Source organism: Balaenoptera borealis, assembly GCF_965194805.1.
Source record: "Balaenoptera borealis genome assembly, chromosome: 10".
NCBI lineage: Eukaryota > Metazoa > Chordata > Mammalia > Artiodactyla > Balaenopteridae > Balaenoptera > Balaenoptera borealis.
The window spans coordinates 83,105,819-83,309,305 of record NC_138874.1 but is presented as its reverse complement, the minus strand read 5'-3'; the positions used below and the strand labels follow the sequence as shown (position 1 = coordinate 83,309,305).

At 39.9% G+C, this 203,487-nt stretch overlaps 1 protein-coding gene and 1 pseudogene across 4 annotated transcripts; one reads left to right on the top strand and one right to left on the bottom strand.

The window, feature by feature from the left end:
• Positions 1–67,766: 67,766 nt before the first annotated feature.
• PCGF5 (polycomb group ring finger 5) lies at positions 67,767–183,572 on the bottom strand. Of its 3 annotated transcripts, none has more exons than XM_082339641.1 (10): positions 183,432–183,572; positions 129,948–130,242; positions 112,705–112,801; positions 106,801–106,856; positions 106,628–106,684; positions 104,010–104,158; positions 89,517–89,615; positions 86,768–86,857; positions 79,761–79,820; positions 67,767–73,549 (listed from the first exon to the last, which is right to left on the bottom strand). In XM_082339641.1, exons 2-10 carry the CDS (start codon positions 130,057–130,059, stop codon positions 73,502–73,504), a joined length of 768 nt encoding a protein of 255 aa, XP_082195767.1. In that variant the 5' UTR covers positions 130,060–130,242; positions 183,432–183,572; the 3' UTR covers positions 67,767–73,501. The 3 variants fall into 3 exon arrangements, with proteins under 3 accessions (XP_082195767.1, XP_082195766.1, XP_082195768.1); XM_082339640.1 differs by having other exon boundaries at positions 106,628–106,687; positions 183,432–183,571; XM_082339642.1 differs by lacking the exon at positions 79,761–79,820 and having other exon boundaries at positions 106,628–106,687.
• On the top strand, positions 183,018–194,703 carry LOC309604662 (ADP-ribose pyrophosphatase, mitochondrial pseudogene; annotated as a pseudogene). The gene is made up of 2 exons (XR_014249619.1): positions 183,018–183,265; positions 189,819–194,703. The product of XR_014249619.1 is annotated as an ADP-ribose pyrophosphatase, mitochondrial pseudogene (transcript).
• Positions 194,704–203,487: the final 8,784 nt, after the last annotated feature.

The following is a 203,487-nucleotide window of genomic DNA, read 5'->3' as shown; positions in this document are numbered from 1 at the left end:
CATTAGCCAGACTTATCAAGAAAAAAAGAGAGAAGACTCAAATCAATAGAATTAGAAATGAAAAACGAGAAGCAACAACTGACACTGCAGAAATACAAAGGATCATGAGAGAATACTACAAGCAACTATATGCCAATAAAATGGACAACCTGGAAGAAATGGACAAATTCTTAGAAATGCACAACCTTCCAAAACTGAACCAGGAAGAAATAGAAAATATAAACAGACCAGTCACAAGCACTGAAATTGAAACTGTGATTAAAAATTTTCCAACAAACAAAAGCCTAGGACCCCATGGCTTCACAGGCGAATTCTATCAAACATTTAGACAAGAGCTAACACCTATCCTTCTCAAACTCTTCCAAAATATAACAGAGGGAGGAACACTCCCCAACTCATTCTACGAGGCCACCATCACTCTGATAGCAAAACCAGACAAAGATGTCACAAAGACATAAAACTACAGGCCAATATCACTGATGAACATAGATGCAAAAATCCGCAACAAAATACTAGCAAACAGAAGCCAACAGCACATTAAAAGTATCATACACTATGATCAAGTGGGGTTTATCCCAGGAATGCAAGGATTCTTCAATATACGCAAATTGATCAACGTGATACACCATATTAACAAATTGAAGGAGAAAAACCATATGATCATCTCAATAGATGCAGAGAAAGCTTTCGACAAAATTCAACACCTATTTATGATAAAAACCCTCTGGAAAGTAGGCATAGAGGGAACCTACCTCAACATAATAAAGGCCATATATGACAAACCCACAGCCAACATCATCCTCAGTGGTGAAAAACTGAAACCATTTCCACTAAGATCAGGAACAAGACAAGGTTGCCCACTCTTACCACTATTATTCAACATAGTTTTGGAAGTTTTAGCCACAGCACACAGAGGAGAAAAAGAAATAAAAGGAATCCAAATTGGAAAAGAAGTAAAGCTGTCAGTGTTTGCAGATGACATGATACTATACATAGAGAATCCTAAAGATGCTACCAGAAAACTACTAGAGCTAATCAATGAATTTAGTAAAGTAGCAGGATACAAAATTAATGCAGAGAAATGTCTTGTATTCCTATACACTAATGATGAAAAATCTGAAAGAGGAATTAAGGAAACACTCCCTTTTACCACTGCAACAAAAAGAATAAAATATCTAGGAGTAAACCTACCTAAGGAGACAAAAGACCTGTATGCAGAAAATTATAAGACACTGATGAAAGAAATTAAAGAAGATACAAATAGATGGAGAGATATACCATGTTCTTGGATTGGAAGAATCAACATTGCGAAAATGACTATACTACCCAAAGCAATCTACAAATTCAATGCATTCCCTATCAAACTACCACTGGCAATTTTCACAGAACTAGAAAAGAAAATTTCACAATTTGTATGGAAACACAAAAGACCCCGAATAGCCAAAGCAATCTTGAGACAGAAAAACGGAGGTGGAGGAATCAGGTTCCCAAACTTCAGACTATACTACAAAGCTACAGTAATCAAGACAGTTTGGTACTGGCACAAAAACAGAAATATAGATCAATGGAACAGGACAGAAAGCCCAGAGATAAACCCACGCACATATGGTCACCTTATCTTTGATAAAGGAGGCTATCATATACAACGGAGAAAAGACAGCCTCTTCAATAAGTGGTGCTGGGTAAACTGGACAGCTACATGTAAAAGGATGAAATTAGAACACTCCTTAACACCATACACAAAAATAAACTCAAAAGGGATTAAAGACCTAAATGTAAGGCCAGACACTATCAAACTCTTAGAGGAAAACATAGGCAGAACACACTATGACATAAATCACAGCAAGATCCTTTTTGACCCACCTCCTAGAGAAATGGATATAAAAACAAAAATAAACAAATGGGACCTAATGAAACTTAAAAGCTTTTACACAGCAAAGGAAACCATAAACAAGATGAAAAGACAACCCTCAGAATGGGGAAAATATTTGGAAATGAAGCAACTGACAAAGGATTAATCTCCAAAATATACAAGCAACTCATGCAGCTCAACATCAAAAAAAAACAACCAGCCCAATCCAAAAATGGGCAGAAGACCTAAATAGACATTTCTCCAAAGAAGATATACAGATTGCCAACAAACACATGAAAGAATGCTCAACATCATTAATCATGAGAGAAATGCAAATAAAAACTACAGTGAGATATCATCTCACACCAGTCAGAATGGCCATCATCAAAAAATCTACGAACAATAAATGCTGGAGAGGCTGTGGAGAAAAGGGAACTCTCTTGCACTGCTGGTGGGAATGTAAATTGATACAGCCACTATGGAGAACAGTATGGAGGTTCCTTAAAAAACTAAAAATAGAACTACCCTACGACCTAGCAATCCCACTACTGGGCATATACCCTGAGAAAATCATAATTCCAAAAGAGTCATGTACCACAGTGTTCATTGCAGCTCTATTTACAATAGCCAGGACATGGAAGCAACCTAAGTGTCCATCGACAGATGAACAGATAAAGATGTGGCACATATATACAATGGAATATTACTCAGCCATAAAAAGGAATGAAACTGAGTTATTTGTAGTGAGGTGAATGGACCTAGAGACTGTCATACAGAGTGAAGGAAATCAGAAATAGAAAAACAAATACCGTATGCTAACACATATATGTGGAATCTTAAAAAAAAAAAAGAGAGAAAAAAAAATGGTCATGCAAAACCTAGGGGCAAGACGGGAATAAAGATGCAGACCTACTAGAGAATGGACTTGAGGATAGGCGGAGGGGGAAGGGTAAGCTGGGACAAAGTAAGAGAGTGGCATGGACATATATACACTACCAAATGTAAAATAGATAGCTAGTGGGAAGCAGCCGCATAGCACAGGGAGATCAGCCCAGTGCTTTGTGACCATCTAGAGGGGTGGGATAGGGAGGGTGGGAGGGAGGGAGATGCAAGAGGGAAGAGATATGGGGACATATGTATATGTATAACTGAATCACTTTGTTATAAAGCAGAAATTAACATACCATTGTAAAGTAATTATACTCCAATAAAGATGTTTTAAAAAATTCCTTTTTTTTAAAAGTAAAATTCTTATATATGAAGTGGTATAATATAATTTGAAGTTAGACTTAACAAGTTAAATAGTATACTACAAACCCTAAAGTAACCACTAAAAATATGACAAAGAGTTATAGATAATAAGCCAAGAAAACAGTTCTCAAATACTCAACTAATCCAAAAGGAAGACAGGAGAAAAGGAAAAAGGTACAAAAAACACGTAGGATAAATAGAAAACAGAAAATAAGATGGTAGATTTATACCCATCCATATCAATAATAACATTAAATGTAAATGGTCTTAATTAAAAGGCAGAGATTATCAGATTGCGTAAAAAAGCAAGACCAACTATATGTTGCCTACAAGAAACCCGCTTTAAATATAAACACCTGAATAAATTAAACATAAAACGATTTTTAAAAAATACACAGTGCTAACATTAATCAAAAGTAAGCTGGAATGGTTATTCTTATATCAGACAGAGCAGAGTTTTAGAGCAAAAAATATTACCATGGAAAAGGAGAGTCATTTCATAATGATAGAGGGTCACATTATCAAGAGTACATAACCCTAAATGTTTATGAACCTGGTAAGAGAGCTTCAAAATTCATGAAGCAAAAATTAATAGGTTCTAGCCAGTATAGCAAGGTAATAAGAGTAAATGAAAGGCATCCAGATTGGAAAGGAAGAAATAAAACTTTCTTCACTGAGGACATTATCGCCTCTGTTATCCAATGGCCCATACGAAAATGCTACTAGAATTAATGAGTTCCACAAGATCAAAGTACAAAAATCAATTGTGTTTCTATACAATAACATCAAGCAATTGGAAATTGAAATGAAAAAACAATTCCATTTACAGTAGCATCCAAATATAAAAATGTCTGACAAAAGATGCGCAAAACCTATACAATAAAAACCACAAAAAAATCTTGAGAGAAATTAAAGAAGATCTAAATAAATTCAGAAAAACACCATGTTCATGGGTTAGAAGCCTCAATATTAATAAGATTTCAATTCTCCTCAAATCAATCCATAGTTTCAATGTAATTGAAATAAAAATATCAGCAGTTTTTTTGGGGGTACAAATTGACAAGCTTCTGATGGATGGGGGCCTGCCTATGGATGGTGAGAGAGTGAGAAGGGATGACAAGAGAGCATGAGAAAACATTTGGAGGTGAGAGAGTGGCATTGACATATATGCTCTACCAAATGTAAAGTAGATAGTGGGAAGCAGCCACATAGCACAGGAGATCAGCTCCATGCTTTGTGACCACCTAGAGGGGTGGGATAGGGAGGGTGGGAGGGAAATGCAAGAGGGAGGGGATATGGGGATATATGTATACATACAGCTGATTCACTTTGTTATACAACAGAAACTAACACACCATTGTAAAACAATTATACTCCAATAAAGATGTTAAAAAAAAAATTTGGAGGGTGATGGATATATTTGTTATCTTGATAGTGTGATGATTTCACAGCATACATGTTTAAAAATCTATCAAATTGTACATTTTAAATGTGTAATTTGTCATATGTCAATTACACCTCAATAAATCTGTTAAAAATGTCATAATTTTTGGAGAAATACTAGACCTATATAAGTATCACAGGAGAGTCATTGGAATACATTCTTTTTATTGAAGAATTTAATTATTTGTTTATTTATTTATTTAATTGGTAAGCCCTCATTTACAGGATTCAATTTAGCCTGCAGTAATTTTTATTTTATTTTTAATTTTTAAAATTTAAAAAAATTTTTATTGGAGTATAGTTGATTTACAATGTTGTGTTTCTGCTGTACAGCGAAGTGAATCAGTATTCTGCCATTCTGCCTTTCCCAGTTATATAAGGTCATTAAATTTTCCTTTTTGCTAAAGATAGTTTAAATTTTGTTTCTGTCCCTTGCATGTGAAAGAATCTGGATATAAAGGATGAAAAGTACCTTTGCAAGAGTGTAAAAAGGGCACATATAATTTGAAATGGTATCTTTAATGTGTGTATTTTTTTTTGAAGGTAAGGATTTTTTTATTGTGGTAAGATATACATAACATAAAATTTACCATTTTAACCATTTTTAAGTGGACGGTCAGTAGCATTAAGTATACATTCACCACATTATTGTCTAACCACCCCCATCATCCATCTCCAGGATTCTTTTCATCTTGGAAAACTGAAATGCTGTACATATTAAGCAATAACTACCCCCCTTCCTTCCCCCCCAGCCCCTGGTAACCGCAATTCTCCTTTCTGTCTGTATGAATTTGCCTCTTCTAAGATCCTCATGTAAATGGAATCATAACAATATTTGTCCTTTCGTGTCTGGCTTATTTCACTTAGCATAATGTCTTCAAGGTTTATTCATGTTGTAGCATGATCAGAACTTCATTCCTTTTTAAGATATACTACCATGCCATTGCACATATATACCACATTTTTTTATCCATTCATCTGTCAATGGACATTTTTGGCTATTGTGAATAATGGTGCTATGAACGTGGGTGTACAAATATCTGAGTGCCTGTTTTCAGTTCTTTTGGGTGTATACCTAGATGGAATTGCTGGATCATATGGTTAATACTATATTACTATATTTAATTTTTTTAGGAACTGCCATACTGTTTTCCACAAGAGAGACACCATTTTGCATTCCTACCAGCAAAGCACAAGGCTTCCAATTTCTTTTTTTTTTCCACACACACACACACTGTATTTTATTTTTACAAGAGATAAATAAACTGACACCAAGCATTGTAAATGGATGATCACAACAAAAGCAACAATGATTGCAATTACCAAACACGAAACACACTCATACTATGTCATAATATTGACATTCAGTCCAGTAATCCTCCACTGTAACAGCTCCTTTACTTTGCAGTGAAAATTGATTTGTATATTTTTTGCCTCTGAGTCCTTGTGGGATTTTTTTTTTATTATTCAAACAGAAAGTCACAAAAATTATAATCATCCTCATCAGTTCACTCACTCCCATGTAATTAATTTTTTTCATCTTGATCATTGTTAGCACTTTTATGAATTCATCAGTTTTCCATTAGAGTTCTGAAAATGCTTATTCATTCAGTTCAGCAGTATAGTCGGTTACCAGAAACCTGTACTTGTCAGAGTCTTTTCCATGAATTCCTTGAAGATGAAACCCTTTTATACGAACATTTTTGCAAAAGCATCAGAGTACACCCAGAACTGTCTGTAAATGATAAAAGACTTAAAAATGACCACGGTTAAAGATTTGATGAAAGTTCATAATAATGCAATTGACAAGGAAATTTAGTTATTTCTGAGATATACATTTTAAAGTAATAACAAGAATCATGACTTATAACATTATACTAGACCATATAAGATTTTTAGAAATTTCATGTAATGTCTGAAACTTTTATATTAACATATTTCCATACGAAAAACTCAAAGAAAGTTTAGTATTAGTTGTTTTTGTTTGTTTGTTTGTTTTGTACTGCAGGTTCTTATTAGTCATCAATTTTATACACATCAGTGTATATATGTCAATCCCAATCGCCCAATTCAGCACACCACCGTCCCCACCCCACCACAGTTTTCCCCCTTTGGTGTCCATACGTTTGTTCTCTACATCTGTGTCTCAACTTCTGTCCTGCAAACTGGTTCATCTGTACCATTTTTCTAGGTTCCACATACAGCATTAATATATGATATTTGTTGTTCTCTTTCTGACTTACTTCACTCTGTATGACAGTCTCTAGATCTATCCACGTCTCAACAAATGACTCAGTTTCATTCCTTTTTATGGCTGAGTAATATACCATTGTATATATATATGCCACAACTTCTTTATCCACTCGTCTATCAATGGGCATTTAGGTTGCTTCCATGACCTGGCTATTGTAAATAGTGCTGCAATGAACATTCGGGTGCATGTGTCTTTTTGAATTACGGTTTTCTCTGGGTATATGCCCAGTAGTGGGATTGCTAGGTCGTATGGTAATTCTATTTTTAGTTTTTTAAGGAACCTCCATACTGTTCTCCATAGTGGCTGTATCAATTTACATTCCCACCAGCAGTGCAAGAGGTTTCCCTTTTCTCCACACCCTCTCCAGCATTTGTTGTTTGTAGATTTTCTGATGATGCCCATTCTAACTGGTGTGAGGTGATACCTCATTGTAGTTTTGATTTGCATTTCTCTAATAATTAGTGATGTTGAGCAGCTTTTCATGTGCTTCTTGGCCATCTGTATGACTTCTTTGGAGAAATGTCTATTTAGGTCTTCTGCTCGTTTTTGGATTGGGTTGTTTTTTTAATATTGAGCTGCATGAGCTGTTTATATATTTTGGAGATTAAACCTTTGTCCGTTGATTCGTTTGCAAATATTTTCTCCCATTCTGAGGGTTGTCTTTTCATCTTGTTTATGGTTTCCTTTGCTGTGCAAAAGCTTTGAAGTTTCATTAGGTCCCATTTGTTTATTTTTCTTTTTATTTCCATTACTCTAAGAGGTGGATCAAAAAAGATCTTGCTGTGATTTATGCCAAAGAGTGTTCTTCCTATGTTTTTCTCCAAGAGTTTTATAGTGTCTGGTCTTACATTTAAGTCTCTAATACATTTTGAGTTTATTTTTGTGTATGGTGTTAGGGAGTGTTCTAATTTCATTCTTTTACGTGTAGCTGTCCAGTATTTCCAGCACCATTTATTGAAGAGACTGTCTTTTCTCTATTGTATATCCTTGCCTCCTTTGCTATAGATTAGTTGACCATAGGTGCATGGGTTTATCTCTGGGCTTTCTATCTTCTTCCGTTGATCTATGTTTCTGTTTTTGTGCCATACCATATTGTCTTGATTACTGTAGCTTTGTAATATACTCTGAAGTCAGGGAGTCTGTTTCCTCCAGCTCCATTTTCTTCCCTCAAGACTGCTTTGGCTATTTGGGGTCTTTTGTGTCTCCATACAGATTTTAAGGTGATTTGTTCTAGTTCCATAAAATAATGCCATTGGTAATTTGATGGGGATTGCATTGAATCTGTAGATTGCTTTGGGTAGTATAGTCATTTTCACAATATTGATTCTTCCAATCCAAGAACATGGTATATCTCTCCATCTGTTGGTATTATCTTTAATTTCTTTCATCAGTGTCTTATAGTGTTCTGCATACAGGTCTTTTGTGCTCCCTAGGTAAGTTTATTCCTAGGTATTTTATTCTTTCTGTTGCAATGGTAAATGGGAGTGTTTCCTTCATGTCTCTTTCAGATTTTTCATCATTAGTGTATAGGAATGCAAAAGATTTCTGTGCATTAACTTTGTATCCTGCAACTTTACCAAATTCATTGATTAGCTCTAGTAGTTTTCTGGTGGCATTTTTAGTATTCTCTGTGTATAGTATCATGTCATCTGCAAACAGTGACAGTGTTACTTCTTCTTTTCCAAATTGTATTCCTTTTATTTCTTTTTCTTCCCTGATTGCCATGGCTAGGACTTGCAAAACTATGTTGAATAATAGTGGTGAGAGTGGACATCCTTGTCACATTCCTGATCTTAGAGGAAATTCTTTCAGTTTTTCACCATTGAGAATGATGTTTGCTGTGGGTTTGTCGTATATGGCCTTTTTATGTTGAGGTAGGTCCCCTCTATGCCCACTTTCTGGAGAGTTTTTATCATAAATGGGTGTTGAATTTTGTCAAAAGCTTTTTCTGCATCTATTGAGATGATGATATGGTCTTTCTTCTTCAGTTTGTTAATATGGTGTATCACATTGATTAATTTGTGTATATTGAAGAATCCTTGCATCCCTGGGATAAATCCCACTTGATCATGGTGTATGATCCTTTTCATGTGTTGTTGGATTCTGTTTGCTAGGATTTTGTTGAGGATTTTTGCATCTATAATAGTCAGTGATATTGGTCTATAATTTTTTTTTGTAGTATCTTTGTCTGGTTTTGGTATCAGGGTGATGGTGGCCTCACAGAATGAGTTTGGGAGCATTCCTTCCTCTGCAATTTTTTGGAAGAATTTGAGAAGGATGGGTGTTATCTCTTCTCTAAATGTTTGATAGAATTCACCTGTGAAGCCATCTGGTCCTGGACTTTTGTTTGTTGGAAGATTTTTAATCACAGTTTCAATTTCATTACTTGTGATTGGTCTATTCATATTTTCTGTTTCTTTCTGGTTCAGTCTTGGAAGGTTGTACCTTTCTAAGAATTTGTCCATTTTATTGGCATAAGGTTGCCATTGTATTGGTATAGGGTTGCTTGTAGTAGTCTCTTAGGATGCTTTGTATTTCTGTGGTGTCTGTTGTAACTTCTCCTTTTTCATTTCTGATTTTATTGATTTGAGTCCTCTCCCTCTTTTTCTTGATAAGTCAGGCTAATGGTTTATCAATATTGTTTATCTTTTCAAAGAACCAGCTTTTAGTTTTATTGATCTTTGCTATTGTTTTCTTTGTTTCTATTTCATTTATTTCTGCTCTGATCTTTATGATTTCTTTCCTTTTGCTAACTTTGGGTTTTGTTTGTTCTTCTTTCTCTAGTTCATTTAGGTGTAAGGTTAGATTGTTTACTTGAGATTCTTCCTGTTTCTTGAGGTAGGCTTGTATAGCTATAAACTCCCCTTTTAGAACTGCTTTTGCTGCATCCCATAGGTTGTGGATAATTGTGTTTTCTTTTTTCTTTTTTTTTTTTTAAATGGGCAAAGTACTTTATTTTATTTTACTCTTTTGGCTGCATTGGGTCTTCGTTGCTGCGCGCGGGCTTTGTCTAGTTGAGGCGAGCGGGGGCTACTTTTTGTTGCAGTGCGCGGGCTTCTCATTGCAGTGGCTTCTCTTGTTGCGGAGCAAGGGCTCTAAGTACGCAGACTTCAGTAATTGTGGCATGTGGGCTCAATAGTTGTGGCTCGTGGGCTCTAGAGCGCAGGCTCAGTAGTTGTGGCACACGGGCTTAGTTGCTCCGCGGCATGTGGGATCTTCCCGGACCAGGGCTCGAACCCATGTCTCCTGAATTGGCAGGCGGATTCTTAACCACTGCGCCACCAGGGAAACCCAATAATTGTGTTTTCATTGTCATTTGTCTCTAAGTATTTTTTGATTTCCTCTTTGATTTCTTCAGTGATCTCTTGGTTATTTAGTAACGTATTATTTAGCCTCCGTATGTTTGGTTTTTTTACGTTTTTTCCCCTATAATTCATTTCTAATCTCATAGCGTTGTTGTCAGAAAATATGCTTGATATGATTTCAATTTTCTTAAATTTACTGAGGCTTGATTTGTGACCCAAGATGTGATCTATCCTGGAGAATGTTCCGTGCCCACTTGAGAAGAAAGTGTAATGTGCTGGTTTTGGATGGAATGTCCTATAAATATCAATTAAATCTATCTGGTCTATTGTGTCATTTAAAGCTTCTGTTTCCTTATTTATTTTCATTTTGGATGATCTATCCATTGGTGAAAGTGGGGTGTTAAAGTTCCCCACTATTATTGTGTTACTGTCGATTTCCTCTTTCAGAGCTGTTAGCAGTTGCCTTATGTATTGAGGTGCTCCTATGTTGGGTGCATATATATTTATAATTGTTATATCTTCTTCTTGGATTGATCCCTTGATCATTATGTAGTGTCCTTCCTTGTCTCTTGTAACATTCTTTATTTTAAAGTCTATTTTTTCTGATATGAGTATAGCTACTCCAGCTTTCTTTTGATTTCCATTTGCATGGAATATCTTCTTCCATCCCCTCACTTTCAGTCTGTATGTGTCTCTAGGTCTAACGTGGGTCTCTTGTGGACAGCATATAGATGCGTCTTGTTTTTGTATCCATTCAGCATGCCTGTGTCTTTTGGTTGGAGCAGTTAATCCATTCACGTTTAAGGTAATTATCGATATGTATGTTCCTATGACCATTTTCTTAATTGTTTTGGGTTTGTTTTTGTAGATCATTTTCTTCTCTTGTGTTTCCCAGTTAGAGAAGTTCCTTTAGCATTTGTTGTAGAGCTGGTTTGGTGGTGCTGAATTCTCTTAGCTTTTGCTTGTCTGTAAAGCTTTTGATTTCTCCATCGAATCTGAATGAGATCCTTGCCAGGTAGAGTAATCTTGGTTGTAGGTTCTTCCCTTTCATCACTTTAAGTATATCATGCCACTCCCTTCTGGCTTGTAGAGTTTCTGCTGAGAAATCAGCTTTTAACCTTATGGGAGTTCCCTTGTATGTTATTAGTCATTTTTCCCTTGCTGCTTTCAGTAATTTTTCTTTGTCTTTAATTTTTGCCAGTTTGATTACTATGTGTCTCAGCGTTCTTCTCCTTGGGTTTATCCTGTATGGGACTCACTGCACTTCCTGGACTTGGGTGGCTATTTCCTTTCCCATGTTAAGGAAGTTTTCAACTGTAATCTCTCAAATATTTTCTCGAGTCCTTTCTTTCTCTCTTCTCCTTCTGGGACCCCTGTAATGCGAATGTTGTTGTGTTTAATGTTATCCCAGATGTCTCTTAGGCTGTCTTCATTTCTTTTCATTCTTCTTTTTTTCAGTCTGTTCCACAGCTGTGAATTCCACAATTCTGTCTTCCGGGTCACTTATCCGTTTTTCTGCCTCAGTTATATTCCTTCTAGTGTAGTTTTCATTTCTGTTATTTTATTGTTCATCTTTGTTTGTTTGTTCTTTAATTCTTCTAGGTCTTTGTTAAACATTTCTTGCATCTTCTCGATCTTTGCCTCCATTCTTTTCCCGAGGTCCTGGATCATCTTCACTATCATTTTTCTGAATTCTTTCTCTGGGAGGTTGCCTATCTCCACTTCATTTAGTTGTTTTTCTGGGATTTTATCTTGTTCCTTCATCTGGTACATAGCCCTCTGCCTTTTCACCTTGTCTATCTTTCTGTGAATGTGGTTTTTGTTCCACAGGCTGCAGGATTGTAGTTTTCTTGCTTCTGCTGTCTGCCCTCTGGTAGATGAGGCTATCTAAGTGGCTTGATAGGAGGGACTGGTGGTGGGTAGAGCTGACTGTTGCTCTGGTGGGCAGAGCTCAGTAAAACTTTAATCCACTTGACTGTTGATGTGTGGTGCTGGGTTCCCTCCCTGTTGGTTGTTTTGCCTGAGGCAACCCAACACTGGAGCCTACCTGGCCTCTTTGGTGGGGCTAATGACAGACTCTGGGAGGGCTCACGCCAAGGAACACTTCCAGAACTTCTGCTGCCAGTGTTCTTGTCCCCACGGTGAGCCACAGCCCCCCCACCCCGCCTCTGCAGGAGACCCTCCAACACTAGCAGGTAGGTCTCAGTCTCCCCTGGGGTCACTCACTGCTCCTTCCCCTGGGTCCTGATGCACACACTAGTTTGTGTGTGCCCTCCAAGGGTGGAGTCTCTCTTTCCCCCAGTCCTGTCAAAGTCCTGCGATCAATTCCCACTAGGCTTCAGAGTCTGATTCTCTAGGAAATCCTCCTCCCGTTGCTGGACCCCCAGGTTGTGAAGCCTGACGTGGGGCTCAGAACCTTCACCACTCCAGTGGGTGGACTTCTGTGGTATAAGTGTTCTCTTATGAGTCTGTGAGTCACCCACCCACCAGTTATGGGATTTGATTTTACTGTGATTGCACCCCTCCTACCATCTCATTGTGGCTTCTCCTTTGTCTTTGGATGTGGGGTGTCTTTTTTGGTGAGTTCCAGTGTCTTCCTGTCGATGATTGTCCAGCAGCTAGTTGTGATTCTGGTGTTCTCACAAGAGGGAGTGAGAGCACATCCTTCTACTCCGCCATCTTGGTTTCTCCTCTATGTATGTGCTTTTAAAAATATAATACAAAACACAGAAAGTAGAGCTTAAAAAATCTTGGCTAGTGGGGATACACATATTAGAGAGTGAGATGGTAATGAAACACTTATTTTTATGGTTTATATTGATATGCCAAATACTTTTCAAACATTTTATCTCAGTCCTCAAAATCACACTTCAAGGAAGGTAATAGTAGTTGGTTAGGATCTTGAGAGGATCAAATAGCACCCCTCTTCTTCACCTAAGTTCTAAATAACCTGAGAAATAAGACAAAAAAGAAGATAGAGGCAAATATCACTTTTCTTACTAAAAACAACTAAGTCAGATGATTTAGATTAGCGGAAAACCCATGTGCTTCCTTCACTGAACCCATCTAGTCACTTGAATGGTGGACTGAAACAGACCTCTCAACATGTGAGCTGTCCAAGGAAGGCTTACAACACAGAAGAGGAGTTCACTCCCAAGAAGGAAAATGGAGAACCTGTGCCAAACACTCAATTTATCCTTACCAAATTTACTCATCAGTAAGTCACTTTATCTCCCTTGAGATGGAGTGATTAAAGGGGTGCAGAAAGGGCACAAACACCTCCCTATTTGATTCCCTCCAACTAGAAAGGAAACTTCAAGAGTGGGGAAGTGTTTCCCAAACATAGTTCAATCTCACAGATGAGGAAAATGAGGCTCAAAAATTGTTGAATAATTTGGCCAAGATCACACATTTAGTAAGTGGCAGAACCAGGAATCAAGGTCCAGTTAGCCACCAAGTCCATCTCTTTCCATTACACCCTGCCTCTGTTGCACTTTAAAACGTTTGTGTGCAACTCCACTACTAGGAATTTAACAATATACCCCCAAAGGTGCACAAAGTTACATCTAGAAGGATACTTGCTACAGCATATTTTTAGTGGAAAAAATTAAAAGCAGCCCAAATGTTCTTCAATAAGGAAGTCATTAAATACACTGTGGCACATCCACAGAGTAGAATGATTTGCAGCAATTTTTTAGAAACAAGGATGATTATCTTTGTATTAAAAGGGAAAAATCTATGACATATTGAAAGTAAAAAAGCATGTAACAGAACAGCATGTGTAGCGTGTTCCTTTATGGATAAATTTTAAAAGTGTGTATTTACATATACATAGAACATTTCTATAGAAATATCAAAGAAATATAATAACAGTTAACACTAGGTGGTGGAAGAAGATGTGGCCAGGATGCATTGACTTCCCACTTTAAACACTTCAAGTTTTTTTTTTCTTTTTTAAAAAAATTTTTATTGGAGTATAGTTGATATACAATGTTGTGTTGGTTTCTGCTGTACAGCAAAGTGAATCAGTCACACAACAATACATATATCCATTCTTTTTTAGATTCCTTTCCCATATAGGTCATTATAGAGTATTGAGTAGAGTTCCATGTGCTATACAGTAGGTCCTTATTAGTTATCTATTTTATATATAGTAGTGTGTATATGTCAATCCCAATCTCCGAATTTCTCTTCCCCTCTTCTTTCCCCCCCTCCAGTAACCATAATTTTTTTTCTATACCTGTGACTCTATTTCTGTTTTGTAAATAAGTTCATTTGTACCTGTTTTTGGATTCCACATATAAGCAATATCATATATTTATCTTTGTCTGACTTACTTCACTTAGTATGATAATCTCTAGGTCCATCCATGTTGCTGCAAATGGCATTATTTATTTCGTTTTTATGGCTGAGTAATATTCCATTGTATATATTACCACATCTTCTTTATTGATTCCTCTGTCGATGGACATTTAAGCTGGTTCCATGTCTTGGCTGTTGTAAAGAGTGCTGCAATGAACATTGGGGTGCATGTTTCCTTTCAGATTATGGTTTTCTCCAGATATATGCCCAGGAGTGGGATTGCTGGATCATATGGTAGCTCTATTTTTAATTTTTTAAGGAACCTCCATACTGTTCTCCATGGTGGTTGTACCAATTTACATTCCCACCAACAGTGTAGGAGGGTTCCCTTTTCTCCACACCCTCTCCAGCATTTATTGTTTGTAGACTTTTTGATGATGGCCATTCTGACTGGTGTGAGGTGATACCTCATTGTAGTTTTGACTTGCATTTCTCTGATAATTAGTGATGTTGAGCATCTTTTCATGTGCTTTTTGGCCATCTGTATTTCTTCTTTAGAGAAATGCCTATTTAGATCTTCTGCCCATTTTTTGATTGGGTCGTTTGGTTTTTTTGACATAGAGCTGCATGAGCTGTTTGTAGTCTTTTTTCTTTTTTTTTTTTTTGAGATATCTTTCACATACCATAAAAATCATGCATTTACAGTATATAATTTAATCGGTTTTTGTATATTCACAGGGTTGTAAAACGATTACCACTTATTTAATGTTAATTCCAGAATATTTTCATCATCCTAAAAAGAAACCTTATACTCATTAGCACTCACTTCCCATTCTCTCATATGCCCAGTCTTGGCAACCGCTGATCCACTTTTTGTCTCTAGGGATTTTTGTATTCTAGACATTTTATATAAATGGAAGTATATAATATGTGACCTTTTGTGCCTGGCTTCTTTCACTTAGTATAATGTTTTCAAGCTTCTTTCTTGTTGTAGCATTATCAGTATTTCATTCCTCTTTATAGCTGAATAATATCTCATTGTATGTGTATATACCACATTACATTTATGCATTCATCAGTAGATGGGTGTTTGGGTTGTCTCCATTCTTTTTCTATTATAAATAATACTGCAATTATGTACAATAATTTGTTATTGTACAAATTTTTGTGTGGACATATGTTTTCGGTTCTTTTAGGTATGTATCTAGAAATGGAATTGCTAGGTCATACGATAACCCCATGTTGAACTTTTTGAGGAACTGCCAAACTATTTTCCAAAGCAGCTTTACCATTTTATACTCTCACTCATTTTTAAAGGATTTTTTTGTTGGGTATAGAATTCTTGGTTGACAGGTTTTTTTTCAGCACTCTGAAAATGTCGTGTCACTGCCTTCTGACTTCCATGATTTCTGATGAGAAATCAGCTATTAATCTTATCAAGGATCCCTTATATGTGTTGAGTCACTTCCCTCTTGTTGTTTTCAAGATTCTCTTTGTTTCTGTCTTTCAACAGTTTATGATGTGCTTAGGGATAGATCTCTTTGAGTTTATCCCACTTATAGTTTTTTTTTAGCTTCTTGGATATATAGATTAACATTTTTCACTGAATTTAGGAAGTTTGGGCCATTTTTCTTTCAAATGTTCTTTTTGCCCCTTTCTGTTTCTCCTCTCCTTCTGGACTTTCATTATACATATGTTGTTATGCTTGCTGATGTCACACAGGTCTCTGAGGCTCTGGGGTTTTGTTTTTTTGTTTTTTATTCTTTTCTTTCTGTTCCTCATATTGGATCATCCCAACAGTCCTATTTTTGAGTTCACTAATTCTTTTTTCTGACAGCTCAAAGCTGTTTTTCATTTCAGTTACTTTACTTTTCAACACCAGAATATCTATGTTTCTTCTTAATAATCTCAGTATCTTTATTGATATTCTCTAGCTTTATTGATATTTAGTGAGATATTCTTCTCCTCATGCTTTAGTTCTTTAAACATAATTTCCTTTAAGTTTTTGAACATATTTTTAAAAGCTGATTTTAATTTTTGTCTACTGGTTCCCACATTTGGCCTGTTTAGCAGTTTACATTGAGTGTTTTTTCCCCTGTGTATGGACCAAATTTTCTTATTTCTTTGCATATCTGGTGATTTTTCTGTCTAAATTTGGACATTTTGTATAATGGGGCAACACTTGAAATCATATTTCCATCTTCCCCAGGGTTTGTTGTTGTGGCTGTTTGTTGTTGTTTTTGTTTGTTTGCTTAGTAACTTTCCTAAACTAATTCTGTAGAGTCTGTATTCTTTGTCAACTTTAGCCAAGGGAGTTTGGCATTAGTTAGCTAATGATTAAACAGAAATTTCCTTAAATGGCTGGAACTAAGAAGTCTCCTAGCTCTTGCCAGTGAGGTCTGTATGTATATTTAAGAACACTTTTAATGCTCAAGCAGGAAGTTTACAACTCTGCCTTAGTCTTCACTTTCTGCTTATTCAGAGCCTCAAGATCAGCTAGTGGTGAGAACTTAAGATGGAGCCTTCTCAGGTCTTTCCCAGGCATGTACACAGCCCTGGCATGTGTGCAACTTTACATATGTGCATGGCTTTCTTGATCCTAAAGAATGTGCTGAAGCTTTTCAAGGCGCCCTATGGACATATCATTCCCCACCTTTTCCTCTTAATTTTTTTGATCAGCTTTTTGTTAGCCCCAACTGCAATTACTGTCTCAGGCAACTGTGATGGTTAAACAATTATGACTGATTGTTTTCAACAAATACTCCTGGGAAAGAGGCTGTTTGAAATGAAAGGTCTGAGTCATGTCAAATAAAGACAAGCCTTGCAATTTGGCATTTCTAAAGAACTTCCACAAAGGTCAAATAATGACAGTTCTCTAAGAAAGCTGTTTTGGGGGGAGCTCCAAGCCCATTCTGTCCCTCCAGGAGTTGCCAGCATGCTGTTTTTCACTCTGCTCAGGGGACTCTTTCTCTTTAAGACTTCAGTGGAGCTTGGTAGAGGAAGATGGAAATAGGACAAATTAAAACACCACAAATCTTACTGTTCTTACTGAGATTCAGCCATTTATCTTGAATGAACACTCCTTATATTGTTGCCAGTCCTTGGCTAATTTCCAGAGTTTTGAAAATGTTTATTTTGACCACTTTTGCCAATGTTTTTGTTGCTTTTATAGAGGAGCAAATTTTGGAGGTTCTTCCCTACTGTTCCTACTGATGTTGCCCTCTGTAGTATCTAAATTAAAAAAAAATCCATAAGCATGTATAAATTTTAAAATAAAGACAGTACATGAAGTAAAGTGAATAAAAATATAAAATAAATGTTGGCCAAGTTCTAGAATCTTATAAACACTGTTTCTCTTCCTATGTAACTGGGGGTAGGGAGAAAATTCTAATCTCTGGAAAGGCAGCTGTACATCTTTGTGTCCCAAACCCAGGGTTTCCAAGTGAAATACAGGATGCCCAGTTACAACTGAATTTCTGATAAAAGTAATAATATTTTAGTAAAGTATGTCTCAAATATTGAATGTGTTGTAATTATTATAAACTTTTATTGCTTATTTACCTGTAATTCAAATATAACTGAATTCTGGGGGGTTGTTTCTGTTTTTATTTTTGCTTTGCTAAATCTTGCAAACCTACCCAACAAACAATACAAGTTCTGGGACTGCAAGAAACAAGAAAGTCTTCCCAACTGATATTGTGGGCCTCTAGGAAGGTTCTCAGAGCATGTCGCAGTTATTAGCTGAAGCCGTGGTGGAGGTAAAAGAGACACTGATTGCAAATTGGCCTGAGGGCAGGTGAATTTACAACTGTGGGGGAAGGGGAGGAAAAATGTGAGCCAGAGAGAGAGAAAATTATCTGGGAAATTTCATTTCTATTTTAAAATTTTCTGTCCTACTCAACTATTTTACAAGTATGTATTCCTTTGAAAAAAATTTTAAATTAAAAAAATTAAAGTTTGTATTAAAGTATAACATATGTAGAAAAGTGCACAAATCATAAGTATACAGCTCAATAAATTCTCACAAAAGAATTTTTGAGTTTATGTGAATTGAAACTATGTTAATGTTTTAACCACATTCAAGATGGAGCATCTAGACTTTGAAAGCCTTTTTTTCCCCCTCCCAGCTTTCCCAGAATCCTTACTTCCTCTTAGAGACCTAGTTGCCTTCCCAGTCCCCAGGATTTTGCTCATCTAAACCACTGAAGTAATTTTTTTGGGCCATTTTATATCAATTGTCAAATGCTGGTTTGAATCATGATCTATCTTGACATGGATCTGCCCTGTCTCCTCAATTTTACTGCAGGCTCCTTATTGTAGGAACCATTTGTGTTCCTCTTTACACCCCACGTCCTAGCATTGTGCTCCATAGTTCAATGAGTTTTAAAGGATAATGGTAATGACTGGCATTGATGGATAATATATAGAATTAGCTCCTTAGGTAGCCCTTGGATTGTCCAAGTTTGATTCTAGTTGAGTCGAGCGGAGAGACTTTTTCCTTAGATTCTTTTAGCCCTAGAATTGTTTTCTATTCTAATGGGACATGAGGCAGAGCCATGGGTTTGAGCTGCCCATATAAAACTTCCTGCATTGTTTCCAATGCCAATCTCCCATATTCCCCCAACCTCACATGGGAAAATTATTTCTTTTCTTTTTTTTTTTTTTTTCACACACACACACACACACACACACACACACTGTATTTTATTTTTACAAGAGATAAATACCCTGACACCAAGCATTGTAAATGGATGACCACAACAAAAGCAACAATGATTGCAATTACCAAACATGAAACACACTCATACTATGTCATAATATTGACATTCAGTCCAGTAATCCTCCACTGTAACAGCTCCTTTACTTTGCAGTGATAATTGATTTGTATATTTTTTGCCTCTGAGTCCTTGTGGGATTTTTCTTTTATTCAAACAGAAAGTCACAAAAATTATAATCATCCTCATCAGTTCACTCAGTCCCATGTAATTCATTTTTTTTTCATCTTGATCTTTTGTTAGCACTTTTATGGATTCATCAGTTTTCCATTAGAGTTCTGAAAATGCTTATTTATTCAGTTCAGCAGTATAGTCAGTTACCAGAAACCTGTACTTGTCAGTCTTTTCCATGAATTTCTTGAAGATGAAACCCTTTTATAGGAACATATTTGCAAAAGCATCAGAGTACACCCAGAACTGTCTGTAAATGACAAAAGACTTAAAAATGACCACAGTTAAAGATTTGATGAAAGTTCATAATAATGCAGTTGACAAGAAAATTAGTTATTTCTGAGATATACATTTTAAAGTAATAACTAGGATTATGACTTATAACATTATACCAGAACATAGAAGATTTTTAGAAATTTCATGTAATGTCTGAAACATTTATATTAACATATTTCCGTACAAATAACCCAATGAAAGTTTAGTATTAGTTGTTTTGTTTGTTTGTTTTTTTATACTGCAGGTTCTTATTAGTCATCAATTTTATACACATCAGTGTATACATGTCAATCCCAATCGCTCAATTCAGCACACGACCATCCCCATCCCACAACAGTTTTCCCCCCTTGGTGTCCATATATCTGTTCTCTACATCTGTGTTTCAACTTCTGCCCTGCAAACCGGCTCATCTGTACCATTTTTCTAGGTTCCACACACATGCGTTAATATACGATATTTGTTTTTCTCTTTCTGACTTACTTCACTCTGTATGACAGTCTCTAGATCCATCCATGTCTCAACAAATGACTCAATTTCGTTCCTTTTTATGGCTGAGTAATATTCCATTGTATATATGTACCATATCTTCTTTATCCATTCGTCTGTTGATGGGCATTTAGGTTGCTTCCATGACCTGGCTATTGTAAATAGTGCTGCAATGAACATTCGGGTGCATGTGTCTTTTTGAATTACGGTTTTCTCTGGGTATATGCCCAGTAGTGGGATTGCTGGGTCATATGGTAATTCTATTTTTAGTTTTTTAAGGAACCTCCATATTGTTCTCCATAGTGGCTGTATCAATTTACATTCCCACCAACAGTGCAAGAGGGTTCTCTTTTCTCCACACCCTCTCCAGCATTTGTTGTTTGTAGATTTTCTGATGATGCCCATTCTAACTGGTGTGAGGTGATACCTCACTATAGTTTTGATTTGCATTTCTCTAATAATTAGTAATGTTGAGCAGCTTTTCATGTGCTTCGTGGCCGTCTGTATGTCTTCTTGGAGAAATGTCTATTTAGATCTTCTGCCCATTTTTGGATTGGGGTGTTTGTTTCTTTAATATTGAGCTGAATGAGCTGTTTATATATTTTGGAGATTAATCCTTTGTCCGTTGATTCGTTTGCAAATATTTTCTCCCATTCTGAGGGTTGTCTTTTCATCTTGTTTATGGTTTCCTTTGCTGTGCAAAAGCTTTGAAGTTTCATTAGGTCCCATTTGTTTATTTTTCTTTTTATTTCCACTACTCTAGGAGGTGGATCAAAAAAGATCTTGCTGTGATTTATGCCAAAGAGTGTTCTTCCTATGTTTTCCTCTAAGAGTTTTATAGTGTCCGGTCTTACATTTAGGTCTCTAATCCATTTTGAGTTTATTTTTGTGTATGGTGTTAGGGAGTATTCTAATTTCATTCTTTTACATGTAGCTGTCCAGTTTTCCCAGCACCACTTATTGAAGAGACTGTCTTTTCTCCGTTGTACATCTTTGCCTCCTTTGTCATATATTAGTTGACCATAGGTGCGTGGGTTTATCTCTGGGCTTTCTATCTTGTTCCACTGATCTATATTTCTGTTTTTGTGCCAGTACCATATTGCCTTGATTACTGTAACTTTGTAGTATAGTCTGAAGTCAGGGAGTCTCTTTCCTCCACCTCCGTTTTTTTCCCTCAAGACTGCTTTGGCTATTCGGGGTCTTTTGTGTCTCCATACAAATTTTAAGATGATTTGTTCTAGCTCCGTAAAAAATGCCATTGGTAATTTGATAGGGATTGCATTGAATCTGTAGATTGCTTTGGGTAGTATAGTCATTTTCACAATGTTGATTCTTCCAATCCAAGAACATGGTATATCTCTCCATCTGTTCGTATCATCTTTAATTTCTTTCATCAGTGTCTTATAGTTTTCTGTATACAGGTCTTTTGTCTCCCTAGGTAGGTTTATTCCTAGGTGTTTTATTCTTTTTGTTGCAATAGTAAATGGGAGTGTTTCCATAATTTCTCTTTCAGATTTTTCATCATTAGTGTATAGGAATACAAGAGATTTCTATGCATTAACTTTGTATCCTGCAACTTTACCATATTCATTAATTATCTCTAGCAGTTTTCTGGTGGCAGTTTTAGGATTCTCTATGTATAGTATCATGTCATCTGCAAACAGTGACAGTTTTACTTCTTCTTTTCCAATTTGTTTTCCTTTTATTTCTTTTTCTTCTCTGATTGTCATGGCTAGGACTTCCAAAACTATGTTGAATAATAGTGGTGAGAGTGGACGTCCTTGTCTCATTCCTGATCTTAGAGGAAATGCTTTCAGTTTTTCACCATTGAGAATGGTGCTTCTGTGGAGAGTTTTTATCATAAGAGGGGGTTGAATTTTGTTGAAAGTCTTTTCTGCATCTATTGAGATGATCATATGGTTTTTCTTCTTCAATTTGTTAATATGGTGTATCACGTTGTTTGATTTGTGTATATTGAAGAATCCTTGCATCCCTGAGACAAATCCCACTTGATCGTGGTGTATGATCCTTTTAATGTGTTGTTGGATTCTGTTTGCTAGTATTTTGTTGAGGATTTTTGCATCTATATTCATCAGTGATATTGGTCTGTAATTTTCTTTTTTTGTAGTGTCTTTGTCTGGTTTTGGTATCAGGGTGATGGTGGCCTCATAGAATGAGTTTGGGAGCGTTCCTTCCTCTGCAATTTTTTGGAAGAGTTTGAGAAGGATGGGTGTTATCTCTTCTCTAAATGTTTGATAGAATTCACCTGTGAAGCCATCTGGTCCTGGACTTTTGTTTGTTGGAAGATTTTTAATCACAGTTTCAATTTCATTGCTTGTGATTGGTCTGTTCATATTTTCTGTTTCTTCCTGGTTCAGTCTTGGAAGGTTATACCTTTCTAAGAATTTGTCCATTTCTTCCAGGTTGTCCATTTTATTGGCATAAAGTTGCTTGTAGTAGCCTCTTAGGATGCTTTGTATTTCTGTGGTGTCTTTTGTAACCTCTCCTTTTTCATTTCTGATTTTATTGATTTGAGTCCTCTCCCTCTTTTTCTTGATGAGTCTGGCTAATGGCTTATCCATTTTGTTTATCTTCTCAAAGAACCAGCTTTTAATTTTATTGATCTTTGCTATTGTTTTCTTTGTTTCTATTTCATTTATTTCTGCTCTGATCTTTATGATTTCTTTCCTTCTGCTAACTTTGGGTTTTGTTTGTTCTTCTTTCTCTAGTTTCTTTAGGTGTAAGGTTAGATTGTTTACTTGAGATTTTTCTTGTTTCTTTAGGTAGGCTTGTATAGCTATAAACTTCCCTCTTAGAACTGCTTTCACTGCATCCCATAGGTTTTGGGTCGTCGTGTTTTCATTGTCATTTGTCTCTAGGTATTTTTTGATTTCCTCTTTGATTTCTTCAGTGATCTCTTGGTTATTTAGTAACGTATTGTTTAGCCTCCATGTGTTTGTGTTCTTTACGTTTTTTCCCCTGTAATTCATTTCTAATCTCATATCGTTGTGGTCAGAAAAGATGCTTGATATGATTTCAATTTTCTTAAATTTACTGAGGCTTGATTTGTGACCCAAGATGTGATCTATCCTGGAGAATATTCCGTGCGCACTTGAGAAAAACGTGTAATCTGCTGTTTTTGGATGGAATGTCCTATAAATATCAATTAAATCTATCTGGTCTATTGTGTCATTTAAAGCTTCTGTTTCCTTATTTATTTTCATTTTGGATGATCTGTCCATTGGTGTAAGTGAGGTGTTAAAGTCCCCCACTATTATTGTGTTACTGTCAATTTCCTCTTTTACAGCTGTTAGCAGTTGCCTTATGTATTGAGGTGCTCCTATGTTGGGTGCATATATATTTATAATTGTTATATCTTCTTCTTGGATTGATCCCTTGATCATTATGTAGTGTCCTTCCTTGTCTCTTGTAACATTCTTTATTTTAAAGTCTATTTTTTCTGATATGAGTATAGCTACTCCAGCTTTCTTTTGATTTCCATTTGCATGGAATATCTTTTTCCATCCCCTCACTTTCAGTCTGTATGTGTCCCTAGGTCTAAAGTGGGTCTCTTGTGGACAGCATATAGATGCGTCTTGTTTTTGTATCCATTCAGCATGCCTGTGTCTTTTGTTTGGAGCATTTAATCCATTCACGTTTAAGGTAATTATCGATATGTATGTTCCTATGACCATTTTCTTAATTGTTTTGGGTTTGTTTTTGTAGGTCCTTTTCTTCTCTTGTGTTTCCCACTTAGAGAAGTTCCTTTAGCATTTGTTGTAGAGCTGGTTTGGTGGTGCTGAATTCTCTAAGCTTTTGCTTGTCTGTAAAACTTTTGATTTCTCCATCAAATCTAAAGGAGATCCTTGCCGGGTAGAGTAATCTTGGTTGTAAGTTCTTCCCTTTCATCACTTTAAGTATATCATGCCACTCCCTTCTGGCTTGTAGAGTTTCTGCTGAGAAATCAGCTTTTAACCTTATGGGAGTTCCCTTGTATGTTATTTGTCATTTTTCCCTTGCTGCTTTTAGTAATTTTTCTTTGTCTTTAATTTTTGCCACTTTGATTACTATGTGTCTTGGCGTGTTTCTCCTTGGGTTTATCCTTTATGGGACTCTCTGCGCTTCCTGGACTTGGGTGGCTATTTCCTTTCCCATGTTAGGGAAGTTTTCGACTATAATCTCTTCAAATATTTTCTCTGGTCCTTTCTCTCTCTCTTCTCCTTCTGGGACCCCTATAATGAGAACGTTGTTGCATTTAATGTTGTCCCAGAGGTCTCTTAGGCTGTCTTCATTTCTTTTCATTCTTTTTTCTTTATTCTGTTCTGCAGCAGTGAATTCCACCATTCTGTCTTCCAGGTCACTTATCCGTTCTTCTGCCTCTGTTATTCTGCTATTGATTCCTTCTAGTGTAGTTTTCATTTCAGGTATTGTATTGGTTATCTCTGTTTGTTTGTTCTTTAATTCTTCTAGGTCTTTGTTAATCATTTCTTGCATCTTCTCAATCTTTGCCTCCATTCTTATTCTGAAGTCCTGGATCATCTTCACTATCATTATTCTGAATTCTTTTTCTGGAAGGTTGCCTATCTCCACTTCATTTAGTTGTTTTTCTGGGGTTTTTTCTTGTTCCTTCATCTGGTATATAGCCCTCTGCCTTTTCATCTTGTCTATCTTTCTGTAAATGTGGTTTTTTTTCCACAGGCTGCAGGATTGTAGTTTTTCTTGCTTCTGCTGTCTGCCGTCTTGTGGTTGAGGCTATCTAAGAGGCTTGATGGGAGGCTCTGGTGGTGGGTAGAGCTGACTGTTGCTGTGGTGGTCAGAGCTCCGTAAAACTTTAATCCACTTTACTGTTGATGGGTGGTGCTGGGTTCCCTCCCTGTTGGTTGTTTTGCCTGAGGCAACCCATCACTGGAGCCTACCTGGGCTCTTTGGTGGGGCTAATGACAGACTCTGGGTGGACTCACACCAAGGAGTACTTCCCAGAACCTCCGCTGCCAGTGTCCTTGTCCCCACGGTGAAACAGAGCCAGCCCCTGCCTCTGCAGGAGAGCTTCCAACACTAGCAGGTAGGTCTGGTTCAGTCTCCCCTGGGGTCACTGCTCTTTTCCCCGGGTCCTGATGCGCACACTATTCCATGTGCGCCCTCCAAGAGTGGGGTCTCTGTTTCCCCCAGTCCTGTCAAACTCCTGCAATCAATTCCCACTAGGCTTCAAAATCTGATTCTCTATGAATTTCTCCTCCCACTGCCAGACCCCCAGGTTGGGAAGCCTGACGTGGGGCTCAGAACCTTCACTCCAGTGGGTGGACTTCTGTGGTATAAGTGTTCGCCAGTCTGTGAGTCACCCACCCAGCAGTTATGGGATTTGATTTTACTCTGATTGCGCCCCTCCTACCATCTCCCTGTGGCTTCTCTTCTGTCCTTGGACGTGGGGTATCCTCCTTGGTGAAGTCCAGTGTCTTCCTGTCGATGATTGTCCAGCAGCCAATTGTGATTCTGGTGTTCTTGCAAGACGGAGTGAGAGCACGTCCTTCTACTCCGCCATCTTGGTTAATCCCCCGTAACTGCTCTGGGCAAATTATTTCTGATGAAATAATAGGCAATTTCAAAACACTTGGGGCTTATTTAGAAAGTCTTAAATCCAGAGAACCAAAAACTGTCAACCAGTTGAACCCTTGGATAATGATGGTTAGAAATCTTGTTGTTTGATTTTCAAAAATGTATTGTTGCCTTTAAGACTTAACCAGAAAATCAATACAATGCAATTTGAAATGATTCCAGTAGACTTTCTCACCACAGCATCCCAGTTCCTTTGGAAGATAAACAGCCCTAAGAAAAATGCATTAAGAAATTTGTCTTGAATTTTTCAAGAGGATTCTTCCATTCTGTTTTCATACAAATTCACCCAAATTTTTATTCTATTCTTTTATTCTCAGGTCCTACATTCACACTGGTATAAAGACTATCAGGAATTGAGTTATCTCCACACTCCTCAGTTATTTTGGATTTTTAATTGAGACCAGGGCTTTACTCTAATTCTGATTATATAAAATATCTTCCCAGCATAGAGTTGGGAAGAAGCTCAGGGATGGGCCATTTTCAGCACAGCAATGCAGAGACTGTTTGTTGTTGTTCGTAATCCATTATGTGATTCCTGGACAGGAGCAATTCTCTTTCACAGAGCTCCTTGCCAGGACATAACTCTCTAATCATGTTTATTTTATAAATCTAGGAGACCTTTACTTCTAGTAATAAGAAAGAACATTTTCCATAGAGTTCTACTGTTGGTTAAATCCCTCAACTCCAGTTTAAACCAAATGGGGTTTCTATAGAAAAACTGACAGAAGTTATATTTGTTTGAATCTTTTCAAGAGCAAAAATTCTTTCTACATATTCTCAAAACCTCAGGAGTCAGGCTGCTTGGATCGAAGTACATCTCTGAAACTTACCAGCTCTATATCCTTTTGGTGAGCTACTTAATTTCTTTTGTTTCCTCCTCTATAAAAAGAGGATTATAATAGAACCAACTTCATAGAGGTGTGATGAGGATCAAAGGAAATAATGAAAGTACAGTACTTAGCACACTGCATGGCACTTAACTCAGTAAAAGCTCAACAAATGGAAGCTGTTGCTTTCACTGTGTTTGGCTTCTTGTTCAAATCCATAGAGTTTTTAAAAGTTCAGAGAAATTCCACAGTTACAGAGAACTGTCCTCAAATCTTTTAAACCTCTGCCCTTAGAAATACTCATATTTCTGTTAAGGCCTTACTGTTTCACCAAATAATTTGCAGTTGTTTCTTCTCACTGGTATCCCACAAATCAGACCATCCCCTTCTCCATTTCTTACAACCAAATATGGCTAAATCCCTCCAACAGAAAGCTGGAAAGAGGGGGTAAAAGAGAATGATACCAAAATAAACAACATTTGTCCCCTTTCCAAATATTTCTGGCAACTCAAGACTAGTGTTAATACCAGTTGAACTGAGTATATTCAGAGAGATATGGGGAAATACTTATTTTCACAATGAGTTGAAATTTTCATCTCAGTAGGATATATACACAATAAACACTATGACATTAGGGTGAGCTCTTGGTACTCTCCCAAGATTAGCCTTCATGTTAAAAGAGGCTGAGAAGTTATTGTAAAAGCCTTTTTATCTACATCGATTCCAGGCAAGATACTACCTGGGGAGGATAGAAATACTCTGAGTCAGGGAGCAGAGAGCAACTCTTTGTATGACCACAGAAGTTAAATGCACCAACTGATATTGCTAACAATAACTAATAAGCATTCATGGAAAATTATCCCAAACAAATACGTGACAGGGCTTATGTTATATGGCCCAGCAGGCATGTGAAGTCTGTCAAGTCCTAGGGCAATCATCTCAGATGAAGAAACCAACGGTAAACTGCAGCTCTTCTATAGTCATGTTTCTCCAGCAATGAGCAGTATTGTCCATTTTGATTATAATGGGATTAATCCACGCTTCATTTCATTAAAAAAAAAACCCTGCTAGTCAAGGGATGGCCAAGATTAAATCTGGTAAATTTTCTCTTTGGATATTTTCCAATGGATACTTTGCTCTTCACTTGCTATCATACAAAATTTTGAGAATTCAATGGATTTGTTGGCTGTGACCTATGGAAACTTTGGGATTTATTGTTAGAAGCCAAATCAAAATATACCATAAATGCTATCCACAAGTGTGCAGTGAACAACATGTACAACTGTACCTGATGGCCCTGGATGATTTATCTATTAGTGAGTTTGAGAGAACTGAGCATGTGTAACACAGCCCCTTCCTCCTACTTACGTATTTCGGATCTGCCTTTCTGCAGAGAAATCCTTTATGTTATAAATTATACAAGAGAGCCTTTCATCTCCTGGAGGCCTGCAGACTTTTAGCTCTACCTGTGATAGAGTGGGTAAGTTTAATTCTGGGATACAGTACTAGAAAGTCTTCTGTAGCCACAGAGCTGAACCTCATTCTCCAAACAGCTTACTCCTTTTGGCCTCTATCTATCTTGAGTCTTTTTCTCAATTGATTCTGAACTTAGGCAGAGAGAAAGAGAGTACTATTTACTGACCCTGTAAAGCTCCAACCTTCATATTTATTGAGCAACTACGATATGCCAGGTTCTCTGATCACATCATCTTATTCGATTCTCTGTATGCCAGCGAGTTTTGCATTGTTATCCCCATTTTACAGAAAATTGAGGTCAGAGACATTTAGTGAGTGCCAGTAAGGGGCAACAAAGCTGGAATTTAAGCCCATAGGCTTCTGATTCTGAAGCTCATTCCCTTTCTTTCTACTCTGCGGTGGTTTCCAAACAATTTTTAGGGGCAGGGCTTTTTTTTTTTTTTTTTCCTTTCTAAAAATGAAATGTTTCAAGCCAAATATATGAAACAGAGAAAAGATGAGACATTCTGGTTGTCACGTGTGTGGGGTCTCAGGGCTCCATTCACCTCATTCCCCCACCCTCCATTCTCTGTGGTAACCTCTAGGGGTGTCCAGTGTGAGTTTTCAGAGCACAGTCTGCAAGCCATGGCCTCTCTGGATTGCTCAGAGATCTTTGTGACAAGGTTGCTCAAGCCAGGGTGCTGCCAGGAAGTGTGTTATCATCCTCAGTTGTCAGTCCCAGGAACAGACACCGGGAGCTGCCCCCGAGCAGGAGTCATTCCGGAGAACCAAATCCCTGCCCCATGTGCTCTTTGCCTTGGGCTGCTCTGGTCCTGGCCTTCCAGGCTGGGAGACAGATCTGTGATGACAGTTTAGCTCTGTTTGAACTGCCCCTCAGGCCAGGCTGGGCCAGTCCTTCCCAAACACAGGGAGTGCTGAAGGTTTGAACAGAAAACGGCAGAAAAGGAAGGGCACAGCCTCAGGAAACCTCCTCCTCAGCAGCACATGGATGGGGCACGTTTCTGATGGGAAGGGGAACAAAGCAAGGAAAAACAAATGGCTACACGGGCACTTCTTTCCTTTTGTGCAACTGAAAGGTCTAATTTACGAATCCTGCAAACCCTACTGACTAGAGAAAATTTGGCCATATGGAAAAGTTTCCTACTGTTGCCTTGGCTGGAGAGAATGTACGTTTGGACTAATTGTCAGAGCTTAGTCATGGAGATGGTGAACGGGGTGAAGTCAGCATTGTGGCCCTACATGGGGGCAGAGCTGGCTTCAATCACAAGATTTTCTGTGAATGTTTTTTCCCTTCTTTTCCTTTTAGAGGAGAATAATTTCTGAGCCTTTCGAGTAACCAAAGTCTTTGTTCAGTAACTAAGAAACATCACTTTCTAGAAGCCTCTAATCATTATCTTTATGACTCTCACTTTAGATAGATTTTGCATTTCTTATCTTAGTTAAGCAGAGACTGCTTCCATTCCACAAGTCGTTTGTGATTTTTTATTTACATTTTGATGGATTCTACATGCGTAAGCTCTGGATGTTTGTATTTATGCACTGAGACACTCACTGATAAATGATGCACTTGTGTGTCCTTGTATACGTCTTGGTCTGAAAATTGGCAGAGGGCTCAACTGCCCCCTTCAGGAACATGGGAGAAAAATTCAAGGATTTTTCTATAGTATTAATCCCCAGAGGCAATTGATCTAGTTGTTATTAATGTATAATAAATTTGCCCCCAAATTTAGCAGTTTAAAATAGCCATTTAATTTTGCTCATGAGTTTGTGAGTCATTTAGAAACAGTTCAGTGATCCTCACCGAGGTCTCTCGTGTGCTTGCTGTCAGAGGTCCCCTGGGGCTGAAGTTGTCCAAAGTTCAACTGGGCTGGGTGTCCGGGGCGACTCACACACATGGCTGGCAGCGGATGCTGGCTGTTGACTGGAACCTTGGTGGGGATTGACCAGAAGCCTCTTTGTGGCTTCTCCAGCATAGTGGTCCCAGGTAGTCAGACTTCTTACATGGAGGCAGGGACAGGCTTCCCCAGAGCGAGCCTCCTAAGAGAACCAGGTGGAAGCAGCATGGCTTTTTCTGACTTAGCCTCTGAAGTTATGCCACGTCACTTCCACTGCATTCTGTTGGTTACAACTGAGACACTAAGATAGACCCAGGTTTGAGGGGGAAGGGACGTAGACCCCATGTCTTAATGAGAAGAGTGCCAAGGAATTTTCATTTGCTGTACACATTCTCCAGACTAACAGAGCCCAAGGAGAATTAGACTACTGCCCCCCTTCACTGATCTTCCAGATAATTAAGTACTGAATTTTCTCTTTTCCTTTCTCTGTCTTGTGCTAAGGAAAGACATTTTATCCAGTTTTCCTTTTTTACCTTTAAATTCTCAGTTCACAGAGAAGAAAAAAAAAATCTCTGCTGTTTATTCATTTATTCTTTCATGTGATAAATATTTCTTATGTGCTTGGTACTATGCTGGAAGCTAGGACTGCAGAGGGGTGCCCCGCCCTCAAGGAACTTACGACGTGGCAAAGCGAAAAAGAGATTTTTAGTGATTCTGCAGCCACGTGTATGCAACTTGCAATAATAACGACTATACCAGTGGTAAGAACAGTGTTATGGGGATTGGAAGGCAGCAGTTATCTCTTAGACTGGAGGAAGAGGGAAGGAGAGGCAGAGTTTAAAAAGCCCCATTGGGGCCAATCATTACCACAGTTTCAGGGCTAGACCATACAGGCACCTGGCTCAGAATCAGGTATTTGGGGTGGAGGAAGAAAAATGTAGATAGAGATTTATTCTGGAATTTTAAACTTTCCACCCTCTGTCTGGAGCTCCATCTGAGAGGGAGTAGATATTGAGAGACACTATTTGACAAGAGAAGTAAGACTCAAAGTCTAATGAAACTACAAACGATTTCAAATGTACAAAAATCTGGCTCCTCCATGTCTGCTTCCACTCTGCTTTGTTAGTAAACTGAAAACAGCTCAATGTGACCAGTGAAATGTTCAGTCAATACTGTCCAAGCTACTGAGTGAGCATGTCTCCTTTCATTCATTCATTTACGCCATGTTTATTGAGCACCTACCATGTGCCAGAAACATGTTAACCACAGGGATGAACTGGTGAACACAATACTCCATATCAACCTTGTTTTTGGAACCGTGGTTCTGTTTTGATCAAATGTGCTGAATTTGTGTCAAGGGAGTTGATTAACATTCAACTCAAAACCAAATAGGAGTATTTACTTCTAGAAGTGAATTCGATTTGGTTTAAATAACATCAAAACATGTCACACCCAGACATGGTGAGAATTTGATCACCAGAACCACATGGTGAGTCCTGAGATGCTGGTGTTAATGCTGGAACCACCAAGGCTTCCCAGTCCCATGGGATTCGGTGTGAATTGCCTGTTTGTGCAGCAGTTTGTCAGGTTAGAATGTTGGCTTTGAATAAGAGTGCAAAGACCGGAGGACTCAATGGTGCACCAGCACTAATCTTTCTCCCAGGCGTCATGGAGGAAACTCAGCTGGCATTAGTGGAACACTGATGAAGACAAGATCCTTCTTAAAACAAAAGTTAACTGGGACTGTCCATGATGGATAGAACTTCATGTCATGTTCTCTAAATGTGAAAAATTTCAGTGAACAAAGAAATTCTCAGTGTTAACCTCCCCTTTGTTCTGATCAGAATAACGATTCCCTCTTCCTTTTGTAAGCAGTGTATCTTAATGTATTTTCAGATGTATATTTTACATTGTTTGCTACAATGGTTTCCAAAATGTGTATTCAAATCCTTCTTCAAAGATGTGTTTACCTGTAAGCAGAAAAGCCTCCCTTTGCTCTAGATGCTAAAACAATCTTTGGAAAAGTGGAGTCGGTAGGGAAAACCGGAGTTTATTCACATATAAAGAGAAAATATAAAACTGATGTATTAAGAACTAGATGTGGGACTTCCCTTGTGGTGCAGTGGTTAAGAATCCTCCTGCCAATACAGGGGACACAGGTTTGAGCCCTGGTCCAGGAAAATCCCACATGCCGCGGAGCAACTAAGCCTGTGAGCCACAACTACTGAGCCCTTGTGCCACAACTACTGAAGCCCGTGAGCCCTAGTGCCCGTGCTCCTCAACAAGAGAAGCCACCGCAATGAGAAGCCCATGCACTGCAATGAAGAGTAGCCCCCGCTCGCCGCAACTAGAGAAAGCCTGTGCACAGCAATGAAGACCCAACACAGCCAAAATAAATTAAAAAAAAAAAAAATGAGGTGTGGTAGTTCCTGTCTTCTGCTGGTGGTCAACTCCTTCATTTCTTCCTATATGCAGCTCTTCTGTGTTTTGTAATGGCAAAAACCATATTTCAAAATTTGAGTCTGCAGGCTTCAGTCAAATTGTCACCTGTTGGACCTCAGGTCCCTGACCATGTGCCTGCAGAGACTATAAAATTATTGATCCTGGTAGGAAAATTATAGGAAAAATGGTAGGAAAATTGGGGATATTGGCACATGCTGGTTATTTCTTATAGCCTTCCAGGAGGGGATCGTCTGAGGGGCAAGTTTGGATGAGAAGTGGCATACCTGAATGCGGAAAGGGGAGAAAGTAGAGTTTTGCTAATACAGACTCTTTCTGCCTCTAACCTGCAATCTAAGTTGACTTAAAGTCCCATCATTTGGAGATTTTCAAGGTCAGAGATTCTAATTTTGTTCAAAATCCACCCCCCCCCCCAAGAAAAAGGTAAAGAAGGAAGAAATTTAGCAGGAGCTAAGACTGATAGGGTTGGGATAAAAGCAAATCTGATTCCCCACACTTCCCCTTAATATCTCTCTTCAAATGTTCTCTACAAGCCAAGAGGCACAGTCTAGCTTAGATGCTCTTGGGAAGGCTGGGATTCCAGGTGGCACCCATCCCTTCCTCTGCTCGGCTCCCCGTTTCACCATGTGGTTGTGTATCAAGTGCCTCAAGATGAAGGTCATTAAACTTTGGGCTGGAGGGTGGGCAGAGCACAGAGAAGCCTGATGGAGAGACAGAGACTATGGGACTCAAAGACCTCATTCAGACAAGATTCTTGGCCATTATCGTTACCTGGAATTGACAGAAGTGAATTCCTAACTTGACTCATGAAAGTCTAGAACCTTCAAGCCCTAAGGTGGTCCTGTGGCTATCGAATTTATACCTGCAAGAAGTAAGCTGCTAAACCTGCAGCCTCCAGGAGGGCGTCTTCTTCAGTGCTCACCTCAGAGGTGACCATGGGGCCCAGGAGGCAAGGGAGGTCCTCCAGGAGAGCAAACCCAGGGACGGCTAGATTGGCTGGGTCATGGGAATGGTACTTGCAATTCCTGTCCTACAGGAAATAATATGAACTATGGATCAGTGATGAGAGTCACTTTTATGAATGGGAGTTTTATTGGATTTATCTTCTTCTTGACGAGACTTTAGGTTATTTTCACTCATGGAGGGACTATGTGTATTTCATGGAGGTACGAGCATGTTTTGAGCAAGAGGTGGAACACAGGGTGTGCATGGATGTGGGAAAGCCACAGAGGTGGCTGTGGAAGACGACAGTTACGCAGCTGTGAGCCCAATGATCCTTCTCCTTCTCTTCCTTGCCAGCAGAACCATTGTTTTGTTTGAAGGTGACTCAGGCAAGGGGCTTCTATCCCTAATGTTAGGGATAAACGCTGTTGTTATGTGTTAAGTATGGTAATCCCATTCCTTCCACTGTTAGTTGGCTTTACCAATGGGTCTGAATTTAATTCTGGCTGATGAGGAGTGGTGGGGTTCTGCAGAAGGGAAAGAAATTGAGAGACAGAGTGTGCACAAGAGAGCTTCTTTTGCAGCTGGAAGCTGTTATTTCTTGATTTGACTCCTGGAATGACTTCCGTCTCCTTGGATGTATGGGGTACCCTCCTGTGGACAGTCTGATACAGAAAGAACCTAGGTCCTTGTTGGTGTCATTGAACCAATTCAACAGAGCTCTCGTGATGGAAAATAAGAAATTCTTCTTATTTCTTAAACCAGTTGAACTGGAGTTTGTAATGATCTGTATTCTAATTCCCATGGAGCATAAAGAAGGAAACCTACAGGTGTTGATGGAAATTATATTCAGAATCTGTATCTCAGGGCTGGTGAGGAAGGTCTGACAGAAGAGCCCTGAGGATAAATTACTGTTAGCTTGCTTGGTAAAAATTAGAAGAATGGTGTTGTCTTCCAGAAGTTATGATACAAATTGCAATAAAATGTTATCTGTCTTTTGAGTCATTGAATGCTATTTGCTGAAATAAACAATATATGGTCGGATTAGGTTTTTGGAAGGGTCACTTTTGAGGAGAGTTGTGCCATGTTTTTCTTTTTTTTTTATGGTATATATTTATTTTAACATCTTTATTGACATATAATTGTTTACAATGGTGTGTTAGTTTCTGCTGTATAACAAAGTGAATCAGCTATACATGTACATATATCCCCATATCTCCTCCGTCTTGCGTCTCCCTCCCACCCTCCCTCCCTCCCTATCCCACCCCTCTAGGTGGACACAAAGCACTGAGCTGATGTGCTATGTGCCTGCTTCCCACTAGCTATCCATTTTACATTTGATAGTGTATATATGTCCATGCCACTCTCTCACTTTGTCCCAGCTTACCCTTCCCCCTTCCCGTGTCCTCAAGTCCATTCTCTATGTCTGCATCTTTATTCTTGTCCTGCCCCTGGGTTCTTCAGAACCTCCCCCCCCCTTTTTTTTTTTAAGATTCCGTATATATATATATGTTACCATACGGCATTTGTTTTTCTCTTTCTGACTTACTTCACTCTGTATGACAGTGTCTGGGTCCATCCACCTCACTACAAATAACTCAATTTCATTTCTTTTTATGGCTGAGTAATATTCCATTGTATATATGTGTCACATCTTCTTTATCCATTCATGTTGATGGACACTTAGGTTGCTTCCATGTCCTGGCTATTGTAAATAGAGCTGCAATGAACATTGTGGTATTTGACTCTTTTTGAATTATGGTTTTCTCAGGGTATATGCCCAGTAGTGGGATTGCTGGGTCGTAGGGTAGTTCTATTTTTAGTTTTTTAAGGAACCTCCATACTGTTCTCCATAGTGGCTGTATCAATTTACACTCCCACCAACAGTGCAAGAGGGTCCCCTTTTCTCCATACTCTCTCCAGTATTTATTGTTTGTAGATTTTTTGATGATGGCCATTCAGACCAGTGTGAGGTGATACCTCATTGTAGTTTTGATTTGCATTTCTCTAATGATTAGTGATGTTGAGCATCCTTTCATGTGTTTGTTGGCAATCTGTATATCTTCTTTGGAGAAATGTCTATTTTGGTCTTCTGCCCATTTTTGGATTGGGTTGTTTGTTTTTTTGATATTGAGCTGCATGAGCTGCTTGTATATTTTGGAGATTAATCCTTTGTCAGTTGCTTCATTTGCAAATATTTTCTCCCATTCTGAGGGTTCTCTTTTTATCTTGTTTATGGTTTCCTTTGCTGTGCAAAAGCTTTCAAGTTTCATTAGGTCCCATTTGTTTATTTTTGTTTTTATTTCCATTTCTCTAGGAGCTGGGTCAAAAAGGATCTTGCTGTGATTTATGTCATAGAATGTTCTGTCTGTTTTCCTCTAAGAGTTTGATAGTGTCTGGCCTTACATTTAGGTTTTTAATCCCTTTTGAGTTTATTTTTGTGTATGGTGTTAGGGAGTGTTCTAATTTCATTCTTTTACATGTAGCTGTCCAGTTTTCCCAGCACCACTTATTCAACAGGCTGTCTTTTCTCCATTGTATATTCTTGCCTCCTTTATGAAAGATAGGGTGACCATATGTGTGTAGGTTTATCTCTGGGCTTTCTATCCTGTTCCATTGATCTATATTTCTGTTTTTGTGCCAGTACCATACTGTCTTGATTACTGTAGCTTTGCAGTATAGTCTGAAGTCCGGGAGCCTGATTCCTCCACCTCCATTTTTCTTTCTCAAGATTGCTTTGGCTATTCAGGGTCTTTTGTGTTTACATACAAATTGTGAAATTTTTTATTCTAGTTCTGTGAAAATGCCATTGGTAGTTTGATAGGGATTGCATTGAATCTGTAGATTGCTTTGGGTAGTATAGTCATTTTCACAATGTTGATTCTTCCAATCCAAGAACATGGTATATCTCTCCATCTGTTTGTATCATCTTTAATTTCTTTCATCAGTGTCTTATAGTTTTCTGCATACAGATCTTTTGTGTCCTTAGGTAGGTTATTCCTAGGTATTTTATTATATTTTTTGTTGCCATGGTAAATGGGAGTGTTTCCTTAATTTCTCTTTCAGATTTTTCATCATTAGTGTATAGGAATGCAAGAGATTTCTGTGCACTAATTTTGTATCCTGCAACTTTACCAAATTCATTGATTAGCTCTAGTAGTTTTCTGGCAGAATCTTTAGGATTCTCTATGTATAGTATCATGTCATCTGCAAGCAGTGATAGTTTTACTTCTTCTTTCCAATTTGGATTCCTTTTATTTCTTTTTCTTCTCAGATTGCTGTGGCTAGAACTTCCAAAACTATGTTGAATAATAGTGGTGAGAATGGGCAATCTTGTTTTGTTCCTGATCTTAGTGGAAATGGTTTCACTTTTTCACCATTAAGAACGATGTTGGCTGTGGGTTTGTCATATATGGCCTTTAGTATGTTGAGGTAAGTTCCCTCTATGCCTATTTTCTGGAGGGTTTTTATCATAAAGGGGTGTTAAGTTTTGTAGAAAGCTTTTTCTGCATTTATTGAGATGACCATATGGGTTTTGTCCTTCAGTTTGTTAATATGGTTTATCACATTGATTGATTTGTGTGTATTGAAGAATCCTTGCATTCCTGGGATAAACCCCGCTTGATCATGGTATATGATCCTTTTAATGTGCTGTTGGATTCTGTTTGCTAGTATTTTGTTGAGGATTTTTGCATCTATGTTCATCAGTGATATTGGCCTGTAGTTTTCTTTTTTTGTGACATCTTTGTCTGGTTTTGCTATCAGAGTGATGGTGGCCTCGTAGAAGGAGTTGGGGAGTGTTCCTCCCTCTACTATATTTTGGAAGAGGTTGAGAAGGATAGGTGTAAGCTCTTCTCTAAATGTTTGATAGAATTCGCCTGTGAAGCCATCTGGTCCTGGGCTTTTGTTTGTTGGAAGATTTTAAATCACAGTTTCAATTTCAGTGCTTGTGACTGGTCTGTTTCTATTTTCTCTTTCTTCCTGGTTCAGTCTCGGAAGGTTGTGCATTTCTAAGAATTTGTCCATTTCTTCCAGGTTGTCCATTTTATTAGCATATAGTTGCTTGTAGTAATCTCTCATGATCCTTTGTATTTCTGCAGTGTCAGTTGTTACTTCTCCTTTTTCATTTCTAATTCTATTGATTTGAGTCTTCTCCCTTTTTTTCTTGATGAGTCTGGCTAATGGTTTATCAATTTTATTTATCTTCTCAAAGAACCAGCTTTTAGTTTTATTGATATTTGCTATCATTTCCTTCATTTCTTTTTCATTTATTTCTGATCTGACCTTTATGATTTCTTTCCATCTGCTAACTTTGTGGTTTTTTTGGTTCTTCTTTCTCTAATTGCTTTAGGTGTAAGGTTAGGTTGTTTATTTGAGATGTTTCTTGTTTCTTGAGGTAGGATTGTATTGCTATATACTTCTCTCTTAGAACTGCTTTTGCTGCATCCCTCAGGTAGTGTTTTCATTGTCATTTGTTTCTAGGTATTTTTTGATTTCCTCTTTGACTTCTTCAGTGATCTCTTGGTTATTTAGTAGTGTATTGTTTAGCCTCCATGTGTTTGTATTTTTTTACAGTTTTTTTTTCCTGTAATTGATATTTAGTCTCATAGTATTGTGGTTGGAAAAGATACTTGATACGATTTCAATTTTCTTAAATTTACCAAGGCTTGATTTGTGACCCAAGATATGATCTATCCTGGAGAATGTTCCATGAGCACTTGAGAGGAAAGTGTATTCTGTTGCTTTTGGATGGAATGTCCTATAAACATCAGTTAAGTCCATCTTGTTTAATGTATCATTTAAAGCTTTTGTTTCCTTATTTATTTTCATTTTGGATGATCTGTCCATTGGTGACAGTGGGGTGTTAAAGTTCCCCACTATTATTGTGTTACTGTCGATTTCCCCTTTCATGGTTGTTAGCATTTGCCTTATGTATTGAGGTGCTCCTGTGTTGGGTGCATAAATATTTACAATTGTTATATCTTCTTCTTGGATTTGTCCCTTGATCATTTTGTAGTGTCCTTCTTTGTCTTTTGTCATAGTCTTCATTTTAAAGTCTATTTTGTCTGATATGAGAATTGCTACTCCAGCTTTCTTTTGATTTCCATTTGCATGGAATATCTTTTTCCATCCGCTCACTTTCAGTCTGTATGTGCCCTAGGTCTGAAGTAGGTCTCTTGTATATAGCATATATACACTTTTGAGTCATTGAATGCTATTTGCTGAAATAAACAATGTATGGTCTGATTAGGTTGTTGGAAGGGTAACTTTTGAGGAGAGCTATGCCATGCTTTTCTTTCAAAAGTCCTGTCCTGAACAAGGATAGGAGGCAGGTCATTTGTTGTTTTTCTTCCTTCATAAGAAGGAAGCAGCCTGTGTGTCCTCGCTTGAGCTGAAGTGTATAATAATCTTAGTGAAACTTCCAACATCAGAAGAGCAATTTCTCTCTTCTGCAAACTTCCAGGCAGCTTGCCTAAATTAGGTCTTTTGCCATCAGTATCAGTAGATCGTCAGGAGAACAAACAGCTACTTCTGTTAGGTCCTCAGTACTGAGTTCCAGCCTTACTTTACTTTAGTAAAAATAAGATTTAAAATACAAAGCTGGGATACTCCTCAGCAATGAGAACAAACTGCAACCACACGCAGTAATGTGGACGCTTCTCACAAGTGAGAAAAAAAGCCAGACACAAAAGAGAATGTGCTGTATGATTCCTTCAAGCACAAAACCAAGCAAAACTAATCTCTGATGTCAGACATCATGAGAGTGGCTGCCCTCAGGTGGGGCAATATGCCCCTGGCAGGGAGTGCCTGAATTGGCCCCTGGGCTGTGGGAAATGTTCTCATTCTTTTTTTTTTTTTTTTTTAACTTTTGGGTTTATTTATTTATTTATTTATGGCTGTGTTGGGTCTCCGTTTCTGTGCGAGGGCTTTCTCTAGTTGCGGCGAGTGGGGGCCACTCTTCATCGCGGTGCGCGGGCCTCTCATTATCGCGGCCTCTCTTGTTGCAGAGCACAGGCTCCAGACGCACAGGCTCAGTAATTGTGGCTCACGGGCCCAGCTGCTCCGCGGCATGTGGGATCTTCCCAGACCAAGGCTCGAACCCATGTCCCCTGCATTGGCAGGCAGATTCTCAACCACTGTGCCACCAGGGAAGCCCCCCCTTTTTTTTTTTTTAATTGAAGTATAGTTGATTTACAGTGTTTCGTTAATTTCTGCTATACAATGAAGTGACTCAATTAGACACATGTATTCTATTTCAGTCTTTTCCATTATGTTTTATCACAGGATACTGAAGGAAATGCTCTCATTCTTGATCTGGGTGTTGGTTACACCAGTGTATGTATTTTCTGAAAAATCATGATGTATCAGTGTTTGGATTTGTGTGTGTGTGTGTGTTATAATTCAACACAAGTTTTCTTAAAGAAATTACAAAACTGACCCTTATAGGGGATATCTACTGAAATTCACACGTTTAAGAAAGACATGAGGCAGCAGAGAATGAGAAGTTAGAACAATTGCTTCATTTCTCTTGTGTAATCACCTGAAAGCTCTTCATATACCTGTTCTGGTCAGGGCTGTGGTTACAAGTGACAGACCATAATTCCAAATAGCTTCATCTCAAAGGGGAATGAGTTGAGTAACAAAATCAAGGGGACTGTTTTTTAAAGACCAAGACTGGGAAAGAGCAGGGAGGCAGATGCGTCTCAGGAATAACTAAAGCCAGGGTCTCAAAGAGCGTGAGGATCCTCTCCCTCTCCTCTGCTGCTCTGTGTGTTGTCAGCTATCTTCTCTTTCCTTACAGACTGGATCACTCTACACGGCCAGAAACATGCTCGAACTTGTGCTGTGCACGTTCCAGCTTTAGTCACCAGAGGGAGACTCTCAGTGTGAAATTTAAAAAATCCCAAGCAAAGAAGTCCATAAGCCCACCTTGGGAAAAACTAACTGTGGCTGGGCTGGTGGGTCGTGTGAAAAAACAAACATATATGTATATATCCGCTCCCCTGAGAAACATGGGTGGGATCGGTGGCAGTTTCTAGAAAAACAAGTATAGTAAGCGTTGGGCAGACAATCCTATAAATCTTCACTACAACCACTAGTCTATTGTTTTCATAGTAAAATGGAATTTCTATAAAGAAAAACTAAGAATATAGAATTAGTTATTAAATATTCAAATAGCATTGTATGTTCGCAAATATTTTCCATTGTTTTCAGCAACTTTGTTGGGGAGGCTAGCACAGCCTGGACGTGGCTGTGATTTTCTTGTTGGCGTTTCTGCCAGAGGGTCCCTTATTCTTCAGGATTCCTAAGCATTAGAGCCTCTCCTATGTGTCAAAAGTGGAGGCAGAGCGGGCATGATGCACGATCCCTACACACCATGAAGAATGGCTGCAAACAAGGCCCTGGGAAATCATTCAGCCAGCGTTTCTGAAGTGTCCTCTGTGCAGGTGGTGAAGGTATGAATATTCAGAACCTAGATTCTTCCTCTGGTTTCCTCTTAACTAGAAGCTGTTTGAAATCTGCCGTCATCGCAACCTATTTACACAAACCTTAACATTTAAGAACAGTTTCTTTTCTCAGAATTAGCTAGGGAATGTTTCCAAAAATCTCTAGTACACCCTTTCCATGTTAAAAATAGCACATGCAGGTATGTGATTATAAAGATTGGGGTCAGACAAATGTGGCTTTAAGTCCTGGCTCCCCACTTGCTGTGTCACTAGCAATGTATTCACTCTTGCTAAACCTGTTTCCTCGTGTTCAAAATGGGAATAATACTAGAACCTACACCATAAGTTGTTTTGAGGATTACGTGTGAGGATCAAGGAAGGTTGTTAAGAGGATTTACACATAGACTCCCTGCACTTGGCCAGGCCCATAGAAAGTGCTCAATCAATGTTAGCTATCATGTGATCTTAGTGTCGCTCTAACTCTATGTCTCTCTGAAGGCCCTAGTATCCTGCATCTTGTTTGTGTATGTGCCGTGCTTATTAGATCACACGCTCCTTAGGGCAGGGCTGAGACCTGCCTATCTTTCTAATGCCCTCAGCAGTAGCCTGATGCCTCAGTAAATGTTTGTGCAATAAATGTTTGCTGAATTGAATGTGTGTGTGTGTGAGACATTTAGTGGTCTTTGGTTCATTGGTTCACTCAAGAACCCAGCAGCTCTGCAGAAGGACTTGGCAGGCAAATGAGGTCAGAGTCACCAGAGCTGCTCCACCTCAGGCCACACAGGCATCTGCACCTTGGAAGACAGGAACCTGGCACTTTCTTTTCACAGGCTTACCTGGTTGATGGAGGTAATGGTGGAAGTGGGACTTGAGGTGTGGCAATCAAGAGCACTGGGCCAGTAAAGCAATTACACTCCAATAAAGATGTTAAAAAAAAAAAAAAAAAAAGCACTGGGTCTCATTAAAGATCTTGAGCCTTGGGTGTGCATTAGAATCCCCTAGAGGGTTTGGTAAAACACTCCTGGGCCCCACCTCAGTAGGTCTGGGGTGGGCCTGAGAATGTGCATTTCTAACAAGTTTCCAGGTGATTCTGATGTTGCTGGCCCGGGACCACACTTTGAGAACCACAGGGCTATGAAAGCCGTGCTTCTCAAGCCTGGTTCACATTAGAGTACCCTTGGAAGCCCCAGCAGAGGCGAATACATCAGAATCTCTGGGCCGTGTGTCCCAGGCTGTATTTCAGCCCTCTGGATGATTCCAGTACACATCCAGAGTTCAGAACCACTGTGTTACATTAACCAAGGCAAATGAAAAACGTGAGGGGTAGAGATTAGGGGCTTGGAGAGAGACTTAGACCTATGGCGTATAAACCAAAATTTCTATATGTCAACGAGCCAGTCGTGATCAGTACTGACTGCCCAATAGCAAAAGAAGCCCCCATAGCTCTATGGGGGCTCAGGTGTTGAAAGCCAGGAAATTGGTCTATTAAGCAGCATGTGCTGGGCCCATACAGCTGTGGAGGGAGTTACCGGTGAAGATGCTTGAGCGTAATTTGGGAGCTCCTATGTCGGCTGCAGTTACCACTGAGTGTCAGTGGAGACAGAGCTCTGGCCAGGCCCAGTGCACTCCTTCCAGACTCTGCTAAAGCAGGGGCAGCTCGAGCACAGAGACGTGAAGTATTGGCCTGATGTCCCGTGAAACCCCCTACACAAGCCTGGTTTTCTAGACGCTGTCTGAAAATGTAGCAATTCTGTTGCTTGGTAAGTTTTTCTCCCCCCCTTTTCTGTTGAGAAGTTTCCAAATATACTTTTTTGACGAAAATTTCTCTCTCATTAATTCATAATAGCCTGCATTTAGGGAGCACTTACATTTGTCAAGGTACTTTTCATGCATTAATTAACCTTCTAAAAGCCTGTGAACTAAGTACTCTTATTATTCCGGTTTTATAGGAAATAAAAGCACCAAGTGGTTAAGTCACGTGCCCAAGATCACCTACTTAGCAAGTAGCAAAACCAAGATTCAAATGCAGGTTCTGGCTCCAGAGGCTTTTAGCATTCCAGCAGTGCTCACAGTGGTGTGGCCTGGGGACCTCTGAGGTCTTAGAGACCCCTACAGGGGGTCTATGAAATCGAAACTATTTCATAATAAGACTAAGATGTTATTACATTTCACTCTCATTCTCACAGAGGAATTTTCTGGAGAATATATGATGGGTGATGAGATCATCACTCTGTACGGGTACTTGTGTATCCTTGTGTTTTAAATTTTTCTCCATGTAAATTTCTAATATGATAAATATTGGTAGATATAACCCACATAAACAAAAGCTCCTTGGAGTTCTCAATACTTTTAAGAGTTGCAGTGGGGTCCTAAGGGCAAGTAGTTTGAGAACTGGTACTACCTCTGTGGTGAATGATATTGAACTCATGATGTGCCAACCTGGAAGGGCTTTGGGTACCACACAGCCCAGCTCAGTCACTTTCCAGATGAGGAGACCGAAGTCCAGGTTTCATGTGGCTTGCCAAGAGGTCACACAAGAGGCGACACCAGAACTAGCACTGCACCAGCTTCTATACTTTTTGATTCTGTTAAAAGAGAAACTGAGGCATATTAAAAATTAAGAGTGTATTTGAGCAAACATCAGTTCGAATCAGGCAGCATCCAATCTAGCAGATACAAAGGAGCTCCAAGGAGCTGGAAAAAAAAATGAAAGAATTTTATAGGCAGAAGGGAGCAGGACCAAGGAAATTATAGTAGGCAAAAAAGCAGGTTGGTATCACAAGGTTACTTTCTTTTGGTGGGGGGGGTGCAGGGGTCTATCAGACTACCTAACTAGTGCTGATCTGGTGAGTCCTGTTTGACTGGTTTAAGGTTCCATTTCTGGGAGAGCCAAAACTATAAGTTAAGTCTCAGTTTGATGATGTGGGGCTTAGCATGACTCCATTTGGGGGCCTGTGGTCTTGTTTTGAACAATTCCCACCGATGGGCTTGACACAAGGAGACTATGGCAATCCTTTCTCACAGGTGTTCCCAGATTCCCAGAGGATGCTGGGCGCCCTGCTTCTGCTTTCTGTGGCACATTCTCGCGTTGAAGCTGACCCCCTGGTGGTTTTGGAATCTCGCCCTAATGTTCACTGTGCTCACACAAAGCTCTCCTTCAAAGCGACCGTTTTTTTTTCTCAGAACATTTCAAATGGAATAAATATACAGCAATCAGCATGGAGTGGCAATCAGCAATCAGCTCCCTATTCATTCCAGCCGGTGACCCAGAGGTGCCTGGTGACATGTGAAAGCAGCCGGGAGACAGGGACACCAAGTGGGAGGCCTGGCCTCATCATTACCTGCCATAAACAGCCTGTCAGAGTTCTTTCTTTTGAGGGTACAGATCCCTGAGAGATTGCTGGGATGAGGTTTCTCATTCTTTCCAAAGTAAAGGAGGCTGGCAAAGTTAAAGCAGGAAGGAGAGAGCCTCAGTCTTAGGAGATGGAGGTGCTTATCTCAGCTGGGGTTAATGAGAAGGATTTTCGAGCCCTCTTCTGAGTTGTAAAACCTCATTCTTGCAGGCCCCACCACTAAAGGTGGCGGGTTGCATCCTCTTGTCTTCACTCTCAATATCTGCCTACTTCCTCCTGACTTGCCCCCCACAAAGGCAACAGAACTATTGCAGGCTGATGGCACCCCCTGAAGGCCAGTGTGGGCAACTGTGGTCTTGACCACCATCTTCAGGGACTAGTGCCCAGGTCAGATCCCTTGCCTGGTCTGTCTCTTCCTGAGTATAACACACACACACACACACACACACACACACACACACACACACACACACACACACACACACACACACACACACACACACACACACACACACACACACACACACACACACACACACACACACACACACACACTTTCATATATGGATGCACATCAATAACAAAGTACCCAGAGGCATGCATACCCCTTCTTAATCCCTTGAATCATCTCAACTTTTAACCGGTTATCTCAGGGGAAAATACAATTCCATTTCCCTCTATTCATTCCATTTGTATTGCCCAAATTTAACTCTAATCACATCTGACAAGACTCACAGTGGTGTTAGTGAAATTACTAAGGGAAAGAAATGCCACTGACGTTGAAGTAAAACTGAGTGCAGACATGCAGGGCCTGGTCTGGGTGCCTGAATAACCATCTCAGTACATAGGACTGAGGGATTTCCTTGGCCATGGGACTTGAAGGGCTAGAATTGAGACAGTATGGGGAAAATCAGGACAATTGATCACTGTACTCCCAGCACCTGGGGGTGGCCCAGGGCTGTTGCTCTCCTGGGGGCTTTCTCTTCCATGCAATCAGGAGGATTGCAAGAGCTCTGAGAGGAGAGAAAAGAGAAAATAAGCAGCTCTTACAAGTTACTGGCATGTGGGGGACACTCATGGTCTCGCAGACATTTAAGAAGGTGTGTACAGTGTACTGAGTTAGATTTCATGCTGGCCTAGCACTGGTTCCACTTTTCACTCGTAGTAAAATTCCTTAAATAACAACAATCCAGAATTTTTGCCAAAGAAACATTAATTTTCATTTATGTACGTTTTCTGTGATTTTTTATTAATCAAAACAGCTTATGCATCTCATAAAAGCTAAAAAGTAATGAAAAGTAATGGCTACCTTTTTTATAAAAAATGATATAATTGACGTAGAATATGATAATAGTTTCAGGTGCACAACATAATGACTGCATATCTATATATATTGTGAAATGATCACTACAATAAATCTGATTAACACCCATCACCACACATAGTTACAAATTTTTTTCTTGTGTTGAGAACTTTTAAGATCTACTTGCTTAGCAATTTTCAAATATACAATACAGTATTATTTACAATAGTCACCATGCTGAACATTACCTCCCCAGGAGTTTTAAATTTTATAACTGGAAGTTTGTACATTTCGACCACCTTCACACACTTTGCCCGTCCCCAACTCCCCACGTCTGGCAGCCACCAATCTCTTCTCTGTATCTATGAGTTCCAGGTTTTATTGGTTTTGTTTGTTTCTATGGTTTCCACATATAAGTGAGATCATATGGTATTTGTCTTTCTCTGTCTGGCATATTTCACTAGCATAATGTCCTCAAGGTCAGTACATGCTGTTGCAAATAGCAAGCTTTCCTTCTTTTTATGGATGAATAATATTTCATTGTGTGTATATACCATATTTTCTTCTTTTAATTGAAGTATAATTAATTTTTAATATTATATTCAGGGGTACAATGTAGTGATTCAATATTTTATAGATTATACATCATTTAAAGTTATTATAAAATAATGGCTATATTTCCCTCTGCTGTACAATGTATCCTTATTGCTTATTTATTTTATACATAGTAGTTTGTGTCTCTTAATCCCACACACCTATCGTCCCATTCCCTTTTCCCTCTCCCCACTGGTAACCACTAGTTTGTTCTCTTTATCTGAGTCTGTTTCTGTTTTTTTATATATATTTGTTTGTTTTATTTTTTAGATTCCACATACAACTGATAACAGAGTATTTGTCTTTCTCTGTCTGACTTACTTCACTAGCATAATATCCTCTAGGTCTTTCCACATTGTTGCAAATGGCAGAATTTCATTCTTTTTATGGCTAATATTCATTGTATATATACACCACATCTTCTTTGTCCATTCATCTGTTGATGGGTACTTAGGTTGCTTCCATATCTTGGCTATTGTAAATAATGTTGCTGTGAACATTGGAGTGCATGTATCTTTTTGAATTAGTGTCTTCATTTTCTTCAGATGTATACCCAGCAGTGAAATTGCTGGCTCATAGGCTAGTTCAATTTTTAGTTTTTTGAGGAACCTCCATACTGTTTTTCATAGCAGTTGCACTAATTTACAATCCCTCCAATGGTGTACTAGGGACCCTTTTTTTCCACTTGCTCACCAACATTTGATATTTACTGATCTTTTGATGATAGCCATTTGACAGGTGGGAAGTGATATCTCATTGTGGTTTTGATTTGCGTTTCTCTGACCAGCAATGTTGAGAATATTTCATGTGCCTATGGTCCATCTGTATATCTTCTTTGGAAAAATGTCTATTCAGGTCTTCTGCCCATTTTTTTAAATTGGGTTGTTTGTTTTTTGATGTTGAGTTGTACAAACTGTTAACATATTTTGGTTATTAATCCCTTATGTGTCATATCATTTGCAAATATTTTCACCCATTCAGCATGTTGTCTTTTCATTTTCCTTATGGTTTCCTTTCCTGTGCAAAAGCTTTTAAGGTTAATAGGTCCCATTTGTTTATTTTTGCTTTTACTTTTTTTGCCTTAGGAAATAGGTCCAAAAAAAATGTTGCTACGCATATATATGGAATCTTAAAAAAAAAAAAAAAAGGTTCTGATGAACCTAGGGATAGGAGAGGAATAAAGACACAGACATAGAGAATGGATTTGAGGACACGGGGAGGGGGAAAGGTAAGCTGGGATGAAGTGAGAGAATAGCATAGACATATATACACTACCAAATGTAAAACAGATAGCTAGTGAGAAGCAGCTGCATCACATGGGGAGATCAGCTCGGTGCTTTGTGACCACCTAGAGGGGTAGGTTAGGGAGGGTGGGAGGGAGGCTCAAGAGGGAGGGGATATGGGGATATATGTATACATATAGCTGATTCACTTTGTTATACAGCAGACACTAACAGCATTGTAAAACAATCATACTCCAATAAAGATGTAAAAAAAAATGTTGCTACGATTTATGTCAGAGTTTTCTGCCTATATTCTCTTCTTCAAGTTTTATGGTTTCAGTTCTCACATTACATCTTTAATCTATTTTGAGTTTACTTTTGTATACGGTGTGAGGAAATGTTCTAATCTCATTATTTTACATGTAGCTGTCCAGTTTTTCCATCATCACTTACTGAAGAGACTGACTTTTCTGCATTGTGCATTCTTGCCTCCTTTGTTGCAGATTAATTAACCATAAATGTGTGGGTTTATTTTGGGGCTGTCTATTCTGTTCCATTGATCTATGTGTCTGTTTTTTGTGTCAGTACCATGCTCTTTCCATTACTGTAGCTTTGTAGTACAGTCTGAAGTGAGGGAGGGTGATACTTCCAGCTTTGTTCTTTGTGCTCAAGATTGCTTTGGCAATTCTAGGTCTTTTGTGATTCTATATAAATTTTAGGATTATTTGTTCTAGTTCTGTGAAAAAATGTCTGGGGTATTTTTTTTTTTTTTTTGGAATCAACCCATTTGTTTATTTTTGTTTTTATTCCATTACTCTAGGAGGTGGATTGAAAAAGATCTTGCTGTGATTTATGTCAAATAGTGTTCTTCCTATGTTTTCCTCTGAGTTTTATAGTGTCTGGTCTTACATTTAGGTCTCTAATCCATTTTGAGTTTATTTTTGTGTATGGTGTTAGGGAGTGTTCTAATTTCTTTCTTTTACATGTAGCTGTCCAGTGTTCTCAGCACCACTTATTGAAGAGACTGTCTTTTCTCCATTGGATATCCTTGCCTCCTTTGTCATAGGTTCGTTGACCATAGGTGCATGGGTGTATCTCTGGGCTTTCTATCTTGTTCCATTGATCTATGTTTCCATTTTTGTGACAGTACCATATTGTCTTGATTACAGTAGCTTTGTAGTATAGTCTGAAGTCAGGGAGTCTGATTCCTCCAGCTCCGCTTTTTCCCTCAAGACTGCTTTGGCTATTCGGGGGTCTTTGTGTCTCCATACAAATTTTAAGATTTTCTGTTTTAGTTCTGTAAAAAATGCCATAGGTAATTTGATAGGGATTGCATTGAATCTGTAGATTGCTTTGGGTAGTATAGTCATTTTCACAATATTGATTCTTCCAATCCAAGAACATGGTATATCTCTCCATCTGTTTGTGTCACCTTTGATTTCTTTCATCGGTGTCTTATAGTTTCCTGAGTACAGGTCTTTTACCTCCTTAGGTTCATTTCTAGATATTTTATTCTTTTTGTTGCAATGGTGAATGGGATTGTTTCCTTAATTTCTCTTTCTGATCTTTCATTGTTAGTGTATAGGAATGCAAGAGATTTCTGTGCATTAATTTTGTATCCTGGAACTTTACAAAATTCATTGATTAGTTCTAGTAATTTTCTGGTGGCATCTTTAGGATTCTCTATGTATAGCATCATGTCATCTGCAGACAGTGACCGTTTTACTTCTTCTTTTCCAATTTATATTCCTTTTATTTCTTTTCCTTCTCTGATTGTCGTGGCTAGGACTTCCAAAACTATGTTGAATAATAGTGGTGAGAGTGGACCTCCTTGTCTTGTTCCTGATCTCAGAGGAAATGTTTTCAGTTTTTCACCATTGAGAATGATGTTTGCTGTGGGTTTGTTGTACATGGCCTTTATTATGTTGAGGTAGGTTCCCTCTATGCTCACTTTCTGGAGAGTTTTTATCATAAATGGGTGTTGAATTTTGTCAAAAGCTTTCTCTGCATCTATTGAGATGATCATATGGTTTTTATTCTTCAGTTTGTTAATATGGTGTATCACATTGATTGATTTGCATATATTGAAGAATCCTTGCATCCCTGGGATAAATCCCACTTGATCATGGTGTATGATCCTTTTAATGCATTGTTGGATTCTGTTTGCTAGTATTTTGTTGAGGATTTTTGCGTCTGTATTCATCAGTGATATTGGTCTGTAATTTTCTTTTTTTGTAGTATCTTTGTCTGGTTTTGGTATCAGGGTGATGGTGGCCTCATAGAATAAGTTTGGGAGTGTTCCGTCCTCCACAATTTTTTGGAAGAGTTTGAGAAGGATGGATGTTAGCTCTTCTCTAAATGTTTAATAGAATTCACCTGTGAAGCTATCTGGTCCTGGACTTTTTTTGTTGGAAGATTTTTAAACACAGTTTCAATTTCATTACTTGTGATTGGTCTGTTCATATTTTCTATTTCTTCCTGGTTCAGTCTTGGAAGGTTATACCTTTCTAAGAATTTGTCCATTTCTTCCAGGTTGTCCATTTTTTTGGCATAAAGTTGCTTGTAGTAGTCTCGTAGGATGCTTTGTATTTCTGTGGTGTCTTTTGTAACTTCTCCTTTTTCATTTCTAGTTTTATTCATTTGAGTTCTCTCCCTCTTTTTCTTGATGAGTCTGGCTAATGGTTTATCAATTTTGTTTATCTTCTCAAAGAACCAGCTTTTAGTTTTATTGATCTTTACTATTGTTTTCTTTGTTTCTATTTCATTTATTTCTGCTCTGATCTTTATGATTTGTTTCCTTCTGCTACCTTTGGGTTTTGTTCTTCTTCTCTAATTCCTTTAGGTGTAAGGTTAGATTGTTTACTTGAGATGTTTCTTGTGGTAGGTTTGTATAGCTATAAACTTCCCTCTTAGAACTGCTTTTGCTGCATCCAATAGGTTTTGGATCATCGTGTTTTCATTGTCATTTGTCTCTAGGTATTTTTTGATTTCCTCTTTGATTTCTTCAGTGATCTCTTGGTTATTTAGTAACGTATTGTTTAGCCTCCATGTATTTGTGTTTTTTATGTTTTTTTCCCTGTAATTCATTTCTAACCTCATAGTGTTGTGGTCAGAAAAGATGCTTGATACGATTTCAATTTTCTTAAATTTACTGAGGCTTGATTTTTGACCCAAGATGTGATTTATCCTGGAGAATGTTCTGTGCGCACTTGAGAAGAAAGTGTAACCTGCTGTTTTTGGATGGAATGTCCTATAAATATCAAATCTATCTGGTCTATTGTGTCATTTAAAGCTTCTGTTTCCTTATTTATTTTCACTTTGGATGATCTGTCCATTGGTGTAAGTGAGGTGTTAAAGTCCCCCACTATTATTGTGTTACTGTCAATTTCCTCTTTTATAGCTGTTAGCAGTTGCCTTATGTATTGAGGTGCTCCTATGTTGGGTGCATATATGTTTATAATTGTTATATCTTCTTGGATTGATCCCTTGATCATTATGTAGTGTCCTTCCTTGTCTCTTGTAACATTCTTTATTTTAAAGTGTATTTTATCTGATATGAGTATAGCTACTCCAGCTTTCTTTTGATTTCCATTTGCATAGAATATCTTTTTCCATCCCCTCACTTTCAGTCTGCATGTGTCCCTAGGTCTGAAGTGGGTATCTTGTAGACAGCATATATATGGGTCTTGTTTTTGTATCCATTCAGCAAGCCTGTGTCTTTTGGTTGGAGCATTTAATCCACTCACGATTAAGGTAATTATCGATATGTATATTCTGTGACCATTTTCTTAATTGTTTTGGGTTTGTTTTTGTAGGTCCTTCTTTTGTGTTTCCCACTTATAGAAGTTCCTTTAGCATTTGTTGTAGAGCTGGTTTGGTGGTGCTGAATTCTCTTAGCTTATGCTTGTCTGTAAAGCTTTTGATTTCTCCATCGAATCTGAATGAGATCCTTGCCAGGTAGAGTAATCTTGGTTGTAGGTTCTTCCCTTTCATCACTTTAAGTATATCATGCCACTCCCTTCTGGCTTGTAGAGTTTCTGCTGAGAAGTCACCTGTTAACCTTATGGGAGTTCCCTTGTACGTTATTTGTCATTTTTCCCTTGCTGCTTTCTGTAATTTTTCTTTGCGTTTAATTTTTGCCAGTTTGCTTACTATGTGTCTCAGCATGTTTCTCCTTGGCTTTATCCTGTTTGGGACTCTCTGAGCTTCCTGGACTTGGGTGGCTATGGCTATTTCCTTTCCCATGTTAGGGAAGTTTTCGACTATAATGTCTTCAAATATTTTCTTGGGCCTTTTCTCTCTCTCTTCTCCTTCTGGGACCCGTGTAATGTGAATGTTGTTGTGTTTATGTTGTCCCAGAGGTCTCTTAGGCTATCTTCATTTCTTTTCATTCTTTTTTCTTTATTCTATTCTGCAGCAGTGAATTCCATCACTCTGTCTTCCAGGTCACTTATCCATTCTTCTACCTCAGTTATTCTGCTATTGATTCCTTCTAGTGTAGTTTTCATTTCAGTTATTGTACTGTTCATCTCTGTTTGTTTGTTCTTTAATTCTTCTAGGTCTTTATTAAACATTTCTTGCATCTTCTCGATCTTTGCCTCCATTCTTTTTCCGAGGTCCTAGATAATCTTCACTATCATTATTCTGAATTCTTTTTCTGGAAGGTTGCCTATCTCCACTTCATTTAGTTGTTTATCCTGGGTTTTATCTTGTTCCTTCATCTGGTACATAGCCCTCTGCCTTTTCATCTTGTCTATCTTTCTGTGAATGTGGTTTTTGTTCCACAGGCTGCAGGATTGTAGTTCTTCTTGCTTCTGCTGTCTGCCCTCTGGTGAATAAGGCTATTTTTATAGGGATTGCATTAAATACGTAGATTGCTTTGGGCACTGTGGACATTTTAACAATAGTGATTCTTCCAATCCAAGAACATAGAATATCTTCCCATTTCTCTGTATCACTTTCAAATTCCTTCATCAGTGTTTTATAGATTTCAGAGGATAGGTCTTTCACCTCCTGTTTAAGTTTATTCCTAGGTATTTTATTCTTTTTGATGTGATTGTAAATGGGATTGTTTCCTTAATTTCTCTCTCTGATAGTTCATTGTTAGTGTATAGAAAAGCAACAGATTTCTGTATATTAATCTTGTATCCTGCAAATTTACTGAATTCATTTATTCTAACACTTTTTTTGGTGGGGACTTTAGGATTTTCTACATATAGTATCATGTCATTTGCAGATAGTGAGTTTTACTTCTTCCCCTCCAATTTGGATGCCTTTTATTTCTTTTCTGATGGCTTGTGGCTAGGACTTCCAATACTATTTTAAAAAGAAGTGGCAAGAGTGGGCATCCCTGTCTTGTTCCTTATCTTAGAGGAAAAGCTTTCAGCTTTTCACTTTTGACTATGATGTTAGCTGTGGGTTTGTCATAAATATCTTTTGTTATGTTGAGATATGTTCCCTCTATACCCACTTTGATGAGGGTTTTTATCATGAATGAATGTTGAGTTTTGCCAAATGCTTTTTCTGCATCTATTGAGATGATGGTGTAATTTTTATCCTTCCTCTTGTTAATGTGGTGTATCACATTGATTTGCAAAAATTGAACCATCCTTGCATCCCTGGAATAAATCCCACTTGATCATAGTGTATGATCCTTTTTATATATTATTGATTTGCTTTGCTATTACTTTGTTAAGAATTTTTGCATCTATATTCATCAGAGATATTGGCCTATTTTCTTTTTTTGTACTGTCTTAGTCTGGTTTTTGTATCAGAGTTATGGTGGCCTTGTAGAATGAATTTGGGAGTGTTCCAACCCCTTCAATTTTTTGGAATAGTTTGAGAAGGATAGGAATTAGCTTTTCTTTATATGTTTTGTAGAATTACTCTGTGAAGCTGTCTGGTCTTGGACTTGAGTTTGCTGGAACTTTTTTTAAATTACAAATTCAATTTCACTACTAATGCTCAGTCTTTTCAGATTGTCTGTTCCTGATTCAGTTTTGGAAGGTTGTATTCTTCTGAGTCATGTGGTAGCTCTATTTTTAATTTTCTGAGGAACCTCCATATTGTTTTCGATAGTGGCTACACCTATTTGCATTCCCACCAACGGTTTACATGGGTCCCCTTTTTTTCACTTCCTAGCCAACACTTGTTATTTCTTGTCTTTCTGAGAATAGCCATTCTGATAGGTGTGAGGTTGATATCTCATTGTGGTTTTGATTTGCATTTCCCTGATGATCAGTGATGTTGAGCACATTTTCATGTACCTGTTTGCCATCTGTATGTCTTCTTTGGAAAACAGCTATTCAGACCCTCTACCTTTTTATATGGATTATTATTATTACTATTTTTTTTTTTTTTGCTTTTGAATTGTAAGAGTTCTTTGTATATTTTGGATATTAACCCCTTATCAGGTATTGATTTGCAAGTGTTTTCTCCCATTTGGTAGGCTGCCTTTTCATTTTATTGATGGTTTCCTTTGCTGTGCAGAAACTTTTTAGTTTGCTGTAGTCCCACTTGTTTATTTTTCCTTTTGTTGCCTTTGTTCTTGATGTCAAATCCAAACAATCATCACCAAGACTGATGTCAAATTGCTTACTGCCTGTGTTCTCTTCTAGGAGTTTTATGGTTTCAGGTCTTACATTCAAGTCTTTTATCCATTTCAAGAGTTCCATCCATTTTGAGCTGATTTTTGTGTATGATGTAAGATAGTGGTCCACTTTCATCATTTTTCATGTGGCTGTCTAATTTTCTCACCACCATTTATTGAAGAGATTGTCCTTTCCCCATCCCTGGCTTATAATTGTGTATTCTTGAATACACAATCCACATTGTTTGTTCATTTTATATTCTCTGTCGTAAGTTAATTGACACATAAATGTGGGTTTATTTCTGGGCTTTCTATTCTGTTTCATTGATCTATGAATCTGTTTTGATTACTGTATCTTTGTAATATAGTTTGAAATCAGAAAGTGTTATGCCTCCAACTTTGTTCTTCTTTCTCAAGATTGTTTTGACTATTTGAGATCTTTTGTCATTCCATGCAAATTTTAGGATTGTTTGTTCTATTTCTATAAAAAATGTCATTGGAATTTTGATAAGAATTGCACTGAGTCTGTAGATTTGGTTAATGACTACCTTTTACTGAGCACTTTTATGTACTCCTCTGAGCAACACTGTCTTTTCATTATACCCAACTGATTAAAAAAAAAGAAAGAGAAAAGGAAAGTGAGCCTTAGAGAGACAGATAAGTTGCCCAAATGGCAACTGGCAGAGAAAGATTAGTACCCAGGTCTCTGTGACCACAAAGCCTGTGCTCTTAACCACAAATATTGGGTTTGTTTTGCATATGATCTCTTACCTTATCAAAACATATTGCTTAAAATTTTATAAGCATCTCCCCCCATTTCCATTTCAATAATATTTTCACAGTCTACAGTTCCTCCCCCTCCAGTTTCTTTCCTGTGACTTCAAATTTTGTTCTCTGATAAAGTTCAAATGTTCCCTGTAAATTTCCCAGTCTGCCAGCAGAGATCAGATGTGATCTGCCATCATACCTTGAGCTGATTTTTATCGAGGACCACTGGAGAGAAGCCACAAGTGCTGGCTGACCCTCATGGGGAGAGAAATGATTTCCTGAGAAAGATTCCAAGGGACCTATGGGACAATGTTAGCTACAGCACTTGGAGAAAACTATAGATTGTTTCCTTTCTGAATTCACTTTTTATCCCTTTATGTTTATGTATTTCCTGATCCTTGAAATAAATTCAAACAACATAGAACAGAATGAAGCTAAAAGTGAAAATTTCTCTCTTGCTTCCTCCTCACTTCAAACCACATGCCTTATTTTATTATTCTGTAAATATTCCCCTTAAAATAAAATTTAATCACATCCCTCTGTATTCAATACTTCTAAGATGTATTTTTTTATATATTTTATTTTATTTATTTATTTTTGGCTGTGTTGGGTCTTCATTGTTGCGGGCAGGCTTTCTCTAGTTGCGGCAAGTGGGGGCTACTCTTCGTTGCAGTGTGTGGGCTTCTCATTGCGGTGGCTTCTCTTGTTGCAGAGCATGGGCTCTAGGTGCGCGGGCTTCAGTAGTTGTGGCGTGCAGGCTCAGTAGCTGTGGTTTGCGGGCTCTAGAGCGCAGGCTCAGTAGTTGTGGTGCATGGGCTTAGTTGCTCCGCGGCATGTGGGATCTTCCCGGACCAGGGCTCGAACCTGTGTCCTCTGCACTGACAGGTGGATTCTTAACCACTGTGCCACCAGGGAAGTACCCTAAGTTGTATTCTTGCAAACTTATTTTTTAAAGAATATTTAACTTTTGCCCACACTGGATGTGATCGCATTAAGCTGCTGTCACAGGGAAAGACACTGGAAAGACAGTAGATTTCTCTTTTATGAATAAAGATCCCAGGTATAAAATAATCAGATACTGAGCTGGAAGTTCTTTAGGCTGTTAGCATTTTATTTCTATTGGCTTCTAGCAGTTAACAAATTACATTTCCCCCCACCTCTCAATAGGGATCAAGTGTGTCTGCATTCTTTCATTAAGAATTCATTGAGTATCTTTCTGGTTGGCAATGGCCAGACTATGCACTGACCTCTCCAATAGCTTGTTGATGTAGGAAGGAAAAAACCAAAACCACAGAAGTTATAGATTATATAACTGTGACGTGCAAGAAGTGAGGATTCCCAAACCCAGAACCATTAAGTTTAGGTGATATGGACAAACATACTCCCTCCTTCCCTTCCCCCGTTGCCCAAAGGTGGAATCCCCTAAGTTTTGGGATTCTTTGGCTTTGGCTTGACCAACTTCCCTCTCTGCACTGTGGCTTCTCAACTTTAGGAGCACTGCAATGAAGAAAAGGAGAGACAGCCCATGTGTCCTTGAGATCATGTATCTCCTTTGCACTGCTATGTGTTCTGCAGTAAAGCAGAAGGGAAGCTAAAAAGAAACAGTACCACAAAATACAGCTCAGTACGTATTTTTGCAGATCTTTTCCTAGGCTATAATCTATTATACTTTTGTGGTTTTGTTCAGTTCTTCTAACCTGCTTAAACTATTTGGTGGTTAAACAGTCGTGACCTTTCCCTTACTGAACATGTGATGTGACAGCACATTCTTCCTTGTTTGTTATTCATTGTGTTCTTCTTTAGCTCCTGTTTTTTGAATGGATGAACTTTATTTCATTTTCAAAGTTTCTCTTAAAACCACCAGTTCTTTGTCATTTGAAGCTTTATCACTTGAGAACATTGAACCTGCCAGGCTTTTCTACACTCATTAGTGGAGGACCTTGTGGGTTTTCAACTCATTTGCTGTGGGAATCAATGATGTGGATAAGAGGCCAACCTTGATTCAGGGCCTATGATGTGGATACAGAAAATTTCAGATTCCTCAGCACCCAACCAATTTCCCAGATAAGGACACACAGCAGGAGGGGATGTGGAAGACATCGTTTGTTAATTTTGTTAAAATGGCATTTTCTTTTAAAAATAGATCCATCATGGGAATTCCCTGGCGGTCCAGTGGTTAGGACTACGTGCTTTCACTGCTGGGGATTCGATCCCTGGTCAGGGAACTTCAAGCTGTGTGGCATGGCCTAAAAAAACAAAAATAAGATCCATCATTTATTAAAAATATACCCTGAGCACTTACTGTGTGTCAGGCACTGTTCCAGGCACAAGGGAGTCTGGCAACAAGAAAAGATGGACAAAGTCCCTGACCACATGTAATTTACATCCTAGTGAGGGGGACAGATAGTAAACAAACAAGTAAATGAATTACCTATATTGTTGGAGTTTTAAAGTTAGAAATATCACGTGCTTTTGTCACAAGTTCAGATAATGCAGAGGAGTATAAAGCAAGAAAAGAGTTTACCTTCCCAAGGTCCCTCCAACTCTTTCCTCACAGGTTACCACTATTACAATTTAATGTGTATCCTTCCAGATTTTTCACCATGATTTTACAAACATATACTCATATATTAGTTGTGGAAGAGGGATCATAATGTACATACTGTGCTTCAACTTTTTCCCTTTTAAATTAAGATGTGCAACTCTCCTCATCAGAGCATGCAGATCTACTGCATTCTTTACAGTGCCATAGTATGGGTTTATTAATCCATTTCTCTATTTGTGGACATTTATATTGTTTCTCTTTTCTCATCATTATAAAAATGCTGCAGCGAATATTCTTTTGTATTATACCATTTGCAATGATAATCTTTTTATAAGCTAGAATCCTTCAGCTGGGATGTCTAGAGCAAAGGGCATACATATTATTAGATTGATTTTTCTGATAGTGAAGTCATTTGAAAGTCACATAGGAGTGAAAAAGGGAAGGATGGGTGTAGAGTCATAAAAACCAAGTACCAGGAAAAGTAGCTCTTAGTGAAGAGTGCAAACAGAACAAGATGGGAGTATAATTGACCACAGAATGTAACTGGCCAATCTCTTTGTCAGCCCTCTCGTGAATTCCCCATAAATTCCACAGTTGGGCCAAGTTATCTGATCTGAGCACCATGAAATGAGTACCATGAAATGAGTGTCAGATGGTTCTCATTTGGTGCTATTTGTCCTCAGTCAGACTCTGTTTTATGGAAGCCCTGTAGGCATTGTCAAATTCAAACCACCAAACATGTATTGAATTCTTCCATACATTACATTGAATTTATTTAATTCAATCATTCAGTAAATGTTCCTGGAGTGCCTGCAATGTGTCAGGCACTGTGCTGGGCCTCTTAAGGGAGGGCTAACCAGGTCATGGAAGTCGGGAAAGATTTCCCTGAAGGGTCTCCCGAGTTTAGCTGGGCAGGTAAATTAGGTAATGATGGCTAAGTTGAGTGAAAGGTTGTCTGAAGTTACTTAAGGAAAGGCATAAGCAAAGGCTCAGTAATGAGGAGAAACTAGCAAGGATAAGGGGTAGAAGAAAGCCAGGTAAGTCTGGGTAGAATTTGTATATCATGACTGTGATATTGTGATTTATAATAAATATATATTTGGTTTTCACCCCCAAGAGCCCCTAAAACCTTTGGAATTTCCTAAGTGATAAATGTGATAAGGGTGTCTTAATGTTTATAACAAACCCCTTTTAACCACATCTGAGTTTATATTAATGAAGTGACTTGGAAAGCATCTAAGGATGGGAGCTGGTTGCCAGGGAAACAAACTATGTGATTAGAGGGTTGGAAATTTCAGTCCTCTCTGACCTCCAGGGAGAAGAGAAGGGCTAGAGGTTGAATTGATCACCAGTGGCCAATGATTTAATCAATAATGCCTATGTGATGAAACCTCCATAAAAACTCAAAAGTATGAGGTTCAGAAAGCTTCCATGTTGGTGAACACCTGGAGACTTAGGGAGAGTGGCCTGCTCAGAGAAAGCATGGAAACTCCATGCCCTTTTCCTCTACCTTGCCCTGTGCATCTCTTCCACATGGCTGTCCCTTAGTTATATCCTTTCATAATAATCTAGTAATCTAGTAAGTAAGATGTTTCTCTGAGTCCTGTGTGTCACTCTAGCAAATTAATCAAACCCCAAAAGGGGGACTTTGGAACCTCCAATCTGTAGCCAGTCAGTCAGAAGCACAGTTGACAACTACCTCCAGATAGATAGTGTCAAAGTTTAGTTGAATGGTAGGACACCCAGCTGGTGCCACAGAGAATGTGTTGTTGTGGGAACGCACCCACACTGGAATTGGGTGCTGAATTATTAGTGACCAAGCATGAGGCGAGATGAGGCTGGAGAGACAGGCAGAGCCCAGAACATGAAGATCCTCATAGATCATGTTAAGGATTTTGATCTATCCACTAAACAGTGGGAAGCCTTTAAAAGGCTCTGGAGCAAGGGAGGGGAGCTGTGGAAGGCTAGAGGATGTGGTGACATATTCAGATTGGCGATTTGAAAATATTTTTCTGGAAACAGCATAGAGAGAATGGGCATGAGGGTGGGCGTGTGGTGAAAGCCCATGTTGGGAACCAGATAAAAGGCTTTTACAGGCATCCAGTTAAGAGAACATGGTAGATTAGACTAGGGTGGTGGTAGACAAGATGTAAGCTTCATGAAGAGATATTAAGGAGGTAAGGAGACAGTGCTTGGTGGATTGGATGAGGATTAGGAAGAGGATTGTATCAAGAATGACCCCAGGGTTTTAGGTATGGGCAACTGCATGGATGGTGAACCATTCACTGAGGCTGGGGGCACTGGGAAGGACTATTTGTGGAGTGGGTATCTTAAATTCTGCTTTGAGAATGTTTAGTTTGAGATGTCTTTGTAACAGCCAAGAAGGGTTTCCAAGTGGGCTGTGGGCTATTTGGCTCGGGAGCCCAGAGGAGTGATGGTGTTTGGAGCGATCAATCTGTAGGTCCTCCGAATAGACGTGGTCATTGAAGCTTTGTGCCTGGGTGAGATCTCCCAGGGAAGAGAGCACAGGGTTAAGTCTGGAGGAATGTCTACAATTAAAGATGCAGCAGAAGAGGAAAGCATTTGCATAATCTTGAGAGTAAATGTCTCCTTAAATTTTGTACCCTAGACGTTTCACTTGCCTCCACTTAGTCCCTTCCCTGCTGGCCAGAGAGGAATAACGTGAATCAGGAGAGAGTCATATCATGAAAGCCAGAAGAATTTTTTTGAGAAAGAAGCAATGGTCACCATTGTTGAATTCTGCTAAGGGGAGAGATAAGTTGGGCGTGGAAAATACTGTTTGGATTTATCTGTGTCCTGTGGGAGATGGAGAGATGGTTCTGCTGAAGATCACCTCATCTTGGCTTTGTACTGTTTTATAAATTCCAATCCCCTCTCCCTGTGCCCCGCCCTTTCTTCACTATTCCACACTGAGCAGACCTGATGGCCTACATCCCTCCTCCTAGGGCAGCCTCCAACCAGTCTTGCACCTTGATATTTTATATTTCCTTTTCTGAGAGGGGCTCTTCACTTAATTTATCACAAATATACCCCTACTGCTGTTGAAATTGTTTGATATTTCTTAGTAGCTGAGAAGTGTGTGGTACGTGTAGGGCTCTCCTTTTCAGAATAATGAATGCCCGGAAGATCCTTTGGCATGCATGACCCAGAACAATGCTGGGCACATAGAAGATGCACAGTTGTTGCTTTTGGAAGTGATGGTGGTTAAAGGCGTAAGTTCTGGAATCTGACAGACTTGGGTTCAAATCCCATCCCTGGCAGTCATTAGCTATGTGACTTCAGGCAAATTACTTAACCTCTCTGAGCTAGTTTCCTCATCTACAAAATGAGAACCATAACCAGACCTCATAAATTTATTATGAGGATTAAGGGAGATAACACATTATGAGGATTAATGAGATAAGTGAGGCCCAGGAGCCCAGGTTATCTGGACCCACTGGAACCCACCTGAGCCTAGGATGGAGACTGACTTGTCAGGATCCTTAGGAAGCGAGGGCCTCCCAAAACTACCCCACCCAAGCAGAAGCAAGGGAAGGGGTGCAGTGGTCTGTCTGTCTGGACACTCACTTGGGGTGATCTGGGGTATGTGACCTCAACCAAGCAGCACCCCCTTCTCTAGTTTCCCAGGGCAGAGACCATGATCCTCCACAGCCCCTCCCTCCAGCATCCTGTGGCCTGAGAGCTCCAGTTAGATGGCATGTTCCTCTTCCCTAATTCTTTTTCACTTGATTGGTTATTGAATTTTTCAACATTTTCTTAAAAGACCAAAAAGGAAAAAAAAGTCTTGTATTTTGGAGCTTGTGCATGCAGGGTCTTTTAAAAGTCAGGCCCAGGGCAGGGGCCCCTCTTGCCCCAGTCTAGGGATGATGGTGGTACTGCAGACGTTCTTCTACTAAGGACAGTATCTGTGAGTTCATAGTATAGAAGGGTTGCTGCCCATATTACTCATTGAGGTTTCTCTTTTCTCCTTGAGCACTGCCATGGGCCAGGCCCACGTAGAGCTGAATCACACAGACTGTCTTGTGTGCTCAGGGAGCTTGCAGCGAGGCTGGGAAGACAGATGCTACACACACAACTGCAGTTGAGATGAGTGTCACAAGAACGGGGACGTACAGGGTGAAGTATCCAAGGCAGGACCAGAGAGAGGAAGTGACTTGCCCAAGGTCACACAGCTGGGGAGTGGCTGAACTGGGAGTGAAGCCCTCCTTGGCTCCACTCCTGGATTTCTGCTCACTTTTCCGTCACCACTCCATATAACCTGGAGCTCTGGGTCTGCCTCGGGTGGAAACCCCCAGTGGCAGCTCCAAGACGCTCTTCAGTGAGCACACTTCTAACAGCCAGAGAGAGACACTGTCCTTGGGCTGATTCCATCTCCCTTCTTGGTCAGCCCAAATGGGAGAACTTCCCAGAACACTCCCTCCACCCCTCTAGCTGCTGATCACCCAACTGCTTCCCGGTGGGGAGCTTGAGAAATCAAGGCAGCTGGATGCTGGTAGGTTGTACTGACCAGCCCAGAATAGCTGGTACCAACTTCACAGGCAGGCGGCCGAGCCTCCAGCATTGTAGGATCTACAGCACCCAATGCTGGTTTCGCTTACTCCTTCCCAGGCCCTGGCTGGGTCACTCTGTCCTCACTCAGAGAGTCAGCGGCTGAATTGGACTCCGGTGGCTCAGACATGACTTCACTCTCCCTCCCTTCAGCCCAGCCCTCATCTCTCAGGGGGCACATGTTTTGGAAGAGTCTGGCCTGGGCTGGTGCCGGGGCCTCAGTCTCTCAGTCTGGGTTGGATGCTGCAAGGCAGGGTGCAGGCGGATCTCTTTTCAATCTGCTGGCATCATCAGGAGCTGTGTTGTGGCCAACAGGCTGAGTGCCATCTTGCCTCTGGACAAGGTGACCAGGGAGAGAGCCATGGTGGAGGGAAGACAGAGAGAAGAGTCCCCTCAGACTCAGTGATCAGAAACCACCCAGGTTTCTGGTCACCTGGTGCGCTTTCCTTCACAGTTTCCAAGGAATACTGCAGGAGATAAGGAGGGAGCGTTTATGCAGAGTGAGCTGGGCTGTGCACACCCTTCCTCAAGGCGGAGAGGTGGAGGGTGCTGGCAGGGGCGGGGCTTCAACAGCACCCCTGGAAGGCTTGGTATGCGATACTGCAGCTGTGGGGACACTGACCTGGAGTCAATACACCCGCAAAAATTTAGAGGCCAGAGGCTATGCCTCTCAGCCTGGAGCCATTGGGGAGGGCAGAGGGTGAGAGGGCCTGCTGGGCTGTTAAAAACATTGACTGTGGGTCAACGCTACATGGCCCATAGGGGGCCCTGTAAGGAACCTGTAGCAGGAGTATCAGCAGGGAGCCACTTAAACGGACCCTGTACAAGACGACGGCAGCCTGTGGAAGAGAAAACCCCTGCAGTAAGAGGCTGTGGGCTGTAGCGCTGGCATAGAAGGTCAGGGGCACCAGGAACAGCCCACTGACACAGGCACGGCTCCTGGCAAGGAGAGTGATGGTTGAAGGTTCTGGAGGGGACCCTCCAAAGAACCCAGAAAGAGCATTGCGAGAGAGGGGGCTGTGAGCATCAGTCAGGTCCAGATTGCTTGGAGCTGGCTTACAAGCTGCTCTGCTGTTCTCGGATTCCCCTCCTTCCCCACCAAGTATGTTCCCAAACCAGGGAGAACAAATCAGGGAAGGAGGGACCACCACCCTCTAGTTTTGGAAAGTAGGTAACCCTTTACCGGGCCCTAGTTAGGAGCAGGGAAGAAGTGTAACCTTGCAATAAAATAGTGAGTAATTGATCAATATACTGAACTGGACTTTCTGATTTCTCAATTGAGACCATGTTTTGTGATTTAAAGTGTGCTGAGAAAGTTCCGGGGCTACTGACGTTTTCATCCAGTGGAAGGGGGCTGTGAGAGGCACAGATTCAAGAAGTAGGTGTGTTAATTACATCTCGTGAGTTCTGCTGGTTTAGTGTCACATTTACATTAGGGTCTCAGTCACCATTGAGGAGATAATATGTAATTCACCCATCCTTCAGTTAATCAGCGGGAGACCCCTTACTAGAGCCCTTACTGGAGTCTGGGGCTGCATTGCTCCAATGCCTGTGACAGGACAGGGCTGTGTAAAGGGTTACGGGGAAGGAACGGGCAAGGACCACCTCTGGGTGGGAGGAGAGCAGCAGCTCCTGAGGAAGGCATCCTGCATCCTGAGCAGGGGGTGGGGCCGGGCCTCTAGTGGGGAGGAGGTGCCTGGCGGGGAAAAGGTGGGTGCTTAGCAGAGCAGCGGGGTCGGTGGGAGCCCTGGTTACCAGGCTTTTCAGGATCCTTTTCTCCCATCCAAACATCCTCCCGCTGCTCCGGCCACCCTCCCCACTCCAGGTTTCCTAAGGAAGTGCTGAGAGTTTGGGTGTGGCTGCTCCTCTCAGTTTCGTGGCTTCTTCCCACCCTCTTGGTCTGAATTCCCCATCCCCATCTAGAGCTTCACCTATGACCTAAAAACTTAGGTTTCATTAAATTTAGGCACATTGCAGCCAGGGTGGGTGTGATACGTGCAAAGAAACCCTCTTCTCTCCATCGCCAGTTAGGTTCATCCTGAGGTCTATGGCTCTGGTCTGGGACCCTGCTGCTTTTTCTTACCTGGGCTACTGTTCTAGGCTTTTAGCCTCTTCCCATGTCTATTCTAGCTTCTACGCTTTACCATCTGTTCTCCACGAAGCTCCCAGTGTGATCATTTAAACATGTAAACAGGATGTTGTCAAGCTCCTGTGTAAAACCCTCCCATTGCGCTCAGAATAAAATAGGTTTTCAAGGGGACCTAAAAGTGTCTAAATGACCCAGCCCCTTGCCTTCTTCTCCAGAATTCTCTCCCATTGTTCTCCTCCTTGTCACCCCTCCCCTCTCCACCTCCCGCAGGTGGCCGGGCAGCATGGAGTTTTCCCTGCTCTTACTAGTTCTCAGGAATACTCTTTCCTGGCCAACTCCAGCTTCTCTCTCATCTCCACTTAATGCCATTTTCTCAGAAGGGTCTGGACCTCCCATTCTTTCTCATAGAATTTATTTTCTTCAGACAACTTATCCGTCTTTTTATTATGTATTTCTGGTCTTTGTTTAACGTGTATCTCTTTCCCATACTGGAAGCTCAATTAGCGTAAGGGTGAAATCTGTTCGGCTCACCACTTGGACCCCCAGAGTCTCACACAGCTTCTGGTATACAGTGGGTGCTCAAAACAACATCTTGACCACAGTCATCTCAGGCACATACTGGCTGCTGAATATTTATCCTCTATGCAATCCATCCTGGAGCGGCCAGAAGGCCTGAGCATAAGCTTCTCTAGAGCTCTCAGCTCTCAGATGCAAAGAGCCAGGGCCCCTGAGAATAGACTCACCCTAGGGAATAGACAGGCCCACAGTGAAGATCCAAATACATGTCTGGTGATTGCAAGTTATTTAGATCACTTTCTCATCATTAAAATTGGGCTAAGAGTGCCTACCTCACAGGTCTCTTTTTTTGTTTTTTTAAATTTTATTGATGTCTACTTGATTTACAATGTTGTGTTAATTTCTGCTGTACTGCAAAGTGACTCATTTATACATATATATATTCTTTTTCATATTCTTTTCCATTATGGTTTATCACAGGATATTGAATATAGTTCCCTGTGCTATACAGTAGGGCCTTGTTGTGTATTCATTCTATATATAACAGTTTGCATCTGCTCATCCAAAACTTCCAATCCTTCCCTCTCCCACACCCCCACCCCCTTGGCAATCAGAAGTCTGTTCTCTCTATCTGTGAGTCTGTTTCTATTTTGTTCATTTGTTTCATATTTTAGATTCCATATACATGTAATATCATGGTATTTGTCTTTCTCTTTCTGACTTACTTTGCTTAGTACGATCATCTCTAGGTCCATCCATGTTGCTGCAAATGACATTATTTCGTTCTTTGTTATGGCTGAGTAATATTCCACTATATATGTATATATATATATATATATATATATATATATATATATATATATATATACATATATAGTGGAATATATTTTATATATATCTCACATCTTTATCCATTCATCTGTCAATGGACATTTAGGTTGTTTCCATGTCTTGGTTATTGTAAATAGTGCTGCTATGAACGTAGGAGTGCCTGTATCTTTTCGAATTATAGTTTTTTCTGGGTATATGCCCAGGAGTGGGATTGCTGGATCATATGGCAACTCTATAATTTTAGTTTTCTGAGGAACCTCCGTACTGTTTTCCATAGTGGCTGCACCGATTTGCATTCCCACCAACAGTGTAAGAGGGTTCCCTTTTCTCCACACCCTCTCCAGCATTTATTGTTTGTAGACTTTTTAATGATGGCCAATTCTGACCGGTGTGAGGTGGTACCTCATTGTAGTTTTGATTTGCATTTCTCCGATAATTAGTGATGTTGAGCATCTTTTCATGTGCATATTGTCCATCTGTATGTCTTTGGAGAAATGTCTATTTAGGTCTTCTGTCCGTTTTTCCATTGGGTTGTTTTTTTGTTATTGAATTGTATGAGCTGTTTGTATATTTTGGAAATTAAGCCCTCATCAGTCGAATCATTTGCAAATATTTTCTCCTATACTGTAGGTTGTCTTTTCATTTTGCTTATGGTTTCCTTTGCTGTGCAAAAGCTTCTAAGTTTGATTAGGTCCCATTTGTTTATTTTTGCTCTTATCTCACTGGTCTGTTCTCATGATTAAATGGGTGAGAGTAAGGGAAGACATTTGTAAAGTATGTGCTAGACCCTGTGCTGCATCCTTTACATATTAGTACATTCAGTGGGAATACGTTTTATGAACGACCATGTGATTGGAATAGCTCTAGGTAAGCAAAATTTGAGTTACTTGTTGGCATTTTAGCTCCCGGCAAATCAGAGAGAACATTGGGTAACACTGGGTTGCAATCTGTGGATGATCAGATGGAGATGGAAAACGGCTGTGCTGTTCTTTGTTTCCACTGGCATTGCTCTGAGCACTTCCTGTGGCCTCTCATTCCTCCACCAACCTATGGGATAGGGATCTTGTTCCTGCTTTTGGAAACTGAGACTCAACCAGTTAATTGCCCAAAGTCATACCACAGAAGGAGCCTGTATTTGAACCCAGGTCTATGGGGCACCACATGGCTGTTATGAACTGAATAGTGAAGCCCTAACCCTAGGATCTTAGAATATGACTGTCTTTGAGATAGGGCCTTTGATTGAAGTTGATGAGGTCATAAGGGTGGGGCCCTAATCCAATATGACTGGTGTCCATATAAGAAGAGAAACGATCAGGAGACTATTGGGGAAATGGCTAGAGACTTGTTAGCACTGCCTCTGCTTCCTGAAATCTGGATTCTTTCACTACATTGGTTTTATTGGTGCCAGTTACTATGCAAATTGTGTTGTGAGGGTGAGGATATACCACAATGACTGTCAACATCCCTCTTAAAGCTCATAATCTAATGGGAGGACAAACAAACATCAATTACTGTGGTTGTGATAAAAGTGCTAAGTGGTACAGAAGAAGGAGAAAGTTTGGCTCAGCTTACTGGAGTTGATAGGATCTGAACTGGGCTCGGTAGGAGCAGGGCTTTGGTTGGTGGGAGGTGGGGGGGTGATTGATCATTTGCTATTTCTTCCTTCTGGGCATGATTCTCCATTTGATGGTAATCCTGGCACCCCAAATCCCACAGCAGGGGTTTGGGTGGCAAGCAGGGCTCTACATGGCTTCCAGCAAAATACTGTCAGCAAATCCCTCGGCCACACAACAAGCAGAGGCTGGCTCTTAAACTCAGCTGGGGTGCGGACTCCTCCGTAACTTTCGAAACTAGTGAAAAGATCAGAGCTGAGCCTGTGTTGACAAAATGCTAAGAACTGGGTAAACTGGCTCTGTTCTCAAGTGGAGGCGTGGCAGAGACTGATTAGCAGGTCAGAGAACTGTTTCCTTTTTTCCTTGGTTGTGTCCTCCAGCCTTCCCTGAGGCCTTCCCCTGTTCTGGCCCCTGACATGCGGTTAAAGTAAAATGGGCTACATTTTGAGCACTTTCCACGCACAGTCCTCCCAAGTTCTTCCCCACTCTGCAACAGCCTTGCGAAGGGTGATGCTAAAAGGTGAAGGGAGTTTTGCTCAGAGGATGCTGCTTTCCTACCTCGCTGAACGCCTGGGGTCTCCAGCCACCTCCATGGTGTCACTAACCTAAAACAAAGCTGCAGGCACTGTAACAATGGGGCAGAGATATGAATCTTCGAAACCTTCTGACCTGAATGTCTTCAGCCCAACTAGAATTCAAAAGGGAGGTTATTAATGAAACAAAGCTGTTATCTAAGTAGCTGAAGAAAGCAGACTGTCTTTCAAATCACTTGGGCCTTTCTTTGGTACTCAATTACTTTCAGAAGACGATTTGGATTAGATTAATTTAACAAAAAAAGAAATTGTTCTAAAGTGTATGTGGACACACACCTCAAGTATTATTCGAGGGCCAGTCTGCCATCTTAAAAGTAAACAGTTCAGAAATCTTTAGAAAATGTTTATCGTCTCAAACATTCAACAAATATTCACAAAATTTGCTACAGTAATACTTAATGGAAACTTTTAAATGAAGGTTATGATCTGCAACTAATGATAATGAAGAATGACAGACAGCAATAAATTGTGCAATCAAAATTTTAATAACAAAGATACTATTTTTAACATGGTCAAATATACTTGGCTAAGTCCAGATCTTAAAAAACAAAAGTGTCTAGCCCAACAGTACAACCATACAGCTTTGTACAGAACATTCCATAGATCAACAGAAAATACAGTTGAGCACAAAAATAAAAAATATTTAAAGAGAATCTCTAAGCAGCATTTTATTTCTGCAAAACAGACAAATAGTACTGATTAAATATCTACAAGTGCTTTTCCTTTACAAAAATACATATATTCTTAATAGACTAAGTCATTAACAATGACCTGGTAATCTTTCACTTCAATTTGAATGATTTATAAGCTAAATCTTACAACCACAAAAAGGTTTTTATTTGTATTAAGATGTTACCACTTTTGACCAAAAAAAAAAAAAAAAGCTTAAAATATTTTATATTTCAAAGGAAAATTAGCAACATAACTGTACAATATAGTCTATGATGGTTTTATTTAAAGTGAGGGCTACTCTATTGAAAACTGGTGCTTGCTGTTGTGTTGCCAGATGCAGGAACGCAGCAGAACACTGGTGCTCCCCCCACAAGCTCTTGTCGACCACAGCTTCATAAGGACACTTGGGCCCCCATCCCCATTCAAAAAAATACAGCGAAAGAAAACCAACCCCAAACAACGTTAGGCTGATCCCATTCCATTTCTAATGTGCAGAGCTCCTGCTCTGCTGGACTGATGTGAAGTCCACGGATACATAATCTATTCACTATCTCTGCACTGCCCAGAAATATTTAATCTTCAGTTTGTACTAGATTAGTTTCTTATTCCGTGAAGCTCTGAAAGATGGAAGAAAACTGGACCCAGTATTTAGTATGTTTCACTTGATTCTAGATTTAAAGGTAATTAAAATTAAAAAGCATTTCTGAATAATGACTCAAGTTTTGAATCCTAGAGAAAGGGGCATAACAAGTATTCAGACACATTCTAATGAGCATTTAAAATAATTTATTTTTGTTTAATTTTGTAACTTTCTGAAAAGGAAGTGCTCGAGCATTTTAATTCTATTTGAAAATATAGTAAGGATAGCAAATAAACACACTACTTGTGAAAACTACATTACATTAGGAAGAGAATCACTTTTAAATTATTTGGGAAAATGCCACTGTTTTAAGAAAAAACTATGAAAACCCTGTAATGTATATTTGAGTACATTTTAATGAACTTTCAATCTGAACTTTTTTCAACAAAATACTATTGAACTAGGTATATCAAGTAAATCCAGAACTAGTTGGTTATTTTGTGCTTTCAAAGGGTTTGAGTTTCTAGTATATTTAATATTTTTCAATTTTTATAAACCAGATTTGGCAGACATGTTATATTCCTTATTGTAGGGATAGGTATATATCTTAAAATAATAGCATTTCATGTTTTTATGTTTCTAACCCAGAAAATTAAAGTTACGGCAAACTCACTCATTTTTGTAATTCCCACAACCAATATCTATATCTCACTGGTATAAAGCATAGCCTGCTGGAAAACTCCTTATGGTAAACCAGAGTATATAATGGAATGCATCCATCTTTATCCGATCCAATGCGGTTTACCAGGTGGCCTGTCAGGAAGACTTCATAATGTGAGCTTTACTTGAGGTGGCCCACAGCATGGGCTCCCCAAAAGATCGGTGTGAGGACAGGGCTTAACCTGGTGTATATGCTCTTTATCTGGGGCTTATCTTGCCGAATTTGGCTGTATGGCTAGATTCTAAAAACAAAGTCATTGCTGAGAAACAAGACAAAGAGTTACTTAAAAAAAAAAAACCACAGGCCTTTAGGAAAATTTTGCTTTTGAATACAGAAAAAGCATTTACTTATGTGAATCCAACAGAATGCACTATTTTCTATTACAAGTAAGCATGTCTGCACTTTTACCAAAGTCTGTCTTTAATAAAATTTCTCATATTACTAAGAACCCAGGAACTAAATAAGCATAATTTTAGTCTGTATCGCCTCCATGGAATAAAAAGCTTCTCAAATTAGAATTTAAAATCTCAATTTCAATTTTCTTTTCAAAGTATGTATTTCTCCCACTTTTCATCCAGAGGGAGGCTTTTTGTTGTGTTAATCTCTTTTTCACCTTTGAGGATTTCCTAAGATCTGTCAGATGGTGCTGGAAAAACAAGAAACATAGCTGAAAGGAAGTATGTTCTGATTATTGCAAGAAAAACCTGCATTTGATTGATCTTACCATGAAAATTAAGTTTAAAGCCTTTCTTTGGTGATATTTTAGCAATTACTCAAGGTTATTGCCTAATTATATAAAAGTAACTTGCAGTCTAAAAATTTCCAACCTCCAAACAGTTAAACTGTCTCTCTAACATGGTTATTAACAGTAAAATGTCTTTGGTGATAACTATTTTCTTATGAAAATCTTTCAAAAAGAGATTATTCTAACTTACAAGAGCCTATTTAGATACAAAACCATTGATAAGAGACAGGGACAGAAAACTCAAAATTTATGCAGTAAATCTAAAACAGAAATGCACTTTAGCAATGAGGCACTTTCTCTTAAATAGTTCAATAAAGCTAAACAGTTCACAATATTATATAACATACTTTTTTCCCCTTAAAGAATCATTTTAAGTTACACATAGTTGAGCAAACTCATTACATTTATAAAATGTGGCATATTAATATGGGACAGATTTTTAATGCATAAAGAAAAATACTTTTCTAAAAGTAGTTAAAAGACATCACCCCAAGGTATCTGGACCCCAGACTGAATGACCTAATACTACCTCATCAGTGAATCTTTTAGCTTATTTGTTTTTATTCTTAAAAGTATTCTGTTAATCTGGAGAAAGGGCCATATTTGGATTTTTCTGTTAACTAATGTGATTACTTCCGTTAAAGTGATATCTATAAATAAAGCACAGGCCTTCTTTAGATCCAAGGTTCCTTGACCCTTGTACATCTATGATATCTAAAGCAGAGAAAACAGATTACAAAATCTTTTATGGAAGTAAAGTTCTTTCAGTTTGTTGCTTAAGAAACAAGAGATTAAAGAAAAACTTAATTTAGTTTTATTTTCCAATTTTGCATTCAGATGATTATTCCTATAGGCTATTTGTATAAGGAGTTTATCTTACTAGCACCCCAAGTTTGTAAAACTAACCACCTGTGTATTTTTGCCTGTAAATTTTTCTATACCTCGTTTCTTACAAATTCCATAACCTGACTCAGGGGATAATTAACTAGGGATTAGTGTATTACTAGACATGAAAGTAGTCCCATACTTAGAAAACCATAGTTGAATATATATGAAGAAGTCTGTGGTTCTAATAGTAATACCACATTACTCAGGACCATCATAAAACGTGTACCTTTCCCCATATAACTGATGCCCTTCTTTATGCAAGGTTTTCACATGTTTTGGCACATATTCCATTGCATTTCAATAAAAGTGTTAATATATTAACATTAAATAAAGAAATTTTATATAAAAGTATTCTCAATTCCACAATTGCTTCCTATATATTTCCTTGGAAAATAGTGACATTACATAAGATGAGGCAACAAGCCAAATTTAATGAGATCACGTATATAAAACTCATTTAAGGCTGCAAGTTTTGTCTGGGGACCCAAAAACATCCAGGTCTCATTTGTGGTTTTTAAAATGCACTCTCTATTTTGAGTTAATTAAAATCAGCTTCCATAAGTAATCACTGACCTAGATGTGACAAGTTTACAAGAAATCTAAAAATTTCTTTAGGATGTCAAGGAACTTGCATTTGACAGTGTAGCAAAATAATTTCTGTAGCTGGGGAGTAAATTCAGTTTCTGGTTTAGGGTAATGGTCTGTGCCAACCATTTTTAAAGAGTTAACAAAAATCTGCCTTTTAAATTCTCTTTGTGAGCCCCTCCAAGCACAAACACAGTCTAACAAAGTGAAATTTTAAAAGTATTGCCATAACCTTTTTCACAAAAGTCAGGCCAAAAACAACAGAAAACTTTAGACTTTTTGACTTAAAGATATAAGGAAAAGATAATTATGATGTTTCAGCCTTTTATATTGTGAAATGCATCAAGATTTAGCTGTATTTTGTATGTGTTTCTTGGTCGTACACTGTTTTATTTCTAAGAAGCATTTTGAGATTCAGAAGGCATTACCCTGTGATACATTTTACCGGAAAATGTAGCACATCTACTATGTAGACAGTATAAAAACTATGTGTGTAACACACAGATTGTGCTCATGTCAGATTTCTAGAACAAATATTTTTTCCTAACTTTCAAGATTATTTCCTAAGTATTTCAGAGGTTAACTTTGAAACTGAGGAAATAGGCCTAAGTTTCAAAGCAATTACTAAAACTTAATTTCCAAAGAAGTTTATGAAAAATAATGTAAATGTTAAGAGGTTTAAAATGAAGTTCTTCATATAATTTAAGGTGACAAGACTTTTTCTGACTTGCAGACTCATCTCAAAATGAATGGAAGACTTAAAAAAAATGCAAACTCAAGGACATTATCATAGCTCTGACCTTAAAGAACTTATGTATAAAACAATAATCCCATTTCCCCCTGATTACTACAGGATCTAAAATGAAATATCCTCAAACCATTAATTCTGGTTAGCATATTTATCTATTACACTGCATTTTTTCTATTTTATGCATATGGTTTGGAAATGTGACAGGTTACTAACAGTTTTAATCTACAATTGCTTTGAGATTTTTGAAATCCATAAAATAGCTAATGTCACCTGCTCTAAAAATCCTAATACTTAAATCATCATAACCTTCTGCATGCCACAATGACACACACCTAAGGCCAACTGAAAAAGGGAAACAATGTACTTCATTAGATAAGAGCCACAGTATAACAATGCACACATAAAGGGGGCTACGTGACGGCGATGACATTTCATGAAGCAGCACCCGCTCGTCATAAGGCATTATGAAAGATTAACCTCACTTACACATTAATTTTGTTAGAAGTAAATGTGATCAGCTGCCAACATTTCAAATGGTTGTGAATCTCACTTCAGCTCTCCAAGAAGTCACATACGTTTTCTGGAGGGTGAACAGGCCCTCCCTGTGCGACTGGTAGACTACACAGACAGATGACTCAAAATGCCTACAATTATAATGTGCTCTAATGTAAAGAACAATTGGAATTCTTCCCCAAAGGACTTGCACACTCAAGAGTGAACTATTTTGCACACAAAAAGCTTACTGAGAACAGGACAGTGGCTCAAGGACCACTTTTCTAAATATATTTCCCATACAAAATAATTTCAAGATATAATAATTATTAGTTCCTTGTACAGTACTCTATTTTTAAACAAGAATTAATCAAATAGTAAGCATGTGAAAACTGCAACACCACAAAGATTGAGCCATATTACTAGTGTAATCAAACATTAGAACCGTCTTGGAACAGGCAAGCAAAATATTCAGAAGGCTGGATCGTGGCTGCACACCTAACTGATTTCAACCATGACTTGTACTGTACACTGTGAGACAGCACAGATACCTTATGCAGACGGTTCAGTAGCAGAATGGCACTTGGTTTGCTCTTAATAGAAACAACAAAAATGCAACTGACAATCTAGAGACAGACAATGGCCTTATTCGCATGCTGCAAGTCTGGTTGTGCCCCCCCCAGTCCACACGCCGTTCACTGTGCAGTCTGTCGATGAGTAAACACGTAGTGCAGGATTCGTTCAGTGGGATCTAGGCCCCGTGGTCTAACCAAAATCAATCCTTGGTCGATACTGCAATACCATGGGGTATGACTATAAAATAAAAGCAGATGATGAATAAGACTGTTGATATAAAAACTATATAGATTATACATAAAAGACTTTAAGAATGTGCAGTTATAGCTTACAGTATTTCCTGGTACTGGTGATTATGACAATTAAGGTTGTAATTAAGACTATATTTTTAAACGGCTACTATTTTCTAGAATCAGTCAAGTTTTCCATAACTGGCAACAAAGGTCAAGCTGGAAGGCCTGCAGATGTCATACTGCTTGCATATGTGAATAGTACTAATGTTAATACTTAGGGCGAGGCAGGGCCTGTGGAGGATGGAAAGCTCTCACCTGCAGTCACCTGTGGGGCTGAACAAGACAAGCCCGCAGGCCGGACTCCATCAGGGCTGCTGTTTGTGAGAGCCCACTGAGTCACGAATTAACAAAGACCTCCTGCTATGAATCTAGGAAAACTGGGATAGTGTTTACAAATCACACATCTTAACATTGACACTTCTTTTTAGGATTTAAAACTTAACTGTCATTTTAAAAATGTTGAAAAACAAGTAACTGTTAGACGAAAGCGCCTCCTTTCAATAGTTGATACTACTAAATATTTGGACTTGACTATTATATAACTGAATGGTTCAGACTGTCCTTCGGTTTTGCTCTACGTAGGGAAGGTATCATACATCAACATAGAGATGGAATCAGCACTAGAGAGGAAACAGCTTCCTGTGGTAAAAGCCACACTGCTACTTCGTCTTTTTTACCCTCTGTTTTGTCATATCACATAGAACTCAAACATCAAAGTCAGAAAGGGTCTGAAGAACCAATGGTTTTCCTTTTCTTAAAGGTGCAGATTCCCCTTTTTAAAATGAAATTTCCAGGAGCTACTTTTATGAAAACAAGAAAGGGCTGAGATGGCTACTGACTTGTTTCCCCCCCTTGTCTCTGTGTAGGTGAATGCAAAAATCCTGTCTTTCTTTCCTGTAGACAAAAGTGGTAGACTGAGATTCCAGAACCCTGAAAATGACTGTTTCTGTAGGTATCATCGCTATGCTACATCCTGGGAAGTCTCTCTCACCATTCAGCTCAGGGTTGGACTGGAGGGTAGGAATAAAAATTCCTAGATCTTGCTGTTCCCAGCTGAAGAAGTAAGGTGATGCCCTACAGTTTTCTAAGGACTGGAGTAAAAGTCACAGTCTCTCAGGGTTTCCATGGTCTAAATCTATTGTGGTTAAATTTTGCTTCTTTGTTTTTATTTAAACTTTATTCTGTTCCCTCTGAATCAGAATATCTGTGAGTGGGACACAGAAATCTGTATTTTACAAAACTCCGTGGGTTTTCTGAAGTTCAGGCAGAGTTGGAGACTGCTACCTATAGACATCGTATTAACCTAACTTGACTACTTCCCATCCTACCTGACCCAACCCAGAGCTTGCCTCTCATTATAATAATCTTTCTAGCTTTGCTTTCCATTCCTGTTGAATCTGCATACTTTCTGCAAATAATTAAGTCACTTGTTCAAAAATCTATTCATCATGCATAGAAGAATCCATCACCAATTCTACTAGGATGTAGGAAGAGAGGGAAGTAATAATGGCTTGGTTGTCAGTGGTTGGGATTTTCTCAGTTTTTGGCTGAAAATGGTTTTGTCTTCTCCTCCAAGTAGCCATTTGTACGTGTGTGTGTCCTACGACAACGTGCAGTTCAAGCATTATTGGTGTTACAAAACTGGGAGTGGTTACGGTAAGCCTTAAGTCCTATTTGTGTCTCAGCTTGCCTTCCGCAGTAAAACGGCACTAGCGCGCACTGCGATGCAGCGTGGCCTATCGCTCCTCTTAGTCAGTGTCACGGGGCTGCGCTGAGGGGAGACTGCCAGTCCTCGGTCTCGTCATTTACTAAAAGAAGCCATACTTCCAAAGTATATATGTTTCACATGTGATAATTTTAGAAAACGATAAAAATTGACTGGTTGATGTACTCTTTTTCTTAAAAAATAAATTATTTACCATAAAAGTAACTTGGTTTTAGATTTAGAAAATATAGAAAACCACCAAGAAAAAAAGGAGAATCATTTAAATCCCACACCCAAAGATAACCACCAGAGTCATTTTAATGTACATCCATCTAGTCTTTTTGTCTACATTATTTTTCTTTTTAAAACTGGAATCACGCTACACATATTGTTTGGGAAATAATTTTGTCCATAAAAGAATTTTGTCCATTAAAAAAATTTCGTAAACTTATTTCTACAGTATTTAATATGGTAATACGTGATCATTTTTAAAGGCTACATATGATACCTTTATAGAAATGTACAATAAATTATCAACAAATCTTTTACTGTATATTTTAATTTCTTTTTTTTTGCTATTATAAATTTATTGTGACCCAATGATCTATTCCCCACTCCCCACCCTATCTCCCCTGCACCCTTAGGACTGGTTCCTAGAAGTAGAACTGCTGATTCAGACAGCATAAGCATTTTAAAAGGCTTTTTGGTAAATGCTATCACACTGGACTTTAAGAAAGTTGTCCTATTTTTACATTTCTGGAAGAAATATGAGTGCTCATTCTTCAGTAGCCTCATCAATAATGAGTGCTGTTCCTTTCCTCTCTCTTAATTTGGAAATTTAATAAGCATAAAATAGTATTTTATTTCTTCTTCCATTTTGACTTCTAAATAAGTTAACCATCTTTATATGTTTACTAGCCAGTTGTGTTTCCTTCTTTTGTGATTTGTCTTATCATGTCTTTTGTTCATTTTTCTATGGAAAGGTGAACCCTGTCCTACAGATTTGTATGGATTCTTTACATATTAGGGCAGCAAATCTTTCTGTCATATATTGCAAATATTCCTTATTTATGGTATTTTTGCCATGTACTTTTCAGTATTAGTAGTCAACTTGGTTTGTTTTCTTTCCTTTTACAAGTACAATGAGAAAGGCCATCCTCACTCTGAGGTTAGTTAGCTATGTTTTCTTCCTGATCTTTGATGGTATCATTTTTAATGTGTACCATTTTAGCCATGAAAAACACCTATAATGGGAGGTATGGATTGAATCCCCCCACCCCATCACCACCACCAAAAGTCTCAGTACAATTAACTGAAAACAAACCCTACTAGATCACATCCCACCCCAACATATATGCTCCAAGTTCCCCGATTCCCCGGTCAACTGCTGTCTCTGCTCCAGGCCCTTGGCCACCTTGCAGCCCTCAAACCACCAGACACGACCACATCTCTGGATCTTTGCACTGCGTGCCCTAGGCCTAGAGGGCCCTACCCCAGATAGACACACAGCTATTACTCTCACTTCTTTTTGACCAAAAATCCCCAACTCAAAGAGGTCTTCTCTTGGCTATCTTATCTAAAATATTCTATTTATCTACTTTAATTTTTCTTCTAACACTATAAATTTTACTCATTTATCTTTCATCTGTTATCATTAGAGTATAGGTTCCATGAAGGAAATGAATTTTTTTTTACTTCTGTGTTCCCAGGGCCTAGAAGATTGCCCAGTGCATAATTAAGGGCTTAATAGATATTTGTTAATCTTTTTACCCTCCACTAATTTGAAATACTCTTGATAGATTCCTGTTCCTGAGCTATTCTTTTTATTCATGTGTCTATGTTTAGGATAGTACCGGATTTTAATTACTTTGGCTTTAAAATACATTTCAGTAGGTGGCCATGCATGTGCCCCGTGATTACTCATTTAAAAATGGGACTGACCAGAGGCACCAAGTTATATTTCCTGATGAACTTCAGAATGACTGACTTTGTCAAGTTAAACAAGAATCTGGTAAAAATGTGTTTGAAACTATATTAAACTTCATAATTTAATTATGGGAAGAACTGACATCACTATAATATTTAATGTACTAAATTTCCTGTGTGCAAAGTGGGATTGTGGTTACATATGAGAAGGTCTTTGATCTTAGGAAACATATGCTGAAGTATTTAGAGGTCGACTGTCATGATACGTGCAATTTAATTTCAAGCAGCTCTGTAAAGAAACAATAGATATATTTATAAACAGATGAACAAGATAAGGAGAAGAGGAAGAGGGAGAAAGGGGGGCAAAAAATGTAGCAAAATGTTAATTGGTAAATCTAAGTAAAAGTAAATGATATTCCTTTGTATTACATCAACTTTGTTGTTGTTTTGAAATTTTTCAAAATAAGAAGCTTGCAGGAAAAATTAGGACTTAACATCAAATTTTATCAAATGCCTTTTCAGCATCTACTAGTAGTTATCTGACTTAGTGTTTTTAGGATATAATATATATATAATTTCCCTCTCCCCAGCATGAAGCCATTCTTGCATTTCTGATAAAAATACTACTTAGTCTTGGTTTATTATTCTTCTAGCATATTATTTTAGTATATTTAGTATGTTATTTATCATCTTTGTTTTTATGTTCAAAATAAGATTTGATACTTGTTTTCTCATTGCAGGTTCTCTGTCAGTTTCTGCTTTCACGATTATGTTACTTTTGTAAAATGAATTTGGAAAAATTCCATCTTTTTCAATGACTTAAACCAATTTAGAATGAGAATGATCTATTCCTTGAAAATATGAGAGAACGTGACCATTAAAAGTAGTTTTATATTTAGGTATCTGTAATTTAATTTTTTTTACGTCTTCCATAATTTAGTGATTTACATTTTCTTCTTGGGTGAATGTTGGTCCACTATTATTTTCCTATAAAACTGTCTATTTCATGAAATTTTCACAAAATTAAAACATGTAATAGTATAAAGCTACACATATAATACTTTCTTATAATAGTGATAATTTTTTCCTTGAAATTTTCTAGGTGATTTTTGGCTAAAGATGTTCTGACAGGACTATACTCTATAATGAAGTGTTGAAGTAAGAAAAGGAAGTGTGTGTGGATTTTTGAAAATTTGGTCTTATTCTAGTTATCTAAAACTTTAGATCAGAGTTTAAGAATATCTTTATTTCTCAGGAAATAAATAGACATCAGTGCCAAGAGTAAAAGCAAAAAGCCATGTATGTATGAGTTATAACTAAAGGCAGGAGCAGCACTACAATTCATCCCCAAATCAGCCGTGAAGCTAAAGTCAGCTGAAACATCTACGCATCTCTCACCAGCTCAGTTAAATTATTTACTCACCCCTCACCCTCAACTGCATAATATAAGGAGAAGGATGAGTTTTTTTTCTCCAAATGATTTTCTATTGGCCTTTATAGTTGCTAAATGTGCTTATTCCATTACTAAAAACAACAGGACTTAAAAAGTGTGTATTAAGAAACACACATTTTAATGACAGTGTGGGGATTTCCACAATCACAGCACTGACAATGAGACTGAGGGAAATTCTAGATAAAATGCTAATTTAACATTTTTGATTTGAAGTGGTTCTTCTAATACTTAACATATATTTATTTGTCCCAACCCTAAAATTGCAACATCAGAGGTAAGTTTGCTAGTAAAGTTTGTTATATAATTACAATTCTCCTTTCTTGGCTCCAAGGAAATAATTATGAAGACTACTTTAATTTCTGGGATAAAAGAACAATGGAGATTTTTAAGAAATGCCATGGTTAATCCATGGATTAAGGTTGATCATAGATCATCTCTATACTCAACAGTAATCCTTACTATTCTACACTTAGTCTCTTCTGTTTTCCAAATTTTTAAAATGTACTTATATTAGATAAACTTTTCTCAGAGGTATGTTCCCGTTTTCTCAGTGCATTACTAAATCAGTTCACTATCATTTCTGTGCTAGAAGAGGTAACTCAAGTACAGTCCTTAGGACAGGGCCTAGTAAGCAAGCTCACAACTGCATTTAGCTGTTGCTGTTATTTAGCTTCACCTAATCTGGCATTTTATCTTTCACTTGTGGGTGAATGATTGATTAAAAAAACACACACACAAAGAAGTGTTAAGTATAGAGCAGAGATCCAATACGGAGCAGAGATTTCTCATGGGCTGAAACCAGTAATTATTAAAAATTCCTGAGGCATAAATAATGGCCTTAACATTTATAACTTCATTTTTAGTTTGGCAAAATTAAATAGATAATTCAAGAGAACTAAAATAATGGGAAACTTTGGGGATATAAGTTGAAAAGATGAAGTTCTGTAGCTCAAGTAAGTCTTAGTTTTGCAAAGTTACATGTCTTAGGAACTTGAGTTTGGGGTGAAAGCAGTCACCTTTGTGGCAGGCAGGCATCATAGGGTCATATGTACAGTCGTGAGTGCCTCTTACCTGATACAAAGGGCCATCCTGAGGGCAGACTTGCGAAGCTGAGCAGTTCAGACACCGAAACTGCGGAGGAGATGAACTCATCAGATAAGAGGCATCCACAACTGGATACATATTTAAAATATTTTAACGTCAAACATGAGTCAACATGATTAAGTAAACACTTTCCAAAATATGGTAGTTGTTTTTGGAAAAAGTCTTTAATAACTTAGTGACTGGTAAATTTTAGCTTGAAATTATTTTAGTCTCTAGATATGAGTTTTGTTAATATTCTGCAAATATTTACCAAAACGGTGACCTATCCTTTCCATCTCCTCTTCAAATACTAAATTCCTGAGAAAACCCTCGCCTTCTCAATCCAGGAGGGGCCCTCTTTCTTCCAACTTTTCCTGTGAGTAATCTCTCCTAGATCTCCTCTACAACCACCCTGAGAGGGAACACTGTTTGAGGATCTCAGAGCTCTGAGAGGGGCAGGGAACTTGCCTCAGCCTGTAAGCGATCCATGTTCTGTTTTAGATTAGGTTCTTTATATTCCTCCGATTAGACTCTTAGTCTCCATAACTATTTTAATAGCATTAGACTGTGAGCTCTTTGAGTCTGAATCTTATTCATGTTTGCAATCTTAAGAGCTAAGGCACAGAACTGGCACACAGCAGCCACTCAAATGTTTTATGAGTAAATCAATGAATGAACATATTTTTAAACTAGTGAGTAGATTCATTTCTAAATCTACCATCTTTTAACGGTTAACCATTCATATTAAAAAATCATTCCTAAATCTTGATTTTTCAATATTATCCTGAACCCTTATTAAGCATAAACATTTTAACTGTAATGGAATTGTGAAACATAACACACTTTAAAATTATGCATATATGAATTCAACATCGTGTGCTTTTTCAAAACAGAAAAAAAAAAAGATTAAAAATATGTGAGATACAAATTAACCAGGATAAATCTAACATCCCAGAGCAGGTTTTTAAAATATACTTTGGAAGAATATTTAAGTAAGCAATTATTATGGTAGCTTTTAAAATAAAATTTTAGGTATTTTCCATTTCCTGAAAGACTTTAGCAATTTTTTCCCTAGAAGCTAGTCCTTGAACTTCTGTACTGGGCTCATCAACATGCCGTAAGACACGCCCAGCACTGCTATCGCTGACAACCTTCCCCCTTCTCCCCGAAGACTCTCCACAATGGGGCCTGTCAGACTTCGCCTAACTATGCAAGTCCCAAATAGCATTTAACAAGTAAACAGAGTAGAAAGAGGCAAATTTCACTGTTTGTTTGTTTGGGTTTTTTTCCTATTAATCTCTTTGGTATCAGTCAAGGTAGATGTTTGTTTTTCCTAAAATTGCTTGGTAATGCAAAGAAAGCAAAGCAAGACAAACGTGGTGCGGTAACTTTAGGTAGGGGCTGGCAGGGGTTGTTGGAAGAGAGAAAACCAACCAGGATTATCTGGGAAAAGGGGGAGTCCTGAGAGTAGGTACTCAACCTACCCAAGGAAAGGTAAGCAGGAAGAACATGAGTTCATGGTGAAAGCTGAGGCTGAAGAGACAGAGATATTAACAGTTAGCTTGCAGACATGAGACTAAGTGTAGGAGGAGAGAATTATATAATAATAATGAAAGCAAACATACATAAGCTATTAATAAAATAACATTTATTATGTCTGGCACTCTAAGTACTTTATTATATAATATTTCATTAATTCTTACTAAAATTTTTCAAGATAGGTATTATTACCCCAATTTTAAGGACCAAAAAACTGAGGCAAAACTATGCAGCGGGATACAACTGGGAGGAAATAGCTGCAAAATACATAATAAAAGATGAATATCCAGAATACATAAAGAGCTCCTAGGAGTCGGTAAGAAAAAGATAAACTTCACAATGGAAAAAAGGGGCAATGGATATGGAAAGAAACTTCACACAAGAAATACAAAATTGAAAATATGAAGTGTTGGTGAGGGTATCAGAAAATGGGCACTCATACATTATTGGTATGACTATAAACTGCTAAGAACTTTTTAGAGGACAATTTATCAGTATCTATCAAAATTTTAAACATGCATACTCTGCTGTAAATCCACATCTGGAATTTAGCCAATAAATAAATATGCTTCCACATGTGCAAAAAGATATATACACTGGAATACAGCATTGTTTGTAATGTCAAAGTATTTGAAAAAAATCTAAATGAGTCAAATCAAACGAGTATATTAATCAAATTATGCTACAGCCACACAAGTGGAATACTATCAACTTGTTACAAATAATTATTTTAAAATTTACTGATTCTCCACAAGACATATTAACAAATGAGAAAACGAAGCTGCAAAACAATACATATGAACCCATTTATGTTTCAAAAAATGTGATGAACACTGCATGGATATTATAAACAGAATCCATGTAATTAGATTGGTGATTAAGTCCCTTCTAAACTGAGGTCTAATTCTTCAATTCTACACCCTCAATTTATGGATGTGGAAACTACAGGGCAGGCCAGTGGTCATGGATCATGTCCCCTAAGATCATCTTACTCAAAGGGTGGCCCAAATATCAGGTGCACCGGCAACGCCTGGGAGCTTGTCAGAAATGCAGAATTTCTGTCCTCACCCCAGAACTACTGAATCAGAATCTGTATTTTACCAAGATTCCCCAGGTGTTTTGTGATTTGCATTAAAGTTTGAGAAGCAATGGTTTAAAAAAAGGTACATTTTCTCCCACTAATAAGCAAAAGATGAACGCCAATCTTGAGGTGCAAATACTGTTATGAACAGAAAAATTTCTGGGACTTAGCTAAGTTTGACTGGATATTTGATTCCTAAAGATAAAAGTCTTTCAAAAGTGCATCACAATGAAGACAAGGATCCAGAAAGAGCACAGAGGACAGAAAGCAGGCTGAGCCTGAAGTGAAACCGTCCCAGGATAAAGGGGAGGAATGGCCCAGATGCTGTGTGGCACAGGCAGAAATGTCCTGCTCCTGAGGAGTGGAGGCAAAACTGACTCCCCGAGGTTCCCCCTAGGAGTCTAGCAAGAGGACAAGGCCAAGAGGTGATGTGAATACGGGGGCTCCTGCCTGCGGCAAAAGACCCAGAAAGGCAGAGGTGGCATCCAACATGAAGAGGAAGAAAACCACAGACTCTACTCAGAGACACACAGAAGAGTCCAGAACTTCAGAGGGCACCCCACAGCACCGAACAGAATAAAAGACTGCAAATGCCAGCCAAGTCAATCAAGAAATTTAATCCAATGCCAATCACAATCCCATTCTCAAGCTCACCTAAACAATAAAGGGGGAAAACTAGCCAACACAATTTAAAAAATAATAATAATGAGCTTTTTCCTAACAGATGCTGATAGACATCATAAAGTAACCTAGAAGGCCCAACTATTTTCCTTATAAGTTAGTTTGGACTTTATTTAAATATATCCCACAGAAAACGGACAATTGAGGAGTCTTAGATAGGGGTGTTATGTGATCAGATTTTTATAAAAGCTATGATGTGAAATGCTGGTGTAGGATAAGTCCTACTCAGAAGAACAAAACAATGTCCAGGAACATAGATATACACATCTGCATGTGTACACATATGTCTAGATACATATGCACAGATAATGGTGACATCTCAAAACAATGAGGCAAAGTATGACTTATGCAATAAACTATTTCTGGCAAAAACTTCTTAGAATAAGTTTTAGAGTCTTAGCCTTGTTGTAGGTGTGTGTGCGTAAATGAACAAATCCCAGGTAGATTAAAATGTTTAATATAAAAAAGTACCAGTAGTAAGTGAAAGAACCATAAGGCGGTCATTAGTTTAGGAAATATGCCGACCCCAGCCCAAGACAGAGCCAGTTAGCAATGCCAGTAGAGACAGTAACGAGGGCTTTTCAGACAATCTGGCATCTTGCTGGCAATGAAGGGTAGAGATGGGAAAGGATGTGACTGCAATCAATATGCTGGAAGGGGCTTAATCAAGAATTGTTTTATTGTTAGTTTGTCCATTCACTCTAACTGTCAGAATTCATCAATTATAATAACTCATAATTAACTGGAACGTGAGCAAAAATTTAAAATTTGTTTAACAGAAAACAAATGGGAAACAGACTGAAATAAACAAAGTGACCTTTAGGCTATATTTTGCCTAACTACTACCTTATAAAAGACAAAACTTTCATTCAATTTACTCTTCAAACAAATACTTACTGAGTATCTGTACTAGGCACTGCTTTAGGTGCTGGAGACTGAGCAGTGAACAAATAATCATCCCTACCCTCAGGCTACATTTTAGTTGGGGACAAACAATAAACATACAGAAGAGGCATAGTGATGGTATGAAATACTGTGGAGAACGGCAAGGCATGACAAGGGGTTAAGAGTGCCAGATCAGAAGAGGGGTTGGACTATTAACGGAAGTCAGAGGCCTCACTGAGGAGGGGATGTAGAAGCAAAATTCTCTGAGTGAAGGAGGTAAAGGGAACAAGTTAGGTGGATATTTGGGGAGGCAAGGGCAAGCCTGGCATGTTAGAGGAAACAAACACAGAGGCCAGTGAAGCGAGAGGAGGGAGCAAAGGGTAAGAGCAAAGATGTCTTTGGGGAAAACTGTGTGGGGTCCACCATCTATAGGTCCCTGGAAGGACTTTGGCTTTTATCTAAATGCCATTAGACGGTAAGTGAGAATTTAGAGCACAGAAGCGACATGTTCTAACTTGTGTTAAGAGGGTCACTCTGGCTGCTGTGTTGGGTGAAGATGGGAGGGGGCACAGGTGGCAGCAAGAGTAGAAACATGGGATAGGGAGGGTGAGAGGGAGACGCAAGAGGGAGGAGATATGGGGATATATGTATATGTATAGCTGATTCACTTTGTTATACAGCAGAAACTAACACACCACTGTAAAGCAATTATACTCCAATAAAGATGTTAAAAAAAAAAACAAAACTAAAACACATAGCTGTGAGAAATTAAAGATGTAAAAAAAAAAAAAAAAAGAGTAGAAGCATGGAGCCCAGTTAAGAGACTTTTATAGAAATTCTGGAGAAGAGTGTCAGTGGCTTGGACCAGAGTGACAGAACAGGAGGTGATAAGGTGTAACTGGATTCTCATTATTGTATTTTGACGGTAGAGGTCAAAGAATTTGCTAAGGATGGATGAAACTCATCAGGACTGACTTTAGGGATTTGGGTCTGAGAAACTGGAAAAATGGAACTATTAATCTTGGAACTGCTGAGAATGTGAAGGCTGAGGGAGAAACAGGTTTAGAGGAGGAGAACACAAAAAACAGGGCTGTCAAGCCAAAAAAATGAAATGGGCTATTACTTTACTGTTGTACTAAGTATAAAATGTGGTATTTTTTTCTATTTATTGGTTGTTTTTACCTGAATAAAAATAAGGTACTAAACCATTTTTTTGAACCAATTTTTATTAAAATATGCCTTAACCAGGGAATTTAAACTATTTGGAAATGTGTAATCAGAAGCACAACTGTAGTAGACTGGTTTCTCTTTATTAATAACAATTTCTATGAATTAGCTCTTTCATGCTTTGACATTAAAATAACTGGCAGTGTGGGAGACCTTTGGGAAGGGATCTGGTGAAGGACAAGTGAGTATCAGTAGATGTCTTGCAGTGGATGACGAGTTACAGCTCTTCAACCTTAAGGCAAACCTATTCATAATGATGATATCAGGCACTAACACATACTGAAGTGTCCAATGAACTATCAAAGAAAGCTAAAATTATACCAATATTGTGGTATTACTATTATGTGTAATACCACAATATTTAGGCCCCAGCAGGGCCAGGCAAGAGAACTGACTACATCTGTAATCTGCACTTGGTACCCGAAACATTCTGGTTAGATGGATTAAATGAGAGTGATGTATGTACAACCATTTAAAAATATATAAAATGTCATAGGCAAGTAGTAATTTACCAAATACAAAGACAATTAGAATAAAAAAAAAAAGGAGCCCTAGAGAGGTTTCATGAGTTCCTCAAGGCACACAACCAGTTGGTGGCTGGGACTAGAACATAACTTATTCCTCCTGGTCACGAGAACTCAGCCTCACAAGGAAGGCGTCATCCAAGTGGGATGTGAATAGAAAAAAATTCTGAATTAAGAAGTTACGTGCTTCATTTATTATTGTATCATACCAAGACAGTTCTTCTGAAAAAAAAAAAAAAAAAAGTTCCATAGATGTTTACATTCAACATAAGTATGTTTTTGAGCCACTGTAATTGTGTGAGGCTGCATTTCTTAATTTTGTGTTTTTTATAATTACTACTGTATTCCTTACTGCTACATATCAGCGTTATAATCCCTAGCCCCTCAAATTTCCCTAATATCAATGTTACATATAACTCAGATAAGATACACTTGAACCTTCTAATTAACCCTAATCAAAGATATAGTTCAAAATACAAACTCTTTTTGGGTTTTTAAAAAAATTTTCTTAGTTTCCTCCTTTTAATCATCTCTCCCAAATTGCCTGGGGCCTAAGGCACAACAATCTAATTCTGGTATCAGAAACCACTGCAAACTCACTTACCCTTCGGTCCGATTTTATACTTTCAATGTAAAGGTGGTACCTGAAAAAAAGATTATCTAGATTCTACCCTATCTGTTTCCTCTACCACAAACAAAAAATATCTTAACCATTAAACATACTAGTCAGGGCAGAACTTAAAAGTTCCCATAATTTACTAGGGTTTAAAAAAATGTAAGTGCTATCTCCTCCGTCTCTAGGTTAGCTGAGTTCTGAACATATTCAAATTGATGTTTTAAACTTACCTTAAATATAACAAAACCACATCTAACACACATCTCGGCCTTGTACTTGGGACCAACTATCATGGAGTAGCTGAGAAACAATAAGAGGAACCAGTTTCTTCTCTCCCAAGCTAGTTTTTTTTTTTTTTAAAGTGTCTAAGTAACTGTTAAATTTGAATAACATAATGGTAAAGAACTAAATATACACGTAGGTAAATATAAAAGCAATTTACATTTTCGCCTCTTAGTCGCCATCTTGTCATGTAGATGAACTCCATAGTATGATCCTTCCCCATAATTTCACCATTGCACAGCACATCCAACTTTAAAAAGAACAGTTACAGATCCATTAACATAAATAATTCTCAATTCATAAGTGTTTTACACTTTTTTTTCCAAATTTCAAAAAAGATTCAAATACTTATATCAAAATAGAAGTAGTGTCCATTATTTGAAAAGAACACCGGATCCTTCTATTAAAAGCACTGCCTCATCTCATAGGTATTAACAATTCAGATATAATTAACATGAATCACTGTCTGTCTTGTCCCACATACCTCTATCTCAAGTTCATCACCTAATTTTGAAACGTAATGTGAACTTTCTTAGTCTATGTCTCTGTGCAGCCTTTGAGATTTAGACATATTTCTGTGATTTCTTACTGAATGAGAAGAAATTGTGGAAACCTTATAATTCCTCATGGCACATTTGGCTTATGAATTCATCTCTCATTTGAAGGAGCTGCTTTCCTCCTCTGCATTAGTTTATATTTGCAGCGGGTAAATGAATGGATATGGATACATGATTTTTGGGGTCTTCAAGGCATTCAAGCTGACAGAACAATTAGGACCAGGCCACAGGCCTGCGTCTCCCAGGGCTCTCCACCTCTCTGCTCTGCTTAGCTGGTAACCTGCATAATATTTACCATGCCATCTTCCCACCTTGTATGGAACTTCAAAAAAGGGTCATACTTATCAATGCTCACTTTTGCTCTAGAGTTGCAGCAACCAAACAACCCCTGCTCCCCACAAGTCCTTAACAAGGCCACAGGAGCTGTGGCTATGATTTACAAATTCAACAAAGCATCATTAAACAAGCATTTATTATAGATCCCTATAAATAAAACATTTCAGTTCTCTAGAGATTAAAAGCAAACTGATAGGATTTAATTTAAAGTGTGGAAAGGAGGAAGAAGAATGGCTTTTAAATAATTCTTGTCTGGCTAGAGAGAGACTGGAGTTTTGAACTTTAAGTCTAAAATGAGTATAGTTCCAATTGTACTAGATAAATTATTAGCTAAATTATATTGATTTTTGGATGATTTATGGTGACTTAAATGGACCTCAGAATGTTTTTCAGACACCATTTTATTTTTAAAAGAACAAAGTAGATAGTTTTATTTTCTTTATCTTGCCTATAAAATAAATTCATAAGCAAAGAGGTAAAGGGACTTACTTAGGATGCAATTCCCAACTAGGTACGCAGCTTCTATTATTGTCATTTGAAAACCAAACCATCCTGCCCCAGTTACCAGTGCTGTTACAGACACTTCAGCTGTTAGGTATTTCATTAAATCATCCCCTTACATGTGGGGCAGCAAAATAAGGGGGGAACAGTAAATATTACTAAAAATCATAGGGAAAGTTCTTTGCATTGGGATAGATAAGATGTCAGTGAATTCAGTTTCTCCCCCTTCCATCCTTTCTATAGAAAAGTCTATAGAGAAATGTATATAGTAAGTGCCAGCGGTAAGACTCTATGAGAGTAACAGTTCTCTCAGCTCTAACAACTTCCTGAAAACTAGAAAATAACTCAATGAGTCACACTTGAAAGTAAGGAAATAAAACTGCAGGTGGTATTTTGCAAGAAGAGAATAAAGAGCAAAACCAAATTATAAAAACAATTTCATTTTCTATTTCACTGTGTTTATATCTATAAATCTTTTTTTTCTTTTACTTTTATCAAGTACATATGGCTTTAACATTCACAATTTTTTTCCTAATGTAAAAGTTACTATCTCTGGAAATTTTTTTATAGGACCAAACACATAAGAATTAATTCTTAATCCATAGATTAATTAGTCATCTGCAAGACATTTTAAAATAAGGTCAGGTTCAGAGGTTTCCTCAAAATACAGACTTAATAACTTGTCAATGCCTATGTTCAAATCCTGTTTAATTTCTGCTGTGACTGTTCATATGAATACTATTGTATATAAGCCTGAAAAACTATTTTTCCTTTGATGTCTCTGTTTATACAGGAAGCTAGCCTCGATCTTTAGTTGTTTTAGATGCGACTAGTGGAACTCAAAGGGGAGGAAGAGGAAATTCATACAAGTTGCAAGACTGCCGTTTGGGCAGGTGAGAAATGGTAGCCGCATCTCCTTGTAAGGGATAGCCAGAGCTATAGGGTCATAAACATTCTCTAACACTGCACACATTACAAGCTGTACTGTGATCAACATCAGGGCAACTGACTTCTCCTGTAAGAAACTCATAGACTACATGTATGCAGATGCAGTATGTTGGTTTTACTTAGGTCTAAGCAAATATCATTTTTGCATGTTATAGAACTAAATGAACGTTACAAAATCCCTTTGATAAAAAGACAATGTTTTACATTCTGAAAAAGAAGTCTATAAAGAATTCATTAAAATGGATTGAAAGGTCTCAGATTGAAAAAAAAGACATACCATAAAGCATGCTGGCATTAAAAAAAAAAAAAGTATCCATTTAGCTGGGATATTTATTTCAAGAATACTTAATGTTATTTAAATATCTCCTCTAATTATAAAACGTTAAGTTTATTAGTATCATGTTTTAGTCAGGACGTTAAATTCAAAAACACAGATTAAACAAATAGAATATTACATTCCAAAAATTTTTAACATGAAAGTAACCAAAGTTTCCACAAAATTAATTTGTTAGAATTTTACTTCAGATTAGAATTATCAAAATGATCAAGATTAGATTATGAACTTACCTCATAAGAACTTGGAAGTTTTAGTTTTAAACTTAGAAATTTTTTAATAGTTCCCACAGTTACACGTGTAGAACACCGAATGAATTTCTTCATTAAACCCTAAAGGAAATAAAGATTACTAATGAAAATATTTTACCTCGCTTTTAATAACACTACAGGTGTCATTTCCACTATCATTTTGAGTATTTTCAAGATTTATTCTGAAAATGTTTCAATTTACAGCTCTTTAGTACTTGTGAGTAAAAATGTTCCTAATTCTTGGGTACTTAGATGATATTCTTCAAAAATATCATGTACCATCATGTGTACTAGGGAAATCCTTGCAAACATGCAATCTGCATTCCTCTAAACCTTTTGGTAAAGAATACATCATGAGTTTAATTGAAAATAAAGTCACAAAAAGCATATAAAATATTTTGTCACTTTTGAAAGAATTAGGCACATTAAAAAAAACTGTCAAACATAAAAATTTTTTTTTTTAAAGCAGTGATTTCAAATGGGGCTCTGAGGAGACTTTGGATTCAACAGAGAGAAGCCAGTTAGGCCACAAGATCCCCACCAACTAGAAGTCGTGTAGTATGAACTCTTGGTTGGGGAGAAATATGCCCAGTCAGTGTCTGATGGGCTGTGGCAGTACTTTACTGGAAAAACAATGTTGTGTATGCCTTGATTTTTCGCATTTCGTTAGCAGTACTAATTCATTCATTAAGCCTGAACGTCACTAAAATATAAGAACCAATCTAGAATGGACACCCAAAATGAGTCAAAATGAGGTTGTAGACATGATAAACATGAACCAATTTGTGAAACAAAACTATATTCCCAAACCTTAAAAGTTATCAATACTAAAAACAAAACCAAAACCCAGCAATTGAATTTTTTAAAGGTATAAAGTGTTACTTCTACTTATGTTTAGGAAATTAGGTCAACAATTTGGAGATGTTCTTTAATTCACTAAGTCAAAAAGTAGAACTATCCAGTCAAAATATATTCCTAGCAAAATATATTTCCCAGCCAAGACCAAAAGAAACTAACCTACAAATGACACCTGATCACAATTCACATGGTAAAGTACCCATTAAAAGAAAACAAGTTAAAAGTCACATCTAAAGCAAGACGTGTATTCTACCCATTTCAAATGGGAAGACTTGACATTCTAGTCAGCATGAAAACAAAGTGATAGATACACACATAGACGTTCTCTCTGTTATCTGCTCACATCATCTCAACCTCATCAAGGTTTCCTATCGTTTTCTTGCTCTAAACAGCTAATAAATAATTGTTAGCATGTTTCATAGGTCCCAGTTAAGTCAGAGAATAATGTGAGGGTACTGGAAGACCCTTTAAGTGTATTCTTATCCGCGAGGAAGTCTAATGTTGAAAGAACCTGCAGAAATGACCTGGTGTCATTACTTACAACCTTCTTAAAATTATTAGTAAGTATAGAGATGTCAGAAGAGCAAAGATTTTAAAAAGTAGGCAAAAGCTTATTTCTGGAATTCATAATCCAATAAGGTTTGACATCGATTGCTAACAAAATTCCATCTTGGATTATTTAATATTTGATTTGTAAGTACTTTGGAAATATATGTATTCTCTCTATAAAAATGTAACTACACCAAATTAACCTTGTTGTTTCCTAGCTAGGTGCACTTGGGAACTGTTGTATAGCTCTCTGAAAAGTAGTTGACATATTTTAAGAGGAGTAATGACAATTAAGGGCGATCAGTAGATGATGATAAGGCAGGTGGGGAGAACCTTAAAGAGATGACCCTAAGAGCAGTGCTTCTTCCCTAACCATTTCATTTCATGACACACATAGGAAATGGAAACATTCATACTACACGCAGAGGGGTTAAAAGGGAGACCCCTGGGGCAGTGGATGTGTAGCCCAGACCCTGCTCTGCTGCCCTGAGGGGATCAACATTTCAGCACACCTGTACATTTGAAGAAGTAATACATGGAAAAGGTTTGGTTTGTGTTTCAAGAATGTTAACTTCCCCTTTCATGGAACAATCCCCTTGCCTTTTAACCTGTCCCTTCTAACTCAGGCCAGAAGAGGAACAGTTCCAAAAAGGCTCCTTTCTGCTTCTAAGGTGGTTACCCTAGAGGCTTTTTTTTTTTTTAAAGAGCTCCTGACTTTATTTATTTGGCTGTTTTGGGTCTTTGTTTCTATGCGAGGGCTTTCTCTAGTTGTGGCAAGCGGGGGCCACTCTTCATCGTGGTGCGCGGGCCTTTTCACTGTCGTGGCCTCTCTTGCTGCGGGGCACAGGCTCCAGATGCGCAGGCTCAGTAGTTGTGGCGCACGGGCCTAGTTGCTCCGCGGCATGTGGGATCTTCCCAGACCAGGGCTCGAACCCGTGTCACCTGCATTGGCAGGCAGATTCTCAACCACTGCGCCACCAGGGAAGCCCCCCTAGAGGCTTTTTTTTAACTCTTTATCCCTTTGTTTTTAGAAGAGTTATAAAGACTAGATCTGAAGTCAGATAGTGGTCCATGTCACAAGTTAGACGGGCTTCCAGTTCTAGGATACACTTCAACAAATTCTAGTTCTTGTGATAATGATTATTGAATTTTTTGTTTTTGTTTTTAAGCCCAAACACCTTACAATGTTTTTTCTCTCGTCTTCAGAATGGTATGGTTAGTATCTCCACCAGCTAACACAATTGTCCAGCTTGACTTTTTTTGACTTCTAAAAAAATTGAAATATAATTCAAACACTACAGAAGTCACCATTTAAAGCACACAATTCAGCAGTTTTTAGTATATTCGTGAGGCTGTGCAACCATTACCACTATTTGGTTCCGGGTCATTTTCATCACCCCTAAAGAAACTCCATACCCACTAGGTGTCACTACTCATTCTTCCCTGTCCCCAGACCCTGACAACTGCTAATCTAACTTTCTCTGTGTATGGAACTGCCTATTCTGGACATCTCATATAAATGGAATCATACAATATGTGTTTGGCTTCTTTCACTTAGCATAATGTTTTCAAGGTTCATTCATGTTGTACATGTTGTAGCATGTATCAGTATTTAATTCAGTTTATAGCTGACTAATATTCCAATGGGTAGATTTATCACATTTTATCCATTCATAAGTTGATGGACATCTGGGCTGTTTTCACTGTTTGGCTATTACGAATAATGTTGTTATGAACATTCATGTACAAGATTTTGTGTGAACATGTTTTCAATTCTCTTGAGCATGTATTCAGGAGTGGAAATGTTGGGTCATATGGTAACTCTGTTAAACTTTTTGAGGAACTGCCAAACTGTTTTTCACAGCAGCTGCAGCACTTCACCTTCCCATCAGTAATGTATAAGGGTTCCAATTTCTCCACATTCTACCCAACATTTATTATTTTCCTTTTTTAAAAATTATAGCCATCCTAGTGGATGTGAAGTGGTACCTCATGGTGATTTTTATTTGCATAGCTCTAACGACTAATGATGTGTAGCATCTTTTAATGTGCTTATTGGCTATCAGACATTTCTCCAAGGAAAATATACAATTCAAATCCCTTGCCCACTTAAAAAAAAAAAAGATTATCTTTTTGTTGTTGACTTGTAAAAGCAGTTTATACATTCTGGATACAAAGGCTTATCATACATGTGATTTGCAAATACTTTCTCCCATTGTGCAGGTTGTCTTTTCACTTTGATAGTGTTCTTTGATGTACAAAAGTTTTTAATTTTGATACTCTAATTTAACTTTCTTTTGATGCTTGTCCTGATGGTGTCACTTCTAAGAATCCACTGCAAAATCCAAGGTCATGAAAACTTATCCGTGTTTTCTCCTAAGAGTTTTATAGTTTCAGCTGTTACATTTAGGTATTTGATCCGTTCCGAATTAATTTTTGTACATAGCATGAGGTAGGGATCCGAGTTCGTTTTTTACATGTGGATATTCAGTTCTTCTAGCATCATTGGTTGAAAGATTATTCTTTCTCCTTGAATTAACTTGGCCCCGTGTCGAAAATAAACTCATCATAGATATATGGATTTATTTCTGACTCTCAGTTCTGTTTCACTCATTTATATGTCTACGCTTATGCCAGTATCACACCGTCTTGATTACTAGAGCTTTGAAGCAGGTTTTGAAATTGTCCTTCAATGTTTTTGTTCTTTAGAGTGTTTTGACTATTCCAGGTCCCATAAAAGGCAGTTAGAATTGTGGTTAGAATTTTCATTGAATATGAAGAGCAATTTGGGTAGGACTGCCACCTTAGCAATATTAAGTAAGTCTTCTAATTCAGAAACATGGGATGCCCTCCCATTTATTGAGGCCTTCTTAAATTCTTTTGCTGTACTGTAATTTTCAGTACACAAATCTTACACCTTTTTTGGTTAAACATATTCCTCCTAAGTATTTTATTCCTTCTGATGCTACTGTAAAATGAAATCACTTTTTTAACTTTCATTTTTGGATTGTACATTTCCCATTTATTCCTAGTTCTTGTATCCTGTAACCTTGCTAAGCTTGTTTTCTAGCTAACATACTTTTTCTGTGGACTCCTAAGGATTTTCTATATACAAGACCATACCATGTGCAAACAGAAATAGTTTTACTTCTTTTCTAGTCTGGATGATTTTAGTTTCTTTTTCTTGTCTTATTACTCTAGCTAGAAACTCTAGCACACAATATTGAACAGAATTGGTGAAAGCAGACATCCTTGTCTTATTCCTGATCAAAGGGGAAAAGCTTTCAACATTAACTATGATGATAGCTGTGGGATTTTTGTAGATACCTTTTTCAGGTTGAGGCAGTTCCCTTCTAGTCATAATCTGTTGAGTGTTTTTACCAAGAAAGAGTACTGGATTTTGTCAAATGCTTTCTCTTCATCTACTGAGATGATTATGTAGTTTTCACACCTTTATTCTAGTAACATGGTATATCACCATTGAACCAACCTTGGTCATGATGTACAATCCTTTTCATATGTTGCTGGAGTCAGTTGGCTAGTATTTTGTTGATTTTTGCATCTGTATTCATGAAGAAAACTGGTCATAATTTTCCTTTCTTCTAAAGTTTTTTTTGCAATTTTAATTGTGGTAAAAAACACAAAACACAAAACTTACCGTCTTAACTGTTTTTAAGTGTATACTTGAGCAGTGTTGTGTATACTGACACTGTTGTGAAACAGATCTTTAGAATTTTTTCACTGGGACAAACTGAAAACCTTACACTAACAACTCCTTTTTCCCCCTCCTCCCAGCCCCAGTAAAAAGCATAATACTGTCTGTTTTTATGTATTTGAATAGATACCTCAAGTGGAATCACATAGTATCTGTCTTTTTGTGATTGGCTTATTTCACTTAGCATAATGTCCTCAAGTTCATCCATGTTGTAGGACATGACAGGATTTCCTTCCTTTTAAAGGCTGAATAATTAAAGGCTGTATCCACTATATACACCACATTTTGTTACCTGTTGATGGATATGTGGAATGCTTCCACCTCCTTGGCTATTGTGAATAGTGCATCTATCAACATGGGTGTCCAGACTCTGCTTTAAATTCTTTTGCATATATACCCAGAAATGAGATTGTTGGATCATAAGGTAATTCTGTTTAATTTTTGAAGGAATCGCCACATTGTTTTCCACAGGGGTTGCACAATTTACAATTTCACCAGTAGTGCACAAAGGTTCCCATGTCTCTATGTCCTTACTGACCCTTGCTATTTTCTGTTTTGTTTTTGATAGTAGCCATCCTAAAGGGTGATATATTATTGTGGTTTTGGTTTTCATTTCTCTGATAATCAGTGATGTTGATTGAGCATCTTTTCATATGCCTGTTGGCCATTTGTATATCACCTTTGGAGAAATGTCTATTTAACCCCTTTGCCCAATTCTTAATTGGATTATTTATTTTTGTTGTTGAGTTTCAGAGTTCTTTATATATTCTGGATATTAACCCCTAAAGTTATGCAAATGCTGGAGAGGGTGTGGAGAAAAGGGAACCCTCTTGCACTGTTGGGGGGAATGTAAATTGATACAGCCACTATGGAGAACAGTATGGAGGTTCCTTAAAAAACTAAAAATAGAATTACCATATGACCCAGCAATACCACTGTTGGGCATACACCCAGAGAAAACCATAATTCAAAAAGACACATGCACCCCAATGTTCACTGCAGCACTATTTACAATAGCCAGGTCATGGAAGCAACCTAAATGCCCATCGACAGACTAATGGATAAAGAAGATGTGGTACATACACACAATGGAATATTACTCAGCCATAAAAAGGAATGAAATTGGGTCATTTGTAGAGACGTGGAGGGACCTAGAGACTGTCATAGAGAGTGAAGTAACTCAGAAAGAGAAAAACAAATACCGTATATTAACACATATATGTGGAGTCTAGAAAAATGGTACAGATGAACCGGTTTGCAAGGCAGAAATAGAGACACAGATGTAGAGAATAAACATATGGACACCAAGGGGGGGAAGTGGCGGGGGGGTTGTTGTTGGTGGTGGGATGACTTGGGAGACTGGGATTGACATGTATACACTAATATGTATAAACTAGATAACTAATAAGAACCTGCTGTATAAAAAAAAATTTAAAAAAAAGGAAGTCTAAAGAACACAAAACAAAAAAACCCCTAAAGTTATGATTTGCAAATATTTTCTCCCATTTTGTAGGTTGTCTTTTCACTCTCTTGATTGTGTCTTTTGATGCACAGAAGTTGTGATGTCTTTGGTTTTGGTATCAGGGTAATAACTGGCCTATAGAATGAGTTGGGAAGTATTCCTCTTCTATCTTTTGGAAGAGTTTATGAAAGACTGGTGTTAATTCTTAAACATTTGGGATTTGCTTTGCGGGAACATTTTTCTTTTTAAATTACTAATTTCATCTCTTTGCTTGTTATAGGTCTTCAGATTTTAATATTTCTTCCTGAGTCAGTTTTGGTAGTTTGTGTTTTTCTAGGAATTTTCCATTTCATCTAGGTTATCTAATTTGTTGGCATACTATTTTTCATAGCATTCCCTTATAATCCTTTCTATTTCTGTAAGGTTGCTAGTAATATCCCTTCTTTCATTCCTCATTTTAGTAAGTTGAGTCCTCTTTCTTTCTTTGTCTAGTAAAAGATTTGCCAATTTTCATCTTCTCAAAGAACAAATATTTGGTTTCATTAACTTTCTTTGCTGCTTTTCTATTCTCTTTCATTTTTCCCCAATCAAATCTTTTAATTAATTGCTTTCTTCTGCTTCCTTTTAGTTTTTCCTTTTTCTAGTTTAAGATAGAAGACTAGGTTATTAATCTGAGATCTTCCTTCTGTTTTAATGTAGGTGTTCATAAGTATAAATTCCCCTCTAAACACTGCTTTCGCCACATCCCATTAGTTTTGGCATGTTGTGCTTTCATTTTCATTCATCTCAAAGTATTTTCTAATTTCCCTTGTGATTTCTTCTTTCACACATTATTTAGGAATCTGTTGCTTAATTTCCACACACTTGTGAATTTTGACAAATTTCCTCCTGTTATTGATTTCTAATTTCATTCCATTGTGGTTGGACAATATACTTTGTATGATTTCAATCCTTTTAAGTTTATTGAAACTTCTTCTGTAGCCTAACATAAGGTCTATCCTGAAGAATGTTCTATATGAGCTTGAAAAGAATGTGTATCCTGCTGTTGTTGGGTACAGCAGTCTAGAGATGTCTATTAGGTCTAGTTAATTTTGGTGCTGTTCAAATCTTCTATTTCCTTATTGACCTTTTTTTTCTAGTTGTTCTATCCATTATTAAAAGTGTGGTATTGAAGTCCATTATTGAAAGTGGTACTATTGTTGAATTGTCTATTTTTCCCTTCAATTCTGTCAGTTTTTGCTCCATATATTTTGGGGCTCTGTTGTTAGGTGCATTTATAACTGTTATATTTCTTTGATGGATTAACACTTTTATCATTATAAAATGTCCATCTTTGTTTCTGATAATTTTTGTCTGAAAGTCTATTGCCATTCCTGCTCTTTTGGTTACTGTTTGCATGGTATTTTTCCATTCCCCTACTTTCAACCCATTTATGTCTATGACTCTAAGCTATGTCTCTTGCAGACAACATAGAGTTGTATCATGTATTTTTAATGCAGTCTGCCAATACTTGCCTTTAACTGGAGAGTTTAATCCATTTCAAGATAATTACTGTTAGGGTAGGATTTATATTTGCCATTTAAAAAATTTGTTTTCTGTTGTATCTTAGGTCTTTTTGTTCCTCTGTTTCTCAATTACTGTTTTATCTTGTGTTGAAATGATATACTACAAAATGCCTCTTTAACTGCCTTGTCATTTCTTTTACTATGTATTTTCAAGTGACTTTCTTTGTGATTTCCCTGAAGATTACAACTGACATCTAAATTTATAACAGTCTACTTTGGAATAATACTATCTTAATTTCAATAGCATAGAAAAATTTGCTCCTATGTAGCTGCTTCCCACCCCCCAGCCCCCTGCTGTTACTGTCTCAAATTACATCTTTATACTTAGTGTGCCCATTAACATAAATTTAGAGTTACTGCTTTATGCAGTCATCTTTTAAATCAGATAGGAGAAAAAAAGTTTACACACAAAACATACTTTACTTTTGTCTTTTATATTTACCTGTACAGTTACCTTTACTAGTGGTCTCTATTTATTAATGTGGATTTGAATACTGTCTAAGTGTCCTTTTGTTTAAGCCTGAAGGACGCCCTTCATTATTTGCAGAGAAGGTCTGGTAGTGACACAGTCTCTTAGTTTTTGTTTACCTGGCAGTATTTTAAATTCTCCTTCCTTTTAGAAGGATATAAATTTTTGATGGACATAGAATCCTTGGTTGACAGGTTTTTTTCTTTCAGCACTTTGCATATGTCATCCTACTGCCTTCTGGCCTTTATAGCTTCTGATGAGAAATCAGCTACTAACCTTATTGAACATCACTTGTAACTGATGAGTCACTTCTTTATTGTTGCTTTCAAGATTTTCTGTCTTTTAACAGTTTGATTATGATGAGTCTAGCTATGAATTTCTTTGAGTTTATCATATCTGGAGTTTGTTGAGCTTCTGGGATGTTTAATGTTTTTCATCAAATTTGGGAAGTTTTGGGCCAAAAACTTCAAATATACTTTGTCCTTTTCTCTTCTTCTTCTTCTTTGGGGACTTCCATTATGTGTATGTTGGTAAGTCTGATGCTATCCTACAGGTCTCTGAGTATCCACTCATTTTTCTTCATTACTTTTCTTTCTGTTCCTCAAACTGAGTAATCTCAGTCTATCTTCAAGTTTTGGGGTTCATTTCCTATGACTCAAATCTGCCACTGAACCTCTTCAGTTAATTTTTCATTTCAGTTATTGCACTTTTCAACTCCAACATTTTAAAAAATAATTTCTACCTTTTAATTAACATTCTCTAGTTGGTGAGATTGTTCTTGTACTTTCATGTAGATGTTTAGGTATAATTTCTTTTAGTTCTTTGTACATTAAAAAAATTTTTTTTATTGGAGTATAGTTGATTTACAGTGTTGTTAGTTTCAGCTGTACATCAAAGTGAATCAGTTATACATATACAAATACCCATTCTTTGAGCTATACAGTAGGTTCTTATTAGCTATCTATTTTATATATATTAGTGTGTATTTGTTAATCCTAATTTCCTAATTTATCTGCTCCCCCTCCCTTCACCTTTGGTAACCATAAGTTTTTTACATCTGTGACTCTATTTCTGTTTCGTAAATAAGTTCATTTGTACCATTTTTTTAGATTCCACATGTAAGTGATATCATATGATATTTGTCTTTCTCTGGCTTACTTCACTTAGCATGATAATCTCTAGGTCCATCTGTGTTGCTGCAAATGGCATTATTTTGTGCTTTTTTTATGGCTGAGTAATATTCCATTGTATATACGTACCACATCTTCTTTATCCATTCCTCTGCTGATGGACATTTAATTTGCTTTGATGTCTTGGCTATTGTAAATAGGGCTGCGATGAACAATAGGGTGCATGTATCTTTTCAAATTACAGTACTCTCCAGATATATGTACCAATTTACATCCCCACCAACAGTGCAAGAGCGTTCCCTTTTCTCCACACCCTCTCTAGCATTTATTGTTTGTAGATTCTTTGATGACGGCCATTCTGACTGGTGTGAGGTGATACCTCATTGTAGTTTTGATTTGCATTTCTCTAATAATTAGTGATGTTGAGCATCTTTTCAGGTGCTTTTTGGCCATCTGTATGTCTTTTTTGGAGAAATGTCTATTTAGATCTTCCACCCATTTTTTGATTGAGTCATTTTTTTTTTTTTGATATTGAGCTGCATGAGCCGTTTGTGTATCTTGGAGATTAATCCGTTGTCAGTTGCTTCAGTTGCAAATATTTTCTCCCATTCTGTGGGTTGTCTTTTCGTTTTGTTTATGGTTTCCTCTGCTGTGCAAAAGCTTTGAAGTTTAATTAGGTCCCATTTGTTTATTTTTGTTTTTATTTTTATTACTCTAGGAGGTGAATCAAAAAAGATATTGCTGTGATTTATGTCAGAGTGTTCTGCCTATGTTTTCCTCCAAGAGTTTTATAGTATTTGGCCTTACATTTAGGTCTTTAATCCATTTTGAGTTTATTTTTGTGTATGGTGTTAGGGAGTGTTCTAATTTCATTTTTTAACATGTAGCTTTCCAGTTTTCCCAGCACCACTTATTGACAAGACTGTCTTTTCTCCATTGTATATCTTGCCTCCTTTGTCACAGATTAGTTGACCCTAGGTATGCGGGTTTATCTCTGGACTTCTATCCTGTTCTGTTGATCTATATTTCTGTTTTTGTGCCAGTACCATACTGTTTTGATTACTGTAGTCTTTGCACATATTTTAAATGGATGATTTTTAAATGTATATTTAGTCAAGTTCAGTGTCTGGGCATCTTCAGGGACATTTTCTATTGACCGCTTCTTTTCCTATATATGGGCTATACTTTCTTGTTTCTATCTGTCTCATAATATTTTGTTGAAAACTGAACATTTTAAATAATGTGGTAACACTGGAAATCAAATTCCTGCCTGCTCCTCAGGGATTGCTGTTGTGGCTTTTTCTTGTTTCTCATTGTTTAACAACTTTCCTAAACTAATTCTGTAAAGCCTGTATTCTTTACAGTATGTGGCCACTGAAGTTTCTACCTAGTGGTCAGCTAACAACTGAACAGAGATTTCCTTATACACCTGGACCCAGTTAAGTCTCCTGGTCTTTGCTGAGGGACTCTGTATGAGTTTTGGGGCACACCTCCAACACTCAACCAGGTTGTTGACAACTCTGCCTAAGTCTTCACTTCCTGCTTGTGCAGAGCCTCAAGGTCAGCCAAAGGTGACAGTTTAGGGCCTACTAGTTGACTCTGAAAGTTTTTGCCAGTTTTTTCACTGCTTTTATGGAGGAGCAAATTTTTGGCAGTCCTTACCCTACTATTTTCATTACCTTCTTGCTCTTGACTTTTGAACTGAAGTAGGTATACTGTATAAACAATACATGCAACTACTACACCACCACATTTGAGAATCTCATCCTACTGCAGAGGAATGAGATGGTTGAGAAGGCTATAAAGGAATGCAGGCATAACTTCTCTGTCTTTAAGCAGTATATAATCCAGTTTCAAGGACAAAACACACACCAAAAAAGAGAAAAGACAATATCAGTGCCTGGTACCTTTAGGAACAAAATAAATGCTGACTTAATAAATAAATGCAAGTCTTATAGAATTTCAGAAGGGATTCACTAAGGTGGAAAAAACGTCACAAAAAATAGAGGTCTCTTGGGTCTTGACAGCAGTCTAGGACAATGGTGAGAAGAGGGAAGAACATGCCAAAAAGGAAGGATTATTCAAAGCTTTAGAGGGTTTTAAATATTCTTAATACAAGCCTTTATATATTCTGGATGCAAATCCTTTGTCAAATATGGGTGCCAACTTTTATGTTGGTATTCACAAATAAATGACAATAATCATGTGTCTTGAGAGACAGAGTCACTGATGGGAATAATGGGAGATAAACTCATCAAGATAGGGGTTAGTGAAAGAGCTTGAATGCTAACACAAGGAGTTAATACTTGATTCTAGAATGTGGCAAACTATGGCCATGGCCCTCAAGCCAAATCTGGCTATCTGTTTTCATAAGTAAAGTTTAATTGGAACACAGCCAAGCCAGTTTGTTCACTATTGTCTATGGGTGCTTTAGTGCTAAAATAAGCAAGCTGAGTAGTTGCAACAAAGCCCACATGGCCCACAGAGCCCAAAGTACTTACTACTTGACCCTGATAGTGGCCATGAGTGCTTGCACACACTCAGGCTGAAGCCTCAGCCCTGGATAATAAAAGAAATTAAGGATACAGGAAACAGTTCAGACTACTTTCAAAAATCTAGATATAAGGTGAGCAGCAGTGGACTGAGGGGAATTTTGCAGGACTTATGACTGGTTGAAGGGTAGAAGGTCAAAAACGTCCAAGATTTTGAATTTCTATGATTGGTTGAAAGATAGTAGTGAACCAAATGTAAAATAGATAGCTAGTGGGAAGCAGCTGCATAGCACAGGGAAATCAGCTTGGTGCTTTGTGACCACCTAGAGGGGTGGGATAGGGAGGGGATATGGGGATATACGTATACGCATAGTTGATTCACTTTGTTATACAGCAGAAACTAACACACCACTGTAAAGCAATTATACTCCAATAAAGGTGTTAAATAAAAATAAATAAATAAATAAATAAATAAAACTTTAAAAAGAAAAAAAAAGATGGTAGTTATAATTGAAACAGCATGTTTGGAGTAAAGTTAGGTGGAAGTACAGGATAACGTATTTGTCTTTAAACATGTTAAGTTTTATGTATTAGTGAAACTCCCAACGAGGATACTGAAAGTAGTTAGAGATATAATATTTCAACTTGGGAGTGATGGCAGGTTTGGAAAGGGGGATTTAAAAGTTCTTTGAATAGCTGAAAACACAAAAAATAGAAGTGACCTCCTAGGATGACTGTAGAGAAAGAATAATTGAGTGGAGGACTAGGTATTAGCTATACTCACATATATAAAGCAGAAGACAGGAATAAGTAGTCAGTGGAGACAGTACAGGAGTGACCAGAGAGAAAAGAAAAGAAAAGGTGAGAATTGGGGTAGCACAGTATATGTCATGTAGGCTGTAAAAGTTGTTTTAAGAATGAAGGCACAAGGATGGAGAAAAGTCTATAAAGGAAAGAGTGAAAAGATAAAAAGTCAACTGGAATGGCAAAGCGTCCAAGATGCCAAATGGCAAGGGGTAGTTAATTTTTCAGATGAATTTCTAAAATGCAATGTTTTATAACTTTCATGCTAGAAATCCTGCAGAGAAGTAGACATCACATTTATTTATGAAGAGATATTCCACCTTTCTATTGACTTAATTTTCACTACAAGATAATAACTCATGTACTAGAGAGCTAAAGGATGATCATAATCTCTATTAAGAAAAACATCCACAAAAGAGGATTACAGAAATGACTGGGAATAAGAGAGAAATGTAAAGTTATTAAAAATTGATGAAAAGACTGACAAAAAGGAAAGGGTGCTGCACCAGGGCATAAAAGCCAATAGAGAAGCCTGGAAGGATAAATAGGTACAGTGGCCACTTCTCTAAATACTGCTGTACCCTATTACATGCCTTGTCCAACCAACTTCTCTTAACTAAATCAATTATCTTATTGTATTATAACTGTTTGTATGTGTAAGACCCAACCAAAAGTCCTTGAGTGAAAATACTTATTATTTACATCTTCACTGACTACTATCCACATAGTGGATAAACATTCATTGAATCACTATGCTAACACATATTTCTTTTTGCAAGATGCTGGGAAAACTTAATCAGAGTTGAAAAATTTTGTTTTTAACTTCCTAACAGGAAAATTTCATTAAATGTATTAGTAAAAAATTCAACTCACTGGCCTACAGATCACACAGAGGAAGTAAAGGAAAAGTTCACAGGTACTTTATGACATCCATCAAAACCAATTATGTTGTTCATAAAATGTATTAGCCATGACATGGATAGTTTTTTTGAATTGCAAATAAAAATAGAGAAACAAAACAGAAAATCAGAAGAGGATGAATAAAAGGTTGAAGATGCTTCCCAACATGAAATGATCTGAGTCTGAGTTGGTGACTACACTTAAAAAGGGAAAAACAGTGTATATGAACTCCCAACAAAGGTATAAAAGGAGGTTGAAAGAGAAATACAGGCGTGATTCTCCTCATTGGCCACTAGGTGGTGGCAGTGACCCAGGACGGTTCAGTTGTGAGGTTTAGAAATCAGGAGCCTGAAGTAAGCAACTGCTTGGCTATTTGCAGGTAAGAGACTGTCGGAGAATGACATTCTATTTGTTTATGTTAATAAAAATTTGAAAGCAAACATTCTGAAACAGTAGGAAAATTCATCAACAAGTTATGAAAGGTTTACTATAAAATGATTATGAAAAAAACAACTGTACTTGTCCACTCACCTTTACTACATTGTCCCCTGATTGTCCATTATTTCGTAAACAATCTAGACATATAGCAATTTGTGGGTCACTTCTGTGATAGTCTTTATCATCTTGATTTTCATCACCTTCTTCATCTACTTTAGGTTTGTCAACTTTTGAAGTATCATCTGTATAATTTAAATAAAGCTAAGTTAACTCAGTTGATTTTATAGTTAAGCAACACTATACTAACCATGAAAACAAAAATAAACTTTAAAAAACATTTCTTAACAGTTTTTGATGAAGAATAACTGAAACTTTTAGTACCTTTAAATGTCCCAACCACTCAACAATGGAAATATTTTTAAAAAACCATCAGTGACTTATGAACATAGCTGACGACTTCTAGGCTCACTGGGACATCCAAATGAAAGATTCAGGACTAGCTATATTTGGTCACAAAAATGACTGCCATTAGTGATGAGACCACTTACAAATGGATAAGATATAAAAATACTTCCAAATTCTATATATATTCAAAATTTAAAACCAAGTACTCTTTTCAAACTAAAATATTCTCTAAGTTCTCAAAATTTCAAATTATTAGATATTCATAAAATTAGCTAGTGAAATAAGTAGAATGAATTAGCTTTTTTTTTAACATGTATGTAACTGTGACATTAAAACACCATCAAAGAAATCTGAGTAGCATATTATAAACAAATGTATTTAACCTATGAAATACCAGAAGGCTACATATAATGCAACTATATATGTTGATTCATTCATTTACTGAGTGCCTTTAACTCTGTTAAGACTAAGCCTGAGGAAACAATATTGAAGCTGTAGTGTTACCATCCTCACCCTCATCGTGTCAGAGTATTTAGAAGGAGGTACAGGCAAGTAAAGAAAACAGACGGAGAAGTCGATAAGGACTTTGATATAAGAGGTAAGATAGACCAGGTGGGCACATATAACAGAGTTAATAAACCCAAACTCTGGGGTGAGGCAGAGATTCAGGGGAGATTTCCAGATAAAATGTCTGTAAGCTGAAACTTGAAAGAATTAGTCAGCCAAGCATTACAGTATAGAAAATCCCAGGGAAAAAAAAGACCACTTAGCTCCTCTTTAATGACTGTAGTAAAAGCATTACAGATGTATCATACAGGGCAGGTGGGTTCTCTCTTCTACCTTTTTATATAGAACCCACATAGACAGGAGCTGCCTTCTATGAACCAAGATCCAGCTCCAAGAAAAGGTCCAAATTCTTCACCCAAACTAAAGACCAAATATGATAAAATGCTTTAAAAAGGCAGAAATATGGGAAAAGGGAGATAAACACAAAGTAGGCTACAGTCCTTCGCTAGTTCATCTGTAAGACACACAGTCATGGACTAACCCGACCACATAGCTTCTGATGACAAGCCCTGGCTCCTGTCCTCTCGAAAAAGTAGTCAAAAACTGGAACATTCAGTCAATTTTTACCTATATTTTTAGTATAGAACTACTGTCTAAATTGCAATTTACACTTGGGTAAAACAAGCCTTTAGTTAAGTCATTTTTTGCCAGGCTTGGCTTCTTTGCCCGTTTCGGTGTTTTGATTATAGATTAAAAATAATCCCTTGCTACCTTACTCCAATCATTCAAAACTATTCTCAAACCTCCCCTGCTATATAGGAAGCCAGCCCTGCACAGTTAAGTTGAACTAAAAAAACTCTGATCCCCATTTTACATATGAAGAGAGAAAGCCATTTTAATGATATGTAATTGACAATCCTGTGAATCTTAAGGAAAAACCAGGGATGGAAGACTGAGCTCACAAGTGAGCCTATAAAAACAGACATACATCCTTGAAAGATTTCAGTGGTATTTTTAGGCCATCTTGAAACAAACCTCATATTTAATGTCAATAGGAAAGGATACTACTTCCTTATAATTTCAGGTACGTTGTACTTTTTTTTCTTTTGTGTGAATTATATACATACTAAAAACATTACTCTGCCCAGTAATGTTTGCCACTTTCCTTACTTATTAAAAATTACTGATTTCTGGGTCTCCTGGGACCCAAAAGGGAAATTTGGTCACTTAGCACAGGTGATGGGGAAAATTCCCATAAGTGCCTAGAAATATTTTTCAAATCTTAGGATATATAAATTTGCATCATCTGAGCTCTACCTATGAAAAGTTCATTCCAGATTATCAGAGCATAGCAAGATCCTCTGATCTGGCTCTCAGCTACATCCCAGTTCCCTCTCCTATTAAACATACAAAATAAAATAAAACAGCAAACGCCTCATTGTTTAGTTGCAGGCTATGGCTATTTCTTACTTCAGTCTCCTTTAGCTCTCCAGCTAATATTGCTATAATCAGCGGTCACTTTTCTGTTTTATCTCCTTTTTCTCTTCCCAATTTCCTCAATTTCCAATTACCTTCAACTGGACTGACTCCAGATTTACATGCATTTATATAAAAATCTCATGATTCTATATAAAAAGTTCATAATCAGAGAAAGGTTCAGAATATAAAGGGGTACATGAATTGTACCCCTTGTACAGGAGAAACTTGAGCTTGAAGAGAGAGATTAGTTCACCACAGCTACAAAAAGCTGACCCATTTGAGAGATTCCATCAGATATAGAAGTAAAAAAAAAAAATCACCTTGTCCATTTTCTTGAGGCTTGTTTTTCTTCCAAAATTCAGACTCACGCTCAAGTTCTTCTAATTTAAAAGAAAAAATTATAAAAGTAATAGAAACACAATCATGAAGTCTTTAACAGAAATGGTGATTTCACAAAACACAAAACTCTGCAAGAATCCAAAGAGCAACTTACGTTCTCGTAGTCCAGGGACCAACTTAAATATAATTTCCTCTAATGTGTTATCCAACCTTCCAAATAGGAAAAAAGAGAATATACAAACAATGAAGACATCAAAATCCAATAGGTAAACCATTTAAGATCTGCATCTCACATATACTACAAAATATAGAACATACACAGTTTTGGCACAAGTACCACACCCAACTGCTCTGCGAGTGGAGCACACCTATTTCCAGCCTGTCCTGGTGGAACACAGATTACAAAAATGGTCCCGTCCCCAGCTCTCTCTACAATCTTGCCCCTCTGAACAGGACTTTGATAAAGGGATGGAGTCTATTTCTCCACTCTGAGAATATGGGCCAGCCCTGAAACGTGCTCGGGCCAAAAGGATGTGGCACAGGTGACACTGCTTAGCTCTGAGCGCAAGCCTTATGATGCATATCACGTGCTTTGGTGTGTTTTCTTAGAATCCTGTCACCATTAGAACAAGTCTGGAGGACGTGACACTATGTCCAAGGAGCCAAGCTGCCCTGCTGAGGCCATCTCACACTAGGTCATGGACAGCCCAACCCGACAGGACAGAACCCAGGCTAGGATAAGCAGAGCAGCGACTGACCAGCCTCTGACTGCAGTCACCTGAGCGAGCCCAGCCAAGACCAGCAGACCCACCTGGATCTGTGAACCACACAGAACTGTGAGGAATAATAAATGCTTTTACTGTTGTGTTCAGCATGAAATTTAGGGGTGGTTTGTTATACAGCAATAGCTGATGCAGCCAGCTATTGCTTTCAAAATCTCTACCACAACTCTGGCTCTTTCCTATGAAAGAAATAATCTCCAGTCTTCTCTTCTGAGAAATTTAGACCATTTTTCCTAGATAAAAACCATAAATATTTATCTCGACATTTTTCTCGTCTCCTTTTCCTGCTGTATCTGAGCATAACTCTTCCTTTCCATGGCTGTCATTTCTTTATCTTGTCCTCCTGAAACACCCTTTCCGCTCATCTCCGTCACCCTGCTCAGCTGCATTACTCTCCTCCAACTGAAAACACGGATACGTTTCTCACATCTACAAAACCCCCAAACCTTGGCTTAACCTATTGTCTTTTCAAGCTGTTAGCAGATACGCAACCTCTTCTTCCAACTGGAAAAACTATGAAATCACAGTTGACATTATTTCTGTCACATATTTTTGCTTCTTTTACTCGACTGAACTCCTCAAATCATCCATAACTTCCATAATGAATAGATTTAAAATTTTTTTGAGAGCTAAAATTTAAAAAATCTTAATTACTTTTAAAGTCATTTTTCTCCTCATTGCTCTGCAGCAGTTTATCAGTGCTGCCTGACGCTGCCTCCTTGAAAATTTCCTTTCCTGGTTTTTCTTTTTTTCTATCAACTCCCTTTGTCCCCAAGAGATTTTTCTTTTCCAACTACCTCTACATCTGAGTATTCTCCTTTGCTCTGCTCTCTGCACCCTTTGACCTTTTCTACAGGCTGCCTTCCTTGAAGATCTCACCCACTTCTGTGACTTCAAAACTAACATATAGGCAGATAACATATATATACACACACACACACATTGCATCTCTCTGCTGAGTCAAGTTCCATACTTCCAACAGATGCTGAATATCCCAAGCACCTCCTTTTGTTCATATATGTCAAGACTATCTTATCTATTCTCCTTCAACAAAATACTGAATACCTCTGTCTTACTTTTTAAAAATTAAATTTAGAAATGATACCATATCATTCCCAAATAGGCTCAAAATGCAAGCATTATTTTAACCTACCTGTCTCTCCTGCTTCACATATTTACTCACCAAGCCCCAGACAGCTGCTTCTCAATGTTTCTCCCACCCAGTCTTTCCACATTTCCCATCCTTCCGTTCCCTCACTTACCACCCTATTTAGAGGACAGCATAGAGAGATTTCCCCTTACCTTGACATGCTCATGATGAATTTTCCTTAAGCACTAATTTGATCATTATTTGCCTGCTCAAGAACTAATTTCTTCCTACCACCTGGCTTCAAGTGTTTATATAACTTGAGTCCAACCTACAAAGTGTAACTGGTGCTGCTCTCCTGTCACTCTTCTCTAGCCAACTGACTTGCTCAATTATCCCCAAGAATGCCTTGCCTTTTCCAATCTGTTTTCCTCCCTCATGCTCTTCATCCTGGCTCAAATACTCTTTTCCAGTTCCTACTCTCCAACCAAGCTGATGTTACCTGATTCTTCAGGACTTACCTACTAACTCCTTCACAAAGTTTTCCCAGACTATTTAATAGTAGCAGTGTTGAAGAGAAGTATTATTTCTCTTCTTCTTAATATTTGTTTTATCAATGTAATACACATGTATAATTTACAAATCAAACTTCCCCGTAACCTTATATGAAAATACAACATTTTTATGCCCCGCCCTCTCTGTTCCTGATTCTTACAACCCCAGGGGCAACTTCTTTCAAATCCAAGCTGTTTCGTCTAGTATTTACTTTCATATTTCTATATATATGATAGATAGATAGACAGATGATAGATTAAAAAACAAAGCCATTCTTTCTCTGCTGTCTAGGTTTTTCTGACCTCCTTCTGTGGGAGATAAAGGTTTAGCTCTCTGATATCATCCTGCCATGCCCCTTTCCCCCCAACATATGTTTTCCCAACTCTCATCTTCCTAATAGTCTTACTGCCATTTTAAAAATAATGAGTGTTTACATGGTTAGGATTATCTAAATATTCACAGTGTACTCTGATTAAAGATATCCCCTCCTTCAACTTTTTTCTTTCCCTGGTGTTAGTAATTGCTTTCTTTTCTTCATCTGCTACATACCCATTCCCAAATTCTCTGAAAGAATTTCTTCTTACTATGCACAAACGGTTCAGGAATCACCTAGTTCCATTCCTGTCCCCGTGGGACATCACTCCTCACCAACGTCATGTTCTCGCTGCCCTCGCCGTCCATTCAGGATTACCCCACAGCAGCCGTTACAGCCACAGCATGCACGCACCTTTGACTCCCTTGTCCCTCCCTCACTTGCTCAAAATCATTTGGTGTGACCACACCACCAGTCCAATCCAGCTCTCCATCACCTTCTACCCATGGGCTGGAAAGCCCAACCACACCCCTTCAAATTCGTAACTACAGCCCAGGTGTGCCTTTCAGGTTGCCAGGACTCACACTACACTTCCCAGTCCATTTATTCTCTTACTTTCCTGGACAACACACTTTCTTCTCTCGCCAACCCCTACACCTGCCTTTTCCGTCCTTACTCTTGGCTGATAAACATCTTCTCCTCAGTGAGACACAAACTTGCACAGACTCTGACCACCACATCTACCTATGGCATCTGCACCCATGTCTACTCTGCCCTCCTACCTGCTGCTACACATGACCTGTATGAAGCCAGTCTCTTCTATTAGATTTCACTCCCTCTCAACCACCCAAGAACACTGCTTCAGCAATGCCCCCTCTCCCCAACTCTCCTATTATTACCTTTTTGCTCTTTCCTGGATTAGTCCCTTCACACATGCCATTATTTCTCCCACATCACAACAAAATAGAAAAGCCTTCTTGACTGTACTTCTCTGAATGGCTACCATCCCATTTCTTTGCTCCCACTCCCATTTGTGGCAAAACTTGAAAAAGTTGTCTATACTCACTGTTTCTAATTCTTCTTCCTCCCTTTCTCTCTTGTAACAATCCAGTTAAGTTTTTGCCTCACAGCTCTACTGAAAGTGCTCTTGTCAAGGCTGATGACCTCCAAGTTGCTAAATCCAACTGTCAACTCTGTCTTCACCTTACAACATCAGACACAGTCCATCACTCCCTCTTCTTTGCTTGGCTTCCAAGCCGCACACTTGGATCTTCCCTCTCCTATACTGACTGTGTCTTTTCAGTTTCCTTTGCTGGTTCTTCCTCCTCTCCCTGACCTCTCAATGTTGGAATGCTCCAGGGATCAATCCTTGGTCCTCTACTCTTCTCTCTGCACTCACACCCTTACATGATCTCATCCAGTCCCACAGTTTTAAATACTGTCTACATGCTGAAGATTACCAGATATTTAACCCCAGCCAGACCTCTCCCCTGGAATCACAGACATGTATATTCACCTGCCAACTTCTCTCTTCTCTGAAATGATTAACAGACTCAACTTGTCCAAATCCAAACTCCCCATCTACCTGTCCCCCAAACCTGCTCTATCCTTAGTCTTCCTTAGCTCAGTTAATGACAACCCCATTCTCTAATTGCTCAGGTCAGAGATCAGGTCCACAATCTCTGAGCTCCTGGCCCACTACCCAGGCTCCCTTCCTGCTCCTCAGACAAGCTGCAGGTGCCCTCCTAACTCCTGACTCAGGCCGTGTGCACGGGCTGCTCCCCTGATCTGAAACAGGCACGCTTTCCCCAGACTTATGCATGGCTAATTCCCTCAGAGACAGCAATTCTGTGCTCAAATCTCACCTTCTCAATGAGGCCTATCCTCACCATTTTATTTAAAACTGGCATCTGTCCCTCCCTTCACACCCCTGATGCCCCTCACTTGCAGCACCTTCTCAGAGCTGCTGATTCAGAGGGTCTGAGGCAGGGCCCAAGAACTGTCGTTTCTAATAAGATACTAATGGTTTGGGGACCACACTTTGAAAACCAATGGGCCAGACATTTACTTATAGACAAATTATTCCAACTATAGGCACTAACATAAAAAAGAAGTCTAAAATGTAAGACTTGCAAATCCAGACTTACAGGATGGCAAACATCACATAGAGATGAAGTTAATAAGGGCTCTCTAGAGAATATCTAATTCTGTTTTTCAATGGGTACTTTCCTGAGATTGCACAGTTGATCTATGGTAGAGCTATGATAGGAACAGTGGGAAGAAAACGGGCTTAGTGGTGAGGACACCTGGCTTGTAGCTGGGAAGTGACATTTGAGTTTGCTAGGACCTTAGGCAATGTTGTCACTTCTATAAATTTCAATTTCTAATCTTGAAAAAGGATTTGGATTAGGATCTTATGTAGCACTTCTATCTTTAAAAATATATGATTATACTTCTTTATATTATTACTATTTATTTGGTATAATGATTATACCACTAAGTAAATGGTAAAAAGGTAGTCATTTTAAAAATTCTTTTAAATTTTACATGAATGTTTGTTTGTACACTCTTTTTGAATATATGATACATTTTAAAAAATTAATAGTATCAAGGTTAGTCTCCCTGACCATCAGGTCTGCCCTCTTTCCACTACCGTGTAGCTCAGCAAATATAGAGTATTTTGTAGAATATTAAAATACTGAAAATAGGGGACTTCCTTGGTGGCACAGTGGCTAAGAATCCGCCTGCCAGTGCAGGGGACACAGGTTCGAGCCCTGGTCCAGGAAGATCCCACATGCCGCGGAGCAACTAAGCCCATGTGCCACAACTACCGAGCCTGCGCTCTAGAGCTGTGAGCCACAACTACTGAAGCCCGTGTGCCTAGAGCCCGCGCTCCACAACAAGAGAAGCCACCGCAATGAGAAGCCCGCACACCACAACGAAGAGTGGCCCCCGCTCGCTGCAACTAGAGAAAGCCACGTGCAGCAACGAAGACCCAACACAGCCAAAGATAAATAAATAAATTTAAAATACTGAAAATAACTACAACTTAAGTAACTTAAGCAACTTAAAGTAACTTAGAGCCTGAGATAAAGTTATAATTTTTAACTTGGAAATGTGTTTCTTAAATATTTAATATGCACAGCCTTATTTTTTGTTTCCTCTTAATAAAATACTTTAAATTGAAATAAAATGCTTTAAAATGAAAATCATAAAACCTACATTAACTGAGTCAAAGAGCTAACGAATATGATGCATAATAAAAATTAAGAGTTTATATAATTTATTTAAGTTAGTTGAACTAAAAATACATTTACGTACCTCAACATTTCTAACGGGTTTGTCTCATGAACCTGGTTGCCACACCTTGGACAATCATTGCTGTCTTCAAAGTGCTGGACAATACAAGTCTTACAGACTGAGAAGAAAAAAAGATGTTAGGTTAAAATACATCATTTGAACTTAATGTAATTAGAAATAGTCCTTAAAAATTATCTACTACATGTAAAATGCCATTCTTTAATCAATAAAACCTTAACATTATAACACTATAAAAAAACCCAACTGAAGTAAAGCCTACTGCCACAATACAAAAAGTACAGACTATTCTGCTTATTGTTTTTCTTAAATATATTCACAAGCCAAACAATTTATTCATAGCACTATAAAAAAAGCTGATGCGTTTACATAAAATGATAGGATTTTCATTTAAAGAAGTAGGACAAGGAAAGGTAAAAGCTGGTAAGTCAAGCCCATCCTGTCTTCTCCAAATAAAAATCAAATCTGAAGCACAAAATCTGTGTAAATTAAAGATTCACTTTCCATGCAATGTTGAAAAAACTTGAAAATCTAGTATGTTATCTTTAGAGATTTTAGAAATTTACCCCCAAACTGGAAATATGAAAAATATATATATTTTTAAAATTTATTTATTTATTTATTTATTTTTGGCTGTGTTGGGTCCTCGTTTCTGTGCGAGGGCTCTCCCCAGCCGCGGCGAGCGGGGCCACCCCTCATCGCGGTGCGCGGGCCCCCCACAATCGCGGCCTCTCCTGCTGCGGAGCACAGGCTCCAGACGTGCAGGCTCAGCCGTTGTGGCCCACGGGCCCAGCCGCTCCGCGGCATGCGGGATCCTCCCAGACCAGGGCCCGAACCCGCGCCCCCTGCGTTGGCAGGCAGACTCCCAACCACTGCGCCACCAGGGAAGCCCTGAAAAAAATATTCTTGTTAAAATTATCTCAAAATGAAATAGGGCTAGAAAGTACTCATAAATGTAAGCTTTGAACATACAGAATCTCAAATTCAAATATTTATGTGTGTGAAATTATTAATTACAAAACCATGGATTTTCTATGTAGCTCTATTTAGAAGACTGATGGTATCTGCAGATGTGGAACTCACGGATATGGAGGGCCAACTGTAAGGGACTTGAGCCTTAGAAGATTTTGGTATCCAAGGGGATCTTGGATAAATTAGCAAAATTGATGGATGGCAAAATAAAAATATACATATTATAAAAAAAAAAGCTGGTAAGCCTGCATTTATTTCTTTTACTAAAAGTTTATCTGAATGCAACATAAATAGTTCTTAATAATACTTGAGAGTTTTCAGTATGTCTGGATTACTTTTTACTGGCAGGGTGCTCCTGGGACAAGCCAGGAGCTACAACGGAACTCCTGGCCTGTGCAGAGTATGAGGAGTCTGTGCTCACAGACACTGTAATTCCAAGGGGCACGAAGTATGGGTGGTGACATCAAGCTGGTACAAAAGCACAAGAGGTAAACCGAAAGAATGACTGAGAATCTGAAAGGGATAATTAAGATTTTAAATAACGATTATAAACAAAGACACCAGAAATATGATTTGTGGCTTTTCGGCCACAAGCCTATACAGCCTATACTGTAATACTCCAAATAATACTCCAAATAATACTAATCTTTCTGGTTATGAATCTCTCCCACCTTTTCCCTAAGCTTCTTACCTACCAACTGTCTTGCTCAAAAACCTTTGACATATTTACAGCATCTGAACTGTAAGAATTTTTCAGTCCAATTCCCTATTCCAGTACTTCCTCCTGCATTTTATTACCCTGTGTAATCTTAAATTTTCACCTGGTACTGATCAGCTCCCCCTTTTACAACCCCATTACAAACTACTTTCCCCCCTCCTTAAGCCCCACACTATCTAAAAGAAGTAAAAGTTTAAGTAAACAACTGATCAAGAGTAAACACTAGGATTCCTACCACTGAGATTAGGTCTGAAAATTCAAACACATCACACATACTGGTCAGAGCAACAATGGTCAGGGAAGAATTCTCCTCAGTAACTAATTTTAAAATGATCAATACATACAGAGAATAATATCTTGGTATTTCCTTTCACTTATTTATTCATTGATTCAATAGCCAAGCATTGTACTAGAAGTTGGGGGTGCAGGGGTAAACAAAACAAAGTCCATACCCTTATGGAGCTTATGTTCTATTTGGGAAGTGAAAGAATTTTAGTTAGTAATAAGTGATATTTACAAAACAAACAGAAAAATGATAGAGTGGGTGTGTGTGCGTGTGCAAGAGAGAGAGAGAGAGAGGGAGGGAGGGAGGGGGAGAGGGAGAGGGGGGGAGGGAGAGGGGGAGGGAGAGAGGGAGGGAGGGGGAGAGAGGGAGGGAGGGGGAGAGGGTGAGAGAGAGAGGTAGAGAGAGAGAGAGAGGGAAAAAGCACGAGAGAGAGCGCACACGTGCGTGCTGGGGGCTGGTAGCTATATGTTAGGTAAGAGTGATCAGGGTAGGACTTCCTAAGAAGGTAACATCTGAGCAGATTTTTTTGTTGTAAGAGTACACCCGAGTCCCCTATTCTCTACCTCTTTCTACCATGACATACAGCTATTACGGTAACAACCCTTTACTATAATTCTCACAAAATTTGGATGAAGACAGTATTAGAAAACCTTAAAACAGAAAAAGCGTAGATATGAATATATCTGTCCTCCAAATTTCTTGGCCTCCAAAACATTCTAAATGTCTTTTAAAAAGTTAATGTTTGGGAGGGAGGGCTGCCTTGCTAAGCCATACTGAGGTAGAAGGAAAAAAAGCTCAATTCTTTTGCAGATTGCTGGTATTTGCTCTTTTCCCAGGGACACTAGATCAATCTCTGAAATTTGGGAAAGAAGGCAAATAGTACAGATAAGAGGCAAGAATGAAGGGGTATTATAAAGCCCGATCTTGTCCTGAATCTCTGATCCTGCCCTGGGGCTCTGTTGTTCAAAAGGTTTATCATGCTCAAGGTATTCAGGAATTCCTGGTTGTCTACCGGCCTTGGCCAAACAGAGAGGCACATGACCTGCCCAGAGCAAGTCTTCATCTGGGTCAGCCAAAAGGCTAAGGGCAGGAGCCTATCCTCCCAGGGGCAAAGATATTAATCTAGGTTGTTCAAGAAAGAAATGTGAGGCTCATTTGTCCAGAGGTGCACACAGTTTCAAGAATAAGGCTGCTTAAGGCCAAGGCAGCCCCAGTGCTCAGGGATGCTGATGGGGCATATTAATCTGTATTCTAGATCTGGACGGTCCAACGTGATAGCCACTAGTGGCATGTGGCTCCCAAGCACTTGAAATGTTGCTGCTTCAGGTTGAGATGTGCTGTAAGTGTAAAACACATGCCAGATTTTTAGAATGAAAAAAATCTCATTAATAATTGTTATATTAATTACATGTGGAATTGATAATATTTTAGACATTGAATTAAATAAAATATATTAAAACTAATTTCATTTGTTTTTTTTAAGTGGCTACTGAAAAATTTAAAATTACACAGGTGGCTCACATTTTATTTCTACTGAACAGTGCTGAACAGAGGGAGATAGAAAGCCCCATCAGGCGGTGAATTTATTTTTCACACCAACATTTGAGATACAGTATCTTATTCTTCTTTTGCAGATGAAGGAGAAGAGGTTTTTACAAGCTAGGTAACCTGCCTTCCCTGATGAATGGCAGCATAGAGACTTGAATCCAGGTTTTCTGATATGAAATCAAATTTTGCAGATTAAAAAAAATGTTTTTAACTTTACAAAGGAAAAGAATGTAATGTAGAAATACCATCCCCCCAAAACATCTTTAGCATCTCTGCTAAATCTGACCACCAAGTAAACATGACAGATAAGCCATCCCATAGGGCATAGGAATTAACCTTACTACATAAAATATTACATTAAAAGAATTTAAAAAAATTTTTTACAGATGCTAAGGCCCATAATTGTCTTTAATTAAATTTTTTTCAAATAGTTTAAGAGAAAAATTTAAGATGTTGAAATATCATATTTTTACTCTAGTTTTCTTTTTTGTTCAGATGATTTGGTGGTGGATGCCATCATTTTCATCATAATCATTAACAATTAAAAGGTTTATGTAACAGGTACCACCCAAACACTTCAAAATATATTTAATTTGACACAACTTCATAATTTAATATTCATTAAAACCCCATTAATTAGGTAATATTATTAGGCCTCTTACAGATGAAGAAACTGAATAGAGAACTTCAGCAATTTGCCAGAAATCATGGAGCCAGTAAGTGGCGAAAGCCAGGATTTGAATCAAGAGCCCATTTTCTTACCCAATGCATACCTATATGCTACATTGTCTTCTAACTTTATATCTATATATCTAAAGTATACAGAAAAAGAATGCCTTATCCCTTAATTTGGGAGCCTTAAATATGTCCACTTGTAGAATTAGAACTCCTTTTAAACTGAATATTTTGCACAAAATAGCCCTTTTAAGTAGCTTATATATTCTTACAAAAAAAAATTCTAGAAAATACATCTCCCACATGCTTTTAAAAGCTGTTAAATAAAGCACAAGCTTATATAAATTAGAACCTAAGGAAATACAGGCCAGAAGTTCAGTGAAACTGAAAAAAAAAAAAAGTAAAATGAGAATTTGCTTTCCCTTAGACGCTTAAAAAAAAACTCATCACTACAAAACTGACCTTTGATTCTTAGTTTATAATTTGGTTTATACAAGCTGAAAAACACATTTTAAAAATATCTTAAAGATTTAATACTAAGCTGTCTAACTGCTCAACTGCTGTACTGGCTAACTCAACTGGTCCAAGAATGATGTTTTAAAAGGTCCCAGTCTGCGGTTAAGACTGTGTGTGGAGACCAAGGAGAGACTTCATCCTCACCAGGCACTGTATAGAGAGATGCTGGAGCCAGCAGAAACACCTGGTCAGAAAGGGAGTTAGGCTCACCAAAGATATCCCCAGTTGGAAAAGCACTTAAATGGTAACAAGTGCTAACATTTACTGAGCATTAACCAAGTATCAGGCTCAGGGCTTTGTGTGGCTCACTGTATGGACTGCTATCATCCTCCTCTGGCAAAGGAGGAGTGCGATACCGGAGAGCCTGAGCAGGCTGCCCACATCTGCCCAGCCGTGTAGCAGACAGGGCACCCAACCCCACGCTGGATGTGCGGCTCAAGGCCTAAAATCCAAACCACTACGCAACACATCTTAAAATCAGTACCATTTGGTCCCGAGCACCAGGATTTCATATTTTTAACTAATCTTTATATTTAGCTCATCACAACCATCATTAAACCATTTGGGCAGCCAAAGCTTACTAAGTGAAATCGTTCCTTTTACCATGTCTTAGATTTGAACTAGGTTGTTATACAAATTAGCAGGGAAAGAGTCATTGTGTCATCTAAAGCAGTGGTTTTCAAATTCAGATGGACACCACAATCACCAATGAGATTTTTTAAAAGAACGTATTCATGGTCCCCATCCCAGACCAATTAAAGCAAAATCTCTGGGAGATGAGCGCCAGGACTCTAACTGTGCAAAGCGCTCACCGAAGCAGCCAGAAGACAACCGGGAAAACCCCGCCACAAAATCCTTCCCGGCTACTGCCTCAGTGAGGCCGCCCCATTCCAGGATGTGGCCCTCTGCCAAATCCTAACCAGAAGCCACTTTATCATTCACCACTAGGGAATCACCGACACAGGACAAAACATAATCAAAAGAATATGGGATTAATGTGTTCTCTCTCTATGATGCAGACTTACATGAGAAGCCCAGGCAGTATGGCACAGTTGTTCTAGATAAAAGATAATCTTGAGGCAGACAGCTGCATCTGAATCCCAGGTTCTGCCATTAGGCAAATTACTTTGTGCTTCTCTGTACTGGGAGATAACAAGGGTATCTATCTCACAGGGTTCTCAGAAGGATTAAATGAGATAATATATGTAAAATGTGTAAACGAGTGGTAACTTAAATAAATACGAGCTATCACTAAGTTAGATTGCTGGATGAGCATAAAATCATAATAAAAAGAATCAGTAATCGAATATTGAATGGCATCAGAGCATGATTAGTTTGACGCATGTATCTTAAGTAACAGATGACCTTGCTAATGGAACTTGAAATGTCTATCATGTACTGGTATTAACCCTCTGCAGCCCTGTTCACCCTAGAGATAGTTTTGCAACTCAAGTATGATATTTATGGCACACTGCTTCACCTGAGTGGGAACTGCCTATCTTTGCATGTATGATACTTCTTTTTCTGGGGTTGAGGGTCCAAGATTGACCAACGCTTTCACATTATACACTCCTTCCTTCACTTTATATGTTTAGTACAATTCTAGCACAGTCCCACTGGTCTAGGAGAAACCCTGTTGTGTCTCTTCCTGATCACTTTGCATATACCTGCTCTGAAGCATCATTTTATATTGATTCCATAGTTTAACTATTAAAAGGCTATCCTATTTTTTGTATTTTCAAGTTCTTGAGGGGAGCGGGTTCTTCACAACAGGTACAAAGCCCATTTGTTGTTGCTATCTTGGATGTATGGTCTGCCCACATCTCTCATAGAAAGCTAACTTCCCAGCTTTTAATGACACAGTGATCTACGGAAATTTCTCTTCTTGAGCACCAATTCTGCTATCACTGATAATAAACCAATAACAGTCTTTTCTCTCATGTCCTTGGTCGTGTCATTCATTAGTAATGCTCTGTTTATTAAAAGTGATCAAAGGCTGACTTCGTTAAAATCACCTGAGTGTGTTGGTTTTATCTGTCAGCATAGAAGCATATTTTTCCCTCCTTCCTTAAGCACATCACTATCTTCATGTGCCTTTCTTAACAACACTCATTTGATACAGTTCACCTTTGAAAAATATGTCTGTTATCTACTAACAGTTTATAAGTAAACTGTGGTCATCTGCAAAGAGAAGAGGTATCAATTTGCTGCTTTTGATACATACTTACATGTGAAACTGACATTATTTATTTTTAAAGTTTTCCAGAATAGCTGTAATTTGCTTCCATGAGACAGTATCTCCTGGTCTTATTCATATAAGGAACTAATGAACATCTTATGTTATACGTGGCACAGTTCTTTCAAAGGCCTACATGAGCTGCAATTTCTTGGAGAACACTAAGGATAGCATTACTTTCTACTGAGGAGAATGCTTTATTCTTGTTTTTGCCAGGACAGAGGGACAGGCAGCAAGGCAGAGCCCGCTGGACAGGGTCAGGACACAGTCTTGGGGCTTCAGCACCGTAGGGGAATCTGAGACCAAGCAGGTCAGGAGACCACAGAGTCCAGGAGGGCCTTCCACAGACAGGCTTATGGAGTCAAGTGGGACTCCAGGGTGAGGGCAGACTCTAGTAGGTCAGTGAGTGTAATAATGACCTCATTCCCTTCCTTATCAACATAAATTCCATGACCAATCAGATAATCACTTCCTCACACAGACTCTAAATAGCTTTGCTCTACTTCAACTCTTCTTCCCTTCTCTTCTTTTGTCATACTTGCTCAGTTAAACTATTAACCCTAGCTAAATCCAACTCTCTGCATACTCTGCTCTGCAAGATTACAGCTGAACACTGTGGGAGAAAAACATGCATCACGCTGATTGGTCTCTCACCTTAAATTCATGACCATGACCCTCAAAAATGGGTCCTTCATCTGCCAGGCAGTCACCCTCAATGCCCTAATTCCATATGCTCTTCACCAATACTTCATACCTTTTCTCCTCTCTCCTCAAGCCCTCACTTATCCTCCCCCATCTCCACTCTCCACTGATGACCTCACTTCCTGTTCTACTGAAAACAAAAGGAAAGAAGAAAAAAAAAGGAAACAGAATTTATATCACCATACCTACTCACTCACTAACATCTAAACTTTGTGGTCTTGCCTGTTTCTAGAACTTTCATGTGTCAATCTCTGCTCTGTTCACTAGACCCCCTTCCAACGACCCGAGAACATTGCTCCATTGCTTCTCTCTCGCCTGTGTCAGTCTTCTGCTATCTGCTGAAGATTCCTATCAACATTCAAACACATTATTTCCCCATCTTTAAAAAAAAGAATCAAACTTCTGTTGACCCTACTTCCCTTGTCAGCTATCACTCCATTTCAGAGTTACCTATACTCTCTCTCTAATACCTCTCTTCCCATTCTTTTTTCACCCCTTCTTTACCTTCATTAAGGTGAAAGACTTACATAATCATTGTACATTATCAAAACAATGAAATTAAAACATTTCCATCCTCTCACACCCACCCAGACTTCCACTCCTTACCACTCTACTGAAAGTGCTCAGCGAGATTATCCATGGCGCCTGCGCTGCTCAGCCTGGGCCTTCCTCGGTCCCATCTTACTCAACACAACTGACTCGGCCGGTCCCTCCTCCCCGACACTATGTGTTTGCTTTGTCTCCCAGGACCCACTCTGTTTTCCTCCTACCTCACTGCCTCCTCCCCCTCCGCACCCAGGGCTCAGCCTTGGCCATCACCCCTTCTCCATCTATGCTCACTCCCTTGACGCTCTCACTGATTAAATATGATCTAAATGCTGATCATCTCCAGACTCATATGTCCAACTCCCAACTGGTTGGGATCAGGTATCTGATCAGCCAACTCCTTTACCTTCTTAAATCTGTTCAACTGCCACCTTCCTGATGAGGCCTACCCTGAGCACAGGCCTACCTTAAGTGGTCATACCTTCTCACTGACTGCCCAATTCCCTGTACCCAGCTTGACCTTCCCTTTTTCTGTAGCATTTATCACCAGAGTGTACCATCATTTATACACTCTGACTTACTGCCTACTATGCTGCCTGATGTGTCCCAGGTGCCCAGAGTAGTACCTGGAGGAGGAGGTGCTCAGTAAATATTTGTGGAATAAATAAGGACACAGGGGTTAGGAATAGCAGAGGGAGCCACGATTTTAGGACTCACAGGAGTACTACTGTAGTCAAGTCAGAAATCAGCCTAGATTTTCAACTAAGGCAAGGGAAGAGATTCTGAATTCACTAGTAATTTTCTTGACAATTAAAATGAGTTAATTCAATATAAGCTACATAATTTTCTAAAATAAAATGATCATTTTCTATTAAACCGAGTAATGTCAGCGGTTGAGCATTCTGAGAGAATATAGCTTTGTTCACTGGTTTCTGAATTTCTGATATATATATATACACACAAGTCTGGCAAAAACCAGTATGTTCTAAAACACCAGTAGATATGATACATCTTCAAAGTACCCAAACAGAAATTATTTTTGGCCTCCTCTACACTGGTTGGACTCTACTTGTTCATAATGTTTACACTCAACCTTTGTGCTAGACTCTTAAACATACCTGTACGCCGCCCACGATTTCTAACTCTGAATACATTTGGTTTTTAGGTTACATATTTTTCTCTCAATCCATCACTGGTATCAGTTCCAACTCATCCTGACCTAGATATAATTTATTCTCAGAAACCAATACAGAAGACAACTTATTTGTTATCCCTTAGTTTTGTCTTTTAGTGTCCACTATGAATCTTTGCTCAGCTGTTCAAACATTCTTTACTATCTAATGCATAGTTTCAAAAGCTAAAAGAACCATACATCTGATATAATTCTTCTTAACATTATTACCAATAATAGATGACACCAAGATTGTTTAAGGCCTATAATTATTCTTTCCTATTTAAAAAGAATCATCAAAATGAACACTATAATCATTTTCATGAATGACTAGTTTCTGCCAAAATATTGTTTGAAATATGTAACATCAGTTATACCAATGACCTCATTTCTACCACAACCCTAGAACATTGTATTTGCACCTACTGAAAGTACAGTTTCAAGTACGGTTTCTATTTAGGTTTAAGTACGGTTTAAGTACGGTTCCTATTTAGGCCTTTGATTATTACTCTAAAAACAAGTAAGTCTTGACTCTAAAAATCAAATTTTATAAAGAATACATTCTTGGAAAGTTCAATTTATATCTCTTCTTCATTATAATGGCTATCATTCAGAATTATTAATAAATTCAGATCCTGATTGGGTACATAATGACAGGTATACAGTCATGAAAACATAGTTAGAAGAGGCTTACTATATATATTTTGAAAATTCACATGCTGCTTAAAGAAATTTTAGAAAATGTAGACTAGCAGAAAGAAGAAAAAATAAAATTAGCAAATATCCCAATTTATTATGAAGAGGTACCTGAGTCAGACAGGAATAGGAACCTAGCTCTAGCACTTATTAGCTGTGTTACTTAACCTTTCTGAGTTTTGTCTCTGTGAAAAACACTAGCATGAAAATCTGAAATACTCTTCCCTCAAACTTTTCATAGCTTGCTCCTTCCTATTATTCACGCTCTCTGCTCAGATGGTAACTTCCAAGCAAGACCTTACTCTGTCTTATTTTTCTTCATAGCATGTGTTATACATAGAATCTAAAATTATATCATTCACTTGCTTTTTGTCTGTTCTATTGCAACATAAATTTAGGAGGACAGACTATATCTGTATTGTTTATTGCTGTCTTCCCACTGCCTAGAGTAATGACTGGCACAAGGTAGGTGCTAATAAACATTTGCTGACTGATTTAATAATACCACCTAACTAGAAGGGTTCTTGGGAAGATTAAATAAGGCAATGCACGTAAAGCCCATGACCCCCAATATAACATTCAATAAATAACAGCCATTATCTTAATTTTGTTAGCATTTACTTCAATTACTGTATGATTAAAAGTACAAACTGCCTACTTCTAGAGACGCTGGTTATTATTAATGTCTGGTCCAGAGCGTGCTTCTCAGACTTTAGTGAATCACAAAATCACCTGACGGGCTTGTTATTACACCAGTTTCCGGCCCTCTCCCCAGATATCCGGATTCAGGAGGTCTATGGTAAGGCCTGAGAATGTGCACTTCTAACAAGCTCCCAGGTGACGCTGCTGCTGGTCTGGAGGCTGCACTTTGAATAGCGAGTATATGTGGCATAAGATTTTTAAACAATGAGTATCAACATATCAACAGTTCTCTGTACCTTAATTAAATACTTTTGTATTTATGATACTTGTTCAAAAAACAATAAATGATGGTAGAACTTAAATTTTACCATCTTATGATTAAATTATTCCTTCATTCTTACACAGTACTACATAAAATTACCAAGTCCCTTAACTGTCACATCAATTATATTTAATTATCAATTAACCCTTCTTTACATAAATTGAAAACTAAATACAACAATGTTTTTCCAAAGAATTCATCTTAGTTAAGGGACTACCACCATAATTTCTGAAAAGGCAGAAAGAAGAAAGCTTTCTTTTCCTGTACCACAGAATTCCATGTCTATAACCTTCCCTTTTTTCTGAGGAAAGAATCATCAGATTCTTAAAGAGGCCTCTAGCCACAAAAGAGTTAAGAACCAATGCACTGTGTTCTGCACATTTTAGCTGCTGGAACAAAGCTCCTTTGTTCTTAGTTTAAGTGAAAAGTCTTTCATTTTTAGTCAACAACCTATACAACCACCAGCAAACACACTCTAAGCAACCTCAAAGATTTCTCAGGACCCTGGTGCAAGAGATAGGGCATCCCTTAATTTAGAACCACCAATCTCTACTCCCCAGTCCTGCGTCTCTCTCTCCCCCTACCCATGACCCACAAAGCTCCCACCTATATTTTAGAAGACAGTTTTTCAAAATCTGTAATTCCTAACCCACACTATCTACATGCCTTTCAAGCTACCTTTCACTGCATTTGCATCTTGGAAAGGAAAAACACACAATAAACTAATCAACTGATTGACCATTTATTTATTCATTTAAGCTTTTACTGAGCACTCAAGTACCAGGTACTAAGGATACACTTAAGCTAAATCTGCCTATGGGAGTAGACAGGTGGCATATGTTGGAGTAGACGAGCTTTAAAGGATGCGCGGCTGCTCGCCAGGCATACAGGAGACGTTCCAAGCAGAGCAAGCAGCTGAACCATGTGTGTGCAGCGTGTGTGTGTCAGGTGGTGGGGGGAGGGAGAGGGCAGAAATCAGTCACAGCTGCGTAGCTTTAATTTATCCTGAGGGCAGTAGAGTACCTTTAGGAAATTTTGGGTTGGCCGAAGTGTGAGCGATGAAGACAGTAAGCCCTTGTAAATGATCACCACTGACACAGCTTAGGAGTGGGCTACAGGGACTTTGGTGAGAAGGAATGAGAGCCTGAGCGAGAAAGGTCACAGGGGATGAGAGTGAAGGGACAGATTCAAGAGAGATTACAGAGAGAGACCAGACAGAACTTTGCCCCTGTTTTGTTAGTGAGGGTAAGGAGAGTCAAGCATGGAGCATATTTCTTGCTTGGACAACTGAACTGGCATCCCATTCATTCACTTTAAGGTAATGTTAAGTTCCAGGAGGCTTCAGGACATCTAAGTGGACATCCAGTGGGATTCTGACGCTCAGAATAAAGATTTGGCAGACATCAGCATAGGTAGTTGAAGTCTCAGAGGAGGTGAGTTCACATAGAAAAGAAAAAAATAGATCCAAATACACCTGTAGAAGTTTCTTCTTGGCTTCTGAGTTTTGCTTAGCAGAGTTTAAGTTCCAAATTTATCTTATTTACCACTCTACTCCACCGGCTAGCAAAGTGCCTGACATCTAATTCTTTATTTTAGAGAATTCAATAATTATTTGTGTGAACAAGTTTATTTCCTTAGGTTTGTTAGGTTGTAAAAATTACCTCATAGACATGTAACCACATGTAACCTAACAAACCATACATTTGTTAGGTTGTTAAAATTACCTCATAGACATGTGGATTTAGTTCATCTAGCATTAAGTGATCATTTAAACGGAAAACTCATCTGTATTTTAAATTTTTACCTCATTTTAAAGTTCTATTATCTTTTTATCAAACGTCCTTGGTCTGCTGAAGGGAGCTGGTATTAGTAGTTGAGGTATGAGCCTACTTACAGATGGGGCTTTTATAAGCCCTTTTTTTTTTTTTTTTTTGCGACTCCTTGTCAGAAGCGTGGGACATTCTGCGCTGCCACCTCTGCCTCCCCCTTCCTTCTGACTGGCTTGCCCCTTTCTCTGTCTTCCACAGAGCTGAGTGCTAAGAACACCAAGGGCTGCTGCAGTCAGACAGAGTCTGCTGTCACTTTGGCCCTTGTTTCTACATCCACAGGGAAGCCAGGCAGTGTTACCTCCAGAATTTCTTAATGGGAGAACAGGGGATCAACAAACTGATTTGAGGAGAGAGAAAGAGTCAAGATGCATGTGCAGAGTAATCTGAAAGAGTAAAGTAACTCCGTTTATCCACATCAAAGCAGGGAGAGCCACTCATGATCTCTGCACCTCCCACCCCAAAGCGCCCCACTGCAGCCAGGCCCAAGCGTTTATGTCCCTGCCTGAGAAGGCCTTGGGCCCATGGCTTTAGGAATTTCAGAAAACACTCTTTTTGGTTCCTTCTCCGGCATTCATTCTGCTGCAACATCCTGACATATATCTGCTATTACATCATTCTGTTTCCTTATTTTCATCGCACTTACCAGCATCCAAATTTATTGATATTTTATACATTCCCTAACTTGATGACTATTCCTTCACTTGACCAGAGTTCTGAAGGGACTGGTCCTAAAGTCTGATTTGGCTCACCAATAATAAAGCTCCATTTACACATTTCAAACTCGAATAGTAAGAACAAAATCTTTCTCTTTTATTATGAGTTTTCATAATAAGAACTATTCTTTACCCATTCTTTACTTATAGTATCATAAAATTATAGTCTATGTACAAAGTTATTTTAATAAGATATTTTTTATATGCCAAAGTCAAGATGGAAACTATTAGGGGGTACCTCAATGTCACTTAACACTTCTCACTTTCCTCCTGTCCCATTTGGCCTACTTCTCTATTCTATACTGATCCCAAATCATTGTACCACATATATCTGTCCCACCTTATACCTAAGAAAACCAGGTAACATCAAAGAGCCAACCAATGATTAAGGAACATGCTATACAGTACTATTTATTTTATCAACACAAATAGGGGAATATTTTGCAAGTGGGATAGTTTTTGCCTATAAGCCCCAGTATGAATACAAACCAAAAAATATATAGAAATCCAAGGACCAGAAAGTGCATAAAGCTTAGCAGCACAGAATCCTCAGGTCTCCTAAGACACTGGGTTGAGTGCCTGACTCCACCATCATTTACTCTACTGTTCTGTGTTCTCTGTGGATGAAAGAGGCCATATTTGTATCTTTTAATCACAATTCTGCCATGTCCATTCTCTCTCAGTAAAGGGGCTTGCTGACTGCCAAGGGACTTTTCAGGCCAGAATGACACGAGCTGTTAAACGGTCACCTATCCCTTTAGACCGTAAATTGCCATTGCAAACATAAACATAACCCTTGCTTATAAACTTATTGTTTATACTTCTAGAATCCTTTGTTTTTCCTTCAAAAAAGTAACATTTAGGAAATTCCGTGGTGGCGCAGTGGTTGAGAATCCACCTGCCAATGCAGGGGACACATGTTCGAGCCCTGGTCTGGGAAGATCCCACATGCCGCGGAGCAACTAAGCCCGTGCACCACAACTGCTGAGCCTGCGCTCTGGAGCCCGCGAGCCACAACTACTGAGCCTGAGTGCCACAACTACTGAAACCCACGTGCCTAGAGCCCGTGCTCCACAACAAGAGACGCCACCGCAATGAGAAGCCCACGCACTGCAATGAAGAGTAGCCCCCGCTCGCCACATCTAGAGAAAGCCCGCGTGCAGCAACGAAGACCCAATGCAGCCAAAATAAGTAAATAAATAAAATAAATTTATTTTAAAAAAATAACATTTAAACTGAGATTTCATTATGTCCCAAAGAAAATTTTCTTTCAGAAGAACAGATATAAAATCTGTATTATATAGATAAAAACTGGAGAATTTGTGCTTTCTTCTCATCTGCCAAACAGAACTGGCAGGTTTTGCTGGAGAAATCCAAATATAAAAACAATGCACTAATGTCAGAAGAAGCAAAACAAAACAGACTGTGGACCATGTCCAGGTGCCATGTTTCGTGTAGTGGGAAACAGGAAAGTATAAGACAAAGTCCCCACTCTAGAGTAGCCACATCTTACTGGTTCTTCCTCCAAAATACATCCACAGTCAATCATTCTTCCCTGCCTCCATCTCACACCTCATTACCCTGGCTGAAGGCCCCATAATCTTTCAGCTGACCTGCAGCAATAGCCTTCTCACTGATTAGCTGTTCCTTAAACTTGCCAAGGGCATTCCCACCTCAAGGCTGTGTACTTGCTTTTCCCTCTGCCTGGAATGCTCTTCCCATATATCCAGAGTTCAATCCCTTCAGGTTTCTGTCCAAATGTCATCATATCAAAGAGGTCAACCCTGACACACTATATAAAATAACCCCAACTCTCCTGCTATCTACAATCCTTCTTTGTTCTTCATAGCATTTAACACAATCTAACGTGGCATGTTTATTATTGGTTTTCCCCTTTCTTGAGAGCAGAGATTTTTGACTACCTTGTTCACTGCTGTATCCTCTGTGCCTAGAATGGTGCCTGGCACACGGTAGGTATTCAATAAATATCTGTTTGATGATGTTTAACTGATAACTGTTCAAGTTAGATAATGATACAGTGCAACAGTAAATGAGCATTTCAAGACAGTTCATAGTTAACTGGTAATTGAACAGCATGGGCCCAGTGATACCTCCAAAAAGTATACATCAACATCACTTGGAGAGGTTTTCCGAAATACACATGTCCAGACCTCATCACAACACCCACCAATCTCTCCAGGTGGAGTTGTGAAAAAGTTTATGTTTAAACAGCTTCCTAGGTGACTATTTTTTTTTTGTGGTAAAATATTTATAAAATCTGCCATTTTAACAACTAACAGGTGATTCTTTTTTTGCAACCCTGTTTAAAACTACTGGTATAATAGTATGTAAGTTAAGCAGAGGGAGAATAGCTGCAGGGGGGATTAAAAAAATGTCCCAGGTTATCTTAGAAAGAGCATGGGCTTTGGAGCTGAATACAGGTCTACTACTCATAAGCTGCGAGACTGGGCAAGTGACTTAGCTCTTAAGCTTCCACACCCGCAAGTGAAGATAATCTCTATACCCTCTCTGTCTCCCCACATCCCCTCCAAACTGCTTCAAGGTTACTGTAAAGCTAAAATGAAATCAAGTATATAAAGTATCTACTTTGGTGCACATAACAGGCATTAAACTAGAACTTACTGGAATTACCTTCACTGAAATAGGAAAATAAATTCATATTGGCAAAAACACAAAAAATAGGTGAAATCCTGGCCTAAGTGGCTATAAAAATGTCTCTTTCTCTACTGATAGGACAGGTGAAAAAGAAACTTGTCAGGAGTTCCAGATATGATCATTCGTTAAAACAGTGATTCTCAAACTTGTGCATGCTTCAGAATCACCTGGAGGGACTGTTAAACACAGATGTCTGGGCCTACTCCCAGAGTGTTTCTGTAATTTTGGGGGAAGGCCTGATAATCTGCATTTCTAACAAGTTCCCAGGGGATGCTGAGGCTGTTGGTTATTGGTCAAAGGGTACAGTTTCAGTTATACAAGATGAATAAGTCCTAGAGATCTACTGTACAGCACAGTGCCCACGGTTAACAATACTGTGTTGTACACTTAAAAATTTGCTAGGAGGGTAGATTTTACATTGTGTTCTTATCACAATAATAATAATAATAAACAAGAGGGGGAGAGAAAACTTTTGGAGGTGATGGATGAGGTTTATGGCATTGATGTGATGATTTCATGCATATATACTTATCTCTAAACTCATCAAGTTATACACATTAAACACATATAGCTTTTTTATGTCAACCATACCTCAATAAAGTGATTTTAAAAAACCTACAATGAACTAAAGTATGCATATCCTAAAAAAAATCTGAGCATATTAATTCTTTCAGTAAAATTTTTAAAAAGAGAAAACCTAAAATAGTTCACATAAAAAAAAACTATAACCAATAACTGCTTATGATTTTCAGAACATTTTAAAATCAGATAAAAGTCAACTATTAACAATTTAAAAAAGAAACAAGAAAAAATTCATACCACTGGAATCCCAGTGAGAAATTCAATTCTGAAAATAAATGCAAAGTTAATTCTTAGAATACTCATTGCTTTAAAAGTTAAAATCTGGAGGAAAAAGAAACCCAAAATGTGGTAGTTTTAAAAGAAGAAGTGTAACCCAAAACTTCTGACAGGTAGATGACAAAATAAAGAATACTTACAGGTATGGAGGCATTCCGTCACTGTAGTTGGCTTGATCAGATACCCTTTACAGATATAGCAAGTGATGTAAGGATTGAAATCTTTCACCAAGTGTTTCCTCTGGGTAGCCATTCGTGGTTAGCTAGGACTGGCTCTAGTAGTTCAGGCAAACAGGGGTATTAAGTGTATGAAAGTCTGATCCCAGGAGCTGGTGTGGAGTTCCCAACTGGATGTCCTGAGGCATGAGAACTAACATCCAGACTTCTCATGAGATCGCTGGTCATCACTCCTTTTGGTGGTTCTGCTTTCCCATATCTTCTTCCACAGTAATTTTAAAAAGACGAGAAAAAAAGGTGTCAAATTCCTCGTACTGTATTAACACCAATGTATTAGCAGCAAGTATTACATGTTCCAAACTGGGTGAACAGGTGAACAGAACATTTCCCTCACTGTAACATTAATTTGTAAACCTGCTATGATTAAGTCAGAATAATGACAAATTCACCCAATCCTGAGGCCTCAACTGTCACCTCTATACAAATGACGCCTGAGGCTATTAACTCCAGTTTTGATGTCTTTACCTCTTGAGTAATGCCTTTTAACTATCTGCTTGACTGCTCTATTAGGAGTTTCTGCCAACACAAGCTAAAAGATTCAAAACTGAAGTCATTATCCTCCCTATCGAAATGCTCCCTATTTCCATTCTGTACTCCACACCTAGTTGGTAATCAAATCAAATGGATGTCCTTTTCCATTCCATCCACAGCCATCCTACTCAAATATTACCTCTCCACCTGCAGCCCAACTTATGTTCTACCAAGTTTATTTTATTCTGTCACATTTGGATCCTCTTCTCAAAGAATGTCAGTGTCTCCTCTTTACTCTGTAACAGAGAAACCTTTAAATTTCTCAGCTTGTCGTATAAGACCCTCCACAGACTGACCTTAACATACCATTCAAAGCTCAGGAAAACTGGAAGGATGGCTCTTTCCATAGTGCATTCTGCAGGTCCTATGCCCTCCATCCAAAGAGCCCTTCTGCTCCCCTATCTAGAGCCTACCTATTCTTCAAACCCTTTTCCAAAGCTATCCTCAGTGTAATCTCCCCGGTTTTTTTTTTACCCTTATTTCTCTCCTGTTACCTTTTCCTTCTATTTTTATTTACAGTTACATTCATTCTTAATCTCCTCTATTAGACTGCAAAATCTTAAACAGACAGCAGTCATATTTAGTAAATGTATAACCTGGGCAATGTTACTTATCGTCTCTAAGTCTTAAGGTTTTTTAAACTGTAAAATGAAAACAAGAATGCGCGCCTCCTACAGTTGTGACGATTAAATGAGACAACATACATATAGCTAGCACAATGTAAAAACTGAATGTCATTAATTTTTTTAACTTTTAACTTTTTTTTTCCCAGAAACGTCTAGCATGACTTGTCCATATGGTTACTTTTAAAAGTTTTAAAGGTTTCTTACAACAAACGTGTCCTCTTAGATAACACAACATGAAAAAAAGGTGTGGACTTCCCAAGTTAATTCTATAAACAAAAACTTTTCTATCTCAGCTATTAACTCATAGATTAAGTACAAAGCAACCGGAGAGGTAAAAGGCATCGTTCCATCTTCCATCGACAGACACATCGCCACTGAGAATATGCACGGAATAGGTTCTGCAAGTAATCATCCTATCCACTCAGGAAATCGTGTCGAGGGTGTAACAGAAAGAGAGCGTAATTATGAGACGGGGGGTCTGGGTTCTGGTCCTGAGCCCCTGTATGACCTGCAGCAAGGCACTTATTATCCGTGCCTGGATCTCGGCCTCCTCCTCTATATACTGGGATTAACGGCCCTGCCTTTCTCACAGGTTTGCTACGAAGCTCCAAAGTCAGACAAAGTCCTCTGAAAGCAGACATGCACAGTCCCGACCCGGGGTGGGATTATGATCTTAAACCATAGAGCCCTGTCACCAAGAAGGTTAAAGGAAACAAGTACTTGCAGTGACGGGGCGGGGGCAGGAGGGAACTTTTCCTCGTCCTCCGGCAGGACCCGGTAGCACTGCCCTAGGCGGTCCCAGCACAAGCCTCCCCGCCCGCCTGGCAGGTGCGCGGCCAGGGCCCGGCGGACGCGCCGCTCGGGCCGGGCCGGGGCTGCGCCTGGGAGGACGCGCCGCCTCTCCCAGGGCCGTGCGCCCGCCGCCCTCTCCGCCCCCGAGCGCAAGGCGCGACCTCGAAGCCCCCAGACCCCGGCAGGCCACCCCCGTCCCCGCCCCCGAAGAGCTCTCCCGGCTCCAGGCGGGGCCTGCCGCGGCAGGTGCTTGGAGGTGCCGCTCCGGCTCCCGGCGCAAACTTGGGCGGGGAGCGCAGGGGCGGCCGAGTTCCGGCCCTTCGGCCGCTCTCCAGCCAGCCGGGTACCTACCCCGCGGCTGCCGCCACCGCCGCTCCTCGCCGCCAGCGCGCCGGCCTCAGAGGGAAGGAAAGTGAAAGAGAAACAGCGCCTGCCGCGGCCTGGCCGGTCCCCGCGCCCCGTCCGCCCTCCCCCTGCAGGCGGGAGCGCGCCGGCTCCGCGGGGCCACTCGACTCGGGCCCGATAGGGCGCGGCGGGCCTCGGGCCCAGGGCCGGTGCCGCCTCCAAGGGCAACTCCACCCCCTTCCAACCGCCGGCGCCGCCGCGCGGCCCCGCCCCCGCCACGCCCCCCGCCGCCACGCCCGCAGGCCACGCCCGCCCGCCCCAGCTCCTCGCAGGTACCCCGGCCGCCCCGCCGCCCGGGTTCCAGGGCGACGGTAGATTTGACCAAATTTTATCTCAGTTCTTCTTCTCCTCACCACCGACCCCTCCCAGTTGTTTTCATCATAACAATGTCTGGCATATTTTCCCTGGCGGGTTTACAAGCGATGGTCGGTGCTGAGAATGAGTCACCCTGCGAAATTGTCTACTCAGCTGCGTCTTCCCCAAACTAGCCCCACGTGGGCCGCGGTGGGGACGAAGACCGCTTGATTTGCACCCTATTTAAGAACCACTAAGGAACTCGTTACTGGGCGGGGGGTGGGTGGGGGGTCTGGAGATCAGGATCAACGACAACTGGAAGCAAGGGAGAACGATGGGGGTGGGGGGTGTTCGTGGAAAGGTGAAGAGTTCTTAACTGCTTTCAAGGTTCAAAACCAACCAACCAACCAACCAACCCCAGTTCTCTTTCTAGTGGACTTTAAGAACTACAAGAGCAAAAAATTTATTCAAAAGCATACATTAAAGGATTCCTCAAAGTCATTCAATCCTAATATACTGCATTCCACAAACTTACAAATTTCTACTACAACCAGTATTTTGCTAAACATAAATTAGACTTGGTTCTTTGTTGTTTAGAAGACTGCAATCCAGTAATCCTAAAATAGCAGGCAAATCAGCGTGGTGTCCACCAGTAAACAAAAGTTCAAAAGAACATCCCAAAGGGTATCTGCCAAGGGCAACTTTAAATCTTCTGTGTTAGAAAGAGGAAAAGGTGCTGCAATTACATCATCTTTGCCTCTGGAGAAGTGAGGGCAGTGATGGCTAGGGAGCTGACAGTAATGGAGAAGGGATGGGGGGAAATTAGTGCAAAGTATTTGCCTTACCTCCAAACGACATGAGTCACCTTACTTTCTACCGGAGTGGAGATGGCTCTAGTGGCAAACCAAGGAACCCAGTGACCACTGGTCTAGCAGGGTGCAAGTGTTCAAAGATCCATTTCGAATTTAAAATACACCAAGAAGTAGACAAGACAGCTTTAAAAAACATCCAATTTATACTTAAACTTAGGTAGAGTGGACATAACCTTTAAAAATTACCATTTTTAACATCATAGCAGGAGCAATACATTTTCTGAAACAGTTTTCAATGACCACATTTTCATTGTCCTTATAAGAACCATTCTGCAAAAGTATACATGCCAATTTCCAAGGTGGGATCAACTTCAGCAAGTCCCGGCAATCACAACAAGCAAAGAAAACAAGTCCGATAAAATGACTTTATAGCTGCAGGATTCCTCTCCAGATCTTTCATCTTGGAAACTAACTAAACATATCAATACGTGAAAAGTCACCCTATTTCTAGTATATTTAAAATATGTAATGGGGGACTTCCCTGGTGGCGCAGTGGTTAAGACTCTGCAATCCCAATGCAGGGGGCCTGGGTTCGATCCCTGGTCAGGGAACTAGATCCCACGTGCATGCCGCAACTAAGAAACCCACCTGCCGCATCTAAGACCTGGCACAACCAAATAAATAAATAAAATAAATATTAAAAAAAATAAAATATGTAATGGAAGATATCACTGTATAAACTACAACACATACATTATGACTTATTTTCCTAATTTGCATCTGAAGCTATTTTAAATGTATTTTTAAAGAATAACACTTAATGAAGTCCAGGGGGCTTAAGTGTTATTGGCAATCAACACTAAGTGGGGTTAATCAGCATTCCCTGAGGAGAAGAGCTTGAGATGGATATTAGGAGGACTTACATTAGTAATGGAGGGAGGGGTCACAAATATGCTACAGAGCAGTACCTGAAGATAGACATGGAGGTGGGGTTGCCATAATGAAACTGCAAATGGTGGACTTGAAAGCAGGGAGAGAATAACAGCCTTTGTAAGAAAATCTGTGCTTCGTGTCCCGAGGCAGCATAGTTTGTAGTAAAGTGTTCAGTAGTTTCTCCTTTCCCCTCTTCAGCTACCACCCCACCTTGCCCGTTCCAAGAAAAAAAATGCACACACAAAAAAAAGAAAAAACAAAACCTCAAACGTGTGTCTGGTTAAAAAGATAACAAAAAAAATGGCGAGAGGGAATGTTAAGAAGGGGCAAGTTTCCTGACTCATGTGTAACTCAAGTTCTGAGGATTTAAACATAGGACTTTTAGCTGCTGTGTGGCATCTCCTCCCTTGCGACTGCTTTCCACTTTCCAGTAACTCACCCCTTAGTCCCTTGGTTCTGACTGTGGGGACTGGAACAAACCATAGAAGCCTCAGTATGAGGGGGTGGCTTTGATAACAAATGTCAAAAACCAGTGGGACCCTCAAGTAAACAAAGGCCTGGGAGCAACTAGATATACAGGACCAGGAAAGAGAAAAGGCAGATAAAAGATCATAGCTGAGAGTCCCCTTATCACTAATCTACTTGCGCTGTCTCATTTTACAGATGTAGAAACCAAGATCCTGAGAAGTGGCAAATTCATAATCACAGAGCTCATTTTGGTAAAGCCAAGACCAAAACAAAGGTACCAGTTCCATATTATTTACACGTCTTAAGAGAACTTCTCAAACCCAAGAAGTTAAGAGGGGTTAGGTAAGAAAAAGATGAACTTACAAGGAAATAAAGGAACAAAGGGAGGGAAGAATAAATGAAGGGAGGGAGGGAAATAGCGACTACAGAGTACTTAGCAGTGAACTGGCCAGTGGTGATTTCCCATCAAAGCAGCAAAATCCCACAGTGATAACTTGTTTCATTTGATCATTGATCCAGATTCTTCCAGGAAACCACAACTGGCTCTTGACAACCCTTGGAACTACTTGGAGCTATCTGCGTACCTAACAAATGTTTTCATTACTTTATACTTTATGTCTAGAGTTTTATTTCAGTTAAGGCTGGGCCATGGATGGGTAATTCTGTACTGAAAAGTTCACATTCCTTCCTTGCCTAATAAATACATCATCGATGAACAGATGTTTAATAGCATAACATTTTAAAAGAGTTACGTCTTTACATTTCCCTGAAATATTAAATGACTTTTCCATGATTGTCAATTATTTTATATACCTAAGTATGCTATTTAAGCTTTTAACATAGACTATCTCTAACATAAAACTACCCCCTGTAATCTAAAAGTCATCCTACAGGGATTTTAGAAAATATTAAAATTTAAAGTGTCCTACTGGGCCTAAATGTATTTATTTTATGACCATGGATATTACAGCTCAAAATCTATGACTGCCTAAAATCAATGATGGAGGAATGGGAGGGAACAGAGAACTGAAGGACTTCCAATCACCCTTGACCATGTGTCTTTTTCTCTTAACATAACCCTCCCTTGTAATCAATAATTCTCAAGGACTCTCTCTGCTAAATGTCCCTTGAATCCTTTAACTTAACCTACCCTGGTTCAGATCACCATCATTTCTACCCCCACCCCCCAGTACTTCAGTGAACTCTTAGACTGTCTCCCTACAGCTCTTCTCCGCCAAACCACTCTCCATAGCACAGGCAGAGAGAGGACCCTTTCTAACTGAAAATTTGATCATGCTGCTCCCTGACTTAAAAAACCCCTTGCTCTTAAGATAAAGCCCAAATACCTAATAAGCCCACCCCATATCCCTGTCACTTCTACAGCCTCTCCATTGAACTCCATGCTGCAGTCATAATGAACCTTTTTACCCTCTAGCGCTAGAGATGGCTGTTCTTTCAAATGAGCATCCTGTCCCAATCCCATCCCAATCCCCTCCCCACCCTTGCTAAATCTGCCCAACCCTTATTTATTCTTTGGGTATCCGATGATCTCAAAGGCCACATTCTCAGAAACCTCAAAGTAGCTGAGGCGCCTCCTTGATATACATACACTATATATATATATATATACACACACACACACACACATATATATATAGTGCCGTGTGTGTGTGTGTGTGTGTGTGTGTGTATATATATATATATATATGGCAACTCATCCTTATTCTCTCAAGTCCCACATTACACTGTCTTGTATTACCTGGTTAACTTGTCTGAACCAACTGCTAGCGCATAAGCCCAGTGGACCCATCACTTGCCTGTGCATGCCTAGCAGAGTGGATGGCAAACAGTAATCATTCAAATAAATATTGACTGAAAAACTGAATAACTGCACACACTCTAAGACATTCTGTGTATTTTGGGGGGGATTTCTTCTTGGAGGGATCCTTACAAAGGATACGTTAATCCCTGCCCTCCAGGACTACTAATTAAAATCACACCAGGGAGTAGAGACTTATCCACAAGAAACAATTATGGAGCAGTACACCAAATTTATTAAAAAAGTGTCAAATGAAAGAGAATCAAATGACAAAAACTCCAGTTGAAAGAAGTACTATGGGTGGTCAAGAAACTAGCCCTGCATGCTTAAGATTCTGCCAGTTACAAAGACAGCAAGGCAAAATACCAAAAGCTATGGATATGAAAAATAAACGAGAAAGCCAGAGAAGAAATGAGAAGTAAGTCAAAATACTAAAAGTGAGAACAAATAAATAGCATTAGGAATAGAGACAAGATTAGTCTGCTAAAGACTGTGCAACTAGCTTGATAAATATTTTAAAGTGCTTTAGATATATTACGCTAAAGGGACAAACCAACCAAATTTTCTTTTCTCCCTTGAGAGGCAGAAAAAACTAGCTGTATTTTCCTCACTGTGATGTCAACAGTTGGCTGGAGCAAGTTCCACTTATACTGGAAGAACAGAGAATGGAACTAAAATAGGCACAGACTATAAGGAAAAACTGGATTTACTCCATCAGGGCTACCATAGTTTAAAACATCAGTACAGGGCTTCCCTGGTGGTGCAGTGGTTGAGAATCTGCCTGCCAATGCAGGGGACACGGGTTCGAGCCCTGGTCTGGGAAGATCCCACATGCCGCGGAGCAACTAGGCCCGTGAGCCACAATTACTGAGCCTGCGCGTCTGGAGCCTGTGCTCCGCAAGAAGAGAGGCCGCGATAGTGAGAGGCCCGCGCACCGCGATGAAGAGTGGCCCCCACTTGCCGCAACTAGAGAAAGCCCTCGCACAGAAACGAAGACCCAACACAGCCATAAATAAATAAATAAATAAATAAATAAATAAAAATTTAAAAAAACAAAACAAAACATCAGTACAGAACCACAACTGTTATTTTGAGAGGTCAGATTAAATCCCTGAAGATCATAAATGCACAAATGACTTAAATGCAGAAACTTAGAAACTTAGAATATTCCATCAAATCTGAATGTAGATGATTCTAAGTTAGAAGTGACAATAGAAAAATTAGGAAAAAAATGTTCTATCCAAAAAAAAAAAGATATGAAATTCAACTGGGGCAAATGCAATATAGAAACTTAGTGACATCGACATTCAAATATCAGAGAAAAGCAGGCACACGAATTGAAAAAAGTCCTAACTTTACAGGTAGCTGTGGTTTAGAAGAAAGGACACTGTACCCAGAGTCAAGAGAACCTGGTTTTAGTAAGAACAAGTCCCTTAACTTCCCTTGGCTTCATTTTCTTCCTATGAAAATTGAGACTAATATTACCTTAATCACTGGCTTACAGGGAAGATTTTCTCTTATACTTGTGCATTGTTATAATGAGCATATATAAGATTACATGAGATAAGTGAGAAATTTTTTTGTAAGTTGTAAATGATAAAGGACTGCAAAAATATAAAGTATAAGTAGGAATTCTGTGGACCACCAGCAGTTGGATAGTACCTAGTGATCCTGTCCCACCCAACAGAGGCCCTGATAGTAAGATATATCCAAGAATGTTTGTAGAATGAGTGAGACACTCCTGGCAGGGCAGTGGAACCAGGACACAGCATAAAGTAAGGCATGCAATGGTCAGAAAGCACTCCTTCCTCTGAGCTCAATACTCATCACACTCGATTTTTACAAAAAGGATGGGGAAACCTAAATAATTCACTGAGCAATTCAAAGTTGTACAAAGAAAACTAGTTCCACAAAAATGCTTAATAATTTGGGTTAGTTCAACATTGTCGAAGTGGTATGTTAAATCTTTGTTCACTCCCCTTGAATGAAGGGGTAGCAAAAATGTTTTCCATTAAAATGCAAATTCTCCAGGCAGGGTCATAATTAAGCCCTTATGAGCCATCTCGAGCTATCTGTTCTCATCTAACGAGGATTAGTAGGATTCTTAGTCCATAGGCAGGGAGAACAGACAGGAAGGACATGAGGCTCTAGTTATGAGTTAACACTTTAGCAGGGTATTAACTGTAACACTTTGCTGGCTGGGAGGCTGGGGAGCCATCAGGAGGAAGGACAGCAGATCTGAAAAGAGGAGGATGCCAAACCACCAAAGACAATCTTCTCTCTTGTGCTTCACAGTTCCATCTTGGACTAAAAACAAAAACAAAAAAGGACCTTTTGAAAACAAAAGGCAAGTTAGTGTCTTCACACTGTCTTGAACTATTCAAAGACTTAATGACTAAGATACTGAACAAGTTTTGTCCAGGTTTGCAGAAAAGCTAAGAGAAAACCGGCTTTAATTAAAGCAGTGGCGGGGAGGGAGGGATTAGCTATAGGCATTCTTAATTCTTGACCTGCAGGATGACAAACCCTATAATAGTCTCAGAAGCTTCTTGATGGTTCAAGAAGAGAGAAACAGTATTTGTCTTCAACGGTTCCTTCATTTCTGTCTGTTGAAAGGGGTTCTCCCGGACGACTGGAAAAACTCCTGCCAGTTATCAAACCTTCTTTTGATACCTTCTTGAAGAGAAGCTGAAAAAAGCACCAGTATCAAAGCATCTTTGATTAGATGATGAATGAGAATACAAGATGGCTGTATAGAAAACAGTTAACAGAGCATAAACCCCATGAGGGCCAGGACTTTATCATTACTGCTGTATCCCTTGAATCAAGTCTAGAACATAATATGGGACTTCCCTGGTGGTCTGCACTTCCACCGCAGGGGGCATGAGTTCGATCCCTGGTTGGAGTTAAGATCCCACAGGCCGCACGGCGTGGCGAAAAAAAGTCTAAAACATAATAGGTTCTCATTAAATATGTGTTGAATGAAGGAAAGTATAAGCAAATAAACGAATTCTGACTTCGCAGCCAACTGCCCATGTTCAAATTCTGGTACAATCTCGTACTATTCTGTGTTCTAGGGCAAAGAACTGTTTTCTGCCTCAGTTTTCTCACTGCTTAAATGGATATAAGTACATACCTCAGAGGAATTTTTATGAGGATTATATGAGATACTATAAGTAATGCACTTAGTACATAGTAAGCTAACAAATGCTTGCTGAGTTAATTTTAAGAATTTCATATCTAGACAAAACAATGAAAACATAGGACATAATTTAAGGCCTGATGAGAAACAAATACTTAGAACAAATGCCTTCATACAGTTTATCTGCTTTTAGGATGTACATGGAGGTAACAGTCACCTAACTTTCCTACCAGGTGTCCTTCCTCCTCCTCCAAGAATTTTAAAAGATTACTCTCTAAGTGGTAAGTGTGTAAAATATGAAAATCATGGCTTAAATTACTCATCAAGATGAAATCAAGAAATAGGATGTACACAGCAGTGTAGAGTTTTATGAACATTTAAAACTTCAACTGAGTGACCTGGGTATAGTCTCAGATATTAAGAAAAGCTGATCAGCTTACCCTGGGTCCAAGACAAGTGGTGAGTCAGTCAGGGAGAAGGCTAGGATTTTCCTGTTTCTGTAAAGCATAGTTCCTTCAATTAAAAAGTTATGGATAAGCTAGTCACCAAGGATGAATATCGTATTTTTCCACTTATATGAGGTACTTAGAGTAGTCAAATTCATAGAGACAGAAAGTAGAATGGGAGTTGCCAGGGGCTTGGGGCTGGCGGGGGGGAGCGATGGGAACGAAAAGTTATTGTTAAATGGGTACAGAGTTTCTGTTTGGGAAGATGAAAAAGTTCTGGAGCTCGATGGTGGTGATGGCAGTACAACAATATGAATGTACTTAATGCCACAGAACTGTACACTTAAAAATGGTTAAATGGTAAAATTTGTGTTATGTTTATTTTATCACAATTTTTAAAAAGTTCTGGGAAAAAAGATCTTCCTTTTTTAAAAAAGGAAAAAGAAATCACCAGCAAACAGTAAGACCCTTGGCAAGTCACTTCATGAGCCCTGATCTGCCCATCTATAAAACCGCTTTAGACTTGGGATACATCATCTCTAATGGGCCTTGAAAATCTTCAATTATATGGTTGTACAATTTGGGAGCACTACCTAGAGCGAACTGCATCTGTAATGAGTCAGGTGGGAACATTTTATGCCTCGTGGGCCATATGATATCTGTTTCAACCACGCAACTCTGACCATATAGGGCAAAGGCTTCCAAAGACAGTATGTAAACAAATGGATGTAGCTATTTTCCAATAAAACTTTATTTAAGAAACAGGCAGTGAGCCAGATTTGGCCCTTGGGCTGTAGTTTGCCAGCTCCTGACTTAGAGAATATCTCTGTGAACATGCATAGATGACAGCAATTAAAATCTTACCTATATCCCAGGGTTGAAAACTTCTATAGTGGCAAAAGCTTCTGACGACAGTCTCAAACCACAATGTTTTTAGTGCAACATTTTAAACTAACTTTAAGATTTCTATTTCCCAGGCAATGAGGAGGATATAGTGGCTTAACTATGAGAAGGGGGTCGTCCTCATCACTGTCATCATCATCAAACAGCTGGGAGAGTTAGAAACAATCTTTTATCCCTCTTTGTAAAGGTTTGCATAATCTGATATTTCTCCTAAGTCACGATGCAGAAAGTTTACCAACAAAAGGAAAAGGAATATTAAACAAAAACATTCTCTCCTGTTTGCCAAAGAGCAAGCAGGCTTAAGTCTCTCACCTCCGACTTCAAAACACCAAATCGTCCTAGTGGCATTTAAAGAAGTACTTCCCCATTCTACCTGGGATTCTAGAGTGCTGATCTGAGAGAAAACACAGGGCTTCGAGGGGTAAGCTTTCTGCTTACATACTGACGGACAGTGCTGCAAGCTGGCCTGAGCCGGGGAAGCCACGCTGGAGTGTGTGTACATGTCATCTTCAGCCTCACTGCGGCCTGGACCCTGGTCTCAGAAGAAGCCCTGAAGGACGGGGAGGTGAGCGTTCACCTTCCCATCTCCTTTGCCCTTTGAAGGACAACAGCTGCAACAAGAGAGAGCATGTTTGAAATAAGAATACTGAGTCTCTGGGAACTAGATCTGGCCTCATAGCCTAGGGACAAGGAGGGATGCTTCGATTTCTACAGATGCTAAACAGAGAAATTTACACAGCCCAAGAGTTTCAAAGTACTTTTCACTCAAGTCATCAAGACTGAGGACCATTCACTACTATATTGTTGAATTACAAAAGGGGAGGCTTTGACATTAGATCATGTAAATGCCCACATTTTTAATTTACTAAATTAAGAACACTGCAGAAAAGTCCAAGGAAGAGACGTAATTACATGTATTCATTTATGCTTTTAAAAGGTAAGTTTTGTCAAGAATTGTTCTTGATTTGAACAACTTACAATGATATTTCACTTCCTAAAATTTAAGAAGGATGATACTTATCACAAATACTGACAAGGAAGTTAAGTGGAATTTGATGATTATAAATTAGTAAACCACCATTTCCTTTACAGTATTTCCTGAACAATTTGTTCTTTAACCCTCTTTACCAATGAAGCCTGAAGTTTTAGGTGAAGTACTCATTTCTACTGGAAACGGAAAGAATTTCTGTAGTTAGAAACTGAATTTATTAGCATTGGCATGAATGCTTGTATGAAGCCTTTATGTCATATAAGTTAATTCACTTTAGAAGTATCCAACAATCGGGGCTTCCCTGGTGGCGCAGTGGTTAAGAATCTGCCTGTCAATGCAGGGGACACGGGTTCGAGCCCTGGTCTGGGAGGATCCCACGTGCCGCGGAGCAACTAGGCCCGTGAGCCACAATTACTGAGCCTGCGCGTCTGGAGCCTGTGCTCCGCAACAAGAGAGGCCGCGATGGTGAGAGGCCCGCGCACCGCGATGAGGAGTGGCCCCCACTTGCCGCAGCTAGAGGGGGCCTTTGCACAGAGGCGAAGACCCAACGCAGCCATAAATAAATAAATAAATAAATAAATAAATTTAAAAGTTGACATTTATAATACCCATACTCAACAACAATGTGAACATTTCATACTTTTGTACTTTATTCATTAACGTCATTATTTTAATTGCCACATTAAAGATTAAATATTACATGTTAAACATCTGCACAGATTTCTTCTAAATGCCTGTTATGGGTTGAATTGTGTGCCCCCAAAAGATATATATAAAAGTCTTAACCCCTGGAACCTGTGAATGTGACTTTATTTGGAGAAAAGGTCTTTGAAGGTATAATCAAGTTACAATGAGGTCATACTAGAGTAGTTGGGCTCTTACTTTAAGAGGACTAGCGTACTTATGAGAATAGGAGACAGACAAACAGGGAGAACATCATGTGAAGACACAGAGGCGCAGAGAGAAGACGGCCACCTGGCGACAGCAGCAGAGTTTGGAGCAGCAGCAGCAGAACTGCACGCCGCAGGGGAGGGAACTTCTCTCCAGGCGTGTTTCCACCGGGAGGGACTACAACCCAGCTACCACTGGGTTAAAGAACTCAAGGACACTGATCAAATTTCGGATCACGGCTACAGGACATGAGAGAGAATCTGTCCAGGCACACATAGAAGGATTTAGAAACAAACAAAGAAACAAAAAACCCAGCACTGAGAATCCACTTGAATTGGTTACCATATTTCCAGTAGTACTGATTGGCAGACAGCCATGACGGACAAACGGATGAATGGACTGACCAAAAGGCTAACACGTGTGGAGACACATGGGGTATAGGAATGGAGCTGAGAGAAAGCTAAGGGTGATTACGTTAGGGTCTGAGGAAGACAAAGAAGGGGTCAACTGAACTGAAAAGCAAGGGAGGAGTAGTGAATCCCCATTCACATTCATGTAATCTTCCCAAGTGTACAAGCCAGAATATGGTTGTTTTAAAATCAATTTATACTGCACTTAATTCTAGATATTCTTTTTGTTCAGTTCACAGGAAATCTGATATAGATTAATATTTACAATATCTGGCATAGAATTAATTTGTGCTACATATAACCAAACAGTTACAGAGATTACTTGATACATATATACACAAACACACATGTACACACACATATGCATGGTATATTTTAAAGACTGCATGGGCTAAGAACTAGAGAGATGTATTTCTTCAAACAGTAGACTCACACTCACTTTTATGCTTTATAAGAGACAAATATCAAGACTAATTAACAGCTGATGATGCCAGTCAATGCCTGCATTATGTTTGCAGCAATGTATCAGAACTACTAGCATTTGTAAACCTTGACCCTGGAAACCATTTAAACTGCACATAAGAACACTCTATACCACATATGGTAACATCTATAATATTCAGAATCAAAATATAGACAAGTAGCACTTAGGAAGTAAAACTTACTGTGATAAACAAAAATGTGAGTGTTTTGCAGTGCTATCCTTTGAAGATACTGTTTCTTCATGTAGTATAATGCTCATGCTGTAAGTTTTCTCATACAGTTTCTACCATGAAGATAGGACTGAAGTGCAACTTATATCTTTACAACGACAGATGACACCAAGCTTAGTAAAACTGCAAACTTCCTAGTACAACGATGAATTCAACTTATTTTCAGCTAAAGGTTGTATAGTTAAAAGAAAGAAAAGCTTCAAGAAAAGGCATGAAACAGAATTCTTGTTTTTATATAAGGAGCTGCCTTCCATTTTCTTACCCGCCCAAAGTGTAAAGACAACAGACAGAAGTAGCATGCATGAGTTAACCGCAGTTAGACACTACAATCCTTGTAGGGATATTCATAGTTATTTTCCACTTTGAGTTATTCAGATTCAGTTCTCTATCTCATCCCTGTCAGCACCGCAGCCTCTGGGTACACAGTACAAAATATTAACCAAGTGGGGACAAAAAAAAAAGCAAACAAACTTCCAGTTACTTCTGGCCCAATAGTTCATTTCCTCTAACCAACCAGCGTAAGAGTTCCCTGTGGCCGTTGAGGGGTGCTGCCAATTACTCTGACCAAATCATTCCTGAATGACTGTCAAGCATGATCATTCCTAAAAATCTGTGAAATGGAGATGTGGTGGGAACGGAATGGCCTCACTCAAGCCGTCATCCTCTATGCTTTCCTGCTCCTTCTTGTACATAAAGGCTGGAATTCGGTGACACCTTTAAAATCCTATCTCAGATGCCATCTAGGCAAAAGGCAGCCCCACGAACCCTCCTCAAGCTTCACTCAACCTATCCTACAGTTCAGAGTCAGCTTTCTAAAGCCACTGCTTCTCTCCCTTGGTCAACAACAAATAATGTAGTGAGCTCTACCAAGTACCCAGCAATGTCCTCATCTAACAAATGAAACCATGGCACAGAGGGTTTGCATGACAACTAGGACCATACAGCTCACGACGGATGGAGGAGGCGTGGAACCCCGCAGGGCAGTTCCAGAACTGCTCTGGTGCTGCTGGACCACCTTCCAGACCACTTTGCCCTGCATAAGCATAGCACCTCTGGAGCCTGGAACCAGACAACCTTCATCACCCTAGCTCCACTCTCTCCGACACAGCACCTCCTCTCCACAGCTGCAGCGAGCTTCTCACTGTCCCGCAAACACAATGTGAACACCAACCTCTAACCTTGGCTTATTTGTACCGCTCCCCACCAAATGGGATGCTCTAGTTCCTCCTCCTCACCATCCAGGAAGGCCAACTACAATTCTACATCTTCTCAAATTGTTCCTTCTTCCAGCCTTCCCACCTCATTTGAGTCTCTCTTTTCTGAGAACTGCTAGAGACCCGTGCACCTGATGTTTAGCGAGTTTAGGATGAGTACTGACGTTTGGTGTTTATGCGGTCTACCAGGTCAGGTGGGAAAACACCCTGGAGGTAGGGACAGACAGGACCCAGCATAGGTTCGTGAACCGAGCAGATGCTCAATACATGCTGCTGATTTTATAACAACCTCACGGCAATACACTAAGTAAAATGAATGCAGCACCCTGTCATGAAACACCTGGGAAATCATCTCAAGACTTTTGGGGCACAAGTAAAGGCGCACATAACTTCCAGAGTGTTCTTCAACTGAACAACCAATTTCCCCAGCTGATCATGCCAACTAAGAAGGCATTTCTGCATTTAGATAGCACCAGTCTATGCATATGTGAGAGTGTAAACAGCCAGGGACTGACACTCGAGCAGTGTTCAAACACAGCACTGGAAAGAGAACGAGGGATCCCAGTTTGTTGGAATCAAAATGATGTTTTGAAAAGGCTGACAAGATGGAAAATGAAAATCAAATGCACCCAGTTGCCGTTCTTTTTCGCTCTGGATCATTTATTTAACAAACTCTTCCTAGTACCTACACGTTAAACACTGTTTGGGACACTGTGAAGGATGCTGTCATAGTCCCACACAGGTTTTGGTGAAGCAGCTCACCTGAGAATTTTTCAATGTCAGAATGAGCTATTTATGCTTTTACATTTGAATGAGGTGAAACTTGCACTCTGAATATCATCAGAATTCAAACGCAGTTTTGAGAAGTTATAAAGATACACAGAGATATGGGTCAGAATCTGAAGCATTTCTGATTTTCCGTGATTTTTTTAAAGAGTAACTCACAGGAGAGGGAAAGAAAGGGACCAAACAGCAGAAAGCAGGTGTGGTCTAATCGGTACGAGGTGTCTAGCACGAGGCACTAGGATAGCCTTTCTGCTTCCCACAGGGCCTTGGCACCCAGCCACGGCCAAGCCCCTGAGTACCCTAACAGTGGACTGCACAGACCGCAGGTTCTGCTGGCCCCATGCTTCTATGGCAACCACTGAACCTCTGTGGGACAATCATCTCTTACTGGGCTAAGCCAATTATACAGCTTGATATTAGAAACCTTCAGGTGGCATACTCTAACAAAGAACACTTAAAGGGTATTTACTTGTTGATATATCTTACTAGGAGATTGCCAGGTTAGCTTTTAGATGTAATGTTTTCAGAGTGTGGCTATATTAAATACCCTTCTGTAACACATACATGACTCAGAGGGAGAATAAAATCCCTACTAACTCCGCACAGTTGAAGGAGCACACAAATATGTGCTGTGACCATGAGAGGAATCACAAGAGCAATGGCACTTTCTGGCAGAGAAGGGGGCTCTGACAGCAGGTAGATTCCCTGCAATAAGGGGAAGAGGGCCTAGCACCCCTCAGCAGGGAGGTGGGGGCCAGCCTCCTGGAAAGAAGGGGAAGCGAAGGGAAAGCCCTGGGATGTACGAAGTTGTAAACAATTCATAAGTGAGAAAGTGCCCAAGCTTTTCTGAAGTCTACTACTATTATCACCTGTCTCCATAAATGTGAGAAAGAGCAGAAAATACAAATGGTAGAGATTCAAACAAACAAAAACAAACACTCATTTTGGAAATCTTCTGAACTCTGTTAAATGAGCTGGCATGTGCACATTGGTTCCACACTCACTCACTCCCCAAGCCTGATCAGTACCTGCTAAATGAGGAAGACTATAACTTGATAACAGCAGGTGTCTTAGTTCAGGCTGCTAGAACAAAATACCATAAACTGGAATGGCTTATAAACAACAGAAACGTTTCTCACAGTTCTGGAGGCTGGAAGTCTGAGATCAGGGTGGCACCATGGTTGGGTGCTGGTGAGAGCCCTCTTCTGGTTTGCAGGTGGCCGACCACGGTTGTATCCTCACACATGTGAAGAGCAGAGTAGAGGAAGCAAGCTCTCCCGTGATTCTTTGGCTGCACTGCAAGGCATGTGGGATCTTGGCTCCTCGACCAGGATTTGAACCCATGCCCCCTGCAGTGGAAGCCCAGAGCCCTAACCACTGGACCACCAGGGAAGTCCCATCTCTCATGATTCTTATAAAGGCACTAATCCACTCATGAGGGATCCACCCTTAGGACTTAATCTAACCTTAATTCTCTCCCAAAGGCCCACCTTTTAACACCATCATATTGGGGGTGGGGAGACATGATTTCACCACTGGGAACGTTGGAGGACACAAACATTCAACCGGTAAGATTAGGTGTCCTCTGATTTGTCATGTGTCCTCTAACACCACCATAGAGGGATTCCCACACTTGTAAAGTTCGCTACTGTAAGGAAGACACCATCAATTTTTAATAGGATAAAGTAGGGGAAATATGAAAGTTAGAGGCCAGATGTTAGAAAAAAAAAGATTACTGATAAAAATGTAAATAGATTATACAAGATGACTAAGCAGGTACAAAATACCACATACATTTGGAATTTTTATGAATGTAGTGGTCACAAACTGCAGATGGCCAAGGTGCCAACAACCATCTGTCTAGAAATAGCTTTTAATGGGAAAAAGGAAATTATTTGAATAAAGGCCACTGAAATCTACCAATGACAAGAAGCTCATAACTCCAACAGAGAAAAAAAAAGGGGGAAGAAAATGAACATTTATATTTTGATGAGGAGAGTTGAAACTACCTATCTCCCCTTGGTATCAATAAAGTTCCATCTGACTAATGGAGAACACCAGAAGAGACACCCTCCACTGAGGTTGTCACTATTTCTCCTGATCCCAGGAATCAGCTGAAGCCAGCTCCCTGGAAGGTCAGGATTTCTAGAGAAATGCAAAAATAAGATGAGTGAGAGGAATACAGCTTTCCTCATCATCATGATTTCTGGGAATCAAGTAGCAGGGGCATGGCTCTTCTCTCCCCCATGCCTACCAGAGCTCATACACTCTTCAAAAGATCAGGCTCTACAACTGTGACCCTATTTCTGTTTCGTAAAGAGGTTCATTTATACCATTTTTTTAGATTCCACATGTAAGTGCTATCAAACGATACTTGCCTTTCTCTGACTTACTTCACTCAGTATGATAATCTCTAAGTTCATCTATGTTGTTGCAAATGGCATTATTTCGTTCTTTTTATGGCTGAGTAATATTCCATTTTATGTATGCACCACATCTTCTTTATCCATTCCTCTGCTGATGGACACTTAGGTAGCTTCCATGTTCTGGCTATTGTAAATAGTGCTGCAATGAACACTGGGGTGCGTGTATCTTTTCGAATTATGGGTTTCTCTGGATATATGCCCAGGAGTGGGATTGCTGGGTCATACAGTAGTTCTATGTTTAGTTTTTTAAGGAACCTCCATACTGTTCTCCATAGTGGCTGTATCAATTTACATTCCCACCAACAGTGCAAGAAGGTTCCCTTTTCTCCACACCCTCTCCAGCATTTATTGTTTGTAGATTTTTTGATGATTGACATATACACACTACTATATATAAAATAGATAACTAATAAGAAGCTACTGTATAGCACAGGAAACTCTACTCAATACTCTGTAATGACCTATATGGGAACAGAATCTAAAAAAGAGTAGATATATGTATATGTATACCTGATTCACTTTGCTGTACAGCAGAAACTAACATAACATAGTAAATCAACTATACTCCGCTAAAAATTAATTGAAAAAGAAAAAATGTCACTAAATTGTAAAAAAAAAAAATTAATTTTTTAAAAAATTAATTGAAAAAGAAAAAATGTCACTAAATTGTAAAAAAAAAAAAAAAATCAGTCTCTTCCATGTTAATGAGGGGAATTTTTCATGGTAATACAGGGAGAGCAAGACAGTTTTAAGTCTTCCAGATCAGCCTACAAACCCCTACACCTTTGCTCCTTCAACTGCGGTCCAAAGACTGCCAGCATCAGCACCACCAGGGAGCTTGTTAGGAATGCAGAATCTGGGGCCCCAGGTGATTCGTATGCAATTAAAATTTCAGAAGCACTGTGAATGTACTAAAAATATTTCTTACTCCTGGGATTAGGTATTTCTCCCCACATGCTAGGGGTCAGTGCAGTTAGGCCAAGCCTAGGACGATCTGAGCATCAAAATGAATGATAGTAAGGGATTATAACACACTGAATTTAAAGAAAAGAAGCCATGAGTCCATATTTATAACAAATGACTGAATGGGGTAAGTGGAAGCTCTTCTTTACAATGGAAGGCCAACTTATAACTATATAAGTGATGAAAGAGTTAGAAAAATCACCATTTTGCAACTACCATCATTATAATGGTTCAGGCAAGAATCTCCAGGGATCCTACAGCCATTAGGTGAACGTTTGTTGGGGGACTAGGATATTTACACAGTTTTGCAGTATCTCTCCACATACTATTTATGAATTACAAAAGGATAAAGGCAACTTTACAGTGGAGAAATCTATTGGACACTACCTAAACCAAGTGATCAAATTTAACATCACTAGGAACGGGACCACCTGACATATGTACCTGCTGAGGCGATGCACTTAGGAGGATACAATAGCACTTATGTAATATTTCTCCCCCCAAATGTAAAACCTGACTCTAATCATAAGGAAACATAAATAAGCCCATATTGAGGGACATTTTACAAAGCAAACGACCTGTACTTTTCAAAAATGTTAATGTTATGAAAGACAAAGAAAAACTGAAAAAGATTAAAGAGGCTTGATAACTAAATGGAATGTGTGATCCCAGGCTTCTTCCCGGATTGAGACTTCCTTCTTGTTGTTATATGGATATTACTGTTAAAGAGTTCATCATTGAGACAGGTCTGCACATTAGCTAATGACACTGTATCAATGTTACATTTCCAGAATAAGGTAACTATATCTCCTTTTTAGGTGATACAAACTGAAGTATTTAGAGGTGAAGGGTCATATCTGCAACTTATTCTTAAATAGTTCAGTGAGATCTGTAATAATATGTATATATATAGAGAGAGAGACAAAGCAAATGTGGCAACATGTTAACAAACGGCTCATCTAAGTGAAACGTACATGGGTGTTCATTGAACTATTCTGGCAACTTTTCTGTAGATTTTGAATTTGTAGTAATAAAAAGTCGGAAATAGAAAAAAAAAAAGTGCAAAAGATCAAAAAGTAATGCAATTAAAAATGGCCTTCATCCTACAACCTTCTAGAAGAGTTAGAATACCACTACCGACTGTACCCTCCCCCACCTAGAGTGGTCTTGAAATTGAATACAGGTAAGTGCCAGGCTGAATAAAACTCCTCTTTATAAGAGTTTTAGGAAAAAGCATTTTCTAGGCTACAAGCCTCTTCTTTGAAAGTGCAGCTCCTAATTCCTTCTACAATGTGCAGGGGGTGTTCCTGACACAGGAAATAGAGCAGTGAAGCAGGCAAAGGGCCTGTTCTCATGGAGCTTACGTTCTGGTAGAAGGAAACAGACAATAAACAAACAATGTCAGGTAGTAGTTAAGTGCTATAAAGCAAAATAAAGCTGAGAGGGACAAGAGACGGAGTGCTATTTAAAACAGATGTTTGGAGAAGGACTCTAGCCAGGTGACACTGAGCAGAGACCTGAATGAGGTGAGGGATTAAACTGTACGGGTGGCTGGGGGGAGTGTATACCAGGCAGAGGGCACAGCACGTGCAAAGGCACTACGGCAGGATGGTGCTCAAGCTGGCGCAGAGAGACTAAGGGGGAGACTGGAGGTGGTGAGGTCATGGAGTCCCTCCCAGACCATCATCAAGACTTTCTTGTTTACTCTGGTACGCTGACTGGGGCCTCCCACCTGTCCATCTTACTCTGGACAGCCAACTACCCAGCCCTGTAATGAAGGGACTGCCGTGGGGAAGCAGCCAAGTGTGCTTGCTCAGCACGAGGCTCAAGCACGCTTCCCCTTTTTGCCAGCCATCTCAGGTTGTTTCTTCCTCAGGCTCCGTACTCAAAAACACTCTGCCCAATTCCTTTCTCCTTCCACTCCCATTTAATCCTCATGCAAAGGTCTCCAAAAGGTTCTCTTTGGGTTGAGAGGTTTAAAAAAAAAAAAGGAGCCCCATCATAGCTGATCAACCTAAGAGCCATATTTATAACATCCAGTGCTGGTTCTCACAGAAGTCATTATCCCTTCCCAGATGTTAAGTTCTGAAGGGGGCTGAGTCACAACAAAGCATTAGCGCCGTTAGCATAAAAAAAAGTCTTCGAAAATGCCCAGAAAGTGCTTCAGAAAACACTGGCACCTACCTCTCCATTCTCCTTTTTTAAATAATCTTTTTTTTTTTTCAATTTTTTTTTTTTTAAATTAATTAATTTATTTATTTTTGGCTGTGTTGGGTCTTTGTTTCTGTGCGAGGGCTTTCTCTAGTTGTGGCAAGCGGGGGCCACTCTTCATCACGGTGCGCAGGCCTCTCACTATCGCGGCCTCTTTTGTTGCAGAGCACAGGCTCCAGACGCGCAGGCTCAGTAATTGTGGCTCACGGGCCCGGTTGCTCCGCGGCATGTGGTATCTTCCCAGACCAGGGCCCGAACCCGTGTCGCCTGCATCGTCAGACAGACTCCCAACCACTGCGCCACCAGGGAAGCCCTCTCCATTCTCCTTTAATCAAACCTGCTTTTCTTCAAGTTCTGCTGTTAAGCAACTTGAAGGCAGGGGTCATCATGGTCACTCTTTTATTCCTAGTGACAAGCGAGGGACCTAGCATATAGTAGTTCATCAATAAATATCTGTGGGACAGCATTTTATGGGAAAAAGATTAAAAAGCCAATTTCTTATTAATTAAGCTGATGGAGGTTGCCAAAATGTTAACATACTGTACCTTTCATTTCTATTAACTGTAAATATATTGTAACTGATTCAGATGCAGTCTGATGCGGGACGTGGTGCTTGGCACACAGTAGGAACTTACTAGGTATTCGATGGATGGAGGGATGGTTAACTTGATGACCGACCACACATCAGATAGGAGCTGTGTGGGCTGGCCTGTGAAAGCCATCATTTATAATATTTATAACACTGTTTCTAGAGGAAAAAATGTACCTTGAGCTTGGTTCATAACCATTAGTTCATAAATGAACTTCAGAATACAACCTTGTCACTTGTAAAATGGATATCTGGGACGGCAGGTATGTTTTCACTCGCAGACTGTTTATGAGGGATTTAGAGTACCATGACTGATTTGGGGAGGAGTGGCGGATATCTGCTCCCTGTTAGCTGAATGAAGCCAAGTGTATAGAGATTAAATTTTTGTAGTAATTTGGAAACTCAGAAAGAAAGGAGATTGATTTAACAGTATCCTTTCAAACTATTTGGGAGCAACCGTGCTCAAGGATGGATGACATGGAGAATCAAAGAAATAAAGATTTTGCCCAACTTAGTGACTCTAATGACAGACAGAAATATATTAGATGCTTTAAAAACAGTTATATTTACAGATCTGATCTCACTGGACTTGGAAGGACTAGGGTCCTAAACCTGTTTTACATACGATTTGATTTACAGGCATAAAATTTTAAAAAGTTGTTTATATAGATAAAAATTACAAACTTACTAGATAATTTAGATATATACTCAATTTAAATATAGCTACACACTCTGAATTTTAAGAAAATCTTCTTTTTTTTTTGGCATTTTATGAAAAAGAAGCTAAAATCTGAACACCAAAGAAACCTTCAACATCGTGCCCAGATAAAGGCAGTTTATTACCTTTCTTGAACTTGGTGACCTACACAGTACCAAATCAATACCAAAAGTACTCATTTTCAGAAAAAGAAACTGAGGCAGTCAAAGGGGAATGGGGTTTAAGGAAGAGAGAGAAAAAGGACACAGGAACAATGAATTGGGAGTGGGGGAACTTTTGCTATGTACAAAAAGTTTTATTCTCTGAGCTATCCCTCTTAGCATTTTCTGGGTTCTTATGTGTGTCACTTTCCAAAACTCCTGAGAGGCAAAGGTTTGCCTGGATAGAAATGGCTCCACCATTTCATATCAATTTATTCTCCGTTTTAGTAATTTCCAAACAGCCTAGTTAAAAACAAACAAAAACAAAAACACTGCAGAAAATAAAAGAGTTTGATACAGATGACTAAGAAGAGAATGTAAAGGATTGTGCTATATGGCTCTATGGTTCTCCTAGCTTGGTAAGGCGCTGGATGAAATGCAGTCAGCATTTAAAATCATCTATTATCAAGGTCTAAACACGGTTCTTATTTTGTAATGGAGTGAAAGTGAGTATGTAGTCATTCAATCACCCCACAACTACTTTGCTGCAGGCCTACCCTGTACCAGGCACTGGGCCAGGTGCCTGGAATACACAGGTGAATTAGGCAGACATGGCCCCGTCTTCATGGAGCTTACATTCCAGAGGAACTGAATATTAATTAAACAAATATCTACTAAGTACATATCACAGTTAAGAGGATCTAAAACAGCTGAGAGCAAACTTCTAACAAAAGGAGAAGGGACTAATACAAAAAGTTTTTCATAAAAACCCCAGGATCACATAACTTCAATGATTCAAAATGACCTTAAAGGTCATTAAGTTCAATGTATTGTATTATCCAATTCTGGGATCCTGTCTAAGACATCCCTAACAAATAGCCCTCTTCTCTATTGCAAGGTTTGTCAGAATATTCTATAAGGGGTAAAGAATAGAATTGTACACAAATTAAACACTATATTCACAATTTTTTAAAATTTCTTTATAAAAGCCAATAACTAGACATGTTTAAAAACATGTTCTTTAAATTTTATCACTACCTCATTTGTAGTTCGGGTTACACTAAATGGAACACTTTTACAGTTTTTTATGTCATGCTCCATAAACTCAAACACCTTCAATAAACAGTAACTAGTTGCAAAATCACATTATGAAAACTGTCATAAAAGTGTCACGTTAGCTTATATTAACATAACACTCATTTTAGAAATGTGGATCTTACTGAAATCATTAGGTTCACAAGTAAACAGCCTAAAAAAAATCAGTTTTAAAGCTTTTGACTACCTACACTTGCTTCTGCTCTTCACAGAATGCCCACATCAAAAGAATGAAAGAGCTATAAAATATATTTCAATTTTGAAATTACAATGTAGAATAAACAAAAATGTTAGAGAAAGCAGGAAACAGTAAGAAAGGAAATTCCCATTAACAGATAGATAGTTTGTTAGGATACACTGTCAAGGAGTTAAAAACCTAAGTCTCATACAAATATAAATTGAGCATGTGTCAAAAATTTATTTAAATCATTAATGATGAAATCAGCAGGATGATACATCCAGTTCAGTAGAGTATAGGAAAGCCTGAAGTATATATAGTCAATGAAAGACAGAATACTGAAATAAGATTGCTAATACATATATAAAACTGGTTAATATGCTATAGGTCAATAAAACTATAACTTTCAGGGTTATCTTCTCTATCAGACAAAAATTATTTGCAAGTTATCAATCTACAATGAACATCGAACTTCACAAAATCTGGGTCCTAATCAATAGTAAACAGTAAGTTAAACAAAGGTACAGTTTCCTAGCAAATTATGTGATCCGTGACTGGGTATGTCTGCCAATGCTTCAGCGTATCACTGAAAGGACATGCAATCACCAGTGTGCCTCATTCCCAAGTGTTGGATGATTTTTCTTAACACTTTAATATGCAGTAAAACCTTGACTATACAAAACCCACATGTATGATTAGTCTTGATAATGGCATGGTCCAGAGACCTAAATTAGCCCTTATAATGCTAGTAGCAAGGCATACACTGGTGGCTGGTAGATGAACACCCCCCACCCCCCGCCAAGGCTGGAAAATCACTCTTTATTTGCTTGCCTGCTTTTATCACACTTGGCCTCTCTTCTTCTATCTCAGAAAATTTCCTGCCTACCTTGTGATGCTTCTAGTCATTTCCACCAACACATTTCTTTACTGTTTATTTTCCTTTAAAAATATCCCTTTGTATGATTACTAATCATGTCAACCTTTTAACCAAAAAAAAAAAAAAAAAAATCTAACTCTTTCAACATAAATACATCTAAAAGTTTAAGTCAGAGTTTGATAATAAGCATCATATTCTATAGCATAACTGGTTAATCCCTCTACCCAACCACCCCTTATTCTAATATTAAAAACCATAATGAAATATTTGTTATTTAAGATAATAACTTAATTCTCCTAACTGGAAAACAATTAAGAAGGAACTTTCTAAGGGCTTCTTCCTAAGGGGTCAATATAGTAAAAACTTCTGGCTCTATATTACATTACAGTTACAGTATCCCTCATTTAGAGCCTTAATAATTTATAGTAATGATGGCTGTGCTACAATGTGCCAGATACTGTGCTAAGGGCTTTCCAAATTTCATCCTGTTTAATCCTCACAACAATCTTGCGAACTAGTTTGTATTATCAGCCCCATTGTTCAGATGAAGAAACTGAGTCACAGAGAATTAAATTAACTTTCCCAAGATCACAATGCTGGTGGGATTCATATCCAGGTTATTCAGCTTCGGAGACCTCCGGTTAAACCACTATGCTACATCAATGGAGAAGACAGAATTATAAAAACAAATACATTAACAGTAACAACACTTGTATGATACTTTTTATATGTAGGCACTATTCTAAGCAATGAACATACAGAACTTATTTATTTCTCACAATAACCCTCTGGGGTATGATTATTATTTCCAATTTACAGAAGAAGAAATTGAGGCAAAGAGAGGTTAAGTATACTTGCCCAAGGTCACAATGCTAAGAAGATGCAAGGCTGAGACGCAAACCTGGACAGCCTGGCTTCCAAGTCCAGGACCTTCCCCTGATGCCATGCTGCTTCTTGTAACAATTTGAAAAGCATAACACAAGTAAACAGTCCTAACTCTTTAGAACCTCTGAGGCTGGAAATAACCACATTAAAGCACAGACCCATAACGAAATGTTCATTACTATAATCAAAAGTCATCGAGAACAGGTTAAAAGGTTTTCATTCAGCCTTGTTAAGAAGGCAAAGAAGTAACACACTTAAGCAAAATTTCATCCAAGATGAATTTCTAAAAAAATATTTTTCTGGAAAACAAACTCAATACAGAACAAATGAGGTGTTACAGCAGCTTTTTAAAACCTTTCTGTAGAAATTGTTTTTGTTCTTGTAGCTTGGGGTTTCTCAGAATTCCCTCAGGGGCTGTGGGTAGATGGGGAAGGGGAAGAGATAGGACCCCAGTTCCCCACTCCACCTTCAAGCAAGCAGTTCTGTTTATATTTTTTACATATTGGATTTCCCCATAAACTTTTGCTTTGATGGGACCTAGGCTCCCGTGAGAACTCGGTCTGAGTGGGCAGCCCTTCTCAACTTCAGAAAGCTTTCCCCATCACTTCCCCAGCATCCCAGAAGGTATATTAATACTTCACAGCATTTCTCCTCTTCCTTCTCGAAGCTCATGCCCTAATCATTTTCCCACACGACCTTACCTTTCCATCCTCCTCTGTCAACAATCGTCACCACCCCTGCTCACGTTTACCAAACTCCTTCTACACGGCAGGTTCTCGGTTAAATGTTTTCACGTAACTCCTTCACTGACTGTGCTCAACACCCCTGTGAATTAGATTCTACTATGGCCCTACTTTATAGAGCAGCTCACTGTCCAATGGCCACGGAGTGATGGAAGTAGGATGAAAAACTAGACGGCCCACCCGAAGGGCCCCCAACTCTTAACCAGTACGCTATCCTGCCTCTCAGTCAGGAGATCCCTGTTCAAAATTTCCCTGAGACACTGTTCCAGACTCAACCTCTCAAAACCAAACCAAAACAGAACACAAAGCCCCTTTCCTTCTGGAGCAGCCCTTCATAGCAGCACCTCACACACGCAATGCTCAGCTCTCAGTACAATATCATCTACACACGCTGATGCTGACGCTCATGAAATCATCTTGCGTGTTCTTTCAGACACACATGTGTGTTTGGCCCTCCAATTAGGCTGTTTCTCAAAACGAGGGACCATCTCCCCTGTGCTTCTACATCCTCACTCTCCTCACTAGATCACCTAGAATGGGTTTGGGCACAGTGTCGGAAGATGTCCAACCCTCAGCGTCAAGAGTCCTGGCCGTAGTCGGGACCCCTGAGTTCTAGTCCCGCCTGGGGCAATGCCCTGTGGAAGATGCCGTTGCTGTCCCCCACCCCTCCTGGTCTTCAAGCCTCCCCTCTCCATGCTGCAGGCAGCCTTCTGTGAGCCCTGCGCTTAGGCTGTGGCTCTGGGCGCAGGCTGGGCCGGCTCAGAGAGTGAGCTGGGAGTGCAGGGCAGCTAATGCCTCCAGGAAACGGCCCTCAGTCAAGGGCGAGTGCTCCCGCTCCCTTGCCCTGGGGGAGGATAACGCTCAAGTGTGTGGACTGTTTCCCCCAGTTCCCTCGAGGGACTGAGCTCCAGGTACCCACAGCAGTAATTCTCTTGAAAATGCACCTTGATTTAAGGCTTCCTCCTCTGCCCTGTCCCACTTGCCCACTTCCCTGCTGACACTCCTGGGAGAACCTCTCACATAAACCGCTTGCTCTCAAATCCTTGTCTTGGGGTCTCTTTCTGGGGAAGGCAAACTGAGATCTGCTCTCCTTTGTGACTCCATTTCTCCATCTGATCAACACCAGAGCTGGATAGAGGATCTCTAGGGCCTCTTCAGGCTCTAACATCCTTTGCTTTCAATGAAGTAAAGCACGTTGCAACATCGAACTAAAACTGACGATGGAGGCTACTTCTTAAACGAGACACTATACCCCACCTTGGAGCCGCAGCTCCGTGAAGGCGGAGGGAGCGGGCGGCACGGCCCGAATGCCCGTCAGCGAGGTCCTTCTGGCCGAGCTCGCAGGGCTGCGGTGGCTGCTGTGGGGATGGCCTCCGGTGCAGAGATCCTCTCACCCAAGGTCACACACTCCCAAGGTCACACACTCCCAAGGTCGCCATCACGCACTGACTGAGGGACGCTCGCGTGGAAAGGCCTGGTCATCTCAGCCCAAGTCAAGCCAACTCCGACGGGCCACTCTAGCCCCAGAGCTCCCCAGGGGGCCGCCAAGGTTGCCGCTGGGCTGGCCCCCTTGCCTCCTTCCCACCCTTCGAAGGGCTGATAAACATCCTGAGCGCTCAACCCCACTTCACAGTCTGCTTCCTAGGGGACCCCACCTGTGACAATTTCATTTTAAATTTTATTTATGATGTCATGAAAATCACAGACTCTGGAACTCTGCCTGGGGAAGCAGGGAGGTTCCTTTTAATGCTGTGAGACCAGGAAGCGGTAGAGACAAGGGGGAAATAAAGCAAAGTTTTTAATAAAATGGGAATGAGGCAGATACAGACAAGCTATGTATGGTATGAGATGCAGTTTCGGTTTCTGAACAAAAACAAGAAATACATAAAAGGTCAGCATACTCAGTGAAACTGAATGCTGAGAACTCAGATGAAACAGTCACAGAGGGCGATGAAAGAGAGAAATCTCTCCCAGAGAAGGAAAACAAGAATGTCCTTGCCAAGGAGAAGAAACAGACTAAACATACCATACACACCCAGTCAATAATCATGGGGTAGACATAATCCATCTGAAAGAGGGCCCTCGACTTCAGGAGACTACATCCAACCCGTGAGAGGTACTCTCCCCCGGTATGACCAAGGCCAATGCCGTTCCGGGAGTTCCCACTAACGAAGCTCAGGGTTAGATCACGCTCCTGAACAGGCTGGGGAGAGTCCCATCGTGCTGCCACAGGCAGGGCCTTTCCTGACACTTTCCCAACAATACTGAGTGACATAGCTGGCTCTCCAACTACAGGCAGAGCTGCTCCCTGGAGAGAAAGCCACTGATGCTGCTCTGCCAATGGCTGTGCCCAGCTGGTGGCATCCAGTCACCCCCTCTGCTGGGCTATGACCTCCTGGAGAAGAAGGGATGCCAGGGGTGGGTAAGGAGGGAGATTGAAATGTAAAATAAGATGTTAAGTTGCAAAGGCACCACTGAGAAGATGACATCTGCGCGAAGACCAAAAAGAGATGAGGACTTAGTCTTATGATTACCAGAAGGAAGAGTGGCTACGCAGAGAGACACGAAAGTGCCATAAGCAGGAACGACACCGATGCCCGAGGAACAAAAGGGAGGCCGGTGTGGCCGAGAACTGAGAGGGCCTGAGGTCAGGGAGATGAGGGGCGAAGTCATGCAGGGCCTTCTGGGCCATGGTAAGGACTGTGGCTTCTACTTGGAGAAGATGGGAAGGCCCGGGAACACAACTGGGTAGAGTGACATAATCTGACACTTCTATTTCCCTTCTCTGGATTGATTTTTCTCCGCAGCATTTCTCACCATCTGACAAAGTATACACATTACATATTTATTGACTGTCTCAACCCATTAAAATGTAAGCTCCATGAGGGCAGATGATTTTTGTCTGTTCTGTTCACTGCTGTAGATTCCCCCAGTGTCTGCCACTTAGTAGATAATCAACATTTATTGAATGAATGAATGAATGGGTCATCTTGAGAAGAACCTGAAGAACTCTTCTAAATGGCAAGATGAATTCAGACAAAGAGAATAATGTTTCTACTTCCTCTGAAGCTGTTTCAATCAGTGCTGTGAGGCCAAAACAACAAATTATCTACTTGTTCTTTTAGGCACCTAGGCGCCCACGATTAAAAACATGTTTCTAATTTCTAAAACCTGGACGCTTAAATGCGGGGAAAACCACAGATGCATCAGCAGTTTGGGAGGTTTTACACGTATGGAAATCATTCATTAAACACATATTGAGTGACAGTGTCTATGAGATGCTCAATAATGAGGTTTAAAATGAACAGGATTCAGAGTGACTGCCTTCCTGGATGCAACAGGCTGGCCGTTCTCAGGGCTGGAGGCAAGCAGCGGAAGGGAGGAGAGCATTTACAAACGACACCAGTTCCCTCCCTATCAGCATAGAGAATCCCCTTTGAAAATCGCTCACCTAGGTGATTCTCAGGGGTGCCTTTTGGGTGCAAAAAAAAGTTTGAGATGCACCAGTATAAGGAAGTGTGTCCTTTTTATATATAAAGGTTTCCAACATACCAATAGTTTATGATCTAGAAAGTTTTTAAAAATCAGTTTAGGTATCTTTTCATAATACGTATGTTTCCCTATCAATCCACAGACTCAAAACATAACTGAAATGACTACGTGCACAGTAGGGGAAAATGGTATAGGAAAACATCACTGAAATTTAGTTGAACAAAATGGAAATATATTCATACTGGAGGGAAGAAGAGGGAAGGGATGGGGGTCGGGGGAGTCTGTCAGGAGTTGCTGAAGAAGGAGTCAGAGAGGGACCCGAGGTTCCGTTTCCCTCTGGAAGTGAGCTCCCACCTCCTCCTCACCAACTTTAGCCATTTCATCACTGAATTCAGAAATCCTCTGTGAGCTTACACCAGTCACTTAACCTAGCTGAGTCTCCCCATTTCATTGTAAAAAGGGGGCTACCTTACAAATCGCACCTGCTGGGGGGTAAATAATATTAACACATCCAGCACTTAACACAATGCCTGGATCACAGTAAGCCCTCAGCAAATGTCAGCAGTCACTGCGATGATATTACTGTCCGTGAGATTTTATTTTCCAAAGACGGCCACACCAACATGTACCTTCCATCCCACATGGCTCCTTACACTGCGGTGCAGACACTCCTCCCTCAAGAGCTGTGTCTGTGAACCCTCCTCTTGAATCTGGGCAGGCCTGTGACCAGGCAGAAGTAACTCTATGTGACTTCCAAGGTTGATCATAAAAGGCGACATAGCTTTCCTCTGGATCTTTCTCTCTTGGGACATGCTCCTTGGGAGCATCAAGGCGCCATGTAACAAGTCTGGGTCCCCTGACGCCTCCATGCTGGACAAACCACATGGAGAGGTCACACAGAGAGACGGACATGTCCGAGGAGCCCAACTGTCTCAGGCCAGGCGCCAGGTAAGTGAGCGAGCCTTAACACGATGCTGCTCCCAGCCCTGGAGCCTATGGGGACAGGCCACATAGGCAACCAGATTCTAAACTCCTGACCCACAGAAACCATGAGAGACAAGTTTTGCGGTGGGTCTGTCACCCTATGCATTGCCATTAATGACTCCCTGTCTGCTTCTTTTTTTTTTTTAGACACCAATTGTACTTGAACATTTGTTTTTTTTTTTTATCTTTTTTTTTCTTTTTGGCTGTGTTGGGTCTTCGTTGCTGTGCGAGGGCTTTCTCTAGTTGCGGCAAGTGGGGGCCACTCCCCATCGCGGTGCGCGGGCCTCTCACTATCGCGGCCTCTCTTGTTGCGGAGCACAGGCTCCAGACGCGCAGGCTCAGTAGTTGTGGCTCACGGGCCTAGTTGCTCCGCGGCATGTGGGATCTTCCCGGACCAGGGCTCGAACCTGTGTCCCCTGCATTGGCAGGCAGACTCTCAACCACTGCGCCACCAGGGAAGCCCCTGTCTGCTTCTAATATAGAAACCATATCATGTTATTCTTCTGTTTACAAAGGACTCCAGTGGAGCTCCACGTCATGCAGAGGATAAAAAGAACCGGGAAGCTCCATGGCAGAGTGGGAGACTCGAGGGAGGGGCTGTGTCTTACCCACCCGTGAATCCCCAAGGCCTCAGAGTTCCTCACTTAGTAAGCGGCTTCGCTGGGCGAGATGAGCCACACGGCATGGAAAAAAAATGAACAAGAAGATGAATTATGAAAACCATGTATGAAAACCAAGTATAGACTTAGCTCCTTCCACGTGGTGCTGGGGATCCTGTGGTCAAGCTACCCTCATGGAACTTTAGCTGCACCCTCATGTCACCTGCAGGAACCACTGAGTATTCTGACACGTGCACAATCCTGTGATGGACTTAACACCCCATGGGACAACCCGTGACCAGCAAGGGAAGGGAGCAAGTGAATGAAAAATGAATTACCCCCTCCTCCAGTCTGTCTCTCCATCAGACAATTCTCAGGCACATTCCTGGAGGGTCCCCTCTGGGATCAAGTCCCAGCTACCCACAGTGGTGACCAAGTTGCTGAACAAATCTTGGACTGAGTTTCCTTCCTTCCCTGTTAACTCTTCCCAGGAGCCAATCCTGTTCTTTGGGATTACTCCTCAAAATAAACTGTCCATAAAGCCTTGTCCAGGTTTTGTTACTTAGAGGAACCCAGGCTAGGACAGCATTTAAATTTGATTTAGTAAAATATGATTTATATTCAACAATTTAGGAATATTAATAACCCTTTAAGGCAAGTTATCCTCAGGAATGTAGGCAGTGATAGAAATGATAAGAAAATAAGGAAATATTGGGTTTTCCTTGCATAACTGCACTTCACATTTTCCTTTAATATTTGGCTTTTTTTTTTTTTTTGAGGGAGGCGATATCTAATATTAGGAGGCACTTTTCTCTAAGGTGTGTGGTGGCATTTAGTCCTTTGAATTCATGCTCACAGATTTCTAATGGGCTTTTAATGCTGCCAGGTGATCCTACCATATGTCCCTAATTTGTTTAATCCCCCAAACCACCTTCTCCATTCTCATTCTCATCTGCTTCCTATTCCACTAAGAAGATGGAAGCATCAGAAGAGAATGCCCACACACTCCCACCACATTCACCCACCCTCCACTATGAACTCACCATTCTCCTACCAAAAGCAGATACCAACTCATGCCCTACAAACATACCATCCTTACTGCCTACCTGAGGACATTTCCCCACAATTCACCCTTTTTCTGTTACCATCAACTCTTGCTCTCTAGTGAATAGCTCGCATCAGCATACAAACATGCCCTGAACGCTACCTTTAAAAAATAAAAACAGGGGCTTCCCTGGTGGCGCAGTGGTTGACAGTCTGCCTGCCAATGCAGGGGACACGGGTTCGAGCCCTGGTCTGGGAAGATCCCATATGCCGCGGAGCGGCTGGGCCCGTGAGCCACAACTACTGAGCCTGCGCGTCTGGAGCCCGTGCTCCGCAATGAGAGAGGCCACGACAGTGAGAGGCCCACGCACCGCGATGAAGAGTGGCCCCCACTCGCCACAACTGGAGAAAGCCCTCGCACAGAAACGAAGACCCAGCACAGCCAAAAATAAATAAATAAATAAAAATTTTAAAATAAATAAATAAATAAAAATAAAAATAAAAACAAAGTTCTCTTCACACCACTCTTCCTGACAGTTGCCACCCCTTTTCTTTGCTCCCCTTCACAGCAAATCTTTTCATTAGCATTGCCTCACTCTTCGTCTGAACCCATCAGCAGAAGCTCTCACAAGCAACCACTCCCTCTTCCTTGATATGCTGTCTTCACTTGCCTTCCAGGACAGCACCCCGTCTTTGTCTGCCCCCTATCTCCTTGGTTGATCGTTCTCAGTGTGCTTTGCTATTTCCTTCTTTATCCCTGACCTCTTGATGTTGAGTGCCAACGGTTCAGTGCTGTGTCCTCTTCTCTTCTCTCTCTACTCATTCTATTGGTGATCTTCTTCAGCCCCCAGGGACTTTAAATACCATCTCTATGCTTTCAGACCTCTCTCCCTCCCCTCCAAACTCAGGTCCAACTGCTTACTCTGTGTATTAGTTTTCTACGGCTGTTGTATCAAATTACCACAAATGTAGTGCCTTAAAATAACACAAATTTATTATCTTACGGTTCTGCAGATCAGATATGAGTTTCACTGGAATCAGATGTTGGCAGGGCTGTGTTCCTTTCTCAAGACTCTTGGGGAAGATTAGTTTCTTTGCCACTTCCAGCTTCTAGAAGCCACCTGCATTCCTTGGCCCATTGCCTCCTTCCTCTGTCTTCAAAGCCAACAACATGGCATCTCTCTGACCATTCTTCTGGAGTTGCATCTCCCTCTGACCACCAAAGGAAAGGCTCTCCACTTTTAAGGACTCATGTGATTAGGCTGGACCCACACAGATAAACCAGGTTAATCGCTCCATCTCAAGGTCCTTAACTTAATCACACTTGCAAACTCCCTCTTGCTACCTAAGGTGGCATATATAGCATCTGGAGATTAGGATCTGGACATCTTTGGGGGCCATTATTCTGCCTACCACACGCAGAGATCCAGATGGATATCTAACAGACATCATACTCGCTACATCCAAACTGAATTCCAATTCTCCCCCATCACAGATCTCCTCCACCCACAGCTTTCCACATCTTCGTTGATGGCAACTGCATCTTTCCAGTTGTTCAGGCCCCAAACTATAGAATCATCTTTGACTCCTCTCTCTCTCTCTCATATCCCACATCTAAGTTGCAAACAAGTAGACTTTATCTTCAAAAAATATCTATAATCTGGCCACTTCTCATCATCTCCACTACCACTGGTCGAAGCCACCACCATCTTGCATCAGGATTTCTGCTGTCACTTCCTAATTGGTCTCTGGCTTCTCCCCTACAGTCCATTTTCAGAGCAGCCAGCATGATCTTTTTAAAAATTAAGTTGAATCACATTGTTTTTCTGATCGAAATGCTGCAAGGACCCCCTGGGTCACTGGGAATAAAAGCCGAAGCCCCCTAGGGTCCTTACCCTCCTCCCCAGTTGCCTTTCTCACTTACTTCTCCTACTCGTCCCTTGCTGCCTCCACTCCAGCCACGCTGGCCACTCACTATCCCTCTAACCCTCCAGGTGGACTTCACTCTAGAACTTGGCTCTCCTTGTTCTCTCTGCTGGAATACTCTTTCCCTTGGCTAGTTGTCCTCAGCCACTGTACTAGTTTTCTATTGCTGCCATGAGCAATTACCACAGAATCAGTGGCTTAAAACAACATCCATTTATAACCTCCTAGTTTTGTAGGTCAGGAGTCTGGGTACAGCCAGGCTCTGCTGGTCCACTGCTCAGGGCCTCACAAGGTGTCAGCAGGGCTGCATTCCTTTTTGGAGGTTCTGGGGATTAGTATGCTTCCAGGCTCATTCAGGTTGTTGGCCAGATTCAGGTTCTTGCAGCGGCAGGACTGAGGTCCCGTTTCCTTGCTGGTCTTTGCTCCTCAAGGCTGCCCTCCTTTCTTCTCACGCTTTCCACGCGGCCCCTCTCCAGCACTGGCGGGTTGAGTCTCCCTTACATTTGATCTGCTCCAAATTCAGCCACATCTCTCTGACTCAAACCACTTACTCCACTTTTAAGGGCCACCCAGATTATCCAGGATGATCTCCATATTTTAAGGCCTGTAACTTTAATAAAAGCTGCAAAGTCCCTTTGCCATGGAACTTAACCTATTTACAGGTTCCAGGGATTAGAGCATGGACATTCTGGGAGCCTTTCTGCCCACCACACCTCCTTTCCTGACCATGGCATTTATACGGCAACCCAGCTCTCCACTCCCCATCACCTTTCATCTCCCTTTCTTGCTCAATTTTTTCATTTTTCCATAGCTCTGACCACCTTATAACAAACCATATAACAAATATTTATTATGCTTACTGATTATCATATGTCTTCCCCTGCTAGAAAATAAACTCCTTTAGGTCAAGAATCTTTGTTCTGTTCACTGATAATCCAAAGACTAGCTCGAAGGCACTCAGTGATTATTTCTTGAATGAATAAATAAACATGTCCTGTCCTAGAACATTCTCTAACCCTGTTTCCACAGATTGTTTTTAATTTCAATAGTTTGAAACCACTTATTAGAACAAAGATCTTGACTGGTGATGAGGAATATGGAGAAATATCAAAGGACTGCTCTCTTAACATTGCTCCATAGCTGAGGTCAATAGTATCTAACTAGCTCAGTTCTCATTTATAAAGACAGCAATGTTTGCTAGAAAAAAATGTTTGTTATTGCTACACAAATAAGAATGCTTTATTTTTATGCTATTATCCAGGTACACAGGCAAAACAAATTGAGTTGTTGAGTTCATCTGGTCTCAAAATGCACAGAAAAATAAATGACTAAATTCATCATAAATGCTTTTTAAATATCTCCATAAATGCCTGTGCGGTGGGAAAATGAACCAAACTGGTTTGAGGAAGTACCATGAGAAAGAATTGATACTTGCTGAAGTTTAAGACTACTGGTTGCCATCAGTCAGTTTAGGGTCAGAGGGAGTATGACAAAGCAAGAAAGAAAAGAAAAAAAATTTTTTGAAGCCGAAGTCATTTTAGAGATCAAATCCAAACTTCACAGAGGAGGAAACTGAGGCTCAGAGAGGGTAAATGACTTGTCTAACCTCACACAGCTAGTCAGTGATGTGATACTTTGGATATATATTCTTACAGACTAGAGACAGTGAAAATTAAGTTTCTGTAACCTCTCTAGGTATTTTAAATGTTCGTTTAATGAGCTGATTCTCTGCTTCAAAGGGTTGGATCCAGCACAGATGCTGACAGACAGGAAGACTCTGCCTACCAGCACCGTACTTGGCCCAACTAGGTCAAGACATCTCATTCCAGGTGGAGTGCTCCAGAGAGGGGACAGTCCCTGAGGTCTTGGCGTGGACACAGACCTTGCGACCTCAGAGTGATTGGAGGAGGCCCCCTCAGGACATCACTGCACTGAGGACAGGCTGATGCTGCAACACACTAAGAAATCAAAGGGCTTAGGGATAAAACATAATGATACCTCACTAGATTACCTATATGTTAATAGAGGAAAGTAATTGTTACCTAAGGATCTTGACAAAACCTGGAAGTATATATAGACATGGACTTGTTGCCAGCAGAAAGGCAAAAATGAAGGAAAGCATATTTTAAGGGAAGAATAAATAAGACATATTTTGAATGGGATTCTCACACAAACACAAAAGACAGCAGGAACTGATGCGAAATAGTTTCTAAATTTACCAAATCACCACCTTCTGCTTTCTGAATACCTACAACAGAAATGCAAAAGAGCACAATAATTCAGTTCTATATTTAAAACAAGAGACAAGAGCTATTTGTTTGGTGTTTCTTAAGACAATCTTTCATTCACTTTTGAGCTCTTGGCAATAAGAAAAAAAAAGTCAAGAAATTGGTTGATTAAGGCAATATACACAGAGTGACTTCCTCAATGGGAGTGCATCAACATTATGCAGGAGGAGAAAATAAGTCTATTTTTGGAGTCACCAATCAACTTTCCTCTCCATGGTTACAGGACGTGTTTCATAAGTTTCCAGAATCACAGATGATTCAAAATGACCTTGGTAATAATTTAGACCAAATCTCGTATTTTATACATGGGGAAACTGAAGCTTAGGGAGGTGGGGAGACTGTCTGACACCACAGCCCTTTAATGATACATCACGACAGAACTCAAGTCCCCTCACTCCTAAGGAAAAATGTGAAATTGTTACCTCTGAAAAAAAAGTATCCCTTAATTTCTCTCCAGGTTTTATTCATTTGTAAATGCCATGAAATTGTTTTGGCAGTTAAGATCTCCATATGTTTCTACACAATTGGGAAAAACCTTTTCAAAACTACATTTTTATACTCATAACTTCAATGCAACTTGAAAACATAGATGTGTTTAATACTGGCTCACATGTTCCTTAAGGTTTTAACCTGTTTCCTACTAGCCAAGGAGGCCCATCTGAAAGAGAACAGATAAACCATGTGCATTGCGCAGGCCTCTGTGACATCTATTATCCCAGACATTTAATATTTATTTATACTTTCCTCCATTTTCATGTAGATAAGTATGTATATATACACACATGCACATATGTGTGTACATTTGGAAAGATCTTGTTAACCTGGATATTTGGTAGGGGTAGATCAGACTAAAACTTAAAGCAACACAATTTTTCGTGTCATTTACTACTAAGTGGAATTCACTTTTAAAGTGACCTCCAATCCAGCAAGAACAGATTCTCAACACTCTACAGAGAAATCTTGTGTTGATTCATCCAGAATTTATTATATGTGTCTACTTCGTGCCAGGCACTGTGATATGAACTGGACATCGAAAGATCGCATCCCTGCCCTTGTTAAGTCCACAGTCTAGTAGAGACAAGTAAGAACAGATACTTGCCATGGCGTGGTAGTGCAGTAACAGCAGCTGACTAATGGAACAGTGGGGACGGGATGGAGGGAGATGACCAGATATCATGGGGGTCAAGGGAGAATGTCTGGAAAGGGGAGAAAATTACCAATGGGGTTTCTTAAGAGACTTTTTTCCAGGCAAAGACAAGGGAAGTGTTTTAGATGGAGACCCAGCATGTGCAAGAGTAGAGACAAGAAGTGGGATGGCGTAGTCAGGCAACTGGCAGGATGCAAGGCTTCACATTCCCCACACCTGTACCCCTGCAGCCAATGCCAGCCGGTCTCACTCTACATCCGTCATCACCTACCTCAGGAGACCATCACTGCTGCCCAGCAATCACAGTTCATATCCCCAGTGCGATCTACTCACCACCCACCCCCCGTCCTAAACCACTCTTCCATGTCGTTACCTTCTTTCAAGCCTCCAATATTTTCTCCCCTACTTTCAATCTCAGCTAAGGGATGAATAAACCACTGTCTAGGGAAGCGACAGGTGATGAGGGTAGAGAAAAGGTAGGGCTAGGGCAGAGAGCTCTACATGATACTCTGGAGATTCCGACTTTACCCTCAGACAAGGGAAAGCCACAGATTTACCTCCACAATAGAGGACTCTGGCAGAACAGCTGTAAGGAACAAGAATGGAGGGAGGTCCAGTAAGGAAATTAACATGAATGAGAATAATAAGAATCTGATCGAAGTCAGAGGCCATGAAGTAGACAAGTTAATGTTAAGGAAATAAAATCAAAGTCCTATTTTATGACTGAATGGTGGGGAGGTGGAGGAGAGGATTGCAATTTCTTAGCAGCACAATTATATTTAATTTTAATCCACTGGTTTTAATGCTTATTGTTTCCAAGAAATTGTAGTTAACATAATTTTAATATACAGAAAATTGTATCATCTGCTTCTAGGATCATCTTTGTAATAATAACAAAACAATTAACATTTGAACTGAGCTAAGGCCTATGATTTTTGAGCAAATCGAGTCATCAATTGCCATCAGCACTGGAAGATCCTGAGAGTAACAACTGTTCCTTCACCAGGATGGTAAGTCACTCAATTTTTAGGACAAGTTAAGACCTAAAAGTAAACGTATAGGAGATAATCTAAATTTTTCTAAGTATTTGGCAAAGGAAAAGTACTAGAATTCTAGCTATACCGAACCTTTGCAAGTACATATATTTATAGGTAAACATATACATAGTAAGTAAATGTATAGCCTTCTCTGGAGAAAACATGAAGCATCAAAGTTTATAACATAATTTTCCCATGATCTCTTACTGAAAGGATGTAGAAGACAGAAGGATCCCCTGAAAAAAGAGATACCAACTTTGTATTTATTCGTCACTTTAAATATCTTTCCTGTATCAAGTGACATGTGGTTTTAACGAAAAGGCCTTTTTTTCTTCTTAGGTATGCCCCCTCTGATAGCCACCTCTATCTGCTCTTTAGGAACCAAGCAATCCAAGAGGAATCCCTTCTCCATGGACTATCCATAAAGCAGGTGTATCCATATGTAAAGGCTATGGATACTTCCCAGACTGCTACAAAGTCCACACATGAAGATCTTTACCTGTGAGTCACAGTTAAAGTGTGCAGAGCTTGTAAGAGTGGTTCCCAAACCTATTTGCACACTAGTGTTACTTGGGGAGTTAGAAAAAATACATATATGTACACACACATATATGTACACACATATGTGTATGCACATATTACACACGTGTATACGCGCGCACACATGTGTACACACATATATGTACACACACATATATATGTACGTACACACATATATATGTACACACACACACACACACACAATCACATCTTGGCCTCACTCTAGACCAACTGTATGGGAATCACCAGGGATAGGTCCTAGAAGCCCCCAGATGATTCTACAGAGCAACCAGAGTTGAGAACCACTAGCCAGAACCTTGTTCCTCTAAGTGTGGTCTGAGGACCAGCAGCATCCCCTGGAAGCTCACTAGAAATGCAGACTCTCAGGCCTCCCCTGAGAGCAACTGAACTAGAATCTGCAGTGTAACGCCATCCCGAGTGATTTGCGTGCACGCTGAAGTGTGAGATGCACTGACCTAGAAGAGACTTGCCCTAAGTGGGCAAGCTCTGAATAAGGCTTATTGATGGGATTTATCAAAGTGTGATAAAGATCACACTTTGGCCCCGCTGCATAAATGTATTAAATGTAAAGTAACCCCTCAGAAACCAGCCAGGACAGCTCTTTATATACTGAACAGAATGCTAGAGGTAAGTCCTCTCACTGTACGGTGCAGGGCATTGGCCCGATGTGAAACAGTTACAAGCAGATCACTGATGCCTGATTCACAAGAGCAGTTCAATCTAGGGAGGCAGAAATGGGACTGGGAAAAGGTACAAGAGAAACTATGTCTATAATTATTGATATTTTAAAAAAATCTAAAGTTAGGTTTCTTTTTTTTTTTTTTTTTTAAAAAGAAGTTCTTCCCTTAGGTCTCAACTGTTTCTCTCATCCACACAACAAACATTTCTCCTTTAAGGTATACAAAATCCGGGACTTCCCCGGTGGCGCAGTGGTTAAGAATACGCCTGCCAATGCTGGGGACAAGGGTTCGAGCCCTGGTCCGGCAAGATCCCACATGCTGTGCAACAACTAAGCCTGTGTACCACAACTACTTAGCCTGCACTCTAGAGCCCGCGAGCCACAACTACTGAAGCCGGTGCGCCTAGAGCCCGTGCTCTGCAACAAAAGAAGCCACCGCAATGAGAAGCCCGTGCACCGTAACGAAGACCCAACGCAGCCAAAAATAAATAAATAAAATAAATTTATATTTAAAAAAAAAAGGTATACAAAATCTCTGTAGTCAAAGCCTAATTCAACAAGATCTCTAACCTTGGGAAATTACATAATTCTTATATTCCTTCATCTCTTGCTTGCTAATCTCCTTTTTAAGAATTCCCTCACAGAAAACTAGAGAGCTATGAAAACTGTTGGTGATCCCAGGTGCAAAATGGAAATGCTATTGGCGAACATCTGACAGACAACAGCTGGGAGCGTTGGGGGCAAAACCTAGGGGAGATTAAAAAAACTTGAGGGCAACCTAAGGGTGCAACAGATTTAGCCCCAGGAGGCAACACTAAAGGTAAAGAAATAACAAAATGTCATAAACTTCAAATTTACTTGAACTCTAAAATTACTCCATCAGAAATTCAAGATAAGGCCATCAATTTAAGTAGTTTCTGCAAAACAAAAGGAAACAAATATCAGCTCTCTGTACAGCCATTCTCATTATTTAGTCATCCAAATGACCTCTCCCATGTCTCTTCTTTCTCTCCTCCTACTCTTCCAACCCCAAATAGACCGTATTGGTTCAGAACTGAGAGACAGAGAAGATCAGGCCTGAAGCAGAAGCAGTGAGAGAGGATAGGAAGAATACAGGAAACATTTAAGCAGCAGAAGCAAGGGTATTTAAACTACTTGGCTAGGAGTCAGCCCTAGATATACCTCAGAAGCAGCTGGGGTTCTTCTAAAACTTAAGGATTCCCTGGGGCCCAGCCAAAGCCAAATAAGTCCGAATTTTGGGATGGAGGGAGAATTTGAATTTTTTTAAAGCTCCCTCAAATGATTCTGAGACAGGGTGATTCCAGAGGGCTGGAATCAGTTGTGAGGGAGGATTCTAACTTCGAAACAATATTTCTTAACTTTAAATGTATATATTTTAAAGCTCTGGATCCATGTAAATCATTCTCTAATTCACTTATTAGAACTGCATTACTTCTTTTTTCCTACTAACTTTATTTTTACCAATATAACTCATGCAAATTACTTAAACAAATAGTACTATCAGGCTTAAAATGAAAACACAGCAGTAACCTCTCATGTCTCCACTCACCCCCAAACCCACTTCCCAAAGGCAATCTACTTTAAAATTAGTTAGCTATTTCTCTCTTGATATTTAATTTTATATTCCTAAACAGTATGCATATACTAATATTTCTTGATTTACTTTTGACTTTAATTCAGTAATTAATAAAATTAGTGATGTCCTATTATGCACTAGCTTATCCTCTCCCAGACTCCTAAGATATAGTTATGTCAACATTTTTTCCCAGCCTCTTTTGCAGTCATGTATGGTCAGGGTTAATAGTCTGTATGTTTCAGTACATTTATGCCCACATTTTGATGTTATCCAGTAGCCTCCTGTAAAAAGATGCACAGAGAGTAAACTTTTGAGAACTTTCACACTTTCAAAATGTCTTTATTGTATCTCCCACTTGACAGTTTATGTTTGAAATTCTAGACTAAGAATAATTTTCCTCAGAATTCTGAAAGAATTAATCCATTGTTCTTTAGGTGCCACTACAATTCCCAGTCTTTTTGTATGTGATCTGTTTTTTCCTCCACAGAATTTAGCTTATTCTCATTTTCCTTAGTATTCAAAATTTTACAATGATATGTCTTATACACTGATTGTGTGGATCTTTTTTCATTCATTCATGTGGCTATTTTGTGAACTCTTTTAACCTACAATTGTATGTCTTCCAGTCCTGGGAAAATATCTTGTACTATGTCTGTGGTAATTTCCTCTCCTTTACTTTTCCTTGTAATCTCTTTTTTTTTCTTTCTTTTTTGTAAATTTTTGTTTGATTATTGATTTATTTTTATTTTTGTAGTCTCTGCCTGGAACTCTTGTTAATATGATATAATACCTGATCAACTGACCCTCTAATTCTACTTTTTCCCTCTTTTTTCTATCTTTTTGCTTTTGTTTCTACTTTATCTTCTGTCCTTCCAATGATTTTTTTTTTTGCCATCTTATTTTTCATTTCCAAGACCTATTTCTTATTCTCTAATTATTACTTTTTTACAGTCCAGTTCTTATTTTATTAATTCTAGGAGGATTGATTTTGATTATTTCCATTTTTTTTCTTCTTTTTGCATTTCTGTTTCCTCCATGATTTTTTTCTCATTTGTTCTGGTTACTGCCTTTTTTGTTGTTGAATGCTTTCTTCAAATGTCTCATATTCACTGACTATTTGTATTTAAGAGTAAGGTACTAAAAAACTGGTTGCAAGTTCCATGTTCACAGAATAGGGGGAGTTGGGTTGTTGCCGAGGGTTCACCGTAGGAAGAATGGGTAGTAAGTCAGTTTTCTCATTGTGGGACCTCATATATCAGTATCTGTAGGTCTTTTCTCTAGGGTTGTTCACTTTGCCCAGAAAAGAGTTCCTCAATATGCTGCCTGGGTTGGTGATTACCTGGTTATCCTAGGATTGGGGGTGGGTTAAAAAGAACACTCCAGGTCTCACTGTTTGGTATGCATAATTTCATTAAACTCCTCTGTTTTCAGTTCAGCATTTCACCCTTACCCTCTTTTTTTTTTTTTTGCCTGCTATCCCTAAATCCAGAACTGTTAATATATTTCAATTTCTCCAGAGAAAAAATGTCCAGGACTTCCTCTTGCTATATGGGATGGGGAAAGTGAACTGAGAGTCTAGTTCCTTTTATGGACTCTCAATCAATCCCTTATTTTCAGCCCCATGCCCTGCTCCAGAGCCTCTAATTCCAGAGCCCTTCTGGGATTCTGAGGGATAAATTGGCTGTTTCTTCCCAGTATCTATTCCCAACCTCCTTTAAGGGCACTTAGGTATCAACTTTTTCCACTACACTAAGTCAGCTGCCACAGGTCTGTCTGCTTTTCATCCTCCAAAAATGTGTTGGTGTCTCCCATCTCTTGTTTACCATCACTCTAGTGGCGCTTCAGGAGGGACAGACAATAAACACAGGTTTAGTTCACCAAATTTCTGAATCCCAATAACTCAATCTTACAACCACAGAAACTGCCCCCAAAAGATGATCCTTTCCTTATCAATTTTTGAAACTCTTATGCTTTTTCTGTTTTTATAGATGCATCTGATTAGCTAAGATACTTTCCCAATTCTTTTAATGTTTACCATCATTTTCTGTCTTAATCATAAAAGCATAAAAAACAAAACAGAGAATCCTTTTCTGGATACCACAAAATACTTCTGATTTATTGACTCATTAATTAAGCCTTAAAAGATGGTAGAATTTAGAACACTAGATTATAATTAAAGAAAATACAGGTTGTTTTCATGCAATAAAGCTGTTTTCATTGACTCCTTCTTGCGACTTCAAATCTAGCCTATGGTGGCCTGAGCTTAAAGGTATTTGCCTTGATAATATTCAAGTATTTCCAAGAAGACCTTTGACTACTGTACAAAGTCATCATCAGTACTGGAGTCTTAGTTATTTTGCTTCTAAAAACAGGTAAAGGAGGGATGATCAGAACAAATAATTAGGCATTAGAAGTTTTCTCACATCCAAAGGATCACAACCTTTTCACTCCCATTCAAATCTGAAGGCTCTAAGCCTGAAGATTTTGATCTGTAAGGCTGAAAACCCAGGACTTGTCCGAAACACTAAATTCATAGTTATAAGAAATAACTACAGAGTAAAACACTAATATTACACCTTTGATCTAATTCCACTCAAAGAAGCACATATTCTGGACCTGTCAATATTTATAATTGCCTCCTGCTACTACTCAAAACTTCCCTGAAAAGAAAACCAAGCATCTAACAAAGAAAAAAGACTCCTATGGTGGGTAGGGGTGGGGGATGAAATTGTCCTATTTCTTGAGCTGGGAGGTAGTTTCATGGATGTTCACTTTTTAATAATTCATTGAACTATACATTTACATTTCAAAAGTTATATATGTGTTATATTTTACAGTTAAAAAAAAAAGACCTTTTTAACAGTTAAAAGAGAAACAGATAAAAAGGCAAATTTTTCATTTGTCATGAAACACAGTGCTTTAATCACACTTGGCCAGAATTGTTATACACACTGACATGGATAAAGGGAGAAAAGTTATCATGATTTACCTTTAGTGCCTAAACCAGGGTCCCATCAAATTTCAATAGTCATCTTAGTTGTTTTATTTGAAACATTTTATTTTTAAAAAGTTCTTAAACTTCAAAATTTACCTTGTATACCATATGGTGATATTGATACCTTACATTTGCATGACACTATTTATTTGCAAAGAGCTTTCACATCAAATACCTGGGAAACAGAACAGGCATTATGTTCTCCCATGCTGTAGATGAGGAAACTGTAATAGTTAATTAGTAAGGTCACTAACAGTGACAGAATCAGGACAAATTCCAAGTGCCGTATGTCCAATGAAAGGCTCCTTAAACATTTTATGAGGAGAAAGAACTTTCCACTTTTCTAAAGTTCTGGATTCAGAAACAGGATATCAAAGCTGGTGGTCTCTGCGATGATATCTGTGAGCTTCCTGAGATTCCCCAGAGAGGAATGAGAAAACAACTAGGCATTTCTATGAAATCGATGAACTAAGGACTATGCTCAAACCTTCTGAGTCATTTCACTCACTCCTAGTTAACATAAAAATGCACCTGCTGCCTCAGAAGTCAGTTTAACTCAAACACAAACACAAAAGTTATGAGTGGTCTATAATCTGTTTCAAGGGGAACAAACGCCTCTCTGCCACTCACAGGGTTTCCAAAGGGGGGATATCCCCTATCCACGCCTGTCTTCTTGCCCTGCACCATACTCTCCCTACAGAGGACGAGGAATTTATTTGCTTGGTGTGTGACAGCCATGGGTCTGTTTCTCAGTTTACAAATGGATGGAGTTTTTCTATCAAAGATATTTGGCATGAGAGATTTGGCCTCTTTTCTGTTTCTCTGTCTGAACAGTGAAAGGCAGAAACCTGGGTATTTCTGGCTGCTCTGCAGCCTCAAACTTTCCATCCAGCAGGCTGTTTCGAAGTCTAGCCTAGGGTGTAGAAGGTACACAAGACCAACGTGGGCTTCACACCAAGCTGTGTCTTCCAGCCTAGGCTGCATCAGTAACGAAGTTAATTTTTTGACAACCTGCTGCTTCTTATCGATTTTTTAATTAGTGGGGAAGAAGGGGTGCTTTCCATGTGTCCTCCTCAAAGACGCCATCACCTGCCTTTCGGTTAGAAGTCAGAGCACGTGGACACGACTCCACAGCTCTCCTCAGCGGCTTTCTGTGCCCGCAAACACTGGGGCTCTACAAGCAGTAGGCAGGCCATGTGGTGAGGAAGCATTCTAAAACTTTGTTCAGTGGATACTTTAATTACTTCTTCTGTCCTGGAGGGCAATACTGAACTGAAATTCAGGGATTCCGGTTCTTTCCAGAGACAGCTCTGCCACATACATCTGCAGTCTGGGGCAGGTCTCAATTTTCCTAGAAAGCCTTTAAAAGACTTTAGCTTCCTCATCTTTTAAATGAAGGAATAACTTCCCTCTTTTAGGGTACTCTCCAACTCTACGGACTAAAAGCTCAGAAAGGCTTTAATAAATGTATTCCAGAATTTTTACAACAGCTATAGACATTGATATACATAATATAATCATTTGACACCCTGGCCTCATAGTTCCTGAAGATCAATGAGCTTCTACCTCATGCTGATGTCATTTCACCATTCCCAGGTTCAGCCAGGCTTTGAATTCACATCGTTGCTCATTACTGATCCCTCCATCATGATAAGCTACTCAAGAAGTCCCTCAGGCCCTTGGCCACCAGCCCCAGGACTCCCCTCCACACTCCCATTTCTCCCTTTCCTCCATTCTTGCCCAACCAGCCACTACACAGTCTAATCTCACATCTCCTGCTCATTCTCCCAGCCCATCAACACTAGTTTCACTTGCCTTCCTACTCAACCCGGGACCCATATGGAGCTGGCAGTTTGAACGATACTCACACCATCTCCACTTCCAATTTTCTCAGTATTGCTGGAGAAAGTCATAAATACAGGCATGACTCGTTCTATCACAAGGCTAAGGCACCTTTGCGACCTGTCAGGCCCTCATCACCTTTGGCTCTCGTCACGCTCATATCCACAGCTACTCCAAACCCTTCCCCCTCTCCTCCACCTCCCAGCTTTACCTCTCACTCTCAACGTACTCTCAGCAAAGAGAACTGGCCTCCTCTGTTTTTCTTTCCTTTTTAAAAAGGGGAACCAACCCATTTAAAATGCAGTCACACTCCCTCCCAGCTTCCAACTTTCCTCTCTAAGTCTGTTTCTTTTTGCCTTCATTTAATCTTCTTCCCTCCATGTCACATCTGTTTTTCCATGAATAACTATCTTTGTCATGATCAAATGATTTAGTATTCCAAAAGGGACTTTGTTTTAGAATAAAAACAGGCATTATTTGTTATCCTATAACTGAACTGGGGTAGCAGGTGTGAACGGAGGCTGCCCTGGGCAATCGGGTGTGTGGTCACCTTCTCCAGCTCCCATCCCTCCTACTTGAGGAGCACTAACCTGGAGCACGCACCACCCTCCTACTCCCTCTCCTGATGCTCAGCCTCTTCCTCTCCACTGACAACCACTCGACCCACAACACTCTCGGGCCTTTCTCACGGTTTTGTTTAAGACCGTCTCACTGGCCCTCTCATCACCTCAAGTTATCGTCCTCTCCAATTTTCACAGACCAATCCTCATTTGCACTTATTCTCTCCGCTTCCTTCCTGCTCAGGCACCTCTCAGGTAGCTGGCTGACTTCCATCTCCACTGCCCAACTGCCCCTGATCCGCAAAGGCTACTGACAATGGTCTCATTGACAAATCTAACCTCTTCTCAGTCTTCAATCTCAGTGCCTCGACGTTATTTGTCCCGTCTAAATTCTCTTTCCTCACCTTCCTTTACCCTACCTTTTTCCTTGTTCTCTTCCAGCTTCTTTCCTCTCGGCATCCTGTCAGCCTCTTTCTGTCTCCCTCCAAACCCAAAAACATGGTTTTTCCGACTCTGCCCTGGTCTTTTACTCTTCTCACCCATACTCTGAACCCTTCTCACAGCTTCCCCATCCCCCCTCATAAGGATGCTCTCAAATCCATCTCTGTTTTTAATGGCTGCCATCCATTTGGACAGCTTCATAGGCACAAAGAAATTAACATATCCAAATCCAAACTTCCATTAGACAAATATTTACTGACTGCATACTACTTACAGGTGCTTTACTAGTGGCCTTTCCAACTATTTCAATTTCTGCCATCACCATCCAAAGTCACTCCGCTTCAGTCTCTGACTTCTCCCTCAATTCCCTCCTCCAGTTAGCCAACAAGTCCTGCTGCATTTACTATTTCTACAGGGTCTCACCCACCCAACTGCCCCCACTCTAATTTAGGTTCTCACTGCTTCTCTCCCAGGAACTATTTTAATAGCTTTCAAAGTGGGATTATCCATGACTCCCCCAATACAGATTAATCTTCTTAAAGCACAGCTTTAATTCCCCCACTCAAACTACCTTTGATAGTTATCTACTGCCTACTAAACAGGCTCCTGAGCCCAGTGTTCAAGATGCCCACAATATGGTCCTAACTCTACCAGGCAGCCTGCTGTCCCACTATCCTGCCTCAAGGCTCCTCACCCTCCAGCTTAACCACATTCCTCTCCATTCCTGGATATGCTCATATACTCTTTCCTTCAAGTCTTAGCACAGGCTGAGCCCTACATCTCTGCCAGTTGAAGTTCTACCAATTCTTTAAAGCTCAAGATTCCTTCACTAAATCTTCCCCAATTTTTCTGCCTAGAAATAGTGTGTTCCTTCCTTGAAATCACAAAGCATTTTCTTGGGACTTCCCTGGTGGTCGGTCCAGTGATTAAGACTCTGTGCTCCCAATGCAGGGGGCACGCTTCAATCCCTGGTGGGGGAACTAAGATCCTGCATGCCGCCCGGCGCGGCCAAAAACAAAAAACGAAAAGCAAAAAAAACAAAGCATTTTCTTTATGCCTCTGTAACAGTGCCTCCATATAATAAAGCCTTTGGTCACCTGTCTTATGCGCCCTACATGCCTCTTAAGCCTCTCAAAGAAAGGGTGCCTATGTCTGATTAACCCATATACTCCTTATACTGCCTTATATATAGTAAGCTGAATGAGAGGTGGATATATTCAAGTTAACTCTGTATCCACCATATAGCATATAAAATAATGAAGATGTACTTAATATCACCAAAGCTAATTAAGCCAAATTCTTAGGAAGGCCTAGAAATTAACCATTTTTGCAGTTGCTCTTGTTAGATCAAGGATATATGAATCATTTCAACTAAAATTGTAGAACTGTGCATTCTTTATCAGTTCCTTAAACTATACAGTTAGATAAGATCTTAGAGATCATTTAATTCCCCTCCTTCCATGCCAATCACCAACTCTCCAGCTGATAAAACTGAAGCTTTAAGAAATTAAGCTGCTCCCCTGGTCACTTAAATCAGAAATCATAATACAACTGTTACCATTTATTAAGGGCCTAGTGTACATGAGGCACTTTCCATACCTTACCCCAGTGTCACAACAGTCCTTCAAGGTAGGTGGTATTACCCCCATTCAGAGACAAGAGAATGCTCAAAAGAGTTAAGTAACTTGCTACAGAGAGCCCTACTTGTTAGGGGCAGAGCTGAGCTTAGGTCCCAATTCTATCTGGCTGTAGGCTTTTCTAATTGGACACCGTGGCAAAGGCAAGACCTACCAGGTGTCCTGAAACAGCCTCCGATTGTTTCTTCAGTGAATAATTATGCCACCTAAGCAAGTGCACACACTCACAAGTTGTAAGCCATTTTATTTGAAATTCTGGAGGCGTGAAAATTAAACAGCAACCTCATTACTATAAAAGTTCTAAGGTTAATTACTGCCAACGTTCTGACTTTCTTATCAAAAACATCTTCATTCTGGAAAAGAGATATGTTTTTCTGGTTTCTCAATCCTTAAATATATTTTCAACTTAAAATACATTTGTCCAACTACACCCAACAAGTATGTGTTGAGCCCCTAGATGTCCAAGGCACATCGGAGGCTACAAAGTTGAATACAACCTCATTTCACTCCCTGAGAGTTCACCAGCAAGAGGCAGACAGTCCACTAACCAGAGGGACCACTCGTCCCCCAACTATAGGACCTCTGGCTGATTTGACGGCTTCTAACAAGAAGTCAGGACCCTTGGTTCTAATCCCAGACCTGCACACCGGACAAGTCATCTCACTGTGCCTTAGTTACCTCAGTAAAGGGACTGATAAAAAGGAATGAACTATGCCAACCAATTTCAAGGTCCCTTTTAGCTTTCAAACTGTATTATGTCTGAGCTCACTCTTCAGATTACACTTCTGAAAGTGCTCGCAGCTACTGCTATGGAAAGGGAACTCCTGGAAGCCCATTCTTCTTTGGCAGTGACTTTGGAGGCACTGAGTTCTGAAAATATTCCTACAAGTATAAAGCCAACTAATATGCCTCCAAAGTTTGTTATTTATAATAAAAAAGTTTACTAAAATTTATTCTCAAAGGAGGAAGTATGAAGCACGACATTCTAATCCTTCTTCCATTATATCACTGACATAGTTTTAACTTAATTCTTTACAATTCATTTAAGATGTTAAAATTAAAATATAATTTAAAATAACTCCTTCTATCTACTCTTCTACGGAGTTAAGCCATTGACACTAACAACAACAGAGTTAAGGCCCCTGCAGAGATGTATATCTTGTATTTGTTTAGTTAAATTAATACTTCATAGTAAATGCTACCTACTATGGACCTTCCCAAACTGCAGCTCAATTTGAGGTTGGTGTGCAGGCAGTGGAGAGGGAGGAATATAGAAATATCAGTATTTCAAGTACAAGTGGAAACATATAGCACTGTGGGAATCTGACTTTGCCGATTCCCTTTCAATATCCTGTACCTTTTTTTCAACTAGCATAGATAATATTTTTAATCATCCATTAACTTATACAGCTAACACCCTTTCTCTCGACAAGGCTCCACATGCCTGGTACTCAGCATCTTAGGATATGATGCTCAAACCCATCTTGTGCTGTAAGTTAACAGCATAGAGGAGGAAATGAATCAATCAAAAGAAAACTGGAAGAAAAGAAATTAGAACTGTACCATCTTAGTGCCTTGCCCACACAAGGCAGTAAATTTCAACTGTCAAAGATAGTCCCACCAAGAAATCAGGAAAAAGGAATTTATTCATTCACTAGTCAACAAATCCTGACTGCCTAATATGCCAGGCACTGTTCTAGGTGTTAGAGTTATAGCAATGAACAAATCAGGCAAAAATTCCTGCCAGAGTAGAGCTTACCTTGTAGTGCAGAGGGACAGGACTTAAAGAACACCCAAGAAAATCCTTTCAGATAGCGATTAAGTGCTATGAAGAAAATAAAATAGGACTGGGGGTGGTCCCTGGGGTGAGGGGTGAGAGGTTACTTAAGGTGATCAAGAGGGCCTTGCTGAGTAGATGCCGTTTGAGGTGAGTCCTAAATGATGAGAAGACTTTATTCTTAATCCTACAAGTGTGGGGGTATGGTGGGAATGAGTCAAGTTGAGTCTTCAAGGGTGGTCACAGTGGTCAAAAGTTCTTAATTTCTGGCAAACTAGGTTCCTTTTAGGATTTGGCTCATTAAAACAAAACAAAACAAAACCCAAAACCTAAACCTTTAAGTAGAACTCCTCTACTTAGGAGCCACTGATTTTTCTTTTAAGATCCGCTAACTTTTAAACTTTTTGCTAATTACTTTATTGGTACTTAAGTAGAGGCAATTACTAGAAGGATTCCTTCAGAGCCATCCAGATTCTGAATGAGAGAGGATCCAACCCTGCAGCGAATCAGCGCTCCTCCACCGACTCATCAACACAGCCAGGTGGAATCTTGTAACTCTTCTAAGAACGGGAAACAAGCCTCGGGAAATGTGGGGACTCTGACACCCCCAAAGTTCCCCCAAATTGCGGAAGGAGGGGGAAAAATAAGCCGCCGCCCTTTTGCATTCCCTCTCCCGCGGCCCTCCAAGGCGTCACCGCCGAGGAAGGGTCGCCGTCCCTGGGTCAGAGGCACACGGCGAGTACGCGCGGGGTGGACCCCGCAGGAATCATCGGCGCCCAGTCTGCGGGCCGATGATTCATTCACCGCCCCGGAGCCCACGGCCACACGTTCCGGGCGCACTAGGACGGCCGCACACGCAGCTTCTTTAATATTAAACAAATGTTTCAAAGTACAAACGCCCGGAGCTAGAAACGAGTCGACCCAGGCAAGGCGGCGGAGAGGAAACGGCACGTTTCGGCCGCTGCCCGAGTGTTCCCGGGGGCGGGAGGGGAGCGGCGGGCACGTCGGTCCACCCGGCCGCCGCCCCGCACCTCCCCGTCCCCGGCAGGCGCGCGGGCAACACCCGCAGGGGGCGCGGAGGGCGCACAGGTGGGTCCCTGCCCGCCCTGCCTCCCGCCCCTCCCCGCCCCTCGCGGAAGGCCAACGCGCCGCCCGCTCGCCCCTTTCCTCTCCGTGACATCTTATATAATAACCCGAGCTAATCAAAACGGAAGCGACGCGCGCTGCCGGGGCCCGACTCCCGGCCTCCACTGGATGCTCGCGCCCCGAGCCCCCAGCCCCCCAACTAGGCGCCGGGGCGCGCGGCTCCGGGCGGGGGGAAGGGCCCGAGCGCCGCCTCGGCTCGTCCCTCCTCGGAGAAGGCGCTGCCGCTGCCGGTCCCCGTCAGGAAGCCGCGAGCGTCACAAACTGCGTCAGCTTCTTCAAACACGTTTCACGGGCTCCCTCCAGCCGGGGAGCCAGCCGCTCCGGCGGCCGGGCCGCAGCCGGGGCTGGCAGGAGCCCCTCCGGGGAGGAGAAAGTTCCTCGGGGCCCTCCCCTCGCCCGCCGCGCTTCCAGCCCCTCTCGGCGCGACGCCCGCCCCGCCGCGCAGCCCGCCAGCCCGCCCCGATGGCAGGTTAGGCAACTTGTGACCCCCAGGCGCCTGGCGGCCCCCTCCCGCTCACTGGGCTCCCCTGCCACCGGGGGCCTCCTCCCGGCCCGGCGGAATACGGCGACGCCAGAAACTTCCCCCGGCCACGCCGGGCGGGGGAACCGCCCGCGTCCCGGCGCATCGCCCTTACCTTGCTCTCGGGAGGCCACGAGCCGGGCGGGCCGCGCGGGGCGCGTGGTGCGCGAGCGCGCGCGCGTGGGGCGGTAGGTGAGGGCGCCCGCGCCGGCGGGGGCGGGGCGGGGCCGCGGGCGGGGCGGTTGGGGGGGCGGCCCGGCGGGCGGGCGCGAGGCGAGCAGAGCCGGCGGCGGCGGCGGCGGCGGCGGCGGCGGCGGCGGCGGCGGCGGCGGCGGCGGCGGGCGCGGGGCGAGCGCGCCGAGGGGGCGGAGGAGTTGCAGTGGGTTTGTTTACGCATTGCTGCCCGGCTCGGGGCACAGCCCGCACTCCCTGATTGGACACAAACTGGGGCACAGCCTCTCGCCGCCGCCCGCCAGGCCTCCTCGAGCAGCCGCCGCGCAGCTCCCGGAGCGCCCTGCCCGGCACGGCCCGCGGCGGCGTCCGGGCCTGGAGGGGACGAGCCGCGGCGGCGGCCGGGCGCGGAGCCCGCACGTTGGGCCGGGGCTCGAAAGCGCCCACCTGTAGGGGCCCGACCTTGGCAAGGAGAAATTCGAAACTTCGGAGGCTGGAGTCCTCGTATCTTCCAGCCGTAGAAGGAACCCCCCTCCCCCTCTCTCCTTCCCCCCCGCCCCCCGCCAACACACACACACACACACACACACACACACACACACACACACACAGCGAGAGAGACGGAGGACGCTTGCCCTTGGTGGAGAGAAAAGCCGCTCAGTTGAGGTTTACATGCCCCTTTGGTGATGGTCAAGCTGAGGCTTCCCATGTATGAGCTATCTCTGGGACCTCGCAGTTCCTTCGCCTGTCTCCAGCTTCTCTGCGTGTAAATCCGTCCTCCGCGCAGAATTCGAAGTTGCCATCCCAGAATTGACCTTGCCACATGATGCTCAATATCCTCCGATGACTCCCGTAGCCTCAAACCCCAATTGCTTAGTCTCAGAGTCTTCCATAGCTGGGCCTCCACCTTTCAGCCTCTCTTCCAGTGCCCAACCCTCTCCCCCAAAACCCTTGTCTACAGACAACACCTCAGATGCCCCTGTTCTTTCACAATTGATTTTGATCCTGCTCTGTTCTCTGCCAGAAGACCCGTAGCCCCCTCTACCTGTCAAACTTTAATAGACTCAACTTGTCCACCATCTCTGTGCAGCCTCCCCGACGCCTGTGCAGATTCCTCCCTTGTGGCTGCCATCAGCCTGGCCTGAGGGTCAGTCGTGTGCCCACTCTGTGTCCCCACTAGGCTGTGAATTCCTAAGAACAGGAACCTGGTTTTAACAGGGCTCTGGGGATGGGAGAGATGAACGCCCGAAGAATAAAATTGAGTGTCTGCAGCTCTGCTGGAACTGCAAAACCTCACGAGAGTATCAAAAGGGTCTCTTGATAGACCATCCACAAACCTTATCTTGCAAAAAGCAAACACTTCCAAAAACTGAGAATGTCCTCCCAATATGTCTCTGTGTCTCCGCCTCACCACACCTGGCTATGTGCCCTCTATACTCATCACGGGCACTTAATAACCCTTGGAGGAATAAAACTGAGATGTTCCGTATACTGAGGTTCAAGGTGATCAAAGTGAGTACAGTAAATCATGACGGAATGGACACGAATGGCCACAAACCCAGTCATTTTACAGATAATTCCCTGGCTAAGAGTTCCTCAACTCTGGCAGCCACTGTGGATTCATCACTCTCTAATCAAATACTGGAGAAGTGGCCCCTGACCCTTCGTAACTCTTGGGATGGCTGGATTTCTTTCTCTCACGAAATGCATGGCTTTCCCTGAGAGAGCTGTCTTTGAACTCCAAGGGTGAATCCAAGTGAAAGTAAAGTTTTCTTTTCCAGGTACTTCAATAGTGATAATTTAATGCAGTGCATTAGTTACAAAGCTGTTGAAAGAACTAGAATTACAACCAGGAGAAGGTGAGGCAACCCTGAGATTAGCAACTGCTGGGTACATCTCCTCCCCTAGGGCTGGAGGGACAAAGGGAGGAGGCTGCCAGAACCATGAAGGCTTGTCCAGTGGGAGCTGGAGCCATGAAGGAAGTGCAACTACTGCTGGAGATGCCTCCCAAAGCAGAGAGAGTGGAAGGAATCCCCTGGCTCCTTCCTTCCTCTCACCTTCCAGGACCACCCAGTGGTAGAAAGCAGCAGAGGGCAGGGGTCAGAACCCCTCCAATAACAGATGAGAACAGAGAAACGAGAAGGAATCTGAGAGCGCTCTGGACTTGGGTGCTTCACTTGCTTACCTCCAGGACTCTTCCTCTGGGGGATGGGTTTTGCCAGGGCAGCGCAAACTTTTTCTTTCCAAGCCCCAGAACTCCCTTCCTCTTTCTTCTTCTCTTTGCCCTTTTGCTTCCACTTCTCCTTCCATCCTCTTCTCTCCCATGACTCCTGTATGTTTACTTTTTCTCTCTTACTTCTCTATCTCTGGCTCTAATTTTTCTCCTTGCATTCCCATATACCTCCTCCTGACCTCTTTTTCCCCCACTGAGTCCCGTCCCACCTCTGCTTGTCCTACTCCTTCCTGGGCAGGCGGGCAGCCTTCTTCAGCATGAAGGAGATGAGCGAGTTCCTATGTAGGTAACGGAGTTCGGAACTATAACATTGTTGCCTCTCTAGACACTATTTCACCTATGTTATCTCATTTTAATCCTCACCTCACACCTACTAGCTAGGCATCATTGAATAGAACTTTGGTGGCTTCATGATTGTGTATCTCAGGAAAGGGTTTGCTGGTGTGGGTCACCAACGACACTGCTGATGGTCCTCTTAACCTTCCTCATCTCCAAGTGTTTCCCTCCACCCTTTCTTCTCCTTATCCTACATCTTTTCCTTTCATTAACACAGATATTTTTCCTAGATCTCAACCCCCAACAGTCTAATACATCTCCAGTCTAAATCTCCAAAGATTGAGAATGGCTACTTGAAAGAGGTGGCATTTCAGTTGGTTTTTGAAGGCTGGATAGAATTTCAATAGATGGAGATTGAGGAAGAACATTCTTGGTGGAGCAGCGAATAATATGGTCCAACTCGAATGAAACACAAGAGATGGCTAGGAAATAAGACCAGATTTCAGAAATTTGTCTTTGGAGCTGAGTTCTCTAAGACAGACCACTCAGAAACAGAGATTAACCCTAAGTACATTAAGTACAGGTATAATTCATATAATTAGAATCATAACATTTTAAAGCCAGAAAGAAATCTAGACATTGTCTGACCCAACATGTCCATTTTTAAGGGAACTGAGGCCACAAAGACTTAGGTAACTAGTGTATCATAGTAGTTAACCACGGGCATTAGAGTTTGACTACCTGTATTCAAATCCCTGCTTTGACAAATGTTAGGTAATATGATCTTGAAGTTATCTGTGTTTAAGTTTCCTCATGTATAAAACAGGAAACATGATAGAACCTACCTCAGTGGGTTGTTGAAAGAATTAAATGTTTTTACAAGTAAAACACATAGCACAGTACCTGTCATATAGTCTGTCTTCAATAAATATAGGTGAGTATTGTAACGTTTTCCTATAGTTATTCAGCTAGCAAGTACCAGAGCCACAACTGGTCCCCCATATCTTTTAAGCCGTAGTTGAATATCCTCTCCATTACTAGAAGTTATGTCTCAGGGTGCTTGTTGAATGCCATCTATGGGACTGCAGTGCTCCTCTGGTCTGCTGTTTAAAGAAGTGCTCAGTTATCCTTCTAGCTCCCATTCCTCTACATTTCCACCAGCCTCAGCAATCCCACTGTGCGGTCAGTCCTGCATATGTGAAGTTCTGCAAGAGGAGAGGGACATGAAAAATAGCAACGGACGTGTGTTTCGTAGTCAACAATATAGCTGACAAGTTCTGATATAGTCAAATTTTACTAATTTAAATTTCAAAGGACCAAAAAAATCATTTAATTAAAGGAGTTGGAATGATCTGTCATTCTGCAGCCAATGTAGTATCAAACCTGCCAGTTTAAATTTTGGTGGTTCCTTAGGGGAACTCACTGAGATCAAGAAAAAGCCTTCCTTGAATCAAGTGTCCAATCCTTCAATGAGATTGTGATGGTAGAGAATCTTCTTTGTCCCTCCACCTTTCCTTTCTGAGTCTCTGGTCCCGCTTTTCAAAACTCCCCCAGCTCCATGACCTTCATGCAGCCCACTCTCTGGACTGTAAGCATCTTGAGGCAATGAACCACAATCTACTAACGTTTTCACCTCTGGAACGTAGCTCGGGACCTGGGCACAACAGGAGCCCACACATCGCTGAACTGACTGATGTGAGCAATGCCATACATATCAAAAGGATATGGAATCTAAGGGAAAAAAAAAAAAAAGGTCATGAAGAACCTAGTGGCAAGACGGGAATAAAGACACAGACCTACTAGAGAATGGACTTGAGGACATGGGGAGGGGGAAGGGTAAGATGTGACAAACTGAGAGAGTGGCATGGACATATATACACTACCAAACGTAAAATAGATAGCTAGTGGGAAGCAGCCGCATAGCACAGGGAGATCAGCTCTGTGCTTTGTGACCACCTAGAGGGGTGGGATAGGGAGGGTGGGAGGGAGGGAGATGCAAGAGGGAAGAGATATGGGAACATATGTATATGTATAACTGATTCACTTTGTTATAAAGCAAAAAGTAACACACCATTGTAAAGCAATTATACTCCAATAAAGATGTTAAAAAAAAAAAAAGAAAGGATCCCTTCCACCTCCTCCTCCAAAGCTTTGTCTCCTCGGTTGGTTGTCCTTAGCTAGTTGTCAGCCTGCTTCACTAATTCACCAGAAAGCATGACAACAGCTGAATGTGAAATAAATGTGCATTTTACAAGACAAACCACATTCAAAGGGATTTATTTTAATGGTGGAAATCCAGGCAACATTTTAAGAGGATCAGAAAGATATTTTTGGGGCAGCTGGACTTTCGTAACACCTTCACATCACACCACACAAACTGAAGTTTATCTCTCTGACAAATAAAGGCTACTTGACTTTGATTCTTATACATTTTAGTTTAGATTTCTTGGGTTAATTTGGAGACAGCCTCCATTCTAGATATGACTGTGTTAATTATCCCACCTAAGTAATTTCTTAAAAGGCACAGTTTTCTTTAATCTTAAAAATGTCAATCATTGTCCCATTTTCCTCTTTTACATCAAAGTCAGACTAATGACCCAATACCTTGAGCACTCACTGACTCTTTAAGCCCCGATATTTCTTCCACTTCCTCTATTTCATTTACATGCATCCTCTAGGAAGCTGGAAGGACTCCAAAGGATTAATTCTAGATCAACTCCTCATTTTGTAGGAGAGGAAACTAAGGCACAGAGATGTCAGTGGCAGAATCTCGAATTCCCAGCCATCACCCCATGCTCTGTCCATCTAAAAGCGAACTCCCCATTGCCAACTGTCCTCCTGACTTCCCTGTTTCTACCTGTTACCACCATCCTTTGGGCCCTTTAAAATTAAAATGGGTGGTCTTTGACTCTTCCTTCTCTTCAGGCCTCCCCCTTCCACATCAGGATATCTCTGACTTGTTTTTCTAGTCTGAACTGGCCCATGATTCAGGGCATTTTCTCTTTACAATTGTGTCACTACAATAAGGTTGCTAATGGTTTCATTGTCTCTCGCCAATCTCTTCCTCTTATACAGAGTGAACCTAGCAGAACCATCTTAATATAACTTAAATTTTTTAATAGGTATAATAAAGTGACATTTTGCCATATAAAGTCAAATCCAACATGCATTTATGCTATCAATGAAATACAAGTTTATTATCGTCAAGCTTTTCCAATTCTGAAACATATACCAGTAACTAGCTGTGTGACTTTAGGCAAATTATTTAACTTCTGTGAACTGCCATATCCTCAGTCTGTTAATTGGTGATATTATTTTTTTTTTTTTAATTTTATTTATTTATTTATTTATTTATGGCTGTGTTGGGTCTTCGTTTCTGTGTGAGGGCTTTCTCTAGTTGCGGCGAGCGGGGGCCACTCTTCATCGCGGTGCGCGGGCCTCTCACTATCGCGGCCTCTCTTGCTGCGGAGCACAGGCTCCAGACGCGCAGGCTCAGTAGTTGTGGCTCACGGGTCTAGTTGCTCCGCGGCATGTGGGATCTTCCCAGACCAGGGCTCGAACCCGTGTCCCCTGCATTGGCAGGCAGACTCTCAACCACTGCACCACCAGGGAAGCCCTAATTGGTGATATTATTAGTATATGTGCCTAACTCATAGGGTTGTTTGAGAATTAGGTGAAATAATAAATGTAAAGTAATTAATAATAATCATTGTAATAGGTAATATTTGTTGAGGTCTTACTATGGGTCAGGCATTATTCCAAGCTCTTTAAATGAATTATATCACAGTGACCCTTTAACATAGATTCCATTATTATTTCTAGATGAGAAAACTAAGGTCCAAGGGAGTTCTGAAACTTTCCCAAGATCAACAAGCCAAGAAGAGGCTGAACCAGGATTCAAAACTGGGCAGTCAAACCTGGGCAAACCTGTAAGCCACAGACCTGGTACATAGAAAGCACTTAGTAAATGATAGTTATTTTATTGTTGTTATTTGTTATGAGTATTATCACTTTAAAGAGAGGAGAAACCCTTTTCTCTGCCTTCCTTCCAGATTTCTTTCAGAAGTTGAGCCTTAGCATCACTTTGGGAAGAGGTGGATAATTCATGATAATCCAGTTGGCTTGGTACCACTTGTTTCTGCTTCCCAAAGTGAGGTTGGAAGGATGATCAGGGATTCTTGCGCTGCTAGGGCCCTGTAATCACCCTGGTCCTCCCCGTCCCCATAATATTCTTGATAAAATGGGAATCACACAGGCAGTCCCTAGTCCAGGAATAGTTCATAGTGACAGGTCAAAGATTTGTTCTCTGATTGTACTTAGAGTTCCTTTAGGGCTTTCTCGTGGATGGGACCAGAACATTCTCTCTGTCTAGCTCTGTTTTTCTGCCTCAGAAGACAATTTAGGAAAGAGAATCTCCCCAGTGGTTTCCCAACAAATAATTCTTTTGGTCTCTATTATAGTATTTCATTTCCTTCCCTTAGGGCACCTTTTGCACTGTGATCATCAAATGGTCTGATTTAAGTCTTCTTCCCTTTGATGATGCTAAAAGCAAAACAAACCCCTCATTACTGGTTTTGATGTTCCTTTCCAGGTGCTCCATCAATTCTTCTTTGGCCCAGTCTAATTCTGAATTTACTTGACACACCATGCCTTCCTTGCTCCCTTGCCTTCCTTGAGTGTCATTGCCCCCTGGCATCTGGTTGTTTATATTTGAACATCTGGTCTTTTTGCTTCATAGCATTTGACCTTGGCCTTCCAATGATGAGATTTTCATACATCCTGGAATCATACAATTTTAAAGCCAGAAGGACTTTTGTAGATAACAGAGGCCATCTGATTCCTTTTATATGAAGAATCAGGACCCAAGGAAGCCAAGGTCGGATGCAGAGCTACACAGCCTATGATGGGGAAGCTAGAACCAGACCCAATACTTCTGCTTCATTTGTTTCTTGCGAGTTAGATTATGCTACCTGGAAATAATAATATGAGGAATTTACAAGTGTCTTCTCCCAAAATGTTTAAATTTTCATGTCAGTGGTTTTCCTAATACATTTCCGGGAGGCTCAGAAATAATATGAGAAATTTACAAGTGTCTTCTCCCAAAATGTTTAAATTTTCATATCAGTGGTTTTCCTAATACATTTCCGGGAGGCTCAGAAGAATAGGAATTCCATGATTGAAAAAATGAAGCCATAAGAAGACATGAGTTTCAGAGCTGGGACCATGTCCCTTAATGATCATCTTTCTTTTCTAGTCGTACTTTGTACAGTGCACACAGCAAATTCTCAACTATGATGACAATGGTTAATGATGATCAGATCTCATATTTGTCTGCTTTCAATTCTCTTCTACCATTTTGTTCTCTATAGTCCCAGCTGTTTCTGGGTTTCAAGCCTTTTGGAAGCCTGGCTCATTCAGTTTATGAGGGTGATGAGTGGGTATTCAGTAGCTGTCTTCCAATAGTGATGATGATGATGATAACTTCAAATGATTAGAGATCTACCCCAAAGCACACATATGTATTTTGAAACTCTTCTAGACTTGAGGAAGTGTGTTCTTAAAATAATACCAGCTATTGCATTCTCTAGTCAGGTAGTTTGGAAAATACTGGATGAAACAGAATTAAACTGTTGGGTTGATTTGTTTCTACTGGAATTCACAGGATCTTTAAAACATTCTATGAATCCTAAATTCTTAAAGGAGGGTGATAAAATATGTAGAATTTCCCAAACATATTTGACCATCAAATCATTTATTCCTTGAACATCTTTCTCATAGGAGTGGTGTAACATGGAACAAATTTTGGGAAATGTTAAATATCCTTTGGGTTTAAATTAGAGTATATAGTACTCCATTTGTCCTAGAACTATCTGTTTCAAATGTTCAGAGACCTTTCCCTAGGGTTTGTTTTCTTAGATACAATGACTTAGCCTGTACCGCTGCTTCACATATCATTTCAGGACCTAGACGCTGTTGTTTTTCAGCCTGAATTTTTCCAGACAGAGAATCATAGCTTATTTAACTCTGGTCTTATATGTGAGCCACACTCAATTCCCATGATCATTTCAACTGTCCTGTTCTGATCTACAGTTTGCAAGGTGCAGGGTCAAAAAGTTAATGATAACTATAGTAATGACAACTAGCATTTTTGAATATGTATGATGGACCAGTTATTTAACAGCTTTACATGTAACAACCTACTTAATTGTCACCAGAATTCTATGAGGTAGATATTTCTATTTCCATCTTACACTTGAGGAAACTGAAGTGAGCTTATGTAACTTAAGTAACTTTGCCCAAGAAGATCCCAGTTAAGGAGGGAAAGCTGGGACTTGAACCTGATTGTGTTCAACTCTTAAGGATTACTGTGCACTGCCCTTCCCATGTTACTCCTATTTTTGTTTTTCTTTATTTATTTTTGGCTGCGTTGGGTCTTCATTGCTGCACGTGGGCTTTCTCTAGTTGTGGCGAGCAGGAGCTGCTTTGTTGTGGTGCGCAGGCTTCTCTTTGCGGCGGCTTCTCTTGTTGCGGAGCACGGGCTCCAGGCACGCAGGCTTCAGTAGTTGCAGCCTGCGGGCTCAGTAGTTGCGACACATGGGCTTAGTTGCTCTGCGGCATGTGGAATCTTCCAGGACCAGGGCGCGAACCTGTGTCCCCTGCATTGGCAGGTGGATTCTTAAGCACTGCACCACCAGGGAAGTCCCTACTTCTATTTTTAAATGTATGTGCTGCCTCCTCAACCAGAATCCTTTAAGAGCAGAGGCATTATGGTCCAGACCTCAGTACAATCTTCTGTGCTTGACAGCTCCTGGTATGCGGTATCTATTACTCCTTTGAACATAAAGCTTATGCAACCTGCCTAAGCCATTCAGCTAGTAAAATGATGGGCCTGAGATTTGGAACCATCCGCCATACCATGTGTGCACACCTCATAGATTTCTCACCAGGACCATGCAGGGTGCACCAAGTGAGCTTTCTCCTTCAAGGGCATCCTCACCAGGCTTTTGAGTATCCCAGATAAGGAGCCTTTTGTCCCCCAGAGCCTCCAACACATTCTTTCTGCCTTCTCCCAAACAGATACTGGTCCTAGACTAGTGACTAAGTCTACCCATAAGGCTAATACCCTGCTAAGCAAGAAAGCACTTTTGTTGTTGTGTGCTGATTTTGTTGGTGGTGTTTGAACAATGTTCTCAACCCTTTAGGATCCCTTCCAGACGTTGAAATCTTTCAATGTAATGAAGTACAAACGCAGCAATGGCCCCAAGGGGGCGCTGGGCGGGGTTTGTGGTGAGGCCCTCATCCCCCGCTGCTCAGCTGTGCCGTTGGCCCCCTACTGGCAAGTTCAGGAGCCCTGCCCTTGCGACTGGAAGCGCCCCACCTGAGAGCAACGGAAATCCTTACAGCCTGCTGGGTGGTGAATGGCTGGACACTGCTTGGCAAAGGCTTTAGCGACCGTGTCTCTCTCTGTGGCCTTGGCCTCTGCGGCAGTCAGGCCCAGCAGCTGCCCTAACATCTCAGCCGGCTAGAGCCCGTTTTCCTCACATGGGTTTCCTCCAAATTTCATCATGTCCATTTCAAACGGCCCTGCTGAGACGCCCCACAAGAAGGCCAGGACATCGCCTTACCCTGGCTGTAAAGTGGGGCGAAGCCAGGTCCCCAGCGAGAAAGTGAGCTGGCTGGTTGTGTGGCCAGAGTACAAGGCTGTTGAGTACACTTCCGGCTCAGTCTTGGCCGGACCCAGGTGGGCAGACCCTCTTTTGGGTGAAAGAAACTTCTCTCTTAAATTTAATGAAAAGGATGGGCATGTTGAGAGAAGGAGCCAGAACGGTTGGTATGAGGTTGAAAATGGTAGACCTAGAAATCCTGCACGTCGGCCAGGGCTGGTTGGCTGAGGGCTTTTGGGGCGTTGGGGCCCCAATCATGCTGCAGATCCCATCTTAACCAGGTGGAAAAAGGATAGCAAGGGAAATACAGTTACCCACCCTGTTTCTGGGAGAAACATCCTGCAATTTGTAGCCAACAAAAGGAAGGACTGTGGGGCATGGGCCATCCCAGGGGGGATGGTGGATCCAGGAGAGAAGATTAGTACCACAATGAAGAGAGAATTTGGTGAAGAAGCCATGAACTCCTTACAGAAATCCAGAGCAGAAACACAGGATTTGGAGAAACAATTGCACAAACTATTCAGCCAGGAACAATTTGTGGTCTATAAAGGCTATGTGGATGATCCTCGGAACACGATAACACGTGGATGGAGACAGAGGCTGTGAACTACCACGATGAAACAGGGGAGGCAATGGGTCATCTTCCTCTGGAAGCTGGTGACGATGCCAAGAAAGTGGGATGGGTGGACATTAATGATAAACTCAAGCTTTATGCCAGCCACTCCCAACTTATTCAACTTGTGGCTGAGAAACGAGGTGCCCACTGGAGTGAAGACGTGTACCCCAACTGCCATGGGTAGTGGCATGGAGTCTCATGCAAGCCATAGGCCTTCAGATGAACACAGGTAGATAAGAAGCAAACAGCTCAGAACTCCCATTGAACAGGACAGGAGGATCACTTCTTTTGGTGATTATTTCCCAAACTGTTCACAGGCTGGCGGCTTTGTATCAGGGAATAATATTAGACCCATATGGGGGAATGGAATCACAAACTTTTTGGCTTTCTAATTGGAAGAAGAATATAATATACATTGTATACATTGTATACATGGCTGTATACTTTGTATACAGCCATGTTATATACATTGTATACATTGTATACATGGCTTTAACCAAATCATACAACTAATGCTCTTTGAAGAATTACGGGTAAAACAAAGATAAATTCTTACCCACAATAGCCTCTACTTTTCATCCAGCTTGCATTTGTCAGTTCTTTCTCCTGATGTGTTAGACTGTGGTTTAATCTAATGTATAATCTGATTTTTGGGTTAACATTTGTTTTTCAAATTTAGCTATATGTGATCTTGTATTCACTGCTTTCAAGTACAGAAGCTCTTTGGTTATTCTTGTTTTAGAACCTTCAGTTTTATGGGAAAAGTTCCATCTCTATTTTAGTCCATAAGGATCAAGTACTTATGAACCAGGAAAAAAAAATGCAGTGACAAAATGAGCTTAATATCCATCCCTCCCTCTGGTTATCACAACTGTTCTGTCTGAACAGAATGGGGCTAAGCTCAAGACATTTGTTCCCTCTCATCTCAGAGGATGAGACCCTCATCTCAGAAGACCCTACAAATGCCAATTCCTGACATGAAGAAGTCTCTATCAAGGAGATGTATGTAATCACAGCCTAATAAAAATATAATTCACATCTACCTTTTCTCCATTAAAAAGAAAAGCCCAATGTATAAATGAGAAAGTGTTTATAGTCAGTTTGCAAACAGAGATGCCCCCTGACAATCAAGAATGAGGGGATCTCAGTAGCAACAAATAGGCCAGAAATACATTTCTTCCCTCTCATCACCTAAAACAAGCAAGTTAACTTTATTTGTATGTAACACAATTATGGAAAATTAACTCAAACCACTGTGATGAACCTTTTATGGCTAAAGGGGAAAACTATTTGTAGTTTTGTAGGCATTGATAATCTCATAAGAAAACACTTCCATAACAATATCTAACACTTATATCCCACTTACTGTGTGCACACACTCTTTTAAGTGCCTTATTATAGTGACTTACTTATTCCTAAGGATCCCCCTAAGAGGAGGAGGGTACTCTTACCTCACAGGCTGGGCTCTCTAGGAAGCAGACTCTGTGAGGGTGATTAGCATTGCAAGTTTCTCAGAGAGAGGTCTTGGGATCCACTCTTGGGGAAGGGAGGAGAAGGAAGCAGGATTGGGCAGGGTGGGATGTTGAGGTTGAAGCCCAGTGAAGCCTTCAGTCAACCCCACATGGAGCTCTGGAGCTGGGAAGGCTCTTCCAGCTGCCCTGAATTGGGGCGAAGGTTCAGGCCTTTATACTCTTTTTTGATCAGTCATTGGATGTGGGCTGCCTGTGGAAGGGGGTGTGACCTTAGGAGAGACAGTTTTCCTCAGCCATGGCAATGCCCAAAGAGGGCTAATACGTGAATGCCATCTTCTGGAAACACTCCAGCAGCTGAGAAGAGGAATCTGGGGAAGGGAAGGGGCAGGCGCTACAGGGTCTACTGTATATCGTCCCCCTATTTTACAGATGATATAACTAAGGCACAGGGAAGTTACGGAACTTGCAAGCTACACCACCAGTGAGTGGCGGAGTGGCAGGTTTTTGGGCTCAACAGTCTACTCCCTTGGCCGCAATACCATAGTCCCTCCAATAGTTACCCTCCTATAGTCCCCAGGTTCCCTGTGCACTGTTCCTTTAAGAAAAGAAAAGAAAAAGAAATCACCATGATATCTCTAACTACGTGCACATTTGGTCAGAGTTTCCTTTCCTAAACCTGAGAACATGTGCACGGTTTCATTTATTTTCCTCGTGAAAGGTGTCGTATTTACAGGGGTGATGACAATTGTAAAAAGGTTCACCCATGGATGCCCACCATTGTTCACGCTCAGGAACAAATTTAATACATCACTTTTCTTTGTGACCTCTATAACTGCTTGTTTTAAGGATGGAGCCATCTGTCCTATATATTAGTCTCAGCTCAGTAACTTTTCCAGGTGAGATACGCTCCCTGTCTTTATTTGAATCATTGGGGCACCTGGTTGGTCTAACATATTTTGAATGTTCCTAAACTTCATTATTTTTCCAAACTGTAAGTTCCTGAAAAAAATACACTTACACACACACACACACACACACACACACACACACACACACACACACACACACACCCTGAAATAATGAAGGTCTAATGTCTCTAATGTATCCAAAACAGAATTCTTGATTTTTTTCCCCCAAGAATACTGTTCCTCCATCACTCTTCCAAGGTAATTGGCACCCAAATCCCTCCAAGTTGCACAAGAAAACAAGGAATCCTAGATTCCTTGCCTTCCCTCACCTCCCACATACAATCCATCTGCAAAATTTAGTCAGCTCCACCTTCAACACAATATATCTGGCATCATTCACTGCTTTCCACTTTCAGTGACCACCCTAATCAAGCCACCAACCTCCTTCTCTAGACTGTCGAAGTTGCCCCCAACAGGCTTCCCTCTTTCCACTCTTGTCTACCTGCTGGTCATTTTCCACAAAAAATGAAACAACATTTTTAAGAATGTCAGTCACATGTCCGACCCCTCTTAAAACCTTCCAGTGGTTTCATTTTTTACATAAAACACAAACTCTTTACCCAGGCCTACCTACTATGGATAATGCCTATGCTCTAGTCTGACTTGGTCACATTCTACCCTGGCTAGTCTAGCCTTTCTCTTCCTGGCATTCTTCATATTTGCTTCTGCCCCAGGGCCTTTGCTTTGCTTTTCCATGTCTAGAATGCCCCTTCCGTATCTTCACAAAGTTGGTTTTTTGGGTCAGTCAGATCTCATTCAAGTAACACTTCCAGAAAAGAGTTTTCCTGGCTACCTAATCTAAAGTAGCTCACCCAATCCGTTTCTACTTTTAGCCTGTTTTATTTTCTACATAGTATTTAGCACCAGCTGAAATTATCCTGTATATGTCTATTTACAAGAGAGCCTAGTGATTTTTCTGTCTTGTTGATTACTATACCACCAATATCTAGAATAGTGCCTGGCATGTCAACACATTATTTGCTGCTGTTAACAGTTTTTTATATACTCTTCCCTCTTTAAAAAAAAAAAAAAATATATATATATATATATAAATGTGATCACGTTACCCTTGGCCTAACTTTCTAATTTAAAAAGACTTTTATCTTGAAATAATTTTAAACTTAGAAAAAAGTTACAAAAATAGTACACACAGTTCCCATATAATCCCTCACCCAGCTTCTACAAATGTTGAGAACTTATTTATATAGAACAATTATTGAAACCTAAAATTAACATTGATTTACTACTTTTTACTATTAACTAATCTACAGATCTTATTCAAAATTTACTAATTGTTACACTAATGTCATTTTTCTGTTCTAGAATCCAAGGATTCCCCATTTCATTTAATCGTCATGTCTCCTTTATTTCCTCCCATCTTGTAAAGTAGCTCAATTTTTTTTTGTTGTTGTTGTTTTGTCTTTCATGACCTTAACGCTTCTAGGTACCAGCCAGTTTGTTGTTGTTGTTGTTTTAACTAGAATGTTCCACAATTTGGATTACTCTGACATTTTCTCATGCATAGATTGAGGTTATGCATTTTTTTTAGTATGAATGTCATATCTGTGATGTTGTTTGGCAAAACTTTTATGCTGAAAAAATTAAGGTAACGTTCTCATTTTTGAAATGTCACTGTGGAATTTCCAACCACCTTGTACTACTTTTGACCAGTATTTTTATATTTTTATGTATGTTTTTGCGCACACACACACACACAATTGAATATATGTATTCTAATCCTTCCACCCCTCCTCTGTAAGAGAAGGTGACTAGGAAGCTCTGAATTTCATTCATTATCCTATCGCCTTCCTTCAAGTTTATGGGACGACACTTGAATGCTGTGTTATCCCACTGTATCAGTTACCTATTTCTACCAAAAAAAAAAAAAAAAATCCTGCAAACAATCTCAAAACACAGTGGCTTAAACCAAAAATATCGAGTTTGTAAGTTTGAACGTTGACCACTAGGGTTGGGCTTGACTGGGTGGTTTTCTTGTCGTGACTGGGCTCATGTCTGGGAGTTGGCTGGCTTTTGGCTAATCTAGGATGACCTTGGGATGATTAAAGAGAATCTGCTCTGCACCACATGTCTCTCTTCTCCTATCTAAGCATGTTCTCATGGCAATGGCAGTGAAGCAAATGTCAAATGGAAACATGCAAGTGTTCTTGAGTCCCAGGCTCAGCACTGGCACCAAGTCATTTCCCTGCATTCTATGAGAAATAGCAATTCATAAGGTGAACCCAGATTTGATGGGTGGGGAAATGACTCTTTCATTTCCCCACCCATCACAGGAAAGTCACATGGCAAAGGGCATGGACACAGAGAGGTGTGAAGTATTCAGGCCATTTGAGCACTCAAGAAACCAACATCTACTGTGCCTTTTTTTCTAACAGTTTCATTGAGATAGAATTCACATACCATACAGCTCACCCATTTAAAATGTACAATTCAATGGTTTTAACTATATTCACAAGGTTGTGCAACCACCACCAGAATCACTTTTAGAACATTTTCATCAACCCATAAAGAAACCCCATGATCACAGAACTCTATTACAATTTCTTTTTTTGGAGCCAAAGACTGCCTCTTAATCAATTTTACATCCCTAGTGTCTAGCACGGGGTTTGATCCACAGTAGATGCTCAATATATGTCTGCCAAAAAGAATCGAAGAGCTATCAGGTTTTGCCTGCTAAACCCCGCAGTTTGCCTATAAATATTACTCAGGCTTCTAGCGTCGGCCCAAAAGTATTTGTTTGTTTTGGTGCAACTTTCTGCTACTTTCTCCACCTGGCAAGGGTTGGGCAATTGTTCCCTTTGATGAATCATTTCCAGTTACTGCTGCTGAACGTTCTTTTCTTTTCATCAAGGTCTTTATCAAATAGGATGACAAACTGTTGAAAGTTAAATTATGGGTAATTATGAAGTAATAGGGTGGTGAGGTTTGTTTCATCACTTGCTTAGAATTTGGTACACACTGTCCCTGGGCACCTCCCTTGTCCCTTCCATTTGGTAATAACAGTAATGGGTACATTTACTCTGTGCCAGGCACTTTGCATGCATTATCATTTATGCTTTCTTATCAGGGCCAAATGAAACATTTTAAGACAGCCTTATATTAAGCCAAGACATCTATCTGTGCCACTTCAAACTAGCAGCTTTTTGAGAGCAGAGGCTGTGCTTTCCTTTTTTTCCCAGCATCTCTTATGGCTGCATGTGTATTTAATAAGATCCTGAGTAAAATATAAAAGCTAAAAACCATTTTCTCCTTTCTTATTAAAAAATTTAGAGTGAAGGAAGGAGTCAAATACAATAAAAGCCATTTGATTCAGCTTTGATGAGTTTCATAATGCTAAAGTTCACGTGTGGCAGTATAATTTCTAGGTGAGAAAGTTTTTGCCTTTTGGGAGTTCTCGAAAGGTTTTGATAGTATACACTTTAAAAGTGGAAGGTTGTCAAGACTTTCCTATATGTTATGTGAATGTGAAAATCACATTTCAGTGTGGTAAGTTTTGTTCTTGGATTTGTCACTAACTAGCTGTAGGAACTTGGGCACGTTGCTTCACCTATCCAAGTTTCCTTGTAGCTTATAATTCTATAAGTGTTAAATTGACAGATATTTGCAATACTTTTATATGTATGTTATTGGAAAGAGTATATAGACTTACACATTTACAAATATTATATACTTATAAAAAGCAAAATTTTCAAAACAGGAATGGGAATTTATATATGGGAGAAATCTGAATCCTGTTATGACTATATTTTTTTTTAAGAAAATTGGTATATTACTTATCTATTTCTACTTAGCAATATTACCTCAAATATACTTAAAATGACACATTTATTATGTCACAGTTTCTGTGGATCAGTAATCTGAGCTCAGCTTAGCTGCCTTAGGGTATCAAAAAGCCACAGTCAAGGTGTTGACTGGGGCTGCTGTCTTATCTGAGGCTCGACTGGGGAAGGATCTGATTCCAAACTCATGTAGTTATTGGCAGCATTTAATTCATTTCAGATTGTTGCACTAAGGGCCTCAGTTTCTTGCTGGCTTTTAATCAGAGACTGCCCTTAGTTGCTGCCATTTGGCTCTCTTCATAGGCTAGCTCATAATAAATAGCTTGCTTCTCCAAAGACAACCAGAGAGAGAGTTTCCTAGAAAAAAATGGGTTACAATGTTATGTAATGGAGCCATGAATATGTGTTCATGTACATTCTGTCACATTTGCTACTTTCCATTGGTTAGAAGCAAATCATGGGTATCAATACTCAAGGGGAGAGGATGACACAAAGCATGAGCACCAGCAAGTTGGGATCATGGGGACCACCCTAGAGTCTACTGGCCACAATTGAAAAATTACAAAATGTATGTGAGCAGTAGAGTAGGATTAAATTCTAGGAGCCACTCCATCCCCCAAGCATGCACACATATAAATCTTGCAACAAGGGAAGCATCCTGCTTCTCTCTTATTCTCTGTTTCAGAAAACGCTGCCATCCATAGCTCAGTCCTCAAACCTAGTAGCTATCTTTGACACTTTGCTCTCTCTAGCCAGCCCAACCTTCAATTCAACCCACGAATAAGGTACCAAACATGATCCTTTCTGTCTGTTTCCACTGTTTCCCCATCATTTTCAGTTACCACTGTCTTTTCCCTAACATTAAGCACACATCTCAACTGGCCTTCTGGATCCCACTCTTGCCCTCCTTTGTGATCCACCCTTCATATGGCAACCAGAGTGCTTTTCTTTTCTTTTTTTCATTTTTGGCTGCGTTGGGTCTTCGTTGCCGTGTGGGCTTTCTCTAGTTGCGGCGAGCAGGGGCTACTCTTTATTGTGGTGCACGGGCTTCTCATTGTGGTGGCTTCTCTTGCTGCAGAGCACTGGCTCTAGGCACGTGGGCTTCAGTAGTTGCAGCACATGGGCTCAGTAGTTGTGGCTCATGGGCTCTAGAGCACAGGTTCAGTAGTTGTGGCTCAGGGGCTTAGTTGTTCCGCGGCATGTGGGATCTTCCCGGACCAGGGATCGAACCCATGTCCCCTGCATTGGCAGGCGGATTCTTAACCACTGCACCACCAGGGAAGCCCAGAGTGTTTTTCTTAAAACATAAATCAGATCATGTTATTCTCCTGCTTAAAATCTTCCATTGGCTTCCTACCGAATATGAGTCAAATCCAAACTCCTTTATCTGACCCACAGGACAAACATAAACTGACCTCTGCCTGTTTCTCTAACCTCATCTCTTCTATAACATTTCTCTTTATACACATCTGAATTGTTTAATTTGTGATAATGACATATATTTTAGATTTCATAACCTAAAAATAATTTAAAGTAAATAAAATTAGTATTTTAAAATAATCTAACAAAGAATATAATATAACAGGGTAAAGTAAGTTTTAATAAAGCTAAGTATTTGAGGCTAAATATTTTTTGAATGAAAGAAACATTATTTAGCAATGGTGGCTTTATGGGTGATCCATTGCATCATGTATCAGATAATTTGGTCCAAAATGAGATATCCTAAATTAGATGAACTTCTGAGATAATATAAAATCCCAATTTAATCTACTAATATACACTGAAGCTAAAATAAGAGAGCAGGTTTATCTACAAAGTGGTGAGTTTTATTATTTGGGGAGAGGGGCAAGCAAGATTTATTATATAGGCAGCTTATTAATTGACCTTAATCAAAATAGGAAGTTATAAAATCATGTCCATAATAAAATCTAAAAGTAGGATTACACATTTATACAAGGTAATTTTCTTACATTTCTTATTAGTTAAAACCAGGAAAATTCACTTTCTAATTATGTGAGTCCAAATTATTCATTTATCATAGACTACCAAGCCACCTGGGTATGTTCACCCAGATAAGATACAGTGGGAGAGCATAACCTTTAGAGATAGACTGACTGGAATTGAATCTGAATTCTACAGCTTGGTAGGTGAATGACCTCATTCAGTATATTCAAACTTTCTGAGCCTCAGTTTCCTCATAAGTCAACAGGGATAACAATACCCCCCTTGCAGAGTTATTTTAAGGATTAAATAAACTTATTTATTGGCACATTGTAGGTACTCAGTACATGGTATTTTCTTTCTTTCTTTCTTTCTTTCTTTTTTTTTTCATCACTGCTTGGCTAACAAACCCAAAAATACTATAAATTGATCCACTTTCTATTTCTATTCTCATTATGTTAGACCTAGGATCAATTTGGGCAGAAGAAAAGAATTAGAAAAGTATCATAAAGGCAGACTCTTAAGACTTGTCTGACATAGAGGAAGAATGAGGCAGAAGCCACATGTGAGACTAAGATTTCAGTTGGAAGTGAAAAGTTATCAATATATAGGAATGCTGAGGGAATTTGTGTTTGTGGCTGGGTAAATCATGGAAAATTACAGGACACTTTGTGGTAAATGATATTATTTACTTATTAAATAAGCTATGCTGTTGTCCCCTCCCCCACATTTTGAATGTAATAAATATTAATTTGAAATAGAAAATCTGTGTGGCTGTTCAGGGTATCTTAGAAAAATTAATTGTTGAGTCTTGAATGTAATACAAATTCATTACTTACATTTCTCACCAGAAGTAGTTGTTTTATTAGACGAGTATTCTTTCACTATTATTTCATTTCCAGAGCAACAGGGCCTTTGATTTTTTTCAGATTACTTTTGGGAGAGAAGACATTGCAGTGACTTGCAATTTAATGAAGAAAATTCTTTTATGGTTTCTCACTTTGGGATGCTGTTAGATTGTGTTGGCATAGTG

Bases quoted from the DNA above. Each gene is read 5' to 3' on its own strand.
- PCGF5 (XM_082339640.1), bottom strand. From the start codon at position 130,059: ATGGCTACCCAGAGGAAACACTTGGTGAAAGATTTCAATCCTTACATC. The intron at 106,688-106,800 runs GTAAGTTGCTCT...CTTTTAAATTAG, and splicing joins GGTCCCTGGACTACGAGAAC to AAGAACTTGAGCGTGAGTCT. The intron at 73,550-79,760 runs GTAAGAGGCACT...TTTATTTTATAG, and splicing joins AGGATGGCCCTTTGTATCAG to TCATACCCCATGGTATTGCA.